The following is a 288,358-nucleotide window of genomic DNA, read 5'->3' on the forward strand; positions in this document are numbered from 1 at the left end:
GAGAGACAGTTAGACAGAGGAGAGAGACAGTCAGACAGAGGAGGGAGACAGAGGAGAGAGACAGTCAGACAGAGGAGAGAGACAGAGGAGAGAGACAGTCAGACAGAGGAGGGAGACAGTCAGACAGAGGAGAGAGACAGTCAGATAGAGGAGGGAGACAGAGGAGGGAGACAGTCAGACAGAGGAGAGAGACAGTCAGACAGAGGAGGGAGACAGAGGAGAGAGACAGTCAGACAGAGGAGAGAGACAGAGGAGAGAGACAGAGGAGAGAGACAGATGAGAGAGACAGAGGAGGGAGACAGAGGAGAGAGACAGAGGAGAGAAACAGAGGAGGGAGACAGAGGAGGGAGCCAGAGGAGAGAGACAGAGGAGAGAGAGAGGAGGAGAGAGAGACAGAGGAGAGAGAGAGGAGGAGAGAGAGACAGAGGAGAGAGAGGAGGAGAGAGAGACAGAGGAGAGAGAGACAGAGGAGAGAGACAGAAGAGGGAGACAGAGGAGAGAGACAGAGGAGAGAGAGAGAGAGGGGAGATGATGAGGGAGACAGAGGAGAGAGAGACAGAAAAACTGGTCTCATCAGGATGTCCTCCCTCTCATTAAACTGAGTTCTAACAGGAGAGAACATAGGGTTCTAACAGGGTTCTAACAGGACAGAACACATGGTTTTAACAGGAGAGAACACAGGGTTCTAACAGGACAGAACACAGGGTTCTAACAGGAGAGAACACATGGTTCTAACAGGAGAGAACACAGGGTTCTAACAGGAGAGAACACAGGGTTCTAACAGGACAGAACACAGGGTTCTAACAGGAGAGAACACAGGGTTCTAACAGGAGAGAACACAGGATTCTAACACAGGGTTCTAACAGGGTTCTAACAGGACAGAACACAGGGTTCTAACAGGAGAGAACACAGGGTTCTAACAGGGTTCTAACATGACAGAACACAGGGTTCTAACAGGATTCTAACACAGGATTCTAACACAGGGTTCTAACAGGGTTCTAACAGGACAGAACACAGGGTTATAACAGGAGAGAACACATGGTTCTAACAGGACAGAACACAGGGTTCTAACACAGGGTTCTAACAGGAGAGAACACAGGGTTCTAACAGGGTTCTAACATGACAGAACACAGGGTTCTAACAGGAGAGAACACAGGGTTCTAACAGGACAGAACACATGGTTCTAACAGGAGAGAACACAGGGTTCTAACAGGGTTCTAACAGGAGAGAACACAGGGTTCTAACAGGGTTCTAACAGGACAGAACACAGGGTTCTAACAGGGTTCTAACAGGACAGAACACAGGGTTCTAACAGGGTTCTAACAGGACAGAACACAGGGTTCTAACAGGGTTATGACAGAACAGAACACAGCTTTTTGAATTTTTGAAACTATCGGCACAGCCTACAACCTTACTATTACCCCTGATCCTCTTGTGGCCTTGTTCGGTGTTCCTCTGCAACCTCTACCCTCCAAACTGTCACATTCTGTTCTTGCCTTCTCCACTTTATTGGCCAGGCGACTTATTCTTTTTAAGTGGAAACATACTCAACCTCCATCCCACAATAGGTGGGTTAAGGAACTACTATTATCTATTAATCTTGAAAAGCTCAGATTCTCCCTCAAAGGCCCTACTGGCTCCCTGAATACCTTTGAGAAGACTTGGAGACCCCTTTTAAAGCACATAGAATCCTTGACATCCCTGCCTGGTTGTGACGACTGAGTCCCCCCCCCCCCCTCTGTTTTTTTCCCCTATTTTTATTTTATTTCTCAAACTGTTTTGTCTTTTTATCTCAGTTATATTAGTATCATATGTTTTTTTGTTGTTGTTTTTTTTCTTTTTTCTGTCACATATTTTTCTTTTGTATTTTCATGTATTATATATGTATGTTTGTTGTCGCTCTTCGTGGGGGTGGGGTGGGGTTAAGGGATAGGAAAGGGAAATGGGGGGGGGGGGAATGGAAGATGTATAATATGTATAACTGTCTGCATAATTTTGAAAACTCTTCCAATAAAGAAAGTTATTAAAAAAAAAAAAAAAAGAACAGAACAGAACACAGCGTATGCAACACAGACTACTATTATACAACAAATGAGACGTATAAAAATGTTATGTACATCAGACATCAGAGAAAAAATATGAATTGCACTTAGTTGTATGTATATAAATGTCTTAGGCTCAGTCAACTTGCCTTGTGGGGCATGGGGTCATGGGGTCGGCCTGTAAGAGGAGAGCTTCTGGTGCTGAAGGCCTTCCATCATCTACCAGAGGACAGGTTCTGGTGCTTAACCCTTTCACTGCCACACTACAGAAGGTTAACCCTTTACTATCACACTACCGACGATAGTAAAGGGTTAACCTTCTGTAGTGTGGCAGTGAAAGGGTTAACCTGCTGTTGTGTGGCAGTGAAAGGGTTAACCTTCTGTGTATTGTCACAGTGAAAGGGTTAACCGTTTGGTAGTGTGGCAGTGAGAGGGTTAAGGCCTCCCCTTGCCAGCCAGAGGACAGGTTCTGGTGCTTAAGGCCTTCCCCTGCCAGAGGACAGGTTATAGTGGGTACAGAAGGCGAGACAGCAGGCAGCCCTGGGGGGGGGGAGTCTGGAGGAGTGGTGGGGGCCTAGTTGAACAGTCTGCATCCTGTGGGGAACTCATAGATCCTTTGTGAATGGGAGGGGGGGGTGTTGGCATTGAGCCACCACTAGGGGCAGCGATGCTTGAGCGTGAGTGAGCGAATGAATGAATGTGCTTCACACATCTAGAAATTCACGGTAAACACAGGAAGTGAAGCCACTTCTGTCTGTCTGTGCTCTCACTTTGCACTAAACTGTACTACTATAGCAAGCAGGTCAGTGACCGCTGTGAGTTATTTGGCCTCACGATGGCGCCATTCTCACAAAACCAGTTCTACTCCTCGACGCCTTGTCAGATCACTCTGTAGGACAGGTGATGCCTGATCTGTACCATATCTGTACCAGGCGTCCCTGCTATAGCACTCCTCTCCTCTCCTCTCCTCTCCTCTCCTATCCTCTCCTCTCCTCTCCTCTCCTCTCCTCTCCTCTCCTCTTCTCTTCTCTTCTCTTCTCTTCTCTTCTCTTCTCTTCTCTTCTCTTCTCTTCTCTTCTCTTCTCTTCTCCTCTCCTCTCCTCTCCTCTCCTCTCCTCTCCTCTCCTCTCTTCTCTCTTCTCTTCTCTCCTCTTCTCTGCTCTTCTCTTCTCTCTTTTTTTTATAAATTTTTTGGGGGGGGGGCAACTTTATTATTTATTATACATTTTAGCTATTTACAGTGCAAAATTAAATAAAAATTGTAGTAAAATAAGAAAAATAGTGACATTTCATTGCCCTCTCGGAGGGGGGGAACTCAGACTAGACATTGACAAACAAATGACAACTAAGCACAATGAAGGACAACAACAAATACACATGACAAGGGAAAGGGGGGGGCAGAGAGGGGAGTGGTTATGCTTACACCCTTCCAAGTCTGAATTCCATGGGTGAAAAACATCCAAGGGTCCTCAGGGCGCTGAAGAGCGGGACGCTCTGTCAGTATTCATATAACTAGGGTTATAGGATAACCTCCGTTATATTACATCTGACATCGCGTCCCGCTCTGCCATATTGAAATCAAAGGGGGCAGAGCGGACGCGTGGCCACGTCAAATGCACCCCCTGAGGGCCCATAAGCCCCTGACCAGGGGGGGAGGGGAGTCCCGTCCACCCGCCCGTCCTAACGAGGGGGGGGAGGCAGTCAACTACAACCAACATGCGAAAAAGGGACCAGTCACCCTAGAACGCACAGTGCAAGCGGGAACGCGTGTGACAGAGCACTCCACAGTCCACACCCACACACACCTGCTAGCCCACCTGATAGCGGGGTGCAGGAGAGGTCCCGGCCCTCAGGACTGCCTGGGAGACAGAGCCATGAGGTAAAACCTAACAAAAGGACCCGGGGAGGACCAGGAGGCCGCAGCGCAGATGTCCTCCACAGAGGCTCCCCCAAACAGGGCAGCGGAGGCCGCCACGCCTGCAGAGTGCCCTGACGCCTGCGGGGGGAACCTGTCCAGCCAAAGTGTAGGCAATGCCCTCGCACAACCAATGTGACAGGCGTTGCTTGGACAGCGCCTTACCCGCGTGAGAGCCACCGTAACAAACAAACAGTTGATCGTAGCCCTGGGATCCTGCATGCGACTAAGGTAAACCATCAGCGCACGGACAGGACACAACAGGTGAAGGCTCGCCTCCAACTCACTCGCGTGAGGAGGAGGGTGAAACGCCTGGAGCACAATATCCCTGGAGCGATAAGAGCTCCGGATATTCTTTGGCACAAAGGCCTCAGAGTCGCACTGCTATCGGCCTGAATAGACAGGCACTCGGGCCGCACCGAGAGAGCACACAGTTCACCCACGCGTTTAGCGGAGGTGATGGCCAGAAGGAACGCGGTCTTGAAAGACAGTCGATCCAATGGCGCCTGCTCAAGAGGCTCAAACGGGGCCCCCAACAGCCTTTCCAGGACCAGTTGGAGGTCCCAGCTCGGAGACAGAGCACGTTCCACAGGCTTGAGACACCGTGCGCCAAGCGGGAAACGTCTCACGAGAGGGTGGCTGAACAGCGTTCTGCCCTCAAAGCCCACATGACAAGACGATATAGCTGCGGCGTATACCTTCACTGTCGAGGCCGACAGCCTATCCAGGATAGACTGGAGGAAGGACAGAACCGAGTCCAGGGGGCACGACACCGGGTCCAGGCCCCCAACCTCACACCACTCTTGAAACATACGCCACTTCCCTGCGTAAACCGCGGTAGTGGACGGAGCGTGCACATTCTGGATGGTGTTAACCACAGTAGAGTACAACTGGACGGAGAAGCACTGGACGAGGTGGACACCTTCACATACCTGGGAAGCATCGTGGGGAAGGACGGAGGGAGCGACAAAGACATCAAAGCAAGAATAGGGAAGGCAAGAACAGCATTTTTAATACTGAAGCAAACATGGAATTCAAACCACATCTCCACAAAGACCAAACTCCGCATCTTCAACACCAATGTCAAATCAGTTCTATTATATGGAGCATAAACATGGAGAACCACAAAAGCAACCTCAAACAAACTGCAAACCTTCATAAACAGATGTTTACGACACATCCTGGGAATCTACTGGCCAAACACCATCACAAACGAACATCTCTGGCAAACCACTCAACAAGAACCACTTGAAACCCTAATCAAACGCAGGAAATGGGGCTGAATTGGACACACCCTGAGAAAACCATCCTCCAACACAACCAGGCAGGCCTTAACCTGGAACCCACAGGGGAAGAGAAAGCCAGGAAGACCCAGAAACAGCTGGAGAAGGTCTGTTGAGGCGGATCTCAAGGAAAAAAGAACATCATGGAAGGAAGCAGAGAAAATCGCTCAACACCGAACCAGCTGGAGAGATTTCATGAATGACCTATGCTCCCCAAAGAGCAAAAGGGTTTAAGTAAGTCAAGTCTCCAGATTCACCCTTTCCGCAGCCAAGCCATTAGAGGCTGCCCCAGAACAGGAGGCAGAAACAGTGTTCCGCGTGCCTGAGAGAGGGCCCACGGTGACCACGGAACAGGCCACGGCGGGGCCACCAAGAGCTGAATCAGGGCCGGGAACCACACAGCTGTGCCCCGGTCCGGCGCGACCAGGATCAAAGTCCTGCACTCCTGACGTACCCGCTCCAACAGCTGAGCTATCAGGTGTATGGGCGGGAACGCGTACAGAATCCTGGGCGGCCACGGATACATCGAGAAGGCATCCACTCCCAGAGAGGGGTTGTCCTTCCGACTGACCGAGAACCACAGAGGGCACTGGTAGGACTGACTGCTTGCAAACAGGTCCACCACGGCCTCCCCGAATCGGTCCCAGACCTGTCTGACTATGTCTGGACGTAGTCCTCACTCGTCTGGGTGGGGACCGCCCTGCGACATCACGTCTGCACCCACATTCTCCCTGCCGGGGATGTGGAGAGCCCTCAGGCTGCGCAGATTGAGAGACGCCCATAGCCAGAGGTCAACCGCCGCCCGGTGGAGACGGGGGGAGCGTACTCCTCCCTGTCTGTTTATATACGACGCCGATGTCGTGCTGTCCGTCCTGATCAGAACATGCTCGCCCACCACACGATGGCCGAGCTGCTTGAGGACTAGAAGCACTGCCTTCAATTCCAACACATTGATATGTAGTGCAGACCGGGCAGCATGGTCTTGCCAGCTGCCCCCTACTGCGTCGGTCCGACACGTCCCCCCCCCCCCCATCCCGTGAGGGAGGCGTCAGTGAAGACTGTGACGTGTGATAGCCTGCTGCCCATGGGGACCCCGCTGGTGAGGGGCCCAGGCCCCCCCCCAATGGGCGAGGTCCCCCAGTACTGACATGGGAACCTTCAGCTGCTTCCACTTGCCTCTCACAGGGTCTATTTTCATAGATAGAATAACAAATACTTTGCTACTTTTACTTAAGTAGAATTTGAATGGAGGACTTTTACTTTGACCAGAGTACTTATTTATCTGGGTATTTCTACTTTTACTTAAGTAAAGGAACTGTGTACTTCTTCCACCACTACCTTACATGTATGGTACGTAATGGTATGTATGGTAAATAAGTCAGTGTAAGTGTAAATACTCCCCACCAGGTGGCAGTATACACCCTGCATGTGGCTGTGATCCGCCATTAAATTCAGGAAAGAAGAAGAACAATTATATTGTGTTTAGATTAGATTAGAATAGATTAGATTAGATTAGATTAGATTCCTATATTTTGTCATCATACAGCACAAGTACAGTACAATGAAAAGAAGTTTGGCATTCAACCAGAGTGCAAATGTATATTACACAATGTATATTACAGGTGATTAAACTGGGTATAAAATATATCAATTAGTACTACTAATAGTGCTAATCAGATGTATGTACAGAGTTGTAGTATTAATATGTACAGTGATACAGGTATAAAGGCAATGGTAGTAAGTCATAATGGCCAGCAGCGTAACTAGTAAGAATATGTAATGGATATGTACAGATATAGTTAATATAAATATGTACAGTGATACAGGTGTAGTACTACCTATACGCTATGATGATACACTATGGTCATACTGGCCAGCAGTATAACTAGTAGGATAGGTAAGGGATCAGTAGGCCTACAGATATATGGAATCTACATATATGTAAGTAAGGATATACAGGTACAGACAGATGTGGATAATTATATAGATTTAGATTTAAAGATAGTAAAGTAGTTACTGATCTGTTCAGCCACAGAATGAACAGATGTGAGTTCAATATAGTAAAGTAGTTACTGAACAGATATGACGAGTCCAGTGAGGAACGGGTTCAGACAAAGTCTGTGACGTTACACTTTGGATTATTTGTCCGTTAAGGTTTTCTTGGACCATGTGAGTTCTAGTGAGTTCTAGTGAAGACCTTTTGTTCCCAGGCCCATGCAATGTCACCACTGCTGGAATGGGGCAGGGTTCCTGAGATGAGGCATGAGATGAGATCAAAGAGGAAGATGAGGCATGATGAGATCTAAGAGGAAGATGAGGCATGATGAGATCTAAGAGGAAGATGAGGCATGATGAGATCTAAGAGGAAGATGAGGCATGATGAGATCTAAGAGGAAGATGAGACATGATGAGATCTAAGAGGAAGATGAGACATGATGAGATCTAAGAGGAAGATGAGACATGATGAGATCTAAGAGGAAGATGAGGCATGATGAGATCTAAGAGGAAGATGAGGCATGATGAGATCTAAGAGGAAGATGAGGCATGATGAGATCTAAGAGGAAGGTGAGACATGGTGAGATCTAAGCGGAAGATGAGGCATGATGAGATCTAAGAGGAAGATGAGGCATGATGAGATCTAAGAGGAAGATGAGGCATGATGAGATCTAAGAGGAAGATGAGGCATTATGAGATCTAAGAGGAAGATGAGACATGATGAGATCTAAGAGGGAGATGAGACATGATGAGATCTAAGAGGAAGATGAGGCATGATGAGATCTAAGAGGGAGATGAGACATGATGAGATCTAAGAGGAAGATGAGACATGATGAGATCTAAGAGGAAGATGAGGCATGATGAGATCTAAGAGGGAGATGAGACATGATGAGATGTAAGAGGAAGATGCGTTTTGTTACGGCACGGATATGTTTGGCTTTTTTGGCGATGGTAGTAAACTGTACTGCAGGCCTGGAAAGGGAATCTGAGAGAATTGACGTAGTTATATTTCTTTCACTCTTTCTCATAGTATATATTCAGATTCAGATTTTTTAATGCCTATATTTATTGTAACATATAATATCAGCGATAGGGCACACAGACCCTCGGTTAATTATATTGTTTAACACTGTATATTTTCCTCATATTTTTGTACTCACATTTTATTTTATTCCCTATATTCACGTCTTTCTACTATGACCCTGCCCATGCCTGTACCTCTTATATAGGTGCAGCAAAGATAGCCTGGATGTCGTGGGAGTTACTGGGTTGTTGAGAGAAGCTCTTGATCTCCGAGCCACGATTAGAGAAAGGATTTGATGATTTATTATTACTTTTACTTTTATTTATTTAATCTTATACTCTCTTATACTCCCTCTGCCCTCAGTGTTATCCTATCCTTGGTCCATAGGCATCTCACTGGCCAGCCAATCCTATACTCACACAGCATCTGGTCATGTTCTCACACAATCTAGGTCCAACCGTACAGCGGACCCGTCTACTCCACCCCGTCTGCTAAATGTATAACTGCCCAGAGATAACAACATCTATATGTACCCAGCAGGCCTTGAAAGAGACGCCACTGACTGAACCAAAGGAGAGGCCTGAACAAGCCTACAATCTGTCATAGTTCTGTCATAGTTCACACACCCTGTATCAATAATGATTGTACCTAATGACATTTAAGAATAACTTTTAACAATGTCCCCGATTTAATGAAGTAATTACAGTGAATACAAGTAAATTAACTGCTCTCAAGTCTGAAAATACTTTCCACAATGTATTTATACCTGTATCACTGTTCATATTCTTTCAGTCCACATTCTCACTTATACTCTGATGAAATTGTGTTTTGTATTGATCAAGTACTGATCAAAAGGAGGGAATGTAATAGCCAATTTATCTTTGATTGATTGATTTATTGAACATTTTAACAGATTGCAGAATGGGTACAATACAGTATGGCTCAATACACACAATTGTTAAGGGGATGCAGACCAGAGAAAGACTTTCGTCTTGTTTACATCAGGGTCCCCATTTTCAATTCATAATTACATTTATGACATACACAACATACAGATATACAGATATGTATTCATCTTATACCCAGTTTAATCATCTGAGATTCAAGATTCAAGCGTTTTATTGGTCACATACAATCTAGATGGCCATGCAAAAATACAAATAAAATTAAAAATAGACATGATAAAAGAAGTCATAAGAATAAAATACAATGCAAAACGTAAGAAGTAAATGGTAATAAGTAATAATATACAAATATACAGTGGGTTTCTTACCTGTACATTGTATATTACTATTGATTGATTGATTGATAATTTTATTAACAGATTGCAGAATGGGTACAATACAGTACAGCTCAATACACACAATTGTTAAGGGGATGCAGACCAGAGAAAGACTTTCGTCTTGTTTACATCAGGGTCCCCCATTTTCAATTCATCATAACATATATGACATACATGACATACAGATAGACAGTACTGCTACATCTAGACATTTATGAGAGAGTATATACATTTGAGGGGGAAGAAACTGTACATTGGAGGAGGTTGGGTAGGTGGGGTGGGGGGGGGTTGGTAGGTGGGGTGGGGGAAACTGTACATTGGAGGTGGTTGGGTGGGGGGGAACTGTACATTGGAGGGGGTTGGGTTTGGACATTTACAGGGGCCAGTTTCGGATTGCAGTCTCCCGTAGGTGCTCTTTTAGAGAGGTTTTGAAGGTGGGTAGTGAATCACATTATTTTACAGCTGTGGGTAAGGCGTTCCACATTGTTGTTGCATAGTTGCAAAACGTGTTTAGTCCCTTGTTTGTGCCGAATCTGGGTTTAACATGATTTGTGGAGCTCCCTCTGGTGTTGCGTTCGTGGTATTCACTGACCTTTGGGAAGTATTTTGACATGAGTGTAACGGAGGTACCGTGTGTCTATCCTACAGTCACGATGGACAGTGTTGTGAAGTGACTGTGGACGGCATCGGTACTGCAAGTAAACTCACTCCCCAGAGGCATCCAGACCCATTACTTAGAAGTGAATTCACCTCTTGGTATAGTAGTCTGTGATGCCGCCCGCGACGCGGGAGACCGGGGTTCAACTCCCACTCGGGGCATGTCGAATGAGATCGGTTACACTGGTGCCGTGACCCGGATGCCTTGGGTGGTGTGAGGGTAACGGAGGTACCGTGTGTCTATCCTACAGTCATGATGGACAGTGTTGTGAAGTGACTGTGGACGGCAGCGGTACTGCAAGTAAACTCACTCCCCAGAGGCATCCAGACCGTGTGTATGCTTTACCCAACGCAGTTGTGTTTCCGGGTTCCTCTGATTGGCCACTGACCTATGATATTACGCCCCCCTTTACACTCTCGCCTGAGACGCGCTGTGAAGCGCCAGCGGGGCGAGGCGGTGGTTTCTCCCCGGCTCCGTGCGCCGCGCTGCCGCCGGCTTGTCTCACATGACTCGGTCCAGCTCCAGCAGCAGCGGCCTTCTTCCGCCTGCGGTATCCTCCCTCCGAGGCGTCTCGTTCTTATTATTATCCCCCATTGTTCAGGTCGACATGGTCACACCACCCGCATCCAGACCGCGTGATTTTTTTCCGTAGCCTCTGTTTGCGAAGACGCTCTCTGATTGGCTAGGCCGCGTACAGCGAATAAGAAAATACCCTCTCTGACTGGTTTAGCTCGGAAGGGTCTCTTCCGCCTTGTACTTATTATTCTCTGCTTCGAAGTGGACATTGGAGGTGGTTGGGTGGGTGGGGGGGGGGGGGGGGGTTGGGTAGGAGGGGTGGGTGGGGGACACTGTACAACTGTACAAGCAAAACTGTACATTGGAATATTGACAAGACCATACTTGGTCATTTACTGTACATTGGAGGGGGTTGTGTTAGGACATTTACAGGGGCCAGTTTCGAATTGCAGTCTCCCGTAGGTGTTTTTTGAGAGTGTTTTTGAAAGTGGATAGTGATTCACATTCCTTTACAACTTTGGGTAGGGCGTTCCACATTGATGTGGCATAATTGCGAAACGTGTTTAGTCCCTTGTTTGAGCCGAATCTGGGTTTAACATGATTTGTGGAGCTCCCTCTGGTGTTGTGATCGTGGTATTCACTGACCTTTGGGAAGTATTTTGACATGTACATGGGTACCTTGGTCGTGTAGTGTATTTTGTAGACCAGGCCCGTTGCAAGTTGCTGTACGCTGTAGTCTACTCTAAGCCATCCTAGGTTGTCAAAGTGGGCAGCGGTGAGGTGGGTTCTAGTAGTATCACACTTTACTGTTACAATTGCACTCTGGTTGTACTGTACTTGTGCTGCATGATGACAATACATTTGAATCTAATCTAATTATTATTATTATTATTTTGTGTGTGTGTAGCATGCAGCTGCAGAGCCGCAGAGCCGCAGAGCGGCGCTCTCAGGTCCTCAGGACCGGCTCTGAGGACCGCTCAGCAGCGCCACCCACCCAATGGCTGAATTGCCAATGGCTGAATTGGAGTATTGCACTGTGCGGGCACAGCTGTGAGATCCGCACGAGGCCAGATATCTTGAATGAATGCGTTTATTTATTTCGAACATAAATTGAAAATAAATAATAATAAAAAACAAGTAATAAACAGATTAAAAAACAAACAAGCAGGAGTAGGATGAAGTGTAAACTATTCCTTCACACTCTATTATCTTATGCAACTCATATTCACTCCACAAACTGAAATATACATACATTGTTGAATGAACAGCCTGTTTCTTGAAGTTAGACTCTCCTCTAAATTGTAACCCCCCTCTCTATAACATTTTTGGATGTTACCCGGGAGTGAATTGTTTCGTGCTTTAAACATGATTTGTGCAGTCTTAAATTCAGCCAGGTCCCGAGTTTCATGGCATGTGATTTAAAAAATAGTGTGTTTGTGTGACTGTTCCAGATATCCTACCTTATTGATAATCAAATCAAAATAAAATGTATTTGTAAGGCCCGACAACACACGTTAATGTCCCCATGGGCCGGACACGTCTTCTTTAAACAAGTCAAGAAGAAATATCACAATAAGTAAAGAACAAAACAAGAACACCATAAAGTCCAACATTTTTTAAATAAATATATGATTCCACAGACATAACTTTGACCACAAGACCACCTGACATACCCACATGTAGTGTCTTATGTAGTCTTATGCATAATTGCACATAGTTCATGTATAATATTGTAAAATAGCTTAGACATAGCCTACTTGCATAGAATAGTCATGTATAATAATGTATAATATTGCTGGCTGTACAATACTGCTGTAGGCCTATAATACTGCTGTTCATATCCAGTATACACATATTTACATTAAACATAATATTCACCATTCCTTACCATCATACCCACATCACATATAGCATAGCAAAAGTATACCATTACCTGGCCCATGGGGACATTAACGTGTGTTGTCGGGCCTTACAAATACATTTGATTTTGATTTGATTATCAATAAGGTAGGATATCTGGAACACACAAACACACTATTTTTTAAATCACATGCCATGAAACTCTGGGACCTGGCTGAATTTAAGACTGCACAAATCATGTTTAAAGCACGAAACAATTCACTCCCGGCTAACATCCAAAAATTATGTTATAGAGAGGGGGGTTACAATTTAGAGGAGAGTCTAACTTCAAGAAACAGGCTGTTCATTCAACAATGTATGTATATTTCAGTTTAATGAATGAATGAATTTATTCACACACACACACACACACACACACACACACACACACACACACACACACACACACACACACGCACGATACATTACATGTAAATATCCTCATGTGATACAACAACGTCGCAATTGTGTGCATGTGCCAGGTCTCCCAAGAAGCTATTTAAAGCTTTTGGAGGGAGCCTGAACACAAATATAGACAGAATATAAACAACAAAAACAATAAACAAAAACAAAACATACAACGTGGGTAGGTTTACACACGTATACCTACTAACTGACATACAACATAGATACATAATACAGACAATTTATATACCTAAGTTATGATTCTAATTAGAGATATGATTTAAGCAGTTCCTCTTAAATCATATTAATATGAGTTGCATAAGATAATAGAGTGTGAAGGTATACTGAATATACTGTCTATCTGCATGTCATGTATGTCATATGTTATGATGAATTGAAAATGGGGGACCCTGATGTAAACAAGACGAAAGTCTTTCTCTGGTCTGCATCCCCTTAACAATTGTGTGTATTAACAGGTGGTCAAAACTTAAAAATTCAGTACAGGCACGGATATCAATAATTAAGATGGACGTACTACCTAGAATCAACTTCTTTAGCTCAATGCTACCGTTACCCCCTCCGGGGGGTTACTGGAAAAAATTACACTCCTCCACATACAAATTTATTTGGAATAACAAACCACCACGTATAAAAAGATCCACCGCACAGAGAAACAAAGCAGATGGTGGCATGGCATTTCCAGATTTTCTCCACTATTTTAAGGCGTACACTTTAAGACCATTAACAATATGGTTTGATCCCAAAGCATTAGTATCCTGGAGAAATCTAGAAGAAAAAATAGTAGCCCCACATAGACTGAAGGACATAGTATACACTAAATTATCAATTAAGCAATGTGAATGGAAATTTGGCCCCATAATTACTCATGCAAACCGGATATGGCGTGAAACACAAAAAAAATATCCTAACCCACATAAATGGCATAATCATACTCCCTTATTCAATAACAATGCATTCTTTTTTTTTTTTTTTTTTTTGGTCTTTTTCCCCCTCCATTTTCCGCCGATTTTCTCCCATCCCAATGTTAGTCGTATGCCAATTCCCAGTCCCTTCCTGGTCGCTGCGCACTTACCCCCCACAGTCAGATCATCTGGGAGAGTGGAGGCTACCACGTGCTTCCTCCGACACATGTCCAGCCAATCACCGCTTCTTTTCACCTGGCAGCGCGGATTCTCATTGAGAGGGCGTAGCGTGTGGGAGGACCACACTATCCCCCTCACGTCCAATCCGCGCTTAGCAGGCGCCCCGACCGAACTGTAGGAGTCGCTGTTTACAACGACCCGGACCCACCCCGCCAGCTTCTCCCACCCTCTGATACAGCCAATTGTATCAGTGCAGACGGCCAGCCAAGCTGGTGACAACCCCGGAGCTGTGAGCTGGATTCGAACAGGCAAATCCAGCTCAGCTCCGGGGCTGGTGACGAACGCAATCTCCGCTCGGCCACCTAACCGCCTACAATAACAATGCATTCTTATTTGAAAAACGACCTATAAGATTCCCTATGGGAAGAGCAAGGCATACACTCATTAGGGGATGTTTTTAACAAACAGGGTTTTTGTAGTTATGGTGAAATATGCAAAAAAAATTATCTGGCTTTTTTACATACAGTTACGGCTGTGTTTGAAGTCAGTTAAGATATTCTGGAAAGATGTGACCCAACAATTATCAAATCTCTTATCTTGGAATATACCTGTACACCCCTCTGTATTACTATTGAATGATGTTTTTGAGTTTGCAGTACATCCACAGCTAAAGAGATTGGTTTTATCGGGTATCACAGTAGCTAAAAAGCTGATCGCATCACGTTGGTTTCAACCGGAAAAAAAGGGCCGGAAAGTTTGGTTTCTTACATATCTCGATGTGATTTATCAAGAAATATCTACAGCAAGAATTCTGGGTCTCAATGAATCCAAAATGACAATGTGGTTAGAAGTGGTGGAGAGAATAAAAGCTATCTTATAATGGTAGTGTCTGGTTAGGAGCGAGGGATAATGGATGTACTATCCAAAGAGGGGTCCGGGAGGGGGGGGTTCGAGCTGGAGCGTGTAGGTTTTTAGATAACAGGTATTAGGGGTATATCCTGTATAAGACATTGGTATAAATGGTAATTTCGTTGGATATACACTGTGTATTAATGCTTGTGTATCTTATCGTGTGTTGTCATGTTTGTTTATATGTGTGTTTAAAAAATTATAAAAAAAATTAAATACAAAAAAAAAAAAATTGTGTGTATTGAGCCGTACTGTATTGTACCCATTCTGCAATCTGTTAATAAGGTTTTCAATCAATCAATCAATCAATCAAGGGGGTAGGAATACATACGTTTACACTTCATCCTACTCCTGCGTGTTTGTTTTTTAATCTGTTTATTAATTGTTTTTTATTATTATTTATTTTCAATTTATGTTTGAAATAAATAAACGCATTCATTCAAGATATTGTGTGAGCAAAAGTATAGTTAATTTACTCATACAGTATGTACATCCTCTGGCCTCGCGCGGATCTCACAGCTGTGCCCGCACAGTGCAATACTCCAATTCACCCATTGGCAATTCAGCCATTGGGTGGGTGGCGCTGCTGAGCGGTCCTGAGGACTTGAGAGCGCCGCTCTGCGGCTCTGCAGCTGGATACTATTGGAGTGTAGTGGATCTGTTATGTTTCCAGCAGAGGGCGCCAGTGGCAATGCCAACCCCCGTGAAAGTGAACAGAAGAAGAAGAAGCAGAACTAGCAGATGTAACATGGTGGTGAGCAGGCAGCGACAGGCAGCACTGCTCCGGGTTCAATCAACTCCATTTTCCTCGTAACCCAAACGGCGGAGTCGCAGCGTTTAGCAGCATAACAAACCCAGCTACACAGACACAGCGTCACAGACTGTTTTTAGCCAAGGTAAGCTCGTGCACGGAGCGTGCTTTTATTAACACTTGCCCCCCCCCCTGCGCAGTCGCTGCTTTGTGGCAGCAGGGGAAGGGTTAACTGTGTGTAACGTTACTGTTGATGTGAGCTAGTCGACTGAAAACATGTAACGCTACGTTATATTCGGTTAACGTTACACGTACGGGGGGGTTCGCACCTCTTTGTAGCTTCGCACCCTGGCCTTAGACGATACAAACTGTACAGTATAATGGCCAGCGACCAACTTTAGCTACCTGTGCAGCGACGTTAGCTCGCTGGCTAACTGTTCTGCTGTGCTGCTGGTCAGATGAGGGACACACGGCTCATCCGGGTCCTCGGCAAGGAAACTAGAACTGATGGAAGGGTCGCGGCGTCATTGTGTAGCGCGTGAATGCAATAGGGTCCAGCTGCAGCGCCGGAGAATCCTCTCACTGGGCAAGCCTGTGGCAGCCTTTCTATAGTTTCAAGTTTCTTTAATAGTTGTCATACAGAAGTACAGAATACTTTTGTACAAAATGCTTCTTACTGTTGCGCTCCAGAGACTGTGCAAGACAAGATAAGTATGAAATAAAAACATAGTAAAATTAGAAGTAAAAAAAAGAGGTCACAGTGTTCAGTTTAGACATATGTACAATGTTCGATGCAGAATAGACGTAGTTACCATACAATATACAATACTGTGCAGTGTACTAATATACAATACTATATAGTGCAAGGCAGAAATGGAGAAATGGGACGAGGTGCAATTTAGGTACAATTCACAGTAGGTGTACGAGTTGTAGTGCAAATCCTTTATCAATAAATATAAAGTGTAAGTGTGTTTGTGTGATCTAAAGTGTGGAGCAGCTCGGAGGTGCGCTGTTTTAACACATTGGGTGCCGGGGGTTGTGTTGTGCCCATCAAAGTACCCAGTCTGCCACCGTTCCTATGGAGATGTTTACCTTCTTTGCGCTATAACTTTTTAAATTGTATTGCTATATTGACATTACTATGGCCCATTCAACATAGATTATCTATCTTTCAGGCTGTGGGAACGTTATATTTTTTCATTCATGTTAAAATACCTTAGAGAATATACGTTTTTAATCTTTTCTGCTGTAATTACAAAAACAGTAGTTATAGGCCCTTAAGCTATATGATAGATTATCGATTGGCGTTTCTTTCCTATACACGCTATATTAAAAAATTCAAATGTATATGATCGGTATACATTATGCTTCATAATGCGTGAAGGAAAGGGGGGGGGTAGTTTATAATTCCTTGATTGTCAGTAACGGCTTTATTTAGTATGGGTTGATATATTGATCAGATGGTTTGCAGTGAAATGAATAAACAATCGGGCTGAAAATAACGTTACTGTCCTCTTACCGTTTGCCGATGAGACTGGAGGAAAAAGATCCCAATTATTTGACGCCGATCTCCTAGATCCATTTCGGGTTTGTATGGCGCAATAAACGCCGAAATCATATCGATTATTAAGTTTAGAAAGCGATCCAAATGCACTATAGTGTTTGTCTGGATCCACGTAACAAGATATCACTACCGGAGGGATTTCCTCGACGCACCGATCGGCACTTCCGGTTTTGGCGAGAGTGTAACTCGCCCGACCATCCACCAGGCGGCGGTATTGAGGCGTTGCAATCTCATACAGGGTCCCACTGCAGTCCGGATGTTGGCTGGATGAATTATGAATGCCATGGTGAAAAAATTAAATATTGATCCCAAAAACGGCGTAAGTCGTTCTTGGCGTTCAACGCATGGCGGGCAAAAGCGGTGTAACTCGTTCTTGGCGACCAATGTGTTAAGTGAGCTTGTGTTATTGGATTGATTGATTGACAATTTTATTAATGTCCGCCTTGTTTCTAACTGGTTATGCTTAGGCCCCCTTTCGAAAGAGGGCCTAAGCATAACCAGTTCGAAACAAGGCGGACATTAATAAAATGGTCAATCAATCCAATAACACACGCTCACTTAAAACAGCGCATCTCCAAGCTGCTTCTATAGAAAGTAGGTTCGTGGCTGCCACAGGCTTGCCCCTTGAGAGGATTCTCCGGCGCTGCAGCTGGACCCTACTCCGTGAAAGTACATTTTGGTGCCGACATTGAGGTGAATGGGATCAACCGTCTCCTCGTTTATGAATGATCCGTATTTTTAACCAGGTTATTACCTCGGATGTCATCTGCAATTTATTACATTGTTAACTTGCTAACGTTGCTAGCTATATTGGTTGATGTATATTTCCTCAGATAGCTGCTCTATTTAGAATTTTAATGTAGGCCAATAGAACCAAGCAGAGCATAAAACGCTCGTATTCCGACGTAATGACCCGTCCTTTAATATTTTCTTTTTCCTTTCCTTGGTACTTTGCCGTGTACAGTTAATGGCTAGTAACGCGTTAGCACCACTAACTAAGTTAACTAACCGTATAACTACCACCAGTCTTTCTTTATCGCCGTTAATTTAGCTAACTTTAGTTAGCACTATTATTTCTTATAATTATAATAGTATCAGTCTTTCGGCTAACTAACGGCATAGACAGACGTTTATATAAAAGTTGACATGACTAATAGTATTACTGCCAACAAAGAAGGATTATTATTATATTATTTTCAACAATGAGCATTTTTATTTAACCGCTAGCGTCAAATATAATGTTAATGTTGACGTTTGTGCTAACGGGTCCCTTTTGGAATGTATGATGTGTGTCCGGTGAGCCCCGCTCAGCCCCGCCCCCCCCTGTCTCCCTGTAGCACAACTACTAAAAACAACAATGGCGTCATAGCTGTTTTGGTGGCATTTATGTCAAGCAACTGATGCCATGATGTTACATTATTAAATTAAGCTTTTGCCTCGTCTCAGTATTCATTATCGTTGTTCCCAGGGCGGTCACGTCGGCTAACATAACAAGCTAGGTTAGCCATCCTTAGACCTAGGGCTAGATCCACAGAATGGATTGCACAGTGCTAGTTGCACCCTTACTTACAATTCATTATGAATTGAAAATGGGGGACCCTGATGTAAACAAGACGAAGTCTTTCTCTGGTCTGCATCCCCTTAACAATTGTGTGTATTGAGCCGTACTGTATTAGTGTATTGTACCCATTCTGCAATCTGTTAATACAATAGTGTTGTTACGTTAATTGGCTCTTGAGTCTTGCTTCAAGAAACCATTGATTTCTGTGCTCAGGATACAAGTGAGTGAGTGGGTGAAATTACACTGAATCTCGTAGCTGGACAATGGTTGTGTGTCTCGGATCATGATGTTTTGTGGACGGCGCAGATCTTGGCCCCTAGTTTTGAATAAAATGAAATCGTTAAAACTAGCTTAGCATCACAGACCAGGTGACCTGACGTCACTCTCTCTCTCTGCAACATCTGCTCATTCAGTGTTTAGCAGTCTGGCTTTTCAAAATTGGAACGTTAACAAAACATAATTTATCATAGGTTGAAACACAATTTTCCCATTAACTCCACCTGCAGCATCAAGGACAACATTACTGTTCATGTCTGCCACGGGGGGGGGTGGGGGCTGGGCTGGATGCACTGGGCCTTGATGCACTGGGCACTGGGGCCTTGATGCACTGGGGCCTTGATGCACTGGGTCTGGGATCTGCACTGGGGCCTTGATGCACTGGGTCTGGAATCTGCACTGGGGCCGGATGCACTGGGGCTGGCACTGGGCCTTGATGCACTGGGGCCTTGATGCAACGAGTCGAAATTCTCCGCTATCTCTGTCTGCATGTTGATTGTCGACTGCTCCACTGTGTGTGTGTGTCTGTCAACTATGCTTTGGTCCAATGACATTCCCCCACCCACAGTCTGCGAATCAGAGCGCATATGTTTATTATAATATCTATGGTAGGGGCGCCCAAGTGGCGAACCATGTAACGCGCTGCATCGCGAAGCGGCTGACCCGGGTTCGATTCCCGGACCCGGCGTCCTTTGCCGAATGTCCTCCCCCCACTCTGTCTCCCGTTCTTCCTCTCTCTCTCTCTCTCTCTCTCTCTCTCTCTCTCTACCGGACTGCCCGGTAGTAAAAAAAAACAATAAAAAAATCTACCAAAAACATAATTAAAAAATATAATAATAATAATATCTATGGTGTAGCGTATGTTAGCGGGGCTCCGTCGTCTACAAGTAAGTAACTTACTCCCATGCTCGCTCGCACACACACGCTCTCTCTCTCTCACGCTCGCGCACACACACACACAGAGTGCCAACGCTTGGTTTGCACAAGCTGAACCGCTTAACCTGCGGTTTTGTTTTGCGGTAAACAAAACGTTGACGTCATCAGACTATTTTTTTTTGTTTTAAAAAAAAAATTATTATAAAAAAAATTTCTGCAAGAATAATAATAAATTTTTTTAAATATTTTTTTATTACCGATGATTTGCACCGTTGGATCTCACGTGAATCGATACTCGGTAGTACCGATGTGTTGCGGTTTTGGTAGGTACCTTTTTAAAAGTACCGAATTCGGTACCCATCCCTAGCCTTGAGGTACTGGGCCTTGATGCACTGTGGCTGGATGCACTGTTACATTGTTACTCAGCTGATAGAGTTGTACCCTTCCTGATGACTTGTCGTACTGTACAGAACTTTTTATTATTTTTTTGGTTTCTGATTTCTCTGATTTTCTCCCCGTCCCAATTAGTCGTTGTGCCAATTCCCCCCCTCCCCTACCTGGCTGCTGTATGCATTTTCTCCTACGAGTCGGTACAAGGGCGTCCCGAGTCGATCGCACGCTTCCTCCGAGACGTGCGCCGACAGCCAGTGACGTCTTTTCACTTGGCAGCGAGGACTCTCATTGGTGAAGTGTAACGTACGCGTGGGAGGGCACGCTATCTCCACCAAGTCCGGCCCCACTTAGCAAGCGCCGAGACCTGACTTGTAGGCGTCGCTGTCCACAACGCCAGATTCCCACCCGCCAGCTTCCCCACCCCCTAATACTGCCAATTGTATTAGTGTGAACGGCCAGCCAAGCTGTTGGCAACGCCGAGAGCTTGGCTCGAACCCAGCATCTCCTGCGTTGGTGACGAGCGCAATCTCCGCTACGCCACCTTACCGCCCCCTGTACAGAACTTTTAAGTCACTTTGGATAAAAGACTAAATGTAAATGTAAATGCTCCTCCCTCAGGATGTCAGACCGGAAGGGAAAAGCTGCCAATATTCCCATCAGAACATTGAGCAAGAGGGAACAAGAGGAGCTGAAGAAGAAGGTGAGAGGAGCGCCGAGAGTGTGTGATAAGGCTGTCCCTGAAGCCTGTTTTTGGGATTCGAACTTCTTCAGGGTTTTTCGAACGGACGTTCGAACCTTTGTTTAAAAAAAAAAAAAAAAAAAAAAAAAAAACGTATTTTTTTCCCCCTCAAACTAAATCCTCAATTTGAATAAAGTGATTAATCTGATTAATGCGTCTTTTTTCTTTTATTAAATCAACTTTCCAGACCCAGCCCAGGGAGAAGCCCCAGCCCAACTAAATCAATTAAATCAACTTTCTTTAATGAATATAACTCATCAGTTTCTTTTAATACTATAATATTAGTGTAGCCTAATCTTTATCTGCAACTGTGAAGAAAACCCCCATTGGTTTAAACAGAATGAAAAAAAATATATATATATAAATATATTTTAAATAATTAATTATTTTATAAAAAATGCGAATGTTGATTTAGAATTCGAATGCCAACGTAACGAACGAAGGTTCGAACGTTTGGGCTCAGCCCTAGTGTGTGATTATCTGACTGGTCAGTGTGTGTGTGATTGGCTGAGTGGTCAGAGTGTGTGATTGGCTGAGTGGTCAGAGTGTGTGATTGGCTGACTGGTCACAGAGTGTGTGATTGGCTGAGTGGTCAGTGTGTGATTGGCTGAGTGGTCAGAGTGTGTGTGATTGGCTGAGTGGTCAGAGTGTCACAGAGGTAGGTCTCAATGGGGGAAAGTTATGTGAAGCTATCTGCATCCGAGTTCTGACCTGTGAGCTTTCCATGGAAACTAACAATTATTCCAAGTGGAGTTTGACCAGCATTGATGGTTTGTGGTCAACTTTAAATTAATTAAATTCCAAGAAATGTCCAGCCTCTCTTGTATTGGTTGTTCAGTCGGATAGGATACAGTAGTTTAGCCAAAATAAATATCCAATAATTCAATATTTATATGTTGAAGAAAATCCACTTCTAGTATTGATTGAAAGTGAATCGATATCAACTCTGGTTATAATGTTATGAATTGAAACCCTGGTTATAATGTGATGAATAATGAAACCCTGGTTATAATGTGATTAATTGAAACCCTGGTTATAATGTGATGAATTTAAACCCTGGTTATAATGTAATGAATTGAAACCCTGGTTATAATGTGATGAATTGAAACCCTGGTTATAATGTGATTAGTTGAAACCATGGTTATAATGTAATTAATTGAAACCCTGGTTATAATGTGATGAATTGAAACCCTTGTTATAATGTGAATTGAAACCCTGGTTATCGTGTGATGATTTTGTCTTCAAGGAACACGAAAAGGCAGCTGAGGTCTTTGAAGAATTCTTGGCGTCGTTTGACACCAGTGACAAAACTGGAGTGAAAACATTTGTACGTGGGGGGATTGTCAACGCAACTAAGGGTGAGTAGCCAGCATGTAATAATAATAAACTTTATTTGTATAGCACCTTTCATACAGAAACTGCAGCTCAAAGTGCTTCACAACAGAAAAAAGACAGGCATAAAATGAGCACATAAAGTGCAGACATAAAATCACAGTCTTTCACATTAGGATCTAACATCCCAACAGGCCACCTTGTTTATGGTTTGATTCAGTTTTAAATAGACGATACTAAAAAGAGTAAGATAAAATAGTGCAATAGTGCAGTGCAATAACATAGTAGAATAGAATAGATAAAACAATTTTTATAGTGCAATCAAATAGTTCTGGATTACTGTTCAACAGTTCAAAGTCGTCTTTACCTTCTCTGTTTGGTATCCACAGTTTAAAACTTGGCAGTCTTCCCTCCTGTTTTATACCCACTTTGACCCTTTGAACCTCCCACTCAGGGCAAACCTCCTTCTCTCAGGGTGCAGTTCTAGGCCTGGGTCCTACACAGTTTTAAAGCCTGACAGTCTCGTTTGATACCCACACAGTTTAATACCTGACAGTTTTGAACCTGTAATAAAAAGTAATAGACAAGAGTAAAATAATACAGTGCAATAAAATAGTAGAATAGATAGTAAAATTATGCAATGGAATGGACAGAGTAAAATAGTGCTACAGTACAATCAACAGCGCAGTGTATTAGAAGGCTATGGTGAAGAGGTACGTTTTTAGCTTATTTTTTTTAAATATTAAGAGATCTAGCTTCCCTAATGTCCATAGGTAGTGTGTTCCATAACTTTGGTGCATAGATTGCAAAGGCTGCATCCCCGATTTTCCTTACACTGTGGCTTGGAACCTTCAATAGACCAGTAGTAGATGATCGCAATGTTCTAGGAGGCACATAGTTGAGAGAATTTGCAATGTAGCTTGGTCCTGTTCCATTTAGTGCTTTGTATATAAGGAGCAGGTAGACAGTTCTCACTGGGCTGGGACTAATGAGGGGAGAGGTGGCTCCTGGACCACGTGCTGTTGCTTTAACTAGGGCTGCAACATTTGATTCTATTTGCGATTGAATATTTAAAAATGTTTTACTGGTATCCTCGGGTCACATGGGTAGTTGCCTCTTTGACACCACCTACTGAATACCCAGAGTAGGAGATGAGCCATGAAGTTAATTTATGTCTATAAATGCCATTACTGCTTTTTATCTATTGACTCATTATAGCTACTTTATTATCTTGAAATAATATAACACCCGCCCATTACTATGACATTGTTTATCATTACATACAATGTATCCATGCCTGTAGCTAAATGCTGAAAATTGTGGATTTTTTAAAACTTTTTAGATAAAAAAAAACTACCAGCCAGAGATTTTTTACTGGCCAAAAATTATAAATAGTTTTTTATATCTCCATGTATTGTTATATGTAAATGGCTGCATTTAACCTCTTAAGCCCGACGAGACCGGTACCGGTCCCAAAATGACATCACGTCATAAATCAATCTCTCCAGACTGTTTGACAAAAGTATCGTTTTATTTTTCAAACATATTCAAGTATAAACATCATAACCATGTCACAACAGCAGTTATAATGTATATTATCATCAATATATTAGTTTACCAATAGGTTAAAGTGTTATTAGGCTTATCAAAATAAATGGTTTGGTTCCGGTTGCCGACCGACCCTGCCGATTTAGGTGCGACCCAATTTATTTTGAATAAAAAAAAAAAAATTAAATCTATATATATATATTTTTTTTACAATAAAGTTTCATAAAAATCTTAGTCAAACCTTTAGTATTATGGATATTAAACATGCTGGCAGAATACATACATCAATGTTGTCATGAACATTTTAATTAAATAAAGAAATTCCCTATCCATAGTCACCGTGGGAAAAAATTTAATAAGAAATAAAATAAAATAAATTCCATACCTACCCATGGCCTTAACTGACAACCAACAGGAACCAAACAATTAATTTTGTTAGGCCTTAGATAGATTTTCGTTTTCATTTTGCTGTTTGCGAAAGTCTACCATTTTGGAAAAAAATTACGTCGGGAATTGTAGTTTTTTTGGCTGCCATTTTAAAGAGGACACGAGAGCTTTCGATGAGCATTGGAATTTTTCCGAACGACACTTCCCAAAGGCCTCTATGGGGTTTCAAACAAATTACTTCTGTATGAATTTCTTTAATATCTCTTATTACTCGGGATAATAAACCACAAAACTTAACGTTATTGGCATATAGGAGTGTAACGATGCATCGATTAATCGAAATGCATTGATTCTAATGTTAGAATCGATGCATTGATTTGAATATGTTAGAATCGATTATAATGTAAATTAATCGGGAAAAAAAATATATATATATTTTTGTCTTTTTAATGTTTTTTTTGTATTGTTTTTATTGACCTATAGTCCATTCATGCTGAGTGAATCGGTTCCCCCAGCCACATTTGTGTATTCAAAATCTTTTGGGGAATTAACTGATAGAAAATTAATCAAATCGAATCGTGGTCAAATGAAGACATTTCATGATGCATTGAATCGTTGCCTGAATAATCATAATCGAATCGAATCGTTGTGGGGTCGAATCGTTACACCCCTATTGGCTTATATTGAAGCGCAGTTAGTGGTGGCACCCTGACAAAAATAAAAAAGCTACTGTACGTACATACAGTAGATTTCATTATCTGTTCTTATGCACGCCTGGTGATACTAAATCCAAATTGAACTCGGGCATTTGAAATAAGATTTGGCACAATCCATAAATGTGCGAATTGGCTATAATAAGGTAATTTATAAGCCTGCTATTCTATATTCTATAATAATATTTCAAAATTGCATTGGTCCGGATGGGAGAATTCAGTACTGTATCTACAAAACCTTCTGTTTAATCATCTTTCCTTTATTCATTTCCTTAGATTTCTTTTGTACACCTTATCTCAAGAAGGTACTGAACGAGATCAGTGGCAGTTTTTCATGTCTGGTTATTTATAGCATGGTGTTATTCACTGTCAAAGATGCAAAGAAAAATCATAATTCATATTCTCCTTTGTTTCGTCACAATTTAAGCAAGCCTAGTAATAGACACAATATTTCTGACACTGAATACATTCACTGAGGTCCATAGATGTCCCTAGATACCAAGAATATGCAAATGGCCATTCCATTTACTTAGGTATGTATTTTAGGCGGATTTTCAGAAAATAGGGCTCCGGGCTTAACACATTGAGTGCCACGGACGCTTTTTGTCGTTAGTTCATGCCGATCTTTGAGTGCCCCCGACGCTATTGGCGATTTGAATTCATATTTCATCAATCGAGCCTCGGGTTAGTGCTGCAGAGTCTCTCTGAGCTCAATTGGGAAGATACTGCCCCCTATCGTCTCTCCCTGTGTAACTGCACCCCATTACTTTACACTGATGCAGGGGGAGTGGTCAGTTTGCTCATTTTACTTTTCCGTCAAGCCAACTGAAGGATCGATTGTGCTCACCGGCCCGGAAAACGCGTGGATTATGTATTTACAGGACTCAACACTGTAATCAATAAGCGTGATCGATATTTGGAATGGCGATCAGGAATTGGAATAATCTTTTTGTTTAACATCTGATCTCGGGTAAGGAATTTATTTGACCAGTCTTAGGATAATCAGAGCTGTTTTCACAGAGATATAAGCGTTTGCCCTGTGCGTGCGTGCGTGTGTGTGTGCGCTGTGATCGCTGATGAGGAAATGAGAGAATTGATTTTTCAGCCCGCCTCTATAGCGTGCATAAGTACACATATACTATCGATAATCTAGCGTTTATTTGAAAACGATTCATAAATAGGCAGAAAAATGACAGTTTTTGTGTATTCTAGAATATTCTAGTAAATGCCTTTTATCATGGAATCTATATACCGTTATTTTCCTGAAAAACGAGGGCTTTTCAAAATGCTATAAAACGAAAATGAACAGATAAAAAAAAAAAATCCGTTTCGACAATGTTGACTGCAAACAAGTAATTGATAAGCGACAGGCAGATTAGACACATAGCCATAATGTAAGACGGAGATGATGTGTTCACAACGCTATCATTGAAGTGGGTGGTGGCATTTAACCATGTTTCCCATTTTAATGGCTGGCACTCAAACTGTTAAGAGGTTAAACAGCGCTTTACAATTTGTTCCTCACATTTTACCCATTCACTCACACACCGACGGCAGAGGCAACCATGTAAGGTGCCAACCTGCACATCGGGATCAATTAGGCGTTAAGTGTCTTGCTCAATGACACTACGACATGCTGCCCGGGAGGTGCGGGAATCGAACCGGGAACCTCAGGATTACCAGACGACTGCTCTACCTCCTGAGCCACTGTCGCCACTTATCGCTCCACACTATGGTAGTGCTTGTGCCAGAACAGGAGAACAAAAAATACATATTTAAATCAATATCTTCCTTTTGAATCAAATAGGCTCAGGAATCATTGTTAAAGCCAATTAGCCTAATCCATGTCAAAAAGAGTAGCCTATAGTAAATCTATAAATTAACTTCATGGCTCATATCCTACTCTGGGTATTCAGTAGGTGGTGTCAAAGAGGCAACTACCCATGTGACCTGAGGATACCAGTAAAACATTTAGAAATATTCAATTGCAAATAGAATCAATTGTTGTAGATTTTTCTGGTAAATTAATCGTTTAGATTAATCGAGTAATCGATCAAATAATCGACAGATTAATCTATAACAAAATAATCATTAGTCACAGCCCTATTATCAACTATCCAGTTCGTTTTTATAGTGCAACGCTACTTCAGATCATTGAACATACAGAGAGGGAGAGAGGGACGGGCTAGACCTATTCTTTTTTTTTTGTATTTTATTTTTTTATTCTTTTTTAAACAAACATATAAACAAACATGACAACACACGATAAGATATACAAGCATTAATTGTCAGGGCACATCCAATGGGATCACCTTTTGGTTAGTTGTTTTATATAAGATATACCCATAATACCTGTTATCTAAAAAAAAAAACCTACATACATATGCTCAGCTCGAACCCCCCCCTCCCGGACCCCACCTTGAGAAGTACCTCCACTATCCCTCGCACCTAACCAGACACTACCATTATAAGCTAGCTTTTATTCTCTCCACCACTTCTAACCACATTGACATTTTGGATTCATTGAGACCCAGAATTCTTGCTGTAGATATTTCATGGTAAATTACATCGAGATATGTAAGAAACCAAACTTTACGGCACATTTTTTCCGGTTGAAACCAGCGTGATGCGATCAGCTTTTTGGCTACTGTGATACCCGATAAAACCAATCTCTTTAGCTGTGGATTCACTGCAAACTCAAAAACATCATTCAACAGCAATACCGAGGGGTGTACAGGTATATTCCAAGATACGAGTTTTGATATTTGTTGGGTCACATCTTTCCAGAATGCCTTAACTGGTGAGCAGTCCCAATACATGTGCATAAATGTCCCTTCGTCCCCATTTGTACATTGGGTGCATTTGGAATCTTGTTTGAGCCCCATTCGGCACAGTCTTATAGGAGTCAAGTATGTCCTGTGAATATAGTTAAGATTGATTTGTTGATGATCCGGGTTCCTTGATGTAAGTCGGACATTTGCCCAGGCTCCTTGCCAATCAAAGTCGTTTTCCAGGTCTGGTATATCCCTCCTCCAGACAGAGTCAAGTTGGAGGGTTTCATACGAGGACGTTAGTAATTGATGATAAAATTCTGAAACAAAACCTCTCGATGTCTCTCTTGAGTAGAAGAATTTGTGGTATCTGTGGTGTTCAATTGGTCTGTCTAATGGAACACCGTGAGACTTCAAACATAGCTCTAACTGTTTGTGAAAAAGCCATGTGGACTTGGTGAGATTAAATTTTTTGCGTATTTCTTTATCACTACAAAAACCCTGTTTGTTAAAAATATCCCCTAATGAGTGTATGCCTTGCTCTTCCCATATAGGGAATCTTATAGGGCTAGACCTATTCTTATGGCTGCAATTTATGCATTGTTTTTTATTCTGTCAATTGTGTGCTGATTTTATGCCTATGTTCATATACTATATTAATTGCTGTGGGGCACTCTCTGGACTGCGGTCTATGTGTGAAAAGTATATAGATAGTAGTTATTCATATGTATTATTGTTATATTGTAGAAATGTGTGCATTGAAATGAAAAGTCTCGACGACATTGAAAATGAGGGTGACCTCAATTGTCTTTTCGAGAATAAATAAAGGTTTGATTGAATGGCCGATGACGTTGTCCCTAGTTTTAACCCCCTGTTGGCTTTAGTGCAGCCCTGGTTTTAACCCCCTGTTGGCTTGAGTGCAGCCCTGGTTTTAACCCCCTGTTGGCTTGAGTGCAGCCCTAGTTTTAACCCCCTGTTGGCTTGAGTGCAGCCCTGGTTTTAACCCCCTGTTGGCTTGAGTGCAGCCCTAGTTTTAACCCCCTGTTGGCTTGAGTGCAGCCCTGGTTTTAACCCCCTGTTGGCTTGAGTGCAGCCCTAGTTTTAACCCCCTGTTGGCTTGAGTGCAGCCCTAGTTTTAACCCCCTGTTGGCCCGAGTGCAGCCCTAGTTCCACAGTGTAAACGCTGTTTGCCGCCAGACAGTAGACAGCAGAACAACCTGTCAGAGCTCAATCATTATTATCTGTTGAATCATCATCTGTTGAATCATCATTATCTGTTGAATCATCATTATCTGTTGAATCATCATTATCTGTTGAATCATCATCTATTGAATCTCAAAGTGCATTTTTGCACCCTTTTATTTTAATTCACTTGTCCTCTATTCTCTATATATTCCCATGATATATTTATTTAACTTAAATGAATTATTTAATTCATGTTCCTAACTATGATTCCCTATTTTTCATATTTTTCTCTAACTTTGTAAAAAAATAAAATTATGTTTATTACGATGATGATTATATTACTAGTTATTATTATGATTATTACGAGTTATTTATTATTGTGATTATATTTATTTATTATTTATTTTGATTGTTACTAGTTATTATTTAGTATTATGATTTAATATTACTGCTAGTTATTATGCTTATTACTAGTTATTATTTTATTATGATTGTGATTATATTTATTATTAGTTATTATTTATTTTGATTGTGATTATATTTATTATTAGTTATTATTTATTTTGATTATGATGGTGATTATTATGATTATTTTGCAGAGGAGGAAGAAGCAGAAGTTAGGAAGAGCAAGCTGTACCGACCTGCCACTAAGGTTCCCCCCGTGGCCCAAAATGCCTCTCCTGTACAGGCCAGCGTCAGCGACATCAAGAAGTCTGTAAGTCCCTCTTCTCCTGTACAGACCAGCGACATCAAGAAGTCTGTAAGTCCCTCTTCTTCTGTTAGGACGCTGGGCGTAGTGCTAACTAGTAGGGATGCACCGAATTATCGGCTGAAAATGGTTAAAAAAGGCACTTCGGCAGAAAGGGTTTTAGCACCGAAAAAATATCACAGAATGTCAAAGAACAGGGTTACGTTCGTAACCTACCAAGTTCAAGTTGTTCAAGTTCTTTAATAGTTGTCATACAGAAGTACAGAATACTTTCATACAAAATGCTTCTTACTGTTACGCTCCAGAGACTGTGCTAGACAAGATAGTATCAAATAACATAATAACATAATATAGCATGAATACCTAACGTGTTGTTGTGATGACGTAATCAAAACGCGGCTTCAGTCATTACATGCGCAACGTGTAACGTGAGCTCTTCAGTCCTGCGTTCTGCAGCCTGTGATAACTCCTCTTGGGACTCGGGAGTCGCGCTGTTTCTATGTATACTCTGCGAGCAACGCAACCAATAAATGCGTCTTTAACATGCTTTATATCCTCGCCATTACTATATGCCCGTCGCGGTTAAAAACCTTTTTAACTAACGTTAGCGTTAAGCTAGGTAACGACACGCCTCACTTTTACTAGTCTCTTATGCTACATCATCCCCCGCTAAGAGTCACGGGAGATGTAGTACAGTGTTTCCCACAGGATTTTCAAAGACTATGGGGGGTGAACCTCCGACCCTCTATGGGGGTCCGGGGGCATGCCCCCCCGGAACTTTATTTTTTGTACATTTCAAAGTTAAATGCATCAATCTGGTGCACTTTGAGAGCAAAATAAAGAGGCTAGATCTATGATGAACTTTGTGCTCAAAACACAATCGACTAGACTAGTGCTTCCCAATCCTCTCCTCGAAGCACCCCAGCCGTTCAATGTATTTGTTAAATTCCACCACCGGCACACCTGATTCAACTTAACTAGCCCTTTATTAGTTGAATAAATAATAATAGTGTGCTGGTGGTGGAATTTAACAAATACATGGAACGGCTGGGGTGTCTCGAGGAGAGGTTTAGGAACCACTGTTCCCAAAGTTTTCAGGCCGCGACCCCCGAAATAACAGTGTCAGAGAGCCGCAACCCCCACTATTATAGGAGGTAAAAAAAATGGAAATGTATGGTTGAAACATGCAAACGTTCAAACGCACACACACTAATAAGCATTGGAGGCTGGGAAAATCATTCAGGCCAGGAAATATAGTGCGAAATATAGCCCCAGTCAGGCCACTTTTTAAGCGGGGGGTCCCCCACCAGGAAATGTTGTGTTACAAAGACTTCATTTCCTGCATTCTGGTGCAGGAATTGTTTTATTTGTACCCTTTAAATGCCAGTGTTTGTGATGACATGAATTAATAATTTTCTTTTTTGCAAATCATCTGGCGACCCCCACTTTGGGAACCCCTGGACTAGAGCATACATTTGAGCCATCAAAGAAATTAAGCAAAAGTCGTTACCTGTGTTGAACTGGTTTATTTTTTAGAAAAAAAATATATATAGTGGATTACTATTACGACTACTACCACTGCCAATACTACTGATGCATCCCTATTGGCAAACTTTATATTAAAAAAAAAATAGTAAAATTATACAACTGTGGCGGGACTAATTAGACTGTGGCGGGCCGCGTTTATTGATCCAACGCTGGGTTGTCAAAAGACATATTCCACGCTGTTCTGATGGTGGGCAATGACTTGGATCGTCTCCGGTTACTTGCCTGACAAGTAAAATGTGGAATCCAGACTATTTTCCCCCCCCATGCGTTTCATTCAATCCAATCCAATGGGGTGCAGTACCATCCGGAGAAACGATAGCGGGCGGTATTTTCCCAATTCGAGCTCAGAGAGAGTGCCAGTGGTAACGTGAGGCTAGATTGATGAAATATGAATGGAAATCGCTAATTATAAACAGCGACTCCTACAGTTCGGTCGGGGCGCCTGCACAGCAAGGGAAGGATCTAGGAGAGGTAGTGTGACCTTCCACACATTACACTCTCCCAGTGAGAGTCCGCGCTGCCAGGTGAAAAGAAGCGGTGGGCTGGCTACACATGTGTCGGAGGAAGCATGTGATAGCCTCCGCCCTCCCGGACCGACAGTAGGGGGTAGAGTGCGCAACGACCAGGAAGGGGATTGTGAATTGGCATAACGACTAACATTGGGAGGGGAGAAAAACGGAAAAAGAAGGGGGGGGGGGGGGGGGAATAATAAAAAAATAACTAATGTCTGTTCCAGGCACTCAAGAAGAAGACTGAGGAGAAGAAGAAGAGCAATTTGGAGCTGTTTAAAGAGGAGCTGAAGCAGTACGTCTGTTCCCTGGCCTCAGTCATGTTCTGTAGCTTCCTGTGTGTTCTGTAGCTTCCTGTGTGTTCTGTTGGCTGTTCTGTAGCTTCCTGTGTGTTCTGTAGCTTCCTGTGTGTTCTGTAGCTTCCTGTGTGTTCTGTTGGCTGTTCTGTAGCTTCCTGTGTGTTCTGTAGCTTCCTGTGTGTTCTGTTGGCTGTTCTGTAGCTTCCTGTGTGTTCTCTTGGCTGTTCTGTAGCTTCCTGTGTGTTCTGTTGGCTGAAGATCACGGTTCCCTGGCCTCAGTCATGTTTTCTGTGTGTTCTGTTGGCTGTTCTGTAGCTTCCTGTGTGTTCTGTTGGCTGTTCTGTAGCTTCCTGTGTGTTCTGTTGGCTGTTCTGTAGCTTCCTGTGTGTTCTGTTGGCTGTTCTGTAGCTTCCTGTGTGTTCTGTAGCAGCTTCCTGTGTGTTCTGTTGGCTGTTCTGTAGCTTCCTGTGTGTTCTGTAGCTTCCTGTGTGTTCTGTTGGCTGTTCTGTAGCTTCCTGTGTGTTCTGTAGCTTCCTGTGTGTTCTGTAGCTTCCTGTGTGTTCTGTTCCCTGCCCTCAGTCGTGTTCTGTAGCTTCCTGTGTGTTCTGTAGCTTCCTGTGTGTGCTGTTCCCTGCCCTCAGTCGTGTTCTGTAGCTTCCTGTGTGTTCTGTAGCTTCCTGTGTGTTCTGTTCCCTGCCCTCAGTCGTGTTCTGTAGCTTCCTGTGTGTTCTGTAGCTTCCTGTGTGTTCTGTAGCTTCCTGTGTGTTCTGTTCCCTGCCCTCAGTCATGTTCTGTATCTTCCCATGTGTTCTGTTGGCTGAAGATCACTGTTCCCTGGCCTCAGTCATGTTCTGTAGCTTCCTGTGTGTTCTGTAGCTTCTAGGGCTGTCTTAAATACTTCGAAGCTTCGTTCGATGCGCATGGGCTTTGAATATGAATTTTTTAATTTTTTGTGTGCAAAATCAACTCTGACTCTTTGTTAATTACAACAAGCAATGCTGTTTGTTATTTAAGATGAGGTCGGACTCGGCACTGACAGATTTGTGTTCATTGTGCTGCTTTTATAAAGCCTCAAATGACGGCTTACAATATTTCATGAAAGCAAAGTGTTTCGTTTGTCTGAGGTTTAAAAAGGTTTAAACTTTACAGCACTGACAAAGTTGAACAAAGTGCTGTACAAGTCCCACAACATAAAAAAAAAATAAAAATAATCTCGAAGCTTCGAATTAAAATAGAATCTCGGCCCCGAAGCTTCGAATTCCTTTTCCCCCCCGAAGGTCAGCCCTAGTAGCTTCCTGTGTGTTCTGTAGCTTCCTGTGTGTTCTGTGTGTTCTGTAGCTTCCTGTGTGTTCTGTTGGCTGTCCTGTGTGTTCTGTAGCTTCCTGTGTGTTCTGTTGGCTGTTCTGTGTGTTCTGTAGCTTCCTGTGTGTTCTGTTGGCTGTTCTGTGTGTTCTGTAGCTTCCTGTGTGTTCTGTTGGCTGATCATTGTTCCCTGGCAGGATCCAGGAGGAGCGAGAGGAACGGCACAAACGAAAGAAGAATGACCCCGGAGGAGCGGCGGGAGGAGCCGGCGGTGTGGGGGGGTACGGGGACCTGGACGCACCCTTATTGAGACGATCAAGTGAGACACCTTCTCATCCTTCAGTGTCCCCGTCATTTATTCTGCGTCTTGTAAATTCCATAATTAATGGAATAAATCTGCCTATGCTTGAAAATAATATATGAACCAGGGCCCTCGTTTATCAATAATGCGTAGAAAGTGTTCTATTTTGGGCGGCTACATGGTGCAGTGGGCAAGGCGCTCACCACGAATACTGGAGACGCTGGGTTCGCCTGTTCGAGCCCAGCGCTCCACATTGCTTTCAGTTTAGCTGGTCGTCCGTACTAATACACATTGGCAGTATTAGGGGGTGGGAAACTGATGGGTGGGGATCGGGCGTTGTGGACAGCGACTCCTACAGGTCGGTTGGTGCGCCTGCGCAGTAGAATCAGGAAGCGATGGGGGCGGCGCCCCTCCAAAGCGCAGACCCCTGACGCTGAAAGATCGCGCCGCGCAGGTGAAAAGATGCGACTGCTGTTACCGCGAGTATCGGAGGGGACTCGTGCTATGTATGACTTAGTCCACATTGCAGCCGGCTTGTGGGAGGCAAGAAACAGCGTTCGAGACAGGAGAGGGTTGAATTGGATGATACGAAATTGGGGTGGGAGAAAAATAGAAAATGGGAGAAAAAGTGGATAAAAAAAAAGTGTTCCATTTTCGTTCCTCCGCCCGCCAACGGGACCCCCGCCCCCCCTGAAAAAATATATATATTTTTTTATTATATACAATTTAATTTTTTATTCTATTTTTTTTTTATATAAAGTTTGCTTTAATCACTACCGTTGGCGAGCTAGCTAAATTATATAAAAACTAACTGGATAGTTGATATAAGTGCGTGCCCGTCCCAACTCTGGTCTTTGGAAAGTTTGATATTTACTGAGGATGGCCAGACAATGTTGATATTTAAACTTTACTGCGCGCGTCTATGACGACACTGTTGACACCACGTATCTGTGACACGCGCGCCCCGCGACAACACTAGTAGTTTTGGGGGGCCTACCACCCCCCCTGAAAAAAATCCTAGGGGAAACTTACTGCGCTCTAAATGGCTCTTGTGCGCACGTAAGCCTGTTATAATTGCGCTCCTGTTGGGTCGGTTGGTCAGTCATTAACTATGGCTTCAGTGGATAACCCCGATCACCTTCATTTAAGTGATATTTTAATTACAGATACCCCACTAATAACATTACAATTTCCCGGTCACCAGCAACGACATGCATCAGCCAAATGCGAATCGCATGTACATTACATTGACTCAGTGGAATCCCTTTCTATTCACATAACTGAATTTGTGATGGAGCTTTGACAGCTACATGGTTGGTACAGTCTATTGCTCGATTCATCTCCAATATCACGATGGACCGTGCTGGTGGCCAAACACCCGAGGGTGGAGAGGACTTGAATGTGCACGGGATGGAATTTGTGCGTTTTGTTCCACACTCCAATTTGGGTCCCAAATTGCAGTACAAATCAAGGAGAATGTGTCTTGGGTAGCGGACTCTACTTAATTATGTTCTCTCTGCAAATAGACTGCCCTGAAAACAGCTCCCCGTGGAACACACACCATGCTGCATTAATTCGGAAAGACCTATTCCAAATGCTATTTATAGGGTTTGACAATAATTACACTACTGTCGCTATTTTACAATTGCCTATAATTAATTACGGGTCATACCGAAGACGTCGGTGTTGAAACGAATGCATGAAAGCTTATTCCGTCCGTCTGCAGTCTTCCTATTCTACCGCTTGGTGACATGTACGCGCGGTCTGAGCTGTGCGTATATATACGCACAATCTCAAGCACACGTTCATGTTGATAAATCCCACACTTTGCTTAGAAATTATCGTACGCACGGTTTACGCACATATCTGTGCGTACGCAGCATTGATAAATGAGGGTCCCTAAGAAGTCGGGTAACAAATAGAACCGATGCAGCATTTTAAAAGCCTCCTTAAGACCCACCTTTTCTCTCTGGCTTTCGAGACCATGTAGCTTGTTGATTTTATGATCTTATTGTTTTATTGTGTTATTGTTGTATCGTTTCGTTACTGTGTCCTTTGCTTTTAAGTACTTTTAAGTACTCTCAGCTATTCATTTTTATTGTTGCCTATGTTTATATTTTTTTTCCTTTTTAGTACTCTTGTTTTTTTATCTATTCTTTAGTGCTGCTTATAGTTTCTTAATATGCTGCCTCTGTACAGCACTTTGTGCCCCTGTGGCTGTTAAAGCGCTTTATAAATAAAGTTGGATTGGATTTAGATGAACTGGTTGGACATGTGTTTGCTGGAGAACCCTGTTATAACTTGTGTTAACATCGGTTCCATTTCTCTCTAGTATTCGACGATGACCCAACGGTGCCGAACACCACAAACCTGTACATCGGCTGCATTAACCCAAAGGTACAGGAACTCACCTGCAAGTTCACCTTCTATTTTATTTAAATATATAAAGTACATCGGCTGCATTAACCCAAAGGTACCGGAACTCGCCTGCATGTTGATGTTCACCTTCTGTTTTATTAACCTGTACATCGGCTGCATTAACCCAAAGGTACCGGAACTCACCTGCATGTTGATGTTCACCTTCTGTTTTATTAACCTGTACATCGGCTGCATTAACCCAAAGGTACCGGAGCTCACCTGCAAGTTCACGTTCTGTTTTATTTGTCGCATATAAAGTACAATACATTGCAGTGAAATGCTTGGTTCTGTATGAGCCTCTGAGATTGAGTTTCATACAGTAAAAATGTAATAGTAAAGACCTAACTCTATACAAAACTAAAGTACAAAATGCAAAGATGAGGTACTAGAGAGGTCGTGCAAATCTTTTAGTAATAGATAAAATATAGTGTAGTGTTAAAGTGTCAGTGTCTGAATGTTAATGTTAAAGGTGAATGTTTAAAGTCAGTGTGTGGATGTGTGAATGTAGAATGGATGGGTTAGTGTTACATAGAGCCATTGAGCATCCTGATGGCCTGGGGATAGAAGCTCCTTCTGAGTCTCTCTGTACCGGCCATGAGACTACGGTAGCGCTTGCCTGGCGATAGAAGCTCCTTCTGAGTCTCTCTGTACCGGTCATGAGACTCCGGTAGTGCTTGCCTGGCGATAGAAGCTCCTTCTGAGTCTCTGTACTGGCCATGTGACTCCGGTAGCGCTTACCTGACTGCAGCAGTGCAAAGAGGCAGTTGTTTGGGAGGCTAGAGTCTTTCACTATTCTCTTAGCCGTGGCCCTGCAACGCCTGACAGTCATGGAGTCTGTATGTAGTGGACAGTCATGGAGTCTATGTAGTAGACTCCCATCCGGAGAACGATGCATCTGTTTCTAAGCTGGCCCCAAGCTTTCACTGCAAGAAATAAAAGAAATATAAATATATATATATCTATATTAATATTAGTCAACACGCGCTGGCACGTCATCATAGCGGCGCCCCTGTACCATCGTTTAGGGAAAGCCCTGCGTTCAGGAAACTGTGTTTGGATCACTGTGTTATAGGGCTGGGCGATAAATCGATTTGATTGATTAATTCGAATTCATGATTTAGGACTATGTTTAAAAATGAAAAACGATTTTCACTTAAATTTTTTTTTTTAAGAAGTCACCTTTTACTTTACAAAAAGTAAAGATTGGTGAAAGTTAGGTTTGCACTTCAATCCCAATAGGGAAATGTATCTTGGTTTGATAATGGTTTTGTGTCAAATAAAAACAAAATTTATTTGAATGATTTCCTTGGCGTTTGTAGTTAAGAGAAATAAATCGATGTAAATCGGAGGTGGTGTGAAAAAATCAGAGATAAAATTTTTAGACCATATCGCCCAGCCCTACTGTGTTAATGTCCTGTTCCTCACCAGATGAACGAGGAGATGCTCTGCAAAGAGTTCGGGAAGTACGGCCCGCTGGCGAGCGTGAAGATCATGTGGCCACGGACTGACGAGGAGCGAACCAGGACGACCAACCGAGGCTTCGTGGCATTCATGACGCGGAGGGACGCCGAGAGAGCCCTGGCTGCACTGGACGGTACTGCACCACTTACTAACTATCTAACACTGCATTACTCATGCATGTGCTATAACTATAAAGTATAAAAAATCGCAAATTACTTTGAAATCCTAAAAATAAAATAAAAGACTAGCCCCATTTTTGCCCGATCCTTAACACTTTGAATGCCCAACCCGAGTTTTCTCGGGTTTACCCCCCGCGGGTTGAATGCCCATAACGAGAATATTCGTTTTTTTCTCTTTTTTTATTAGCAATCTGAATTCATATTTCATCAACTGAGTCTACCGTTGATCAATAAAAGGATAGATTTTTTCGAATGGCGATCAGGAATTGGAATAAACCATTTGGATACCATCTGATCTCAGGTAAGGAATCGATGTTACCAGTCTTAGGATAATCAGACCCGTTTTCACGGAGATATAAGCGTTTCCCCTATAATGTGATATGGCTGTTTGACTCTAAGAGCGATCAGGAACTGAGAGAATCGATTTTCAGCGTGCGGCACCAGCGTGCACAAGTACACATATACTATCGATAATCTAGCGTTTATTTGAAAACTATTCATAAATAGGCAGACAAATGACAACGTTCTAGAATATTACAGTACGGGGCGATTATCATGGAATCCTCTTTTTTTTGTGTGAAAACGAGTTTTTTTTTCTAAATGCTATGAAACGGAAATGAACCGATAAAAAAAACAATCTGCTTCGACAATGTTGACTGGAAATAGGTCATTGATAATGCGACGGGCAGATTAGACACATAGCCATAATTTAAAACATAGATTAGGCGATATTAATGCTAACATTGAAGTGGATGTGGGCATTCAAGCACTAAATGTGCGCCCCCTGCTGGGCATTCAAAGTGTTAAAGGAAAACTCCAACATTATGCGAAATTAGCTTATTTGCTATCTACCCTGGAGTTAGACAAGAAGATACATCAGGGTTTCCGTTAGAAAAAATTGTTGCCGGTCTCCGTGACCTGCAAGATTTCAATCTACCGGACAAATGAGATTAATTCCGGTCATAGTTTATTGAGCTTTAAAACAATTGATAGGCAGGCTATATAAAGAATGTCATCCTCAAGGCATGTAGATTTATAATAGTATTACTTAAAACTAGGCTACTTTTGCGTGTACAGTCATTAATATATTCCAAATAAAATAAGTCCCTCGATACTCCGTGCTGCTGCTGACTTGAAATAAAATAGACCGCGTATGTGGGCAGTCGGTCCGACACTAAACAGCAGTCTGTTATAATCACATTTTTATGAGCTAACGAATTCCGTTATATTGGACATTTGTATTAATTATATCAAGCGAAGAACTGAGAAAGCAGAGAGACGGCAACATTATCGTGGTTTGCGTGACGACTCTCTCCACCTCGCAACGACTTATTTGCAAAGAGTATGGCGCTGCAGAGCAGCTGATTCAGCTGTTATTGGCTCTTTTCTGGGAACCGCACAGCAGAGCCCCCCACCCAACATTGGCTGAAAATGGCTGAATTGGAGTACTGCTGGAATACTGCATTGTGCTGCTGTTGCTATGGCTCTGCAGCTTCACAAAAGTTCGCACACCCAGCACTAAGCTCTCGCTGACAACGTCGTTGTCATTATTAGAAGCAACGAGGAAACAAATGTAATGATTGTTTCGTTCATCGCATAGGCTATTTAATTTTAGCCTATTTTAATACAATTCAAATAATCAAATTGTGCTTAGACTCAGGGAATTATTTTCACCGGACATTAAGACCGGAGAGATTAAATATGTCGGACTTCAACAGATTTTGCCGGTCAAATTCCGGTAATTACCGGCTAACGGAAACGCTGAGATACATACCTTTTTTCTTCTCTGTGCATGCAGTAGGATTAGGAAGACGCGCACCGTTAGCCTAGCTTAGCGTCACTGGAAGTAGGTTCCTCCATTAGCCTAGTTCCCAACGTCTTCCTACTCCTACTGCATGCACAGAGAAGAAAAAGGTATGCTGCATCTTGTCTAACTCCAGGGTTCCCAAAATGTTGGAGTGTTAAGATACATACCTTTTTCTTCTCTGTGCATGCAGTAGGAGTAGGAAGACGTGCACCGTTAGCCTAGCTTAGCGTCAGTCACTGGAAGTAGGTTCCTCCATTAGCCTAGTTCCCAACGTCCTCCTACTCCTACTGCATGCACAGAGAAGAAAAGGGTATGTATCTTCTTGTCTAACTCCAGGGTAGATGGCAAATAAGCTAATTTCCCAAAATGTTGGAATTTTCCTTTAAGTGGTTAACAGGCAGGCACATTTTGCATAAAACGCCTGTCGATTGCATACCCAAAGTAATTTGCGATTTTTTATACTTTTAGCACATGCATGAGTCTGGTCTCTTTTGAAAGGTAACATTCTTAAGTTTATTACACAATAAAGAGAAATCACTTTGAGTGCTAATGTAATAGAGTAACAGAGGTTTGAACACACTGAAGTAAAACATTTGCTCCTTACTTTTGTGTTGACTGTTTTTGGGTTCCAGCTGAGGTGGGAACTGGTCTAAAGTTTATAAAAATCGCTCGTTTGGGATCGCTTTCGTGGCTACAACGGTGGTCAATCATTTTCGCCATCAGTGGTGACTGGTCAGTTCACAACCGGACATGGTCACTCGTCCGAGCGGCTTGTCAAATGACGCTTGCCGGATATTTCGTCTTGTAACTCGAGACCCGAAGCACGCAATAGGTGGAGTGTGGTGACGATCGAAAGGCGGCAAATTCAACTTTCCAACAATGTATTGAATGATCTGGAGAAACGCAGCCGAGAGCCGGCAGACGAGGGCAAAGTGCCGGGACGGGCTCACGTACCGCGCAGTGGCGTGTCATACTGCATGCAGTACGCTGAACGTTAACGGGTTAACAGTTGAAGTCTATAAATCACATCACCAAACAGCTTCAACAATCCTAAATAGGAAATAGTCACGTGCTTCCATCCCTAGATAACGATGTGGAAATAGGCCTGCCTGGTGCTTCCAAACCCTAGATAACTATGTGGAAATAGTCCTGTGCCTGGTGCTTCTATACCCTAGATTACGATGTGGAAATAGTCCTGGGTCTGGTGCTTCCAAACCCTAGATAACGATGTGGAAATAGTCCTGTGTCTGGTGCTTCCAAACCCTAGATAACTATGTGGAAATAGTCCTGTCTGGTGCTTCTACACCCTAGATAACAATGTGGAAATAGTCCTGTGTCTGGTGCTTCCAAACCCTAGATAACGATGTGGAAATACTACAATAGTCCTGTGTCTGGTGCTTCTACACCCTAGATAACGATGTGGAAATAGGCCTGCCTGGTGCTTCCAAACCCTAGATAATGATGTGGAAATAGGCCTGCCTGGTGCTTCCAAACCCTAGATAATGATGTGGAAATAGTCCTGCCTGGTGCTTCTATACCCTAGATAACGATGTGGAAATAGTCCTGTGTCTGGTGCTTCTACACCCTAGATAACGATGTGGAAATAGTCCTGCCTGGTGCTTCCAAACCCTAGATCATGATGTGGAAATAGTCCTGCCTGGTGCTTCTATACCCTAGATAACGATGTGGAAATAGTCCTGTGTCTGGTGCTTCTACACCCTAGATCAGGGGTTCCCAAACTTTTCAGGCCGGGGGCCCAGAAAATAAGGCGTCAGAGAGCCGCGTCCTGCCTGGTGCTTCTATTAGTGCGGTGGCTTAGCACCAGATTTGAGAAGGATGTGGACACGCCGGACAAAAGCACCAAATTTTCCCCACGTGTTCCTCATCATCATAGCTTTCATTTTGGGGTAGGGGCCACGTCATCATGAAGGATTTCAAGATGGCCGCCATGTAAAATCAAGGTTCTGCCCATTAATAAATATCTTGGTCCATAGCGCGCTCAATATTTGAGCGAACACAAAGGTATTGGTATCCCTGTAAACTAGAGAAGCTAAGCTTTCCATTGGTATCATTTCCATTAAGCCCAACTGTTGGGAAGGGGGTTTTAATAGGCAATGATTCAAAATTATGTAAAATTTTCGCCTAGAAAAAACTGCTATGCTCATCTTCCAAAAGGTCCCTTGGCTGTTCACATGAATATATCAGAGTGCACATTGGTTTTATAGGTACCCACAAGCCTCTTCTTTCCAGACATACCCACTCTGTCCAACTTGCATGCTATTTGGGGCAATAATCAAGCAGGTTTGTGCATGTGGTACAAATGTGTCGAACATTCTAACAACTGCCAAAAATTTGAATGTTGGGTTAGGGTTTGTTGTTAGAATGTTGAACATAGAATTTGGGTGTCAAACTATACATTTTCTGGGTCAATAAATGTGTTAATGCTATGAAGAATGTCACCAGATGAATATTTGTACCATTCTAACAACATATTTACATCATTTTTTACTTGTTTAACAGTCAGACATGCATGAATCGAATAGACATTTTATTAGGATCACTTGTTACAGTTATTATTATTATCATAACTCTTTAGCCCGTATAGGCGTATTTAACTGTTATGGAGATATTTTCGCGGGTCTTGTGCAGTGGTCTCGTGCCCGCGAAAATATCAGAATGTTTCATAAAAAGTCCCGCGGTATACTGGCCAGCTCTCAGTGCGTCTCGTGACAGCTGTCGTGGCTTAAGCGCAGCCAGAGGACAGCGTGATAAGGGACATGTTTAAAAAGGCAAAACATAATATAACCGGTAAGTCAAGTGTCATTACTTTAGTTATCAATGGTGGAATCTCTGGACATAAGCATTATAGGGATGGGTATCTATATATATATTCAACAATTCTCTCTGAAGAGCTCATTGTGCATCTTGAAACAGTGCTGAGCAGTACTGAACAGATAGACTAAACAACATAGATTGAAGCCTGCATCTCTCAACCAAGGTGCCTTGCCGACCGTTTCGCTGTGGAAAGAGCCGGCAAGTTGATTTACGGCTTTCAGGTGAGGAGGAATTTTCATGTGTCGAGTCGGCTGTGATTTTGGAGACTGGGAAAATACAGTTTTCTTACCTTGTAGTGACGTGAATATTTAGGAAAATAGCTTTAGGATCACTTCTGTAAAGAAAGACTTCGCTGTGGAAGAGAAATAAACCATTTGGATAGCTTTGTTTTACACCAGAGAGGCTGTGGACCTTATTTTTCTTTATCAACAACGTACTACTCACGAGTAAGCAACTTTAACCAGTAGAGTGGAACATCGGCCCTGATACGTATATTGTGCGTGTGAACGTTGACATGAAAAGAAAAAAGGTTAAAAAAAAGTGCAAACTATTTATTTTTTCTTTCTTTTACGGTATCTCACGTGAATCGATACTCGGTAGTACCGATGTGTTTCGGTAAGTACCTTTAAAGTACCGAATTCGGTACCCATCCCTAATAAGCAATGACGTTATAGTTTAAAGCTAAACTATATGTTTTTCTCTCTTGTTAGAAGAGGGATAACTTCTTCAGTTAGATTTGATTTGATCTTTATTTATCTCGAACATTTTCAACCATAAACACACATTTGTAATAACAAAAAATAAATAAAAATGAAATAAAATACAAATACATTTAAATATATCTTCCTATGGAGGGAATAATCAACATAGCTCAGGACAAATGGTTTTGTTCGAGAAGGGACAGAAAGAAGCAAAGCTTATCTGGTCCTGCCCCTTACAATATCATATTAATATGTAATAAGTTATCTATCAATACATAGTTAACTAACGGAATAGATAGTTAATTAATCAAAGTATCAGAATGTTTATAGAAATTCCTGCGGCCTGCGGGCCATCCTCTTGTCACGACTCACGAGAGCACTCACAAATTATGCTGCATGCATGCATATCATTGTCAAACGGTGCACGTCTCGAGTCGTGCCACTGTCGGTCGCTTGGTTGACAGTGGCACGCACGAGACCACTGCACAAGACCTGCGAAAATATCAGAATGTTTCATAAAAATTCCCGCGGTGGCCATACTCTCAGTGCACGTCTCATGACAGCTGTCGGTGGCTATACCGGTCATCAACACCGTAATGACCACAGGTAAGTCCTGCCTGGTGCTTCTATACCCTAGATAAAGATGTGGAAATAGTCCCGTGTCTGGTGCTTATACACCCTAGATAACGATGTGGAAATAGTCCTGCCTGGTCCTTCTATACCCTAGATAACGATGTGGAAATAGTCCTGTTCCTGGTGCTTCCAAACCCTAGATAACGATGTGGAAATAGTCCTGTGTCTGGTGCTTCTATACCCTAGATAACGATGTGGAAATAGTCCTGTGCCTGGTGCTTCCAAACCCTAGATAACTATGTGGAAATAGTCCTGCCTGGTGCTTCCAAACCCTAGATAATGATGGGGAAATAGTCCTGTCTGGTGCTTCTATGTAAGGGATAATGTATAGCTACGAAGTCATTGTCGCAAAATAATTGACCGACACGGTGTTCTAAACGCAGTGAAGGTCAATTATTTTGCGACAATGACCGAGTATAGCTATACATTATCCCGCTTATTACAGGGCTAACTTACTAACAATTAGGGATGCCCCGATCACGTTTTTTGCCACCGATCGTCGTGAGCCATATCGGCCGATACCGATCCGATACGATTGTTTTTGATTAAAAAGAAATTAAATTTTATTTTATATAATTTTTTTTTTTATAAAATATATATATTATATAATTAGACTTGTACTTGTATTATCTGCGAGACATCGCCACCACGCAACAAGTCAAAATGCTCGCTATCTGCAAACAGCTCCACTGTCTGTGTGTACTCTAGTAGCCTCCAGCTCCAAAAAGGATTCTCCTGCCCTGCAGCTGGACCCTATTGGTAACGTTACGGTTCTTTGGTCATTTCACATTCAGCAAGCCCTCAGCTCGAATACGCATTAAATCAATGTTATAAGACATTGATATCAAGAGCTATCTGTAGCTACTGCTAGCCGGCTAGATGACGTTAAGACAGAACTTTAGTTCAATGGGACATTTCGTTTTGAACAGAGAACTAACGTCAGCTAACGCAAGCTAACGGAGGTATGAACATGGACTACTAGACTTTCTGGATAATTTGTTGATATCAGGAGCTATCAGTAGCTAGCCGGCTAAATACCGTTAGACAATGCCTACTAAACGTGAATAGTTGACTGGGTAATTTTGTTTAAACAGTAACGATAGCTAGGTAGCTAACGTTAGCTCAGGTCGAATGCACTACAGACTCGAGCAGAGGAGCCTCCTCTCAGTCCTCAGTGTTTACAAACGCTACACGGGTGTGGGCGGGCTAGGGAGGAGGAGCAGCGGCAGTTTGCAGGTCGTGTGTGTCTGAGACAGACAGCGAGTGAGATCTTCGCTTGATCGGTTTCCGTGATCGGCGAATATGACTCATTATCGGAATTCACAGATTGCATATTTATACTGAGTATCGGCCGATAACGATCGGTGGCCGATCGATCGGGGCATCCCTACTAACAATATACGTAATTCATTTTACACCATCGACAAGACGAGATCAAATGCAGACGCAGTTGTTCTGTTGCTCCTCTGTCATCGCCAGCAGGTGTGTGGACTTGATTGCACCTGATAATGGTAAAGCTTAGCTTTCGTGACTGCGATCAAAATGCTTGATTGTGATTGGTCAATAGCGCTCTGTTGCCCCTAACAGCGGTCATTATTGCGCGTTGCCCATAGCAGCAGTGAATTATCGAGAAATAATTGACCGCTGTTAGGGGCAACCGAGCGCTATTGACCAATCACAATCAAGCATTTTGGCTAATGTTAAAACGCCATGTAATAAACCTAGATAACGATGTGGAAATGGGCGCAAACCTCTAAAGAGATTTAATGATCTGAATGAAGGACTTCTGCTGAGCCAATGGTTGTTTCCTCGGGACAGAAGGCACGGCCAGGGGATAAAAGTGGGTTTTTAGACGGGCCTTAAATGTCTCCAGCGAGGGGGCAGATCGGATCTCCAGGGGTAGTCTGGCCTGACGTTCTCTTCTCTTCCGTTTCCCATTGCAGCTAAAACGGTTATGGGCTTTGAGATGAAGCTGGGGTGGGGCAAGGCGGTCCGCATCCCTCCTCAGCCCCTCTACACGCCCATCGGGGTGCTGAAAACAGCCACGCCCCCGCCCCCCTCGGGCCTGCCTTTCAACGCTCAGCCCCGGGACCGCAAGGACCGCTTTCGCAACGACTTCACCAAACCCTGGGACACGTTCAAAGAGGACCTGGACAAGGTAACGTCTCTCCGTACTCCCAGCCGTGTGCATGCTTAGCGTTTCTGAGAAACATATAGTCAGTGGTGACTGGTGGGTTTGGAGTGTACCGGGGTGGGGTTAGAGTGATGTGTTTGGAGTGTACCGGGGTGGGGTTAGAGTGATGTGTTTGGAGTGTACTGGGTGGGGTTAGAGTGATGTGTTTGGAGTGTACTGGGGTGGGGTTAGAGTGATGTGTTTGGAGTGTACCGGGGTGGGGTTAGAGTGATGTGTTTGGAGTGTACTGGGGTGGGGTTTGAGTGATGTGTTTGGAGTGTACTGGGTGGGGTTGTAGTGTAGAATATATATAATATTAGGGATGTCCGATATTGGCATTAAAATGTAATACCGGAAATTACCTGTATCTGTTAAAAAATAATAATAATTAAAAAAAAATTATATTTATTTAACCTTTATTTACCTAGGCAAGCAAGTAAGAACAAATTCTTATTTTATTTATTGTCAAAAGTATGCATAATGTTGTGTTAATTCCACGACAAGAGATATGTAATGTTAATTACCTGAAATTATTCTGTTTTTTTGGGGGGGGGGGAACCTTGCATATATCAGTATCGGTTGATATCGGTATCGGAAATTAAGAGTTGGACAATATCGGTATATCGGTAAAAAAGCCAATATCGAACATCCCAATATAATATGTATATCATTGAATGGAGTGGACTAGGGCTGATGGGCTGAATTTGGACCTCCACAAAATTAGGTTGTCCCTCCAAAGGTTAAATTATATAAGGAATGATTTGGAAGTGACTTGGTTCTCACAAGACATACGATCTGAGAGACTAATAATGCCTTCTCATTACAGTACTAAATCATCGGCGTACAATTGTATTATTTGGCCCGCGGTGCCTATTTGATCACATGAACGGGAGGATTAGCCGGGTGTTTAAAAGTCCAGTTGTGATTGGGATATTTTTATGGGATATTTCTATGTAAATGTTCTTCCCTATCTGTAAGAGTGTCAGTTATACAGCAAAGGGATTGGACCCAGATTTAACAAAAAAAAGAACACAACTATACACAGTGTAATCAAAACATATGAAAAAAAAAAGATGGGGCTTAAAATATATATCTGTAATATTTAGTTGAAATGCTGTAACTGTGTGTATGTCAGTTAGGGCACCCCCTGTCCCCCCATTCCAGTGACTATGTGAATGATTTATTACTGTCACGGTTTATTACTATCATGGTTTTCTATGCTGTATGTATGCTGCAGTGTTTCATCTGTGTACAAGTACTCACTTTCTATATCTCCACTATTTGATTTGACTTCACGAACAGACTCTGTCCGAAGCCGTAGTCAAAGTGGTTATCCCAACCCAAAGGTACACGCTCTCTCTCTTCTTACTACTACGACTACCACTGGGCAGAGCCAGCAGAAGCCCCAGTCCTGACAACTGGCACATAGAACCAAACACCTGTTTGAAGCTACGTGCACATATGCATTGTTAATTAATCCCCTAAGACAAAGAACCATATAAGTCAGTTTTTTTTGTAGTTTTGGAAATCAATCCAAATCATCCTGGGAGTTCTGAATGTGTGAACCTAAACTTGGAAGTACTCCACCTCCTATGGTCTTTTTACTATGAATGAACACAATGACACACGATTTACAAAACGTTTAGATCGTTCGATTTGAAAACAAACTTAAAACGGACTCATATGGTTCTTCATCCGAGCTCTACTGTTGTCTTAAGGACATTTAGATGAGCTGGTAACACTTCACTTTAGGAGGGGCACAACTAATGAAGTCTACCAAATAAACAAATCAACTAGGCTGTTCACCCAGGCCATGGTATTAAACGGATCAACTAGACCCTGGTATAAAACAGATGATGACTAAGCTGTTCACCCAGGCCATGGTATTAAAACACACCAACTAGACCCTGGTATAAAACAGATAACGACTAAGCTGTTCACCCAGGCCATGGTATTAAAACACACCAACTAGACCCTGGTATAAAACAGATAACGACTAAGCTGTTCACCCAGGCCATGGTATAAAACAGATAACGACTAAGCTGTTCACCCAGGCCATGGTATTAAAACACACCAACTAGACCCTGGTATAAAACGGATAACGACTAAGCTATTCACCCAGGCCATGGTATTAAAACACACCAACTAGACCCTGGTATAAAACCGATAACGACCAAGCTGTTCACCCAGGCCATGGTATAAAACATAATGACTAAGCTATTCACCCAGGCCATGGTACTAAACAGACCAACTAGACCCTGGTATAAAACAGATAACGACTAAGCTGTTCACCCAGGCCATGGTATTAAACAACAGACCAACTAGACCCTGGTATAAAACCGATAACGACCAAGCTGTTCACCCAGGCCATGGTATAAAACATAATGACTAAGCTGTTCACCCAGGCCATGGTATTAAAACAGACCAACTAGACCCTGGTATAAAACCGATAACGACTAAGCTGTTCACCCAGGCCATGGTATTAAACAACAGACCAACTAGACCCTGGTATAAAACCGATAACAACTAAGCTGTTCACCCAGGCCATGGTATTAAAACAGACCAACTAGACCCTGGTATAAAACAGATAACAACTAAGCTATTCACCCAGGCCATGGTATTAAAACAGACCAACTAGACCCTGGTATAAAACAGATAACGACTAAGCTATTCACCCAGGCCATGGTATTAAACGGACCAACTAGACACTGGTATAAAACAGATAACGACTTAAGCTATTCACCCAGAACTGAATGCCAATAAAAGCTGTTTCAACAAGGGATGGGCATCGATTTTCGAATATTCATAAAATTATATAAAAGAAAATAGTTGTAGTTTATGCAAATAACGTTTTGTTTAAAATATATATATATGTTCCTTGTTTTTACCGGCAACTACACTGTAATTTATTGAGAGGGGACCCTATTAACTGTTACTGGGAGAACAGAAAAGAAAGATGAAGAGAGAGAGACTGGAGTTGTTACATGATGGCAATGTTTTGTACGTTTGCCATGTTGCCATGGGCTCTGTTCCTGGAAATACACTAGCCTGCTCCGCTAGCGTTATCTGTTAGCAGTGACAGCAGCCAGCTAGCGTTATCTGTTAGCAAGGACCGTAGCCAGCTAGCGTTATCTGTTAGCAATGAGCTAGCGTTATCTGTTAGCAATGACAGCAGCCAGCTAGCCTGGTTCGCTAGCGTTATCTGTTAGCAATGACAGTAGCCAGCTAGCCTGCTCCGCTAGTGTTAACCTAAATCTAAACCATGTTGCTTCCACCGATTACCGAAATCTAAGGTAACTTTATCTTTAACTAGTTCAGAATTAGTTTGTAAACACTATATGGTCATTTATAATTAATAAATCGTCAACATGTAGTCCCTGTTAAGTGTCTTAGTCGTTATCCTGAGTATCATAAGTTACTTAGTCATTAGTTGTACCACGTGAAGTGAAGTGTAACCCATGACCTCCAACCCCTGGTGCTTAGGACTGGGGGCTCTTATTTTGACCCATGACCTTTGACCCCTGGTGCTTAGGACTGGGGGCTCTTATTTTGACTTTGACAAGTGCCCAAGGCCTCAGATGAGCATCATTTCTGTGGACATTTGTATTTTCTCCCTCCCCACTAAGTATTTTCCTAATCAAGGTGTCTCCGTAAGATGAGTGTAATATATCTCTAATAAGCTGCTCTGGTTTAGTGTAATATATCTCTAAGAAGCTGCTCTGGTTTAGTGTAATATGACATTTTTAAGAAGCCACTCTTGTTTAACGTAATATCTTTAACCTCTTAAGCCCTAGCCCTATTATCTGCCTAAAAATACATACCTAACTAAATGGAAGATTCCTCCACTTCTACAAGGCTATTTGCATGTTGTTGGTATCTAGGGACATCTATGGATCTCATGGAATGTATTCCCAGTGTCAGAAATATTTTGTCAGTTACTAGGCTTGAGTAAATTGTGATGAAACAAAGGAGAATATAAATTATGATTTTTCTTTGCATCTTTGACAGTGAATAACACCATGCTAAAAATCACCAGACATGAAAAACTGCCACTGAGCTCGTTCAGCACCTTCTTGAGATCACGTGTACAAAAAAATCTAAGCAAATGAATAAAGGGAAGATGATTAAACACAATGATTTGTAGATACAACACTGAATTCTTCCATTTATTCTACCAGGGCCACCAGGAGAGCACATAACATAATTAAGTACACACCCCCAGCACAGACTCTTCAACCTCCTGCCATAAGGCAGGTGATACAGGACTCTGAAAGCCAGGACTACGAGACTGACAAACAGTTTCTATACCCACAGGCCATCAGGCTTGTGAATGCCAGCTCCTCCACCTAGCCCCCCCCCCCCCCCCACAGACACACACCTCTTTGAAACTGATCCCCCCCAACCCACTTTTGTGCCAGGCAGACACTCTGACCTGACTGCTGCTGTGACCTCACTGTCACCCTTCCCCCGAACTATGAATCACTAAAGACACTTTTAACTGCTGCTGTGACCCACTGTCACCTCCATTTATATTGTAAACACTGAATCGGAACGTGCAATGTTACTCACTGTGCCTTGTATATATTATATTGATCTATTTTTACCTTATTCTTTAGCACTCGCTTGTATTTAAATTGTAAAATAAAATTTAAGTTGTGTGAGGGGCGGACTAGCAAAATAAGATTTTCATTGTATGGCAAACTATGTTTAACTGTGCACATGACAATAAACAATCTTGAAATGAACCTTGTAAAAGTGGAGCAATCTTCCATTTACTTAGGTATGTATTTTTAGGCGGATTTTCTGAAAATAGGGCTAGGGCTTAACAGGTTAAGAAGCCACTCTGGTTTAATGTAATATAACATCTTTAAGAAGCCACTCTGGTTTAATGTAATATAACATCTTTAAGAAGCCACTCTGTTTTAATGTAATATAACATCTTTAACCCATTCTCTGCCGGGCTTATATCCATCCTAAACCATCCTCGGCCAGCGCTATTTGTCTATGGAGATGTTCACCTTATTTGCAGGGCTATAACTTTTTAAATTGTATTGCTAAATTGACATTACTATGGCCCATTCAACATCAATTATCTATCGTTCAGGATGTAGGAACGTTTTACTTTTTCATTCACACATTCATACTAAAATACCGTCTAGAGTATAAATATGTTTTTATCGTTTTCTGCAGTATTTCATAGAACGTGAGATATAGGCCTAAATGCATATATTAGATGATCAAATGCAGTTTGATACCGATCAACGTTATATTAAAAATTTCAACTGTACATGGTCCTAGACGTTATGACTTATCATCTGCGGGTGAACGGAGGGGGGGGGGGGGGGGTCGTTTATAATTCCGTGGCCGATGTTAAATCATTTATGTAGTATGGGTGATATATAGATTAGAGCAGTTTGTATGGATAATAATAAACAAAAACGCTGAAAGTAACGTCAGCCTCCTCTTACCGTTGGGCGATCACACTGGCGCAAACAGATCCCAGTTATGTGATGTTGATCGAGGTGATCCAGTTCCGGTTTGTATAATACTAATATATGTCCAAATCATGTTGTTTATTGAGTTATGGCAACGGATCGATATCCACAGTGTCTGGATTGAGTCCCGGGAGCAATAACGAGTGGCCGGACGAAAATAGGGGACGGGCACTTCCGGTTTGGGCACTTCCGGTTTTGGCAACTCGTCGATCGGCCACCAGGTGGCGGTATTGAAGCGTTGCAGAGTTGTGATGGCCCAGACAACATCACCCAAGACTCCGTGGGTGAAATGTGAATACCATGACGAAAATATGAAGTATTGATCTCAAAGACGCCTTACGGCGTCATTGGCAGATTACGCATGGCGGAAAATGACGTGTTAACACGTCATCGGCGGAGAATGGGTTAAGAAGCCACTCTGGTTTAATGTAATATGACATATTTAACCCAAAATGACATCACGTCATAAATCCATGTCTACAGACTGTATGGATTAATGTTGCAGTTTTTTTCTTCAAATGTAGCGAAGAGTAAAGACCCTAATCCTGTCAAAACAGCAGTCATAGTGTATATTTTCAGCAATACGTTTGTTTACCAATAGTCTAAAGTGTTATTAGTGAGATTTTAGTTTATGGAATGTCTTCAGCAAATATCCGCCATTAGAATTCATGTCGCGAAAAACTATTATTCTGCTATCATTACAAAAGCATGTTTTATGATGGGGTTCAGCAAAATAGACGTAAAATAGACGTTACCTTTGGCAGCAGGTACTCCAGTCTTGCTCCAAGTGTCTTGGATCAGAACAGGATAAATAAATATAACGTTAGGTGCCCGTTAGCAGCGCCAGGGTAACGTTAAATCCAGGAACGTACATCCAAGCAGCCCGTTTGAAAATACTAGAATCCAACATAGTCTGGTGAAAACGCACCTTATCATCCATAAGTGTGATCGTTTTGTCTTCTTCTTCATAATCTCCAATAGTTTGCTCGCCATTGCAGTTTGCAGGGTAGTGGCTACTAGTACTATTGTGCCTCGGAGGGCTCGGGCCCGACTATACCACGGAGCAGAATAGGTTACCTCAGAGTCCTTGGCCGGTTTGACTAGTATTTTTATGATTTACCAGAAGTGCTGAGTCCAATGTAGTCTGGTCAAAGCGCACGTTATCATCCATAAGTGTGACCGTTTTGTCTTCTTCATAATCTCCAATAATTCGCAATCGCTATTGCTCTGGAGTGCTCTCAACTCCGGCGGCGACTAATCTGGTCAGCAGTGAGTGAGCAAACCCCCCCCCCCCCCCACAGTAAACTAGCCCAGTTCAAAAGGTAGGCGATACTGCCACCCCTCGGGATTCGATCGTCATTTCAATTCTAAGTTACTCAGAGGCCACAGGAAGACTCACAAAGGTCTGCGTGAGTGTTTAGAATAATAATAATCAAAATAATCGTTTTTGGCGCTCAATCCATGAAGGATCTTTCTACCGCCAGCATCTCAATTAGCGAAACACTGGTACAAGTGCTCCTTGTTTGGACTGAAAGGACTGAACTGTCCCTTTTAATGAGCTTCATTCTGGAATAACAAGCGTAATTAGTAAATCAGATAGCCGTCTTAAAAACCTGAACCATCTCTTTATTGAGCTCTTCATTCTGGAATGATGACAGACTTTACAAATGACTGTTTGAACCGTTGCTATCGGTTCTCTCCCTGGGTTCTCTCCCTAGGTTCTCCCTGGGTTCTCTCCGGGTTCTCTCCCTGGGTTCTCTGTGGGTTCTCTCCCTGCTGAGACACTGCAGTCAGATACAGCTAGAAGGCAGATAGATTCAACACGTATCTAACAAGTTACTTCCTCTGGTTGTCAAATCCTTTGAGATTAAGAACCATATAAGTCGGATATTTTTTTAGCCATCATTGTACGATCACTACATATCGTTTGTAGAGTGTGCTTGTTATTTTATTGACTGGAAGTGCACTGTGAATATGTACAACTTCTAATGTCTTTAACTATGTATGTACATAACCTCTAGTCTACTGTCTTTAGCTATGAATGTATACAATACTTCAACACAAGGTCTTTTAGATGATGAGATGTGAAGACATTGACTGAAAACGTGAAAAGCACTTAACCCTTTCACTAGCACACTACAGAAGGTTAACCCTTTACTATCACACTACAGACGGTTAACCGTCTGTAGTGTGATAGTAAAGGGTTAACCTTCTGTCGTGTGGTAGTGAAAGGGTTAACCCTTTGTCATGTGGCAGTGAAAGTGTTCACCTTCTGTATTGTCGCAGTGAAAGGGTTAACCATTTGGTAGTGCGATAGTGAAAGGGTTAATGGTTCTTTGTCTGCGGGGTTCAGTAACAGCTGTGAGAGATCTAGTCTCAGTGATCTAGTCTCAGGGGTGTCTGACTGTATGAATAGCTATTGCTAATGAAGCTATTGAAGCTAATGAAGTTAGCCTTTTAAGGGAGACTTCATGCTGAATCTAACGGACACAAGCCAGACCAGTGTGCAATATGTAGGGCTGGCTATATATATATATATATATATAAAAAAGAAAAAGATGCCTTACCCAGACTGATTCCTGGCATCTATCAATCTTAAAGGAACACGTCAACATTAAAGAGGAATGCGCTTACCGTCTTCTCCAGAGTCAGACAAGAAGATGGATACTACTTTCCTCTCTGTGCGTTCAGTAGAAAGCTATCCGAATGCAAGCTAGCCTAGCACAGTGAATAGAACTGCATGTGTAGTGGCTAGCCTAGCACAGTGAATAGAAGCAGATGTGTAGCGGCTAGCCTAGCACAGTAAATAGAAGTGAATGCGTAGCAGCTAACCTAGCACAGTGAATAGAAGCGGATGTGTAGTGGCTAGCCTAGCACAGTGAATAGAAGCGGATGCCTAGTGGCTAGCCTAGCACAATGAATAGAAGCGGGTGGCTAGCCTAGCACAGTGAATAGAAGCAGATGCGTAGTGGCTAGCCTAGCACAGTGAATAGAAGCACATGCATAGTGGCTAGCCTAGCACAGTGAATAGAAGCGGATGCATAGTGGCTAGCCTAGCACAGTGAATAGAAGTGCATGCATAGTGGCTAGCCTAGCACAGTGAATAGAAGTGCATGCATAGTGGCTAGCCTAGCACAGTGAATAGAAGCGGATGCATAGTGGCTAGCCTAGCACAGTGAATAGAAGCAGATGTGTAGCGGCTAGCCTAGCACAATGAATAGAAGCGGGTGGCTAGCCTAGCACAGTGAATAGAAGCAGATGCCTAGTGGCTAGCCTAGCACAGTGAATAGAAGTGCATGCATAGTGGCTAGCCTAGCACAGTGAATAGAAGCGGATGTCTAGTGGCTAGCCTAGCACAGTGAATAGAAGCGGATGCCTAGTGGCTAGCCTAGCACAATGAATAGAAGCGGGTGGCTAGCCTAGCACAGTGAATAGAAGCAGATGCCTAGTGGCTAGCCTAGCACAGTGAATAGAAGCAGATGTGTAGCGGCTAGCCTAGCACAGTAAATAGAAGTGAATGCGTAGCAGCTAACCTAGCACAGTGAATAGAAGCGGATGCGTAGTGGCTAGCCTAGCACAGTGAATAGAAGCGGATGCCTAGTGGCTAGCCTAGCACAATGAATAGAAGCGGGTGGCTAGCCTAGCACAGTGAATAGAAGCAGATGCGTAGTGGCTAGCCTAGCACAGTGAATAGAAGCACATGCATAGTGGCTAGCCTAGCACAGTGAATAGAAGCAGATGCGTAGTGGCTAGCCTAGCACAGTGAATAGAAGCGGATGCCTAGTGGCTAGCCTAGCACAGTGAATAGAAGCGGATGCCTAGTGGCTAGCCTAGCACAGTGAATAGAAGCGGATGCCTAGTGGCTAGCCTAGCACAGTGAATAGAAGTGCATGCATAGTGGCTAGCCTAGCACAGTGAATAGAAGTGCATGCATAGTGGCTAGCCTAGCACAGTGAATAGAAGCGGATGCATAGTGGCTAGCCTAGCACAGTGAATAGAAGCACATGCGTAGTGGCTAGCCTAGCACAGTGAATAGAAGCGGATGCATAGCGGCTAGCCTAGCACAGTGAATAGAAGCAGATGTGTAGCGGCTAGCCTAGCACAATGAATAGAAGCGGGTGGCTAGCCTAGCACAGTGAATAGAAGCAGATGCCTAGTGGCTAGCCTAGCACAGTGAATAGAAGCGGATGTCTAGTGGCTAGCCTAGCACAGTGAATAGAAGCGGATGCCTAGTGGCTAGCCTAGCACAATGAATAGAAGCGGGTGGCTAGCCTAGCACAGTGAATAGAAGCACATGCGTAGTGGCTAGCCTAGCACAGTGAATAGAAGCAGATGCCTAGTGGCTAGCCTAGCACAGTGAATAGAAGCGGATGCACAGCGGCTAGCCTAGCACAGTGAATAGAAGCGGATGCGTAGCGGCTAGCGTAGCACAGTGAATAGAAGCACATGCATAGTGGCTAGCCTAGCACAGTAAATAGAAGCAGATGCGTAGCGGCTAGCCTAGCACAGTGAATAGAAGCCGATGTGTAGCGGCTAGCCTAGCACAGTGATTAGAAGCTGAGCTAAGTTAACAATATACTCGTTATCATCATACATAAAGATTTTCCGGGAGTAAATACTTGATATCTTAGTCATAACCATAGTTGCAAGACGTTATAATGAAAGGTCTCGTTATCTTGCATTGTTTCTACATAAGCAAGCACACGTTAATTTACATCCACAACATAACTGTGCCGTGGTATCTTAAGAATGATGCAAGACGCTTATATTGAAACGCGTTGACATTAGGGCCGTTCTTTCAACCTAAACGTGCACTTTCTTCAACCTCGAACCTAAATTCCTTAGCGACCCGTGTTACCAACGTAAACAAACTGCATAGTGCGCACATGCGAGGCACAGATATGAAACTAGTCATACGGAACAAATAACATATAACGGAGGCTGAAATTAGACCAATGTGACTCGAACTCACGACAGTACACATACAGACGCACAAAATGTAATCTGCATTGATTAACTGATAATCAAAACCCATCGTAAGCCGTTAAACCCCTTCGAATCACCGAAGCCAATATGCACACACAATGCATATCGAACTGGAACGGTTTACCAAACATACACTCCCGGCATTCATTTGGATAATTATCCATACGAACGTCCCACATTCTAAGAAAAGATATCCGGACCCTCATACGTTCATCTTCCATACGCTTAACCATAACATAACTTACTTGACCCAAACAACGTGTCCCAGAGTCCACATTCACGCACAAATCCGTACTTTCAAAACGTTAGAAAAACGCTCCGATACCCGAATCTACAATCATCCAATGTCTGGAAGTGGACCCATGGTCCATTTGATCTTAATAAACGGACGGCCACTGGTCCATAACCACATTCTATAGAAGAATAAGTCTTTATTTGTCGTGCAGATTAACACACATAGCATCTAGCCTAGCACAGTGAATAGAAGCGGATCTGTAGCAGCTAGAGTAGCACAGTGAATAGAAGCGGATGTGTAGCGGCTAGAGTAGCACAGTGAATAGAAGCGGATGCATAGAGGCTAGCCTCTAGCACAGTGAATAGAAGCGGATGTGTAGCGGCTAGCCTAGCACAGTGATTAGAAGCGGATGCATAGTGGCTAGCCTAGCACAGTGAATAGAAGCGGATGCGAAGTGGCTAGCCTAGCACAGTGAATAGAAGCAGATGCGAAGTGGCTAGCCTAGCCTAGCACAGTGAATTGAAGCAGATGCGTAGTGGCTAGCCTAGATAGAACTCGGAGAGGCGTTAGTTGGCCAAATGCTGTGCATCTGCTTCCATTCATTTGTACTAAACTAGGCTAACATGCAGCCGGATAGCTTTCTACGGAACCCACACAGGAAAGATGCCCAGCAATATGATACCAGCAGTATGATACCAGTGATACCAGCAGTATGATACCAGCAGTGAGCCTGCCACAACAACTGTTCTTTTTTTCTCTCCTCTTGTCCCCCAGGAACCTGTTAGGCCTCATTCACAGAATGATAGAGTTTGTGGTGCGTGAAGGACCCATGTTTGAAGCCATTATTATGAACAAGGAGAAGAGCAACGCGGATTTCAGGTAAGGTTTTATGGACTACCTATTGAGGTGCCCTTGAGCAAGGCTCTTCCACGGAGTTGTTCCCCGGGCATCTACTGTATCGGAGACTGTGTGTGTGAGACTGTGACTGTTGGGGCTGTCAACGAATATTCTATAAGAAGCTAGGCAGCATGGGGGGCGGCTAGGTGGCGTAGTGGTCTAAGGCACTCGCCACCAGTGTGGAGACGCTAGGATTCGCGTGTTCGAATCCAGCTCTCCACATTGTTTTTCAGTTTGGCTGGTCGTCCGCAGTAATACACATTGGCCGTATTACGGGGAGGGAAAAACTGAAGGGTGGGGATCGAACGTTGTGAACAAGCGACTCCTACAAGTCGGTTGGTGCGCCTGCGCAGTAGAATCAGGAAGTGTCGGGGGCAGCGTGAGCCTCCCACGCGTTACTCCTCGACACTGAGAGGTCGAGCTGCGCAGGTGAAAAGATGCGACTGCTGTTACCTCAAGTACCGGAGGGGACTTGTGCTATGTATGACTTAGTCCTCACTGCAGCCGGCTTGTGGGAGGCAAGAAACAGCGTTCGTGACAGGGGAGGGTTGAATTGGATGATACGAAATTGGGATGGGAGAAAAATATAGAAAAAAATGGAGAAAAAGTGGATCAAAAAAAAAGAAGCTAGGCAGCATGCTCACTTCCTGCTCTATAAAGAAGCTAGGCAACATGCTCACTTCCTGCTCTATAAAGAAGCTAGACAACATGCTTAGACTTCCTGCTCTATAAAGAAGCTAGGCAACATGCTCAGACTTCCTGCTCTATAAAGAAGCTAGGCAACATGCTCAGACTTCCTGCTCTATAAAGAAGCTAGGCAACATGCTCAGACTTCCTGCTCTATAAAGAAGCTAGGCAACATGCTCAGACTTCCTGCTCTATAAAGAAGCTAGGCAACATGCTCAGACTTCTTGCTCTATAAAGAAGCTAGGCAACATGCTCACTTCCTGCTCTATAAAAAAGCTAGACAACATGCTTAGACTTCCTGCTCTATAAAGAAGCTAGACAACATGCTTAGACTTCCTGCTCTATAAACAAGCTCAGGGATTAAATCGCTCCCTCCTACGACGGATTTCCATCAATTTGATTCAGAGTCGCAACGGATTTTCCGTCAATTGGCTACCTGTGTACAAAAGGCTGGGAAATCATTTAGCGCACTATCCCTTTAAGACGCCTGTTATCTTGTTGTATGTACCTCGCGAGTGTTGTGAGCTCAGAACAAGAGTTGAGGTTCAGTTTGAGAGATAACGGCAGTTTGAAAAGTGACCGTTAATATAGTTATTTCTTTCACGTGGGATCCAGTCTGTGATATCCAGATTGTTGAGTCAATGACAGAAAGTAAGTGGTCACAGTTTATTGTTTACCTGCACATTTAACCGTGTTCAGTGTGATTGACTGGAAGAGGCGCTAAGTTGGCTAACGTGATCCTTCCTATGATTGAGCTAATGTACCAACCGTTGTTTTTCCTTTTTTCATGTATAAGCCAGTGTAGCGCTGTTTGTGCCGCTGTGCAGACGTTACTAGCATCTCTGTATGTGAGGACGTTATTATGTGGTGCTACACGCAGACACCATTTGTAATAATTTGTTTAACCCAATGATGTCGCCATTTTACTGTGTGTAACCTGGCACATTATGTGATGGATATTATGTGATGTGTTGCTATATATATATATTATATTATTATTATTATTATTATTATTATTATTTATTTATTATTATTATTATTTATTATTATTATTATTATTATTATTATTATTATATTATATATATTAACTGCTGAAACATGAATAAGGAACAGTCCTTATATATATAAGGACTGTTCCTTATTCATGTTTCAGCAGTTAATTGTCTTACCCATTAGTATACCAGTATCTAATAGCCTTATGTCTGGTCAAGGCCTGCTGTTTTTGTGTTAAAGTGTGTGTGTGTGTCAGGATCCACTGTTTAACATGTAACCTGGTTAATCTTGGCAGGTTCCTGTTTGACAACAAGAGTCAGGATCATGTGTACTACCGCTGGAAGCTATACTCCATCCTCCAGGTATGTGTACTGTGTGATGAAACCTTGGATGCTTGTTTGTAGGGATGCCCCGTCACGTTTTTGCCACCGATACGATCTCCGATCATCTATGAGCCATATCGGCCGATACACTGCCGATACCGATCGTTTTTGGTTTTGTTATACTGTAAAAACTGGGATTTGGGTTAATTAATATTTATTAAATAATTATTAATAACCTATACATAATAAAAATACTGTGCCATTTGAAATTGAATAGAGCTGAATTCAATGAATTTGAACCATTTTCATATGCATCGAGTCGAAATTCTCCGCTCTCTAATGCAAGCAGCGTCTCTGTCTGCAATGCATGTGACTGGAGTCACTGTCTGTGTGTGACTCTGCTTTGGTCCAATCACATTCCCCCACCCACAGTCTGCGAATCAGAGGCAGAGTAGGGTGGGTCTTCACTGCAAACTTGGTTGTCTCTCAGCGACCTGCACTGCACTCACCTGGGGCAGTGTAGCACATACTCTTGCCATGTCTTGCTTGAAAAAGAGTTCATTGATCTCAACTCAAGTGACTACCTGGTCAAATAAAGGTTACAAAAATAATGTTTATATATATATATATTTTTTTTTTGTATTTAATTTTATTATTTTTTAAACAAACATGACAACACACGATTAGATATACAAGCATTGTAAAACAGTGTACATCAGTTAACTCATCGTTTGGATAAATGTCTTATACAAGATATACCCCTAATACCTGCTATCTATTCCCCTACACACATATGCTCTTGCTCGCACCCCCCGCCCTGGACCCCCCCATGGATAATCCATCCATTATCCTTCGCTCCTAACCAAACACTACCATTAAATGCTAGCTTTTATTCTCTCCACCACTTCTAACCACATTGTCAATTTGGATTCATTGAGACCCAAAATTCTTGCTGTAGATATTTCTAGATAAATCACATCGAGATATGTAAGAATCCAGACCTTTCGGCACATTTTTTCCGGTTGAAACCATCATGATGCTATCAGTTTTTTAGCCACTGTAATACCAGATAAAACCAATCTCTTTTGTTGTATAGGTACTGCATATTCAAAAACATCATTCAGCAGTAATATAGAGGGGTGTACAGGTATATTCAGTATTAAGAGATTTGATAATTGCTGGGTCACTTCTTCCCAGAATATCTTAACTGGTGGGCAGTCCCAGTACATGTGCATAAATGTACCCTCGTCCCCATTTGTACATAAGGAGCATTTGGAGTCTTGTTTAAGACCCATTCTGTTCAGTCTTATAGGAGTCAAGTATGTCCTATGAATATAGTTAAGATTGATTTGTTGATGGTCCGGGTTCCTTGATGCAAGTCGAACATTTGCCCAAGCTTCTTGCCAATCAAAATCTTTTTCTAGGTCTGGTATATCCCTCCTCCAAACAGAGTCTAGGTGGAGGGTTTCATACGAAGCCGTTAGTAATTGATGATAAAAATCTGATGTTTATATATATCTATGGTGTAGCGGGGCTCCGTCCTCTCGAGTCTATTACACTTAGTAAGTAACTTACACTCATGCTCGCTCACTCGCACACACACTCGCTCTCCGCTCTCATTCCAACTCCGCTGAGAGTTGTGTTTCTATTATGTTTTTCGCGCTCGTCATCGATCGGTTTTCGCAATCGGCGAGTATGAATCATTATCGGAATTCCCCAATCTCATATTTATACTGATTATCGGCCGATACCGATCGCTGGCCGATCGATCGAGGCATCCCTACGTGTTTCAGTCGTCTCCAGTCTGAATGTGGTCAACAGAGATTTTGCTCCGGAGACACAGATTATCAACTGTCCTCCTTTAGAACAGAACCACCAAGATTCGGGTACAACAATCTCCCTTTATTTGGACACATCAGCTGGTTTTACTGTCTCTTACCATGTCTCCCTGTCCCCCTTACCATGTCTCCCTGTCCCCCTTACCATGTCTCCCTGTCCCCCTTACCATGTCTCCCTGTCCCCCTTACCATGTCTCCCTGTCCCCCCCCCCCCCCCCCCCCCCCCAGGGCGAGGCTCCCAGTGAGTGGAAGACGCCAGACTTCCGGATGTTCCGGATGGGCTCCCTGTGGAGGCCCCCGCTCCTGAAGCCCTACCTCCACAGAGACGAGGAGGAGGACGAGGAGGAGGAGGAGGAAGAGGCCCAGGAGGAAGAGGAGGTGAAGAAAGGACAGCTTAAAACGGAGTGAGTTCCAACTAGAAGACATGCTGAAGAAAGAACAGCTTAAAGCAGAGATAGTTCTAACTAGAAGACATGCTGAAGAAAGGACAGCTTAAAGCAGAGTGAGTTCCAACTAGAAGACATGATGAAGAAAGGACAGCTTAAAGCAGAGTGAGTTCCAACTAGAAGACATGCTGAAGAAAGGACAGCTTAAAGCAGAGTGAGTTCCAACTAGAAGACATGATGAAGAAAGGACAGCTTAAAGCAGAGTGAGTTCCAACTAGAAGACATGCTGAAGAAAGGACAGCTTAAAGCAGAGTGAGTTCCAACTAGAAGACATGATGAAGAAAGGACAGCTTAAAGCAGAGTGAGTTCCAACTAGAAGACATGATGAAGAAAGGACAGCTTAAAGCAGAGTGAGTTCCAACTAGAAGACATGCTGAAGAAAGGACAGCTTAAAGCAGAGTGAGTTCCAACTAGAAGACATGATGAAGAAAGGACAGCTTAAAGCAGAGTGAGTTCCAACTAGAAGACATGCTGAAGAAAGGACAGCTTAAAGCAGAGTGAGTTCTAACTAGAAGACATGATGAAGAAAGGACAGCTTAAAGCAGAGTGAGTTCTAACACCAGGTAGTAGGGGTGTAACAAAGACCACGGTTCAGTACGTACCTCTGTTTTGAAGTCACGGTTAATTTCGGTACAGTGGGGGGAAGTTTGCAGTAGAGGTTGAGTACTTTATTATCTAAAGATGGTACGTTAGTGTTGTGTTCATTCATAGTTAAAGACGGTAGAGGTTGAGTACTTTATTATCTAAAGATGGTAAGTTAGGGTGTTGTGTTCATTCATAGTTAAAGACGGTAGAGGTTGAGTACTTTATTATCTAAAGATGGTGAGTTAGTGTTGTGTTCATTCATAGTTAAAGACAGTAGAGGTTGAGTACTTTATTATCTAAAGATGGCAAGCTAGAGTGTAATGTTCACTCATAGTTAAAGACGGTAGAGGTTGAGTACTTTATTATCTAAAGATGGTAAGTTAGAGTGTTGTGTTCATTCATAGTTAAAGACAGTAGAGGTTGAGTACTTTATTATCTAAAGATGGTAAGTTAGAGTGTTGTGTTCATTCATAGTTAAAGACAGTAGAGGTTGAGTACTTTATTATCTAAAGATGGTAAGTTAGAGTGTTGTGTTCATTCATAGTTAAAGACGGTAGAGGTTGAGTACTTTATTATCTAAAGATGGTGAGTTAGTGTTGTGTTCATTCATAGTTAAAGACAGTAGAGGTTGAGTACTTTATTATCTAAAGATGGCAAGCTAGAGTGTAATGTTCACTCATAGTTAAAGACGGTAGAGGTTGAGTACTTTATTATCTAAAGATGGTAAGTTAGAGTGTTGTGTTCATTCATAGTTAAAGACGGTAGAGGTTGAGTACTTTATTATCTAAAGATGGTAAGTTAGTGTTGTGTTCATTCATAGTTAAAGACAGTAGAGGTTGAGTACTTTATTATCTAAAGATGGTAAGTTAGTGTTGTGTTCATTCATAGTTAAAGACGGTAGAGGTTGAGTACTTTATTATCTAAAGATGGTAAGTTACATTTACATTTAGTCATTTAGCTGACGCTTTTATCCAAAGCGACTTACAAGTTCTGTACGACAAGCCATCAGGAAGGGCACAACTCTTATCAGCTGAGCTAGTGACATGCTGAGTTAGTGTGTTGTCTTCATTCATAGTTAAAGACAGTAGAGGTTGAGTACATTATTATCTAAAGATGGTAAGTTAGAGTGTTGTGTTCATTCATAGTGAACCATCTAAAGATGTGCAGCATCCAGGTACCTCAAGGGTTAATGTATTGTGTCCAGGTACCTCGAGGGTTAATATAGTGTGTCCAGGTACCTCGAGGGTTAATGTAGTGTGTCCAGGTACCTCGAGGGTTAATGTAGTGTGTCCAGCAGGTACCTCGAGGGTTAATGTATTGTGTCCAGGTACCTTGAGGGTTAATGTATTGTGTCCAGGTACCTTGAGGGTTAATGTAGTGTGTCCAGGTATCTAGAGCAGGGTTAGAAATTAACATTTTTTTTCAAGGGCTTTTTTTGCCCCCCTTAATTGATTTTCGGGGGCTTTTTTTTGTATTTCGGGGGCACTGCATTTTTATGATAAACGGTAGGGGTGGGACGGTTCACAAAATGGGACGGTTTGGTTCGTATCACGATTTTGGTGTCACGGTTTTCAGTTCGATATATGTTAATTTTTATTAAAAAAAAATTTAACACTCAAATCTAAACATGCTTCTCATTTATTAAAAATAAAATAAAAGGTTTACAGTGTTTACAGCCTTAAATAATGTTTGGCACACAAAGACCGAACTGACTGAAAAATATAGGCTACATTTGTCAAAGTATTAACTTAGTGCAAACAAACAATATGCTCAGCCAGCACTAGACTTTCCTTTCTTTAATATAAACACACAAAAACAATGTCAACCATGTTTAAATTCCCTGATCGTCAGTTCTTAATGGAAAGATTCGTTTTCTGCTTGAAATTATTATGTTTCCGTCTACATTTATTTAGACTAACATTATTTAAATATTGAGTGCAACTGTGGTGGATTACGTAATTCTGTGAGTTGGAACTATCTATGGGTTGGCGCCGGGTCCCCACGGACATTTTAGCGTCACGGAACACCAGCCCAGACAATGTTATCAGCTCCGGTAACGTTAGGAGGAGACGTTCTAACATCAACATGCAGTGGAAAAGCGGCAATAGTCCCGGTTGGAGTTAGTAAAACACAGTTGTATGTTAGCCTTCTTGGATGTTGAATAAACGCCTATCATTGTCTTTAAACACCCCGCCTCTCAGACTCCCATTTCCTCCTCTGCTACAGTAGCTAGTAGCTACGGTGACATTTCATTGACTACAGTATTGGCTTGCGGGCTGCGTCGGGCTACCATAGTTAAAACGTGCGTTGTGTTTACAAACTCCTAACGCTATGGCAAGATGTGTGTAGGCATATGTAATGTTAATGGCTATGTTTTTAAAGTCGTAATGAAGATTGATTTATATTGTGCGTGCCATTTTTACACAAACTGACTAGCACCTGGCAGCTGGCTGCTGCTGCCTGCAGCCAGTGCAGAACACCGGCTCCGCCAAATGAATTTTTTTATTTGCGCGTCATCTGAACCGTACTCCCACAGACGCTCCATTACCGGATAAATATATATATATAATTAGTAAACTGTCGGGGGCATTAAGTGCCCTCCTTAACTGATTTTCAAGGGCATTTTGTCCATTTTCAAGGGCATTATGCCCCAAGCCCCCGTTAATTTCGAACCCTGATCTAGAGGGTTAATGTATTGTGTCCAGGTACCTCAGGGGTTAATGTAGTGTGTCCAGCAGGTACCTTGAGGGTTAATGTAGTGTGTCCAGGTACCTTGAGGGTTACTGTATTGTGTCCAGGTACCTTGAGGGTTAATGTATTGTGTCCAGGTACCTTGATGGTTAATGTAGTGTGTCCAGGTATCTAGAGGGTTAATGTATTGTGTCCAGGTACCTCAGGGGTTAATGTAGTGTGTCCAGGTATCTAGAGGGTTAATGTAGTGTGTCCAGCAGGTACCTTGAGGGTTAATGTAGTGTGTCCAGGTATCTAGAGGGTTAATGTAGTGTCTCCAGGTACCTAGAGGGTTAACCTCGCCCGGAGCCCTATTTTCTGAAAATCCGCCTAAAAATACCACTTCTACAAGGTCCATTTGCATGTTCTTGGTATCTAGGGACATCTATGGACCTCAGTGAATGTATTCCCAGTGTCAGAAATATGTCTATTACTAGGCTTGCTTAAATTGTGATGAAACAAAGGAGAATGTGAATTCAAGTTCAAGTTCTTTTATTAGTTGTCATAAAAAAAATACAGAATACTTCTCTATGAAATGCTTTTTTCTGTTATGAGCTCCTGGGGGTGTGCTAGATAAAAGTAGATAAAAAGTATAAAATAGAATAGAAAGTCAAAAGTACGTAAGCAAAAAGTGTTCAGTCAATATACCGGTACATATATACAATACAGAGTAAAAATGAGTAACAGTGAGTTACAATACAGTATACAGTACAATGCAGAATTATGATTTTTCTTTGCATCTTTGACAGTGAATAACACCATGCTTAAAATGTCCAGACATAAGAAACTGCCACTGAGCTCGTTCAGCACCTTCTTGAGATCACGTGTACAGAAAGATCTAAGGAAATTAATAAAGGGAAGATGATTAACCAGAAGGTTTTGTAGATGCAGTACTGAATTCTGCCAATCGGACCCATGCAATTTGAAATATTATTATAGAATATCCAGGTACCTCAAGGGTTAATGTATTACTATTAGGGATGTTTGATATTGGCTTTTTTACCGATATCCGATATACCGATATTGTCCAACTCTTAATTTCCACTACCGATATCAACCGATACCGATATATGCAGGGTTCCCCCCCCCCAAAAAACTGAATAATTTCAGGTAATTAACAGTACATATCTCTTTTCGTGGAATTAACACAACATTATGCATACTTTTGACAATAAATAAAATAGGAATTTGTTCTTACTTGCTTGCCTGGTTAAATAAATTTATTATTATTTTCCTTTTATTTTTTTTAAACCGATACCGATCATTTCCTATATTACATTTTAATGCCAATATCGCCCGATAATATCGGACATCCCTAATTACTATGTTAACCCTAACCTCCAGGCACCGGGAGAAGCTGGAGCTGTTACTGAGGCAGCTGAGCCCCAGGAGGGAGGACATCGGGGACGCCATGCTGTTCTGTCTGCAGAGAGCGGACGCTGCGGAGGAGGTGGTGGGACACATCACAGATTCCCTGTCTCTGCTGCAGACGCCACTACAGAAGAAGGTGCTGTCTATCTGTCTGGCCCACGCTGCTTCAGTCTGGGGGGGGGGGGGGGGGGGGGGGGGCATGGTAAAGGGGGGGTGCAGGGAAAATGGGGCAGGGACACGGTATGGGGGGGGGGGGGGGGGGGGGGTGGACATGACAGAAGCACATTCCATTCCATTTTCAGCAATGAAGTTTAGTGCAGTAGGGCTGCTAGACGTCTGGACCCACTAACTCCTCCTCTGGTTTGGTTCCTTCCCACCACAGGTTGCCAGACTGTACCTGGTGTCGGACATCTTGTACAACTCCTGTGCTAAAGTAGCCAGCGCTTCCTATTATCGCAAATAGTAAGAACCCCCCTTGTAACCTCAGTGCATTACATGTATATACATGTCATACATGTTGGTAGGTTGGCCTGTCGTCCTCCTGACTGTCTCTGTCTCTTGTGTCAGTTTTGAAATCAAGCTGCCGCAGATCTTCGGCGAGGTGAAGGAGGCTTACAGGAACGTCCAGGCCCGGCTGCAGGCCGAGCAGTTCAAGGTACAACACCAGCTCTGTGTTCAGATATGCCTCTTTTCCACTGCATGGTACCTACTCTGCTCGACTCTGCCTTTTCTGTTTTCCATTGCCAAAATTTGCGGATGGTACCTGGTACAATGGAAGAGATACAATTCTGTCGGTCGCCTCGCTTAAAAAAATCGGTCGCCTGGCAAAAAACACCTGCCGTGTGCATTGGACTTAAACATTAGCAGTCATTATTTGTTTGCAGCAAGAACAAAGTGCAATAAACAAAAGGATACATTCACTGTGTATTCTGCCTCATTTATTGATGAAACAAAACCAACATCAACACAATTTACCACCAAGAACAAAGAGTTTAATCATCCCGAGGGAAATTTGACACTACAAATCTGGATGATTAAAGTATTTCTATTCTATTCTATGATACCAGTGCCTTATTAGCTAATGTACGCTAGCCGCAATGCTAACGGTTATAATGGAAAATCCCAGTCACATTAGCACATAAGCTAAACAAATGTGCGATCTTTTTATGAGACTAAACTCTTTGTTCTTGGTGGTAAATTGTGTTGCTGTTGGTTTTGTTTCATCAATAAATGACTCGGAATACACTGTGAAGGTATAGCTTCATAGCTAGCTTCGAAATCCTCTATTGTCTGTGTGTCGCATTGAAGATGACGTCACGGCGCCCTCGCTATGACGACCAGCTACACTGACGGGGGGGTACTATCTGCAGTGGTAAACTAACAAAGTACCAGGTACCAAAAGTGAGTAGAGTAGAGTCGAGTAGGTACCATGCAGTGGAAAAGAGGCATTAGTGGAGGAACTAGGATCCCTAATTGCTCCCGATGAGCAGGGTGCCACCTTGCATGGTTGCCTCCGCCGTTGGTGTTTGAATGTGCGAGTGAATGGGTAAAATGTGAGGAACAAATTGTAAAGCGCTTTGGATAAAAGAGATATATAAATGCAGCCATTTACCATATATGTAAACAACAACATACATTTTTGACCCACCAACATCTTGTAAACGATACATTCATTAATCAATTTAGCTTTTCGGGGGAAAGCAAGACTTTTATTCCACACCTTTCTAAAAGGGGGGCTGTAATTATATATATATTTTATTTACTCTACTCTATATAAAAATGCTCCCTATAGCACCTTTTTTAAGTTTGAATTGATCAAATTAAATCCTGTCTGCCTTGTGTCTCTCCACAGCAAAAGGTAATGTGTTGTTTCCGGGCCTGGGAGGACTGGGCCATATACCCAGAACCCTATCTCCTGCAGCTCCAGAACATCTTCCTGGGCCTCGTCAAAGCAGAGGAGCTGGTGGTGGAGGTGAGCTGAGGGATTCAGTAGTAATGTCATTTCATTTCAAACCTTTATTTCAACTCGTAAGACTCTTGAGGTTACCCTCATTTACAGCGACAACAAGCTTACAAAACAAGACATAGTTTATCAGCAATTTCATACATGTAGACATGGCAAATAAGAATAAACAATATAAAATCAGCTAAGACGGTTACAAGACGACATACAGTGTGCGGAGATCATACTTTTTAAATGCAGCAAAAGAAGGAAGAACCTTCAGCTTCAGAGTCAGTTGGAGGGCGTTCCAGGTGTTGGAAGAACCTTCAGCTTCAGAGTCAGTTGGAGGGCATTCCAGGTGTTGGAAGAACCTTCAGAGTCAGTTGGAGGACATTCCAGGTGTTGGAAGAACCTTCAGAGTCAGTTGGAGGACATTCCAGGTGTTGGAAGAACCTTCAGAGTCAGTTGGAGGACATTCCAGGTGTTGGAAGAACCTTCAGAGTCAGTTGGAGGACATTCCTGGGCCCTCATTTATCAATGCTGCGTACGCACTGATATGTGCGTAAACCCTACATACGATCATTTCTAAGGAAAGTGTGGGATTCATCTAAATGAACGTATGCTTGAGATTGTGTGTATATCTACGCACAGCTCAGACCATGCGTACATGTCACCAAGCGGTAGAATATGAAGACTGCAGATGGACGGAATAAGCTTTCATCAGTTTCATGCATTAGTTTCAACACTGACGTGTTCTTTATGACATTAGTGTAATTATTGTCAAACCCTATAAATAGCATTTGGAATAGGTCTTTCCGAATGAATGCACCATGGTTTATTGTTGCATTTGGATGATAAGTCATTGCCGGTGGCCGGGAGGAATGCATGACCCAGGCCTAATTTTATTTAATTAAATTGTAATGTTATTACTGGGGTATCTGTAATTAAAATATCACTTAAATGCAGGTGATCAGGGTTATCCACTGAAACCATAATGACTGACCAAAACCAACAGGCTCACACGCACACAATAGGCATTGTTTTCATTACCATATATTGTTAATTAGGGGCGGTTCTGTATGCAAATGCTTACAATCATGCACAAGCATAGACGGTAAGAACAATGGTATTTATCAACACGGAGCTGTTGATAAATCTTGTTTTTTCTGTGTGTAGAGACATTCTAAATTCCGTGCTTAGGAACGAAAATAGAACAATTTCTACGCATTATTGATAAATGAGGGCCCAGGTGTTGGAAGAACCTTCAGCTTCACAGTCAGTTGGAGGGCATTCCAGCTGTTGGAAGCATCAAAAGAAAAGGCTGTTTTCCCTTGTTCAGAGCGAACTCTAAGATCCAACCAGTGTATAGTAATGAATGTAAAGCTGGCCGTGCTGTGGACATTGAATGCTAAATCAATCAACTGAATTGGGTTCTCCTAGGTGTCTTCTCCTGATCTGAACCTTGTGGGTTCTCTTAGGTGTCTTCTCCTGATCTGAACCTTGTGGGTTCTCCTAGGTGTCTTCTCCTGATCTGAACCTTGTGGGTTCTCCTAGGTGTCTTCTCCTGATCTGAACCTTGTGGGTTCTCCTAGGTGTCTTCTCCTGATCTGAACCTTGTGGGTTCTTCTAGGTGTCTTCTCCTGATTTGAACCTTGTGGGTTCTCCTAGGTGTCTTCTCCTGATCTGAACATTGTGGGTTCTCCGAGGTGTCTTCTCCCGATCTGAACATTGTGGGTTCTCCTAGGTGTCCTCTCCTGACCTGAACCTTGTGGGTTCTTCTCCTGATCGGAACATTGTGGGTTCTCCTAGGTGTCTTCTCCTGACCTGGACGGTGCTCCGCTGGACGGGGCCCCCCTCTCGGACAGAGGTCCTGTGGACGACATCGATGGGTGTCCTCTGGCCTGGGACCCAGCTGCTCTGGACGGGCTCCCTGTAGACGATATTGATGGTGTCCCACTAGGAGCTACTATTGACGACATTGATGGAATGCCTTGTAAGTATATATATATATTAGTGTTGTCACGATACTGGAATTTCGACTTCGATACGATACCTTGAAAAGTATCGATACTTCGATACCATTTCGATATAAAAAAAAAATATATATATATATATATATATATATATATATATATATATATATATATATATATTTTTTTTTTTAAACAAATTTAGCTTTTGTTGCTGGTTGATTCTCCTCAGCTTCTCTCTGGTACTATAAGAGAAGATAAATATAACACTTTTAAAACCCTTTGTTTATCTTTAGATCACACATTTAAAAATAACTGTTCATCTCACTTCAATCATTTTTATTGCAAATGCAGAACATGGTATTTTCTCAAGCAGACAGATGTAAACACTGTAATCTGTGTTGCATGTACCTGACAAACTGAACTGTTTGTATTACAGTTAGTAACAATTTCGATATTTATTTAAAGATAACGAGAGCGAGAGAGAGATAGCGATAGAGAGAGAGAGACAGAGAGAGAGAGAGGGAGAGAGGTAGCGGTAGAGGGAGAGGGAGAGAGAGAGAGAGAGAGGCTATGCTCGGAGCATTTTAGTAACGTTACATTTTCAACAAGATTGCTGCTATTTAAACACTTGATGGAAACGGGGTAACGTTAACCTTATGTCGACTGTAGTATTGTATGACCTCGACATAACGTTTAAACGTTAACGTTACTCCGTTTCCATGCAGTATTTATAACGGTGGCCAGCTAAGCTAACGGAGCTAACTGCTAGCAGTAGCTAACGTTAGCTGGTAGCTGTAACGTTACAACTAATCAGCTGTTGATATTATGCGCCATCAGTAGGCAACGTATCATGTATTAAACTAGAGTTAATGGTTTAATGCTTCAGTCACAGTGACGTTGAAAGAGCAGCTGTCACGAACCTCTTTCATTTATTCATGGAGATCCGCGCTGGCACTGCTAAAATGTTTATTTACAAACTGAAGACTACTCTGTGAGGGGGAAGGCTGGAGGAGCCGGAGGGGCAAGCGCCGCGCGCGCTCTGAACAGCGTGTCGTCAACTTGCTGTAGAACACTCGCCAGCTGGTACCGATACTGCAGAAAGTATCGGTATTTCGGGAAATGAGTATCGAAGCCGTTTTAAATATTCAGTATCGATACTTCGATATTTTTGACAACACTAATATATATATATGGACTCTTATTTGGAGTCAGCATCTGAAAACACTGTTTGGAGGCTACATGACCACTACCCCTAGATCCACAAAGGAATCAGGACATCCTACCCTATGCAGCCACATGCAAAGTGGAGGGGTAGGACCAGGTGTAGGACCAGGTGACCAGGTGTAGGACCAGGTGACCAGGTGTAGGACCAGGTGACCAGGTGTAGGACCAGGTCACCAGGTGTAGGACCAGGTGACCAGGTATAGGACCAGGTCACCAGGTGTAGGACCAGGTCACCAGGTGTAGGACCAGGTCACCAGGTGTAGGACCAGGTGTAGGACCAGGTGACCAGGTGGTAGCACCAGGTGACCAGTTGTAGGACCAGGTGTAGGACCAGGTGTGTGACCAGGTGTAGGACCAGGTGTATGACCAATGCTGGTATTGTATGACTGTTTCCTCTTCTTCTCAGTAGATGACGGCAGTCTTCCTCTGTCGAAGTGGGAGCGGGTGGCTGATACAGAGGCCTTTTCCCAAGGTACAGCAATATACCATTAACATAAAGGACACTGTATTTAGTAGCAACACCATCTACTCACCATTAGTAGCAAGTAGCAACACCATCTCCTCACCATTAGTAGCAACACTATGTACTCACCATTAGTAGCAACACCATCTACTCAACATTAGCAGCAACACGATACCTCTTAATTCCTCCACACTACTCTCCATCTCAGTGCGTGAGGTTGGTGTTATAGTCAGAATACGCCGTCTCTCGGCGCGAGACCTTTTTTTAAAGATCTACATTTTAGATATTAAGCCATGGCAAAGGACATAGCTTTTGTTTTCATACATTTGTACTCTGGGTGAAGGTTTTATCAGAATATTTTTCTATTTGTAGGACATTTTTACTAGTTAGAAAAAAGAAAAGGTTAATTCCGGACTAACGGGAACTCTGCTGTTGCTCCCTACAGACAAGACTGAATCGGAGCCGGACACCGAGGAGGACGTGACCGCAAGGTAAGAGCTGGTACCAGCAGAGGCCCCACCACATTACATGACCACGTTGTAATATTGCCATCTATTCATTCTGTGCCCCAGAAACGGGGAACATTTTGCAATGCACTTTAAAACTCAATTTGGTGGGCGGCTACGTGGTGCAGTGGGCAAGGCGCTCACCACGAATACTGGAGGCTGGGCTCAAACAGATCATCTCCCTGTTCGAGCCCAGTGCTCCACATTGCTTTCAGTTTACCTGGTCGTCTGCACTAATACACATTGGCAGTATTAGGGGGAGGGAAACTGATGGGTGGGGATCGGGCGTTGTGGACAGTGACTCCTACAGGTCGGTTGGTGCGCCTGCGCAGTAGAATCAGGAAGCGACGGGGGCGGGGCCCCTCCAAAGCCCAGACCCCCGACGCTGAAAGATCGAGCCGCGCAGGTGGAAATATGCGACTGCTGTTACCTCGAGTATCGGAGGGGACTCGTGCTATGTATGTGTAGTGGCCGCTTGTCGCTCCCCAATGAATCGACAAGCGTCCACGACGCACCCGCAATTAATTATCTACTCAGTCCCAAAGTTTGTGATGTAAATATGGAATGTCCCAAGTTGCTGCTGTTTACAGGGTTTATTGTTGTCCAAAGGTGAATGATGGTGAATGAAGGGTTAAATCAGAACAGTTGTCAATTGCTCCATTGTCAGTTCCAAACGGTGAGACAGGTAGAAAAATGTATCCTCATCACAGGTGCATGGGATTACAGTAATTAGCTAGGCTATTTATAGAAGAGGGGCTATAATGGAGGCGGTGAGCCCTCTAGTGTTCAAACATAAATAAGACACTATTCTAACCAAAATAATAATAATATTAACACTTTGGCTGCCATGAAACGTGTTTAGACGTCATTCCCGGCCATGCTCAAGTTGCCGGAGGTCCTTATATCAATATTTCAAAAATCTGCGATCGGATTCATATGTCCCCTCCGCTGGCCTGAGATCCACCAGGAGGACCCACTGAGCTCTCTGGCGGTTCAGGAGCGCCATCTGGTGGCCGATCGGCGCAATCGCTTAAACAGGAAGTGGCATAGAGGTTGTGCTGGACGTCCGTATTACTTCCGGGCGCTCGCTATAGGTCCCGGCATTCTAGCTCGTCACAATACACAGTGATCGATTGCCAATAACTCGATAAACAACATGATTTGGACGTATATACCATTATACAAGCTGGAGATGGACCGGGTAAATCTACATCCCATAATGATAAGATTTCTACTCTACGATGATCGCCCAACGGCGCACGGAGACTGGGGTGAGTTTCAGCGTGTAACGTTACCGTCTTCGATACTAACTGCTATTATCAACATTTGACCCACATTAGATGATTGGTATAACGCTGCCCACGGAATTATAAACGCCCCCTAGCCCATCCGGTCAACATCAGATGACGTGTAGTAACTTCTAGAAGTACGTCTAGTTGGAATTTTTTATATCGCGCTGATTGCCATAAAACTGTATTGCATCATCAATATAATGCATTTGGGGCTATAGATCACGTTCTGGAGAAAGCTGCAGAAAGAGATGAAAACATACTTATACATTAGACCATACTTTAATATGAATATGTGAATGAAAAAGTTTAACGTTGCTACACAATGAACAATACATATAGGACTTTGAATGGGCCCTAATAATGGCAATGTAGCAATAGAATTTAAAAAGTTATAGCCATGCAAAGAAGGGGTACTTCTCCATAGACAAATAGAGCCGGCAACCTATGGTATATCATGAATTTAACCCAATGCAACCAAAGTGTTAATAACCAAAACACTCATATGGCCTTTACAGTATGACTTAGTCCACATTGCAGCCGGCTTGTGGGAGGCATGAAACAGCGTTCAAAGACAGGGGAGGGTTGAATTGGACGATACAAAATTGGGATGGGCGAAAAATAGAAAATGGGAGAAGAAGTGGATTAAAAAAAAACTCAATTTGGTTAGTTTAAATCGTTAATAATTAATTAAGCAAACCACTTCACCACAGTCTGCAGTTGTTTTTAATTATTTTAAATTATTGACTGTCTGTTTCTATATTGTTTTCTCTTTTTTGTATTTATTATGTGTTGCAAATTGTAAATGAGAGCTTTGCAAATTGTAAATGAGAGCTTGCTCTCAATGATCCTTCCAGATTACATAAAGATTGAATGAAATTACTAGCTTTGTGTTTGTTACACACAGATATGGTCTTATCCTCATCTGGAGACAAAAACAGTAAACCAGTCTGTTTGTTGGGAGAGTAGCTGTCTTTAAACCCCAGTACTGGGTCCACCATGGCTTGTATGGAGCTACTGTCTTTAAACCCCAGTACTGGGTCCACCACGGCCCGTATGGAGCTGTCTTTAAGCCCCAGTACTGGGTCCACCACGGCCCGTATGGACCTGCTGTCTTTAAGCCCCAGTACTGGATCCACCAGGGCCCGTATGGACCTGCTGTCTTTAAGCCCCAGTACTGGATCCACCAGGGCCCGTATGGACCTGCTGTCTTTAAGCCCCAGTACTGGGTCCATCACGGCCCGTATGGAGCTGCTGTCTTTAAGCCCCAGTACTGGGTCCATCATGGCCCGTATGGAGCTGCTGTCTTTAAGCCCCAGTACTGGGTCCACCACGGCCCGTATGGAGATCTCTTTCCATGATACTGTTTCAGGGCTTTTAATGAAAGCCCACATAACAATGTTCTGTCAAATGATGTTATATAGAAATATCACTGCTTCTGAAAGGCCTCATTTACCAGTTGATTCGTGGTGTTTTACTTAATTCATTTAAACTTTATTTCCAGAGGAAATATTATTTCAGCCTTTTTCTTATTAATCTTTTACAATCTTTTACTTAAAAGGTTCTATAGATAATTTATCAATTTATGTAAATAAAATAAAATAATAATACATCCACAGAGCTTTTAGAAAGGTGCAGAATAAAACGTTGTTTTTCCCCCAAAAGATTATTGATTTAATGCATTTTTGGGTGTCTAAAATGAATGCTGCTGTTTACATGTTGCATGTATCCCCTCCCTACTTCCCATTTACCCACATGGAACGCACCTGATTGGATAAATGACATGATGGTGCATCTAGTGTGACATCTAGTGGCTGAATGTTATCTATAGCTCCATCTAGTGGCTGAATGTTACCTATAGCACCATCTAGTGGCTCAATGTTATCTATACCACCATCTAGTGGCTGCATGTTATCTATAGCACCATCTAGTGGCTGAATGTTATCTATAATTCTATAGCACCATATAGTGGCTGAATGTTATATAGCACTCTTTAAACATTGTAATATATCACAATATACAGACTTGGAATACTAACGTATCACAGAGCTAGTATGGCATAGTGAGGTGGGCGATTCCCACCCCTGATCCTAGGCTAACGTGTGGTGGTCTGTACCACGTTGGTGTCTCTGACCTCTGACCTCTCTGGTGACAGCAGCAACGCTCAGGACGGAGACTCTGAGGATGACAGCAGTGACGACTCCGCCAGTTTGTCCAAATACGACAACGCCAACTTCAAGAGCTCCCTGAGCAGCTTCCAGATGTCGGAGACCAAGAGGAGCAAGCTGAGGGAACTGGAGGCAAGTAGCGTTTTAAGCTGGAACCCTGTCAGCGAGGAGACGACCTTGAGGAACTCTAAGGTCTTAAACTGTAACCCTGTCAGACGACCTTGAGGAACACTAAGGTCTTAAACTGTAGCCCTGTCAGACGACCTTGAGGAACACTAAGGTTTTAAACTGTAGCCCTGTCAGGCGACCTTGAGGAACACTTGAGGTTTTAAACTGTAGCCCTGTCAGACGACCTTTAAGGTCTTAACCTGTTCCACCGTGGAATATTTTCACCTAAAATATATACCTAGGTAAATGGAATATTGCTCCACTTCTACAAGGTCTATTTGCATATTCTTGGTCATATCTAGGGACATCTATGGACCTCAGGGAATGTATTCACAGTGTCAGAAATATTGTCTATTACTAGGCTTGCTTAAATTGTGATTAAACAAAGGAGAATATGAATTATGATTTTTCTTTGCATCTTTGACAGTGAATAACACCATGCTAATAATGACCAAACATTAAAAACTGCCACTGATCTTGTTCAGTACCCTCTTGAGAGCATGTGTTTAAAAAAAAAAAAAAAAGCCAAGGAAATTAATAAAGGGAAGATGATTAAACCGAAAGTTCTGTAGATACAGTACTCAATTCTCCCATCCGGACCAATGCAATTTGAAATATTATTATATAATATAGAATATGGTGCTTATAAATTACCTTATTATAGCCACATTTATATATATATACATATATTATCTTTCAATTTGGATTTAGTATCACCAGGCATGCATAAGAAGTTAAGAACCGATAATGAAATCTACTGTAATCTACTGTACTTTTTAATTTTCCCCACAGTGCAACCGTTTTGAAACAAATTTCAGATCTAATTGTTCCTACATGTTAACAATAGGGAAGAGAAACTAACTGCGTTTTAAAATTGGTCAAAAACGTTACCTTTTGTGGCTTATTATCCAGAATAATAACATTGAAATAGTTCATACAGAACTCTTAACCTTGAACCCGATATAATCTTCCAGGAAGTGTAGTTTGGAAAAATTCCAACGCTGATCGACAGCTATGCATGTCCTCTACAAAATGGCCGCAAAAAGACTACAATTCCCAGGGTTCAAAATGTCCAAAATGGTCGCCCTCTCGCAATAGACTTCCCCAAATCGAAAAGTTAAATATATCTAATGGCACTTTTAACCTATTTCTAAACTAACGTATTGATGATAATATACATTCTACATGTTTTTGTGACATGTTAGTGATGTTAATACTTGAAAACGTTTGATATTAAAATCGCAAATTTTATGCAACACTCTGAGAAAAATATTGATTTATGACCAGATGCCATTTTGGGACCGGTACCGGTCCCGTCGGGTGGAACAGGTTAAACGGTAGCCAGCCCTGTCAGACGACCTTGAGGAACACTAAGGTTTTAAACTGTAGCCCTGTCAAACGACCTTGAGGAATGTACATATTTTATTAATATTCCACTGTAGGATTAGATCCTGGTGAGAGCATAATCTCCCCCACTCTGGAATGTGCATCTAGTGGCCAAGCCCAGGCCATGCACCCAGAAATACATTGACCTGATAACCTGTGTGACCTAATGACCGGTGCATGCATGGCTGCATCGGGCCTCCGGCCAGTGAGGAGGAGCAAACCTGAACATAATATCATATTCATCCCCAGACCAGACCATGTATGCCAACTTTAAAACACTACTCCTCACCTTCAAAGCCCTCCACAGCCTGGCCCCCCCCTACCTGACTGATCTCCTTCTCCCCTACCGCCCCACCCGTTCCCTCCGGTCCTCTTCCACTGCCTCCCTCACTGTCCCGACATCCAAGCTTAAAAACTTCGGAGATCGGGCCTTCTCTCGTACTGCACCCCGACTCTGGAACTCCCTCCCCCAGTCCATCAGAGACTCCCCTACACTCTCCACCTTCAAAGCTCGCCTCAAAACCCACCTGTTCTCCCTTGCCTTCAACCCCCCCCCACCCCTAAACCCCCCCCTCCCCTCCAACCTGATTGATATGTCTCCAGTCTTTTTTTTGTGCCATCAGGCTGTCTCCCCCGTTCCCCCCATGGTCTCATGTTCCTTTTGTTTTTGTTTCTTTGTTGTTTTGTTTTTGTTTCTTTGCTTTCGTTTCTTTGTTTGTACCCCTGCTCCCGACTACTGTCAGCGACTTCGGGTTATTGAGAAGTGCTATATAAATTAAATGAATTATTATTATTATTAATACCTGTCGGATCATCAATTATTAACCAGTCGGTCAACCTAAATATGGAACTCCCACAAGAGTATTTAAGCCATGGTTGTTTGTCATTCTGGAGGCTTTTAGCCCCATGGGGGGCTCTGGTCTCCAGGACTGTTTCTGTTCCCTGTGTGTTCCAGCCAATAAAAACCACAGATTGGATTCACCTTTGTCTCCTGAATCTCTGTTCAGCAGGCTCATAAATATCAATCAAATCTTCAGGAACACTAAGGTTTTAAACTGTAACCCTGTCAGACGACCTTGAGGAACACTAAGGTTTTAAACTGTAGCCCTGTCAGACGACCTTGAGGAACACTAAGGTTTTAAACTGTAGCCCTGTCAGCGAAGAGACGGCCTTGAGGAACAGTTTTCATTAGGGATGTTCGATATTGGATTTTTTACCGATATCCGATATACCAATATTGTCCAACTCCTAATTTCCGATACCGATATATATGCGGGTTTCCTCCCCAAAAAACGGACAAATTTCAGGTAATTAACATTACATATCTCTCGTCGTGGAATTAACACATTATGCATACTTTTGCAGGGCTGTACGCTAAGCTTTTTCACTAGGGGCACACTTGAATATTTTTTAGGGGCAAATTTTTAAATAACAATTTGACCATTATTAAAAAAATATGTTCCTCCTGCCTCATTACTGTGGTCCTTTTATTTAACATTTACCGTACTTTTCGCACTATAAGCCGCACCCGACTATAAGCCGCAGCAGCTAAATTGAATGATGTGTACATATATAAGCCGCACTGGACTATAAGCCGCAGGTATTTTAATGTTTAATTACCATATGTAATTAGCATTGGGACACAATACTGTCGGACAAATAACAAGAATTAACTCATTTACAAGTTGTATTAAGTTTAGCAAATAAGGGAACAGATAAATAACATTTCAATGCAGTCAAAAAAGCTATATTTAGATTTTTACATTTTCGGGTTTGGTCACGTCAAGTCACATATAAGCCGCACCGTTATATAAGCCGCAGGGTCGAAAAATGGGGGGAAAAGCCGCGGCTTATAGTCCGAAAAGTACGGTAAGTGCGTTTGTTTTCAGGTTTGTATCTTTTATAATGAACCAACTGAGAAAGTGTGTAAATCACTAATAGAACAAAAACAACAAACTGTGTGTGTGTGCACGCTTGTAGTGCTCCTTGAATGAGATCACCACAACACACACACCATTGCATTAATCAGGAGGACAAGAAACTCTGCATACCTTTTGTTTCACAATCAAAAGTGCTTTAGAAATCAAATGAATTATTATTATTGTAAATAACGCCATGAAAGGTTTATTATTTTTATGGGTAATTACCCGCTTCATATTTGTGATGTTACTGGTTTCAGGGTGTGCCTAAAGTGATCAATGTGTTGGGCCGTTTATAGAGATCTATGCCAATTAATGTTTATGTATATCCGGGACTTTTTTTTATAAGAATTGAGAGGTATTTGTATGTGACCTTTATTTTGAAAACCGTGTTGCGACGCAACCTTGTTTAAGTTTGCGCTTTTGACAGTGAAATGTTCAGTTCAACTTAGCTCGAAGGAACGACGCTAATCAAAAAGGTTTAATTGACCCATATGAGGCTCTTACGGTAGGACTTTGATTGTTTATAGAAGAGGAATGTAATACTATGCAAAACGAGAAATAAACAGTGATTTTACCAGCAGTAAGTTGCAAGCCACTTTCACTTCATATACGGGGAACCGTGACAATTATTAGTATTATCTTATTTGCATATTGTCTCATTATTAGATAGATGGGTTGATACTTTATTGATCCCCGGAGGGAAATTTAAGTAGACAGTATTTAATGAAAAACGTCCTAATAGTGGGCTACTCACCTAATGCATGGCTGAACTGAACGTTAGAAGTGTGTCCCCGTCAATCATCACTGCCAGATCTGACTTAATTTAATCAGCTATGGTCTCTTATCATCTCTCCACATCGGACGTGGTTGTCATAAGATGGACTGATATCCGCTCCGTTCTTCTTGCAGAGCAAAATTAGCGGCTTAAACTTATTGAAATGAAGTTCTTCTTTGGCGATGCAATAGCCCATATTATTATTGAAAGGAAGATTCCACATTCAGTTTCGTTTCGGTTGTTCGCTAGGAATTATGGGATTTGGTGTTGGATGTATGGGACTCTACGCAGACAGGGACATGGTATTTAATTGCACGATAGACTACAACTACCAAGTATATAGCGTGGCCCAGATTCACTCCACACGCAAATATTTTTTCCACTCAGGCTATCGCAGTAAGTTCATTCATTGCCGACAGATTCTTTCATAGCACCACGACATTATGTCGCTACAGCCCTGGTTGTAGGCTAATGTTTTACAATTTTTGTATCCAATTTGTATGGAATAATTTAGTAGTGAAATGCGAATGAAGGGTTGAAATCACTACTCGCAAGGTTGCCCCCAAATATTATTTTCCACTCGCACGGGCCAAATTAAGGGGCAATTTGCGATAATCTCGTCGCAGTGTACAGCCCTGTTTTGACAATAAATAAAATAAGAATTTGTTCTTACTTGCTTGCCTGGTTAAATAAATGTAAAAAAATCTTTTTTTATTTTTTATTAAAACCAATACTGATAATTTCTGATATTACATTTTAATGCCAATATCGGCCCATAATATCGGTAGGTCGATAATATTGGACATCCCTAATTTTCATATCTACAACTTTAACTGACGTACAGTGTCGGGTCCATAAATATTTGGACATTGACACAATTTTGGACGTTAAATGAATTGATCAAGATGTGCTTTAAGTGCAGACTTTCACCTTTAATTTGAGGGTATACATCCAAATCAGGTGAACAGTGTAGGAATTACAACGGTTTCCCTTTTCTAAGGGACTAAAAGTAAGTGGACAAACAATCCATAAATAAAATGGTCACTTTTGTTTTAATACATGGTTTACATCTTGTGCTGAACCTGAACCCTCTATTCACTCTGAAGTCTTCTCTTGACTGTTGACTTTGACACAGATACGCCTACCTCCTGGAGAGTGTTCTTGATCTGGCCAACTGTTGTGAAGGGTTCTTCTATCATCCACCACAGTGGTTTTCCGTGGTTTTCCGGGTCTTTTGTTGTTGCTGAGCTCACCAGTGTGTTTTCTTCTTTTTAAGAATGTACCAAACTGTTTTTCAGCCTAATGATGGCTTGCTTCACTGATGGTGAAGCTCTTTGGACCTCATATTGAGAGTTGACAGCAACAGATTCCAAATGCAAATACAACATTTGAATTGAACTCTAGACCTTGTATCTGCTCCTTGTAAATGAAATAATGAGGGAATAACACACACCTGGTCATGGAACAGCTGAGCAGCCAATTGTGCAATTACTTTTGATCCTTTAAAAAGAAGGAGGAAAATTGTTGTAATTCCTACACTGTTCACCTGTTATGGATGTAAATACCCTCACAGTAAAGGTTGTTTCATGTCAAATCCACTGTGTACAGAGCCAAAATTATGGGAATGATGTCACCCGACACTGTCTGGTCTGTCAGTATTAGTATTATTATTTATTATACTAACCATCAGTGTATGTGTGTGTGTGTGTGGGCGCAGGTGAAGGTTGTGAAGTTTCAGGATGAGTTGGAGTCTGGCAAGACGAGCAGGAAGTCAGGGATGAGCGTCCAGCAGCAGGTGGAGCACTACAGGAACAAGCTGCTGCAGAAGGTCACCTACTTTACACCCTTTATATCACCCTTTACACCCTTTATATCACCCTGTAGACACATTATATCACACTTTAGACACTTTATATCACCCTTTAGACACATTATATCACCATTTAGACACATTATATCACCCTTTAGACACATTATCACCCTTTAGACACTTTATATCACCATTTAGACACACTATCACCCTTTAGACACATTATATCACCCTTTAGACACATTATCACCCTTTAGACACATTATATCACCCTTTAGACACTTTATGTCACCCTTTAGACACTATATGTCACCCTTTAGACACTATATCACCCTTTAGACACATTATATCACCATTTAGACACATTATCACCCTTTAGACACTTTATATCACCCTTTAAACACATATCACCCTTTAGAAACTTTATATCACCCTTTAGACACATTATATCACCCTTTAGACACATTATATCACCCTTTAGACACATTATATCACCCTTTAGACACTTTATGTCACCCTTTAGACACTATATGTCACCCTTTAGACACTATATCACCCTTTAGACACATTATATCACCCTTTAGACACTTTATATCACCATTTAGACACTTTATATCACCCTTTAGACACTTTATATCACCCTTTAAACACATATCACCCTTTAGACACTTTATATCACCCTTTAGACACATTATATCACCCTTTAGACACATTATATCACCCTTTAGACACATTATCACCCTTTAGACACTTTATATCACCCTTTAGACACTTTATATCACCATTTAGACACATTATCACCCTTTAGACACTTTATATCACCCTTTAAACACATATCACCCTTTAGACACTTTATATCACCATTTAGACACATTATCACCCTTTAGACACTTTATATCACCCTTTAGACACTATATCACCATTTAGACACACTATCACCCTTTAGACACATTATATCACCCTTTAGACACATTATCACCCTTTAGACACATTATATCACCCTTTAGACACATTATATCACCCTTTAGACACTTTATATCACCCTTTAGACACATTATATCACCATTTAGACACTTTATATCACCCTTTAGACACATTATATCACCCTTTAGACGCATTATATCACCCTTTAGACACATTATATCACCCTTTAGACACTTTATATCACCCTTTAAACACATATCACCCTTTAGACACTTTATATCACCCTTTAGACACATTATATCACCCTTTAGACACATTATATCACCCTTTAGACACATTATATCACCCTTTAGACACTTTATATCACCCTTTAGACACTTTATATCACCATTTAGACACATTATCACCCTTTAGACACTTTATATCACCCTTTAAACACATATCACCCTTTAGACACTTTATATCACCATTTAGACACATTATCACCCTTTAGACACTTTATATCACCCTTTAGACACTTTATATCACCCTTTAGACACTATATCACCATTTAGACACACTATCACCCTTTAGACACATTATATCACCCTTTAGACACATTATCACCCTTTAGACACATTATATCACCCTTTAGACACATTATATCACCCTTTAGACACATTATATCACCCTTTAGACACTTTATATCACCCTTTAGACACATTATATCACCCTTTAGACGCATTATATCACCCTTTAGACCAGGGGTGGGCAATTATTTTTCCCGGGGGGCCGAATGAGCAACTGAAAATATGTTGGGGGGCCGGGCCAAAATTCCAAACTCAATTATGCATAATATACATTTTATTTCTATATAAAAAGCAGTAAATGGCATTGTTTTGACCCCTGGTAAGAGTGTATGTTATTATTTGGCAATTAAAAGGTGAGGTTATAGCTTTCAAAAATATAATTTATTCAAATAGAATTTATTTCCAAAATGATAAACAAAATGTGAAACATTAATAACAATGGGATTTTTGAGTTTCATATACTATTGAAACAAGGATTTTCTTAGCTTTCTAAAGACATCACATCATCTTATAGCAAAAATAAACAAGACATGTCACTGAACTGTGTAAAGAAAAGTGTCCCAGTTTTGTAGCCTTTTTTACTTTACATGCCTATATTAAACATTTTATGTTTTCAGAACTGTGCAAAAAAAAGAAAAAAAAATATCAAGTGTCCCATTTCACTTGTTATATTTCCACATTTTAGTGTTCTTCAGTTCTTTTTTTTCATTCAGTGTTAGAAATCCAGTCTCTGTTGAGCTTTAACAAGTCCATCAAAGTCAGGTTGCATGTCTGAGGTGGAGATGCGAAGCACAGCTGCCAGATGTTCATCAGTGAGAGAGGATCTGTACCTGGACTTGGTAAACGGCATGACTGAGAATGTCTGTTCACATATGTAGGTGGATCCAAAGAGAACCAACATCTTCTGAGCATGTCTCCTAAGCGTATACTGTGCGTGTGAACGTTGACATGAAAAAAAAAAAGTTAAAAATAAAAATAAAAAAAAATATTAAAAAAATATATTTTTTTTTATTTTTTTTTTTATTTTTTTTTATTATCATGTAATCTTTCGCGGGCCGGTCAGAATCATCCCGCGGGCCGGATCCGGCCCGCGGGCCGTACAATGCCCAGGTCTGCTTTAGACACATTATATCACCCTTTAGACACTTTATATCACCCTTTAGACACTTTATATCACCCTTTAGACACTTTATATCACCCTTTAGACACATTATATCACCCTTTAGACACATTATATCACCCTTTAGACACATTATCACCCTTTAGACACTTTATATCACCCTTTAGACACTTTATATCACCATTTAGACACACTATCACCCTTTAGACACATTATCACCCTTTAGACACATTATCACCCTTTAGACACTTTATATCACCATTTAGACACATTATCACCCTTTAGACACTTTATATCACCCTTTAAACACATATCACCCTTTAGACACTTTATATCACCCTTTAGACACATTATCACCCTTTAGACACTTTATATCACCCTTTAGACACTTTATATCACCATTTAGACACATTATCACCCTTTAGACACTTTATATCACCCTTTAAACACATATCACCCTTTAGACACTTTATATCACCCTTTAGACACATTATATCACCCTTTAGACACATTATCACCCTTTAGACACTTTATATCACCCTTTAGACACTTTATATCACCATTTAGACACATTATATCACCCTTTAGACACATTATATCACCCTTTAGACACATTATCACCCTTTACACCCTTTATATCACCTTTTACACCACCCTTTAGACACATTATATCACACGTTAGACACTTTATATCACCCTTTAGACACATTATATCACCCTTTACACCCTTTATATCACCCTTTAGACACATTATATCACACTTTAGACACTTTATATCACCCTTTAGACATTATATCACCCTTTAGACACATTATTTCACCCTTTAGACACATTATATCACCCTTTAGACACATTATATCACCCTATATCACCCTTTAGACACTTTATACCACCCTTTAGACACTATCACCCTTTAGACACTTTATAGCACCCTTTAGACATTATAGCACCCTGTAGACACTTTATATCACCCTTTAGACACTATCACCATTTACACCCTTTATATCACCCTTTAGACACTTTATATCACCCTTTAGACACATTATATCACCCTTTTATATTACCCTTTAGACACGTATCACCATTTAGACATTTTATATCACCCTTTAGACCAGTGTTTCTCAACTGGTGGGTCGCAACCCAAAAGTGGGTCTCAGGGCCATTTTGAGTGGGTCGCGGATGTGTCTGTAAAGAATATATATATTATATACCGGTATATATTTTAGTATTTTATTTCACTACCTATCTTTGTGAAAGTGGCTTCTCTGCTCTGGTCCAGCTGAAGACAAAGCAGAGGAACAGATTGGACATTGAGCATGACCTCAGAGTTGCTTTGTCTACCATCACCCCAGACTTTGAGACTCTTGTCAGGAGCAAACAACATCCCCAGTTATCTCATTAGTTCCCTGGGATGTTAAGCTAAGAAGTCTGCTAAGAAGGATATATTATTTATTATTGTTATTATTTTATTTCATTGTGCTTTTAGCCCTAGTTGCACTTTTGTTGCAACCCCAGTTATCCCATTAGTTCCCCCAAACTTACTGTAGGTCTGTTATGTTAAGCTAAGAAGTCTGCTAAGAAGCATAATTATTTATTATTATTATTTTATTTCATTGGGTTTTTAGCCCTAGTTGCACTTCTGTTGCAACCCCAGTTATCCCATTAGTTCCCCCAAACTTAGGTCTGTTATGTTAAGCTAAGAAATCTGCTAAGAAGCATATTTATTATTATTTTATTTCATTGGGTTTTTAGCCCTAGTTGCACTTTTGTTGCACTTTTTTGTGTTTATTTCATGTTTTTAACAGTGCATGAAAGATTGTGTATTACTGCAAAAAAAAAGAATTTGAAATCAATCATAGTGGTTCAAATATTTGGGTCGCGACTTAATGACTAAGGAAAATGTTGGGTCCCGAGGCTAGACCAGTTGAGAACCACTGCTTTAGACTGTCTAAAGGGTGATAGAATGTGTCTAAACTGTCTAAAGGTTGATAGAATGTGTCTAAACTGTCTAAAGGTTGATAGAATGTGTCTAAACAGTCTAAAGGTTGATAGAATGTGTCTAAACTGTCTAAAGGTTGATGGAATGTGTCTAAACTGTCTAAAGGTTGATAGAATGTGTCTAAACTGTCTAGACACATTCTATCAACCTTTAGACTGTCTAGACACATTCTATCAACCTTTAGACTGTTAAGACACATTATATCAACCTTTAGATGGGATGATCAAACACTGTTGTTGTCCAGACAGCAGCTGGTTGATCCCTGTCTTCTGTCCCCCTTCTGGTCCTCAGGAGTTTGACAAGGACGACAAGGAGAAAGAGAAGAAGGAGAAGAAAGAGAGGTCCACGGCCAAGTCAAAGTCAAAGGAGAGATCAAAGAAGGAGGAGAGGCGGGAAAAGACGGAGGAGAGGAGAGACAAAGACAAGAGTAAAAAGAGCGAAGACCGAGAGAAGAAGAGAGGACGGAGTCGAGACTCGGAGGAGAAGAGAAGTCGAGACTCTGAGGAGAAGAGAGGTCGAAGTCGAGACTCGGAGGAGAAGAGCGGACGAAGTCGAGACTCGGAGGACAAGAGAGGACGGAGTCGAGACTCTGAGGAGCGCAGCTCTCCTTCAAAGCAAGTGTTTTCTATTTACCATATATATATATATACTAGAGGTCTGCCCTATTTTCTGAAAATCCGCCTAAAATAGATACCTAAGTAAATGGAAGATTGCTCCACTTCTACAAGGTCCATTTGCATGTTCTTGGTATCTAGGGACCTATGGACCTCGGTGAATGTAATAGAAATATTGTGTCTATTACTAGGCTTGCTTAAATTGTAATGAAACAAAGGAGAAATTATGATTTTTCTTTGCATCTTTGACAGTGAATAACACCATGCTAAAAATGACCAGACATAAAAAAAAACTGCCACTGCGATAAATAAAAAATATTAATCAGGAAGTCATTTGATTCCAGAAAGCTGGAAACCCCTAGGGCCTAGGAGATGTATTTTTTATTTTTTTAGCTCATTGAAAGCCCTTCATCATAATGACTACAGCAAAATGGCCGCTCGGATTTATTTCCGGTCGAAATTCGCGATCTATTGAATACTCATATTTCATTAATAACACTTTAACCTATTGGTAAACAAATGTATTGCTGAAAATATACACTATGACGAACATTATGTCGGTCTAGAGAGAATGATTTATGACGTGATGTCGCTTGCGGTCCGGTACCGGTACCGCACGGGTGGAAGAGGTTAATGTAACTAGTGTTGTTAACTCGGACCATCTTGTTCAACAGAACCAAGTCCCCTAAAAGATCCAGACGCTCCAGATCTCCGTCAGCAGAAGGGCGCGGCTGGAGGTCCAGCTCAAGGTCACCTCACCGCTCCCACAAGAAGTCCAAGAAGAGCAGACACTGACACTGAGCTCTCTCTCTTCTCTCTCTCTTTTTCTCCACTCTCCCTCTCTCCCTTCACTCTCTTTATTCACTCTCCCTCTTTTTCTCCTCTCTTTCTTCACTCTCCCTCTCTTCACTCTCTCGGTCTGTCTGTCTCTCTCTCTTGTCTGTCTCCTCTGTCTGTCTGTCTTTCTCTCTCTCTGTATGTGTCTCTCTCTCTCTTCACTGAAGGAGCTGGTTGCTGTCTGCATCAGCAGGGTTGGGGATCAATTCACTTTCAATGCTTTCAATTCAGGTTTTCTTCAAAAGTTCAAATACTGGGACATATTTTATTGTTACAAAAACGGTTCTTATATCCAGTTCATAAAGAAAGTGTTAATAAATCCTCTTATGGTTTATGAGTTCGTTGTTAAAATTGACATTTGTAATTGTGTACATTGTAAGTGAGCAGAGCCTAACTGAACAGCCAGTATTGGCTCCCCAGCCCAGCCCACACGCACTATGTTTACATGCACAGGAGCAGAGGTGCTGGTCCACTCTGTTGACCCACTTCCAGGTCCAAACACCTTGATGAGAGGAAGTACCGTTAGCTAGCGAACGTCAGTACAATGCTAAGCTAATGTCATATCAACCTGAGGAAACTGAAACCATGAATCATTTTATGTAGCTAAATGACAGGTTGAGCTCTCCCTGTAGTTGAATGAAGGAGCTAAGTAACAGATCTCTTCACTCTGTTTTGCGAAGCTTCATCACCACTGTTCACAGCAGAAAACCTCATTATTTCTGTCTGCATGTAAACATAGTGGATGTTTGTGATTGGCTCCTCAGAATGACTGACAGCTACTTGTTTCTCCCTCTCGCTCACCTCTCCTCTCGCCCCTCTCGCCTCGCTCGCCCCGCTCCTCAAGATTCAGCACATTTTTGTATGATGAAGTTTGATGAACATTGTTAATTAGAGTTATATTTTGTTTTAACGTTTGTTTTTAGACCCTGTTTCAATCCGAATGTTGCAACTAGTCTGAGACTCGACAATAAACCACTGCTGGTGACGGACCTGTGTTGTTCTTCCAGACCTTTTTGGAAGCGGAGGGTATCGTTATTAAATCTGCAGGAACGCTGTCCTATTGATCAGATCAATACCCGTTTTCAGATGCAGATCAATACCTGTTTTCAGATGCAGAATAATGTATTTTCAGATGCAGATCAATGTTTTCAGATGCAGATAAATGTTTTCAGATGCTTCTATCAAGCATCTGCTTCTCGTCGCCACAGGAAATTAATTTGACACCAAATACTAAATGAATGGACAAAGAGGAATGAAGTCTAAAGTTTTGGTAAAATCCTCATTCAATGTAAATACTGTATCAAACTATTAGAAGATGCTACTTTAGTCTTTCCCTGCAGACGGTGGAGCACAACTAGCTTGTGAGTCAGGACCTGAGGCCAGAAACACAACTAGCTTGTGATCAGTCAGGAGCGCTGAGGAAACACAACTAGTTTGTGATCAGTCAGGACCTCTGACGTCAGACTGATTGTTACTAATGTGTTTAATTTGGAGCCTCTTGCTTCGTCCTTTACGGACGGTGTTCACTCACTGAGGAAAGACTGTAGTTTATGGTTAATCCCTAAATCTGAAATCTAATACGCACACAATGAGTTGATCAGGATGTTTTTAAATCGTTGGTTAAATCTTTTATTAAACACAATTAAGACATTTAGATTTGTAACAAATAATTGCCAGTGGCTTACAATTTACGACAGTGTCAGTTTGTGGAGAAGTCGGTACTAGAAAAGCAGGAACATTATGGCTGTGGGTGGAGTCACCAGAACCAGCTCTTCAGTTCCGAGCCACTTCTTCCAGTAGAAACTCAACAGTAGCTTTTGTGTCATTGGCAAAAATTTTTAACAAGTATATTTTTTATTAGGAGAGAAAATGGCAGAAAATCAATGGCTTTGGTTTGATTTCTGACACGTCGACTCTGTATCACAAAGTACAATATCAATATCCTTTTAGACCGATACACACACAGGGGGAACCTCTCCAGCACCAATATCCCCCCCAATCTGCTATGGATTCATCCTGTGGCCATCGTGAGGAGCGGCTTCCAGACCTGTCCCGACTGTACCACCCTCTGACGGGGGGGTGATGTTTCAAGAAGAGGAGTAACTCGCATTCATCCACATCACATTTATTATCAGTTGATATGAGAACTTACTACACATCCACATAGAAGAACCAAGATATTTTAAGTGACAATTATTCAAACCATTGCGAATCAAAAGTACAGGTGTTTCTTCAGTAACTGGGTGATCCCGCTTCTTGGAAGTACAACCCGCGCCTTCAGTTCCATCCAACACGCTGACGTCTCTCGATGCCAAACACGTTTCACAGTCGTTTGGTATCTCAAGGACAGGAAGGGGCCTCTTGTGTCCAGGTTCCACTTCCTGCCCGCCTCCCCTGCTCAGAGACCAAGGTCACGACTTCACAGTCCTACTCTTGAAAACAGCTACAGGTTCGTTGTCATTGAGCTCCTGAGCGTTGTTGTGATTGGCTGATTCTTAGTAGCGTTCAAATCAATAGGCACTTCTAATGCGTGGGGCAATATTAAGGTAGGAAAAGTCCCGTGAGCCCCGACACAAACATGTTTATATCCTACTATATGTTTTACTACACGACAAAGTGCCCCAAGGAAGGTTCCTTCTTCCAGCTGGGATAGAAATGACACTGGTCTCTCTTTCTCCGATATGAAAACGGAGCCATCAGGGTCCTGTGTCCACAGGGTTGAAAAGCCTGTCGTTAACGAGGACCAGAACACCAACACAGACCCGCGAGGGAGGAGTGCAGGCAGGGCAGCTCGTCGGAAACCACTCAGTACTTCTTGACGTTGATGAAAACCTTGATGGCACCAGTGAAGTCGGCAGAGAGCAGCACCTCCGTGTGGTCTGTCTTCAGAGCTCCTGAAACAACATTACATTCAGTGTTAAACACGTGGTAGAATCTGTCTCCCACAGCGACGTCCTGTCTAACCTCCCCTTTGTGTCTACCTTGAATACCCATGTCCAGGGTACTTCTGGTTGGGTCCTCTTTAAGCCAATCTCCTATTTGACCTAATAAATTTGTAACAACCAACTACTTGACCAGCGAATGATTGCCTCCAGCATCCATGACAACACTGTTTCTACGCTCACTGGCATGAAGGTAAAGGGGTTTTGTGCTATATAAATACATTATACAGTTATGTGATTCATGTTAGGGGTGGGCTTGAGTAATCGATTACTGAAAATATACATTTGTTTCACATGTATGTGTACGATTATAACTGTTTGTTGGATTCAGGCTGGGGAGGCCGGCGGGGTGGTATTCTGGTCGTCGTAAACGGCGACTCCTACAGGTCGGTCAGGGCGCCTGCACAGCGAGGGAGGGATGGTGAGGGTAGTGTGAGCCTCCCACACGTTACACCTCACCAGCGCTGGCAGGTGAAAAGATGCTGCTGGCTGTCTCTTATGTCTCGGAGGAAGCATCTGATAGACTTCAGGGCTCCCTAGACGACAAGTGGGGGGCACATGCGAGCAATGACCAGGAAGGGGAGGGGGGAATTGGCATAACGACTAAAATTGTTATGGGAGAAAAAGCACAGAAAACCGGAGAAAAAGTGGATAAAAAAATGTTTGTTGGTTTCATTAAACATACGTGAATGAACAATTAAGTTTTAATACAAAATATATACATTTAAAAAAAGAAATCCCTCCACGAGTAATACAATACAATCGAGTAATATCATGCAATCAATCTATCTGGATTTTTCTTTAAAAAAAATTTGTTCGCCAGGAGGAACGTTGTACTAAAACAACACATCAAACTGTCTCGTAACGAGCAGTAGACGCCCGGTCTTCCTCCAAGAGGAACCAGGTGAACTCTGACCTGAGGGAATGGTCTCGGAGTCGTTGGAGTCCAGGCTCTTGCACTCTGCATCCGGCTTCTCCGCTCCGGCCTCCTGTGGCACGATGAGGCCCGGGTGCGGCGCGAAGACAGCCGAGGTGACCACTGCGTTGTGAGCTGAGGAACAGAGTCAGTTCAGATATAGGCTGGTAAAGATATGCCTCCTAAAGTGTCTAAACGGAAGTACAGGCTACAGGCTTTCCGGTTTCGACAAAACAATTATAGAAACGTGTGAAGTGCACAATATTTCCTCGTTTAAGCCACTGCAACGGCTTTGCCTGAAGAATTTACTACATGACCGGGACGTTCTAGCTTGTTTGCTGACAGGATTCTGGAAAAGTTTGGTCCGTTCGGAGGCAGCTTCCAGGGGAAGTACATACACCGGAAATTCTACCCCACAGACAATTGCGGCAGTAGTTCTTTACCAGGCTTTATCTCACGGAGGAGATAAAACTGGGAACGAGGTTAGTTAAGATAAGATGTTCCTTTATTCATCCCCTTTGAGGAAATCATAGCAGCATGGGGGAGGGGAGGTACAGGTATGGGCAGGGTAATAATAGAAAGACAAATATAGGCAATACAATCTGATCTGAATGTAAAAAATAAACTACAAAAGGTGCAGATGAGGGTCTGTGGCTTATATTATACAAGAGTCAGACACACTTAGTGGTCAGACATTCCTAATGGCTCTTGTGAGGGATGTTGGGGTTGTCCCATGAGGGAGCCTACAGCAGTGAACCCAACACTAAAGATGTTTTGATGCCATCCCTAAAGAGGTTTGGTACCATCCCTAAAGAGGTTTGATACTATCCCTAAAGAGGTTTGATACTATCCCTAAAGAGGTTTGGTACTATCCCTAAAGAGGTTTGATACCATCCCTAAAGATGTACCATCCCTAAAGAGGTTTGGTACCATCCCAGACACTATTTCTATTGTCCCCGAGATGTATAAACAAGTCGTTTTTGGATTAGGGAGGGAGTTGTTTGTTCACCTCATTGTTTGACTCGTATAGTTTGTTTTATGTCTGTCTATTTTAACATTTGTCAACTGTAATGTTGACTGATGAGAGCTACCTGAATGTCCCAGAGGGGATCAATAAAGTATATCTAATTACCTTTGATGCCCTCCCAGAAGTCGTTGCGGTCTCTCCGCACGGAGGTGAACTTGCTCAGGTCGTGGTAGGTGCTCCAGATATACACGTACTTGTCCTCTGAGCCGCTGACGATGAACGAGTAGTCATGACTGTGAGAGGAGGAAGGTTTTCTGTTAAGCCTGTTTCTGCCCGGCCTAACTAAAGAAACATCAAATAATGCTAAGGATTTTATAAATTTTGTCCAGTATCCATCTATTATTAAAGTATATCATATATTATTATCTATCTACTATCTTATATCTGTGAAGTAGTTTCCTCCAGATGAAGCATATGCAGTTATATGCAGAGGAACCTCATTAACTGGAGCTTATTGAGACCAAAGTGTCTGCTATGTGAAGCAGTAACGGAAGCAGAAGAGTCCTGACCTGAAGCTGGCTTTGATCTGGCTGCTGCTGTTCACATAACCCTTGTACTTCATGGACAGAGACAGGTCCCGCAGGTCGTACAGGCGGATCCGGGAATCATTGGAGGTCACCAGAATCTGAGAAGCAGCGAGAAACCATCATGACTCATGTTCTGTTTGTGTATTGGTATGTAAACATCATTAACCCAGATACACGCTTAGCCTGATGCAGGGATTATGATTCAGCAACATGTTGATATTACTGTGCAGACCCCTGACGAACAGTGAAACCATAAAGACTAGACTCACTAACTAACGGTACGTTCAGATACAGCGCTACGCTACATTCTGCGGTGGTGGCTCTATGGACTGGATCAGATGGATCTATGGACTGGATCAGATGAATCTATGGACTGGATCAGATGGAACTAGGGACTGAATCTATGGATCTATGGACTGGATCAGGTGGATCTATGGACTGGATCAGATGGATCTATGGACTGGATCAGATGGAACTAGGGACTGGATCAGATGATCCATGGACTGGATCAGATGGATCTATGGACTGGATCAGATGGATCTAGGGACCGTGTACCTTGTTCTCTCCAGGCAGAGGCTCGATGCCGGTGATCTTGCGTCCAACTCTGTTCCTCCCTCTGGTCGACCTCACGTGGATCTGAGTGTGATACTTAAGGCGCTGCGGAAGAAACCCCAAAACAAAGAGGGTTCAGTACCATCACTAGTAAATCACCTGGGTTCAGTACCATCACTAGTAAATCACCTGGGTTCAGTACCATCACTAGTAAATCACCTGGGTTCAGTACCATCACTAGTAAATCACCTGGGTTCAGTACCATCACTAGTAAATCACCTGGGTTCAGTACAATCACTAGTAAATCACCTGGGTTCAGTACCATCACTAGTAAATCACCTGGGTTCAGGACCATCACTAGTAAATCACCTGGGTTCAGGACCATCACTAGTAAATCACCTGGGTTCAGTACCATCACTAGTAAATCACCTGGGTTCAGTACAATCACTAGTAAATCACCTGGGTTCAGTACCATCACTAGTAAATCACCTGGGTTAATAGTAAATCACCTGGGTTCAGTACTAAACAGGTGTTTGAACAAGATATAAAGTATATAAAGTTTTCCTTCATGCTTCATCAACACGTCAGACGTACCTCGGTGTCGTAGAAGATGCAGCGGCCGTCGTAGGTCCCGATGACGGCGTACTTCCCGTTTTGGCAGAAGTTGGCGGCGGTGATGAGGCGTGTCTGGCCGTCCACCTCGTTCCAGAGTGCAACCTTCTTGTCCGGAATGTTCCAGAGACGCAGCTTCCCGTCCAGAGAGCCGCTGAGGAAGTACCGGTCGTCCTGCAGACACAGAACACATGAACCCTGACCTCCACCCTGACCTGAGGTCCTGGAGACACAGAACACATGAACCCTGACCTCCACATGAACCCTGACCTCCAGATGAACCCTGAGGTCCTGCAGACACAGAACACATGAACCCTGACCTCCTGCAGACACAGAACACATGAACCCTGAGGTCCTCCCTGAGCAGACCTCCTCCCTCAGCAGACCTCCTTCAGCAGACCTCCTCCCTCAGACCTCCCTGAGCAGACCACCCCCCTCAGCAGACCTCCTCCCTCAGACCTCCTCCCTGAGCAGACCTCCCCCCTCAGCAGACCTCCTCCCTCAGCAGACCTCCTCCCTCAGCAGACCTCCTCCCGAGAAGGTCTCATTCCACCACCCGCTGGTTCAGGGAAGGTCTCAGAGCACCACCCGCTGGTTCAGAGAAGGTCTCAGACCACGCCCCGCTGGTTCAGAGAAGGTCTCAGACGACCACCCGCTGGTTCAGAGAAGGTCTCAGAGCACCACCCGCTGGTTCAGATCCCACCTCCCGACTCACTCTGGGGTGGAACGCGATGGCGGTGACGAAGTCTATGTGCTGGAAGCAGCAGAGACACTCCCTCCTGGAGATGTGCCAGAGGCGGACCGTCTTGTCCATGGAGGACGAGAGCAGGAAGAAGTTCTGCAACGACAAGACAAACGTCATGATTACGTTTCAGATGTGGCGGTAGATGTGTTGTATTGTTTTTAATAAGACTGCCGTAAAGAAATTATTATAATTACATATATATTTTATTGTTGGTGGACGTAGCAGCACACTAAATGTTATTAATTATTTCCTTCCCTTAATTATCCCCCCCCCCCCCCCCCCCCCCACAGCAGAGTAAAACACTCTGAACAATAACTCTGAACAGCTTGTTTTGACTTATTAATCTGAAGACGTCTAACCCTGAACAGCAGGGAGCATCTACAGCAGGGGTTCTCAAACCTTTTTATACCACGACCCCATTTTATTTTGGTGACCCCACACTTAATCTCTTAACTGTCACCGGCCCCGGGCCATCTTGTTAACAATTTGCCCACCGGCCCAACGCGCCACTTTGCTGACCACTAGCGGCTCGGGTGTGCATATTCGAATTAAAGCCCTATTTGTTGCCTGTCAATTGCCGTTTCAGGCTACAAAATCTGTTCAGCGGTTCTTGAGTTACATGCCGATATGTGAGGCTATTTAGCAGAAATATGTTGCCAGAACATAAAAAATAAATAAAAGTATAATTGTATTTAAATTTTATTTAAATTTTTTTACTTGCCAATGCGCAACCCCACTGTCACCTACCCACAACCCCACTTTGTGTTGCGACTCACGACCCGTAGTTTGAGAACCGCTGATCTACAGTATGTCACAGATAACATGTTCCGACGCGTCACCTTGGACCAGGACAGGTCCAGCAGGTCCGCTGTGTGGCCCTTGTACTTGCAGAAGGGCACCGGGCGGAACGGGGCGTTCCTGTCCTCTGTGTCGGGGTCCTCCGGAGCACAGCCCAGCTGGGGACAGAGACACGGCTCAATGTGGACATCAAGTCACTAACTAAATAGTGTTTTTATTATAGCCAGCCATGTACAATCATTATATTACTGTATATATATATTTATCTGCAACTGTTGGATATATCTGCATATATCCCTTTTCACATACCTGTATATATTATATCTATATCCCATACCTACTCTTAATAGTTATACCACTGGCCAGTATGACTTACCATAGTATATTTATATCAGTATGTCTTGTGGACTTTCAAAAAAAATAAAAAAAAAATAAAAAAAAATCACAAATGTAAAAATCAAAGTAAGCTCACACACAAAATCCAAACTCAATGACCGAAAGAAGGAATAGGCTGAAGCACATGCTTATTTTTGCCTATCCTTTACAATTCTTAAAAACTAAATATACTTTAATATAAGAAAGAAAAACGTCAAATATGCTGCAAGATATAATTTAAAAAAGAAATTTAAGAAACAAAAAAATCTCCCCTGAGAAGTACACAACTTCAACCAGTCACTAAGGCTATTCCACAATTTAACTCCCAAAATTTAAACACATCTAGCTTTTACATGAGTTCTTACCTTTTTACATGTTTTAAGAATACACCACCCTCTTAAATTATACTTTCCTTCTCTTGGTTGAACTGGTAGGTTCTTACTCTTAGCACGAAAAAATCTCCAAGGTTTTTATGTACACCATATCTACAAATTTTAATGTGCATTAAAAAACCATAGTATATTTATACCAGTATGTCTTACTACCATAGTATATTTATACCCGTCCCCCCTTTATACCTGTATCACTGTATAGCATAATTATACTGTACATACAGTACATCAGTTTAGCATAATACCAGTAGCTTGTTATATATCATGTTTAATCCCCTGTACATTGTATATTAGTATCGCACTTTACTGTTACAGTTGCACTCTGGTTGGATGCCAAACTTCTTTCCATTGCACTGTACTTGTGCTGCATAATCTAATGTGATCTAATCTGATCTGTAATGCAGAACCAAGAGGGGTCACTAGAGGTCACCATTTGACAGCGTTACAGATTCTACCTTTATTGATTTATTGTATTGGTTTATTCAGCACAGATCTGGACATTGTTCTACTCACCCCGTCTGTGTCCGACTTGGAGGAGCAGAGGCTTTCCTGAGACGGAGAGGGGGACACACGCCCTGGGAGGGAGGGAGGAGGGGGAGGAGTATTATCAGGACAGCAAACTCAGTTATTCACAGGCATGCGTTCGTCATGGGACGGGGTTGCACTCCGTGCAGGGTCAGATAAGTACTCGCTATAGGTACCCACCTGGGCTACTTTGCATATCAATATAGCGCCGGTCGTCAGGTGTGTTAAATACGTTCTCAGATACATTCACACCTAACTTGTTGTGAATGACATGTGTTACATTCCATTCGTAGAGGCAATTAGGCACTGTCTCTGTAGTCTGTGCGCCATTAGTGTGTGCAACCCCAGTTGATTTCAGGAACGCACGCCTGGTTATTCATCAACCAACCACAGCGGAGAGTTGGTTCATCAGCAGATTCATTTCTCATTAGACAAAGTAGCTTCTTTCTTTCTTTTAATATTTTTACTGAAATAGAATACATGGATGGAATATAGGTGGGCTGCCTGTCAGACTTAGTAGCCACTGACCAGACTTAGCAGCCACTGACCAGACTTAGCAGCCACTGACCAGACTTAGCTACTGACCACTTAGCAGCCACTGACCAGACTTAGCTACTGACCAGACTTAGCAGCCACTGAATGAATGAATGAATGAAAACTTTATTTAACAGATTGCAGAATGGGTACAATACAGTACGGCTCAATACACACAATTGTTAAGGGGATGCAGACCAGAGAAAGACGTCCCCATTTTCAATTCATATTGACATTGTTATGGGAGATTAATAATATAATAATGAGCAATAACTTGTTCTGAGTCCAAAAGTTGAAATAAGGAAATAGAAAATAGATTTAATTCCTCACATAGATCAATTGATAAGGAATGCACAGTTGAAGATCAGACCATGTAAACAAATGTCCGATCACCAAGTGAGGACGATCTCTCGTTCGGCAAGACCGTTAATACAAAATTAATATATACATATGACGTGGAAGGAGCTGGAACATCACCCTGAGGATTGGCTGAAATGACTATTATGGCTGCCTCACAAGGAAAACAGAGCGGATCCCATAACAATGTCACTTATGGCCTTATAGCAAGGATCAACATAGTTCATAACCATATTGTTTTGACTGGCTAATGTGTGCTTCTCTTAAAGAGAAACGCACACATTACGTTGATATCTGATGACAGCGCCCTCTCATACAATACCACAATGGTATGATAATATATTTCCACGACAACATTTATGACATACACAACATACATGACATTTATGGCATAGGGACATATAGGTATTTAGTACTTATACATTTGTGACATAAACGGTATTCAAATATACAGTACTGTTACCCATAGATCCTGACAGAGTATATACATATGATGGGGAGGGGACTGTACATTTGGAGGGGGTGGGTGGGTGGGTGGGAGAGAAATATACATACGGCGGGGAGAGAATATATACATGCGTGGGGAGGAGACTGTCTATTAGGAGACTTAGCAGCTACTGACCAGACTTAGCAGCCACTGACCAGACTTAGCAGCCACTGACCAGACTTAGCTACTGACCAGACTTAGCAGCTACTGACCAGACTTAGCAGCTACTGACCAGACTTAGCTACTGACCAGACTTAGCAGCCACTGACCAGACTTAGCAGCTACTGACCAGACTTAGCAGCTACTGACCAGACTTAGCAGCTACTGACCAGACTTAGCAGCTACTGACCAGACTTAGCAGCCACTGACCAGACTTAGCAGCTACTGACCAGACTTAGCAGCTACTGACCAGACTTAGCAGCTACTGACCAGACTTAGCAGCCACTGACCAGACTTAGCAGCCACTGACCAGACTTAGCTACTGACCAGACTTAGCAGCCACTGACCAGACTTAGCAGCTACTGACCAGACTTAGCAGCTACTGACCAGACTTAGCAGCTACTGACCAGACTTAGCAGCTACTGACCAGACTTAGCAGCTACTGACCAGACTTAGCAGCTACTGACCAGACTTAGCAGCCACTGACCAGACTTAGCAGCTACTGACCAGACTTAGCAGCTACTGACCAGACTTAGCAGCTACTGACCAGACTTAGCAGCTACTGACCAGACTTAGCAGCTACTGACCAGACTTAGCAGCTACTGACCAGACTTAGCAGCTACTGACCAGACTTAGCAGCTACTGACCAGACTTAGCAGCTACTGACCAGACTTAGCAGCTACTGACCAGACTTAGCAGCTACTGACCAGACTTAGCAGCTACTGACCAGACTTAGCAGCTACTGACCAGACTTAGCAGCCACTGACCAGACTATTGCAGAAATGCACCAGTATTTGGCTGGTGGCTGGTAGCAATTTCAAGTCCTGAATAACCAAAAGCTTTACCATAAAAAAAAGGATATGGAGGATATGTTCAAACAAATGATACAGTTACTGATGAACAGATACTGATGGTTACTGTCAGTGTTGTACTAGTTACTGGTTAGTGGCTACTGGTTACTGGTGCCAGAGGCTGATGCTTACCGTCAGTGTTGTACTGGTTACTGGTTACTAGTTACTGGTTACTGGTGCCAGAGGCTGATGCTCACCGTCCGTGTTGTACTTCATCCTCATGTTGTTGAAGAAGTCGAAGGCGTTCTTCAGGACCCAGATCCGCACCACATTGTCCTGCCCTGCCGTCGCCAGCAGCCGTCCACAGTGAGAGAACTTCATGGTCCACACTGCCCCCTGGAGGCAGGGAGGCACAAGACCACACATTCAATGTGCTATAGATCCACATGTAGACTAATCATTAGATAATAATAATGTGCTATAGATCCACATGTAGACTAATCATTTAGATCGAAATACATCTTAAATCAGAAATCACTGTACTCTGTATTGCACACTCATTGTCATATTGTGTTGAAGTTTGGGGAAATACATATAAAACCAACCTACTAAAAATATACACTGTAAAAAAGAGCTATAACAGCTATACACTGTTTACTGTCAGTGTTGTACTGGTTACTGGGTACTGGTTACTGAGTACTGGGTACTGGGTAGTGGTTACTGGTTACTGGTTAGTGGTTACTGGGTACTGGTTACAAGGTCATTTAGATAATAATAATGTGCTATAGATCCACATGTAGACTAATCATTTAGATAATAATAATGTGCTATAGATCCACATGTAGACTAATCATTTAGATAATAATAATGTGCTATAGATCCACATGTAGACTTATCATTTAGATAATAATAATTAGAGCTGGGCCATTAACAGCGTTAACGGGCTGCGTTAACGCCGGACTATTATCGCGCGATAATACAATTGACGCCGTTAATCTATTTCTCAAAGTTGGGTCTCGGAGCCACACATTAGTGTGATGTATTGTCCTTAAATACTTGCCATAGTTCCCAGCGTGACATTGTGCTAATGTGTCAAACTAAAGTAGTGGTCCGGTAATCATTGTTATACAGGTGAGGTTAAGAAGTCCTCAGGATATAACACAATTAGGCGATGAGGACGTCTGAATCTGCGCAATGCAAGAAAGAATAAGTCCGTCAGGACGTTTGTTTACCTTATTAACGTTAGCTTAGCGAGTTAGCATGTTAGCTCACGTTGCACCGGCACTTAGAAACATCTACAAGAATCCACTTGACACACTAAAGGAAGGATCGACTGGACTATCGTGAGTGTTTACAACAGAAATGGCTTGGGTTATTGGAAATATTGGACCGTTTGATGACAATGTGGAACAATGGAACTGTTACACTGAGCTTGAGCTACATTGGATTTGTTGAGAAACCTGCTTCTGCATGAATGAATGAATGAAAACTTTATTTAACAGATTGCAGAATGGGTACAATACAGTACGGCTCAATACATACAATTGTTAAGGGGATGCAGACCTGAGAAAGACGTTTGTCTTGTTTCCATCAGGGTCCCCCATTTTCAATTCATATAGACATATATGACATACATGACATACAGATAGTCAGTACTGCTACATCTATACATTTATGACATTCCAGATTTGCAAATACAGTACTTTTTGTGATACAGAAGGAGTCAAGAAAAGGGAGTATATACATTTGACGTAGAAACTGTACATTGGAGGAGGTTGGGTGGGGGGGGTTGGGTACATTGGGATATTGACAACCATACTGGGTAATTTACATTGGAGGTGGTTGGGGGGGGGGGGGGGGGGGGGGCACACTGTATAAACAAGTAACACTGTACATTGAGGGGGGGGGGGGGGGGAGACACTGTACAAACAAACACAATTGTACATTGAACTATTGACAAAACCATACTAGGTAAATGACTGTACATTGGAGGGGGTTGGGTTAGGATATTTACAGGGGCCAGTGTTGAATTGCAGTCTCCCGTAGGTGTCCCTTGAGAGAGGTTTTGAAAGTGGGTAGTGATCCACATTCCTTTACAGCTTTGGGTAGGGCGTTCCACATTGATGTGGCATAATTGCGAAACGTGTTTAGTCCCTTATTTGAGCCGAATCTGGGTTTAACATGATTTGTGGAGCTCCCTCTGGTGTTGTGATCGTGGTATTCACTGACCTTTGGGAAGTATTTTGACATGTACATGGGTACCTTGGTCGTGTAGTGTATCTTGTAGACCAGGCCCATTGCAAGTTGTTGTACTCTGTCGTCTACTCTAAGCCATCCTAGGTTGTCAAAGTGGGCAGGGGTGAGGTGGGTTCTAGGAGTAAGGACAAGCAGTAGTCTGACCAGTTTGTTTTGAGCTGTTTGTAATTTTGTTTTTAGCGCCTTTGAGGTGCTTTGGTACCATGAGGTGCAAGCATAGTCGTAGTACCCCTGAATGAGTGCTCCTGCCAGAGTCTTCAGGGTGTTCTTGTTTACCAGAGAGGAGATCCGGTACAAGAATCGAGTTCGTTGGTTGACTTTTTTTATTACATTGGATGCCATTTTGTCACAGGAGAGATTAGCCTCTAGGATGGAACCCAGGTAGGTAATTTCATCTTTCCTTGTGACAATATTGTCACCCACTGTAACTGAGAAGCCGTCGGTCTTGCTGAGTTTGTTATTTGAACCGAAGAGAATGGACTCTGTTTTGCCCATGTGTAATGATAGTTTGTTATCAGCGAGCCATATGCAGATTCTGCCTAGTTCCGAGCTGAGGGTTTTTTCAACCTGTAACTTGTTCTTGTCAGAGACCAGCAGGGCTGAGTCGTCCGCAAACAGGAACAAGTTGCAGTCACAAGCTGACGACATGTCATTTGCATAAATTAGGAACAGTAGCGGTCCTAGTATGCTTCCTTGTGGAACACCACAGCTCACTGTGAGGGGGGGGGGATAGAGTACCGTTTACCTCCACCATCTGTTCCCTCCCCTCAAGGTAGGATTGCATCCAGCTCACTGATAGACTATCAAAACCAATTGCAGCAGTCTGTGTGTGAGCAACCAGTCAGCAGCATTGTGAATTTAGAGATTCACTAAAAGACAAATTGAGAGACAGGCTTGTGTGTGGATTAAGAAATGAAGGTGCACAGAAGAAACTACTGACAGAGTGATTTGACACTGGAGAGCTGTCAATATCAGTGTAACAATGGAAATGGCATCAAAGGAAGCCCAGCAGCTACATGCAACGACGAGTAGAGTGCACAAGGTCAGTGACGGGCAAAGTGACCAGGGTCTGTGTTTTCGTTGTGGAAAAACAGGACATCTTGCACCAACATGTTGGTGTAAAGAAATGGATTGTCGTAATTGTGGAAAAAAAGGCCACATAGTGTAGAAATAAGAAGGGCACAGAAAATTACAATAAGTCTGGTTTTAAAAGAAACACTGGAAATTACAAAAAGAAGAGACATGTTCATGCTGTTGAACAAGGAGATAGAACAGCTAGTGACTCCTCAGATGAAGAGGAGAGGATAAATCTCCTCCTCTGGTCATTATCATTTGAGCCATTTTAATCTAGATTAATCTAGATGAACTCCAGGATATCTATGCCCACCTCTAATAATAATACATCGACAGAGCTTTTAGAAAGGTGCAGAATAAAAGAAGATTTTATTGAAGATTTTAAGAAATGATTGATTCATGAATTCATAATTAACACTTTAATCGCCATGGGTTAAATTCATAATTTACCATCCCTCGCCAGCTCTATTTGTCTATGGAGAAGTTCCCCTTCTTTGCAGGGCTATAACTTTTTAAATTCTATTGCTAAATTGCCATTATTATGGCCCATTCAATGTCCTATATGTATTGTTCAGGGTTGTAGCAACGTTAAACTTTTTCATTCACATATTCATACTAAAATATGGTCTAAAGTATAAGTATGTTTTTATCGTTTTCTGCAGCTTTCTTCAGAACGTGATTTATAGCCCTAAATGCATTATATTGATGATCAAATAGTTTGGTAGGAATCTGTGCGAGATAAAAAGTTTCAACTGGACGTGGTTCTAGAAGTTTCTACGCATCATCTGATGATGACCGGATGGGCGGGGGATCGTTTATAATTCCGTGGGCAGCGTTAGATGATTCATCCAGAGTGGGTCATATGTTCATCAGATCAGTTAGTATAGAATACGTTAGAAAATAACGCTGAATCTTACCGTGGCTTCCTCGCGCCGCTGGCAGATGAGCGTGGAACAGATTTTTTTCTATTATGGGATGTAGAAATGCCCGATCCATTTCTATAGCGAGTAGCCGGACCACATATGGATGAGCACTACCGGTTCAAAGGTTAATATCCGGTTGGCGATCTGCCGATCGGCCACCGGATGGCGCTCTTGAACCGCTAGAGAGTTGAGAGGAGATCAGCAGTGTGTCTCAGGGCTCCGGAAAGGAAATATGATTTCGATGACAGATTTTTGAAATATTGACATCAAAGACGAGTTACGGCGTCTTCGGCAGAATGAGCATGGCTCGGAATGACGTGAAAACTCGTCCGCGGCGATCATAGTGTTAAAAGTTTTGGCAGGTCCAAAATGTATGTTGTTGTTTACATGTTGCATGTATCCCCTCCCTATTTCCCATCTCCCCCATGTGGAACGCTCCTGATTGGATAAACGTGCTGCTAGTCGAGACATGCCGACATGCTGGTGCTCTAGTGCGACATCTAGTGGCTCAGTGTTGTCTATAGCACCTTTAAAGTGAGAAATCGTTGGACTAAATGTAATCATTTATCAGGTATTTGCCGTCTTGGTAACTGTAGTGGTGTTACTTCCTGTTTCCTTCAGACAGACGGTACAGACTCAGATCTCACCATGTGGTCCCCACTCAGGTTAGGGTTAGGGGTCAGAGGTCAGGGGTCAGATCTCACCATGTGTTCCCCACTCAGGTCCTGCACCACCTTGATCTGGTCAAAGTCAAAGGGCCCCTTGAAGCTGTGGGCCGCCTTGAACTTGGCCGGCCGGGTGTAGGGCATGCCTTCATCATCACTGGAGGACGGCTCATCCTGGTCTGTGTGGAACACTGATACAGACACACAGACATAGGGACACAGGGACAGGGACACACACACAGAGACACAGAGACACAGGAACACAGACACACACAGACACGCAGACAGACACACAGGAACACACACACAAACACACAGACACACAAACACACAGACACACAGGAACACACACACAGAGACACAGACACGGAGACACAGACACACAGAAACAGACACACAGAAACACACACAACTTTTAACTAATGTTTTTGTATCTTCATCACAAACACTTAGCCTCTTAAACATTAGAGCAAAAACAGGGCCGTTTTTGTTTTTGACGACTGCATATCTTTTTTGCAAAGCTTAACTTTATACCTTATACTTATAGCACATGCATGGGTCTGGTCTCTTTGGAAAGGAAACATTCTGAAGTTGCTAACACAATAAAGAATCACTGTGAGTGCTAATGAAATAGAGTAACATAGGTTTGAACACACTCTAGTCACCCTAACTGCCTCTTTGAACTGCTGCGGTCAGGCAAGTGCTACCGGAGTCTCATGGCCAGTACAGAGAGACTCAGAAGGAGCTTCTATCCCCAGGCCATCAGGATGCTCAATGACAATGACACTATGTAAAAGACCATCAAATACACTCACAGCACACATACACACGCACACTCACTTTAAATAAACAACTCACTGTAGCACCCACTTTACCCAATTTAGACACTTTAACACACTTTATATTTATTGGTAAAGAGATTTGCACTACAACTCATACCTCATTGCACCTTACCCTAAGTTGTACCTCATCCCATTTCTGCATTGTACTGTATATTGTAACTCAGTTACTAATTTTTTCTACTCTGTATTGTATATTGTATATATGTATATTGAACTTTTGTTTACGTACTTTTGACTTTCTATTTTATACTTTATCTATTTTTTATCTAGCACACTCTCAGGAGCAAAACAGAAAAAACCATTTCATATAAAAGTATTCTGTATTTTTGTATGACAACTAATAAAGAAACATGAACTTGAACTTGAAGTAAAAGTTGTGTGTACTCACATTTCAGTTTAGTTGTTGCCAGATGCCTGTTTTTAAGTTTCAGCATATAGGTAGGAGCTGGAAAACACAGCGGTTCCATAGCCTGAAGTCTTATGTAGTACACGTCCAAATTGTATAAAGATCCCACAGAAAATGAGTGTTTGAGAACGTTTTTTGTAATGTGTGTACCGGTAAAAATACAGCGTGATTATCCAAAATGGCCGTCCACTTCCATTCATTCTGACGCTTGAGTCGGGACAAAGGTATTTTTCGTCAACATTCCCCCACTCTCACCCGCCCGTCTGGGAGCGGACGCTCGTTGGCTACAAAGGTGATCAATCATTTTCGCCATCAGCAGTGATTGGTCAGTTCAGGACCGTTGAGAACAGGACGTGGTCACTTGACGGAGCGGCCTGGTCAAATGACCCTCGCCAGATATATCGTCTTGTAACTCGAGACCCGAAGCACGCAATTGGTTGAGTGTGGTGGCCATCGAAAGGCGGCAAATTCAACTTTCTATCGGTGTATTGGATGATCAGCGAAAGGAGCCGGTAGACGAGCGAAAGGTGCCGTGAGTGTGTGCCGGGCCGCCGTCGGGCTGTCCAATGCTTAACTCATTGTCTGTGACGCTGTTTTCCCATCTCTACTCCCTGGTGCCAGCGTTTCAGACCGTTTTAACGATGTTTGTAGAGCCATCATATATTCTATATTATAGCTATGGAGACATACTATGGCTCATTTGAAAGGCAATATTTATACTCCAACAGGGAACAAACCGTTTATTTATACATACTCCGTTCCTGCGCAATCCCAGGCTAAAGAGTGGCCCGTTTAAAAAAAATATCCATGCTCATTTTCTAGAAAGCAAAATATTGTGTTTTGTGTGCAGTATGCGCAGTTCGTGCTTGTTGCTCGATACATTTCCAGGTCAAGGGCCAATGCCTCGTGTTTGAGGAAAAAGTGGAGAACATCCGCAGCTCCTTCTCCCAACCATTCCAAATGCTGAATCGAGAACCTCATCCTTCACTCTGTCATCTTTCTCTCCCATTACAGAAGCAGAGACCCTGACACTGGTAACGTCAAACCGTCCGACTACTTGCCAGCTGGACCAGCTACCCTCCCCACTCCTCCAGACCATAGCACCAGACATCCTCCCATTCCTAACTGCAACCATCAACTCCTCACTCAACTCGGGGGTGGTCCCCACCTCCCTAAAACAAGCCAGAGTCACGCCGCTCATAAAAAAACCAACCCTGAACCCTACTGTCATAGGCAACTACCGTCCTGTCTCTCTTCTCTCCTTCCTTTCTAAAACACTTGAACGTGCTGTATCCAACCAACTTACTACTTATCTCTTACAGAATGACCTCCTAGACCCTAATCAGTCAGGCTTCAGGACTGGTCACTCCACAGAGACAGCCCTCATTGCGGTCACAGAGGCACTTCACTTAGCAAAAGCGAAAGGCCTCTCCTCTGTCCTGATTCTCCTAGATCTATCTGCAGCCTTCGACACAGTCAACCACCAGATCCTCCTTGCGGCCCTCGCAGGAATGGGAGTGGCTGGCTCTGCGCTGACATGGCTGTCATCATACCTCAATGACCGCTCCTACCAAGTGTCATGGAGAGGGACCCTGTCGGCCACCCGCCCCCTGCGGACGGGTGTCCCCCAGGGCTCGGTTTTAGGACCCCTTCTCTTCTCCCTCTACACTAAATCACTGGGTAACATTATCACGTCTCATGGCTTCTCCTACCATTGTTATGCCGACGATACTCAACTCTTCCTCTCCTTCCCTCCCTCAGATATCCACGTCTCTGTGCGGATCTCAGCCTGGATGACGTCCAACCACCTCAAACTGAACCTAAGCAAAACAGAATTGCTCCACCTGCCGGCCAAATCCTCCCCCCTAACCGACCTTTCAATCACAGTCGAGAATGCAGCTGTGACTGCGTCCCCGACCGCCAAGAACCTTGGTGTTGTCCTCGACGACCAGTTGAACTTCTCTGCTCACATCGCAGCGACGACCAGAACCTGCCGATTCCTCCTGAGCAACGTCAGAAGGATACGCCCCTTCCTGACAAAAGAAGCCACCCAACTCCTCGTCCAATCAACAGTCATCTCCCGCCTCGACTACTGCAATGCACTGCTCGCTGGCCTCCCGGCCACTGCCACTAAGCCTCTTCAACTCATTCAGAACGCAGCGGCCCGCCTGATCTCAAACCTACCGAAGTCGGCCCATGTCACCCCACTTCTTAGGGACCTGCACTGGCTCCCCATTGCTGCACGAATCCGCTTCAAGGCCCTCGACCTAGCATACCGTGCGGCAAAGGGAACCGCTCCCGCCTACCTCCGGTCAATGGTCTCTAACTACACACCCTCAAGACCCCTACGCTCTGCATCTTCTGGCCGCCTCAGACCTACTCCTATCCAAGCTCCGGGAGGGTCATCAAAGAGAAGTCGCCTATTCTCAGTCCTTGCCCCACAATGGTGGAATGAACTACCCACCCCAGTTAGGACAGCCGAATCACGTCCAATCTTTCGCCGTCGACTAAAGACGCACTTCTTCAACCATTATCTGAATTAAAAAAAAAAAAAAAAAAAAAAAATCTAACCCTAACTAACCGTACTGTCATGCACTTGTCCTAATAAACTAACCTACACTGTAGCACTCAACACTTTGATGAACATTGTTGCTCAGCTGATAGAGTTGTGCCCTTCCTGATGGCTTGTCGTACAGAACTTGTAAGTCGCTTTGGATAAAAGCGTCAGCTAAATGACTAAATGTAAATGTAAATGTAAATGATGCATAGATTGTTCTATTCACAAAACCACGATGGGTATTCTTACCTGCTTCTCGACTTGGCATCCATTCTGGCTCATCTAGGTCTGACTCTGTAATCTCGCTGTCTGTGTCGTTATCGCTGAACATTTAAAGTGAAATATTCTGGCTCTGGAATGCCTCGGCCAGTTTGACTTTAGTATTTTTATGATTTACCAGAAATGCTGAGTCTAACGTAGTCCTGTGAAAACGCACCTCATGGATGGATAATCACCTTTTTTCCTCTTCATAATAATCTCCAATAGTTCGCTACACACGATCGCCATTGTCGAGTCAGTTTGCTGCCCGAGTGCAAAACCCCGACAGGAAACTAGCCCAGATGTACTCAAAAGGTAGGAGACACTGCCACCTATCAGGATTCAATCGTTATCACAGTGTTTCCAAATGCATACACAAGGTCCGGGGGACTGTTTAACACATCAAGTGCCGTTCAGCAGGGGGTGCTGATATTATATTAAATACTATAGCTATGGATCTAATAATTGTCAGTGAGTTTCTTCCGGTCAACATGCAAAAAACTGATAATTTTTTCATCCATACATTTGTTTTATACCGTGGTGAATATGAGTATAGTTTTAGAGTGATCCTGTGTAATCCCAGGAAACGGAGCTTTACTGCATTTCATTATAAATCGTGCCATTTCTCGCCTGATTATTGAATCGATCTGAAATCAACGCTAGATTATCGGTATTATGTTTCATCATGCATGCACGAAAGGGTGGGGGGGGAGATCGTTTTTCTATGCTTCGAGCGCCACCAATGGCATACATTACAGTACATTAGACACACGCTGCGATCGCGGGGAAAAAAATATCGGATCAACGCAAGATTGATAACATATAGTCAGTCCTTGAAGTCAAGTTAGACCGCGCTCTCAGTATCCAACACTGGGTGCTAAAATCCCAAACATTATGAAGAAAAAGGCGAAGGCCGGACCAGCACTCTCAGATTTTAAAAAATGTTATTTAATGGCAGCCTATAATACAGACATGTTTCGGAACGTGTTCCTTCTTCAGTGTAATAGGCTAGCAGTGATAGCTTGTAAAAATGGGAGCTATATACCATGAGGGCAGGAAGTGACATCATAGAGGTGAGCTTGGGAATGCCAGTCAACTTTGACCTCCAGAGTAAGGACTTGATAATGTAGCATGTTGAAAACAAATATATACTAGAAACTAAAATAAGCCTATAGCAAACACCAAATTCTATGAGCAAAGAAAAACAACAACAGAAAGGAAACCTTTCACCATTTGTAAAATAATAGTAATGATAATAATACTCATGATAATAAAAGTAATAAAAGTCACTTGTAGGAAACAGGATCACAACTTTTTTCATTCATTCCCTTTGGTACGATGCCATTAATCAAATGAATATAGTAACCTGTCTCCCCTCTAGAGGGCATTGTAGATTAACAAGTTCCTTAAACAATAAGAATGCATTAGGAGAAATAGAGAGATACGGTACACCCTTAAGAGAGGACAAAGTGGAGCTAATCACTCAAATGTACACTTGAAATGTCAGTAATGGTGTAAATCTCCAGGGCCGATGAACTTTTCTTGCATACTCCTCCGTGGTGGAAGAGGGCCTTCTGGAAACATCTTCTACGGAGGGAGCACAGCGGAGACATCTCCTTCTTAGGTCGGTCTCTGGGCTGCCAAATAGGCCTGCGGGAGTGCAGGGGGCACCAAGTGTGTAGACAGTCCCGTTCGTCTCCTCGTCTCCAGCATCTCTTATGCCGCTCGGTGTCTTGCCGATAAGCAGGCCCCTCTGGATGATGGCGTCCTGCCAATAGTTAGTAAGGGTCACGCCATGGAGTAGGATACGAGTCTCTCTCTGCTTCAGGCAAGAATGGGACTCGTGACTCCATCGTTGTAGCTACGAAAGCTGATGTATATCCACTAGGGACAGTGTGAACTGTAAACTCTGGAGCTGCAGGTCTCTAAGCTACCAAAGTAGCTATGTATCAAAGTCAAGTTAGACCGCGCTCTCAGTATCTAACACTGGGTGCTGAAATCCCAAACATTATGAAGAAAAAAGCGAAGGCCGGACCAGCACTCTCAGATTTGAATTTTTTTTATTTAATGGCAGCCTATAATACAGACATGTTTCGGAACGTGTTCCTTCTTCAGTGTAATAGGCTAGCAGTGATAGCTTGTAAAAATGGGAGCTATATACCATGAGGGCAGGAAGTGACATCATAGAGGTGAGCTTGGGAATGCCAGTCAACTTTGACCTCCAGAGTAAGGACTTGATAATGTAGCATGTTGAAAACAAATATATACCAGAAACTAAAATAAGCCTATAGCAAACACCAAATTCTATGAGAAAAAGAAAAACAACAACAGAAAGGAAACCTTTCACCACTTGTAAAATAATAGTAATGATAATATACTCATGATAATAAAAGTAATAAAAGTGACTTATAGGAAACAGGATCACAACTTTTTTCATTCATTCCCTTTGGTACGATGCCATTAATCAAATGAATATAGTAACCCGTCTCCCCCTCTAGAGGGCATTGTAGATTAACAAGTCCCTTAAACAATAAAAATGCATTAGGAGAAATAGAGAGATACGGTACACCCTTAAGAGAGGACAAAGTGGAGCTAATCACTCAAATGTACACTTGCAATGTCAGTAATGGTGTAAATCTCCGGGATCTACGGAGGGAGCACAGCGGAGACATCTCCTTCTTAGGTCGGTCTCTGAGCTGCCAAATAGGCCTGCGGGAGTGCAGGGGGCACCAAGTGTGTAGACAGTCCCGTTCGTCTCCTCGTCTCCAGCATCTCTTATGCCGCAATATATGCCGACCTAATAGGAGATGTCTCCGCTGTGCTCCCTCCGTAGAAGATGTTTCCAGACGGCCCTCTTCCACCACGGAGGAGTATGCAAGAAAAGTTCATCGGTCCCGGAGATTTACACCATTACTGACATTGCAAGTGTACATTTGAGTGATTAGCTCCACTTTGTCCTCTCTTAAGGGTGTACCGTATCTCTCTATTTCTCCTAATGCATTCTTATTGTTTAAGGGACTTGTTAATCTACAATGCCCTCTAGAGGGGGAGACAGGTTACTATATTCATTTGATTAATGGCATCGTACCAAAGGGAATGAATGAAAAAAGTTGTGATCCTGTTTCCTACAAGTGACTTTTATTACTTTTATTATCATGAGTATATTATCATACTATTATTTTACAAATGGTGAAAGGTTTCCTTTCTGTTTTTCTTTGCTCATAGAATTTGGTGTTTGCTATAGGCTTATTTTAGTTTCTGGTATATATTTGTTTTCAACATGCTACATTACCAAGTCCTTACTCTGGAGGTCAAAGTTGACTGGCATTCCCAAGCTCACCTCTATGATGTCACTTCCTGCCCTCATGGTATATAGCTCCCATTTTTACAAGCTGCTGAGATGCTGGAGACGAGGAGACGAACGGGACTGTCTACACACTTGGTGCCCCCTGCACTCCCGCAGGCCTATTTGGCAGCCCAGAGACGGACCTAAGAAGGAGATGTCTCCGCTGTGCTCCCTCCGTAGAAGATGTTTCCAGACGGCCCTCTTCCACCACGGAGGAGTATGCAAGAAAAGTTCATCGGTCCCGGAGATTTACACCATTACTGACATTGCAAGTGTACATTTGAGTGATTAGCTCCACTTTGTCCTCTCTTAAGGGTGTACCGTATCTCTCTATTTCTCCTAATGCATTCTTATTGTTTAAGGGACTTGTTAATCTACAATGCCCTCTAGAGGGGGAGACAGGTTACTATATTCATTTGATTAATGGCATCGTACCAAAGGGAATGAATGAAAAAAGTTGTGATCCTGTTTCCTACAAGTGACTTTTATTACTTATATTATCATTACTATTATTTTACAAATAGTGAAAGGTTTCCTTTCTGTTGTTTTTCTTTGCTCATAGAATTTGGTGTTTGCTATAGGCTTATTTTAGTTTCTGGTATATATTTGTTTTCAACATGCTACATTATCAAGTCCTTACTCTGGAGGTCAAAGTTGACTGGCATTCCCAAGCTCACCTCTATGATGTCACTTCCTGCCCTCATGGTATATAGCTCCCATTTTTACAAGCTATCACTGCTAACATATAGTCCTTACCTTGTCTCTGATGTACTGCAAAAAGAATAATCCAATTATCTGATCACCATTTCAAATATCCACAGCGATCCTGTGTCCAACGTTATCCAGCATTGCACATGAACGGGCGGGCAGGGACCCTTGTCGATGCCATCCCTATAAGCGCTTGTTTTGCCGGAGTGTCTAGAACCCGCCCCCACGCCGCAGCTTGGCCGAGAAAACAAACCACATCATTTCAAATGGAGTGCAATAGCGGCCGCAAGGGGTTAGGTGGCGGTATCGGACCGTTGCGGTCTCAGACAGTGTCACATAGTCCTACAGCATAGCAGGATGAATTATGAATGGAAATAGCGAATAAAAGAAATAACGACACAGAAACGTAGATCTACGTTTCCGGCACTCAACCACTGGGCCACAGAAACGTAGATCTACGTTTTTGGCAATCAAAGGGTTAATATCTTCAACCATTATCTGAATTAAAAAGAAAGAAAATAAATATCTAACCCTAACTAACCTTACTGTCATGCACTTGTCCTAATAAACTAACCTATACTGTAGCACTCAACACTTTGATGAACATTGTTACTCAGCTGATAGAGTTGTGCCCTTCCTGATGACTTGTCGTACAGAACTTGTAAGTCGCTTTGGATAAAAGCGTCAGCTAAATGACTAAATGTAAATGTAATATCATAATAAAAAAAATTAAAAAAACATTACAAAAAATATATACTCGTTTTTGGCGTTCAATGAGTTAAGAGGTGAACTAATGTTTTTGTACCTTCGTCACAAACACTTAACCTCTTAAGCCCTAGCCATATTTTCAGAAAATCCGCCTAAAAATACATACCTAGGTAAATGGAAGATTGCTCCACTTCTACAAGGTCCATTTGCATGTTCTTGGTATCTAGGGACATCTATGGATCTCAGGGAATGTATTCCCAGTGTCAGAAATTACTTAATTAGGCTTGAGTCAATTGTAATGAACCAAAGGAGAATATCAATTTTATTTTTTTCATCTTTGACAGTGCATAACACCATGCTAAAAATGACCAGACATGAAAAATTGCCACTGAGCTCATTCAGCACCTTCTTGAGATCACGTGTACAAAAAATAGAATAAAGGGCAGATGATAAACAGGAGATTTTGTAGAGACTGTACTGAATTCTGCCATCCGGACACATGCAATTTGAAATATGATTATAGAATATAGAATATTAGGCCTATAAATTACCTTATTATGGCCAAGTCGCACATCTATGGGTCAGGCAGAATCTCCTCTTTCCATCGATACAGAACATATGAATTAATGTTGCTTTTTTTCTCTTCAAATGTAGCAAAGAGTAAAGACCCTAACCCTGTCAAAACAGCAGTCAAAGTGTATATTTTCAGCACTACATTTGTTTACCAATGATTTTAAGTGTTATTATTGAAATAAGAGTTTATAGAAATCTTAGCGCATCAAGTCGGAAAAAGGCGCTTATTGATGATGACTTGGCGCAACCTAACTTGAGTGGTCTTTTGAGAGAAGAGACCCAGAGCTTTCGATGGGCTTTCGAATAAAAATAAACTACACTTCCCGGCTCACTCCAGCCCCAGTCAATCATCTGACTTCTAGCGTGAACTTCTTTTTTCCCCCTCGAGATCATATCTCACGGGTGAAACAAACCTGAACGTTATTGGCATAAAATAGAACACAAGTTAGTTTCTTTACCTTTCTGTGAACGTTTAGCAAAAAAACATGTTGCTATCTGATGGCGGAGCCATTTACATTATAAAAAAGTAACTACTTACAGTAGATTTCATTCATGGTTTTTGCTGCCCTGTCAGGCGCGCCTGGTGGTACTAAATCCAGATTGAACTCTGCCATTGGAAAGGGGAGATTTGGCCAGATCCATAGATGTGTGACTTGGCCATAATAAGGTCATTTATAGGCCTGATATTCTATAATCATATTTCAAATTGCATGTGTCCGGATAGCAAAGTTCAGTACTGTATCTACAAAACCTCCTGTAAATCATCTGCCCTTTATTCATTTGCTTAGATAATTTGTACACATGATCTCAAGAAGGTGCTGAATGAGCTCAGTGGCCGTTTTTCATGTCTAGTAAATTTTAGCATGGTGTTATTCACAGTCAAAGATGAAAAATACAATAAAAAAAAAAAACTGGGAATACATTCCCCGAGATCCATATATGTCCCTAGATACCAAGAACATGCAAATGGGCCTTGTAGAAGTGGGGCAATCTTCCATTTACTTAGGTATGTATTAGTATGCAAATTTTCTGAAAATATGGCTAGGGCTTAAGAGGTCAACTATTTTTGTACCTCCGTCACGAACAGTCTTGACCTTGTTGACGGCTTTCTCTCCGTACTCCTCTGCGAAGTGCTTGGCCCTCTTCACCGACTTCCCCAGGAACTTCTTCAGCTGTGTGCTGGTGAGCAAACGGATCAGAGATCAGACGACAAGGATTCAGCTCACAGCCTGGTTAAAGGCCCAATCAGGACTATGTCCTCTTTTTAGATTCGATTAAAATGTATCGTCATCATGCAGCACAAGTACAGTACAACGAAAAGAAGTTTGGCATCCAACCAGAGTGCAAATGTAACAGGAAAGTGTGATAGTTAATATACAATGTACAGGTGATTAAACTGGGTATAAAATATATAAATACTCATAATAATCATAAGCAGCCCAACGGAGGTTTATTGTAAAATGCAGCATTAGCAGTAAGACAGGGCTCCAGTTCTTATAAAGCACTCAGCAGTGAGACTCCAGTTCTTATAAAGCACTCAGCAGTGAGACTCCAGTTCTTATAAAGCACTCAGCAGTGAGACTCCAGTTCTTATAAAGCACTCAGCAGAGAGACAGGGCTCCAGTTCTTATAAAGCACTCAGCAGAGAGACAGGGCTCCAGTTCTTATAAAGCACTCAGCAGAGAGACAGGGCTCCAGTTCTTATAAAGCACTCAGCAGAGAGAAAGGGCTCCAGTTCTTATAAAGCACTCAGCAGTGAGACTCCAGTTCTTATAAAGCACTCAGCAGTGAGACTCCAGTTCTTATAAAGCACTCAGCAGTGAGACTCCAGTTCTTATAAAGCACTCAGCAGTGAGACTCCAGTTCTTATAAAGCACTCAGCAGTGAGACTCCAGTTCTTATAAAGCACTCAGCAGTGAGACTCCAGTTCTTATAAAGCACTCAGCAGTGAGACTCCAGTTCTTATAAAGCACTCAGCAGTGAGACTCCAGTTCTTATAAAGCACTCAGCAGTGAGACTCCAGTTCTTATAAAGCACTCAGCAGTAGGGTTGGGCATCGTTTGGATTTGAACGATTCCGGTTCCGATTCTCCATTTCGATTCCTGTTCTAAACAATTCTCGATTCCGATTCTTTGAGATATATATATTTTTTTATCTACATTTTTTTTCATACTATTCACATTGTCAGTTGACTTGATAGTTTAATTTGGTTGCTGTACTGTAACTAGGGTATTAATTAACAACGTTTTTTAAGAATCGAAATGCAAATATGTTACTTCCGGTTCCAAAACCGGAAGTTAGGAACCGGTTCCTATTACAACCGGTTCTCGGTGCCAAACCCTACTCAGCAGTGAGACGGGGCTCCAGTTCTTATAAAGCACTCAGCAGTGAGACGGGGCTCCAGTTCTTACGTTTTCTGCTTCAGTTTCCCTCCGTCCGAGTCGGTCAGGGCTGCCGGACACTTGTCATCATCGTCTGACTGAGCTGCGTCGTTCCTGCAGGAGAGACACGAGTCAGAGACACGAGTCACATGTCAGAGACACGAGTCACACATCAGAGATGAGTCACGCGTGTATTATTGTTAAGTTGTTATTTAGTATTTACTTATACATCAGTATTTACAGTGTATTATTATTGTTAACACATCGGATTGTTTCGGATCCAACGGTTGAGGGCCCATGTCCGTGGCTAGGTTGTTTTGGCTTTTATTCCATTTTAATATCCTACTCAATGTCACCGAGCGGCACTGCAGATTTACCCTACTCTTGGAATTCGGAAAAGTGCATTACCGGCCAGATCCTCATAGGGGCGCTGTCTCGATAATGCAGTGTTCCCTGTTACAGACCGGTGTTTTATTTTTATTTTTTAAGAATGGATTTTTCTGTTAGCCTAAAGCTATGCGTGTAGCCGATTGCCTGAAATAGTTTTTGGGACGCTGAATTCAGTATGCAGTAAAGGATTATAGCATCAGCCAATGGACATATGGATCTACCAGATGGCGATCGATAACTGGGAAATCCTTTTTGCAGTCCAACCGGCCACAGGTAAGAGCTATTGACGTCAATTACAGCCCAATCAGGCCTTGTTTTGATAGCCATCCACCCGGTCAGCGAATTAGGCTACTGAGGCTAATGCCGTTATTGGTAATCAATAATCAGAAACAACGTCCCCCGCCCCCCCCCCCCCCTTTCATGCATTCATGGTGGACCATGATACTGATCAAATGCATTTTGATTTTTATCTCTAGCTTGTCTATGGCCGAAACGCCATTCGATTTAACGTTATTAGCTTAGCGCCCTGTATCTCGCGTTCCAAGAAATATCCCAGAACATTCTGCTATAACGTTCATATTCAAGACGCTATAAAATGGGAACGTATTGATGAAAAAATTATTTGTTTAAGGCATATTGAAGGGACGGTTTATAGTGTCAATTGACAATGAGAATGGACAGATAGCAATAATATAAAGTATAGATTTAGCTCTACAAACAGCCTCACGCACAATGAAACCTTATTATGATATGCTGGCCGTATAGAGTGGGGCCCGTCTAATCCCTGTGGCCGTCAATGTGTTAAGTTGTTATTTAGTATTCACTTATAACACCAGTATTTACAGTGTATTATTGTTAAGTTGTTATTTAGTATTAATTTATACACCAGTATTTACGGTGCATTATTGTTAAGTTGTTATTTAATATTCACTTATACATCAGTATTTATTTACAGTGTATTATTGTTAAGTTGTTATTTAGTATTCACTTTGTAGTATCCGAAACTTGTTGATGCCGTAAGCTTCAGACGCTCTCAGTCTTTGAATCCTCCCGTTCCATATCCACGCACAAGAAAAGCACCGACCACGAAGTAGTATCAACTATTTAATGTCCAACTCGGGTTTACACGTTCTTGTTTCCTAATTATATATAGAGCAGCGAGATTAACAAAGTTTATCCAGAGAGAGAGGTCTAAAAACTGTCTGGCTCCACTCTCTCATCACTTGGCCTGAACACCGGTAAAATCTGCGTTGTTTTCTTTCTAAACCAAAAGCTGTCACCTTGCCGCAGCTGACAGTAATCAATGACATCACCGTTATCCTGTCAAACTAAAAGTCCCTCGGCCTATCAGCCAAATATCCTGTAAGAAACAAACTAACAACAAAGAAAACATTTTAACTTCTATAATAATAATATCCATCTATTTATCCTATGAAATACAAGGCCAAAATGCTTTTCTATTAACTGCTATTAACTGAAATTACTCTTAATTACCAGACTAGGCATTTAGGCACCTACATTACCGGCCCCTAATTGTTATCAACAGCCTTGAAACAATTACCCAAAAATATAAACTTAAGGCGTCTAAATGTCATTTAACTTAAATATCACAATCTAAAGTCTCAAAATTAAACTAGACTGAAGAAGTGAAGCTCTTGATCTTCGCTCTGCCCATGACGGAGACTTGACTTCGGTTCATCATCTTTTTCTCCCCACCCGAGGTGAGGCTTTGCCTTCGGAATAAAGTTCATCAAAAGTCCTCAGACTCGTGAAGAAGGACGAGCTTGGTTATTGGGCGACGAAGCTCGTTGGTCTTGGTCTTGACTGTCACTTGGCGAACAAAACCTCTCTTGTCAGGAAAGGTCTCCACGATCCTCCCAAGTGGCCATGAATTTCTGGGCGAAGTATCATCCACGATCAGCACCACGTCACCTTTACTGAAGTTTCTTCTAGGTGTGGACCACCTTTGTCGTTCTTGGAGCTGGGTGAGGTACTCCTTGCACCAGCGTTTCCAAAAAACGTCTGTGATGTACTGAACTTGTCGCCATCTGCGTCTAGCGTACTGATCGTCTTTATTGAATACTCCGGGTGGTAGTTGGGGCTTGACCTTGAGTAGCAACAAGTGGTTGGGCGTTAAAGCCTCCAGGTCGTTGAGATCCGTCGATGCCTTTGTGATGGGTCTGCCGTTTATGATGGCTTCGGCTTCACACAACAGAGTGTGAAGCCCCTCCTCATCCAAGGTTTGTTCCTTCACTGTTGTATTTAGAACTTTCCGCACGGAACGGATCATCCTTTCCCAGCTCCCTCCGTGATGAGAGCCTGCTGGCGGGTTGAAGTGCCATTGGATACCTTTCTGCTGCAAGGTTTTCTCTATCTCGTTGGTATTCCACGTCTTCAACGCTTTCTTTAACTCAGTGTCAGCTGACCTGAGGTTGGTTCCATTATCCGAGTACATCTCTCTTACTTGTCCTCTTCTCGCAAGGAATCTCCTGATTGCGTTCAGGCATGCATCTGTGTCGAGTGAAGATGCTACCTCTAGATGCACGGCTCGTATAGCGAGACACGTAAAGATGACTCCGTATCTTTTTGCCTCCCCTCTTCCTCTTTTTACTAGGAATGGGCCGAAGTAATCAACGCCGACTCTTGTAAAGGGGGGGTCGTCTGGCAGGACCCTGCAGGTAGGTAGGTCTGCCATGAGTTGCTGTCCAGTTGTTCCATGTAGCCTTTTGCAGGTGACGCACTTATGCAAAAAACGTCTGATGGCTCCATTTGCTCCAGGTATCCAGAACCTTTGACGCAGCTGAGCCAACATGTGATTTCTTCCTGCGTGAGCTGTGTTGTCGTGAATATGTCTCAGCACAAGCCTTGTGATGTGCGAGTCTTTGGGCAAGATTACTTGCTGCTTGGCTTCGTCAGGCATTGCCGCTCGGCTCAGCCTTCCTCCTACTTTCATGATTCCATCCTCCAGTATTGGATTCAACTTGAAGAGTGCGCTACTTTTCTTCACCCTTCCTTGTTCCACTAGCATTGTCAAATCTTCTTTGAAGGTTCGTTTCTGGGTGTGCTTGACAATTTCTTTTTCTGCCACGGCTAGATCTTTGCAGGTGAGGCCTGTTCCTTGGAAAGCCTTTTTGAACCGGCTCACTTTGCTTTTTCCATCTGGTGCCTTTCTCTCTTCTTTCAGCTCTTTAAGCAGGACCTTCAGCTTCAGAAACCAGGCAACAGCGCGTTTAAGCCTTGTCCAGGATGAGAAATGGTTCATCAACTGTCCTGTTGCGTCTTTCGGCTCTTCCGCCTGAATGACATGCACTTGAGCTACTCCTTTGATCTCCAGATCATCGACGTCCAGCATTCCAGGATCTGGGTTCTTGGGCCACTGGTCTTGTGAACAGTGCAGGAAACTTGGTCCCGACAGCCAGCTTTGTTCCTTCAGGAATGCGTCGACAGTCTGTCCTCTTGAGACGAGATCTGCGGGGTTCACAGTGGTATTGACATACCTCCACTGTGAGGTCTGAGAATGCTCCAGGATAGCTATGACTCTATTAGTCACAAATGTCTTGAATCTTGTGCTTTCGCTGTTCAAGTACTTCAGCACAGCTGTGCTGTCGGTCCAAAAGATAGAATCTTGCAGCTCGAGTTCGAGCTCTTTCTTGAGAAACTTGTCCATCTTGACGGCAGCTACGGCCGCGGTCAACTCCATCCTTGGTATGGTTGGAGACTTTAAGGGTGCGACCCTCGCCTTTGCCATCATCAGGGCAGTTTGAACTATGCCAGTCGCGTTGCGCAGTAGCAGGTAGCTTGTTGTTCCATAAGCCTCTAGACTTGCGTCGGCGAAGTGGTGGAGCTGTGCGGAGACTGGAGCTCCAAACTGCTTCGTCTTGATGCATCTGTCCACTCCGAAGTTCTCAAGCCTTTGCAGTCCTGAGATCCATTTTTCCCATGTCTGGATGACGTTATCTGGTAGCTCCTCGTCCCAGCCATACTTCTGCCTGCAGATATCCTGTAGGAGTATCTTGGCGGGCAGCACCACTGGAGCGAGAAACCCCAAAGGGTCGAAGATAGAGCTGACGAGGGAAAGCAGGCCTCTCCTAGTGTGCGGGCGATCTTTGAGGTTGATCTTGAACCTGAACTGGTCTGATTCGGCGCACCACTGGATCCCCAATGCTCTCTCCACCGGCAGGTTGTCTTCGTCTAAGTCCAGGTCTTGAAACCCTTGGGCTCTTTCTTCTTCGGGGATCGAGTTGAGCAACATTCGGCTATTGCTCGACCATTTCGTCAAGCGAAATCCACCTTTTGCCAACATCTTTCGTAAGCCAGCACAAAGAGTGATGGCTGTCTCTTCGTCGGCGGTCGACTTAAGACAGTCGTCGACGTAAAAGTTCTTCTTGACTGTTTTGGCTGCTTCAGGGCCAAACTCTTCCTCGTGATCCGTTGCACATTTCTGCAGTGCAAACGTTGCAACACTTGGCGATGATGTTGCACCAAAGATGTGGACTAACATCTTGTGTTCGACGAGTTTCTTTTCGTAGTTCCCTTCAGGCCACCAGAGGAATCTGAAGAGGTCGGTGTCTTCATCGCTGACTCTGACCTGGTGGAACATAGCCTCCACGTCGGCCATGACCGCCACGGTCTCTTGTCTGAACCTCGTCAGGACCCCTATTAGGGAGCTTGTCAGGTCCGGTCCCTGCAGAAGCTGCTGGTTCAGTGATGTTCCTTGAAAGCTTGCTCCGCAGTCGAAGACGACACGTAGATTCTTTTTAACTGGATGTCTGACTCCGTGGTGAGGCAGATACCACTTTCTTCCTTTTGCTGACTCCTGATCAGCGTTGTCGAGTCTCACAGCGTAGCCCTTCTTGAGGATATTATCCATGTACGCCACGTACTCTGTGCAAAATTTGTCGTCTTTCGAGAATCTTTTTCGTAGGTTCAGCGCACGTTGTTCGGCAACTGATCTGCTGTTGGGCAAGCACAGTGTTTTGTTCTTGACTGGCAGGCAAACACTGTAATGTCCATCCACAAGTTTTGAGGATCGTGACACCATATTCATGAACTGGTGATCGTCCTTTGACATCTCGATGTCTTCATCTTGTCCGGCATCCGGAAAGTCTACTTTGAACTGCTGCTGCCAAAGCTCATCTAGCCTGGCGACTGAGATCCGATTTGCGGTCACTGCTGTCCGCTTGCTCTTCTGGCTTGCGTCACTTCCGCCTTTGAGCGGTCCATTAACTGTCCAGCCTAGGATCGTTCTGACGGCATATGGTCCTTTGTGCACGCTGCTCACCACTTGGAGCGGCTCCATTGCCTTCGGGACGTTTGCTCCTATGAGCAATCCAACCTGAGCTTGGATAGTGGGAAGCTTCACCTCCTTTAGGTGAGGCCATCGGCTGACATCCTCTTGCCGGGGAATGTTCTCCTTGGAGACGGGAATGGTTTTCCGAGAAAACACCTCTGGAAGCTCGATGAATTGTTTTCCATCCAGGCTGCTTATTTCCAGTCCATTCACAATATTTGTGTCCACAACAGATTCTGATCCCATTGTTCGCAGCAAGATGCTTGCTTTGCGTCCATCCATGTTCAGTTGTGAGATCAGCGACTCTGAGGCAAAAGTAGCTGAGCTACCCGGGTCCAGAAACGCGTACGTCGTTACTTCCTTGGTTCCCTTCTGTGCCTTGACGCGCACTGGAATAATCGAGAGAGCGCAATCTTCCTTTCCGGCCCCAGTGACACCGAAGGCCTCCATCATTTGTACAAGAGCACTTGTCACTTCTTGTTCCGTTGACTTCGCTTCCTCTTGAGAGTCTTTAGAGCGATCTTTAAAGTTGTAGTGAAGCAGTGTGGGGTGTTGTCGAGAGCATTCTTGACACTGCACTTTGTCTGTGCAGCTGTTACTCATGTGACCATGTTTCAAACACGCAAAACATAGACCTTTGCCTTTTAGAAAGTCTATCTTCTCTTTGTGTGGTTTGCTCTTGAGTTTTCTACAAACTGTAAGGGTATGCTGCTCTCCGTTGCAATAGCCACAGGGCTTGCTGTTTACGTCCACTGCAGCGGTTGGAGTCTTTGGTGTTGCACGTTCGTCGCTCTCCTTCATGCCTCTAGTCATTTCAGCCTTGGGGGAGTCAACTGCTGTAGCGTACACCTTTTGTGACTTGTGTGTCCTTGTCTTGTATTCTTTTGTTCTCTGTTGACTTGGTTCTTTTGTGGCTGTAGTGTTGTCCTTTATGTTTCCGTAGAGCGGGTGTAGAGCGTATCTAACTTGCTTGTTGACGAAGTCTACGAAATCCTTGAACCTTGCCCTTTTGTTGGTTCTTTCTTGTAAGTCGCAGGCGTGTCTTCTCCAAGATTCTCTGAGTCTGTACGGTAGCTTATTAGCCAGCGCTCTTATGTTGGATGCGTTTTCCAAGTCCTCCATGTAGCTTATATCCGTCATTGTGTTGGAGCAGCCTGTGAGGTACAATGCAAATGACTGCAATGCTGCACCGTCTTCAGGCTTGATTGTCTGCCACTCCAGAGCCTCTTTGATGTAGGCTTCCGCTATCTTGAAGTCGTCGCCGAAGAACTGTTTCAGCATTTGTTTTGCTTTGGTATAGCCTGCAGTAGGCTCCATGTGAATGCAGCTTTTGACCAGCTCATGTGGTTGTCCACTTGTGTACTGCAACAGAAACTGTAGACGGTCACGATTGTCACTGGTGCGGTCTTCCACTCCATGTTCCATAGATCTGATGAATGTCTTGTATTCTAGAGGATCACCAGTGAATGTTGGAATGGTGAGCTCAGGAAGTAATGAAGCTTTGTGATTCTTCACGAGGTATTCTGTGACATTCGCCTGTTGGGAGATAGCCTTGCTTAGGCTATGAAGCTCCCATCCTTCTTTGAATTCCCTTTTTGTTGCTTTTAATATGCTGGTCGTTAGTGGTGCTGCTGGAAGCTGCACGTCCTCTGGTGTACTGGGGGGAGGTGGTGAGGCACGCTGATATAGCGGTTGGAAGTTCCTCTCTTCTCTTTCGTCTGTCTTTTCAATGTTTAAGACAGTCCTGTCATTTGATGTAGTACATTCATAATTTTCCAGAACTCCCATTTTTGCATCTGACTCAGCGAGAGCGGTCTTCATTGCATGTATTTCTAGCTTTCTTTTTTGTTCTGCTTCAAACCTCACTTCCTCAGCTTGTAGTTGAGCCTCCTTGCATCGTTTTTGTGCTAACCAGTCTGCTTCTTCCTGCTCAAGAGCTAACCTTTCATTTAAAGCGGTGGCCTTTACTTGTAGAGCCGCTCGCTCCATCTGTGCAGTCAGTCTGATTGTATTTGTTGAGCGAGAGCCTGATGAGCATCTACTTGTTACTGTTCCAGACTTAGATTTGGTATCCATAGGTTTTTCCTGATTGTTACCATCTTCAGCCGGTTCAGAACGTTTTGTGACCTCTTTCATCCATTCCTCACATTTCCAGAAGAATAAATTCAGTGATTCAATTTTAGGCTCAAAATTCTTCTGATCAGCTTCATATTCTTCCTCTGACACAAAACGACCCAGTTCAGTGTTGACTTGTATTAGCTCTTGTTGCAAATTACTGAAATCAACACGCATTTTATTATTGACAATGCTGACGTTTGCATCATCTTCCTTTAATGTCAATATTTCTTTCATCATGTTATTTAGCGTTGATAATTTGTGTTTGCGTGCCTTTTCACGTTTAGCAGCTTGCTCCTGCATGGCTTTCTCCGTCAATTTTACTATCCTTTTGCCACCGACTTCAATTCCTTCCATATTGATACAGTTATTGAATCACCGGTCGGCAGTCGCTTTCCACAATTAGTAAAATGTCAGTCACCTGGGGAGAGCGCGCAAGCCAGACGCGCGTTTAATTACTTTTACTTTCAACCAGACCGCAAGCTGTTAGTGTTATGCTTTTTTCCATTGATCATATTCTGTAACGTTAGTTATAGCTCCAATGGGATACGCCACTTTCGGGCTAATTATACAAGATACAGCATAGTACAGCTTACTGTTTGACGTCTTCTTTCAGGCAAATCATACAAGATACATCTTACTTGTTGACGTCTTCTTTTTTCTTTCGTTCCGCGAAAAGTTCCTTTTTCCAGTCAGGCCTGTCCAAATCCAAGTTCCGTTTTTAATGAGCAAGTTTTTAGACAAAATGTAGTATCCGAAACTTGTTGATGCCGTAAGCTTCAGACGCTCTCAGTCTTTGAATCCTCCCGTTCCATATCCACGCACAAGAAAAGCACCGACCACGAAGTAGTATCAACTATTTAATGTCCAACTCGGGTTTACACGTTCTTGTTTCCTAATTATATATAGAGCAGCGAGATTAACAAAGTTTATCCAGAGAGAGAGGTCTAAAAACTGTCTGGCTCCACTCTCTCATCACTTGGCCTGAACACCGGTAAAATCTGCGTTGTTTTCTTTCTAAACCAAAAGCTGTCACCTTGCCGCAGCTGACAGTAATCAATGACATCACCGTTATCCTGTCAAACTAAAAGTCCCTCGGCCTATCAGCCAAATATCCTGTAAGAAACAAACTAACAACAAAGAAAACATTTTAACTTCTATAATAATAATATCCATCTATTTATCCTATGAAATACAAGGCCAAAATGCTTTTCTATTAACTGCTATTAACTGAAATTACTCTTAATTACCAGACTAGGCATTTAGGCACCTACACACTTATACACCAGTATTATTGATTACCAATAACCGCGTTAGCCTCAGTAGCCACATTCGCTGACCGGGTGGTTGGCTATCATAACAAGCCCTGATCAGCATGTAATTTACGTGAAAAGGATCTTACCGTGGGCCGGTTGGATCCCCCAAAGGATTTCCCAGTTATCGATTTCCATCTGGTAGATCGATATGTCCATTGGCTGATGATATATTCCTTTACTGCACACTGAAATCCACGTCCCAAAACGTATTCCAAGCTACAGGCTATAGGCATCGCTTCATGTTAGCAGAAAACTACATTGGAAATCCAGAAAAACCAAGACAACTTCTGCCACAGGGAACACTGCATTATCGAGATAGCGCCCCTAAGAGGATCTGGCCGGTAATGCACTTTTTCGAATTCAAAGAGTAGGGTACTTCTGCAGTGCTGCTCGGTGACATCGAGTAGGTTATTAAAATGGAATAAAAACCAAAACAACCTTGCCACGGTCCTCAACCGTATACACCACAAAGGAAGTACCTGACCCTGTCCTCCTCGCATTATTACCTCTACTCAACGCCTGCCTCAGCACTGGATGTGTCCCGGCTGCCTTCAAGCATGCTGTGGTCCAGCCCCAGATAAAGAAGCCCAACCTCGATCCCTCTGTCTTTGCCAATTTTAGACCCATCTCACAATTACCATTTTTATCAAAAATCCTGAGCGCATAGTCTACATACAGCTACAATCATTCCTTGAACACAACAACATCCATGATAAATTCCAATCTGGCTTTAAACCACGACACAGCACTGAAACGACCCTCCTCTGTGTCTTAAACGACCTGATTTCAGCTGCTGATGCAGGTAACTCATCCCTACTACTACTCCTTGACCTCACAGCCGCCTTTGATACGGTAGATCACCACATCCTCTTAGCTCGCCTCGAGCATTACGTAGGCCTTAGGGGCCCCGTCTTAGACTGGTTCCGGTCCTACTTAAGTAATAGGACCTTCTCTGTCCAACTTGGTGACTTCACTTCCTCTGTGGCCCCCCTCACCTGCGGGGTGCCCCAAGGCTCGATATTGGGTCCCACTCTCTTCCTCCTATATATACTCCCCCTAGGCCAGATCTTGGCAAAACATAACATCTTATTCCATTGCTTCGCCGATGACGTGCAGGTCTACCTCCCCTTAAAACCCACCCAATGGAAAACATCAATAACACCACTACTTGACTGCCTGGCAGAAATCAAGTGCTGGATGTCTGAAAACTCCCTGACATTAAACGAAGGGAAAACTGAGGTCATTGTTTTTAATAGTGCCCCCCCGACCCCCCTCATTGACGCACTTGGTCCCGTGGGTCCAAACCTCTCCACCTCTGTCAGGAACCTCGGGGTCATCTTCGACAGCAATTTTAAATTTGACAAACAGGTCAGCGCCGTAGTCAAAAACAGTTTTTACCACCTTAGACTCCTGGCGAAGACAAAGGCATACCTCTCCCAAAGTAACCTAGAGACGGTGATACATGCCTTTGTCACCACTCGCCTCGACTACTGCAATGCCCTTTACACGGGCATCGACAAATCCTTGCTTCGCCGCCTACAACTGGTGCAGAACGCAGCCGCGCGCCTCCTTATCAGCCCAGTTTTGGCCTCGCTCCACTGGCTGCCTGTCCGCTTTAGGATCGATTTTAAATTAGCCCTAAATGTTTTTAAATCACTAAATGGCAGTGTTTTACTGTGTCCTACCTGTTTTTATTACTTTCATTGCTTTACTATGTTTTTAATCTTATATCTTGCATCATATTATTTTGTTTTTATTACTTTCATTGCTTTATTATGTTTTTAATCTTATATCTTGCATCACATTATTTTGTTTTTATCAACCTGCCTGTGAAGCACTTTGGTGCCAGCTGCCGCTGCCTGGAAATGTACTATATAAATAAAATGGACTTGACTTGACTTGACACCAGTATTTACAGTGTTCTATTGTTAAGTTGTTATTTACAATTTATAAATTTACTTGGATAAATGCAGTCAATTTAAGATATAAGATATTCCTTGATTGATCTTCTTAGGGAAATTCGGGCATGATAGCAGCGTGGGGGAGGGGGGAGGTACAGGTATGGGCAGGGTAATAGTAGAAAGATATAAATATAGGCAATCAGATTTGATCTGAATATAAAAATACTACCAGGACTACTAGTATGTGTCAGGTTTAAGGCTGAGACGATATGCCATTTGGAATAATCGATACATCGGGACAAAACTATTTTATTAGTAAAAAAAAAAAATTACAATAATAATTTTTATTATTATTTAAACAACAAATGTATGTTTATTTTGCAGCAATTCTTTGTCATTGCCGCCATCTTTAGTGTTACAGATTTCCCCATTAAAAACTAACACAGTGATCCATCTCATGTTATAGTCGGTGGTCTTTGGATGTGATGGAGGAGTGCACTGCATATTGAATGCACAGTGCAGTCGCAATTCAACTGAATTTACATGAAATTGGGATGTTTTACTAAAACCTGCCACAAGACCTAGTATTTTAGTATAGTATAAAGCATTACAAAAAAATTATAATAATGTTTTGCCACTTATCGATTTCACGCAGTTCTGGATAAATGGATAAGTGGCCTCAGCCTCAGTCAGGTCTCCTCACGTGATGTACTCCTTGGTCCTCCTCATGATGTGCAGCGTGAGTGGGTTGATCCCAGCAGGAAGCTTCTCTTCCGCCTGGATCAGAGGGATCTCCTCCCCAGTGTCCAGATTCTTGATCATCACGCTGGCCAGGATCTCCTGTTAGAACCTCACACATCAGCATCACATACTGTATCTACACGCTGACCAGGATCTCCTGTTAGAACCTCACACATCAGCATCACATACTGTATCTACACGCTGACCAGGATCTCCTGTTAGAACCTCACACATCAGCATCACATACTGTATCTACACGCTGACCAGGATCTCCTGTTAGAACCTCACACATCAGCATCACATACTGTATACACACTGGCCAGGATCTCCTGTTAGAACCTCACACATCAGCATCACATACTGTATACACACTGGCCAGGATCTCCTGTTAGAACCTCACACATCAGCATCACATACTGTATACACACTGGCCAGGATCTCCTGTTAGAACCTCACACATCAGCATCACATACTGTATCTACAATAGGGCTGTCACTTTAACAAAAAATCTAATTCGAAATTCGTTGTGAATTTCAGTGTGAAAATAAAAGAGAAAAATAAAGCAATTTTCAAAGTTTTTGGCTACTTTTTTTAAATAATATTATTAAACATTTAAAATTTAAAATTCAAAATCGAATTTCTCCCTTTAAGTTTGAATCTCGTGTTTTTATGTAAATTCTAAATTAAATTCGAAAATAATGCGACAGCCCTAATCTTACACACTGGCCAGGATCTCCTGTTAGAACCTCACACATCAGCGTGTACACATCACAAGGCCAGAGACGTAGACCTGAAATACATGCGAGGGAAGACTAATCAGTCATTATGACGACTGGCTTTTGCCAAATGGGCTTTGGCCACGCAGATAATTAATCAGTTATGCCTCAAATCTGGTCAATTAGTTTAATGTTGCATTGCAGGAGAGTTCCCCTTCAGCTTGTGGCATCGATATAAATGTATATCCAAAGATATGAAAAGATGTTAAGATGCTTCCTGCTGCCCCTCCCCTACAGTGTGTTGGTGATGATTAGAAGTTGCTGGTAAAACAAGGGGCTCTTGCCTCGTCGGTCAGCTCTCTAAAGTAATGATCAGGAAACAAAGAGCTCTTGCCTCGTCGGTCAGCTCTCTAAAGTAATGATCAGGAAACAAAGAGCTCTTGCCTCGTCGGTCAGCTCTCTAAAGTAATAAACAAAGGGCTCTTGCCTCGTCGGTCAGCTCTCTAAAGTAATAAACAAAGGGCTCTTGCCTCGTCGGTCAGCTCTCTAAAGTAATAAACAAAGAGCTCTTGCCTCGTCGGTCAGCTCTCTAAAGTAATAAACAAAGAGCTCTTGCCTCGTCGGTCAGCTCTCTAAAGTAATAAACAAAGGGCTCCTTGCCTCGTCGGTCAGCTCTCTAAAGTAATAAACAAAGGGCTCTTGCCTCGTCGGTCAGCTCTCTGCCGGAGTTGGAGCGTGGACGATGAGCTCCTGCAGGGTCTCCTTCGCTGGCAGGGTCCTCATCGTTCTCCTGGGGATTACATTACAGTCAACGCACTGACCTGGCAAACATACTTAAAAAAATATATATAATAATAATAATAATAATAATAATAATAATAATAATAATAATAATAATAATAATAATAATAATAATAATAATAATAATAATAATAATAATAATAATAATAATAATAAAATAAAGAATTGTTCTTGTTATTGGCTCGTGTCATCTTCATTTTTTTTCGCTATAGTGTCTGACTTATGTCTCTGATCTTGTTTTGAGTCTATTTTCTAAACCATGTTTACATGTATTTCGTTCATTATGTTTATGGACAATGAAATAAAGAATTGTTCTTGTTATTGGCTCGTGTCAATCTTCAATTTTTTTCGCTATAGTGTCTGACTTATGTCTCTGATCTTGTTTTGAGTTTATTTTCTAAACCATGTTTACATGTATTTCGTTCATTATGTTTATGGACAATGAGATGGGAGTGGAACTTTGTACAAGCCCTTTGGGCTTCGTTCCCTCCTAGCACTGTTTTTTTTATTTTTATATTGTGCTAAATAAATAAACTAGAAACCTGGGACCAGGCAGCCTCACTGACCTGTGATCAAGCAGCCTCACTGACCTGTGATCAAGCAGCCTCACTGACCTGTGATCAAGCAGCCTCACTGACCTGTACTGTGATCAAGCAGCTAACTGACCTGTGATCAAGCAGCCTCACTGACCTGTGATCAAGCAGCCTCACTGACCTGTACTGTGATCAAGCAGCTAACTGACCTGTGATCAAGCAGCCTCACTGACCTGTGATCAAGCAGCCTCACTGACCTGTACTGTGATCAAGCAGCTAACTGACCTGTGATCAAGCAGCCTCACTGACCTGTCATCAAGCAGCCTCACTGACCTGTACTGTGATCAAGCAGCCTCACTGACCTGTACTGTGATCAAGCAGCCTCACTGACCTGTGATCAAGCAGCCTCACTGACCTGTGATCAAGCAGCTAACTGACCTGTGATCAAGCAGCTAACTGACCTGTGATCAAGCAGCCTTGCTGACCTGTGATCAAGCAGCCTCACTGACCTGTGATCAAGCAGCTAACTGAACTGTGATCAAGCAGCTAACTGACCTGTGATCAAGCAGCCTCACTGACCTGTGATCAAGCAGCTAACTGACCTGTGATCAAGCAGCCTCACTGACCTGTGATCAAGCAGCCTTACTGACCTGTGATCAAGCAGCCTCGCTGACCTGTGATCAAGCAGCCTCGCTGACCTGTGATCAAGCAGCCTCACTGACCTGTGATCAAGCAGCTAACTGAACTGTGATCAAGCAGCTAACTGACCTGTGATCAAGCAGCTAACTGACCTGTGATCAAGCAGCCTCACTGACCTGTGATCAAGCAGCCTCACTGACCTGTGATCAAGCAGCTAACTGAACTGTGATCAAGCAGCTAACTGACCTGTGATCAAGCAGCCTTAGGGCCCGTGTCCATTTACCGCATTTTTATGGGTGCAAGCGTCTTTTTTCAATTGTTCCCAATGAGGAGGGAGCGTATGCGGCCGCATGCTGCTGCCTATAGGAAATTCGCTGCAGTCTGTTTCTTTTTTCAGCGCCTTTCAGTTTTTTTGTGCGGCCGCACCCAGCGTTTAAAGTTCTGAACTTTTCAGAGTGATGAGCTGAGCGCCTTTTCAGACAACCAATCACAGCCAATCATATTTACCGTGGCGCTCGTGACACATTGTAACCTGACACCGGACTTGCCTGCCTGCCTACCCACAAGTGCCTACCCACAAGAGACGGGCCAGGAGAAGTATGAGGGCAAGCGTCTGCTGGTTGGTGGTCATTGCGATTCGCGACAAAGCACAAATACACTAATAACTACACGAATACACTAATAAAAAGCTAATAAAAAGCAAAGGGCGAACTGTGGTGTCAGGCAATAACTATATAATTAATATACAATAAAGTGTATTAAAATATGCTATATGTGCAAAACCGCGGTAGTAAAATACGATAAAAAGTTTTTAACAGGGGGAGCTCCAGTAGCTCACCGCGTATCTCGGCGCTATTTCGGCGTCGGGGACAACCGTGCGCGTCACGGATCTGGGGTACACGAGTTTGACTCCCGGACTCGCCGTATTTTCTCAGAGTGTCTTCCCCCGATCTATATCCCATTCAACCTGTTTCTGTCGGTCATGCTTGACCAGAAAAAGCGATAAACGCTATAAAGAACCAGCTGACTGGTCAAAGTTTAAAAAAAAATATATATGTTTTTAACAGTGATACAAGATGGCTGTCGCTAGATTTCTTTCTCTCTGTCATCAGGTAGGTTGGTGAGTGACAGCTCGTTGCCATAGCTACAAAAGGCATGCGCTGCGTTAATCTTTTCTCGCCGCAAGCTCTTCATCCCAGCACTACCAGCTGGAAATGTGCTGTAGGTGGACGCATGCCCTTACTGACCTGTGATCAAGCAGCCTCACTGACCTGTGATCAAGCACCTAACTGACCTGTGATCAAGCACCTAACTGACCTGTGATCAAGCAGCCTAACTGACCTGTGATCAAGCAGCCTTACTGACCTGTGCAGTGACCACTTTCACCCCGCTGATGGCGCTAGCGAGGTCCAGAGAGTGCTGCAGCTCCTTGGTGACGCTCCTCACCGTGCCGCTCTGAGACACCAGGCCGGACGGCTCCAACACGTCCTCGGTGCTGCCAGATGGCACGCCGCACACCGGGCCTGAAACAGAACCAACACAGTCACACAGCGCTCCTACACCGGGCCTGAAACAGAACCAACACCGTCACACAGCGCTCCTACACCGGGCCTGAAACAGAACCAACACAGTCACACAGCGCTCCTACACCGGGCCCGAAACAGAACCAACACCGTCACACAGCGCTCCTACACCGGGCTGAAACAGAACCAACACCGTCACAACGGGCCTGAAACAGAACCAACACCGTCACACAGCGCTCCTGGCAGTGAAAGTGTTAACTTCTGTATTGTGGCAGTGAAAGGTTAAACTTCTGCAGTGTGGTAGTGAAAGGGTTAACCTTCTGTAGTGTGGTAGTGAAAGGTTAACCTTCTGCAGTGTGGTAGTGAAAGGTTAACCTTCTGCAGTGTGGTAGTGAAAGGGTTAACCTTCTGTAGTGTGGTAGTGAAAGGTTAACCTTCTGCAGTGTGGTAGTGAAAGGTTAACCTTCTGTAGTGTGGTAGTGAAAGTGTTAACCTTCTGTAGTGTGGTAGTGAAAGGTTAACCTTCTGTAGTGTGTAGTGAAAGGGTTAACTGTCTGTAGTGTGGTAGTGAAAGGGTTAACCTTCTGTAGTTTGGTAATGAAAGGTTAACCTGCTGTAGTGTGGTAGTGAAAGGTTAACCTTCTGTAGTGTGGTAGTGAAATGTTAACCTTCTGTAGTGTGGTAGTGAAAGGGTTAACCTTCTGTAGTGTGGTAGTGAAAGTGTTAACCTTCTGTAGTGTGGTAGTGAAAGGTTAACCTTCTGTAGTGTGTAGTGAAAGGGTTAACCGTCTGTAGTGTGGTAGTGAAAGGGTTAACCTTCTGTAGTTTGGTAGTGAAAGGTTAACCTGCTGTAGTGTGGTAGTGAAAGGTTAACCTTCTGTATTGTGGTAGTGAAAGGGTTAACCTTCTGTAGTGTGGTAGTGAAAGGGTTAACCTTCTGTAGTGTGGTAGTGAAAGGTTAACCTTCTGTAGTGTGGTAGTGAAAGGTTAACCTTCTGTAGTGTGGTAGTGAAATGGTTAACCTTCTGTAGTGTGGCAGTGAAAGGGCTAACCTTCTGTATTGACGCAGTGAAAGGGTTAACCCTCTGGTAATGTAGCAGTGAAAGGGTTAACCATCTGTAGTGTGGCAGTGAAAGTGTTAACCCTCTGTAGTGTGGCAGTGAAAGGGTTAACCCTCTGTAATGTGGCAGTGACAGGTTAACCTTCTGTAGTGTGGCAGTGAAAGGGTTAACCCTCTGTAGTGTGGCAGTGAAAGGGTTAACCCTCTGTAGTGTGGCAGTGAAGGGGTTAACCTTCTGTAGTGTGGCAGTGAAAGGGTTAACCCTCTGTAGTAGGGGTGGACGGTATGGTCTAAAATTTATATCACGGTATAATTTGAAGCATAGACGGTAACGGTATATATCACAGTATCAGTGTTTCCGTCCGAATATTTTTTTTTGCCTGATAGGCAGGCTATATAAAGAATGACATCCTCAAGGCATGTAGATTTATAATATTTTAACTTAAAACTAGGCTACTTTTGCGTATAGTCATTATATTCCAAATAAAATAAGTCCTGAGTCGAGACTCCGTGCTGCTCCCAACAATCCCAATAGTATGCAACTGCAGAGCCGCAGAGTAGGGGCGCTTTCAGGTCCGGTCACAGGCCCGCTCAACAGCGCCCCCCACCCAACGGCTGAATTGCCAATGGCTGAATTGGAGTATTACGCTGTGCAATACACAGTGCAATACTACAATTCAGCCATTGGCAATTCAGCCGTTGGGTGGGGGGCGCTGTTGAGCGGGCCTGTGACCGGACCTGAAAGCGCCCCTACTCTGCGGCTCTGCAGCTGCATATGCTTCTCGCAAAATTCAGCATCCAGCTCGCGCTGCCCAGCCATCAGAACACTACACACATATCATAATGTTCACAGCAAACTGTAGTTGATCACCAGGTATGTTTTATTAACGTAGAATAATTCATATAAGAAAAACGATAGGGAAATCTCTTACCTTTCTCCACTGGTTAAAAATGCCAGGAACTGAAATTGAAACTTGATATGCGCCGCGGTGATATGAGTTTATTATGAAATGACAATGGACCTATCTCAAACCCTGCCCTCTTTTCTTGATCCTCCAATCACAGCTGTCGCTTACCTCGGACTTCCTCGTACAAACAAAGTTTGTCAGAGGTAAGCGACAGCTGTGATTGGAAGATCAAGAAAAGGGGCAGGGTTTGAGATAGGTCTATTGCGTGTTGACACGCCCACTGCGCGAAGCCTCCTAAATAACTTTTTCCAGTTTGCACATATCTATTATCTATGACTAATTCTATCTATTTTTAGGGGCAAATGCGGAGTGAAATAGTCGTGCTGTGGTTACATGACGTTTTTAGAGCTGCTCTACCGGTTACAAGGTATAGTCAAAATCCATACCGTAGAGCAAATTCATACCGTTTATACCGTATACCGTTTATACCGTCCACCCCTACTCTGTAGTGTGGCAGTGAAAGGGTTAACCTTCTGTAGTGTGTCAGTGAAAGGGTTAACCCTCTGTAGTGTGGCAGTGAAAGGGTTAATGGCCTCACCTTCCACAGAGTCCTGAGGCCTCCTGCTGGAGGGCAGGGCCGGCCAGGCGGGGGGAGGGGGCCTGGGGGGCGGGGCTCCGCTTGGGGGACGTGGGCGTGAGGGGGGGGGCTTCTTGGTGCTGGCCACGATGTCCGGCTCCACCGTGAACCGCCGGGGGGGCTTGGTGGGCCCGGAGGGGTCGTCGTCGTCGTCGGGGTCATCGGCGGGGTCGGTCAGCAGGGAGAGCCGGTCCAGGAGGTCTGCGGACCCCTCATCCAGACGCCCAGGCAGCCGGCGGCCCAGAGTGCTGCTGGGAGACGAGGACACAGGGTCAGCTGACAGTGGTAGACAACTGCACTTCCGCATTACATTGAAATCGGGGAGGAGATAGCGGGGGGGAGCATATGAATGTGGATGAGAGCCGTGATGTAAGTGGTTGCAGCTACGGCTGTGGGGGTGCTAGAGACATGATCGAATAGACTTTTATGCGCCTGAGTTTCCTGAACACGGTGTGACACATTCCTAATCAATCAGAACTAAATCGGCCGAGATCAAGTCCCTTTTCCAGCACCTACTCCCCACACACATGCGCAGATTGTCAACGGAGTCTGGACGACGCGAGGCAACGTGCGAATGAATGTGGACTGTTCCATCAGAGGGGGAAGCTTCGGTGGCCACTGGCCAGTGTCCTTTCAGCCAAACAGGATAATGAAAAAATTATCCCACTAAATGGCCAGACGCGTCTTATGGCGACATCTACAATTACCTCATTGAGTCTCCAGGTAGACTAATGTTTATATTTAAGTGCAGTGGTCTATAGCCACTCACACTACCACCGAAGCTCCCCCGTGTTCAGGAAACTCGGGCGCATAAAAGTATTCGATCATGTCTCCAGCACCCCCACAGCCGTAGCTGCAACCACTTACATCACGGCTCTCATCCACATTCATTCATATGCTCCCCCCGCTATCTCCTCCCCGATTTCAGAATCCCGGAAGTCTATAGCAGACTAGGTACCATAGAGTAGGGCTGTTTCCCCGAAGCCTGTTTTTGGGCTTCGAACTTCGTCAGGGTTTTTCGAACGGACGTTTGAACCTTTGTTTTTAATTACCAATTATCAATTAATTTTTTTCAAAAAAAAATTCGTTATAAAATATCCTCAAACTAAATCCTCAATTTGAATAAAGTGATTAAATGAGTATTTAAAAAAAAAAAATCAATTTTCTTTAACACATTCCCAGCCAACCACGTATATATACGTGATTCGGCGCCAGCGCTTGACGGCCAACCACGTGTATATATACGTGATAAGCTTGTTTTTGCTTTTATTGCATTTTAATAACCTACTCAATGTCACGGAGCGGCACTGCAGATATACCCTACTCTTGAGATTCGGAAGTGCATTACCGGCCAGATCCTGGTAGTGGCGCTGTCTCGATAATGCAGTGTTCCCTGTTACAGACCGGTGTCACTTTTATTTTTCATCATGGGTGGACTTTTCTGTTAGCCTAAAGCTATGCCTGTAGCCTGGAATACTTTTTGCGATGCAGAATTTGATCAGCCAATGGACACATCGATCTACCAGATGGCGATCAATAACTGGGAAATCCTTTTTGGGATCCAACCGGCCACAGGTAAGAACGATTTCACGTAGATTTCATGCTGATCAGGCCTTGTTAGCATAACCAACCAGCCGATCAGTGTATGAGGCTACAATAACGAATGCCGTTATTGGTCATCAATAATCAGAAACAACGTCCCCGCCCCCGCCCCCCCCCCCCCCCCCCCCTTTCATGCATTCATGGTGGACCATGATACCGATCATATGCATTTTGATTTTTAACTCTAGCTTGTGTAGGGCCGAAACGCCAATCGATTTACCGTTATTAGCTTAGCGCCCAGTAACTAGCTTTGCAGGCATTAGCCTAGAACATTCCGGTATATAGTTCATATTCACAACGCTATAAAATGGGAACGTATTGATGAAAGAATTATTTCTTTAAGGCATATTGAAGGGAAGGTTTATAGTGTCAATTGACAATGAGAATGGACACATAGCAATAATTTAAAATATAGATTTAGCTCTACAAACACCCTCACACATAGTTAAACCTTGTTATGATAAGCTGGCCTTATAGAGAGGGCCCGTCTAATCCCTGTGGCCGTCAATGTGTTAATGAATATAACTCATCAGTTTCGTCAACATAAATAATCCAATAAGGGCACGGTTGGTACAAAAGTGATGCTGACGTCTTGATGGAGCGCCGAGCGCCAAGCGGATGCAGATAGGCTACATCATTTATGATAAATGTTTTATAAAAGAATTTATGACTAGTCATATACTAGTATAATACTATAATATTAGTGTAGCCTAATCTTTATCTGCAACTGTGAAGAAAAACCCCATTGGTTTAAACAGAATGAATAGACACATAAAAAATAAATATATAAATGTTTTTATATTAAATAAGAAATTCAAATGTTGATTTACAATTGGAACGAAGGTCCGAACGTTCGGGCTCAGCCCTACCATAGCATACCTGTCACCCATCCCGTTTTTCCCGGGATTGTACTGTATTTCAACCTTCCTTCCCGCCGTCATCCGGTTAAAATACATTTTCTTTATTTTTACAAAATGGCTGCAGTGTAGATTATAACATTAGCACAGGAAGTCAGACCGGAAGACGGTTGCGACCAGAAGAAGAAGAACAGCGACCGGCTAAAGGAGTGGTTTAGCACAAAATGTATTACATTCTACAACTACCTACCTACAAAAGGCAGAGACAATACCGGCAATGTGGGGTTGTTCCCGGAGAGCTCACTCTCTGCCGTGGTTTCTCAGTGTATAATGTATGGTGCTCTCCCTCAACATGCGAGTAGGGTGAGACAACACCATTCTTTAGTCCAAATAATACCCTACTTTATACTATATTATTGTCATTCGTTTAATGTAAAGTCAGTCTTACATTGGCACTGCTTTAATGTTGCATTTACCCATAATCCATTGCTGTATTAGACCCATGTGCCAGTATAAAATTCAATTACGTGCCCCCCTTCCCACTGTGTATATAGAAAGAGACAATAAACACAAAAGTAACATAGGACACAATATACAACACACAGGACTATGTACAATATAAACAGTGCCTACAATTAAATTAATGAATGAATTAAATAAGAGGTAAAAGAGAACTTAAGTGTGTCAACGTTATAAAAATACTATTTTATTCAACAAATTAATTATGATACACCACAATGTGCCCTTTCTATCTATTCTAAATCTATGGCCTCGCGATTCCACGGCTGCGCAGTGCAGACAATATATATATAGAATATACATACGAGGGGGAGGAGACTACATTGGGAGGGGGCGGGGCCGGAGGGAAGGGGGCGGGCGAAATATCCAGTTTTTTTAAATCCCAATGTTGACAGCCATGTACCATAGAGCAGTGTTTCTCAACTGGTGGGTTTTAATTTTTTTTGGATTACCTATTCTTTGTGAAAGTGGCTTCTCAGCTCTGGTCCAGCTGAAGACGAAGCAGAGGAACAGATTGGACATTGAGCATGACCTCAGAGTTGCTTTGTCTACCATCACCCCAGACTTTGAGACTCTTGTCAGGAGCAAACAACATCCCCAGTTATCCCATTAGTTCCCTGGGATGTTAAGCTAAGAAGTCTGCTAAGAAGCATATATTATTTATTATTATTATTCTATTTCATTGTGTTTTTATCCCTAGTTGCACTTTTGTTGCAACCCCAGTTATCCCATTAGTTCCCCCAAACTTACTGTAGGTCTGTTATGTTAAGCTAAAAAGTCTGCTAAGAAGCATAATATTATTTATTATTATTATTATTATTATTATTATTATTATAATTTTATTTCATTGGGTTTTTAGCCATAGTTGCACTTTTGTTGCACTTTTTTGTGTTTATTTCATGTTTTTAACAGTGCATGAAAGAGTGTGTATTACTGCCAAAAAGAAAAATTGAAATAAATCATAGTGGTTAAAAAATTTGGGTCGCGACTTAATGACTAAGGAAAATGTTGGGTCCCGAGGCTGGACCAGTTGAGAACCACTGCCATAGAGTGTTAGGGGGCTTTCTCACTAACCATTCGGGGTCAAATCACAGCCCGATCGCACCAGAAAAGGGTGTGTCCGTCCTACTGAGAACGCTCCCCCCCGTCCCCGGGGACGCTGATTCGCTCCAAACCTGGACCGCTGGAATAGGTGGTCTCGGGTGCGCGCCAGTGGGAGCGGGGGGCGTGGTGTGCGAGCTTGTACCAAAACACGGGAGAGGCTTGCTGTATCAACTTGCTGACACACACGTCGTTACTGTAATGCTTTCATGCTTGCTTGAATTTTGGGCAGATAAAAACATACAGCAACAACTGGACAATACCCACAAAAACTATATTTATGGGCAATTTGGCGAGTTCAGACCTCAACCAAACAAGCATGTTGAGCCTCACGGCTCAGTGGATGAAAACTTCGAGATGAGTTCGCACCCAAGGACGGAGCGAGGGCGGAGCGGAGCTGATTCGACCCCGAATGGCAGTGAGAAAGCCCCCTTATATTAGGATGATACAGGTCACAGTGTTATAGACTAGGTACCATAGAGAGTTAGATTAGGATGATACAGGGTGTTATAGACTAGGTACTAGGGGTGTAACGGTACACAGAAGCCACGGTTCGGTATGTACCTCGGTATTGGGATCACGGTTCGGTACGAGTTCAGTACAACAGGAAAAAAAATTATAATTTAATTTATAACATTTTTTTTATAATTAATAATAATTATTATATATTTATGATAATTATTTTTTTTGATCCACTTTTTCTCCCATTTTTCTATATTTTCCTCCCATCCCAATTTCGTATCGTCCAATTCAACCCTCCCCTGTCACGAACGCCGTTTCTTGCCTCCCACAAGCCGGCTGCAATGTGGACTAAGTCATACATAGCACAAGTCCCCTCCGGTACTTGAGGTAACAGCAGTCGCATCTTTTCACCTGCGCAGCTCGATCTCTCAGTGGCGAGGAGTAACGCGTGGGAGGCTCACGCTGCCCCCGACACTTCCTGATTCTACTGCGCAGGCGCACCAACCGACCTGTAGGAGTCGCTGTCCACAACGCCCGATCCCCACCCATCAGTTTCCCACCCCCTAATACGGCCAATGTGTATTAGTACGGACAACCAGCTAAACTGAAAGCAAATGTGGAGCGCTGGGCTCGAACTGACGAGCCCAGCGTCTCCAGCATTTCGTGGTGAGCGCCTTGCCCACTACGCCACGTAGCCGCCCACTTCTAGAGATAATTTAACTTCACAAGACTGAATACTAGAGAACAGATGACATGTTACAACAATGGCAGAGGATTATTTGGATTTAAACACAGTAGCAGTTCAACTGGAGAGGAGCTCAGATGAAAGTCCGGAAAAGTATGTTTCTTTTTTTTATTTGATCAGCTGTGCCTGTGAGAGAGTCCGCGGTTGTTGGTGTGTGTGTTGGCGACGCGCGACATGTGTGTTGGCGACACGTGTGTCTTTCCATTGGTTTCATTTGGTTAACATTATTGGGCGAACAAGAAAACGAAAGAAAACTGTAAAATTGTAATGCCCCTGCAGCTGTTCCAATGTAAATGTGCCTTCCTCAGTGCAGTTTCGCCCGCTCTGAGTCTGAAGTCGGACTCTGTGTGCCCAGCCACGCACGCTGTTCTCACACAGAACCCGCGAGTGCCTGCATGCATGACTGGTGTGTTTGCGCTGTGAGGCGTATTCTTCGTATGGCTGCATGTACCGCACCGTGACGGCCGTACGGTAAATTCGCGGGATGAATACACATACCGTTACACCCCTACTAGGTACCATAGAGTGTTAGATTAGGATGATACAGGGTGTTATAGACTAGGTACGTACCATAGAGTTAGATTAGGATGATACAGGGTGTTATAGACTAGGTAACATAGAGAGTTAGATTAGGATGATACAGGGTCACAGTGTTATAGACTAGGTACCATAGAGTGTTAGATTAGGATGATACAGTGTTATAGACTAGGTACCATAGAGTGTTAGATTAGGAGGATACAGGTCATAGTGTTATAGACTAGGTACCAGAGAGTTCGCGCGTGCGGGCGTGTCTTTTGGTTAACATTATTGGGCGAACAAGAAAACTAAAGAAAACTGCAAAATTGTAATGACCCTGCTGTGTTAAACATTTAATTAATTCATCATGGTTTTGTTTTAGGGACAAATAGGCTGTAGTAAACAGGAGAGGAGGAGGGGAGAGCCGAGTGCAGTGTCAGTGCGCGCTGTTGTTAATTCTGTCCGCTTGTCATCCGAGACGTATTCGGCGTATGGCTGCACGTACCGCACCGTGACGGCCGTACCGTAAATTCGCGGGACGAATACACGTACCGTTACACCCCTACTGAATACCTTAAGATATGACCTCCGAAGGGCGGCTGAGTGGCGCAGTGGGCAAGGCGCTCGCCACTAACGCAGGAGATACTGGTATCGAGCCCAGCTCTCAGCGTTGCTACCGGCTTGGCCGGTCGTCATACTAACACAATTGGCAGTGTTAGAGCATTGGACGTTGTGGACAGCAACTCCTACAGGTCGGTTGGGTGACGCCTGTACAGCAGAGACAGGAAGTATCGGGGGCAGCGTGAGCCTCCCACGCGTTACTCCTTGCCACTGAGAGTTCGAGCTGTCTGGTGAAAAGATGCGACAGGCTGCCTCCTCGTGTACCGGAAGGGACACGTGATGCAAGGCTTCTATCCTCACTACAGCCGACCAGTGGGAGGCATAGTCTAGCAACGTTCAAGACAGGGGAGGGAAAAATTGGAATTACGAAATTGGGATGGAAGAAAAATAGAAAAATAAGGAGAAAAAGTGGATAAAAAAAAAAAGGATATGACCTCCGACCTCCCGGGCCTGCATCACACACACTGAATACCTTAACTCAATCAGCGCCAGATCCGAGGATAATCGGGTTATCTCGCCAACCGTTCAGCGCCAGACCCGAGTATAGTTGGGTTTTCATCGTTATTTCTTTTATTCTATATTTCTATTCATTACAGGCACACAGACTCGGGGTAAACATGGGGAATCATCCTGAGATCGCCAAAGTGCAATACTGGCCGCATCCTCCCAGGTGGCAGTATCGAGCACCCTTTGAAACCTTATATCTTGACCTGTGTAACGTTCAAATGTCTCCGGGCGCAGTTTTCTTTGTCAGGCGAGTCGAGCGGTTATCCCGACCGCATTGAGAAGCGGCAAATGCCCCCGATGCATCTGTTGTGGTGGATTATGTTGGCGACACGATGGACACCAATACTGGGACTCGCAATCAGACAATTGGAATATTCTTGTTGGGGTACCTCCTAGTGAAGGTAAGGACTAAATGATATGATATCAATCCTGCTTTGATCCAACCATGATTTCACATGGATCGCAACGTGTGTGTGTAACATTACTCCACAACGCATGCTGTTGGTGACGATCAAAGCATCAAAAAACGACCCCCTCCCCCCATGCATTCATGAAACATAATACCTATTACATACATTTGATTTGGAAATAGTAGCGTGTCCCGGTGAGAAACGCCAACGCTTTTAGTGAAATTCACGTATTGCTGCATATCGTTGTTTTCTGGGATTAGACAGGATCACTCTAAAACTATACTTATATTCACCACGGTATAACACGCGAACGTATGGATGGAAACATTTATAGTTTTTCACATATTGAACGATAGATAGTTGATGTCAAATGGGCCATAGTATTGTATCCATAGCTATAATATAGATATAGCCCTGCAAACACCGCCACTTATTCCTATCTCTTAGAGCGTTGGCGTGGTACTCCGTGGTAGGAACAAGTCCGTGGCGTCCAAAGAGTTATGATATGACCTCCCTGCATCACACACTGAATACCTGGGCCATGACTCCCGGGCCTGCATCACATTGAGTGTGTATGACCCACCTGGTGATGTCTGGGGGCTGAGTGTGTTCTGTTGGAGCGGGGGGCAGGTCGGGGGACGGGTCAGGGGTGTCTGTCCGCCCAGGCCGCGACACGGAGCTCGCTCCTCGCTCCACCACACTGTCTCTAGGAGCAAAGAGCAACAGCTGCTTGAGATACAGAAATGGTAAATAAATGGTAAATGGCAGCATTTATATAGCAGCTTTTATCCAAAAGCGCTTTATAATTTGTTCCTCACATTTTACCCGTTCACTCACACACACCTGCACATCGGGAGCAATTAGGGGTTAAGTGTCACTTAAGGACACTTCCGACAAGCTGGCCGGGAATCGAACCGGGAACCTCCGGATTACCAGACGACTGCTCTACCTCCTGAGCCACTGTCGGCCCTTTGTCTCAGTGAAATGATGAAAATATTGAATATATTAGTGAGTGATTAACAGCACCTATTAAATATATTAGTGAGTGATTAACAGTTCCTATTAATATATTAGTGAGTAATTAACAGTTCTTATTACATATATTAGTGAGTGATTAACAGCTCCTATTAAGTATATATATGCAGTGGCTCAGGAAGTAGAGCAGTCGTCTGGTAATCCGGAGGTTCCCGGTTCGATTCCCGCTCCTCCTGGGCAGCATGTCGAAGTGTCCTTGAGCAAGACACTTAACCCCTAATTTCACCTGATGAGCAGGTTGGCTCCTTGCATGGTTGCCTCCGCCATCGGTGTGTGAATGAATGGGTAAAATGTGAGGCACAAATTGTAAAGCGCTTTGGATAAAAGCACTATATAAAATGCACCATTTAATAGTTCCTAGAAATTCAGTTCCTCGATATTCTTTTTTCCCCATAACTTCACTGAGCTGTATTGAACTTCTAGGGGGAAGATTCATACAGTGATATATCGCAATATTTTGCGTGCCGATGCACTGACACAAAAGTATCAATATTTAAAAAGATATACAGTACATATATATATATGAATTAATTTCTCTCTTTACAATCCCATTTTGCTGCAATAAAATTATTGGAATGAGGTGAACAGACTGAAAACGTTCTCTTATTAGAATTTTTTTCTTTTTTTTTTAAAGGAAACAAATGTTTTTTTTGTTGGGGACATAATTTGCAGTTCCAACAATAAATGGCAACATCGTGACTCTAGCATCATGTAGATGTTGTATCATGGCGCCTCTGGAGCCCTAATTAAATCAGCTTTACTCACCGTTCACCGTCCTCTGGCCGGTCGGTAAGCCACGGTTCTCTGGCCGGGCTGGCGGGCTCTGCCTCGGGGGGCACCGGGGGGTCATGGTTAGGCTCCGGCCTGATGTCCACGTGGAGCTGTTCCAGCAGCTGAGCCACCTCCCCCCCGCTGCCCTGCTGGCTGTGCTGGCCCTGCTGGCTCTTCTGGCTCTCCTCTATGATGCTGTCGATGATCTGAGGGGATGAAGGACATTAGTCTGTTTAAAAAGTGACATTTCCACTCGCTTGGTTCCATCAGGGTGGTACCCCGATACCCGTCTGATCTCCTCCACCAGCAGAACACCGGGAACCTACGATCCTCCGATCCAGGGACGCGGGAAGTCAGTCAGAGTTGGGGGTGCGGAGATAAGTGATATAATAGGTGGCGGGAACGCTGAAGGGGAGGCAATAACGCGAGCAGCGCGCAAAATGTTTCCTTTTTTGTCAATATACACACACCCACTAGGCTATGCGAGGCGAGCCCCACTCTTTTAATATATAGTGCAAATTAAGTGTTCAAATGAAGGCATCCAATAATAGATTAACCATTGTCTTACCTTAATGCAGCAAAATGCGACGTTTCGTCTTGGCATCAATGATCTTTTCTGCCCGGTGCAGCCCGGTACAGCTTCTAAATTACTTTGTTTATATGCCTTGGAAAAATACCGTATATCCATTTTGCTTTGGGGTCATTAAAGAAATCATATTCTTTTTTTAGAAATGTTTTGAGACGCAACTAGTAAGTTACCCATTGCTGTTGTGTTCAACCTCAACCGTGATCCTTTGCGCCCAATCCACATCATGCGATGTGTGTGTGCTGCCTGCGTTTGTGCATCAGGTCAGAATCAGAATATCAGATACATAGAAAATATCATTAAAAAAAAACAGAGGTTGGATTTCAACCATTTAAAAAAACAACCATGTTTTAGACTGCTTACACTAAAATGCTAACTAAAGAAATAAAAGTTTTATATTCATTTTTAGTACATCTTTTGACGTTGCTTGCAGTTACAACTCCCCGCAACAGGTGGGGGTGCTGCAGCACCCTCAGCACCCCTAGTTCCCGCGTCACTGCTCCGATCTGGGTCTCCTCTCCATCCCTCGCACCAGGTTGCGGACCTTTCGGTGACAGAGCCTTCAGCGTGGCGAAAGGAGCCTTAGTCGACTGGCCAACCTCTTAGTCGAATATAATAATAAATAAATAATCATTCTTTCCAAAAGAAAAGAGGCCTAGAAGCGTGGCTAACGCTAATGGCACGCATACCAGAGGCTAACTGCCTACGAAAACAGGCACAGAGGCACTGAAAGAGGATTTCACCCATCTAATGAACACACTAGGGCTGTCCCCGACTAAGGATTTGGATGGTCGACTATGATTGGCCAAAATTTGCCGTTAGTCAAATGGTCGGGTGCTCAATGTCTGAAGGAGTCGACTGACAGCTTCTTGTCATCTGCAATTGGTCCACTGATGGATACATCTTGATATTTTATAGTCTAGTGTGTTCATTAGATGGGTGAAATCCTCTTTCAGTGCCTCTGTGCCTGTTTTCGTAGGCAGTTAGCCTCTGGTATGCGTGCCATTAGCGTTAGCCACGCTTCTATGCCTCTTTTCTTTTGGAAAGAATGATACAAAAAATATATATATATAAATAAATATTTTTTTTAATCGACTAAGAGGTTGGCTAGTCGACTACGGCTCCTTTCGACCGATTAGTCGACTAATCTACTAATAGGGGTCAGCCCTAGAACACACTAGACTAGACAAATATCAAGATGTATCCATCAGTGGACCAATTGCATGCTTTTGCAGAGGACAAGAAGCCTTCAGTCGACTCCTTCAGACATTAAGCACCCCCCACAGCCCAAATGGAATGATAAAAAAATATATATATATATTATACTTTTTTTTTAGTTTAGTTTTTTAGTCGACCAATAGTCGACTAACGGCAAATTTAGGCCAATCATAGTCGACCATCCAAATCCTTAGTCGGGAACAGCCCTAGTGTATAATATGGCCGTCGCTTATCAATGACTTGTTTGCAGTCAACATTGTCGAAACAGATTTTTATTAATTTATTTTTTTATCAGTTCATTTCCGTTTTATACCATTTTGAAAAACGCTAGTTTTATGAAAGTTCCAGAACATTTTAGAAGATTGTGATAATCGCCCTTTACTGGAATATACTGGAATACACAAAAAACGTTGTCATTTTTCGGCCTATTTATGAATAGTTTTCAAATAAACGCTAGATTATCGATAGTATATGTGTACATTTACATTTAGTCATTTAGTCATTTAGCTGACGCTTTTATCCAAAGCGACTTACAAGTTCTGTACGACAAGACAGCAAGAAGGTGTACTTATGCACGCTAGGGAAGCGGGCTGAAAAATCGATTATCTATTTCCTGATCAGCACACACACACACACACACACATAGGGCCCACGTTGATATATCTGTGAAAAAAGCTCTGATTATCCCAAGACTGGTAAAATAGATTCCTTACCTCAGATCAGATGTTCTCCAAAAAGATTATTCCAATTCCTGATCGCCATTTCAAATATCGATCGCGTTTATTGATCCAACGCTGGGTACTGGAAACACACATTATCCGCTGTTCTAATGGTCGGCGATGACTTCGATCGTCTCGGGTTACTTGTCTGACAAGTAAAATGTGGAAGCAGGCCTTTTTTTTCTCTGTGCGTTTCATTCAATCCAATCCAAAAGGGGTACAGTACCATCCGGAGAGACGATAGGGGGCGGTATTTTCACAATGGAGCTCAGAGAGTTCCAGTGGTAACGTGAGGCTAGATTGATGAAATATGAATGGTAATCGCTAATAAATTTAAAAAAAACGATCAAAAACGAGATCTCTTATCTCTCTGGCACTCAACGGTTGGCATGAACTAACGAGAAATCTCGTCGTTGGCACTCAAAGTGTTAATGTGTATTGCATTTGTGTATGGGTTTTTGCCTATTAGACTACAAGTTCTCATTTTGCATCTTTAAAAATTGATATTTATTGTATGTTTTAGTTAATTGTTTTGTTTTTTATTTCTATCTATAGCATCTGTGAAAGTAGCTTATTTGCTATAGACTAAATCCTAGTTTTTATCTTTTGTATTGATCTATGCATTAACTGTTTTATGTATTGTGTTGTGTGGACCCCAGGAAGACTAGCTGGGAGCCATGGCACCAGCTAATGGGGATCCTTAATAAGAAAAATTGAAAAATTTATAAAAAAAAACTGCCCTCACCCCCCCCCTTTTTTCCCCTATTGCCCCCTTTCCCTAGCCCTCTTGATTGTGAAGCAACCTTGGGTTTCCTGAAAGGCGCTATAGAAATTCGATTTATTATTATTATTATTATTATTACTAGGGCTGCACGATTCTTGCTAAAATGTGAATCACGATTTTTCTCTCAACATTTGTCAACATTTTAAAAAGTTAAGATTTTTTTTTTCTTTTAACTTACGTTTTTATTTTCATTTTTTTCAACAACATACATAGACAATACATTTCAGCATACAAATTTATAAAGACTCATCAACAAGAAATACAAATAAAACGGATATACAAAAATGAGAAAAGAAAAAGTGTGGCATGGGTCCTTCGGTCCATTCTATATTTGCATCCTTTATTTACATTTTTCATCATTTCCTTGTATCCTTTTCAATCCCCTGTGATGTCGTTCCTTCCCCTCCTATATTCTTCCCACTTTTCCCATTTCAATTCAAACTTCTCTTCTTGCAGCCTCAGCAGATGTGTGATTCTCTCCATTTCCTGTATCCCCTCTACTACCTCTATCCATTGTTCCTTCGTCGGCACTTCTACCCTATACCCCAGTTTAGTTAAAGCTTTTTTGGCTGCCACTATTAGTATCTTAATCAAGTATTTGTCTTCCCCTTGAATTCCTTCCTGTGATAGGTTCCCCAGATACAACACTTGGCCTTCCTGGGGTATTTCGTATCCTATTATTCCATTTATTATCTCTCCTATCTCTTCCCAGTAGTGCCTTATCTCCAGAATATGTGCGTGTGGTTAGCTATTTCTTGTCCACACGCCCTCCAACATGGTTTCTTTGCTGGTGTGTAATTGCCCTGTATTTCTGGTGTTATAAATAATCTAATTATGTTTTTCCACCCAAACTCCCTCCATATCCTTGAGCCTGTGGTTGATTGTTGTGTCTTACATGTGTTATACCATTCCTCCTCTGTTATCTCTATTTCTAACTCTTTCTCCCACTTTTCTTTTATATACAATGTTGTATTTCCCTTACTGTTGACCTTAAAGTCCTTCGTATGACTTTACCATTATCTTGCAAATCTTTCTTTCAATTTTTGTAGAGTCTGCATCTCCCCTCCTTCTATCATTGTACATATTGCTGTTATCCCCCCCCCCCTTCCCATCTTTTGAACCCATGGTCTTCTATCCCTGGCTTGAATTTGTTGTGCGTTATCCATCTCAGTATCTTGGATTCTTTTTCTAGCTTGTATTTCTTTACTATTGTGTTCCATATGTTTATAGTGAATTTGGTAATTGGGTCTAGTAGTTGTTCCGGTCTTCTGAACAGCTCCCTATCTCCTATCAGTGCCTGCACTTTGAATCCCTCTCTTTTGGTTTCTATATCTTTCCATTTGGCCTCATAGTTCACATTGCACCAGCATGCTACTGTTCTAAGCTGTGCTGCATAATAATAGCTTTCTAAACTGGGTACTGCCATTCCTCCTTTTTCCTTTGATAGTTGTAGAGTCACATATCTGATCCTTGGCCTTCCCCCCCCCCCCAAATTAATCTTGATATCCGTCTGTCCCATTCCCTGAATTGTTTTTGTGGTATTAATATAGGTAGAGACTGAAATAGGTATATTAACCTTGGTAATATGTTCATCTTAATGATTTCGATCCTTGAGCTGAAATCTCGGGGCATTACTGTCCATCTTTGTAGGTCTCTTGATTTTCTGATTGATCTGTGTATAGTTTGCATCGTATAACCCCTCCACCCCTCTTGTTTTTTTTTATTTTTTATTTTTGTCTTTTTTCCCCCTCCATTTTCCTCCGATTTTCTCCCATCCCAATGTTAGTCGTATGCCAATTCCCAGTCCCTTCCTGGTCGCTGCGCACTTACCCCCCACAGTCAGATCATCTGGGAGAGTGGAGGCTACCACGTGCTTCCTCCGACACACGTCCAGCCAATCACCGCTTCTTTTCACCTGGCAGCGCGGATTCTCATTGAGAGGGCGTAGCGTGTGGGAGGACCACACTATCCCCCTCACGTCCAATCCGCGCTTAGCAGGCGCCCCGACCGAACTGTAGGAGTCGCTGTTTACAACGACCCGGACCCACCCCGCCAGCTTCTCCCACCCTCTGATACAGCCAATTGTATCAGTGCAGACGGCCAGCCAAGCTGGTGACAACCCCGGAGCTGTGAGCTGGATTCGAACAGGCAAATCCAGCTCAGCTCCGGGGCTGGTGACGAACGCAATCTCCGCTCGGCCACCTAACCGCCCCCCCCCCCTCCACCCCTCTTGTAATGTTCACCCCAAGGTACTTGATCCTGTCCATGTCCCATTTAATTTTGTATTTTTCTTTGATCTCCATCGTTGGCGTGTAGTTCAGTGCTAAAGTCTGTGTCTTCGTCTAAGGTTCTGTTTAAAAGAACTATAGAACAGATTTTCATACCCGAATCTCTTCAGCTTTTCATGTTCTTGTGATATTAGATGAGTTTCTTGTAAGAAGATGACCTGCGCCTCCTCTTTCTTAAGTTTCGTCATCACCTTACTCCTCTTGATCGGGTTATTCATACCATTCACATTTAACGACATCATTTTTATACCCTTAACTTGTCATATTTCTTTTCCAATTGTTTTCCCGTTCTACCCATGTCACATAAAATAATATTTGTGCTTGTAGCCTCTGCTATCTCCGTCTGATTTACATATAACCATAATAAACATTAACATCAACATTAACACTTGGAACTTCCATGGCAGTTGAGGGTCTCACTCGTACCCCCCTTTCCCCCGCTGGTGGGTGGAGAGTAGTGGCTCTCCTAGTGAGAGGGCTCCCCCTAGTGGCTAAAAAGTGTGCACAATATATGTCCAACTCGTTCTGTGTGTGACCTGCTCCGAGCTCCCGGTCATAAGCTCTGCATTAGTCACTTTCATGTTCCCGTCTAATTGTATTATGTGTCACGTGTAATCCTGTGGTTCTTTCATGTCCGTCTCAATACATCTCCCGAATCCCCATGTCCCTTTTATTTTTTTTATTTAAAAAAAATAATAACTTTCAGTATAATTATCTCGTATGTACGTTACCATCTTCTCCTTGCATAAGTCCTTTTCATGCTTTCATCTTCTTGTATTGTGTGTGTCATATGTATATCAGTCTAATGTGTCTTGAATCCCCATGTCCTTTTTTTTATATAAAACTTTTGGTATAATTACATGTACTTTACCATCTTCTCATTGCATCAGTCCTTCTCATGTATACATTAACCTGTATTGTGTGTGTATTGTACTTATCCTCCCTTGGATCACCGTGTCTCCTCTCGTCTCCTCTCTGCCCCCCTTCTCCGTGTCTTTGAGTCTTCCTTCTCAGTTGATCCGCTTTGAATCGATCAGATCCCATTCACCTTCCCGTTCTCCTCGCCTCCTCCTCGTTCCTCGACTCTGGTCCATCTCCTCGTTCTCTCCAACCTCTGCAACAGTGTCGGCCTCTCCTCTTCTCCTCCCGGTAACTTCCATCCTCTTTGGTTCATGTCTCTCGCCGCTTCCCGCACGTCACTGTACACCTTTGTGCCTTCATTCCAATGGACCTTCGGCGTGGTCATTGGTGATTGAAATTTGATTCCATTTTCCTTCAGAGTCCTTTTTATCTGAACGTAGCTCCGACGCTTTACCGCCACCTCTGTCGCATAGTCATGGTCGAAAGTTACTTTGTCCCTCCACCTCCATCTTCGTCTGCCAGGCTGCTCTGAGGATGCTTTCTTTGACTTCGAATTCCAAGAAATTAACTATAACTGCTCTCGGTGGTTTGTCCAACCGCGGCTTCGGCGCCAGCGTCCTGTGTGCTCTTTGAATCCCTGTCTTTTCGAGTTCTGTCATCTTCAATTCTCTTCGAATTAGGCTGTCTACATATTTGATCCTTCCATCCCTTCTTTCAGTCCCCATATTCGTATGTTGTTTCTCCTCGACCTCCCCTCCAAGTCCATTAACTTTTCTCTCAATATGTTCTGTTGTTCGAGCGTCTCCTTTAGAATATCTTGTATATCTGTAGTCCATTCCTCTGTGTCAGCCATCCTTCCTTCCAACATCTTTATGCCTTTCTCTTGTTCCTGTAGTTTTCCATCCATTACCGCAAGTCTCTTATCCATCTCCTCTCTGAGCTCGTCCTGGCCTTTCTTTAACTCTCCCCTGAGTCCTTCGATGTTCGCCTGGATAGCTTGTATGCTAGTTTGTAGCTCTTGGTTAGCTGCTGCGTTAGCCTGTTGGCTAGCCAACGCGCTATCTTGCATGTCCTGCGTGTTAGCTTGTATGCTAGTTTGTATGCTAGTTTGTATAGCTTGGATGTCTTTTGCGTTAGCTTGAATGCTAGCGTGTAGCTCTTGGATAGCCTTTTGGTTACTCACCGCGCCAGCCTGCATGTCATCTCGTAGCTCTTGTATGCTAGTTTGTATGCTCGCTTGTATGTTCGCTTGCATCTTCGCTATCCAGGCGGGTTCCGCAGGCTCCACTTCTCTGTCTTCCTGAGCCATGCTCGCCTGATCCACCTCTTCCGCCATTTCCTCGTGCCGAGATCTTTCCTCCGGCATTTGTACTTCTTCTGGGGCCCTTCTTTTCCCGCTCTCTCATGTTCATCCTTCCTTTTCTCTTATATCCTTGAAGTCACAGTTTCTTTTGTTTGAGTTAGTTTTACTTCCTTTTTTTGATATTTTTTGACCGGGAGCTCTGTCACTTGTCAACTACCCAGTACCCACACATCTCAATACCGGAAGTCTGCTCCAGAATCTATTCAAATTTTTTAATGTAATAGTCATAATTTAGAAATGAGATAGCGATTTTATTTCGATTAATCGTGCAGCCCTAATTATTCCCCAGTGTGTTCTGTCAGGGTGCTGCTTGGTTCTGTCAAGGTGCTGCTTGGTTCTGTCAGGGTGGTTCTGTCAGGGTGCTGCTTGCTTCTGTCAGGGTGCTGCTTGGTTCTGTCAGGGTGCTGCTTGGTTCTGTCAAGGTGCTGCTTGGTTCTGTCAGGGTGGTTCTGTCAGGGTGCTGCTTGCTTCTGTCAGGGTGCTTCTGTCAGGGTGCTGCTTGGTTCTGTCAGGGTGCTTCTGTCAGGGTGCTGCTTGGTTCTGTCAAAGTGCTGCTTGGTTCCGTCAGGGTGCTGCTTGGTTCTGTCAGGGTGCTGCTTGGTTCTGTCAGGGTGCTTCTGTCAGGGTGCTGCTTGGTTCTGTCAGGGTGCATCTGTCAGTGTGCTGCTTGGTTCTGTCAGGGTGCTTCTGTCAGGGTGCTTCTGTCAGGGTGGTTCTGTCAGGGTGGTTCTGTCAGGGTGCTGCTTGGTTCTGTCAGGGTGCTGCTTGGTTCTGTCAGGGTGCTTCTGTCAGGGTGCTGCTTGGTTCTGAAGACTTAGTGCAGTGAAGACATTATAACCCAGGGCTGTACAGTGCCACATATAAGATAAGATAAGATATGCCTTTATTGATCCCCTTGGGGAAATTCAGGCATCATAGCAGCATGGGGAAGGGGATGGGAGGTACAGGTAGTAAAAACAAGCAGTGTAAACAATATAACAAGTCAATATATTAACTAACTAACTGAAACATACTGTATTCTTCACAGTATAACATAAAGTGCAGTAGGGCTGCAACTAACTATTATTTTGGTAGTCGACTAATCTGTCGATTATTTTTCGATTAGTCGACTAATCTAACGATTATTTCTGTCACACCCTCCATCTCTGCTTCCTGTGGGCGCGGCTCCTTTTCAGGGCTCCAGTGCATGTTTTACCTCACATGCTCAAGTCTGCACACCTGTGAATGTCACCCTCCCTCTGCCTTAACATGATCCCATAGCTAATTTAAATAAGGACTCGTGAAACATTTGAATTTAGATCTTAATTAAGCTACTTGCTTAATCAAATATATTTTAATAACAAATACAATAATCAATCATAATGAAAACAAATTAAATAATACAAATTAAAGTGCAAGTTTAAATGTAAAGATAATGTGCAAATAATGTTTTAAAAGTAGCAGCCTCTGCCCCAGCACCGCGGTTCTGATGGGGCTGTTAACCTGGTCCAGGAGGGTGACGTGGATCCACTCACTAGGCTCCACCATCTCCAACAGCTGTAGGGGAGAGGAGAGGAGGACGAGTCAGATCAGACAGACTTCAAGTTCTAGGTCTTTTGTTTGCGGTGTGTGAGTGAGAGGAGCTGTGTGTGTGTATGCGTGTGTCTTACTCTGATCTCCTGCAGGGGAACACACTATTTACAAATGACAGCGTCCATAAAGGAACCTGTGATTGCATTGCTATAGCAAACTTATAAATCATCAGATATAAGATAGCTGATAGATGTAGCAGTACTGTCTATCTGTATGTCATGTATGTTATATATTTTATGATTAATTGAAAATGGGGGACCCTGATGTAAACAAGACGAAAGTCTTTCTCTGGTCTGCATCCCCTTAACAATTGTGTGTATTGAGCTGTACTGTATTGTACCCATTCTGCAATCTGTTAATAAAAACGTCAATCAATCAAGCTAGCACTAACGTTCCCTGTCTCTGCAGTCTTAGCCCAAAAATTTCAACTTTTTTCAACTGAGAAAAAAAAAGCAGCCTAGTCTAGACCATGGCGCTATATAAACAGTGGACGTTGGCACTAGCTATCTTAACTTACCTAATTAATACTCCAGTCTGCAAAAATACGACAGTGAATTAGCTTGGTGCTAATTCACGGAGCTGTAAACACCGGTAGCCTAGCCAAGCTCTAGTAGGCTGTAAGCTTGGCGCTGTTTAACATTAGCTAACGTTACATACAGCTGGTATGGACACGCAGCCTCAAGCAACAACATATTAACTGAAATAGCATTCGCTTAGCAAGCATTATCCATGAGACATTCTGTTTTCCAACATGTAAGCTAAAACTTACCCATGATCCGAGTAGCTGTCATCACGGGTCCAGTGTGCTTGCTCGTGTTTTCTTCTTCGTCGTTAGCACACAGAATGCAGTCATGGCAGACAAGGGAAATTATACTGCCCCAGCACTTCCTGTGGTGCATTTGCGCAGTTTTGAATGAACGTTACCGGCTCTCTGTTTTTATACGACGCATCGACACTAACATTCTGCATCGACAAATTTTTATGATCGACGTCGTCGATTATGTCGACTAATCGTTGCAGCCCTAAGGTGCAGTATGCATAAGGTAGTGTTATTGTCCTTTTTAGGTTCCTAGTAGTTGTAGTTGGATGTCTGGCAGCAGTCCCTGCCCACTGTTGTGGAGCCTGATGGCCGCTGGTATGAAGGACTGGCCAAGGCGGTTAGTTGAGTGTCTGGGGTATGAGTCTGTGACTGAACGTGCTTCTCATCTTGACTAGCTCGTCGTATCATATATGTCCCACGTGCTACACAAAAATCAGTCTGTGCAATGAATGAATTTACTGCGTAGCACCGGTGCGATAGCCTGACAGCCTGTGTGTGAAAATAAAATGTGCGTGTGAAGTGAATCAATGGGCCTGGGCCACGCTATTCTACTTGGTAGTTGTAGTCTTATCGTGGGATTAAAGACCATGTCCCCATCTGCGTAAGAGTCCATACATCCAACACCAAATCCCATAATTCCTAGCGAACAATCGAAACGAAACTCTGTGAAGTGAAGATGAAAATGAACGTGGCCTATTGCATCGTCAAGGAAGAACTTCCTTTCAATAAGTTTAAGCCGCTAATTTTGCTCTGCAAGAAGAACGGAGCGGATATCAGTCCATCTTATGACAACCACGTCCGATGTGGAGAGATGATAAGAGACCATAGCCGATGAAATTAAGTCTGGCAGTGACGGGGACACGGACACTTCTAACAAATAATGTGAATGGTCTACGTTCGAATCATTATAATTTATAATCAGCTTGTTCGTTGGCTTTCCATTTATTATTTATTTATTAGGTGAGTAGCCCACTATTAGGACGTTTTTCAAGTTTTTCTTGTGTTTTGTACTTTTTATATTACTATATTGCATTTGTACTGTGAAGCTATGCATCCCCCACCCTGTATCCCCCCCACCCCCCCCATGCTGCTTTGACACCCGAATTTTCCCAAGGGGATCAATAGAGGATTATCTTATCTTAATACTTAAATACTGTCTACTTAAATTTCCCTCCGGGGATCAATAAAGTATCTATCTATCTATCTAATAACGAGACAATATGCAAATAAGGTCATACTAATAATCGTCACGGTTTCCCGTATATGAAAGTGGCTTGCAACTTACTGCTGGTAAAATCACTGTTTATTTCTCATTTTGCATATAGTATTACATTCCTCATTAATTACCTCATTCATATTATTATTGGCAAATAAAGAGAAAATGTTTGTCTGAAAACATTTCTTGTTAAGGGTTGAATTTTGTGTGCCCTGTATGCAAGATTCATGTCCTTTGCCAGTCACATACCTATTTAAGTGATTAACTGCAATACGTGTGGTTGTTTTTAGAGATTTTAAGAGATGTTTTATACTCGTGCTACAAGATTTTGGCCTGTTCTACAAAACTATCAACCAAAAAAGGTTAACGTACAGCCCTGTCCATGTCTTAGTGCGGTGAAGACTGTTTCGGTAGGTTTCTTTATTGTTATGCTCTCAGTAATACATACAGCTGCTAGCCCCTAGCTCGCGCTAAGCCTCCTACATTTCAAGACCATAGAAGAAGAAGCAACATCCGGTAGTCTTAAATGACATCACCATAACAAAAGACATTATAACGCCAATTGAATTAATTAAAATCAAATCAATAAAAGTCTGCTTTCAGCTTAGGCTACCATGGACATAACTCATGACGACATTCGAAGTCATTGAGTTGATGATGTGGACGTGGTGTTATTTACACTACAGGAGGAACCGCACCTGAAGGGAGTCATCCTGATGAGGCGAAGATGAGGCCGGTCCAACAATGGCGTCCTGTAGCGGGCCCCCCGAACTCTGCAACACATGTACCGGGGGCCCCGAACTCAGCAGGACATGTACCGGGGCCCCCGAACTCTGCAAGACATGAACAAGAGGCCTGGTAACTAGACATGTTCACACAATGAACAAGAGGCCTGCTAACTAGACATGTTTACACATGGTGCTACAAGGTGCTACATGGTGCTACACGCTGCTACACACTGCTACACTGTGCTACATGGTGCTACATGCTGCTACCAGGGTTTCCGTTGTCCGGTAATTACCAGTTTTTGACCGGCAAAATCTGTTGAAGTCCGACATATTTAAATCTCTCTGGTCATAATGTCCGGTGGAAATAATTCCCTCTAAGCACAATTTGAATTGTATTAAAATAGTTACATTTGTTTCATTGTTGCTTCACCAAGCAGGTCTAATAATGACAACAATGTGTGTTCTATTATGATATGTGTGTAGTGTTCTGATAACGACTATTGGTGAAGCGATGTCGAGATTAATTTGGGTTAGGCAGCGGGAGCTAGATTTGCGAGAAGCATGCAACTGCAGAGCCGCAGAGCTGACAGTTGTGCCCGCCAGGGCCGCCTCAGGGGGTGTGCGAGCAGTGCGGTCGCACAGGGCCTCGCGGGAAGGGGGGCCTCGCACAAAAAAAACAAAAAAAAATGTATTTATTATTATTAATATTTTTTTTTTCTTACGTTATAATATTAAGTGTGGTTCAGTCGGGATATAGCCATGATGATGTCGGCTAGTAGCTAGCTTAGCTAAAAGCTAACTAGCGTTAGCTAACCTAGAGACAGCGCGTGCAGCCAAGATGAAGAGGATGGTCGTTCGGCAGATGAACTTCGTCAACTCCACGCGGTTGTCTCCATCCTCTTGGACGTTTGGTGAGTTTTTAATGCACTCTATTCTATTCCCGCCGTGGGTATCTCTCTCTCTCTCTCTGGAGCCAAACTGGCCGACTAGCTGTTGTAGTACTAGTAGCTAACGGTGTGTGGCCTGGTGTCAGCACCTGTATTGCTTTTCTCACGTTGTACAGTTTTTCAGTGGTAGCCGCATAGCTTGCTTCTGCGTTAGCTAATGGTTAGCGATAGCCGGGTTGAGCTAACTGTTAGCCAGTTAGCTGTTTAGCTACGACGTTAGCTGCCGGCTGCGCTCGGCTGGGAACGTTAGTTTGATGCTATCAGTTAGCCTAGAGTTAGCTGTTAGCTTGTGCTACGACCATTGACATTAGCCGTGAGAATAGCAGGGGGTTCTGGCACTCTGACTACGACATCATCTTTGACAGAAGATGTAGTCGGGCCTGCACCATGACAAGGCTCCGGCCATAGCTTCTTTTTGTCCCGCCAGCGAGAGGCCTTTCGTCAACGTGGAGACCTGTGTTGCGGCCTTTCGCCCTGCGTTCCTTGGTGCAGGTAAGATAAATGAAAATGTCATGACATTACCCCACTCTTCCTTCCTTCCCCTCCCGAATGTTTTGTTAATAACGATGTTTTTTTCCAGGCAAAACATATGTTACTTCACAACATTTGGAGATACGACATGTGCTGTGTGTGAATTGTCTTGGTCGTTTGTGTAGCTTGGGTAGCGTTGGGCCGTTGGCCAAAGCTGTGTGTGGCCTGGTGTCAGTACCTGGCTAGCCTATTTAGCTGATGTCGGCCATTGGCTCCTTGCTGCTTTGTTTTCTCTGGTATAGACCCTCTTCTCTTTGGATTTAAGTGTTGATCTTTGTCCTTTTGGATCTATGTATATTCATGTTGCCTTTGTGAAGTTATCTTTTCCTTCTGTTTTGTTCTTCCATTAAAAGTTGAATATCCTTTAGGGGCTCATCTTTGCTTATCTCTCTCATACATGCTCTCTCTCTAACACACACACACACACACACGACAAACACACATGCTCTCTCTCTCTCTCTCTCTCTTTCTAACACACACAGTCTGCCTATGGCGGCCTTTCTCGATGGCTAGGCTATGCTCGCTGAGTCTGTACCTAGTCAAGGATCTTCAGTCACAGTGCTCAGGGATTCTGCCACTGTGTACTCTCTGTTTAGGGCCAAATAGCATTTCAATTTCTTTCCAATGTGTCTCTCTCTCTCTCTCTCTCTCTCTCTGTACACTGTATATTGACTGTAGAACGGGAGCTCTCTCTCGCTCTCTCTCTCTCTCTTGCTATATGTTGACTGTATCATGCCCAGCCTCGGGCAGCGCTATTATTTAAGAATATGTTGACTGTATAAAAAAAAAATATATATATATATATATATATATATATATATATTTTTCTTTTTTTTTTAACCTTTTGGGGGGGGGGGGGCTCGCGTTTAAATCTTGCACAGGGCCTCGCATTTCTCCCAGGCGGCCCTGGTGCCCGCACAGTGCAATACTCCAATTCAGCCATTCGCAATTTAGCCGTTGGGTGGGGGGCGCTGCTGAGCGGTCCTGTGACCGGACCTGAGAGCGCCGCTGGCTCTGCAGCTCTGCAGTTGCATACTATTGGTTCTTCATTGGGACGGAGGCGGAGATATAAAAGTCATCACGCAACGTTTATATTTCACGATAATGACTCTCTCTGCCAAATCTCTCAGTTCTTCGCTTGATATAATTAATACAAATGTCCAATATAACGGAATTCGTTAGCTCAGAAAAATGTGATTATAACAGACTGCTGTTTAATCATGTCGGGCCGACTGCGCACAGACACCTATTTGATTTCAAGTCCGCAGCAGCACAGAGTCTCTGGACTTATTTTATTTGGAATATAATGACTGTATACGCAAAAGTAGCCTAGTTTTAAGTTAAAATATTATAAATCTACATGCCTTGAGGATGTCATTCTTTATATAGCCTGCCTATCAATTGTTTTTAAGCTCAATAAACTCTGACCGGAATTTCTCTCATTTGTCCGGGAGATGGAAATCTTGCCGGACACCGAGACCGGCAACAATATTTTCTAACGGAAACCCTGGCTGCTACACGGTGCTACATGGTGCTACATGCTGCTACAAGGTGCTACACGCTGCTACACGGTGCTACACGCTGCTACACGCTGCTACACCGTGCTACACGCTGATACACGGTGCTACACGCTGCTACAAGGTGCTACATGGTGCTACAAGGTGCTACACGCTGCTACACGCTGCTACAAGGTGCTACATGGTGCTACAAGGTGCTACACGCTGCTACACGGTGATACACGCTGCTACACCGTGCTACACGCTGCTACACCGTGCTACACGCTGCTACACCGTGCTACACGCTGATACACGGTGCTACACGCTGCTACACGGTGCTACACGCTGCTACAAGGTGCTACATGGTGCTACACGGTGCTACACGGTGCTACAAGGTGCTACACGCTGTTACAAGGTGCTACACGGTGCTACACGGTGCTACACGCTGCTACACGCTGCTACACAGTGCTACACGCTGCTACAAGGTGCTACATGGTGCTACATGGTGCTACAAGGTGCTACACGGTGCTACACGCTGTTACAAGGTGCTACACGCTGCTACAAGGTGCTACACGCTGCTACAAGGTGCTACACACTGCTACAAGGTGCTACACAGTGCTACAAGGTGCTACACGCTGCTACACAGTGCTACACGCTGCTACAAGGTGCTACACGCTGCTACACGCTGCTACACGCTGCTACACGCTGCTACACGCTGCTACCCGGTGCTACACGGTGCTACACGGTGAGACTGAGTCTCTCACCAGAGGTCACGGTAACCCTACTCCAACGTGCCACAGATAACAATGTTCTTTCTGCTTCAATGAAGGTTGAAATTAAACCGGCCCGGCTGGCGTTTCGCTTTGACATCGCCTCAGCTCAAGAGTCCTGGTAATGATTAAGCTAAAGCCAACATGATAACTGTTCCGTATATAGATTCATTTGTGGTGTCCAACCACAATATCAGATAAATAGATTTGCCAAACTGACACAAGATATGAACAGTGCTTCTTGTGGGGTATGCACAGTAGGGCTGTAAGAATTAATATCATGCGTGTGTGTGTGTGTGTGTGTGTGTGTGTGTGTGTGTGTGTGTGTGTGTGTGTGCGAGCGAGTGAGTGAGAGAGAGAGAATGGATTCTACTACCAAACTAAGTAAATAAGTTTACATTATTGATATGAGGTGAACAATGTGCCTGTAATTACAGGCCAATATCTGATTAGCACTATTACTCATTTATATATTTTATACCCAGTTTAATCACCTGTACATTGTATATTACTATCACACTTTACTGTTACATTTGCACTCTGGTTGGATGCCAAACTTATTTTCGTTGTACTGTACTTGTGCTGCATGATGACAACACATTAGAATCTAATCTAATAGAGGCTGTTTCAGTAGAATGCTGTTGCCAGGGAACAGTGTGGTTGAGGGCGGGGCATGTTTGTTTCCTGTCAGTTATTGGTGTGAGCTGACATTGTAACAGGAAGTAAACTTGGGTCTCAGAATGTTTACGTTGTCAACATGGAACCCTCCGACAGGAAATGGTAGCACTGGGACCAGAACTGGTTCCCTAGCAACAGAGTTTTTATGAAAAGGCCAATACAAATAAAGGCTATTATTATTATTATTATCATTATCATCATTATCATCAGGGATGGGCATTTCAGTCTCAAAGAATAGGCCTATATTTTCCCTTGTTTTTGCCGGCACCTACAAGTGTCATCATATTTTATGACATCATAAAAAAATTAAAATAAATCCTCAAACAAAATCCTCAATTTGATTAAAGTGTTTAATCTGATTAAATAACTTTTAATTATTTTATTAAATCAACTTTCTTTAACTCATTCAGGGCCAACAGCGCCCTCTGCTGATGGCGTTTCGGTGCCAATGCTTTATCCAATGGAGGAATGGACTTATTTGCGAGTGCTTAAAACATATCAAATATAATAGCAATAGATCTAAATAACACAGTGATCGTCAATGAGTTGCTTCCAGTCAACATGCACGAAACAGATAATTTTTTCATACATACATTTCCATTTTATACCGTGATGAATATCAATTTATTTCTAGGGCGTTCTGTCTCATCTCAATAAACTCCAGCAAATCGAGCTTAAATGTATTTCCTTAGAAATCGTGCCATTTGTCGCTTGATTTATGAATAGTTTCAAATAAACGCTAGATTATCGATAGTATATGTGTCCTCATGCACGAAGAGAAGCAAGGGTCTGAAAAATCGCTTCTCCGTACTTTGGTCGGCGCGAACCTCACACACACACACACATTCCGATGGCGGTGATAGGAACATCTGATTACCACAAGATTCGTAACATAAAGGCCTTACCTCACATCTGATGTCATGCAAAAAGATTAATCCAATTCCTGATCGCCATTCCAAATATTGATCGCGTTTATTGATCCAACGTTATTATTCAAAACACATAATCCACGCTGCTCTGAGTGTCCTCAGTCCATCTGTTATAACAATACTGCATGCCCGAGAAGTAAAACCTGGACCGGACTTATTCTTTTGATGCACAGTCCCAGCCAATCCAATCCAATGATGTGCAATACCATCCGGGAGACGATAGACGGCGGTATTTGCCCTTTGCGAGCTCAGACCCATTCCCAATGATAACGTCAGGCTGGATGGATGAAAAATGTATGGATATCGCTAATAAAAGAAATATGGATTAAAACCCGAGATTTCTCGGGTTTAGCGCCCAGAGCATGGCGAGTTAACCCGGACTATCTCGGGTTTGGCCTCCAGTGAGTTAATGAATATAACTAGTCAGTTTCGTCAACATAAATAATCCAATAAGGGCACGGTTGGTACAAAAGTGATGGTGACGTCTTGATGGAGCGCCAAGCCGAAGCGGATGCAGATAGGCTACATCATTTATGATAAATGTTTTATTTAAATTTTTATGACGAGTCATATACTATAATAGTATAATACTATAATATTCGTGTAGCCTAACATTTATCTGCAACTGTGAAGAAAAACCCCATTGGTTTAAACAGAATGAAAAAGATTTAATAAAAAAAGAAATTTATTAAAAATAGTTTTTTTTACTCATTTAAAATTCAAATGTTGATTTAGGGCGTGTTCACACCTGAAAGTCCGGACTTTCTGGTGGACCAAATGTGAAAATTATACATTGTTTGATTTTGGTCTGCGTTCACACTACCCTTTTTGGTGCGGATCTAATTTGTCAACAAAGGACATACAGTCGCCAAGTCGTTCATCTATTGGACTACTATAGCAGTCACAAACGTAAACGGTTGCCGACAGCGCAACGAGAGAGATACTATTACGAGCACGGCGACTAGACTCGAGAGTAGAGAGAGTAGAGAGAGTAGAGAGAGTGAGAGTGAGAGTGAGAGTGAGAGTGTGAGAGAGAGAGAGAGAGAGAGAGAGAGAGAGAGAGAGAGAGAGAGAGAGAGAGAGAGAGAGAGAGAGAGAGAGAGAGAGAGAGAGAGAGAGAGAGAGAGAGACTGTCCACGCGCCTGTCATTCATTTGAGTCGCGCGCAAGTTGTCACTTGGCGCTGTCAAGTTGGGTCGCGCGCCAGTCGCCACTAGGCGTCTGTCACTCATTTGCTCTAGATTAGGTATTATATAAAGTTCGATCGCGTTCACACCAACAGCAAACGCACCATGGTCCACTTTGAAACAAAGCGAGTCCCAACTTTTCAAGAGGACCGGTTGATTGGTCGGTTGTTTGGTCCTCAAAATAATTCGGTTTGTGTTCACACCTGTACAAACGAAACAGACTATTGATCTAAAGGGACCATGGTCCACTTAAAGTGGACCAAACAGGGTAGGTGTGAACGCGCCCTTAAAATGTCTACATTATAAATGAAGCTTCAAACTATTCGGTACAGCCCTGACTGTTACACCTCTGAACGGCATGCTGGGTACAGCTCGCTAGCTACTAGCTAGCCAGGAAGCATAACAGTCCGTTAACAGAAAAGAAAGACACCGGTTAGTTAGATCTTCGATTAGTATTCAAATAGTTCCCAGTGGCGATCAAATAGTACTCAGGGATGTGATTGCGCCTTAACACTTTAACTGCCGGAAGACGCTTTTAGGCGTCCTTCCCCGCCATGCTCAAGTTGCCGAAGACGCCGTAACTCGTCTTTGATATCAATATTTCAAAAATCTGTGATCGGAATCATATTTCCTTTCCGGGGCCCTGAGACACAAGTGTGATCTCCTCTCAATCCTCTAGCGGTTCAAGACCGCCATCTGGTGGCCGATCGGCATATCGAAAAAACGGATGTTACCTTTAACCCGGTAGGACTCACTCCATATGGGGTCCGGGCACTCGCTAGTGTTAGAGAGACTCAGTCTTCACACAGTGAACATCGATCGCTGCAAATAACTCGAAAAAACAACATGATTTGGACGTATATATTATTATACAACCTGTAAATGGACCGGATATTTCTATATCCCATAATAGGAAAATGTCTGTTCCACGCTCATCGCCCAACGGCGCGAGGAAGATACGGTAAGATTCAGCGTTATTTTTCAATGTGTACGATACTAACTGCTATGATGAACATTTGACCCACATTAGATGAATGGTATAACGCTGCCCACGGAATTATAAACGCCCCCTCGGCCATCCGGTCAACATCAGATTACGTGTAGTAACTTCCAGAAGTCCGTCCAGTTGGATTTTTTTATATCGCGCCGATTGCTATCAAACTGTATTTGATCATCAATATAATGAATTTGGGGCTATAAATCACGTTCTGGAGAAAGCTGCAGAAAGAGATGAAAACATACTTATACTTTAGATCATATTTTAGTATGAATATGTGAATGAAAAAGTTTAATGTTCATACACCCTGAACAATACATATAGGACATTGAATGGGCCCTAATAATGGCAATTTAGCAATAGAATTTAAAAAGTTATAGCCCTGCAAAGAAGGGGAACTTCTACATAGACAAATAGAGCTGGCAACCTATGGTATATCATGAATTTAGCCTTAGGCAATCAAAGTGTTAAGAAAAAAACCTGAACATTTTCAAAACGATTTTTTTTTATATATATATATATATATATATATATATATATATAAACACTCCATTTGAATGAATGAACACATTTTATTTGTATATATTGAACTGTTCACAGGGAAGAGGAAGGTGGGAGAGGAAAGGGACAAAGAAAATGAATAAAATATCTCAGTGTCCCCTCAGTGTCCCTCCCAAGTCATCCTGGCTCAAACACTAATGTTAGGACCTTATCTTTTCTTCTTTGCAACCAGATTGTGCAACACCTGTAACCGGCTCCTCTGGAAGTCTTGCCTACTGCGAAGGGCTGCAGTTGGACTAATGGACTCTTTTGCTTTTCTTTTGCTCTCAGGTCGATTTTGAGAATGAAGGTGGTGACATTTCTCCATCTCAGCTTCTTGGTTATGTCTAGGTTGGCTTCTGTGCCTCATGCTTGAGAGTTTGATGTTTCTACAGAGCTTCACATTAACTGGACAATGCTTGCTCTCCCTTGAGTAGTGTTGAGTGGCAGACTGCTGCACTGCTTGCAAGTAAACTTCCCTGGTTGGTCAGTTTTACAAAAGCAATCCAGTGTTAGTGTGTTTCCTTTCCTGACGTCTTTACAGCATCTCGCGCCACTCAACAAAACTGCTAACATTATCGATAGCCAATGAAAATTTGTTATGCAAGAATAGCAGGTCTGATAAATGTTGCTTTCGCGTTTCACTTAGACCAGGTGGAAAAATAATTAAAATTAACATATTATATCAAATTAAAAAAAAAATATGATTTTTTTTTCTTCATGATTTTAGGTCAGAAAAACCGGAAATCCGATTAAAAACAGAGAAATCACATCCCTGAGTACTTGTGTGTGTCTAATCGTCATCCTCATCTAATGCACTCTGGCCAGTCCACAAATAACCTTAGAACCTTAGAATGACTCATTGTTATACGATCCAGATATGGTTCAGTTAGCTCTGATCCTGAGACAATGCCTGGTTTCACATGAGCGGACTCCTGTACGTACCTGTGGCAAGGGGAGGACAAACTTGGCAGGTGACCTGAAAGACAGAGAGCAGACTGTGAGCCGAGAATCATTTCAGAAATGCAAAAACAACACAGAGAGAAAGTCTACCCAACACATTCCCACATTAGACCTAGGGCTGGGCGATGAAACGATAACTATCGCGATATATTTTAATAATCGATACTAAAAATAATATCGATAATACAATTTCTTTTTTATATTGTGACCTGCAACAGGGCAGCTTTAAAACCAGAGACAGTGGACAGACTTGTCTTTCTTGCCTGCAACTTAAAGTAATGGATTTGCTTGTCCAAATGACAACACTGACCAAAGAGATTTTTTTCTCTCTTGTCCATTTATTTTGTTTGCTTTCTAATTTAAAATACAGTTTGAAACCGTCTGTACATAGTATACACGGTAGGCTATGTGTGCTAGCAGAGCTAGTCTCCAGTCATGAGTCACGGTGCACATGGTTTGTCCACCAAAAAAGCGCCAAAAGATGGAAGAGAAACGAGCAGAGCCAGAACTGTTCAACTCCCCTGGAGCCACAGCCACTTTTTTTGGTACTTTCGCTTTCAAACCAGCTGCAGCCTGAGAACTGGAGTGTGAGGGGCTGTAACACTAAAGATGGCGGCAACAACAAAGAATTGCAGCAAATTTTAAGTATTTAATACTAATAAAAAATATCGATAATTATCTATATAGAACGATATGAAAAATGTTATCGTGATATATCGTGATAACATTTTTGGCCATATCGCCCAGCCCTAGAACTTCCCAGGAGTCTGTTTGATAGTAATGTTTTTAGAATGCATCTCCACGCTTTCACTACCACACTACAGAAGGTTAAGCAATAATAATGAGACATTGTGCCGAGTCACACACACACATTTCTCGCTGCGGACACAGCAATATACCCAATAATTACATTACCGCCACTGTCTGCAGCAGGTCTCTCCTCTCATGGAACTCTCATGGAATTGCTCCAAATTTTAAGTATTTAATACTAATAAAAAATATCGATAATTATCGATATAGAACGATATGAAAAATGTTATTGTGATATATCGTGATAACATTTTTGGCCATATCGCTCAGCCCTAGAACTTCCCAGGAGTCTGTTTGATAGTAATGTTTTTAGAATGCATCTCCACGCTTTCACTACCACACTACAGAAGGTTAAGCAATAATAATGAGACATTGTGCCGAGTCACACACACACATTTCTCACTGCGGACACAGCAATATACCCAATAATTACATTACCGCCACTGTCTGCAGCAGGTCTCTCCTCTCATGGAACTCTCATGGAATTGCTCCAAATTTTAAGTATTTAATACTAATAAAAAATATCGATAATTATCGATATAGAACGATATGAAAAATGTTATCGTGATATATCGTGATAACATTTTTGGCCATATCGCTCAGCCCTAGAACTTCCCAGGAGTCTGTTTGATAGTAATGTTTTTAGAATGCATCTCCACGCTTTCACTACCACACTACAGAAGGTTAAGCAATAATAATGAGACATTGTGCCGAGTCACACACACACATTTCTCACTGCGGACAGTCGGACACAGCAATATACCCAATAATTACATTACCGCCACTGTCTGCAGCAGGTCTCTCCTCTCATGGAACTTCTGTATCAATAGTCTGAACGCTGCGCAAAGTGGGCGACATGATGTTTGGCACAATTTGGAAATGCACAAACACAAACCGCTGTTTTTATCTTTTGGATAGCGCTAAGCTAACAAACTTTTGGCGGTAGCGCGTGTACTATCCATGCTGCTCTACAGCTTCCTGCAACAAGTCACACCTCGCGGGATTTCAGAGCGAGATTTCTGTGTCAGTGGCACAAACAGGTGGTAAACCAATCAGGGGGGGATGATACATCCATCTAAGTATCAATGATCCAATAGGATCGATGCAACGTAAAAAGATCGGTTTATATCGATACTCTTATTTTTTAAATCCTGTGGCGAGTCTCATATCCACCCAACAACAACAGCAGCAGCAGCATGTGAAACGCCTGTGTGTAGAGTCGACGTCACATCAGGGCTCCAGAATGCGCCTATTTAGTCGCATTTTGTGACCTGAAATAACTAAGTCCCTGTTTTTTTTTGTTTTGCAACGGGTAAAATGCATCTAACATGTTTTGCATCCTCGCCATTCCTTTATGCCCACGTCTCGTTAAAGACCTAACTCACGCCCATCCCTACTGCACGCCACCTGGGGGGGGGGGGGGGGGGGGTGCTATGTTAAATGATGTGCAGACTCTGCCCCATCAAGTGTGTCAACGGTGCAGTTCAGAGCAGCCCAGTCACGTGCCTTGGGGTATTGCAGATTGGCTTGATCAGTGAATGTTAACAGAAAGTCTCTGTGCCACTGCCTTGGGGTATTGCAGATTGGCTTGATCAGTGAATGTTAACAGAAAGTCTCTGTGCCACTGCCTTGGGGTATTGCAGATTGGCTTGATCAGTGAATGTTAACAGAAAGCCAGAATAACACATTCTGCTGTGATTGGTTGGGTGTGGGTGTGGCCTATTTACATGACTGCTTCTAATTCAATGAGAGTAGTTTGCACAATCTTTACAAAATTATGCCAACACATTACAACCTCTATTTGGGGAGGGGGGAAAACGGTGAAATAGGGACTCAAGATGCAGTTGAAGTTGTTGAAATCATAGTAATGATTAACCCTTTCACTACCACACTACGAGAAGGTTAACCCTTTCACTGCCACACTACAGACTACAGAGTCTGTAGTGTGGTAGTGCGATTGTGAAATGGTTACCCCGTTGTCGTGTGGCAGTGAAAGGGGTTAACCTTCTGTATTGTCGCAGTGAAAGGGCTTTGGTAGTGTACGGGTTAACGCAATAGTAATATCATTGGAATGAGGACAAAGAAAATAAGTGTTTTGTCAACCAGCCAGTTGCTTGTGGACCAGTTACCCGTGAAAGAAGGGACACACCTATTGTATCACTATCAACCGCAGCCAAATCTCACCAAATATTTTGGCTGCTCACTGGTGTAAACTCTAAGACATGGTTCAATGGATATGATAGTACTATGACAGTCTGAGCCTGTTTGTCTTACTATAATGCACATTTAACAGCAGGATTGTTCGTGTACTACACATATCTTGCTGCTCGACACCATAGAGATCGTATGAATTCAGCTCGTTATGGAAAATGTGAAGTGGTGGGACAGAGAAACTCTTAAACCTGAGATAAAGTTAATATTTTACAGCAGGCAGGAGTTCAAGGCTATAGCAGCTAACTGGGAGATAGCCAGTAAACCATAGTTGACAACTATAACGTTATAGCATAAAGGACACGGAGTCACGTTATCGACAGAGAGGTTTTCTTACACTTTGGGAGATGGGGTGAAATTGACATCCTCTGGAGCATCGTAGAATTCTTCTGTGTCACTTGTGTCAGACGCCATGCTAACTTCAACGTGGCTAACACTAGCTAACTAGCGATCTGATTGATTGAAAACTTGATTAACAGATTGCAGAATGGGTACAATACAGTACGGCTCAATACACACAATTGTTAAGGGGATGCAGACCAGAGAAAGACTTTCGTCTTGTTTACATCAGGGTCCCCCATTTTCAATTCATCATAAATCTAACGACAGCTAGCCTCCTGTACGTGGTGGACGCATGAAGCTGTCTTTCTGCTGGAGGAGTTCCCGATGAAAAAGTTCACAACATCAGAAGCCTGGAGATCCAGGCTACACGTCGCCAACACGGTGTCCGCCCTGCCCGACGCTACGCCGCCATAACGTTAACATGAGCTAACTTGGAGCTAAGCTAACTAGCTACTGTTACCCAGCGTTAGCTAAATGTGACAGTTGGCGTTACTTGCCGCCCGCCACCCATGGGTATAGTTAGCCCTTTTTAAATTAACGTTGACATGTCTAAAATATAACTGTTACAGTCCAGTTCACTGTCCTCCTCCTGATTACCTGGCTGACCCGAATTTGGATATGGAAAACAGCTGGCTAGCCAACAACAAGCTAGCAGACAGTAGACACCCAGCCTCAATAACAAAGCCCCAGTCAAGCGAGCAGCAGGATCGTTTGAACTTCCGGTCAGGATTTTTTCAAAATAATGACAGCTCTCGTTCAAACTCAAGAAACTGGATTGATTGATTGATTGATTGATTGATTGATTGATTGATTGATTGATTGATTGATTGATTGATTGAAAACTTTATTAACAGATTGCAGAATGGGTACAATACAGTACGGCTCAATACAATGTAATACAAAAAGTCAACCAACAAACTCTATTCTTGTACCGGATCTCCTCACTGGTAAACAAGAATACCCTGAAGACTCTGGCAGGAGCACTCATTCAAGGGTACTACGACTATGCTTGCACCTCATGGTACCAAAGCACCTCAAAGGCGCTAAAAACAAAATTACAAACATCTCAAAACAAACTGGTCAGACTACTGCTTGACCTTACTCCTAGAACCCACCTCACCCCTGCCCACTTTGACAACCTAGGATGGCTTAGAGTAGACAGAGTACAGCAACTTGCAATGGGCCTGGTCTACAAGATACACTACACGACCAAGGTACCCATGTACATGTCAAAATACTTCCCAAAGGTCAGTGAATACCACGATCACAACACCAGAGGGAGCTCCACAAATCATGTTAAACCCAGATTCGGCTCAAACAAGGGACTAAACACGTTTCGCAATTATGCCACATCAATGTGGAACGCCCTACCCAGAGCTGTAAAGGAATGTGAATCACTACCCACTTTCAAAAACACTCTCAAAGAACACCTACGGAAGACTGCAATTTTATTCGAAACTGGCCCCTGTAAATGTCCTAACACAACCCCCTCCAATGTACAGTAAATTACCAAGTATGGTCTTGTCAATATTCCAATGTACAGTTTTGCTTGTACAGTTGTACAGTGTCCCCCACCCACCCACCCCTCCTACCCAACCTCCCCCCGCCCACCCACCCAACCACCTCCAATGTACAGACCCCCCCAACCCCACCCCACCTACCCAACCTCCTCCAATGTACAGTTTCTACGTCAAATGTATATACTCTCTTTTCTGGACTCTTTTCGTATCACAAACAGTACTGTATTTGCAAATCTGGTAGGTCATAAATGTATAGATGTAGCAGTACTGTCTATCTGTATGTCATGTATGTCATATATGTTATTATGAATTGAAAATGGGGGACCCTGATGTAAACAAGACGAAAGTCTTTCTCTGGTCTGCATCCCCTTAACAATTGTGTGTATTGAGCTGTACTGTATTGTACCCATTCTGCAATCTGTTAATAAAGTTTTCAATCAATCAATCAATAAACAAACAATTGTTAAGGGGATGCAGACCAGAGAAATACTTTTGTCTTGTTTACATCAGGGTCCCCCATTTTCATGACATACATGACATACAGATATACAGTACTGTTTCATCAAGAAGTTTTATGACATACAAGACATATACACAATATACAGTACTGTTTAAGAGAAAGAGATCTTAAAAGAAAAATACATGATGTTGTCACAGGCCGACCTTTAAATCGACCTGGATGTAAAGACAGGGTAGTTGGTTCCCAGACAGAGTAGACGGACACGACGTGTGGGGGGGGAAATCACTTTATTTACTGTACATGAAGCAATACATCAAATACACAGAATGTGGAAATGTCCCTTTTACAGTTGGTGAGAGGAGTGGCCAATTTGCCTTATTCATGTAACAGAGTAGATTTGAACCTGGGACCATAGGATCCACATGCGGCCGCATTTAACAGCTGAGCTAAAGGGTCCGACCTGTTAGCAGGTGCTGGTTGACTACGACCGCCTCCTCTATAGTTACTCTATTGTCATTCCCTGTGTCTTATGTCTTACCGTACTGTCTGTTGTATAGTCCTACTCCCATAACATATCGTCTAGTCTCCTATGTCTTACTATATGGCTCCTATGTCTGGCTCCTATGTCTTACTCACTTAGCAAAATCGAAAGGCCTCTCCTCTGTCCTGATTCTCCTAGATCTATCTGCAGCCTTCAACACAGTCAACCATCAGATCCTCCTCGCGGCCCTCGCAGGAATGGGAGTGGCTGGCTCTGCGCTGACATGGCTGACATCATACCTCAATGACCGCTCCTACCAAGTGTCATGGAGAGGGACCCTGTCGGCCACCCGCCCCCTGCGGACGGGTGTCCCCCAGGGCTCGGTCCTAGGACCCCATCTCTTCTCCCTCTACACTAAATCACTGGGTAACATTATCACGTCTCATGGCTTCTCGTATCATTGTTATGCCGATGATACTCAACTCTTCCTCTCCTTCCCTCCCTCAGATATCCACGTCTCTGAGCGGATCTCGGCCTGTCTGTCCGACATCTCCGCCTGGATGACGACCAACCACCTCAAACTGAACCTAAGCAAAACAGAATTGCTCCACCTGCCGGCCAAATCCTCCGCCCTGACCGACATTTCCATCACAGTCGAGAATGCAGCTGTGACCGCGTCCCCGACCGCCAAGAACCTTGGTGTTGTCCTCGACGACCAGTTGAACTTCTCTGCTTACATCGCAGCAGCAACCAGAACCTGCAGATTCCTCCTGAGCAACGTCAGAAGGATCCGCCCTTCCTGACAAAAGAAGCCACCCAACTCCTCGTCCAATCAACAGTCATCTCCCGCCTCGACTACTGCAAAGCACTGCTTGTTGGCCTCCCGGCCACTGCCACCAAGCCTCTTCAACTCATTCAGAACGCAGCGGCCCGCCTGATCTCAAACCTACCGAAGTCGGCCCATGTCACCCCACTTCTTAGGGACCTGCACTGGCTCCCCATTGCTGCACGAATCCGCTTCAAGGCCCTCGACCTGGCATACCGTGCGGCAAAGGGAACCGCTCCGCCTACCTAAACTAAACCTACCTAACTAAAGACCCCTACACTCTGCATCTTCTGGCCGTCTCAGACCCACTCCTATCCGAGCTCCGGGAGGGTCATCAAGGAGAAGCCGCCTTTTCTCAGTCCTTGCCCCACAATGGTGGAACGAACTGCCCACCACAGTTAGGACAGCCGAAACCTGTCCAATCTATCGCCGTCGCCTAAAGACGCACTTCTTCAACCATTATCTGAAATGAGAAAAAAATAATATATATATATATATATATATATATATATATATATATATATATATATATATATATATATATATATATATAACCCTAAAACTAACCTTACTGTCATGCACTTGTCCTAATATACTAACCTACACTGTAGCACTCAACATTTGATGAACATTGTTACTCAGCTGATAGAGTTGTGCCCTTCCTGATGACTTGTCGTACAGAACTTGTAAGTCGCTTTGAATAAAAGCGTCAGCTAAATGACTAAATGTAAACGTCTTGCCTGTTTTGCTCATAATTTTAACGTTATGCTAACTTACTCGAATCACTGTTGAACTTCAGTTGATTGTGGGCGGTGGTTACAACCACAGTAGAGGCTGGGGTATTCAGATATTAGCTTAACAGTGATTGGTCAGCGCCTCTTACATGTCACAGATCCAGTAAATTCTGAATGGCTTATTTCAGTAGGGAGAGTTCTTCGATTGATTGAAAACTTTATTAACATATTGCAGAATGGGTACAATACAGTACGGCCAGGCATGCAGTGCTCATGGGACGGGGTTGCACGGCGTACCAAACTTCTTTGAGCAGGAGCACATGCACGGATTAATGCACACAAGAATGCGTTCCACTCGACTCCTGCGCCAAGTACCCACCTGGCTACTTTGCATAACAATAGCTCAGGTCGTCAGGTTGGGGGTTGTACTCTTGAGTAATGGTTCAGCAGATACAGTTGGACCATTCACACAAAACCTGTGAATGAAATGTGTTACATTTACATTCCGTTCCTAGAGGCAATTAGGCAGCGTCTTTATTCTCTTGTGTTTTTTTTTTTTTTTTTTAAGATATTTTTTTGGCGTTTTATCGCTTTATTACTACTGGGCAGTCCAGTAGGGAGAGACAGAGGAGAAATGGGAGACAGAGTGGGGGGAAGACATTCGGGAAATAACGACAGATTCGGGAATCGAACCCGGGTCGCCCGTGTCGCGGCTGAGCGTATACTGCTTAAATCTGCTGTCTTTAACCAGAATTTTGCAAACAAGATATAAAAATCATGCAGTAATGACTAATGGGAATATGTTCTAATGTTCTGTATCGTTAGTGGCTTAGCTTGGCATCGCTACTGCACTATCTCGCGTACGTGCACGCGTACTGAATAAACCACAAATGTACCTCTAATACCAGTATTAGTCTGACCACACCCCTCATCAGCTTACCTTCATAAGCAGGTGTGTGGTCACCTGCTCTCCTCCTTCTCGCTTTCACCACAAGGAAGAGGTGCCTCGGTAGATCCCCACACTTGACACCATGATGGAAGAAATTGGATTAGGAACAGCTTGGGAAACAAGGATACGTTGACATCATATCTTTATTTTCTCTCTCACTATTTTCGAGAAAATACGGCGATATTGTCTTCGTACTGGAGTGTCTAGAAGATGATGATCATTCTAAAAACCCTCCACCGGTTTTAGTATTGGGAGCACGCCGCTGCATGCTTCTCAACTGCAGTTCCTTGCTGTGTTTGTTGGGGTGAAACCTGTCAGGCCACAGCTGAACTGTCGGACATGCCGCTGTTGTGAGGAGCGGTGCGTTCCAGGTTGGGTGAGTAGTGTTTGCTGGCGGGCTCCACTTGTCTGTTAGTGCTATGGGGGCTACTTGACAAAGTTTATGGAAACCGGCCCCAGGCTAGGGTCCTTTGTTTAGCCGCCTAGGCGACAGAAGGCCTTGGTCTGGCGACCATTATAGTTTTAACTAGTGGGCCGCGACCATTGACACTGGTGATCCCTGTGTGTTCTGGACGAGTGGATTCTCTCTGTCACCGTGTTAAGACCCCATCTTTCATATCCAAATGAGAGTATTCCTTCACGAGGGGATATGTGCATGTAATGTGCGATAGCGGCAGATTCATGTTCAAAGTCAGCTATACAGGCCAGTTGGTACTGTGCTGATTCCGCCGGACGTGGTAATGTCACCGTTGTGAAGCGGTGTTGACGTCTTGTTTTCTCTTTTCTCTTAAAAAGTGAGGAGGGTTCAGAACGGCGGCCTGTCTGGGTGAGTGTTATGTCATTGTTTACATGTTCATAGCTTACGGTTAGCCGGTCAGTGGCCTGGCGCGGGGTAGCTTAGCTTCTCGCGCGCCGCCGGGAGCTCGCTTCTGATCGCGTGCGTCGTTAGATCGGCGTCTCGCGAGCGGAAGCAATAGCACCCGAACGGTTGGAGCAGCCGTTAGCTTGATGCTATTCTGTTGAACGTGCTTTGATTTTAACATGTTTTACACTCTTGACCACGACGTCATCCTTGACAGGGGATGTTCGTCGACCCTGCCTGAGCCTAGACGGGGATTGCGTCAACAAAGAGGACTGTAGCGACTGGTGGAGCGGCGACGCTGCCCGGATCGAACAACACAGGACGGCTGTGTTCTACGGTGTCTTGTGACTGCACTTCGCTGATCTGCGTTCCGGGTAGGTACGGGGTTGGCCAGACCTCATAACACGTCTTCTGGTTTTACTTTGCTAAATGTATTGTGAATAACGGTGTTTTTTCCCAAAACGTGTGTTGTTGCAATGCATTTGGGATACGTTGCGGGTTGTGTGTGAGCTGTTTTTGTCACTGGCAGTTAGCTTCTCCGTGCAGATCGTGATGTATTGATCTGGTTGTTGTGTGAGAAACATCATGGTGTTTATGTGTACCGTGTACTCACTACTAAGGCAACTAACCTATGAAGCTATGCTTGGTGACAAGTGAGTAAAGGAATGTTCTTTCTCAGACTGTAATGACAATGAACAGTGAGTTCACACATTAACAGGTTTTCCTGTTTTAACTGGCCGTATTGAGGGTAAAATAGGAGGATTGTGTTTTTCCCCCCCGGTTCCCTGGGGACTTTATCACCTCCTATCAGACATGTTGTGCATTAATTGTGTCTTTTGTGTGGTAGGGATACGATGTAACTCTTAGCTTGATTGCTGAGGTTGTGCTAAATCTGCTGGAGAAACTTATTTCCTAAAGGGAAATTGGTTTGGTTGCTGTCATGTGTGCTTAGCAAGGCCTGTGGTCGATACTAATCAAGAATGATGTATTCTCTCATTGTGAAAAAAAACGGCGTTCCTCTGTTGAGTGTTTTTGCCATTTTTTGTAGGTGATGATGGGTTGTGTGTGTCATGTGACCTACAACTGGGTTGTACTGGCCACAGAAGCACATGTGTATGTTGGACCGGGGTTCTTAGAGCCTTCTCTATTCTGTGTTTTTCCTTAGTAAAAATCAGATAGCAGGTTAGCTCATGCGCTGTGTGGAGCTGTGAAACGCTTCATAGAGCTGACTATGACTGTGTCATATTCTCTTTTTGTCGTTACGTCGTATCATGGGTGTGGGGTCGTAAAGGGGTGAACTGGTAACCTTTCCTCTCCCCATTGTTCTGTCGGTCAGGGGTACACCCCCTGTCCTTCAAGGTTCCCGTCACGTGGCGGTTCGGCACGTTACGGGGGGGGGGGGGGGGGGGGAGGGAGTTCCTGGTCCCACGGCCTGGTATATTGGGCGTGTGCACCGCAGGAATTCCCCCGCCATAGAGTACGTCACCGTGCGCGTCTCTGTTGGTAGGACTTCCGTGTGCTGTTCAGGTCCATGTGATGGATCTGTTTTCAGGGGGGGTGGTCAGGGCTCCTCCTCACCAAGCGCCTATTCAGGCCTTCTGTGAGTTCGGACTCCTTCTTCCATGTGAGGAAGCCTCCATCAGAGTACAGAGCCTTCCTCCTCAGATTGTCAAAGTGAGTGGACCCTCTAGAAGGGTCCTTTTCTATTGTATGTATATTCGATTCAATTCGTTTATTGAGTGTGTATGGGTTCAGTGCCTCTTCCCCGGAGGCCCTAAAACCAGTTTTTTACATGGCTCGAGGTGCAATATATTCTTTTCAATCTGTACAGCTCGCGTGGGAAGTCTCTCTGGGGATCCCCGTCTCTTTCCTATGGGAGGGTGGTGGGATGTAAAAATGTGAACATTTTTTACCCCGGCTGTGTAGACTGGGATACATACTGTTGATGCTTCCTTCTTTCTATTCCAGAAGTGTTGGAGTTAGGGAGTGTCACACCCCTCTTGTCGTTCCCCTGGGCGCCTTGGGGATTCAATGACAGGTCTAAATAGCCTGTTCATTGATGGGGGTGTGTCCCGACGCACGTATAGTGCTAGCTCGCTGTAAACAGGCGATTGACTGGCACGCCTTGGTTGCTTGTGGTTGAAACAGCGTTTTTATAAAGCAACTGAGATGGGGGTTTTTCCTCTTCCGACGACCACATCCCATGACCTGGGTGGGTTGTCGACGGATTCTCGTTCATGTCTGGGGGATGATGACGGGATGGATCTGAACATATGTAGTGGGGTCTCACGCCCTTGGGGTGGGCCACCAGGCGCGGTTCGTCCGAACGTCTGGGTGGCGCCTTCTTTTCATGTTAAGATCAACACGCATATCTGCCCTTCTCCTGGAGTAGGCATGTCGGCGTGGTTAGGGCACGGGACTGGTTCTGGTCACGCTGGTCCAGATCAGTTGAACCCGTTGTCCGCCGGGGATGCAGATCTGCTGTTCTGGTACCCTGAGGGACTTGGGCTTTTTTCAGGGGGAAAAATGCCAGGTCGGTCTGGGTGTCACAGGGTTAAGCGCTATGGAGACCCTGGTTGGGTATGTTTTTACTCAGCACTGTCGTCATGGCTTACAGCCATGCCATTCTGTACGCGCTCGATCTCGTCGGATCTCGGCCGCTACACAGGTTGGTCCTGGTTAGTACTTGGTTGGGAGACCGCCGGGGAATACCAGGTACGGTGTGCTTAGGGGCTGGTTCTCCATTATTTTTCGCTCCTCTCTCACGCATGGCGAAGAGGGGCCTGTGGGGGTGGTTTTTTGACCTCCTCTGGTGACCCTGTGCTTCCCGTACCGCCAGGCCCGGTCCGAAGTGATGTTTGCGACCCGTAGGCCTGGGTTAACCCTTTTTGGAAACTGAGACACTTGTACTGCGGTATAGCCGGTGTATACCCGCAGGTGTGTTTTGGAGTTTTTTCTTGAGGGGTTATAGGAACAACCACCGCATTGGGTAACACCGAGGTGGTTGATTCCCTGGTGTGTTGGAGCAGTGTCAACTCCCGGGTTCACCGTTTGAGGGTGCCCCTGCACGTTCATGACGTCTGCCAATCGTGTCAGCCTTCTCTGCCTCGACCCCTCTGGGTGGGGGTGGTTAAATGGAGGCTTGGTCATGCAACACCGCCAGCTTACGCTCCTTCCGCCGGGGCGGCTGTGTTCAGCTGTCCCCTCTGGCGCCTGTCTCGTCCGCAGTCTCCAGGCTAGGGTTAACAGCCTGTTGCCTGGTTTTTCCCCGGTGCGCTGCCTGCTTCCGTTGGTTAACCTTTTTTGTGTGCTTACGGCCATGCTGACTGCCTGTTCTGCAGGGTCAGTGTGCCAGGCGGTGTACTATTGGGGGGACGGGGCCCGCTCAGCTTACGGCCATACCGACCTGAACACGCCCGATCTCGTCCGATCTCGGAAGCTGGGCAGGTTCTGGCCTGGTTGGTTCCGCCTGGGAATACCAGGTGCAGTAACTGAGGGGCCTTTGTCCGAATACGCTGGCGATGTGGGGGGCGGGGCACTACGTGCCCACCTGGTGGGGTCTTGATGCTGGCATCATGGACTTCTCCGGGCCCCCATTCTAGGGAGTCCAGTCCTTTTGGTGGGTCTGGGTCTTCCTTCGTGCTCCGCTGCTACGGCCTTGCCACGGGGTTGGGTTTGCCCTTGACCCCGTGATTCTGGGGGCAGTAACGAGGTTGTTCCTCCGTTCGTTCCCGGGTGGCATGCGGGTTGTGCGTGTGTGTAGTCGTGGGGTCAAGCCACGGTCTGCTCACCCTGTGCGTTGAGTTGCTTGAGTGCCTCTTCGCACGGTCGGGTCCGTCACCCTCCCGTGACGTCCCTAATAGGGGGGCTACCCTCCATTAGGGGGGGTCGGGGGGGCTCGGCCCTCCCTGTTCTGATGGTTTTGGGGGGCTGTCAGCGGGGTGTATTTGTCAGCCAAGTGGCTCCGCTTGGCCTCCCTTGTGCAGTAGCGATGCCAAGCTAAGCCACTAACGATACAGAACGTTAGGTTATGACTATAACCAAGTTCTGTTAGTTAGGGGCGATGCTTGGCATCGGACGGCCGCTGCAGCCCTTGTCCTCACCTTGTGGTGAAAGCTTGGGAAGGAGGAGAGCAGGTGACCACACACCTGCTTATGAAGGTAAGCTGATGAGGGGTGTGGTCAGACTAATACTGGTATTAGAGGTACATTTGTGGTTTATTCAGTACGCGTGCACGTACGCGAGATAGTGCAGTAGCGATGCCAAGCATCGCCCCTAACTAACAGAACTTGGTTATAGTCATAACCTAACGTTTTCTCTCTCTCTTTTTTGTTTTGTTTATTCAGCAGGGAGATGAAACTGCTACGCCTACTAAAAGTACACCGCCACTGCCTACTATTTATGCACATAATAATCATTATAATCATAATGCTGGTCGGAGCTGTTCTGTGTGCACGCGAGGGAACATTTATGCGCATGCGCGGGAGCATGTGCCGTCATTAAAACATAGTGCAACCAAAGATAAAATCACCACTGTACCACTGAGTACGGCTCAATACACACAATTGTTAAGGGGATGCAGACCAGAGAAAGACTTTCTTCTTGTTTACATCAGGGTCCCCCATTTTCAATTCATCATAACATTTATGAAATACACGACATACAGATATACAGTACTGTTACATTCTTGTCACAGCTGAACAGCAGAAACTGCACTTGGTACAGATTTCAATTTTCTTTTTTTAAACTCAATTTCTATTCGCATTTATATTCACCAGATTTCACATTTTATCAGTGTTAACCCCACATTGCTTGAAAACAATGCAAAACACTGAAAAAAGGCAATTTTTACAATAGGGGACCTTTAAGTGATTGTAAAACCCGAACTTTCTCATGCTTTTATTTTGAAGGCAAAATCGCTATACCGGAAGTGAAACTGCTGCCAGGTGCTGCTGCCCTGATGGAGATACAAACAAACCAGTGTCACAAAGAGTTACATCTTGCAGAGTCAAAAGGGCTGGGTGCAGGCGCGTGCACATACACGACTGTAGAGGGGCTTGAGCCCCCTGCCCATATACTTTACTACAAAAAAAACTATAATAAGAAGAAGATTTGGACTATTATTTGAAGTAGGGGTCAGACTTATATTCCGTTACATGTTCCCTCAGAACTTTTTTAAATATAATTATTTTTGTTGTCATTGTAGGTCCTCTTAACTCGGTTCCTTGAGGAGGTTCCAGTCGATTCCTATAAAATTGGGTATAGTTTAATTTTGATATTTTATTGACAAAGAGTTTGCCTAATATGACTCGTCTAACCCGCCTTGTTAAGGCTCTCACGATTCTTCCAAAAATGGCAAAATGTTGCGTAATTCAGAAATAGGTCGAAATTGAGATATTGGCAATTTTGAGTGCTTTGAAATCTTCTCTATCTGTCTCCTTATTTACAAAACGCAATGCGACTTGTAAATATGTTTATTTACCACGCTTTGTGGGAAAACTACAGTTTTGTCGGAGGGGAGTGGCTAAGCTCATCCGTCCTTCGGATGAGACACTAAAACCGACTGAATTCGGTTGTTAAAGAACCCAGGGCGCCTATCGCTATCGCAAAGAGAAATTCCCAATCAGGTCTCTGACATCAAGGCCACCTAATCATCCCTCCCCCTTAATTGGCTGACATCAATCCCTGTCTCCTGAGCCGTTCAGCCATTGTGTAGTGTAATGCGTGCCGGGTGCCAGTGTATGGCAGTCATTGAGCCTGCATAGACCAAGGTTGGATGCTACCAGTGGTGGTGAAGGAGGCAATTTACACCCTACATTGCGTTTTGAGTCTAGAGTCTAGAGAAAAGCACTATATAAATGTAATGATCATTCAAATACTTTCGGTTTCCAGTTTCTATTATGGAGACGGGCAGAGATGACATCTGGCACCAAATCCCTTCAGAAGAAGAAACAACGGATATGGACTCAGTACTTTGTTGGCGGTGTAAAAATATGCAGAGAAACATTAAATATCTTTGGCACCCAGAAAAGTGGGAATTTTTTTACTTGAACTTGAGGACTGCATACCTTTTTTGCAAAGCGGAGCTTTATACTTTATTCTTATAGCACATGCATGAGCCTGGTCTCTTTTGAAAGATAACATTCTGACGTTATTAATGCAAAAAAGGAAAATCACTTTTAGTGCTAATGAAATAGAGTAACAGAGGTCTGAACTTGAGTTGAACTTGAACTTGTGCACTCACATTTTTCTGTAGTGGTTGCAAAATAAATTAAAAAAATTGGTATAAGCTGGAAAACATGACGGATCCATAGCCTGAAGTCTTATGTAATACAGGTCAAAATTTTATAAAAATCCCTTCAGAAATTGGTATTTGAGAGAGATCCGGGTAAATCGTGCAACAAAAAAAAAAGCTCTCAAATCTATTTCCTCATTCACGGCCGTTCATTCTGAAGTGTGATTCCTTCTCGTTTTCGCTCATCAACTTTCACCTATTTCCTGTATTTGAACTGCTCTGACTCATGCCCGGTTGACGACACCTGCTCCTGCTCTGACCCCGTCTGTCTGATTCTCCTGCCCCTGTGTATACCCTGGACAGTATGATTACCTCCCCCGTGTACCGACCCCTGCCTGACCATCCATTAAACGCACTCATATTGGGTTTGCACCAGTTCTGTCTCTGTCTGCATATTGGGTTCAATACTACATCCGTGACAACATGTTTATGACATTATGTTTATGTATGTCATTACTGTTTACTAATGTATATTGTATTGTATTTCTTTGTAGAAAACCACACATGAATATTCCCAAATCCGAAGCATCGCCCTGTGATTCTTTAATCGGAGTCACAACCCCATAGTGTCCGCCAGCTCCATCAAACGCACATGTGGAGGCCCTAGACCTCCATTTCAAAACCCTCAGACCATGTAGGAGTGTTTTGATCTTATATGTATGTGTATGTATATATATATAATGTATATATAATTGTATATATGTGCATATGTAGGTATATAGTTGTATATATGTATAAAAAATGGCTAGAGGAACTATACAGGGTAACATACATTAAATTATTTATTTATTTTTATTATCTTTTTTCCCCCTTCTTTTTCCGTTTTTCTCCCATCCCAATGTTAGTTGTTATGCCAATTCCCAATCCCCCTTCCTGGTCGTTGCGCACTCTACTCCCTACTGTCGGTCTGTGTTAGAATGGACGGTCGGCCAACCCGGAAGCACCACAGCTGGATTCGATCCCACTGTCTCTGTGGTGCTAGACAGACGCTTAGTCTGCTGCGCTACCCGGCCGCCCTGGGTAACATACAGTTTTGGCAAATATTAATAAGGTATTATTAAAAAATTTATCGTTAACTAAGTTCATTCAATAAGTCTAGTAATGTATGAATTAGTAAATATAATATAGTATGTTCTGATGAGTAAATAGGGGTGGGATTAAATAAGTGTATGCTTCTTCCCACTCCTTTTCAAATATGTAAATGAGAACAAAAAATATTTTTTGTTTGTTCTTTGTTATTTTACATTAAAAAAAAGATTTGAACGGCTTAAGGCTATATCTGTAATTGATGTTTGTTTGTTATGTTGCATATTTGAAATAAACTTCAATCAATCAATCAATCAATAGACCCTCAGACCATATAGAACTGTTTTGATCTCATAGACCTTGAGGACCATATAGAACTGTTTTGATCTCATAGAACCTCAGACCATGTAGGAGTGTTTTGATCGTATATAGACCAAAAGGACATTTAGTCAGTGACATGTGATAATAAAGCATCTAGTGAAGGTGTTATGTGTGATCTATACACGATGTCCTCCGGTGTTTAGTAAGTGTGCTAAAACTCACATCTGCTGCTCTGTCTTCACATCAAGCCACACTGAAAGGAATAGAAGCCAAATCCACTCATCAGATGGATGACAGCCTTCTCTTAATTACATGCTGCTCTCCGGTATGCTAATGCATAATTATTGTGCAATGGCGTGAAATTATGTAACTGCCAACTGTGTGTGTGTGTGTGTGTGTGTGTGTGTGTGTGTGTGTGTGAGTGTGTGTGTGTGTGTGAGTGTGTGTGTGAGTGTGAGGGGGTAGTCTTGAACTTAAAGGGGAACTACACCCAATTTAAGAATTCATACAGGTAATTCAAATGATTTAAAACAGTCCAAAAATATTAGTGAACACAAACAAATCCAGAAACGAGAGAAAAAACTAAAACATGTGATGTAATCAAGTATAAAGATGTTATATAGATGATACTGAGAGACACCCAGGAGAATGTTCTGACATTTACATTTACATTTAGTCATTTAGCTGACGCTTTTATCCAAAGCGACTTACAAGTTCTGTATGACAAGTCATCAGGAAGGGCACAACTCTGTCAACTGAGTAATAATGTTCATCAAAGTGTTGAGTGCTACAGTGTAGCCAGGTTAGTATATTAGGACAAGTGCATGACAGTAAGGTTAGTTAGGGTTAGATTTTTATTTATTTATTTTAAATTTTTTTTAATTTCAGATAATGGTTGAAGAAGTGCGTCTTTAGTCGACGGAGAAAGATTGGACGGGTTTCGGCTGTCCTAACTGTGGTGGGAAGTTCATTCCACCATTGTGGGGCAAGGACTGAGAAAAGGCAGGTTCTCCTTGATGACCCTCCCGGAGCTCGGATAGGAGTGGGTCTGAGACGGCCAGAAGATGCAGAGCGTAGGGGTCTTCAGGGTGTGTAGTTAGAAGATGCAGAGCGTAGGGGTCTTGAGGGTGTGTAGTTAGAAGATGCAGAGGGTAGGGGTCTTTAGGGTGTGTAGTTAGAAGATACAGAGCGTAGGGGTCTTGAGGGTGTGTAGTTAGAAGATGCAGAGTGTAGGGGTTTTGAGGGTGTGTAGTTAGAAGATGCAGAGCATAGGGGTCTTGAGGGTGTGTAGTTAGAAGATGCAGAGCATAGGGGTCTTGAGGGTGTGTAGTTAGAAGATGCAGAGCGTAGGGGTCTTGAGGGTGTGTAGTTAGAAGATGCAGAGCGTAGGGGTCTTGAGAGTGTGTAGTTAGAAGATGCAGAGCGTATGGGGTCTTGAGGGTGTGTAGTTAGAAGATGCAGAGCGTAGGGGTCTTGAGGGTGTGTAGTTAGAAGATGCAGAGCGTAGGGGTCTTGAGGGTGTGTAGTTAGAAGATGCAGAGCGTAGGGGTCTTGAGGGTGTGTAGTTAGAAGATGCAGAGCGTAGGGGTCTTGAGGGTGTGTAGTTAGAAGATGCAGAGTGTAGGGGTCTTGAGGGTGTGTAGTTAGAATATGCAGAGTGTGGGGTCTTGAGGGTGTGTAGTTAGAAGATGCAGAGCATAGGGGTCTTGAGGGTGTGTAGTTAGAAGATGCAGAGCAAGTACGTAAACAAGTGTAAACAACAAAATTGTTCAGTGTATCTATATATACAGTATGTACAGCTGGTACAACATTATGAGGTATAGCTTAGCTTGTGGTGCCACCTAGTGGTGAGGTGCAATAGGGAGGTGCAATAAGGAATGAGAATGATGTGCAATTTCCTTAACAATAATATAATCTAAATAGAAAGTGTAAAGTGTGTCTAAAGTGGTAAAGTGGGTGCTACAGTGTGTTGTTTATTTAAGTGAATGTATGTGCGCTGTGGGTGTGTTGATGGTTGCTTATTGTTCATTGAGCATCCTGATGGCCTGGGGATAGAAGCTCCTTCTGAGTCTCTCTGTGCTTGCCGTGAGACTCCGGTATCGCTTGCCTGACCGCAGTAGTTCAAAGAGGCAGTTGTTTGGGTGGCTGGAGTCTTTGATTATTCTCTTAGCCTTGCCCATGCACCGCTTGTTGTAAATGCCTTGGAGAGTGGGAAGCCCCCCTCCAATTGTGCGTTCGGCTGAATGGGCCACTCTCTGTAGTCTGCTGCGGTCTTGTGCAGTGCTATTCCCAAATCAGGAGGTGATATTGCCAGTCAGGATGCTCTCTATTGTGCATGAGTAGAAGTTCTTGAGGATCTTCTGACTCACGTTGAACTTTTATTAGTATCAACTGCAAAACATCAGCACGCGTCACAAATGACACACAAATTAGATGATTTAGTCACAAATGACAAAAAGTATTTCAGATTGATTTCAAATGTCAAATTTGGCTATAGAAGCCAAGGTATGGCGAGTGTCATACCAAAACGACGCCCCAATTGCGACGGATCAAAATTAGATTAGATTAGATTCAAATGTATTATCATCACACAGCACACTATATACCTATAGTGGCTCCTGGCCATGCACCTGAATCTTTATTTATGTCCACATAAAGACAATGTTTAAAGGACACAAATATTATCAGTGCACTTGTACATTGTGGGTTATTCTGATACATTTGTGCCCAAATTGGCAATGGCAACCAAAGTTACACACACACACATGGATGATGAACCTGACAATCAACAGCTCATGGGTACAGATAGCAGCGTCTTCTCCAAATTGCGCGGCTGCCAATAATAGCTGACACTGAGCAATATCTTGCTAACCGTTTGGCTCTTCCCTTCGGAAGACCGGCCATCTGAAGGAGGAGAGAGAGGGAGAGAAGGAGGAGAGAGGGTGAGAGCCAATCCTCTCCGGGGAGGGTTGGCTACGGGCCAGTGGTGAGGGAGTTAAGCTGAAAGTGGTTTAGTTGTTGAATGAATGAATGGATGAATGAACAGATTGCAGAATGGGTACAATACAGTACGGCTCAATACACACAATTGTTAACCCTTTCACTGCCGCACTACCAAAATTGTTAACCCTTTCACTGCCACACAACAGCCGGTTAACCCTTTCACTGCCGTCAGTTAAGATAAGATAAGATATTCCTTTATTGATCCCCTTGGGGAAATTCCAGTGACACACACATACAGCTCATCGTCTCATTAACAACAACATATCACAATCATTACATTTTTACAGTAACAACGGCACAACATAAATTCAAACAGACATGTACATTTGTTGACACATGTCAACTACAGAATGCCTGAAACACCATATGCGATAGTCGGCTGCAACAACAACAAAGTGATTAAACAAAGTGTTGTCGCGCCAGGTGGCGGGAGGGAGGGTGGAAAAGATTGTCCAGAGGGAGGGGGCAGGGACGGGGGGGATCGGGCTTTGGTGATGAGACAGTCTTAGGCTCCCCCCCTCCAGCGCGCGTACTAGTTGGAAGCCGTCCAGAAAGGCATAGGCGCTAGGCGTACATGCGGGAGGGGGGGTTTGGGTAGGGATTGGGGGTGGGGGGGGGGGGGCCTGCCATCCATCTTATCTACTCCAGACAGCTTCGCTTTTCTTCGGGAGGATCCGTTCCTGGCACGGCTCCACTGAACTCCTTACTCCCGTCTTGACCTCGACCTTGGTTTCACAGCAGACGGAGATGGGGGGGGATGCAGCCTGCAGCCTGACGAGATTGCTGCAAAATGCTGCCCCAATTTAGTTTAGTTTAGATCATATATCACAACCCTAATTTCCTTCGTGATGTCCAGAATAGCCTGAGACCGCGACTGTTCATCTGCGTGGTAGGCAACGAGTCTCTCAAGAATAGCCTTCGAGCTCGATTGTTTGTCAGAGTGGTAGATCTCGATCCTCTCCAACATGGTCTTAGAGCTCAATTGTTCCTTAGTATTATAGACAGCGATCTTCTTATACAGTTCCACCTGGTTGGCTTTCATCCTGGCCATTGTCCATAGCCAAAGGATCAACTTTCCTCCGAATTAGGTTAAGGCAGTACCAGATCCAAATGCTGAGCGCGCCCAATCCGATCACCATGAATATTAGTAAATACACGTCCTCAACATCATTGATTTCCAGAGGATAGAAACAGATTGGGTTCCATTTCCCGTAAGTATTGATCGTGTACCCCGCCTGAAAGCTCCCGAGTGGGCAGAGCGGATCAGCCGCATCCTGCTTTCTCGTGGAAAATATGCGATCAATCGCTGTAAATGCCCAGCTTACTAGATCCATATTGCGGTTGAAAGTTGAGTTGATTCTGTTGCAAAAAGAAAGGGTCTTTAGTCAACACGGCTGGACGGTTCCAGGGAGGAATGAAGCGATGAGAGGCCAGGATCCACACGGCAGTCAGACAGCTGTAGGAGGCTGGCACGGAGACGGCAGCAGGGGGGGGGTAGGAATGGCCTTGGAGAGGTCTGGGAGAGGGAAAGAAATGCGACTGTTCTCTGGGAGGGCTTGGAGAGAGTTGTGTGATAGTAAAGGGTTAACCTTCTGTCGTGTGGCAGCGAAAGGGTTAAGGGGATGCAGACCAGAGAAAGACTTTCGTCTTGTTTACATCAGGGTCCCCCATTTTCAATTCATAGTGAGATTTATGACATACACAACTTACATGACATCATGACATTTATGACAATAGGGACATACTGTTACGGGTCGGCTTGGTGGCGGAACCCATATTGTGCTGACAGTGAGCGAGGAAGGAGTCGGGAGGCGAACGGTCACAATGAAATGTCTTTACTGAGCAGTAAATCATCAGAGACTGCGGACCTGATGGTGCTCCACGTCTTCTGCCTCCACGGGATCCCGGTGGACATTGTCTCCGACAGAGGGCCTCAGTTCATCTCCCAGGTCTGGAAGGCCTTCTGCCGCAGACCAATGGCCAGTCGGAGCAGGCCAACCAGGACCTGGGGTCCGCCCTCCGCTGCGTCACGACCCGGGACCCCTCTGGCTGGAGCGCCTTCCTGCCATGGATCGAGTACGCCCACAACTCCTTTCCTCCGCTGCCACTGGTCAGTCCCCCTTCGAGTCTTCTCTGGGCTACCAGCCTCCACTGTTCCCTACCCAGGAGGAAGAGATCTCAGTCCCCTCGGTGCAGGCGCACATTCACCGCTGCAGGAGGATATGGGAGGACACCAGGGCTGCACTGCTCCGCTCCGCTGACCAGAATCGCCGCTTTGCCGACCGCCACCGGACCCTGGCCCCCGACTATCAACCAGGTCAGATGGTTTGGCTCTCGTCTCGGGACCTGCCTCTAAAATCAGTTTCCCGGAAACTCACCCCCCGTTTTGTTGGCCCTTACAAAATCATGTCTGTCATTAACCCCTCAGTCGTCAGACTCCAGCTTCCCTCCCATATGCGCATTCACCCCTCATTCCATGTCTCCCAGCTGAAGCCGGTGGTCTCCAGTCCTCTGTCTCCCCCAGCTCCTGACCCTCCCCCTCCGCTGATCATAGACGACCATCCTGCCTACACCGTCCGGCAGTTACTGGACGTGCGTCGTCGTGGTCGCGGCTTCCAGTACCTGGTGGACTGGGAGGGCTATGGCCCGGAGGAGCGCAGCTGGGTCTCCCGCCAGATGGCCCTGTTTCCTGACCTCATCCGGGACTTCCATCGGGCCAACCCTGGCAAGCCTGGAGGGTCGCCAGGAGGCGCCCGTAGAGGGGGGGTCCTGTCATAATCACGGCGAGAGCCGTGTGATTTTTAGGATTTTTTTTGGGCACCCCACACTTAATGTATCGCGTAATTTCAATGTGGAATTAAGGAATATCAAAATAAAAGCACACGTTGTTGAACTTGATCATGCATATTTATTAGAAAATGTAATTACAGCACTATGTTATCAATACACATTTATAAAACAAGGCATATTTAGCCAAAATATGTTGCCAGAACAAAACTAAAAAAACTAAAGAAATATATTATAATTTTTTTTTTACTTTCCAATGCGCAACCCCAATTTGGGTTGCGACCCGTAGTTTGAGAACCACTGGACTAGATGTTCCATCTCAATCATTAGATTAGAATAGATGTTTCATCACAATCATTAGATTAGACTAGATGTTCCATCTCAATCAGAGTGGTCAAGGCTGCAAGGAGGATCACTGGAGCTAGCCTCCCAGATATCTCCACAGTCTTCACCTCCCGCTGCCGGGTGAATAACATCCTACAGGACCAGTTCCACCCAGCACACCATCTTTTTCAACTGCTGCCCTCTGGTCGAAGGTACAGATCCATTCAGTCCGGTACTACCAGACTGACCAACAGCCTCTATCCACGGGCTGTCAGGCTGCTCAACGATCATCAACTTGCCGCCAACCCCCCCCCCCCCCCCCCGCACCCCCCATCCCCAACCCCCGGTGACATAACTCCCACTTCTACATTACAACAATAAACCGGACTTGCATTGCTGCACTATACACTATTCTATCCATTGCAAGCCAATGCCCCCCCCCCTCAACTCAACTGGACTGTCACTGTACTATTTACTATTTATTTGCACTAGCACTATTGCACTTGGGACATTGATGTTATATTATTATTATTGAGGACATTGGGACATTGATATTATATTATAATTTTGCACATGCTATATTCAGTATGTTTGTATGCCAGTGATCATTAGATTGGATTGGATTCAGATTTATTGTCATCATGCAGCACAAGTACAGTACAACGAAAAGAAGTTTGGCATCCAACCAGAGTGCAAATGTAACAGTAAAGCGTAATATTAATATACAATGTACAGGTGATTAAACTGGATATCAAATATCAAATTAGTACTACTAGGTAATAGGGCTAATCAGATGTATGTACAGAGTTATAGTATTAATATGTACAGTGATACAGGTAGTTAGTTTTTTTTAATTTGTCACGTATAAGGTACATGTACCGGTACATTACAGTGAAATGCTTGGTTCTGTATAAGCCCCCTGAGAATTGCTTCATACAGTAAAAAAGTAAGCAAGTAAGTAAAAGACACTATGGTAGTAAGTCATACTGGCCAGCAGCGTAACTAGTAAGAGTAGGTCAGGGATATGTACAGATATAGAATCTACATATATGTAAAAAGGATTATATGCAGGTATGTACTAGGGCTGTCCCCGACTAAGGATTTGGATAGTCGACTATGATTGGACTAAATTTGCCGTTAGTCGACTATTAGTCGACCATAAAAAAAAAAATAAAAATATATATATATATATATATATATATATATATATATATATATATATATATATATATATATATATATGTAGCAGCCTGAATATTCTACTAAGTATTCAGAAGTGCTAACTAACTGTTACTTTCCCTGTGTGTGTATAACGTGTGATTAACAGTGTTCCTTTGGATAGCTCGCCCAGTCTAACGACGAGGTGAGGTGCTACTCTTCTCCGGCTTCAGTATGGATCACTAACAATAACATTGGAGCACCTTTTCTCCCTTTCTGGAGTGTCCTAGAGTGGGATCAGTGGCGGTTGCCAGCAGGGGGCGAAGTGGCAGTGGTGGCAGGTGGAGCGGAGGAGAGAGGAAAGCAACGAGGAAGAGGGAGTTACCTGGGAGCGAGAGTACCAGGAAGCTCTCTTCGGCAGTGGACTTGACCGGGATCAGTCGCAGTTACAGTGGGCGGGTGTTCAAACGAGCCCCGTTGTTGGAGAGCCCCGTCGGAACGAGCGACGGGTGATAAGAAGAGAGCCCCGTTGGAACGAGCAACGGGTGATGAGAAGTACTTGCTAGTGACGGGTTATCCTAGAAGTACCAGCGATAGTGTGTGAGTAAGAGATACAGAACCGAAGGACTAACGTCTAGAGTTAACGGGACTAACGTCTATCGTTAGCAGGTTATAGTAGTAAGTGTGCGGTGTATTAGCATGCTGCTAGCGGCTCCGTCTGACTTCAGTAGACTACCGGGGGCGCGGCGCTGAAGACCGGTGGTATAGCCAGCCACGTTGCGTTAGTAGTACAACCGATATAGCAGGAGGGTGCATCCAGACCCGAAGCTTAGCTGTGTTCAGGGTAGCAACAGTATTAGCTCGCGCGACAGCAGCAAGCAAGCAACAGCCAGCAGTGGACGTCTCCCAGACGGTACAGAGGACGCCTCTCCCCACCAGCAGAGGTCGCCATCACAGCACGCTCCTCCAGCTAACCACTGCCTATGCTGTTCGCCCAGCCCGCTGGCTGTGCTCGCGGGATCGCCGACGCCATCTTGTCACCTGGACGAGTGGTGATAAGAGTGGGTCCGCCATCTTGGCTAAGTACTAACAATACCTCGTGTATCAACAGCAACGTCCATTCAAGTGAACGCTAACAACCAGTGTCTAAGGGGTACCCCAAACAATTTAAGCCGGCTTAGGTTAGGTTTTATTTTGGTAACGTGGGCCCACATTTACTTGGTTTTATTTTTTGTTATTTGGTTATTTGAATTCCCAATGTTTCTCTACTTTATGCCTGGGTTCCCCTAGTACTACAAGAGCTTCCCCTACATTAACAGTGAGAGCACCCGGTGCCATGTATGAATAAATGGAAAGTGTTAATTGTAATTGATAACCTGCCCAGGCTTCAGTAAAGTAGACCTTATTGGGAGCATTGTCTGTGTGTCTGTTTCTTCCATTTGCTATTCTAACCCCTGGGTAAATATTGTGACTGCATAATTATTTAACCCTTACACCCCATTCACAGAATAGCATTTGAAGGGTCTATACAGGTGGTCAAGGAAGGGTACTGCTTAAAGGGAAGCCCAATAATACTATTGAACTGACAGTCACTGGGTGTGGGAGGGCTGTCGGAGGTACTGGGGGAAGTGAGGGTGTGTGGGGAGCTACTGCTGACCGCCTTGGAAGGCGAGGGAGACCAGAGTACCAGTCCCCAGGTTAGTAAATCCTGGGCCCCATCCACTCCAGCTGCAAGCCCTCCAGAACAACGTTCCGGGCCAAAGACCGGGGTACATATAGGTCCAATACTATAGTATCCTACTACCCAGTGTCTGTGTACTACTACTCCCACAAGCAGGGATAATCCACCCTACATATATATAATATTTTTTTAATTTTTTATTTATCATTCCATTTGGGCTGTGGGGGGTGCTTAATGTCTGAAGGAGTCGACTGAAGGCTTCTTGTCCTCTGCAAAAGCATGAAATTGGTCCACTTGTAGCAGGGTGGATTATCCCTGCTTCGTGGGAACTGTGGTGTATGGTCAATAGGTAGCGAGACACAGTAGCACTCTGGCCAGCTGCACCTCCGTCTTTGGGGTCCGGAGCGTCAACTGGAGGCTGGCAGTGGGGATGTATGAGGCCCAGGGTTTACAAACCTGGTCCGGTACTCTGGTCTTCCTCCCTCTCTCTGGAGCAGTCAGCAGTACTCCCCAACACACCCTCACCCTCCACAGTTGCCCCTTTTGCCCTCCCACACCTAATGACCGGATGGTAGAGAAATAACTTGGTTCCCCCCGCAAGCAGTACCCTCCCTTAGTGACACCAGAACCCTTACAATGGAAATGGAAAAGGTAGAATAGGAAGGGGTTAAGGTTACATATATTACCCGTATCAAAGGGTTAGGGTTAGGGTTAGAAATAATGAAAGACACACACACAGTGCTCCCGTTCTGGATGACTGTATTGTAACTCAGCCTAGTTACAACAATGCTACGTCTGGTGATTACTGCACCATGGGTATCCATACAATAATTACTGGCATGAATCAATGGCATGAATCAATGGCATGAGTCAATTATAATATTACACCCAGGCACCAAGTGCTATCAGGTACCCAGACTAAACGCTGCCCACGTCTGGGCGGAACACAGTATTTACCTTCTCTAAGGAATTACACTCTTACTGTCCCCGGTTGAGAATATGGGGAAGGAAGGGGGCGAGCATAGGGAAGAGAATAAAGGGATTCACAGAACGGGAATTATTTAGGAAATACCCGCCTTATCACGCTCAAAGAAAAGGAATAAAATAAAAGAGTGAGCCCACAAAATACCCTGCAAAAGTCCTATTCTAATGCCGGCATATATTGTTCGGGGTACCCCTATGAACTGGTAGTAGCAACGTTACTTTCGCCCGCGGGCTGCACCACACTGTGTACTGTATATGGAATCGGGAGCATCAATGCTCATTTGTACTCATCCGAAATGGCCGCCTCGCCACTCCACTGTTGTCCGGGAGGCAAGATGGCGTCGAACGCTCTCGGCGCGTACACCAGCAGGCGGAGCTATAGCAGAGGGGCAGTGCTGGCTGAGCTGGTGCTGGGCGATGACGACCTCTGCTGGTGGGAAAGAACTCCCGGGTCCTGCAGGCAGCCAGGAGCAGGTTTGCTGTAGCACTCCGGTGCGGACAACTGTTGACGCCCGGGGCAGACTGCTTGTAGGTCCTGCACGTCTCTGGCACGCAGACTATACCGTCACAGTAACTGCTATAACCCGACTACTGTGAACTCAGATTTATCATTAGCCGCACGCTATCTATACCGCACACTGTAACTACTGTAACTCGATTGCTAGTGCCTGGCTCTGCACTCATTGTTCATATAATACCGCTGGTACTGCTAGGATATCGTGTCCACTAGCCACTACTCATTATCACCCGTTATCCTCTTACGGGGCCCCCTGGCATAACGTCAGCAACAGGGCTATCCAGAGCCCCGTTAGCTGCGACTACTTGTTGTCAAGTTCACTGCCGAAGAGAACGACTTCCGCTGGTCTCCGCCCTTTATCATCTCCCAGCTCTCTCCGCCACTCTCTGCCTGCTACCGCCCCCTGCTGGTCCCGCCTGCCAGTCACAAGGGAAGACGCATTTGTAGATTATGATTCAGTACTGTCATTTATAATCCATATTCCAATGCTCTTCAGAAGGGGACGCTTGTGTCATTGTTCGTGTGAATATTAATGACACTAGTTAGAATGTCTTTGTGTACAAAAGGGACATAAGACACAGTCAGCAGTTCTGAATAATATACCATATTTTCCAGACTGCTACACACTGATGGATACATCTTGATATTTGTCTAGTCTAGTGTGTTCATTAGATGGGTGAAATCCTCTTTCAGTGCCTCTGTGCCTGTTTTCTTAGGTAGTTAGCCTCTGGTATGCGTGCGATTAGCGTTAGACACGCTTCTAGGCCTCTTTTCTTTTGGAAGGAATGATAAAAATAAAATAAAAATTTGTATTCGACTAAGAGGTTGGCAGTCGACTACGACTCCTTTCGACCGATTAGTCGACTAATAGGGGTCAGCTCTATACATATCTATGTGCTAAGAATAAATATATGTGGTATATACAGCATTATTGTACATGATGATGCTATCATAGTTATATGCAGGTGCATAAGTAGTTATATAGAAGGAGTATATGCAGGTATATTCAGACAAATGGTAAATATATAAATGTACAGCGCTATGCTATAGTATGAGGTAAGGTAGTTATGATTATTATGATGATGACTGATTACACACATGAGGATTGAATAATCTCGGAATAAAAAAGTATAAATAAAGTGTGTTGTTGGGTGACATGTGTGTCAGAACTGCCTAGTGTCACACACGTCTGACCAATCACTGAGTCAATGGTCATGGTTCAGAAATAGAAAGGCCATTCCTCCGGCAGCTGATGGACGGAGCTCTGCATGTGGCCCGAGGCTGCTGCTCTGAAGTTGGCGATTTTTAAGAAGTAACCAAAATGTTTGAGCAGCACAATACGAACAAATCGAACTGTTAAAAGTAACTGGGCGACGTTCTTCTTTTCCAGACTGGCCGAAGGAAACAGGTATGAACAGCAGAGCAGCCGCTCACAGGCTGCAGCAGGTCGCTCACTACAGCTGGGCTCATGGTGCGTTCAGTCGCTCCTCGTCAACTCTGAAATGTAGCATGTGACCAACTGGTAAACACGAGGCGACGACGGCGTTCAGGTTTGATTGATGGCTTGAAAATGATATTAACAGATTGCATAATGGATACAATACAGTCCGCTCAATACACACAATTGTTAAGGGGATGCAGACCAGAGAAAGACTTTCGTCTTGTTTACATCAGGGTAGGGCTGTCCCCGACTAAAGATTTGGATAGTCGACTATGATTGGCCGAAATTTGCCGTTAGTCGACTATATATAAAAAATAAAAAATAAAGTATATATATATATTTTTTTTTTATCATTCCATTTGGGCTGTGGGGGGTGCTTAATGTCTGAAGGAGTCGACTGAAGGCTTCTTGTCCTCTGCAAAAGCATGCAATTGGTCCACTGAATCTGATGGCTACATCTTGATATTTGTCTAGTCTAGTGTGTTCATTAGATGGGTGAAATCCTCTTTCAGTGCCTCTGTGCCTGTTTTCTTAGGCAGTTAGCCTCTGGTATGCGCAGTAGCGGCTGGTGCCGCTGGTGCCTTGTGGGTCGCAGTTCACGTTAGGAGGTCGAGTTGAAAATGTAATGCTCTGAGATGCTCTGGAGCAATCTCTCTCTCTGTCTCTCGGATCAATCAAATCAAATAATTAACACATGTATGTTGTCATTTTAAACAACTCACCATTCATTCATTATGCATCAGCAGCAGCTAAATTAATGTTATAGTTCACAACACAGCAGCGCGTTTTGAATCGCTAGCCTATTATCGTCTCAGCAAGCACAGTCAATACTTTTTTCCGTAGCCGCATTTCGCGGAGACAGCTGTGTATAGCGAGAGAGAGAGAGCGAGAGAGAGAGAGAGAGAGAGAGAGAGAGAGAGAGAGAGAGAGAGAGAGAGAGAGAGAGAGAGAGAGACTCACTGTTTAGTTGAAACGTCCAGGGCAGGAGGGCTTGATATAAAGTGTATAATCCACTGTTGATGTATTCCAGACCACTGTCCACTGTGTCCAGACTGCATCCGCCATATAGCTTGTTAGCCAAGTGTTAGCTTGTTAGCAGTTAGTTAGCACCACACAACACAAGTACATTTCTTTGTCCATTTCCACGTCGAACAGACTGCAAACTACCTGGCGTTCTATCGTCATGCTCTAAGACAAACTCTAACCTTAACCAACTTTGAAAGAGTGCCTAAGCTTAACCGTCTAAAGAACTTGCAGTCACGCTCTAAGACAAACAGCTGCATCTCACAACAACACATCTATCTCTACCACCAACCTATAAGCTAGAATTGGAACATTAGAAATTGGATTCGGCCAATCAGAGATCGTCTCCGCGAAATTGGAAACACAAACATACTTAAAATGAGTAAATATTATTAATTTTAAACATGTTTATATTATTTATAGGGCTATAAAACAAAAAACTAAAAAAATATTTTTCTTGTTCTCTCATATATCCAGGGCAGGGCCTGAGGGGGGGCGGCGCCCGAGCGCCCCTAGTGGCGAGCCGCCACTGGGTATGCGTGCCATTAGCGTTAGCCATGCTTCTAGGCCTCTTTTCTTTTGGAAAGAATGAAAAAAAATTATACTTTTTTATTATTCGACTAAGAGGTTGGCAGTCGACTACGGCTCCTTTCGACCGATTAGTAGACTATTCGACTAATAGGGGTCAGCCCTACAGCATGGTCCCCCATTTTCAATTCATCATAAACAGGTGCGCAGGTTACTAGGTTGTAAAGTCAGGACCAATCAGATGCAAGACAATTGTGTGTATTGAGCCGTACTGTATTGTACCCATTCTACAATCTGTTAATAATAAATAAATAAATAAATAAATAAATTTTTCAATCAATCAATCAATCAATCAATCAATCAATCAATCAATCAATCAATGGTAAAACTAGGAAAAGTCCGACTTTACGAGTTTGACGGGGGGCGACTGAACACGACATTCAGAGGAAAACGCTGTACTTCTTTTTTAGGACCACTTTCTTTAGTAACGGAAGTTTTGAGCCAATAAAAAAAAGAGAGATTGCCACGCCATTCGACCAATAACAAACCTCGATGCTCCGGCGCCCCCCAGTAAGGGATGATCCCACTGGCTACGAGTGGGCTGAAAGGGGGCGGAGCCTCCGCTGACATAAGTGGATTTGAGGAAAACAAGGTGGACGGTAGTAGTTGAAGGTATGGATTTCATCTTTAAAAGTTGAGCAGAAGTAGTAGTACTAGTAACGTCTCACTCTTAATGTATTATCCACATCATGATAAATGATATACGTATCATTCGTTGGCGGTAAAACCAACCAAGCAGACTGATATATAACTATGACTAACGTTACATTACGTGAATGCTAGCGGTGATACCTGCCCTCGCTAGCCCGCTAGTTAGCTAGCCAGCTAACAAAGTGCCTGACTGACAGCCGTCGTGCTCTCTTAACGTTCCTCACCAGAAGCAAGCTAATAACGAGGGAATATTAATAATGCCTTGGCTTCCCAGACTAATGCCCACAGACACCCTCGGAGACATAGTTAGAAACATTAGTTGTCGTTGGGTTTGGTCTCGTAATAACGTCAGTGAACAGCTGTGTGTTAAGAGACCTGGTGGTCAGCTAGCCAGCTATGTTTCAATTTAGGAAAACTAACCTGTTGCCTGCTGTGTCCAGTCTGTTGGATATTCCAACTTCCCAGAGTACAGACGATACTTTCTAAAAAACAACTATTTCTTTACTTGCCAGTTGCAATACATGTACAAGGATTTCTTTCCTTGGTTGTATTTGGTGCATGTTGAACAGTACTACTAACGACAGTAATGATCATTCTACACATGTACACTAACACTATGTTCAAACGTTTTTTTTGCACCATCGTGGACATGCAAATGCTGATATGATGTGTTATTATTCTGTGAAATGTGGCTCAATAGTTACCATGAGTGTTGATGTTCTTTTTTTGGGGTGGGGGGTCAGAATGTGCAGCCTACATCTTATGGTGTCTTATGCAAGGGAGGGTGTCGACAGGTGCTTTTTCTTTACTGCTCTGTGTGGTCATGGTGACATCGTGCCAGCCTTGTGTCAAAGTAGACCAGTGGGACCCTACTGCCTCAACATACACAGACATTATTACAGTGCCAAATGGAGTTTATTGGGAGACTGTGTGACTTCCCAGAAAGGCAGCCCTGAAACATCTAAAACAGGAATTGATGTACCGTTACAAATTTGAAATGGTTAGCAGACCGTTTTTTATTTTATTTGTACCAAATGATATATAAACTAGGGATGGGCACAGTTGATTCCCAGATCGAGTACTCATGAATTACTTCAGTAGTGCTCGAGTAATTGTTTAGGGAATTTTATTTTTAGAATGCATCTCAAAGCGCATGACGGCAGCAATAACGAGATATTGCAAGGAGTCACACACTTGGGTTGTAGATACAAAATAAATAAAAAAAAAAACATTCATTCGATTGTACAAATGATTCGAATTGTGCTTTATAAAAAATTAAAACAGCCCTAGCGGTCTCCCTTTCGACTTCTCGCGTGTGTCTGAACGCGCTGCATGACTGACAGGAGAGACGTGACAGCTATATGGGATATCACTGCCCTTTACGTGCACCTTACGTTCACATTAATAAAACAAATTGTCTATTGGCTCAGCAGCCTGGCATTCGTGTGACATGCATTGTCTGGAATCGACCAGGAAATGGCCAACGGCCAATAGTTGTTGTGGTCGTCGAAGATAATAATCACAAGATACATTCAGTGCTGCATCCTAACTAAATGGATTTATGGAAAGTTCAAGACCGGACCACAACGCTTCTGGAAGGGTTAAAGAATGACACGCGACGGCGCTTCCAATTCGTACAGTGATGGTCTACCAGCAGCTGAACCAGTTGGCGTTAAGTCAGCGACGTTACACGTATCATTTTGTGTGCTAAGTGATAACGCTAGCGTTTTGAGAGTTATAGCGTCAAGAATTTAAGTACCCTAACTTTTCCTTTTTTTATAGCACTTTATTGTAAATCATCCCTCAGGGCAAAACGACTTTGTTTAGGAATTGTGTGCCTTAATTTTATTTAAACAACATGAACCAAGTACATAGGCTACTGTAGGCTTACTGAACAGATATTAAATAATGAATTGACAGAAGCATAATACGGATCCCCAATGTTTTGATTACTATTTCACATTTCATGTTATTAAGGAAAATATATTGTTTGATGTTTGACTGTCTGCAGTAGGGTTGGGTACCGTTCGCATTTGAACCGATACCGGTACCGCTACCGGTGAATCGATATACCGGTACCTATTTTTGGTACTTTAGTCTAAAAATGTTTTTATCTACCTACCTCAGTTGTAAAGAATTAGTCCAAACTTTAAATAATTTATTATCATTATTATTTATTTAGAACAATTTGTTAATGTGTGGCGACCCCTGACGGGAAAAGCCGAAAGAAAAAGAAGAAGAAGAAGAAGATATATATATGTATAATATAATATTGCAGCGAGCGTTGTCTGCATCTAGCTTTGTAAAGTGTAAGCACACTTGCGACTGTTTTCGGCTTGCCATTGCCCCGACTGCTTTGTTGTTGAATCACGTCAAATTCGGCCGATACCCTTAAAAGTACCGGATTCGGTACCCATCCCTAGTCTGCAGCAGGTCTCTCCCTTCATGGAACGGCATGTCTGGACCAATAGTCTGAACGCTACGCAAAGTGGGCGACATGATGTTTGGCACAATTTGAAAATGCACAAACACGAACCGCTGTTTTTATCTTTTAGATAACGCTAGTTTTCAACTAGTTTTCATCGCAACATAGTTTTTGCGGTGCTCTCTATGCTCCACAGCTGACCAGTGATGTCTTCCTGCAGCAACTCACGCCTCGTGGGATTTCAGAGCAAGATTTCAGCTTCAGTGGCACAAACGAGCACTTGTGGTAAAAAAAAAGAAAAATCGAGCACCCTCAAAAACTGCTCTAGTAAATTTTCAACACTCATCCCTAATATAAACATCCCGAATTGGATACAGTCTATGCTTAGTGGGCAACTAACAGTGTACACGGAGCGATTAAACTCCATTAAGTAGTCACCACCACCAGTGGTGTGTGCTATGAAGTTGGATTATGGGGGTTAGCCGGGGTAACGTTCAGGTCAGGTCCTGGTGGCTCGGGAGGTAGAGCAGTCGTCTGGTAATCCGGAGGTTCCTGGTTCGATTCCCGCTCCTCCCGGGGCAGCGTGTCGATGTGTCCTTGAGCAAGACACTTAACCCCTAATTACTCCCGTCGAGCAGGTCGGCACCTTCGCATGTTTGGGTGCCTCTGCCGTCGGTGTGTGAGTGAATGGGTAAAATGGAGGAGGAACAAATTGTAAAGTGCTTTGGATAAAAGAGATCTATAAATGCAGCCATTTGCCCTGGGTTGTCTGTGTCACGACTGCGGTTCGCTGTCTACTGGGGCGCCCAGTAGGGATGGGTACCGAATTCGGTACTTTTTAGGTACCGAACCAAAACACGTCGGTACTACAGAGTACCGATTCAAGTGAGATACAGAATTTTTAATTTTTTTTTTTTTTTTTTGTACCTTTTTTATTTTCATGTCAACGTTCACACGCACAATATATGCTTACCTAGGATTTGACTTGATTCAACAACAAAGCAGTCGGAGCAATGGCAAGCCGAAAACGGTCGAAATTGTAGTTATTTGAAGTTTTGATTTTTTTTCACGACTGAGGTAGGTAAATAAAAAATTGAGAGACTAAAGTACCGAAAAAAGGTACCGTTGGGTACCGGTATCGATTCACAGGTACCCAGGGAGTGAAATTAACTTTTTGACTCACCGGCCAGTGGCTGGTAGATGAGAAAAATCTATCCGCCAAGCATATTTCTTACCAGCCATTTTTTTTTATTTTTCTTTTTTTTTATAAAATATATATATTATATAATCATACTTGTAGTTGTATTATCTGCGAGACATCGCCACCACGCAACAAGTCAAAATGCTCGCTATCTGCAAACGTTCACTGTCTGTGTGTATACTCGAGTAGCCTCCAGCTCCAGCAAGGATTCTCCGGCGCTGCAGCTGGCCCTATACTGTAGCCTCCAGCTCCAGCAAGGATTCTCCAGCGCTGCAGCTGGACCCTACTGGAGCTAACGTGTACTAGGTAGCTACCTATCCAATGAGGTATTATGCACTACTAGACTTGCTGGAGCATTTGTTGATATCGGGAGCTATCAGTAGCTAGCCGGCTAGATAACGGACAATGCCTCAGTATTAAACTAAAAGTGAATAGTTGACTGGGTCATTTTGTAAGGGTAGCTAACGTTAGACACTAGCCTCTCTGTTTACATGGGGTTGGGAGGGGCTGGAGGAGGGAGGAGCAGCGCGTTGCATGTCTGTGTGCTTGACAGCGAGTGAGAACTCCGCTAAGAATTGGATCATGTTATTCGATCGGTTTTCACATGACTGTTTCGTTGCCCGCCACATGGCGGACAGACCTCTCAGTCCCACCCGCCAAACGTAAAATCTGCCCGCCAATGGCGCTTGGCGGGCTTTAATTTCGCTCCCTGCAGGTACCGGTACAGTATCGGTTCAAATGTGAAAGGTACCCATCCCTAGCGCCCAGTGCTGCGGACCAGCTCCGACCAGGGCGGGCTTTGTCCTGAGAGATGGGACTGCCAAGTGACCAATCATCTCTTTGGAAAGTGGAATATTGTTACTGGAGAAATAACTTTTACAGTAGGTGCTGCTGATTATGGTTGCCGAGGCGATGTGGAATTTCCCATGAATAATGAACTCATGACAACACCGTAGGGCTTTCCCCAGGATGCTCAAACAAGATGAGGGTCCATCCAGGAGGCCAAAAAAATAAGAACCACATGCACAGTTTGCACACATTGCATACACACACACACACACACACATACAGACACTGGAACAGAGGACAGCAATCACGTATTAGACATTGATGCGTCTGTTTTTAAGCGGGCCCGAGCTTTCACTGTGAAAGAAAATACCAATCAAATCTTTGTTAAACGCATGGTGGCGTTGTCATAGTGACGCCGCGCCCCTACACCAGTGTTTAGGTCGTCATAGCGACACCGCCTCCCTACACCAGTGTTTAGGTCGTCATAGCGACACCGTGCCCCTACACCAGTGTTTAGGTCGTCATAGCGATGCCACGCCCCTACACCAGTGTTTAGGTCGTCATAGCGACACCGCGCCCCTACACCAGTGTTTAGGTCATCACGCCCCTATACCAATGTTTAGGCAAGGACCTGCACCGATATCGCCGCTTGTTTAGGCTAAGACCTGCACGATATCTGCGCTTGTTTAGGCAAAGACCTGCACCGATATCGCCGCTTGTTTAGGCAAAGACCTGCACCGATATCGCCGCTTGTTTAGGCAAAGACCTGCACCGATATCGCCGCTTGTTTAGGCAAAGACCTGCACCGATATCACTGCTTGTTTAGGCAAAGACATGCACAGATATTACCGCTTGTTTAGGCAAAGACATGCACAGATATTACCGCTTGTTTAGGCAAAGACCTGCACTGATATCACTGCTTGTTTAGGCAAAGACCTGCACCGATATTACCGCTTGTTTAGGCAAAGATCTGCAGTTTTCTGCACAGATATTACCGCTTGTTGTATATAGCCTCCCTCCAAGCCTCTCTGACACGTTATTTCGGGGGTCAAGCCTTAAACTTTGGGAACCATGTATTTATATATAAAGTACATGATACCTTAGCCGAGCGCATAGAGTACAGATATCCTCATAAGTATCTATTAATTCGTAATTCGTATCAATTAGATACTCTTTGGGCTTGTTTGTATCTACTTATTCTGAACGAGTTTAACTATAATGTGTATATCGCACCTCGCGAGCGCCGTATATATAACGTGCAGTAAATTTAGTATCAGCATTTTAGGTCTATTATTTTACATTTCAAAAGCCCCCTCTAGAAAAACGAAGCACAAAAACATAATTCAGAATGGTATAATGGGATCTAGACTGTGAGAATTATTTCAGGAAGCGAGCTGGGATTTCTTTGCGAGGGTGTGTCCATGGTTTATCGTGCGGCCAATCAGATGGCGGAACCCAAACGTGGAACTGCAAGTAGGGCTGGGCGATATGGCCTAAATATGATATCACGATATTTTCTGACCTTTCGGCGATACACGATACGCATCACGATGTTTTTCTTTTTTTCCCCAAAATTCATTATGAGGCTTACCAAGACAGTATTTGAGTTTGCAAGCTAACATTAAAGACAAAATAAAATACCCATGCATTTAGCATTTTTATATTATATATTAGATTTAGATTATTGGATTATTAGATTATATATTGCATATATTTAGCAATGAGATATTATATGATTTAGATATGAAATATGATGAATTGAAAATGGGGGACCCTGATGTAAACAAGACGAAAGTCTTTCTCTGGTCTGCATCCTCCAGTCCGCTGTTGACTGTTGTTGTATTGAGCTGTACTGTATTATTTGTACCCATGCTGCAATCTTTTAATAACGTTCTCATTCATTCAGTCGGCAAACAGAATCATTTTGATTGACAGTCGCGTCTGCCAATTACGTCACATCGCTTGCACCCGCCCTGCTGTTCTTAGCACCAATCGGAAAGCGCGTATTTATTTTTTACTTCCGCCATTGGAGAGCTCAATGACAATAACAATGGCAGCTCGCCGCGGCCGACGTTTAGCTTTTAGCTCCGCAGAAGGACTAAACGACTGGAGGCATAATGATTTTACTTCAACGGATGTTATAATAAAAGCCTTTCCATACATCTGTCTGATTGAAAACGTTATTAACAGACCGCAGAATGGGCACAACTGAGTCAGCACGGGCTGAGATATGAACGAGCTTGCTATATCTAGGTCGACCTCGGTCGGCACTATGTAAATACGCTGATGTTATTGAAAGTGTAACTATATAGAGACCTCTGAACAGGTCCTGCATTATTATTATTATAACGTTAATGCCACAAAACGAATGCCTTTGTTATCATAAGTAGTCACTTTTGATGCAGTAGTGTGTGTGTGGGGCGGCGCTGTTCAAAAGTGTCAACGTGTGGACCAGATTGACGCGACACAAGCCTCTTGGGCAAAACATCACGATATCCACGATACGTTTAAAAAGTGTATCGTTAATGAACTGTACCCGATATTTATATAATATCGTCATATCGCCCAGCCCTAACTGCAAGTGTGTTGGTAAAAGACTACACGCGTCCCCGACACACACGCAGTCAAGTTTGTGTGTAAATGCTCCGACGAGGGAGAGAGATGGCGCACACACATTTTTCACACACTTCTGCACGGTCCCGCCAGTCTCTATCTCTCTCTCTCGCTCGCTCGTTCTCTGCTTCTCTGTCAAAACCCGTTTGAGGAAGTGTCGGGTTACACTATGCGCTACAACCATAGAGGGGGCGTTACTGCAGATCAGCTACTTGCTACGTCGCATTGCGAGTCAAATCGGAACAGTTTAGTTGAGTGAGGGAAGATCTCGAGACTAGTAGACTGATGAGTCAACTCAATATGATAATTAACGACACAGACCACATTGATATAATCCCCAATTGCTAGGAATCGATGCTAAACACTGGAAAAGGCCATTTATAATGCATGGGACCTTTAAACAGAATGAATACACATAACAAATATATAGACTTTTTTTTCTTCAAGGTCCGAACGTTTGGGCTCAGCCCTAACACACACTCTCTGTGTGTGAGGAGGAATTGGTGCTAGATGGAGAAGGGGCTGTCTCTCGGAGATCAAATTAATGAAAGTTTACGGCATATAGAAGAGACATTCATACACAGCAAGGCGCCTCTGAACAAGTTGATAAACATGAAGCGATATCTTTTCCTTGGCATGAAACGGGAAATAGTAATGAAATCATTGGGGACCTGCATGACGCTTCTGTCTCTATTCATTATTCAATATCTACAAGTTTTACCCCGAGGGATGATTTGCAATAAAGTGCTATAAACAGAAAAATAGGCTACTTACATTCTTGACGCTAGAACTCTCAAAATAGTGTTGGCATAAAAAAAAGAACGTAGGCCAGCTGTAGTTTACATAGCTTGCATACAACTAGAGTTGTTCCGATACCGATACCAGTATCGGAAATGCCTCTGATACAGCCTAAAATGCTGGTATCGGTATCGGCGAGTACACGTAAAATCTATGTTACGATCTAGGGATGCCCCGATCGGCCAGCGATCGGTATCGGCCGATATTCAGTATAAATATGAGATTGGTGAATTCCGATAATGCTTTATTTTCGCAGATCGTGAAAACCGATAGAAAAACATGATCCAATTCTTAGCGGAGATCTCACTCGCTGACTTCTCTCTCAAGCACACAGCTGCTGCAGCGCACGGCCCCTCCTCCTCCTTCCCCTGCCCCTCCCGCACCTGTGTGTCAACAAGAGGCTCCTATTGCCTCCGGCAGTCTGCTCTACTCTGGTGCATGCGACCGTGAGCTAACGTTAGCTACCTAGCTATCGTTACTGTTTAAACAAAACGACCCAGTCAACTATTCACTTTTAGTTTAATACATGAGCCATTGTCTAACGGTATCTAGCTGGCGAGCTACTGATAGCTCCTGATATCAACAAATGCTCCAGCAATAGTCTAGTAGTGCATGATACCTCCGTTAGCTCACGTTAGCTCCCTGTTTACACCGAATGTCCCAGTAAACTAAATAGTTCACTGAGGCGTTGTCTTAAACGTTATCTAGCCGGCTAGCAGTAGCTACAGATAGCTCCTGATATCAATGTCTTATAACATTGATTCGATGCGTATTCGAGCCCCTGGCTTGCATCGCAGTCCAATAGTATCGAAAGGGGCTAGCTGAGGGAGTAGGGTATATCTGCAGAGCCGCAGATATACCCTGCTGAGGGCATGCTGAATGTGATTTGACCAAAGCAAAGTATACACACAAGTTTCAAGTTCAAGTTTCTTTAATAGTTGTCATACAGAAGTACAGAATACTTTTATACGAAATGCTTCTTTCTGTTACGCTCCAGAGACTGTGCTAGACAAAAGATAAGTATAAAATAAAATAGTATAGCATGTACAAATAGAAGTCACGTACGTAGACACAGTGTTCAGTATATACATATGTACAATGTTCAATGCAGAATAGAGTAACTGAGTTACCGTACAATATACAATATACTATGCAATATACTAATATACAATACTATATAGTGCAAAGCAGAAATGGGATGAGGTACAATTTACAGTAAGGTGTACTGAGGTATGGGTTGTAGTGCAAATCCTTTACCAATAAATATAAAGTGTCTAGGTGTTCTAAAAGTGTGGAGAGTGGGTGCTGCAGTGTGTTGTTTGTTTAAAGTGAGTGTGTGCGTATGGATGTGTGTGTTGTGTTGTGAGTGCATTTGATGGTTGTTGCATAGTGTTATTGTTCGTTGAGCAACCTGATGGCCTGGGGATAGAAGCTTCTTCTGAGTCTTTCTGTGCTTGCCATGAGACTCCGGTATCGCTTGCCTGACCGCAGCAGTTCAAAGAGGCAGTTGTTTGGGTGGCTGGAGTCCTTAATAATTCTCTTAGCCTTACCCCTGCACCGCTTGTTGTAAATGTCTTGGAGCCAATTGTGCGTTCGGCTGAACGTGCCACTCTCTGTAGTCTGCTTCGGTCTTGTGCGGTGCTATTCCCAAACCAGGAGGTGATATTGCCAGTCAGGATGCTCTCTATTGTACATGAGTAGAAGTTCTTAAGGATCTTCTGACTGACTTGGAACTTCCTTAGGCGCCTGAGGAAGTAGAGGCGTTGTCGTGCCTTCTTCACAACACTGTCAATGTGTGTGGTCCATGTCAAGTCCTCGGATATGTGGGCTCCAAGGTACTTAAAACTTGACACAGACAGTGGAGCTGTTTGCACTGCAGATAGCGAGCATTTTGACTTGTTGCATGGTGGCGATGTCTCGCAGATAATACAACTACAAGTATAATTATATAATATATATTTTATAAAAAAAAATAATAATAATATATATATATAATTTATTTTAAACCAAAAACGATCGGTATCGGCCGATATGGCTCATAACGATCGGTGATCGGTATCTGTGGCAAAAAACGTGATCGGGGCATCCCTATTACGATCCCATATGACGTAATTTATCAACAACACGCGCCATCCTCCTGCTGAGAGTGAGCATTATAAAACAAACGTGTTTTTAATCGACATGAATTAAAGTGTCAATGCTGTTTGTCATTTTAACAGCAGATACTTTCTTAAATGCCATCGTCCCGACAGCGGTGTTGACGGGGAGCTCTGATGTGTTCGCTTGCTGGTGTAATTAGCATTAGCTGAAGAGCTAGCTGAAAAGCTAGTTTTAGCTTAACGTTACCTTGGCTAAAGTTGGAGCCAGGGGAGGAAACAAACTTTTTGGCTTACCAGCCAACTGGCGAGTATCTGATTTTTTTTTACCAGCCAAACAGATTTTTTACCAGACAAAAAAAATCGCTAATTGTAGAGCTGCCGCGGTATTGATTATTTCCTTATCGCACAAATTTGCAAAATATTTCCTACCGCCGCGGTTTTTACTGCACGCACACAAAAAATTTAAAAAAAAGTTTGAATGCATTTTTTTTTTTTAGTAGTAGTCTACTCTTTATAGCATATAGCCTGCCTCTAGTCTAAATGTCTATCTTTAGAGGATGACTTTGCAGCATGAATATTGTTTGGGATTCGGCAAGCACGCATTAGTTATTGAAAGTGAAACACGGATGCGCAGTTCACTCGGTGTCGCGGGCACCCCCCCGACCCTTTCTTATTATTATTACTATAAAGTTACTACTTTATAATAAAGGCATTCGTTTTGTGGCATTGACATTATATAGTTATGCGTTCAATAACATCAGCGTATTTACCGGACCATAGCAAGCAATACTCTATTCATATCTCAGTTCCTTTCTTTGCTCAGAGCGTGCTGAGTTGTCCCATTCTGCGGTCTGTTAATAAAGTTTTCAATCAGACAAGTGTATAGAACGAAGGGCTTTTATTATAACATTCGTTGCAGACAGTAAAATCATTATGTCTCGTTTAGTACTCCTGAAGAGCGATGATAGTCCACTCCGGCGGAGAGTTAAAGCTAACGTTATTAGCCGTGTTGTGATGTGCTGACATTCAGGAAGTAAAAACGTCTTCTGACCAATCAGTGGTCTGCAATGTTTCACGTGACTTTTCTGGTACCCAATAGGGTCGCTTGGAACCTCGATAGACGAGTAGGGTATATCTGCAGAGCCGCAAGCCCAACGAGAGGAGGGTAAATTATTATTATTATTATAAAAAACAGCGGTGACGCGGTATTCAGCCTACTCTGCGGTGGCCGTGATGTAACGGCGATACCGCGGTAATGCGGTAATCGCGGCAGCTCTAGCTAATTGTGATAATTACTTCTTTGTACGTCTTCGTCTAAATTGATTTTCAATCATAGTAAATTAATCACACTGTCTCTACTCTTCAAAATATTACATCATTAAATCACATATTAACATGAAAGAGGGAACTATTCTGGACTGGGTTGGGCTGAACTGGGCAGTGAAAGATGCTGGGTTGGGCTGGTCTAGGTTATACTGAATGATGAATTGAAAATGAATTGAAAATGGGGGACCCTGATGTAAACAAGACGAAAGTCTTTCTCTGGTCTGCATCCCCTTAACAATTGCATGTATTGAGCCGTACTGTACTGTACCCATTCTGCAATCTGTTAAATAAAGGTTTCATTCATTCATTCATCACTCACAGCTCAACTACTAGGAATGTGTGTCTGACTCTTAAGTGCAGGAAATATTCATCAGAAAGGGGGGACATGATGGAGGGAATGGAAAGAGCAGGTTTGACAGGAGCAGGGTTGAAGGGCATATTGGAGTGTGGAGGAAGTGGACAAGGCATTAAGCAAACAGGACTGAAATGGGGGACCCTGATGTAAACAAGACGAAAGTCCTTCTCTGGTCTGCATCCCCTTAACAATTGTGTGTATTGAGCTGTACTGTATTGTACCCATTCTGCAATCTGTTAATAAAGTTTTCAATCAATACTGGGTTGGGCTGGTTTAGGTTGGACTGAGTTGGGCAGTGAAAGAACCAAGCATTTCACTGTAATGTAATAGCTAAATAAAACAACTTGAACTTGACTTGTTACATTTGCACTCTGGTTGTATGCCAAATGTATTCTGGTTGTACTGTACTTGTGCTGTAAGATGACAATACATTGGAACCGAATCGACAACGCTAGGGGTTCAGCAGGTGTATTCTGAATGCCAAGTATGACAACATCACCGTTGTGAAGGGCATATGGGCGAGTGGTGATATGGGGGGAACCCCGGTAATAATAAAATGTCACTCGGCTGCATTTAAGCAAAGCCGCTCAGTATAGTCGTCCACTATGTTGAATGCGCGTTATGGTAGCACTAGCTTGTTACATGCTAGGTAGCTAGCCGGCTAATGCTGGTTGACTTGTCATTCTCATCCGACTCGAAGGAGACGCGTTGCGTGCTGTTGTTCGCCCCCATGTCAGACCGCACTGATATCCGAAAGCGACGACTCTACATGCAATTATTTTCATCCACTGATGTGTTTTTGTAAGTTTGTCTACGTTGTCAAGCCAGCTGCCGGTGGCAGGAGTTTGTAGGTCTGCGCGCAGTGGTCTGTCCACTTCCCCTAGATGGGCGGCATCTTCTAGAAAATGAGTGTTCATTGGAGGAGCTTAGAGCGCATCTGTACAACGATGATGTTCATTGGTTATGGTCTGATTATTATGTGGCGCAAATGGGAGGAATCAAGGGGGGAGTCAGAGTTCGGTTTGTGCCAGTGAGCGAATCAGCAGATTGCAGAATGATTTTTTTGTTTTGTTTTGTAATTACTAATACTCGCCAGACTGGCGAGTGCTCTTCATGAATTACTCGCCAAACGTAAAAAATACTCTCAATTGGCGAGTAAAGTGGCCTAATTTCCTCCCCTGGTTGGAGCTATTCATAATTCAGCAATAATGGATGCAGACCTGCAAGCAAAGTACAGCAAGTTGGCAAAGGAGTAGGGTTGACCTTCGATAATTTTTTTGGAATTCGACGCTTCGGGGCCGAGATTCGATTTTAATTCCAAGCTTCGAAAAAATAAAAATTATAATTTTATTTTTTTACATTTTTATTTTTCTATGTTGTGGGACTTGTACAGCACTTTGTTCAACTTTGTCAGTGCTGTAGAGTTTAAACCTTTTTAAATCTTAGACAAACGAAACACTTTGCTTTCATGAAATATTGTAAGCAGTCATTTGAGGCTTTATAAAAGCAGCACAATGAACACAAATCTGTCAGTGCCGAGTCTGACCTCATCTTAAATAACAAACAGCATTGCTTGTTGTAGTTAACAAAGAGAGGCAGAGTTGATTTAGCAAAAAAAAAATCATATCTTTAATTTCTTTTTTTTAATAATATAATTTTATTTTCATATTCGAATCCCATGCCCATCGAACGAAGCTTCGAAGTATTAAGATAAGATAAGATAAGATATTCCTTTATTGATCCCCTTGGGGAAATCCAGGCATCATAGCAGCATGGGGGGGGAGGGGGGGGGTACAGGTAGTAAAACAACACAGTATACAGGTAGTAAAAAACAACACAGGCAGTGTAAACAATTTGATCAATATGGTCAATATAATTTACTATCTGACTAGCTGAGGAATATTCACATTATTCACAGTGTCACATAGAGCTGCCGCGATTACCGCATTACCGCGGTATCGCTGTTACATCACGCCCACCGCAAGAGTAGGCTGAATACCGCGTCACTGCTGTTTTTTTTTTATAATAATAAAATACCCTTCTCTCGTTGGGCTTGCGGCTCTGCAGATATACCCTACTCCTCTATCGAGGTTCCAAGCGACCCTATTGGGTACCAGAAAAGTCATGTGAAACATTGCAGACCACTGATTGGTCAGAAGAGAGACGCTTCACACGTTGGATCGTCTTGCAGTGCTTTTACTTCCTGAATCTCAGCCATTGATCAGAGCTCAGTCACAACACGGCTAATATACCTTAGCTCCCACCGGAGACCGGAGTGGATTACCGACGTACCGTCGCTCCTCAGGGAACGAGGCATAATGATTTTACTGCAACGAAATGTTATAATAAAAGCCCTTCGTTCTATACACTTGTCTGATTGAAAACTTTATTAACAGACCGCAGAATGGGTACAACTCTGCACGCTCTGAGCAAAGAAAGGAACTGAGATATGAATTGAGTAACGCTTGTGCCTTGCTATGGTCCGGTAAATACGAACGTGTAACTATATAACGTAATGCCACAAAACGAATGCCTTTGTAATCATAAGTAGTAACGTTATAATAATAATAAGAAGAAGAAAGGGTCGGGGGGTAACCTGCCCGCGACACAGAGGGGATACTTCGAATCCGTGTTTCACTTTTAACGAATGCGTGCTTGCCGAATCCCAAACAATATTCATGCTGCAAAGTCATCCTCTAAAGATAGACATTTAGACTAGAGGCAGGCTATATGCTATAAAGAGTAGACTACAAAAAAAATGCATTCAAACTTTTTTTTTTGTGTGTGTGCGGTTATTACCGCAGCGGTAGGAAATATTTCGCAAATTTGTGCGGTAAGGAAAACAGCAATACCGCGGCAGCTCTAGTGTCACATAAGGTGCAGTATGCATGAGGTAGTGTTATAATTTACTATCTACTGAGTATACATTATTCACAGTATCACGGTATCCACTGAAATATACATTATTCACAGTATCACAGTATCCACATAGGGTGCAGTAAGCCTAAGGTAGTGTAGGTTGTCCTCCTTGGGTTCCTATAAGTCCCAGGTCAATGTCTGGTAGCAGTCGCTGTCGCTGCCCCCTGTTGTGGAGCCTGGAGGCTGCTAGTCGCTGCCCACTGTTGTGGAGCCTGATGGCCGCTGGTATGAAGGACTGTCCGAGGCGGTTAGTTGAGTGTCGGGGGGGGGGGGGGGGAATGAGTCTGTGGCTGACAGCCCTACAAAGGAGTATTCCAAGGTAAATCACGTTTTCACCAGTAACGTTACATTCTTTCCATCTAGCTCACGTTACAGTAACTGGCTAACCTGATCGACCTCTCCCTGATCGGGGCTTTTAGAGCTCAGAGTGCAAATCACTGTCTTCACGACTTGAGTCAGGTTGTGTTGTTGTTGTTGTTACTACTGAGTCAGGTTCTGACTAGCAGACTTACCTCTATCTAAAGTCATCTATGATAGAGGTAAGACTGCTAGTTTACTAGTAGATGACTTTACAATTTCTCTTTTAATAAAAAATTCTAATGTTGATTTTAGAATGCCAACGTAACGAACAAAGGTCCGAACGTTCTAATGTTTGGGCTCAGCCCTAACACACACACACGCACACACACAGTAATGTAAAATTTTAAAGCAACATGATCCAGCCGTAATAACGCTGTCGGTGTCTCCTGTGTGTTTCAGAGGTGTGGGCTTTGGAGAGGGGATGGACCACCCCATACACCCCACACACCGAGGGGAGCCCCTGCCAGTGCCCACCGGACTGCATGACAGGTACTGTGCAATGTAGGTCCACCTCTACCATCACCTTCCGGCCGCTGTCTGTCTGTCTGTCTGTCTGTCTGTCTGTCTGTCTGTCTGTCTGTCTGTCTGTCTGTCTGTCTCTCTCTCTCCTCCTTCAGGCTGCTGCCCACCTGTCTGTCTGTCTCTCCTCCAGTGTTTTGTGTGGCATATGTAGTCTTAACTTAAAGGGATATTTCACTTTAGTAGAATGTGTCAAGTTTCAGCTTACCTCGATGTAACTACCAACTTACCTCTGACTGAGGTAAGACTGCTAGTTTACTAGTAGATGACTTTACATAGACTGCTAGTTTACTAGTAGATGACTTTACATAGACTGCTAGTTTACTAGTAGATGATTCTACATAGAGGTACGACTGCTAGTTTACTAGTAGATGACTACATGGAGGTAACACTTCTAGTTTACTAGTAGATGACTTTACATAGAGGTAAGACTGCTAGTTTACTAGTAGATGACTTTACATAGAGGTAAGACTGCTAGTTTACTAGTAGATGACTTTACATAGAGGTAACACTTCTAGTTTACTAGTAGATGACTTTACATAGAGGTAAGACTGCTAGTTTACTAGTAGATGACTTTACATAGAGGTAAGACTGCTAGTTTACTAGTAGATGACTTTACATAGAGGTAACACTTCTAGTTTACTAGTAGATGACTTTACATAGAGGTAAGACTGCTAGTTTACTAGTAGATGACTTTACATAGAGGTAAGACTGCTAGTTTACTAGTAGATGACTTTACATAGAGATAAGACTGCTAGTTTACTAGTAGATGACTTTACATAGAGGTAAGACTGCTAGTTTACTAGTAGATGACTTTACATAGAGGTAAGAGGTAAGACTGCTAGTTTACTAGTAGATGACTTTACATAGACTGCTAGTTTACTAGTAGATGACTACATAGAGGTACGACTGCTTGTTTACTAGTAGATTACTTTACATTGAGGTAAGACTGCTAGTTTACTAGTAGATGACTACATAGAGGTAAGACTGCTAGTTTACTAGTAGATGACTTTACATAGAGGTAAGACTGCTGGTTTACTAGTAGATTACTTTACATAGAGGTAAGACTGCTAGTTTACTAGTAGATGACTTTACATAGAGGTAAGACTGCTAGTTTACTTGTAGATTACTATACATAGAGGTAAGACTGCTAGTTTACTAGTAGATGACTTTACATAGAGGTAAGACTGCTAGTTTACTAGTAGATTACTTTACATAGAGGTAAGACTGCTAGTTTACTAGTAGATGACTTTACATAGAGGTAAGACTGCTAGTTTACTAGTAGATGACTTTACATAGAGGTAAGACTGCTAGTTTACTAGTAGATGACTTTACATGGAGGTAAGACTGCTAATTTACTAGTATATGACTTTACATAGAGGTAAGACTGCTAGTTTACTAGTAGATGACTTTACATAGAGGTAAGACTGCTAGTTTACTAGTAGATTACTTTACATATAGGTAAGACTGCTAGTTTACTAGTAGATTACTTTACATAGAGGTAAGACTGCTAGTTTACTAGTAGGTTACTTTACATAGAGGTAAGACTGCTAGTTTACTAGTAGATGACTTTACATAGAGGTAACTAACACTGCTAGTTTACTAGTAGATGACTTTACATAGAGGTAAGACTGCTAGTTTACTAGTAGATTACTTTACATAGAGGTAAGACTGCTGGTTTACTAGTAGATGACTTTAGATGGAGGTAAGACTGCTAGTTTACTAGTAGATTACTTTACATAGACTGCTAGTTTACTAGTAGATGACTTTACATAGACTGCTAGTTTACTAATAGATTACTTTAGATAGAGGTAAGACGGATGAAACTTGACACGTTCTACTAAAGTGAAACATCCCTCTAAAAGCCTTGCTCTATACTGTAGCTTACTTAACACTTTCGATGCCGGCCGTGTTTTCCTTTTTACCCCCTTGAATGCCGCCACCCACTTCAATGTTGGCGTTAAAAACGCATAATCTATGTTTTAAATTATGGCTATGTGTCTAATCTGCCCGTTGTTTATCAATGACTTGTTTGCAGTCAACATTGTCGAAACGGATTGTTTTTTAATCAATCCTTTTTATAGCATTTCGAAAAGCTATCGTTCTCTCGAAAATTTCCGGAAAATAGAAAGATTCCCCCATAAACGGCATTTATTGGAATATTCTCGAATACACTAGACACGTTGTCATTTGGCGGCCTATTTATGAATCGTTTTCAAATAAACACTAGATTATCGATAGTATATGTGTACTTATGCACGCTATAGAAGCGGGCTGAAAAATCTATTCTCATTTCCTCAACATCACACACACACACACACATACACACATAGGGCACACGCTGTCATCTCAGTGAATACAGCTCTGATTATCCTAAAACTGGTAACATAGACTCCTTACCTTAGATCAGATGTTCTCCAAAAAGATTATTCCAATTCCTGATCGCCATTCCAAATATCGATCGCGTTTATTGATTGATTATTGGCTGCTGTAAATATATATTCCACGCTGCTTTCCATCTCGCGATCACTTCCCTCATCATCAGATCCCTCGCCAGCATAATGGAGCCAGTTGGCTCCCCCCACAGGGATCCAGCAGTATAATCGAATGGCCTGCAGTTACACAGGGATAGACGATAGGGGGCGGTATTTTCACATCTGAGCTCCTACCTAGAGGGTCTGCTGTACCAACGGGAGACTCGGTTGATGAAATATGAATTCAGATCGCTAATAAATAAATAAAAAAACGACAATTCGTGTTGTCGGCACTCAACGGGGGGCATGATAAGACGACAATACACGTCGCTGGCACTCAAAGTGTTAATGAAGTACCTCACTGTTATTTGACCAGGATGTTTGTTGATATTTCTGAACCTACTGGACTAAACGAGGTTATTATTATTTTTTAAATTTTTTTTTATCTTTAACACATTCCCGCCCGGCCACGGACATGTCCGTGTTTTGAATCCAACGGTAGAGGGCCAACCACGGACATGTCCGTGGCAAGGTTGTTTTGGCTTTTATTCCATTTTAATAACCTACTCAATGTCACAGAGCGGCACTGCAGATTTACCCCACTCTTGGAATTCTGAAAAGTGCATTACCGGCCAGATCCTCGTAGGGGCGCTGTCTCGATAATGCAGTGTTCCCTGTGGCAGAACGGTGCCTTCTTTTTCTTTACTTTGAATGGAGTTTACTGTTAGCTGGAATCTATACATGTAGCCTGTAGCTTGGAATACCTTTTGCGACGCAGAATCCACTATGCAGTAAAGGAATATATCATCAGCCAATGGACATATCGATCTACCAGATGGCGATCGATAACTGGGAAATCCTTTTGGGGATCCAACCGGCCCACGGTAAGATCTTTTTCACGTAAATGACATGCTGATCAGGCCTTGCTTTGATAGCCAACCAGGCGATCAGCGAATGTTGACTACTGAGGCTAACGCGGTTATTGGTAATCAATAATCAGAAACGATGTCCCCCGCCCCCCCCTTTCATGCATTCATGGTGGACCATGAATACCGACAATATGCATTTTGCGTTTTAGCTCTAGCTTCTGTAGTGCCGAGACGCTGTTCGATTTAATGTTATTAGCTTAGCGCCCTGTATCTTGCCTTCCAGGAAATATACTAGTCCAAATCCCATATAACGCTTATATTCACGAGGCTATAAAATGAGAACGTATTGATGAGAGAATTATTTCTTTAAGCCATTTTGAAGGGACGGTTTATGGTCTCAATTGACAATGAGAATGGACAGATGGCAATACTATAAAGTATAGATTTAGCTCTACAAACAGCCTCACGCACAATGCAAGTCTGTTTTGAAATGCTGGCCTTATAGAGTGAGATTAGACGGCCCCCAATGGCCGGGAATGTGTTAAGTGCAACTAAATTCAAAGTAGGAACATTATTCTTATTCAAAAGACAATCAACAATAATGGATGATGATCAAATTCCATGTTTGAAGTCTGTACTAACCGAGTACCGCCGGCGATCAGATGTGGAAAAAAGCGCCCCCTATCGTCTCCCAGATGACATAAGGGATTTTGGAATGGACTCAATGAAAATGGATGGGGAAAAAAATCCTGTACTCCACATTTTCCAGTCCACTGATGCAGCCGGGGTTATCAGAGTTCATTCTGGAGCCTCTGAGCCCCGCGGAATCATGTTCTACTGTATCACGTTGGATCTATACACTTATCGATTTTTTCGAATGGTGATCAGGAATTTGAATATACCAGTTGGATACCATCTGATGTCGGGTAAGGGATCTATGTTATCAGTGTTAGGATAATCAGACTCATTTTGATGAAGATATAAGCTGTTTTGTGAAATGTCCTATCGGTTTCACTGTAAAAATCCAAGAGGAAATGAACACAGCGATTATCCGTGAGCGGCTCGAATGGGCGTGCGTGTACGTATAATATTGATCATCTAGCGTTTATTTGAAAACGATTCATAAATAGGCCGACAAATATCAACGTTCTGGAATATTCCAGTAAAAGACGATTATCATAGAATGGCCCAGAATGGACTGTTTTTTACCTCAAAACGGGTGCTTTTCAAAATGCTCTCAAACGGAAATGAAGCGATAAAAAACCAATCTGTCTTGACAGCACTGACTGGAAAAGGATTCTTTGATAAGCGACGGGCAGATTAATCACATAGCCATAATTTAAAACATAGATTAGACGATATTAACGATAACATTAAAGTGGATGGTGGCATTCAAGCGCTAACTCTGGCGCCACCTGGTGGCACTGAAAGTGTTAAATAGCGCGGTCAATACCCTCCTGCACCACAGAGGCTGGGAACAGATCCAGACCTGCCAGCACTCTGCTGTAACCACCTCTGTGCCTGTAACCACCTCTGTGCCTGTAATGACCTCTGGGCCTGTAATGACCTCTGGGCCTGTAACGACCTCTGGGCCTGTAACTTAACTACCTCTGGGCCTGTAACGTAACGACCTCTGGCCTGTAACCACCTCTGGGCCTGTAACCACCTCTGGGCCTGTAACTACCTCTGGGCCTGTAATGACCTCTGGGCCTGTAATGACCTCTCAGTAACGACCTCAGTAATGACCTCTCAGCCTGTAATGACCTCTCAGTAACAACCTCTCAGTAATGACCTCTCAGCCTGTAATGACCTCAGTCTGTAATGACCTCAGTCTGTAATGACCTCTCAGCCTGTAACGACCTCTCAGTAATGACCTCTCAGTAATGACCTCTCAGCCTGTAACAACCTCTGTAACGACCTCTCAGTAATGACCTCTCAGTAACGACCTCTCTGTAACAACCTCTCAGTAATGACTCAGCCTGTAATGACCTCAGTCTGTAATGACCTCTCAGCCTGTAACGACCTCTCTGTAACAACCTCTCAGTAATGACCTCTCAGTAATGACCTCTCAGCCTGTAACGACCTCTCTGTAACAACCTCTCAGTAATGACCTCTCAGTAATGACCTCTCAGCCTGTAACGACCTCTCTGTAACGACCTCTCTGTAACGACCTCTCTGTAATGACCTCTCAGCCTGTAACGACCTCTCAGTAACAACCTCTCTGTAATGACCTCTCAGTAATGACCTCTCAGCCTGTAACGACCTCTCAGTAATGACCTCTCAGTAATGACCTCTCAGCCTGTAACGACCTCTCAGTAATGACCTCTCAGTAACGACCTGCCTGTAATGACCTCTCAGCCTGTAATGACCTCTCAGCCTGTAATGACCTCTCAGCCTGTAACGACCTCTCAGTAATGACCTCTCAGTCTGTAATGACCTCTCAGCCTGTAACGACCTCTCAGTAATGACCTCTCAGTAACGACCTCAGTAATGACCTCTCAGTAATGACCTCTCAGCCTGTAATGACCTCTCAGTAATGACCTCTCAGTAATGACCTCTCAGTAATGACCTCTCAGTAATGACCTCTCAGCCTGTAATGACCTCTCAGCCTGTAACGACCTCTCAGTAACGACCTCGGTAATGACCTCTCAGCCTGTAATGACCTCTCAGTAATGACCTCTCGGCCTGTAATGACCTCTCAGCCTGTAACGACCTCTCAGTAATGACCTCTCAGCCTGTAATGACCTCTCAGCCTGTAATGACCTCTCAGTAATGACCTCTCTGTAATGACCTCTCAGCCTGTAATAACCTCTCAGCCTGGAATGACCTCTCAGCCTGTAACGACCTCTCAGTAATGAGAGGAGTAATGAGTCACATCGCATGGTCCTTAACACATAAAAACTAATATATCATTTTTTTAATCTAGATTAATCTATCTGCAATCCTGGATTTAATCTAGATTAATCTAGATTAAAATGGCTCAAAAAAAAAAAAAAAAAAAAAAAAAAAAAACTGCCGAAGGCATTCAAAATATGTGTGTTCTACCCAAATAATGACCAGAAGTAAGTCCTTACTTTTTCTTTCCTCCTAATATGTTTCTCAGGCCAGGTGGCCCATTACACCATGAGCCCATCTCCCGTTTCCAAAATGCATTACAGACTGTTTGAAAAAGCTGTTTTGCTATGATAATTGGTAATGAAATATCAAAATAATGTTCAATAAGATGTACTTGTGTTTAATAAGTTGTTTTATTCAGAAGTTAACACAAATAAATAATATTACCAGTACAGTACAGTATCTAGCACTCTCGGGAGCAAAACAGAAAGAATCATTTCAAACTTGAACTATGTGACATGGCTTGAATAAACTGCTCCAGTGGAGTTGCTCAGTGGCCAATGGTGTCAACTGTGGTTGTACTGGGCAGCTCCCAGGTGTGAATGGAACTGTGTGAATGTGAAGCAGGGCGTTCCTGAAAAAGAGCATCTGTGCTCAGCGAACCTACCCTGGGTAAATAAAGGTAAAAAAAAGAAAATGTAAAAAAAAAAAAAAAAAAAAAATTAGATTAATGCGTTAATTATATTATCGCGCTATACTAGTATAGCGTTAACGCAGCACGTTAACGGCCCAGCTCTAATATATATATAAAGACAAAATATGTGAGGTGAGATATGGGCTAAAAAGACGGTATGTAGTAAATATTTACATTCTAGACTAGTTTATATTAGATTAGACTAGTTTATGAGATTAGACTAGACTAGTTTATATTAGATTAGACTAGTTTATATTAGATTTGACTAGACTAGTTTATATTAGATTTAGGGCTGTCTTAAGTAGGGCTGGGCGATATAACGATAACGATAAATATCGCGATATATTTTAATAATCGATATCGAATATCGAAATTAAAAAAAAATCGAAAAATCGTTTTTATTTTTATTTTTATTTTTTTTTTTTTTTTACCTGCAACAGGGCAGTTTTAAAACCAGAGACAGTGGACAGACTTGTCTTTCTTGCCTGCAACTTAAAGTAATGGCTTTGCTTGTCCAAATGACAATACTGACCAAATTCAGATTTCTTTTTCTCTTGTCCATTTATTTTGTTTGCTTTCTAATTTAAAATACATTTTGAAACCGTCTGTACACAGTAGGCTATGTGTGCTAGCAGAACTAGACTCCAGTCACGAGTCACAGTGCACATGTGCGGTGGTTTGTCCACCAAAAAAGCGCCAAAAGATCGAAAATAAACTAGCAGAGCCAGAACTGTTCAACTCCTCTGGAGCCACAGCCAGCAGAGAAGCCGGTTTACTTTAGCTTTTAAACCAGCTGCAGCCTGAGAACTGGAGTGTGAGGGGATGTAACACTAAAGATGGCGGCAATGACAAAGAATTGCTGCAAAATAAACCTGTTAAATATGTTTTTTTTTTTTTTATATACTTATAACAATTCGATAATTATCGATATCGAGAAATAAAATAAAATTATCATATCGTTATCGCGATATGATTTTTTTCCATATCGCCCAGCCCTAGTCTTAAGTGCTTCGAAGCTTCGTTCGATGGCACAAGCTTCGAACATTAAGAATTTCTTCAATTTTTATTTTTACTTCGGTGTGTGTGTGTGTGCATGGGGCCATTGGGTGGGGCCGGGGGACAAATACACTGGAGGAAAGTAACCCAGCTCAGCACTGCCCAAATTATATCATCACTATTGCCTGTTTGAAGGATATCATCCTCAAACACATATACACCACCTACACGCCTATTCTCAGTCTTTGCCCCACAATGGTGGAATGAACTACCCACCCCAGTTAGGACAGCCGAATCCCGTCCAATCTTTCGCCGTCGACTAAAGACTCACTTCTTCAACCATTATCTGAAATAAAATTAAAAAAATAAAATTAAAAAAATCTAACCCTAACTAACCTTACTGTCATGCACTTGTCCTAATAAACTAACCTACACTGTAACATGCAACACTTTGATGAATATTGTTACTCAGCTGATCATCAGGAAGGATACAACTCTGTCGTACAGAACTTGTAAGTCGCTTTGGATAAAAGCGTCGGCTAAATGACTAAATGTGAATGTAAATGCCTTGTAGAATTCCACACATAAGAAAGAAAGATACTGGGATGAATAAACAAAATGGGAAATAAAATGTAGAAATGCATGCAATACATAAATAAATATGAATCTCTAGATAAGGTGCTACTGAGATGTTTTGGTGAGTTTTTTTTGTGGAAGTAGCCCTTCTTAAAAATGCATGAAAGTTCACTGATAATTGGTCTGTAGTGGAGTCTACAAGGTCTACATTGCCGGACCTTGTAGACTGACATAATTCTGTGCATAGTTTAGTCTACACAGGCCATATTTCAAATAATCAAAATCTTACTTCATTCATCTTAAACATTCTTGATTTTGGGGGATTGGTAGTTCCCATGAAATCTGAAGTTGTTCAAACGACAACAGCGATCCACCTTGAATTAAATCACAGTCGTGTTGGCTGCGTCACAGTCACGAAAGGGGCTACTTAATTCATTAATCCAATCCACTATTTATAGAGCACATTTAAAAACAACGTTTACCAAAGTGCTGTACAAGTCCCACAACATAAGATTAAAAAAAAAATTAATAATTTATTTTTTAATTCGAAGCTTCGAATTAAAATCGAAGCTCGGCCCCGAAGCTTCGATTGCCAAAAAAAATTTGAAGGTCAGCCCTAGATTAGAGTAGTTTAGATTAAAATGTATTGTCATCATGCAGCACAAGTACAGTACAACGAAAAGAAGTTTGGTATCCAACCAGAGTGCAAATGTAACAGTAAAGTGCAACAGTAATATACAATGTACATGGGATTAAACTGGATATAAAATATATAAATTAGTACTACTGAGTAATGGTGCTACTGCTAATCAGATGAATGTACATTGTACAGTGATACAGGTATAAAGACAGTATGGTAGTTAGTCATACTGGCCAGCAGCGTAACTAGTAAGAGTAGTTAAGAGATATGTATAGATATAGTACAGTATGTACAGACCGATTTGTATATATATTAGTGCTGTCAATCGATTAAAATATTGAACTCTATTAATCGCATGATTGTCCATAGTTAACACTTTAAGTGCCGAAAACGTGTTTAGGCGTCTTTCCTAGCCATGCTAAAGTTGCAGAGGACGCCCTAACTCGTCTTTAATATCAATATTTCAAAAATCTGTGATCGAAATCATATTTTTCCTCCGCAGCCCTGAGACACAGTGCTGGCCTCCTCTCAACCCTCTAGCGGTTCAAGAGCGCCATCTGGTGGCCGATCGGCAGAAGCGCCAAACAGGAAGTCATGTGGATGTGGTGCTGATCGTCCATATTACTTCCGGGCACTCTCTATAGGTCCCGGGACTCGATCTCGACACAATACATAACGATCCGTTGCCAATAACTCGATAAACAACATGATTTGGACGTATATACTATTATACAACCTGGAAATAGATCGCGTATTTCTACATCCCATAATAGGAATATTTCAGTTCCACGCTCATTGTCCAACGGCGCGAGGAAGATACGGTAAGATTCAGCGTTATTTTTGAACGTGTTCGATATAAACCGCTCTGATGATCATATCACCCACACTAGATGAATGATATAACGCTGCCCACGGAATTATAAACGATCCCCCGCCCATCCGGTCATCATCAGATGATACGTAGAAACTTCTAGAAGTACGTCCAATTGAATTTTTGATCTCGCACAGATTCCTACCAAACTGTATTTCATCATCAATATAATGCATTTGGGGCTATAAATCACGTTCTGGAGAAAGCTGCAGAAAGAGATGAAAACATACTTATACTTTAGACCATATTTTACTATGAATATGTGAATGAAAAAGTTTAACGTTGCTACACAATGAACAATACATATAGGACCTTGAATGGGCCCTAATAATGGCAATCTAGCAATAGAATTTAAAAAGTTATAGCCCTGCAAAGAAGGGGAACTTCTCCATGTTAAATAGAGCTGGCAACGGATGGTATATCATGAATTTAGCCTTAGGCAATCAAAGTGTTAACTCGCGATTAATCGCAAATTAATCGCATTTTTATTTTAATTTTTTTTACCTTAAACAGATCTTTTTCAAGTTCCAAGTTTTAATACTCTTATCAACATGCGAGTCAACACATGCTTGCTTTATGCAGCCATTTAACACAAAAGGATGACCCTCATGCATTGCAAATTTGCATCAAATTCAAAACAGAGTGATGCACAAAATAATAATTTAAAACAATGAATAAAGTGTGCATGAAATGATGGGGGAAAAAAACGTTAGGAACTTGTTACATTCACCCACACAAGGGCTGAGTAATCGCACCCCCCCTCTCTCTCTCACACACACACTCTCCAGCTCTCTTTTTCTCTTGCCCCTTCCTCATATCTCTCACCCCCCTCTCTCTCTCTATATCTCTCACTCACACTTCAGAAACAAACACAGTATCAATGAGAGCATCAACAATACACCTGAGTGAAGTCTAGAAGAGAATTTTTTATTTTTATTTGTATTTTTATTTCTTAAAAGTTAATCGTGAGTTAAAAAAAATAGTGGCGTTAATAGAATCGGGCGATAACGCGTTAATACCGCGTTAACTTTGACAGCCTTAATATATATATATACACAGTAAGAATAAATTTATTGATATATATAGTATATACTGTACAGCATTATTGTACATGATTTGATTTGTTTTTTTTATCTACTTTTTTCTCCCATTTTCTATTTTTCTCCCATCCCAATTTCGTATCGTCCAATTCTACCCTCCCCTGTCTCGAACGCTGTTAGGCCATGCCTCCCATAAGCCGGCTGCAATGTGGACGAAGCCTTACATCACGTGTCCCCTCCGGTACTCGAGGAAGCAGCCGTCGCATCTTTTCACCTGCACAGCGCGATCTCTCAGCGGCGGGGGTCTGCGTGGGAGGGACACGCCGCCCCCGTCGCTTCCTGATTCTGCTGCGCAGGCGCACCAACCGACCTGTAGGAGTCGCTGTCCACAACGTCCGATCCCCACCCATCAGCTTTCCCACCCCTAACACTGCCAATTGTGTTAGTATGAACGACCAGCCAAGCTGTTAGCAATGCGGAGAGCTGGGCTCGAAACCAGCGTCTCCTGCATTGGTGGCGAGCGCCTTGCCCACTACACCACCTAGCCGCCCACATGATGTGATTTGTATGGGTTATATGCAGGTGTATAAGTACAGGTATATAGAAGGATTATATGCAGGTATATTCAGACAGATATGGATATATATATATATATATTAGCGCTGTCAAAATTAATGCTTTAACTCTGGAGATTAATTTAAATTATTTAAAGCGTTAATTTCTTTTAATCTAGATTAATCTATGGAGTGAAAATGTTTCAATATAAGAAAGCGGTCTAGCTGAGTCAATGTTGATGGTTTTGTTGAACATTTGTATTTCACAGGAGAGAAACTGTATTCAAAGAAAGCTATTCAAATAGTCTTTGAATCTAAATATACTTTCTTTGTGTTGATTTTACATTAATTCCATGATTTTACTCAAGTAAATATCTGTTACAAGCTTCGGTCTTAAGTAGAAAAATGCGATTTTTGTATCTAGATTAATTACAGAAAAGTGTGAGATTAATTAGTAAATTCTATTGACAGCACTATTGACAGCACTAATATATATATATATATACACGTATATTCAGCACTATATATGCTATCGTACATAGTTACATGAGTAGACTATAGTGTGAGGTAGGTCATTTATAATGATTGATTATTATGAATACTATGATTACAGTGTCAGGCACATTTCCATAACCGTCTAATCATTAGTCTGGGTGGAGGACGAGCTGTAAAAGAGTATGATTCCACTAACGGTAATAATTAACAATCGTGAACAAAGTGATTACAATAGATTACAGTATCATTACAATAGATTACAGTATCGAGCTAAATAATTGCAATTATTATTTGTGTCCTAATTGTGCCCTAGTGTCTGTCAAGCAGCGTGTGGAGGAGCATGTGATCCGGTGAAAATAGCCGTGAAACCGTAGCCGCGTTCACAGCAGCTTCATGCCGGAGCGATAAAGCAGGTATCTGTGGGTAACTAAAGACGCCCAGTCTTCTCCAGACGGTTCAAAGGCCTTATCCGAGCTCTGACCTCTCTCGTGTGGACGCTTATCTTTGTGTGCATCTAGGAGGGATGTAGATCTTTGTGTGCATCTAGGAGGGATGTAGATCTTTGTGTGCATCTAGGAGGGATGTAGATCTTTGTGTGCATCTAGGAGGCATGTAGATCTTTGTGTGCATCTAGGAGGGATGTAGATCTTTGTGTGCATCTAGGAGGGATGTAGATCTTTGTGTGCATCTAGGAGGGATGTAGATCTTTGTGTGCATCTAGGACGGATGTAGACTTATCTTTGTGTGCATCTAGGAGGGCTGTAGACGCTTATCTTTGTGTGCATCTAGGAGGGATGTAGACTTATCTTTGTGTGCATCTAGGAGGGATGTAGATTGTTATCTTTGTGTGCATCTAGGAGGGCTGTAGACTCTTATCTTTGTGTACATCTAGGAGGGATGTAGACTTATCTTTGTGAGCATCTAGGAGGGATGTAGACTGATCTTTGTGTGCATCTAGGAGTGATGTAGACTGATCTTTGTGTGCATCTAGGAGGGATGTTGGAAAATACTCTGATTCACCTGGTAAATAAAGTCTCCCTGGCCTTGAATTCCGGCACAAGGTGAAGCCAAGGAGATGAAGACTAACGTACCAGCGGAGATGTCTGTATCACCGACGGCAAAACGGGCATCTCTAAAACACCCCGCGCGGTCTTTGACATGTTATGTAGTGTGAATGCTATTTCTGGATGCTGCTCTCTGTGGATGGGTAGATACTGTTGTATCCACACCTCACGTTTAGCACCACCCCCCCCCCCCCCCCCCCCCCTCTGCTTTCTAGAACATGCAGGGACCGCTCCTCTCGCCAGGGGGCAGTGTTGTCGAGCTCCTGCGCTGTGCGGGGGGGGGGGGGGCATGGGAGGGCTTCTTCCTCCTCCAACGGCACTGAGCTGTGAAATGCAGCAGGGCTTCCAGGCGGTGTGGATACAGACTATTGGCTTCTCGGCTCATGTCACGGTCCTGCGTGTAGCCGTGCCTCTGCTCAGTCTCTCCTCCACTGCTCTGTCTCTCCTCTCCTCCCCTCCGCTTCTCTCGGTCTCTCCTCTCCTCCGCTGCTCTCGGTCTCCTCTCCTCCGCTGCTCTCGGTCTCTCTGCCGCTCTCTCGGTCTCTCTCTCCCTCCCCCTCCTCCGCTCTGTGGGCAGAGTGTGTGATGGAAGCTGTGGCGTCCGCCGCTGGAGCCTATTATTTGGTGAAATGCTCTTTGCCGTCGGTAGTACCGGTGTAGCAGCGCCACGCTGGTGACGACGACGACGACATGCCGTTGAAATGGAAGAGCGGGTCCCCGGTCAGCTGGAAGTTCCCGGTGCCGGTGCTGAAGACGTCCCGGTCCTCGCCCCTCTCCCCCGCCTACATGTGAGTGCTGCTGGGGGGAGGATGGAGTAGGATGGCGGTGGTGGGGATTATATGCATTTCTGCTCTGTTTTTACTACCATGTAGCGGTGATTTATTTTGGCAGCCCTTCCCCGTGGTTAGTGTGGCAGCCTGCGGCAGGCAGGCAGGAAGGATGACTGTGTGTCCTGGTTCTGTTGGACTGGCCTGGTTTTTCCCAGCAGGCCGTGTTTTAAGCCACTAGCTGGCAGAGCTGCCCTCCTCCTCCTGAGCAGTTAGTTCTGTCATCGCTGTGACCACATCCACCCCCACCCATATCACCCTCCCTGTGGCCCCCCCCCACCCTCCCTGTGGCCTCCCACCCTCCCCGTAGCTGTGTTTATCTGGGTGCAGAGACTCGGCTGGGCTTTGGGAGGAGCCTTTTGTCAGCGCCTGCCATGTCCTGGTTTAGCTGCTACGTATTGTCATCCGCTGCTGTTGAGGAGGGGAGGGGGGAGGGGAGGGTTCACGCAGGCTCTCTCTCTCTGTTCCCCTCTCTCTCTCGCTCTCTCTCTCTGTTCCCCTCTCTCTCTCGCTCTCTCTCGATCTCTTGCTCTCTCACTCTCTGTTCCCCTCGCTCTCTCGATCTCTTTCTCGCTCTCTCGCTCTCCCTCGCTCTTCCCCTCGCTCTCTCTCTCTCTTGCTCTCTCGCTCTCCCTCGCTCTTCCTCTCGCTCTCTGTTCCCCTCGCTCTCTCTCTCTCTCTCGTGCTCGCTCGCTCGCTCTCTCTCTCTCTCTCTCTCTCTCTCTCTCTCTCTCTCTCTCTTCCCCTCCCTTCTGATCCTGCTTACCGTGCGTGTGAAACGGGACAGGTACCCTGGCGAACGCGGTGTTCTGTAAACCTGGGGTAGCCCCCCCCCACCCCCTCGGTCTGATCCTCATCCCAGTACAGAGAGATGGATGGTTGCATAATGCGTGGTTTGTTTTGGAAGGACACATGTAACTACACAGATACATTGCTAGGCACAGTATCTCAGCTGTCGTTTCAATTAGCCATCAGGGGTGAATATAAAGAATGATTGGCCAAATAAATTATTGTTATTATTATTCATTTGAAATGAACTATCAAGGAAGAAATGGACCTTTGGGAATAACGGGCAATTTTACGAGATGTTCGTTTTTATTAAACCTTTTATTTAGGATCCATGTATATGAGGCTGATGCATGAAGGAGAGCTAGTGGATCCCTCCATGGTGTGAAGGAGAGCTAGTGGATCCCTTCATGGTGTGAAGGAGAGCTAGTGGATCCCTCCATGGTGAGACATGAAGAGCTAGCTACTAGTGGAATAATGTAGGTAATGATACCAGTAGGTAATAGGGCTGTCACTTTAACCAAAAAATCGAATTCAATATCCGTTGCAGAATGTAGACAAGTTTGAATTTGAATTTCAGTGTCAAAAAAGGTCTTTAAAATTGCACAACTAAAAATAACCATGAGCAGTAATTATTTAGAATACGTGTAGGTCAGCTACGTAATGGTGGACCGACTCACTTTCCTGCTGCCGTCATTGACGAAAAACAATCCGCCGGAGCGTCACGTTCTGTGGAGCAGAGCATGTCCAGACTCCAGACAGCAGCGTGATACAATCGCCCCCATAATTATGTGCATTTCCGAGAGTCCGAAAAATCTGCTGTCCCTCATATTAGCAGGGCTCTCTTCATCACGTCGTTAGCATTGGCTAGCTCGACAGCTATTATGAACGTGTCGAAAGTTTCCAGCCAGTGAAGTTATGCAACACATTACCTATGGACATTAGGGAAGCTAGTTTTTCAAAAATAACCTAAAAACGTACCTCTTCACCATAGTATTTTAATACACTCCACTGTTGATTGTACACTATTTTACTCTGTCCATTCTATTTTATTGCACTGCACTGTTGCATAATTTTACTATCTATTCTATTCTATTTTATTGCACTGCACTATTTTACTCTGTCCATTACATTTTATTACAGGTTCAAAACTGTCCGGTATTAAACTGTGGGTATCAAGCAAGAAAGACTATCAGGCTTTAAAACTGTGTAGGACCCAGGCCTAGAACTGCGCCCTGAGAGGGAGGTTTGAAGGGTCAAAGTGGGTATCAAACAGGAGGGGATGTTGGATCCTAATGTGAAAAACGGTGATTTTATATGTCTGCACTTTATGTGCTAATTTTATGCCTGTCTTTCTTCTGTTGTGAAGCACTTGTCTTTGAGCTGCAGTTTCTGTATGAAAGGTGCTATACAAATACAGTTTATTATTATTAAGACACTTAACCCCTAATTGCTCCTCTTGAGCAGATTGGCACCTTGTATGGTCGCCTATGCCGTCGGTGTGTGAATGTGAGGAACTAAATTGTAAAAGAGCTTTGGATAAAAGCTGTTATATAAATTCACAATTTGCCATTTAGGGATGGGCGTGAGTAATGCATTACTCCAGTACTCACCATTTCAACTGAGCTCGGGTGGTTTTTGAGGGGGCTTTTTAAATTTGTTTTATTGTTTACCACAAAATGTTCTTTTGTTACTGACACAGAAATCTTCAAGGTGTGAGTTGTTGCCCCGCCCCGCACCACCACACTACTTGCTATTTTCAGACTTGTTGTGTGATGAGTCTTCTAGGCAGGGTGACGTCGGGCCTCCTGATTGTAGGTTACAGATGCTGTGGCCAGCGGGGAGAGTTCCCCCTCTGCTCTCTGAGTTGTAGCTGCCCCACCCTTGGCTACTCGTGGTACGGGCTCTTTATGTTGGCAAACTGCTAGACTTTGCATTGTCCGTTGTGTGTCTCTGTGTCTCAATGCAGCAAAGTGGTGGTCGATGCAGTCCGGTGAAATATTTTAGGAACCACTTTACCTCTTAAGCCCGAGCGGACCGGTACGAGATTGATATCATGCCATAAATCCATCTCTACAGAATGTATGAATTAATGTTGTGTTGTTGTTTTTTTAGCCAAGAGTAAAGACCCTAACCCTGTCAAAACAGCAGTCAAAATGTATATTTTGAGCACTACGTTTGTTCACCAATGATTTTAAGTGTTATTAGTGAAATATAAGTTTATAGAAAGCTCAGCGCATTGAGTCTGAAAAAGGCACTTATTGACGTGAGGGTTTGGCGCAACCTAACTTGAGTAGTCTTTTGAGAGAAGAGACCCAGGGCTTTCAATGGGCTTTAAAAAAAAAAAAAAAAAAACTACACTTCCCAGCTCACGCCAGCCCGCTAGTCATCTGACTCCTAGCGTGAATTTATTTCAGGATCATATCTCACAGTGGGAAAAAACCTGAACGTTATTGCCTAAAATAGAACGCAGTTATTTTCTCTACCTTTCTGTGAACGTCTAGCAAAAAACGGCGTTGCAATCTGATGAAGAAAAAAAGTAATCGTACTTGCAGTAGATTTCATTCACGGTTTTTGCTGCCCTGTCAGGGGCGCCTGGTGGTACTAAATCCAGATTGAACTCTGCCATTGGAAAGGGGAGATTTGGCCCGATCCATAGATGTGTGACTTGGCCATAATAAGGCCATTTATAGGCCTGATATTCTACATCATATTTCAAATTGCATGTGTCCGGATGGTATAATTCAGTACTGTATCTACAAAACCTGTTAATCATCTGTCCTTTATTCATTTGCTTAGATTCTTTGTACACGTAATCCAAGAAGGTGCTGAACGAGCTCAGTGGCAGTTTTTCATATTGTCTGGTACATTTTTTGCATGGTGTTATTCGCTGTCAAATATGGAAAAAGAAAATGTATATTCTCCTTTTGGTTCATTACAATTTACTCAAGCCTAGTAACAGACACAATATTTCTGACACTGGGAATACATTTCCTGAGATCCATAGATGTCCCTAGATACCAAGAACATGCAAATGAATCTTCCATTTACTTACTGTAGGTATGTATTTTAGGCGGATTTTCAGAAAATGTGGCTAGGGCTTGAGAGGTTGGGCCATGCAAAATTAATAGTTTGGTTCCGGTTGCCGACCGACCCTGCCGATTTAGGTGCGACCCAAATTTATTTTATGAGTTTAAAAAAAAAACGTTTTAAAAGTTGAGTTAAATCTTAGTAGAAAAGTGCAGTCCATGTCAATAATGAGAATATATAAAAAGCAAGTATTTCACAATATTTGCACAGCTCTCTGACGTCAGGATATTTAGTGAGTAGTATTTAGGGGTGGCATTTTTAATACTACTACCTTTGTTCATTGTACTTTTGTAGTACAGTGTCTTTGTATTTTAACCTTTAGTATTATGGATAATATTAAACATGCTGGCAGAGTACATGCATCCATGTTGTCGTGAAAATGTTAATTAAATAAAAAAATTCCCTATCCATAATCGCTGTGGGATTCTTTTTAATAAATTCCCTACCTACCCATGGCCAACCAACAGGAACTAAACAATTTATTTTGTTAGGCCTTAAGTGTGTGTGTGTGTGTGTGTGCGTGTGTGTGTGACATATACTTATTCTAAGATTGAAGGCATTTCTGTTTTGTTAGACAGTGGGGCCTATTCGATTTATTTTCTTTTTAACTTTTAGCTAGGCTTAAAGGTGCTATAGATAACATTCAGCCACTAGATGTCTCACTAGCATGTCATTTGTCCAATCGAAAAACATGGGGAAATGGGAAGTAGGGAGGGGATAGATGCAACATGTAAACAACATTAATTTTAGACCCGCAAAACATTTTTCTTTTTCTTTTTTAAACTTCATTTTTTAGCGTTTATCGCTTTTCTGGTCAAGCATGACCGACAGATGCAGGGTGAAACGGGAGGGAGAATAGGGGAAGACATTCGGCAAATGACGGCGGGTCCGGGAATCGAACTCGGAGTCAACCAGATCCGTGATGCAGCACTGTATTCCCCGACGCTTTCGCGTCGAGGTACATGGTGAGCTACTGGAGCTCCCCCTCAAAACATTTTTCAATGATTAATTCATTAATCAATAATAATTTGTGCGGGAAAAGCAATAATTTTATTCTGCACCGTATATTTTATATTGTATATTATATTTTGTATAGTGTTTGGACTTTATTCTTTTGACTTTATTTACTGTATGAAGCACATTCTCAGGGGGCTCATACAGAACCAAGCATTTCACTATAATGTACATGTACTTAGTTAATACGTGACAAATAAATTAAAACATGAACTTGAAACTTGAACTTTCTGAAAGCTCGTTGGATGTATTCTTAGTAGGGCTGCAACTAATGACTATTTTGGTAGTCTACTAATCTGTCGATAATTTCTTCGATTAGTCAACTAATCGAAAACCAATTATATTAAAAAAAATTATATATTTTTTTATAATTTCTTATTTTTTGTTCCAGAGCTGAGAAGCCACTTTCACAAAGATAGGTAGTGCAAAAAAAGAATTATATAATTAAAAACAAAAAAAAATGTTATGACTAATCGACGCAACAATTTCTCATCAACGATTTTTTTTATAATCGACGTCGTCGACTAATCGTTGCAGCCCTAATTCTTTAGAAATGATTACTCTACATAAGGATTTTATCTTTCATATAGCACCTTTTAACAATTGTTTTTATTTAGCTGTAATGCAATGATATATCTATTCTCTTTTTACAGTAGTGAACTGTAACTATGTGATTAGCCTACAGTCGGGTAGTAGAGTACAGTCGGGTAGTAGAGTCACTCAACTTTCTAAACAATGATCATGAACAGTGTTAATAAGTGTTAATAACATAATAATCAATCATTCAGAAATTCCACAAGACAGATTCAGCCTCTCTGTGAACGAACGGCTTGTTGGTCTTGGATGCAACTTATCCAGCCTGTTTTCAGCTCACTGTGGGGAAAGCTGAATTTATTATCTGACTAAACCAAAGTTCAATTGAGCCTATTTACCTGCAACAATGCCAGCTGGGAAACGAAAGGTTATGTATATAACCTAGTTATGAGTACTGGCTGAGCGTCTTGCTCTTCGCCATCGAGATGTACCTCATCTCCAGTACCTACTGTACTTCATTAACGAAAAACAAATGCACCCAGCATCTGACCAGGCCCCGCCCCAGTGCCGTACTATAAGGCACCGGGCGTGGTCAAAGGACTGATGCTAAACACGGAGCACCAGTGGTGGTTACAACCAGTAACCTCCACTGTGGTGTGCACCATGAAGGGGTTAATGAATAAATGAACTAAACACCACCAATATACTGTAAAATGGGCTAGCCCATACACACACGTTAAGGGGATGCGGACCAAAGAACCAGTCCCGCATATCATTCATATATTCACAAACAGCACACCAGCCCTAGACCTCAGCCCATTCACCCATGAAAAGGTAAACAAAGCCCCCCCGCAATACTCCCACATTAGACACCGATTGACCTTCAGCATGAATGGTTAAGAGAAGGGAAGACTGTAGACATACATCTCGCAGCGGGGAGACAAACGAACAGTAGCCCAGCATAGCATAGTGTTAGCCGTGCGCTCCAGGGTAACAGGGAAAACGACAGCGTTTACCCCGACATCCTGCCCCTGGCGCCGATACACAACTCGGTTGTCTCCCGGGACAACTCGATCAACATCACCAACGCCAGCATCGTCATGCCTAGTGACATCCCACAGTGGGGAACATTAGAACAGTGACCCAGCATTATAGCATTTAGTATTAGCAGCGCGCTCCAGGGCAGCCTGGAAAACGTCCAACTCGGGGACGTTCACCCAGACATCCTGCCCCTTGCGCCGATACACAACTTGGTTGTCCAACAGGACAACAAGCAGCATTACTAACACCAGCGTTAATGCCTGATGGCACAGAGCCTACCTGGTGCGAGTTAGCTCGATAGCTAAACACAGCACGCTGTCCCTCGAACCGCTGCCAAGAGACGAGGAACACCAGGACAGACCCGACTTGCCGTTGGACCATGCCGAGAAGATTCCAGGGGTTGGCAAATCTCCGGCGAATACTCAACATTGCGCAATTCTCTATACTTTTCATAACGCTAGTTCACAGGGTGCAAGCATCCGCCATGATGGAAACGAAATAGAGGAAGGGCGAGTGGTGACCACGCCCGGTGCCTTATAGTACGGCACTGGGGCGGGGCCTGGTCAGATGCTGGGTGCATTTGTTTTTCGTTAATGAAGTACAGTAGGTACTGGAGATGAGGTACATCTCGATGGCGAAGAGCAAGACGCGATTCGCCAGTACGACTATATAACAGCCCTCAGTTTGTACCGTACACTAGGGATGGGTACCGAATCCGGTACTTTTAAGGGTACCGACCGAATTGCGTTGGTACTACAGAGTACCGATTCACGTGAGATCCACCGGTGCCTAAATTCTTTACAACTGAGGTAGGTCGATTACATTTTTTCGATTAAAATGTGAACGGTACCCTTCCGTACACACACCTGCACTTAAACATGTTGCACAACATGATTCCCATAATTCCTATTTAAATTTTATAATTCTATTCTATTGTGCTTCTATGTTAATTTAGTGTATATACCAATTTTATTTTATTCCACCTTTTTATTTTTGATTCCATCATAATTGTCTGTCCGTCAATGTCTCACCAAAAACAACCAAATCAAATTCATTATAATGTGAAAACTACTTGGCAATAAAGACCTTTCTGATTCTGTGACTGAATGCTGTAGCTGTTTGTTGTTTGTTTTTGTTTTGGTTTCCTGGCAGCCACCAACACTCCTTTGTGGTTTGGACCGCTCACTCTCTCCACGCTGCCTCTCCGACTTACCACCTGATGGGGTAACCAGTGATCTCTGTCCCTGTGATCGTGCCCAGTCGCTCCTGTAGTGTATTTCTCCCTGGTAACCAGTAGGGCTGAGCCCAAACGTTCAAACGTTCGGACCTTCGTTCGCTATGTTCTAAATCAACATTCGAATTCTTTTTAATTCTTTTTATATATATATATAATGTGTCTTCATTCTGTTTAAACCAATGGGGTTTTTCTTCACAGTTGCAGATAAAGATTAGGCTACACTAATATTATACTATTATAGTATATGACTCGTCATAAAAATTCAAATAAAACATTTATCATAAATAAATGATGTAGCCTATCTGCATCCGCTTCTTGGCGCTCCATCAAGACGTCGCCATCACTTTCGTACCAACCGTGCCCTTATTGGATTATTTAAACTGATCAGTTATATTCATTAACTGTTTCAGCGCCAATGACGGAAAAAGTCAGGTTATCTCGCCGGTGGTTGAGCGCCAATCACGAGAAAAGTCGGGTTTTAATCGTTATTTCTTTTATTTGCTATATCCATTCATAATTCATCCATCCAGCCTGATGTTATCATTGGGAATGGCTCTGAGATCGTAAATGGCCAATACCGCCGCCTAACGCCCTGCGGCCCCTATTGCATCCCATTTGAAACTATGTGGTTTGTTTTCTTGGCCGGGCTGAGCCGTGCAGGCGGGGTCTAAATACTCCGGCAAGGCAGGCGCTTCGAACGATGGATGGATTAGGCCCCCCCCCCCGTGTCCCCTTCTCCCTTTCATGCGTGCATGATGAAAGATAATACCGATAATCTAGCATTGATTTCAGATTGATTGTTGATCCAAGCGAGGAATGGCAACGTGTTTATTGAATTTCACTAAAACGCTGTTTTCGCGTCTTCCTGGGATTACTCAGAATCACTCAAACTATACTCATATTCACCACGGTATAAAACGGAAATGTACGGATGAAAAAAATAATCTGTTTTTTGCATGTTGACCGGAAGAAACTCACTGACAATCGACGGTGTTATTAGATCCACAGCTATAATATTTAATATAGTTTTAGCACTCGCAAACAGCGGCATTGTCTCCATTGAACAGAGCGCTGGCCTTCTTACCACAAGGTAAACAGCGACCTATTGATTTAAAGAAAGTTGATTACATTTATATAAAATTAAAATTAAATAATTTAATCAGATTAATCACTTTATTCAAATTGAGGATTTAGTAGTTTGAGGATATTTTATAAAAAATTATATATAATATATATATATATATATATCTTTTTTTTGAAAAGAAAAAAAAAGAATTGGAATTAAAAACGAAGGTTTTAAAAAAACCCTGACGAAGTTCGAAGCCCAAAAACAGGCTTCGGGGAAACAGCTCTAGTAACCAGTGCTGTGTGATGGTGTCCAGTCGCTCCTGTAGTGTATTCCTCCCTGGTAACCAGTGCTGTGTGATGGTGTCGCTCCTGTAGTGTATTCCTCCCTGGTAACCAGTGCTGTGTGATGGTGTCGCTCCTGTAGTGTATTCCTCCCTGGTAACCAGTGTGTCTCTGTGATCCTGTGTAGTGTATTCCTCCCTGGTAACCAGTGTGTCTCTGTGATCCTGTAGTGTATTCCTCCCTGGTCATGTAGTATGGCTGGTGTTGTTCCCCAGACTCCTCCTAGAGAAGCTCTCCACCCTCATCTCCACGTAGAACAGGTCTTAGAATCTGATCATCTTCTCTTTAGGGTCGGGATTCACCAGAGGATACTATAATATTGTGATATATCTTTTATTTTTTTAATTACCTTTTTTCAACTGCAAATTATGTCCCCAACGGACAACATCTGCAATATAAACATCATCTGTTTTATCTAATATGATAAAGTTTTCAGTCTGTTCACCTCATTCCGATAATTTTGCATTGCAGCAAAATGGGATTGTCATATATAGATAACATTCAGCCACTAGATATCGCACTAGAGCACCAGCATGTCATTTATCCAATCGGGTGCATTCCATTTAGGGAAGTAGGGAGGGGATACATGCAACATATAATTTTGGACCCGCCAATTTTTTTTTAAATGATAAATTCATTAATGTGTCCATGTAGCCTAGTTCTTACAATGAGAACTCTAGTTGTCCTGTACTGGTTCTGTGTCCATTAGGCAGGGCTCTACGCTAACCTTTTTCCCAAGGAGTACATGTGCTCCTAAATGAGAAAATTTAGGAGCACACAAAGAAATTTAGGAGCACAGTGAAAAATGTGCATACGTTAATAAACAGTGTTTCCTCTCAGATTCTGTAAAGTAAAGGTGTTTCTTCAGTGTTTCCTCTCAGATCCTGTAAAGTAAAGGTGTTTCTTCAGTGTCTCCTCTCAGATCCTGTAAAGTAAAGGTGTTTCTTCAGTGTCTCCTCTCAGATCCTGTAAAGTAAATGTGTTTCTTCAGTGTTTCCTCTCAGATCCTACTCCGATCTTTACCCTCTGTACTCTCTGTACTCTCACTGTACTCCTTTTTTTTCTTTTTCTCTTTTCTTTTCGTGTTGCTTCAGTGTTTCCTCTCAGATCCTGTACAGTAACCGTGTTGCCGCTTGGTGTTTCAGATCCCTGGTGGAGGATGATGATGCCCACATGAAGGTGGCTCTGGGTTATGGAGACGTGGGGGGCGTCTCGGCCCACCTGCAGGCCTCCAAGACGGGCAACACACGCTTCTTCACCAGCAACACGCACAGCTCTGTGGTTCTTCAGGTGAGACCTTCCATCTCCTACTTCCACCACTCCTCCCCCGTCTCTTGTCATGTACCGTCTCGACGATTGGCCTATCTCGGACCCCGCCCCTTTTCTTGATGATGCTCCACAATCGCAGCTGTTGCTTCCCTCCGGACAAACCTTTTTGCGATTGGAGGATCGAGAACGGAGGGGGCGGGGTTTTGAGATGGGTCATCAGTTGCCAAGGCGGGTTTTGGGTGGGTCTAATAATAATAATAATAATAATAATAATGGTGTTTTATATCCAAGTGGGTGGGTCTAATAATAATAAGAAGAAGAAGAAGAAGAAGAAGAAGAAGAAGAAGAATGGTGTTTTATATCCAAGTGGGTGGGTCTAATAATAATAAAAATAATGGTGTTTTATATCCAAGTGGGTGGGTCTAAGAATAATGAGAATAATGGTGTTTTATATCCAAGTGGGTGGGTCTAATAATAATAAGAATAATGGTGTTTTATATCCAAGTGGGTGGGTCTAATAATAATAAGAATAATGGTGTTTTATATCCAAGTGGGTGGGTCTAATAATAAGAAGAAGAAGAAGAAGAATTGTGTTTTATATCCAAGTGGGTCTAATGGAGAGACGAGGGTCAAGGGTCAGACCCTAACCCTAACTCCCTCACTTATAGCGCTTTTAAACCGCCCGGGCTCCGGTTCAAGCTCCAGCGCCGTTCTGAACCCTGGTCCTCTCTGGCGAACCACCCCGCGTTTACACCCATTTAAGCAGAACCAACATTCCACCGTCTCCGTCATCAACGGGGGCGTTACCCAGGCGGAGGTAGAAATAATGCGCGGAGAGCGCGTGAGCACACACAAAATCACACGCACGCACTGTATACGTTTGAAATTAATCGTTCCAGCAAAGTAGGCTTCTATTATTCTAATTACTGTTTTAATGGGTATCACAGTAGTAAGTCCTACTGTAGAACATGACATATTAGCATGACATCTGATTTACTAATGCCAATAATAAACGACAACCGCAATTGGCACTTGAAAAGTGTAAATAATGGATTAGTCAGTCGCAATTCATGGCAGCCCGTTTAGCTCAGCAGGTTAGTTTCCCTGCCTGTGGACCGAAAGGTCCTGAGTTCGAATCTTGGTAACTATTTTAAATTTTTTTCCTGTAACGTTAATTAATTGGAAAAAAATACTAATTTAATCGGATTAATCACTTTATTCAAATTGAGGATTTAGTTTGAGGATATATATATATATATATACATTTTGTTTTAATTAAAAACGAAGGTTTGAACGTCCATTCGAAAAACCCTAACGAAGTTCGAATCCCAAAAACAGGCTTAGGCGAAACAGCCTTAATTCACATGTCTCTGTACACTAAGACCTGAGCTCTACCCTCTCCTCCGCTCTCCTGCCTCCTCAGGGATTCGACCAGCTGAGGATAGAGGGGTTACTCTGTGACGTCACGCTGGTGGCGGGTGACGGGGACGAGGCCTTCCCAGTGCACCGGGCCATGATGGCCTCCTCGTCGGACTACTTCAAAGCCATGTTCACAGGTATGGCTGGAGGACGCCCCTCTCTCTCTCTGTCTCTGTCTCTGTCTCTGTCTCTCTCTCGCTCTTGCTCGCTCTCTCTCTCTCGCTCTCTCTCGCTCTCTCTCGCTCTGTCTCTCTCGCTCTCTCTCGCTCACTCTCTCTGTCTCTCTCGCACTCTCTGTCTCTCTCGCTCTCTCTCTCTTTCTCTTTCTCTTTCTCTTTCTCTCTCTCGCCCTGCAGCAGCACCACATGTAGGCATGAGTGGTGTTTTCCCAGATTCTCTATCATGCAGCACAAGCACCAGAGTGTAAATGGTAAATGGTGCATTCATAATGAGCTTTTACCCATTCACTCACACATTCACACACCGACAGCAGAGGCAACCATGCAAGGAGCAGTTAGGGGTTAAGTGTCTTGCTCAAGGACACTTCGACACGCTGCCGGGAGGAGCGGGAATCAAAGCGGGAACCTCCGGATTACCAGAGGACTGCTCTACCTCCCGAGCCACTGTCGCCACTGCAGTAAAGTGCAATAGTAATATACAATGTACAGGTGATTAAACTGGGTATGAAATATATAAATCAGTACTACTGAGTAATAGTGCTAATCAGATGTATGTACAGAGTTGTAGTATTAATATGTACAGTGATGCAGGTATAAAGACACTATGGTAGTAACAAGTCATACTTGCCAGCAGCGTAACCAGTGGGTAGAGATATGTACAAATAGAGTACTCGCATGAATTACATCTTGCAGACCATGGCAGCAGCAATAACGATGCACAGCAATATGCCCAATGCAGTCAAAACGTTCACTTACCATTCATAACAATTACATTACCTCCACCTTGTCTGGCATATTTCTTCCATATCAATAGTCTATGAACGCTGCGCAAAGTGGACGACATGTTGTTGGCACAATTTGGAAATGCACAAACACAAACCTCTATTTTTATCTTTTAGATAACGCTGAGCTAACTGTATTCCAACACAAACCTCTGTTTTTATCTTTTAGATAACGCTGAGCTAACTGTATTCCAACGCGGTAAACATTTTGTGGTACTAGCGTACTATCCATAGAATCCTCCTGTTGTCTTCCTGCAACACCCCACGCCTCGCAGGACTTCAGAGCAAGCGTTCTGTTTCAGTGGCAAAAACAATCCCTTTTGGTGGATGTTGTTACACGGTGGTAACCAAATACAAAAAAATAGAAATGTAGTTTCCTCAAAGCCCACTGGAGTTGCATTGAAACTAGGGCTGTACCGACTGCTTCGAAGCTTCGATCATAATGTTGACATTCTAAATCAACATTAGAATTTTTAATTTTTTATAATTTTTTTTTTTTTTTTTTTATGTTGTGGTGACTCACTTATCACGCACAATTGGTGCAGACATTCACTGGACTTCAGGAGTCGAGTGAGGGCTCCTTTAAGACTTGGGATTCTGGGAACGGGGTGTGTATTTGGTAACTTACATATGTCAGCTGTCAGCTGGCTGCTGTCACTTTCGAGGAGTAACGTTAACGTCTCTGCACTCTGTTGGATGTATATAATTTATGTTGGGAAGTAAAAGGAAAGACTCGACTACCGTCTCCCGTTTCATCCTTTCTTGCGTTCCCACAATGTGTCTATTCATTCTGTTTAAACCAATGGGGTTTTTCTTCACAGTTGCAGATAAAGATTAGGCTACACTAATATTATAGTATTATACTATAAGACGTCAGCATCACTTTCGTACCAACCGTGCCCTTATTGGATTATTTATGTTGATGAAACTGAGTTATATTCATTAAAAGCAATTTGATAAAAAAAAATAAAAAATACTCATTTAATCAGATTAGTCACTTTATTCAAATTGAGGATTTAGTTTGAGGATAATTCTTTTTAAATAATTTTTTATTAAGTCATAAAATATGCCCGTATACATTTTCATCTAAAGGTATAAGCTTGGCAAAGTTATTTTAAGCAATTGCTCCCTTACTTTAGGGATTTATATACTTTAGTTCTAAAAATCTATTTTTTTTCTCCTTTTTTCTGTAAGGTTCCAACACATGTTAGTAGAAGGTTCAAATGAATATGCTAATTGAGGTATATTTTATTTTTATTACATTAAAGGGAAGGTAGCTAGACCACGAGTGACATTCTATTAAATTAGAATTAAAGTTTTAGATCCTATGGTAATTAGCATAGGAAAGTTAAGGTTAAAGGCTCACTCTGGGCTAACCGGTGGTGTAAGGGAGGGAGTTATACGCGAAGGTTGTGTCTTAGGAACACAGCCTTGTACGGCTCTCTGTGGGAGGGGGATTTAGGGGTTTATTTGTATATATGTATGTTTTTAAGCTCGGTTCTCAACGGGACCTCAATAGTTGGATGTATATCCATTGTGAATTCGTACTCCAGAAGCATTACCAACAATTACACAACAACATGTATAGATTATGGCTAGTTTGAATATAATGATCTGGAATACTGGGGGAATAAATAATCAACATAAACGCAAAAGCGTGCTCACACTGATGAAAAACAAACCGGTGGATGTGGCTCTTCTAAGCGAAACGCACATTTTAGTGGAAGAGAAAGCTACGCTAGCGGACAACATATATCATAACATTAGTCACTCTTCCTTTGTAACGAGATCCCGTGGAGTTGCTATAGTCGTGAAACGGAAGTTGAATATTGAATTGAAGGAAGTATGGTCTGATACAGATGGTCGTATAACCATAGCTAAAATTGTATACAGGAATAGGAAAATAGCGTTGGTAGCGGTATATGCCCCAAATCTGTACGAGGCTAACTTCTACGCTACACTTACCAGAACAATGTTAAACCTTCCTGAATACTAATTTATAATTGGCGCGGATTTTAATGCCATTTGGGATCCCGGGATGGATAAATCTTATCCCACCTTTTCTAACGACCAGAAAAATTCATCTAATGCGTTAAAGGATTGGTCTAAGAATATAGGTGTAAATGACCTATGGCGATCACTCAACCCTACGACCCGAAAGTACTCTTGTCGATCTGCAAGACATAACACACTTTCCAGAATAGATTATGTTTTTGCATCCCCTAGACTATTTGATAACTATGACGTGGAAATGGTACCCAATGCACTATCAGATCACTGTTATTTACTCCTAAAAGGATCATTTGGTATACTGTCATCCCGAGCCCCAAGATGGCGATTTAACTCGATATTGCTGAAAAACAAGGAATTCATTACACAATTCAAAGAAGCTCTTTCTGTATTCCTACTGGAGAATGCGAAATCGGTACAGGACCCCAGAATATTATGGATGTCGGTAAAGGGATTGATCAAGGATTTTACCGGGAACTTTTCCTCAAATACGCAAGAATCGTTGTTCAAAACTGGCAGAGCTGGAAACGCTTTACTCTACGTTATTTTCCTCTTTACAATACAACTACTCGGTTCGACTGGAAACTCAAATTAATGTGTTAAAAAAGAGATTAATGCCATTTATAAACAACAATCTGAAGTTCAAATACGTAGCACAAGACGACAGCATTACTTTCATGGTTCTAAACCAAGTCACCTACTAGCTATGCAGTTAAGAGCCAACGCAAAATTTGCAGATATAACTACCATTAAGGCACAGCAAGGACTTGTTACAGACCCTAAAAAAATCAACGAGACATTCAAAGAGTTCTACTCCAACTTGTACAAATCAGAAATGGCCTTTGATCAAAACAAAATGGACATATATCTTAATCAAATTAACCTTCCTAAACTATCAGAGGATGACGCTAAACAGTTAGAAACACCCATCACATTAGATGAACTTAGGGAGGCCATATCTGAAATGCAAAGTGGTAGGGCTCCTGGAAGAGACTGTATCCCACCAGAAATGTACCTCTCATGTTGGGATGTAATTGGACCCCTATTACTTAATATGATTCTATATTCAATCAAGGAGGGGAACTTCCATAAGAACGACAATATTGCACTCATAACAGTCCTCCTTAAAAAAGACAAAGACCCCACCGATTGCGGTAGTTATAGACCCTTAAGCCTCCTCGGAACCGATATCAAGCTGTACTCCAGGGTATTAGCCATCAGACTTCAAAAGCATATGACGTCTTTAGTTAATCCTGACCAGACTGGCTTCATAAGAGGCCGCTTGATCACGGATAATATAAGACTGTTACTACATGTGCTAGATGCCAGCAAGGATGACACCACACCTAAGGCGATGCTGTCCCTGGATGCGATGAAAGCCTTTGATAGGTTGGAATGGTCTTATCTATGGGCAGTATTAGAAAGGATGGGGTTAGGAAAAGGATTCATTGATATGATTAAAGTATTATACAAAGACCCATCGGCCATGATTACAACAGGTATAATCACCTCCGAAATATTTCCGGTATTGCGCTATTCCATACAGGGTTGCCCTCTTAGTCCTGGACTATTCGCTTTATCATTAGAGCCTTTAGCACAATATATAAGACAATCCCAATCCATAGAACCAATAGCAATTAAGGGCACACAACATCATATTAGTTTATATGCGGACGACGTAATATTGTTCATGCAAAATCCTAACACCTCAATGCCTTATCTTCTCAAGTTGATTGATGACTTTGGCAATCTATCGGGATTCCTTCCACTTAATGCCCCTGCAAAGAATATACTCCTTCCAGAAGAAATACCAATGGTTAAACACTTCAGATGTTTAGGAGTTGAAGTATTCCCTACTATAAGCCAAACGGTGAAGTACAATTACATAAAATTCCAAGATAAGATCAAACTTAAAAACTCAGTACAGGCACGGGTATCAATAGTTAAGATGGATGTTCTACCTAGAATCAACTTCATTAGCTCAATGTTACAGTTACCCCCTCCAGATGGTTACTGGAAAAAATTACACTCCACCGCATACAAATTTATTTGGAATAACAAACCACGTATAAAAAGATCCACCGCACAGAGAAACAAAGCCGACGGAGGTATGGCATTTCCAGATTTTTACCACTATTTTAAGGCGTACTCTTTAAGACCACTGACAACCTGGTTTGATTCCCAAGCATCTGTATCCTGGAGAAACTTAGAAGTAAATATAGTAGCACCACATAGACTGCAGGACAATATATACACCATATTATCAATTAACTTAAGCAATGTGAATTGAAATTTGGCCCCCTTATTACTCATGTGATCCGGATATGGCGTGAAACACAAAATAAATATTCTAACCTACATAAATGGCATAGTCATACTCCCCTATTCAATAACAATGCACTCCTGATTGGAAAACAGCCTATAAGATACCCTAAATGGGAAAAGCAGGACATACACACATTAGGAGATGTTTTCAACAAACAGGGTTACACAAAAAATACATGGAATTTTTTATCTCACCAGTTCCACATATTATTTTTACGCACAGTTATTGGTCTGTTTGAAGGCTCATGGAGTCCCATTAAGGATACCAATTGAGCACCACAGATATCACAAATTCTTCTATGAAAGAGAGACATCGAGAGGTTTCGTATCTGATTTTTATCATCAATTACTAACGTCCTCGTATGGAATCCTCCCCCTAGACTCAATCTGGAGGAGGGATATACCAGACTTGGAAATAAATTTTGATTGGCAAGAAGTCTGGGCAAACGTTCGAATTGCGTCACGTAACCCGGACCATCAACACATTAATCTTAACTATATTCATAGGACATACCTGACTCCTATAAGATTGAACAGAATGGGACTTAAACAAGACTCCAGATGTTCCTTATGTACAAATGGGGATGAGGGTACATTTATGCACATGTATTGGGATTGCCCACCAGTTAAGATATTCTGGAAAGAAGTGGCCCAGCAATTATCAAATGTCTTATTTCTGAACATACCTACACCCCTCTGTATTGCTGTTGAATGATGTTTTTCAGTATGGAGCCCCTATACAGCTAAAGAGATTAGTTTTATCTGGTCTCACAGCGGCTAAAAAGCTGATAGCATCACGATGGTTTCAACCGGAAAAAATTTGTCGTAAGGTATGGGTTCTTGCATATCTTGATGTGATCTATCTAGAAATATCTACAGCAACAATTTTAGGTGTCAGTGAAGCCAAAATTGCAATCTGGTTAGAAGTGGTGAAGAGAATAAAAGCTAGCATATGAATGGTAGTGCCTGGTTAGGAACGAATGATAATGGATGGATTATCCAAGTGGGGGTCCGGGGGGGGTGGGCGAGCGAGAGCATATGTATGTAGGGTATTAGATAGCAAGTATTAGGTGTATATCTCGTATACTACATTTATTTAAATGGTGATTTCATTGGATGTTTACTGTTAATGCTTGTATGTCTAATTTTATGTTATGTATAAAAAAAAATACAAAAAAAAATATGCCCTTCGTTCGAATACTTCAATAGAAGCTTCAAATGTAAAAAAAAAAAAGAATAATAATAATGACATTCGGTACAGCCCTAGTTGAAACGGTGAGTGGCTGATTACTCTACGCCCGTCCCGACTCACGCGTCTCCCGTCTTCTTCTTCTTCTTCACCCTCATCGTGTCCCTCCTGCAGGTGGAATGAAAGAACAGGACTTAATGTGCATCAAGCTTCACGGCGTTAACCGAATAGGCCTGAAGAAGATCATAGACTTTATCTACACGGCCAAGTTGTCGCTCAACATGGAGAACCTGCAGGACACACTGGAGGCGGCCAGCTTCCTCCAGATCCTGCCCGTGCTGGACTTCTGCAAGGTCTTTCTCATCTCCGGGGTAAGATCCCTTTCACCACCACACTGCCAAAGGGTTAACCTTTTCACAACCACACTACAGAGGGTTAACCCTTTCACTACTGTTACAAAGGGTCAGATTAAACCGAATATATGTATTTATTGATTGATATATATTGCATAATATTTGTATATCGTTTGATATCCCTTGTATATTCTTTGTACATATACACGGAATGCCCCTTTAGCCTACAGCCCATAATATTTCATTCTCCTATTGGATGGCGTGCCACCAGGCGCCAGTGACTTACCCCTAGAGCTGACTTGAAAGCTACCGACATGACTTGTCTCAACATGCCCGCTTCTGCCCAAGGCTACGAGACAGTGAGCAGGCTGGCACTCGTTTATCCCCCGCACATATAAATATGGCGCGGCGAATACAGAACTTCCCTTTTCAGTTCCCTTTCAGTTCGAGTTGGAGTTCAGTCTTGTTCAGTTACCAAGTAAAGCCTCACCCACTACGCAACGTGGGCAGAGTAGGGCTCGTATTGCCCCAAATAGAGTCGTGTTTATCCTACTACGTTTGTTCAACGTATCGTTCGCTCCTTACTAGTAAAAGCCTTCATTACGAGTCAAAGACCACGTGAAGTGAGTAATTGTGCGTCTACATAGAGCACTTATTGCCGCGTGCTAATAGGATAGTAACGTCAAGTTCAAGGGAGTAATATACCGTCTCCAGGTGCCTATTGAAGTCCCTGTGGAACCATTGACTTTGTATAGAGCATTGCCTCCCCCTGCTGGCTTACAACCGGTAGTAACCTCCCTACCCTTATTCCCTAGATAATTCCTAATATTCAGTATTGACTTGCCTACGCACATTCTTTGCCTTATAAGCGCATCCAAAGTGACCAAAGTACTGTAATATAATATTCTTATCTGTAATAAATATTCTAAACGAGTATTTGTGTGGAAACCGTTTCATTGTGGAAGTGTTCTCATCTGATATACTTGTGTACAGTATGGCCAGTAACGTACATAATACGGTAGTGGTTTAATGATACCAATACTTGATTAATACAGTCAGGGAATTGTACCCCTCAGTTACAATTGGTCCTTCGAGCCCCGGATAATAATTAGCGTAATATTAATATAATATTAATATTGACATGGCCGATGACGAACACTCCACAAACGGTTCTCCTAAGCTAGATCGCCCGCAGCGCAGACGGCAGCCACCTCCCTATCTAGAGGCATACGCTGTCAGTCCAATACCTAGCTTTAAAGGGAAATTAGATACGGATAAAATAACTAAAGCGGATAGTAAAATTATGTCCGACCCTATCAACCAGGATACCCCGACCACAGAGGCCCTAGTGGGTTCTAATGTAACTGACCAAGCTCACGGTGGGGACCAGGAGGGAACTGACACGACTTTATCCCCCGACAACGTCGACAAGGTAGTCCCCGGAGAGCTCCAGGATAAAGAAAGCCCTCCCGGGATGGAACCCGACCCACCACAAGAAGAGACGCGCACCCAGGAGATGGATCTCCTCGGTACGCAACAGGAGAACGGATCTCCAACAAGTACTGCCGGGAGCCGATCGCCCCGAACGGCGTCTTCCCCCAGCGCGGCGGACAAGATGCTGGCGCAAGCACTCATCGCCACCCTGGCAGCCTCCACCGAACGCGATCGACTTCAAGCGCAACAGACGCGCAAGCGCGAACATTTTGCAGGCGAGCGAGAGCGCTTCCAGGCGCAACAAAGGAGTGAAGACGACCGCATAAGACTGGAGACCAGACGCCTCCAGACAGAAGAGAACATTGAGAGAAGCCGCGCCGATGCACAGCACGCCGCCGCCAATGCACAGCGCGACGTCGCACATGCCCAGCGCGACGCCGCCAACGCACAGCGCGACGCTGCCCAGGCCAGCGCCAATGCGCAGCGCGACGTCGCCAATGCCCAGCGCGAAGCAGCGCGCGACGCAGCCCATGCCCAGCGCGAGGCAGAGCGCGACCGGCTGCAGGCGGAGCTGATGGACAAACTGGTTGCCATGGCGACACCCCCTCACTCCACACGGAGCTCTCAGAGATCGTCAAGACATGGGTCTAGGACACATTCCCCTACCCGACGAAGCGACCCCGCCAACAGGAGGATCCTGTCCACGTCTCCGAACCCCCTCCCCAGCCGGTCCATACGAGACCCAGCAACCGGGAAGAACCGGACCACGCCGAGAGACTGAACAGAAGACTCCAGGTCCTAGCAGAGGAAGAGGAGGAGGAAGAGGAGGAATGTCAAGCCGACCAGCAGCAACGTACTCTGGCCCAGGAGGCCCAGTACAGCCCCGACCAGCAGCAACGTACTCTGGACCAGGAGGTCCAGTACAGCCCAGAAGTTAGCCCCGAGGCCCTGCGCTACAAACCCCCGACTCAACTCACGGGTGAGTTTGACGCACCGCCAGCCCCGAGGGACAGCACCTGGGTACCCGATCTTCGGTACCCACCAAGTACCAGCCCAAGACGACACGCACGGGGAGACTCGCCTAGGAGGCCTCTTCCCCAACGCTCACCGATGTGCCAGTCATCCATGGCATCGTACCTTGGCACACCGACGTTCCCGGACTTCACACACGAGAACAGAGCACAGTACACCGAGCTACGGATGTGCTTAGAGACAATGATGGTTGATGTAGCTGATGAACGCCACAAGTATGCTACCCTATTGAAGCACCTCAAGGTGCCCCGAGCGCACAATATAGCGCTGGCCTATGCCAACTCTACTACCCCATACACAGCGGCTCTAGCAGCACTCGACCAACGGTATGGACGCGTATGGGACTACGTGATACAGGAGATAAGAGACATTGACCGTCTCCCCCCAGCCAGAGACAACAGAGCGTTAGATGACCTGTCTATCAAGGTACAGTCCCTGGTAGGGATGCTGGGGTCCCAAAAGGAAAAGGGTATCTACGAACTGTACGCTAACTCCAACGTAGAGAGGATATTAGAGAAGCTCCCTCCCGCCCGACAAGAGCGCTTCAGGCGGCAGAGAGACTACCGCGACCCCAACGGTCCAGAGGCATCCCTCCTAGACCTATCTGAGTTCCTCGCCAGGGAGGTCAGTAGCCTACGACTCGACACGTTCGTATGGAGTGGACCAAGCCCAAGACTCGGACCTCGGGGACAAACGGATAACCGCCGGTTGGTGACCGTTATGCACCAAGCCGAATCAGTACCACACAAGAACCACAACACCCCCTCGACGAAAGAGGACCAGTGGAAGATTGAGTGCCAGTACTGTGAGGGAGAACATCGGCTGTATCAGTGCGAAGATTTCAAGAAGCTGACCACGGATGATGTGAGTCAGTGGACCAAGGACCACCGCCGCTGCTTCCGCTGCGCGCGCAGCCACCTGGCAGCTGAGTGCCGCTTGAAGAAGAAGTGCAGCAGGTGCGGTGGCACCCACCTGGAGGTCCTGCATGACATCAACAGGCGTCAGCCAGGACAACAGAGTGGGCCCGTCGCGGTAATGTACCATGCCGAGGCGGTGGCACCAGCACCAAAGTTCCACCAGACCGCTCCCTGGTGTCCCGACTGCTACGGCAGACACTGGGAGCCACGGTGCGACTCGCACCATATAGATTCTACGTCACCACCCACAGGAGTGCTCCACATTGACCAGCATAGCGGGACCCCCCGTGTGCTCCTCAAAGTGGTCAGAGTGCTCCTGAGCTACGAGGACAAGGTCCTGGACACTTACGCCGTCCTGGACGATGGGTCTGAAAAGACTCTCCTCCTCGCTTCCGCAGCAGCCCAGTTGGGCCTGCGAGGTGTCAAAGATACAATGACCATACGCACCATCAGAAGGGACCAGAAGACCATAAAGGGTGAAAAGGTCTCCTTCAAGATAGCAGCGGTGGACCAGCCCGAGAAGCAGTATAGTATAACTAACGTCTTCACCAGCCACGACATAGGCCTGTCTCAGTACACCTACCCCATCCCACAGCTGATGGCTAAGTATGTGCACCTACGTCAACTACCTATACCACTTATCGACGGCGCCACACCGACCCTGCTCATCGGCTCCGACCACGCGGACCTCATTCTCCCAATTGAGGCGGCCCACGTCGGACCCAAAGGATGCCCAGTCGCGGTTCAGACCCGACTGGGATGGATGCTCCAGGGCCCCCTCTACGGACTTGACAGTCAACCCACGTCTACACGCTGCCTACACACAGAGGTGAGCGTCACCGGCCTCTCCCCCGTACAGCAGAGGCTATTGACATTAAGCGAGAGGCCCGTGAGAGAACCGTGGGTACCAGAGGGAGTTCGGAACTCCACCCCCCTCAGCTGCGCTCCAGACGTAGCTGACCTCGAACCCAGCACCCCAAGCGACTCCTTGACGGGGCGGCCGGGACCGGCCCCTCCTCAGATGGGGTACAGAGCAAACAAGAAAAACAGACGGAGGAGGAGAAAGCACAGCCAAGCACAGATCAAAGCAGTCTCAGGCCCGCTCCCTCCTAAGCCCCCCTTCATCCCGTCCAGTCGTCATGACCATAGACCAGTCACTACCCCGAGCTGCGTGGCCGGCCGGCCGCGTAAGCAAAGTGACCACTGGGGCCGACGGAAAGGTCAGAGTGGCAGAAGTGCTCGGCCAAGGGCGGACCTACAACCGACCCGTGGCGAGGCTGATCGAGTCGCCAAGGCTCCCCGACTTGCTTAATGACGACCATGACCCATGACTTTGTGACCTGCCTACCCTCACAACAGACATTGAGGAGTGGACAGTGCGGTTAATCTGTCTCTGCTTAGCTAATTAGGTGGGACTAATTAGGGGGCGGCTGTTACAAAGGGTCAGATTAAACCGAATATATGTATTTATTGATTGATATATATTGCATAATATTTGTATATCGTTTGATATCCCTTGTATATTCTTTGTACATATACACGGAATGCCCCTTTAGCCTACAGCCCATAATATTTCATTCTCCTATTGGATGGCGTGCCACCAGGCGCCAGTGACTTACCCCTAGAGCTGACTTGAAAGCTACCGACATGACTTGTCTCAACATGCCCGCTTCTGCCCAAGGCTACGAGACAGTGAGCAGGCTGGCACTCGTTTATCCCCCGCACATATAAATATGGCGCGGCGAATACAGAACTTCCCTTTTCAGTTCCCTTTCAGTTCGAGTTGGAGTTCAGTCTTGTTCAGTTACCAAGTAAAGCCTCACCCACTACGCAACGTGGGCAGAGTAGGGCTCGTATTGCCCCAAATAGAGTCGTGTTTATCCTACTACGTTTGTTCAACGTATCGTTCGCTCCTTACTAGTAAAAGCCTTCATTACGAGTCAAAGACCACGTGAAGTGAGTAATTGTGCGTCTACATAGAGCACTTATTGCCGCGTGCTAATAGGATAGTAACGTCAAGTTCAACCGTGGACCACCGCGCACCGGAGGATTTACACCCCGCCAGCAGAGCCTTTCCGGCAGGATTATTATTCTTCATTCTTCACCAAGCTGCTGGAGCAGAGAACCGTCTACACCCACTGCTGTGGGATCTACACATGCCCGTGAGGACATCACTCGAGCCCGTCTCTGTCGGAGCAGAGACTCCACGGCTTCACCTGTGCGGCGCGCACCCTGGGATTACAGACGCTACCTTTCCCCGCTGAGGCAGGGAGTAATATACCGTCTCCAGGTGCCTATTGAAGTCCCTGTGGAACCATTGACTTTGTATAGAGCATTGCCTCCCCCTGCTGGCTTACAACCGGTAGTAACCTCCCTACCCTTATTCCCTAGATAATTCCTAATATTCAGTATTGACTTGCCTACGCACATTCTTTGCCTTATAAGCGCATCCAAAGTGACCAAAGTACTGTAATATAATATTCTTATCTGTAATAAATATTCTAAACGAGTATTTGTGTGGAAACCGTTTCATTGTGGAAGTGTTCTCATCTGATATACTTGTGTACAGTATGGCCAGTAACGTACATAATACGGTAGTGGTTTAATGATACCAATACTTGATTAATACAGTCAGGGAATTGTACCCCTCAGTTACAACTACCATACTACAGACGGTTATATTATCGTACTTGGCCATCGCGTCCCGCTCTTAAGCCATACCGAGATATACCTCATCTCATGTACCTACTGTACACCATCAACGAAAAACAAATACACCCACCACCTGCCAGGCCCCGCCCCTATAGAGGCGTACTTAAGCATTACATCACGCGCAGGAGTGGTTTGTGAACAATAAACCATGCCTAGGGGTGGTCGTTAGACCCCCCTAGGCATGGTTTATTGTTCACAAATCACGACTGCAAGTGGTGTAAAGCTTTTATACAACTGCCACATTCATCCAACCTTATTTCTATACAATAAACACACATTAATCGAAGATTTATTGAGAACCATCCGCCAGAAAAAGTAGTTCCCACAACTACAAAAAAGACAATTTGCCTCCATGTGGAAGCAGATCGGAAGTGCATCCAACCAACTAACACATCCAACTGTGTATTATTGGAATGATTGAGAGAAGTTGCCTCATGTGGAAGCAGCTTGAAGTGCATCCAACCAACTAACACATCCAACTGTGTATTATTGGAATGATTGATTGGGTACAATACAGTACGGCTCAATACACACAATTGTTAAGGGAATGCAGACCTACTTTCCATAAAACTTCATTCTTAGATGATTCTATAGAAAGTAGGTAAAACAAATTAAAATGTTTTCTTTGCCCTATAGGAAAAAAACTTTTCTTCGCCCTATTCTTTTATTAATTTTTTTAAACCTACTGTAGAGGGCCTAAACTTAACCAGTTGGAAACCAAGCGTACAGTAATAAAATTAGCAATCAATCAATCAATCAATCAACTCAATAGGCCATGCTCACTTAGAACAGCGCAGCACCCAGCTCTCTCTCAGTCTGACTATCCCCCGCGTTGCAGGCAGAGTGTGTGTGTGTGTGTGTGTGGGGGGGGGGGGGGTGTGGCGGTGGGTGGAGACTAGAGCGAGCGCTGACGGTCGAAAGGAAAAAAAAATTGAATTTTTTTTTTTAAATCAATCAATCAATCCGCGATTTTTATTTTGTTACAGAATGATTCAAGACCCATCAATTACATCATCCAACATTGTTTAAACGACTAAGACATTCGCTGTGACAGAATCGCTTGATATTTAGTCGTTTAGTCGCTATCAACATATCCATTTGTAAAGATTATTGTCCACCTTCTTGTGATCCGGCGGATTGATGTGATGTGATTCGGTTGTGGGCGGGTCCTGGGCCAGCAAGCGTGGACTGATCGCAATACATACGTGTAAATGGACTGTTTCAGCCAATCAGAATCGAGAAATTTGCATGCCGTTGTATAATATAAAGTACTAGGCGTGGTCACCACTCACTCTTCCTCTATTTCGTTTCCATCATAGCGGTCGCAAGTCGCCCTATGTAACTAGTGCTATGAAAAGATTAGAGAAATTGCGTAATGTTGAATGCTTACCGGAGGTTTGCTTACCCCTGGAATCTTCGGGGCATGTTTCAGCGACACGTCGGGCCTATTCTGATGTTTCCTCGTCTGGTGGCAGCAGATCAAGGAGCAGCGTGCAAGGTTTGGCTATCGAGCCGGCTTGTACACAGGTAGGCCCTGTGTCATCAGGCATTGATGTTGGTGTTAGTAATGCTGTGGAGTGTGTGTCGGCGCCAGGGGCGGGATGGCTTGGTGAACGTTCCACTGCAGTGGACGATTTCCTGGCGATCCTGGAGCATGCTGCTAACACTAATGCTACTACTAATGCTAATGCTGAAATGGGTCGTTGTTCTAATATTCCCCGCCGCGGGACGTTGCCGCTTTTCCCTCCTCTTGCCCGGTTCATTGATGAAGGTCAGTCGGTAGCTAATGTGGGGGGTTTCGCTGAGTCTTATTTACCTTTTTTACGGGTAAAAGGGCTGACAACAGGGTGCAGGCCGGGTGTACCGTGGCTAAGTAGCCAGGTAGCTTTGATCCTGTGCCCCGGCGGGGATGAACGATGTCCCACCCGGCCGATGCTTGAGAGCGAATCGGCTCGGAGGGTGGAAGTATGGACGGATGAGTGGTATACTGCTGCAGGATGGTTTTTAGCGACGGCCAGTGTTATGGCTCAGCTGGCTATTTTCCTATCAACATTGGCGTCGGGTAGTGGGGCTATGGGTCCAGCCGACATTATAAACATGTTGCATGTTTGTGGTGTTATAGAGATCTTGACTCAGTCGCAAGCTATAACTGTGGGGAGGATTAGGATGCTATCGACGTTGTTAATAGGCATGTCTGGTTGGAGCACTCTCCTCTTGGGGAAGAGGATAGGTTTTCTCTCCTCACGACTCCTTTTTCCACGGAAGGACTTTTTGGTCGTTCTGTGGAGGCGCAGGCGGTTGTTGATCTGGGTCCCACACCGCCTCACGCTGTGCAGCCAGAGGTTGGAGCACGGCCTCGTCAACGACTGTGGCGAGGCCCTCGACAGGCGGCCATGTTTCCCCCGCCAGTGGTACCCTGGGCGGAGAGTCAACGGGGATCCACAAGGCCGATTTGGGTGTATTCGGCTTGGATCAAACAAGCCGTCGTCATTCTGCCGCGAGCAGCCCGCTCCCCGTTCAATCCTCTCTCCGTCACCAACGGAAGAGGGGCTCTGATCGTTTTCCTTTGGCTGCGGGCCGCGAACCTTCTTTGAAGCGCATGCGGCCCCACTTTTCACTTCTCATGGGGACGGGCTGACACCCAGTTGATGGCTGAGCCTGGGTCTGTCCGTGAGAATGTTGTGCTGTTGCGTGGCTCCTGCACCACACGTTGTGTGATGGGTGAGCCTGGTGTTACGGCTGCCACTAGTTACAGTGGTCAGCAGGGGGACTCGAGGCCTCTTCAGTTGAATGCACAGCAAGGGTTACCTTGGCCTCGCCTTCGCCAGGCGGGGTGTCACGCTGATGCCTCCCACTCCCGTGAGAGTGGCAGTGGTCTGCAAAGAAGAGGCAAGCGTGATTTGGGTGATAGCAATATCACTGCAGGGCTACGGCGTGTAGGAGCCCATGGGGTCCTCACGCCTTGCATGTCTAGCTGTAGAACAACTCCTCAGCATGCGCTAGAGGGGTGTTCAGGGGGGGGGGGGGGGGTGTGTCAACCAGTTTGATGGCAGCTTCTCCCGTATCAAACCGGCCCTTTCTGTCGGGGTCCCCCCTTGGGGGGGGGGACCGGGCCACCCATCTACTGTTCCTTGCGGCCCAGCGTCAGTTGACGGCGGGTGCGCTGTGGGATTATTTTCACAAACTGCGACAAGAATGCCGTTTGGAGGGGTGGATAGAGAGAACGTTGAGGGAGGGGCTTGTTTTGCAGTTCGCACAACCCCACCCTCCGTTCTCAGGTTTGGTGCCGACCCTATTGTCAGGGTCGGAAGCAGTGACAGCCCTGGCCGACGAGATCCAATCTCTGTTGGCGAAGCAGGCCGTAGTCGTGGTCCCGAGAGAGGACGCGATGTCAGGCGTCTACTCCCGTTATTTTCTGGTGCCCAAGAAAAACGGGGGGGGTCAGACCTATACTGGATCTGTCCGCGTTCAATCGTGTGATTGTAGCGAGACCATTCAGAATGTTGACCGTCAAACTCCTGCTGCTTGTTGTCAGAAGGGGAGACTGGTTCACCTCCATAGACCAGAAGGATGCGTATTTTCACATCCCGATTTTCCCTCCTCACAGGAAGTTCCTGCGGTTCCTGTTTCAGGGCGTAGCGTACGAGTACCAGAGGTTGCCGTTCGGCTATTCTCTGGCTCCCCGCACATTCACCAACTGCGTAGAGACTGCGCTGGAGCCTCTACGTCGTCGGGGAATACGGGTTCTATTCTATCTCGACGACATTCTACTCCTCAGCCGGTCGGAGGAGGTTGCCAGGTCTCCTACCAGGCTGGTGGTTGAATTCCTCACCAGGCTGGGTTTTGCTGTGAACTGGAAGAAGAGTACACCTCTTCCCAGTCAACAGGTGGAGTACTTGGGCTTGACGCTGAGGTCAAGGCCCATGATTGTAACCCTCTCGGAGCAGCGGAGGGTGTCTATCCCATAGATATATATAGAACACTAGATAGCTTGCCCGCGCTGCCGGCCAATGGAGAGCGACATCACTGAACCGCCGCCATCTTGCTCCAGTTAGCCTTGAGTGAGAGTGAGTGAGCTGCACAGACAAAGATACTCATAACTCGCTGAAATATTGACTGATTTACAAACGGTTTGGTTTATTACAAGCATTATTAACGTGGCTATGATTCAAGCGGTTTGTAAAAAAAAACATCTTTAATTTTTTTTTATAAGTATGCAGTGTCGTAACTACATCTTTGATGTTTATAGCAAACCAACCCGTTTGTAAATCCGTCAATATTTCAGCGAGTTATGAGTATTTTTGTCTGTGCAGCTCACTCACTCTCACTCAAGGCTAACTGGAGCAAGATGGCGGCGGTTCAGTGACGCTGGTGACTCCGCCTTAAGCTATCTAGTGTTCTATAGATATCTATGGTCTATCCTACACGCGCTCTGGGGTTTCCGTCTGGGAGGGACGGTCACAGCGCTGCAAGTGATGCGCCTGCGCGGTATGATGGCATCTGCTCACACGGTGGTTCCTCTTGGCCTCCTCTTCATGAGGAGGATACAGAGGTGGTTCTTCTCTATGGGAATAGATCCGGTGAGGGACAAATGGAAACTGTTGACTGTTCCTTTGTCGATATGGGGAGATCTCGCCCATTGGAGGAGGCTGGGTATCCTCACCATTGGGGTCCCCATGGGCAGCAGGCGCTCACACGTCACGGTCTTCACCGACGCCTCTCACGGGTTGGGGAGGGACGTGTCGGACCAACGCAGTGGGGGGCAGCTGGACGAAGGTCCATGCTGGCCCGTCTACCCTGCACATCAATGTGTTGGAATTGAAGGCGGTCCTCCTGGTCCTCAAACGGTTCGACCACCTGGTGGTAGGCGAGCGCGTTCTGGTCAGAACGGACAGTATGACTGCAGCGGCGTATATCAACAGGCAGGGTGGGACTCGTTCCATCCGCCTGCACCGGGCGGCGGTCGAACTTTGGCTATGGGCATCTCGCAGGCTGCGCAGTCTGAGGGCGCTCCACATCCCTGGTGTAGAGAATGTGTGCGCAGATATGATGTCTCGGGGCGGTCCTCGTTACGACGAGTGGGAACTCCGCCACGATATAGTCAGGCAGATCTGGGATCGCTTCGGGGAGGCCTCGGTGGATCTGTTTGCGAGCCGACGTTCTCACAAGTGCCCCTTGTGGTTCTCGGTGAGTCGGGCAGATCATCCCCCCTTGGGGGTGGATGCCTTCTTGATCTTTCCATGGCCGCCCGGCCTTCTGTACGCCTTTCCTCCTGTACAGCTGTTGAGTCAGCTGTTGGAGCGGATACGGAGGGAGCGCAGGACGGTGATCCTGGTCGCGCCGGACCGGGGCACGGCAGTGTGGTTCCCGGTCTTGATCCAGCTACTGGTCGCTCCGCCTTGGGTTATTCCTTGGTCGGCGGCGGCCCTCTCTCAGCAACACGGGTCGCTGTTTCAGTACCCGGTGTTGGGCCAACGTCTGATGGTGTGGCTGGTGGGAGGGTAAGTCTGGAGAGGATGGACCCTTCTGTGGTTGATACCATCCGGAATGCGCATGCTCCCTCCACTGTTGCGCTTTACGCGGGCAGATGGTGTATGTTCCAAGAGTGGTGTAAGGCGGGGGGCCGGGACCCAGTCTCCTGCCCCCTGGATGCTCTCCTTGATAGACTGTCGGCTTCGACGGTGAGGGTATATGCAGCAGCTATATCCTCCTATCATGAGGGATTTGAGGGGGATGTCTTGTTCAGCCACCCTCTTGTGAAGCGTTTCCTGCTTGGTGCTCGACGCGTTAAGCCGGTGCAACGCTCTTTGGCTCCGAGTTGGGATCTTCAATTGGTCCTCGTCGGTTGTCCTTGGCCCCGCTTGAGCCGCTTGAGCAAGCGCTGTTGGGATGGCTGTCGTTCAAGACCGCGTTCTTGCTGGCTCTCCGCTAAACGCGTGGGTGAGCTCTGCTCTTTCGGTAAGTCCAGAGTGCCTGTCTTTTCATTCCGATTGCGGTGCCACTCTGCAGCCTAATCCTGCCTTCGTGCCTAAAAATATCCGGAGTTCCTTCTGCTCCAGGGATATTGTGGTTCAGGCGTTTCATCCGCCTCCTCACGCTAGTGAGTTAGATGCGGGCCTTCACCTGTCATGTCCGGTCCGTGCTTTGGGAATTTACCTCAGCCGTACTCAGGACCTCAGGGTTACGATCAGCTTTTTGTCTGTCACGGTGGTTCTCGTGCCGGTAAGCACTATCGAAACGGCGCCTGTCCCATTGGTTGTGTGAGGGCATTGCCCTCTGCTACACGTTGGCCGGGCTGGATCCCCCTGGGGGCGTCAGGGCGCACTCCACTCGTGGGGTGGCAGCCTCTGCCGCTCTGCTGGGTGGGGCCTCGGTGGAGGACATCTGTGCTGCAGCTTCATGGTCCTCCCCGGGCCCCTTTGTAAGGTTTTACCTCATGGACATGACCAGGGGTTCTGTCTCCCAGGAGGTTCTGGGGTCTGTGGCCTCTCCTGCTTCCCGTCCTTTGGTAGGGTAGCAGGGGTGTGTGGGTATGGGCCACAGTGTGTTGGGTCACACGTGGTTCCGCCTGTGCTGTGTTCAAGGGGTTCTAGTTCCCTCTTGCTCGCACTCGGGTGGAGTTGACTGCGCCCCCCCCTTCATTAGGAAGGATGGGGTGACGGGACTCCCCAACCCCTTGATGTGGGCTTACGGGTCCTCAGGGGGATGCATCTGTCGGGCCTCGCGTCCGCTCTACCCCATATCTCGGTATGGCTTAAGAGCGGGACGCGATGGCCAAGTACGATAATATAACGACAGGTTATGTATATAACCTAGTTATATGAGTACTGGCTAAGCGTCCCGCTCTTAAGCGGCCCCGAGTTCCCTTGGGGAATCTTTTCCTGGAAACGGGTTTTTTATGAGGAAGAGTGGGTGGTGACACGCCTAGTACTTTATAGTACGCCTCTATATATTTGTTTTTCGTTGATGGTGTACAGTAGGTACATGAGATGAGGTATATTTCGGTATGGCTTAAGAGCGCGACGCTTAGCCAGTACTCATATAACTACTAACTAGGTTATATACATCGTTAACCGTCTAGTGTGGTAGTGAAAGGGTTAACCTTATGTAGTGTGTGGTAGTGAAAGGGTTAATGTGGCTGTTCATACAATGTTTGATAATGTTGTGGGAAACGGGGTTGGGGTCGACACATGAGACAATAGGTATCGTTTTGGATGAACATTCACAATGTTGATGTGTTATCATGGCAAAGGCATCATTTTGGATATCATATTCTTATATACTGTATATAGAGTTAATTATATTGTTTACACTGTTTATTTTTCTCATGTTCTTATATTCAGAGATAATTATATTCACACTATTTATTTGTCTCATATTTCTATATTCAGATCAAATTGTATTGCCTATATTCATGTCTTTCTTCCATTACCCTGCCCATACCTGTACCTCCCCTCCCCCATGCTCCTATGACACCCACATTTACCCAAGGGATCAATAAAGGAATATCTTATCTTAAACATTCAAAGGATGTTGATGCGTTATCATGGCAAAGGCATCGTTTTGGATGAACATTCAGAATGTTGATGTGTTATTATGGCAAGCATCGTTTGGATGAACATTCAGAATGTTGATGTGTTATGGCAACGGCATCGTTTTGGCTGAACATTCATAATGTTGACGTGTTATCATGGCAAAGGCATCGTTTTGGATGAACAGGATTAGGGGTGGGAATTGATAAGATTTTATCGATACGATTCCATTATCGATTCTGCTTATCGATCCGCTTCTTTATCGATTCCCTTATCGCTCCCTGATAAATTTATAATTTAAATAAATAAATTGGAAATGCAACAGAACTAACATGCAACTTGACATTTCTGATTGTCATTTATTGTTGAGCCCCCATGTCAGAAAAATACAAAAACTGTAAAAAAAAATTAAATAAATATAACAATAATGTATGAGATTCTCTTAAAGGAAAACTCCAACATTTTGGGAAATTAGCTTATTTAACATCTTCCCTGAACCGGACGGTCACTAAAGCAAATATAATGACTTTCTTCTGGGGGGTTTCAAAATAAAAGAGCGACGTCTATTTTGTACATTATCTAACGTTAACACGAACCTAAACTAACGTTACAACTAACCTAAAGTTAGTTTAGGTTCGTGAGACCCGGGGCCTCGCAGCGGTTGGCCATAGACCAGCTCAGCTGACGATGACTGGAGATCCTCCTTGGGGGCGGTCCTGAGATCCAGCATGACCCACGGGAGCCTGTCGACCCAACTACCATCCAGTAAGGGTAGCTCGGAGAGCGGCCTTCATGGACCGGTGAAACCGCTCACACAACCCGTTAGCCTGCGGGTGATAAGCGGTAGTGCGGTGCAGTCTCTCACCCCCAAGTTTCTCGCAATCTCAGACCAAAGCGCTGAGGTCCTCGGTCTGACGAAATGGACCTTAAGTTCCAGCTGAGAGGTAGGAGCTGGAAAACATAACGGTTCCATAACCTGAAGTCTTCTTATGTAGTACAGGTCCAAAGTTGATAACAATCCCACGGAAAATTAACAAAGGTTTTTGTAATGTGTGTACCGGTGTTAATTCAGCATGATTATCAACGGTGTCTAAGGCTGTGCAGAGAAGTACATGATGTCCTCATGCTTGTGTTCACTGATGATGTGGTCAGTCTCACCTGCTCACCTGCTGCCACCCCCTCTTCCACGCAGGTGTTTCTAGATAACTGTCTCACACAGGTGTCTAGATAACTGTCTTCCCTGTCTGTCTCATGCAGGTGTCTCTAGATAACTGTCTTCACTGTCTGTCTCATGCAGGTGTCTCTAGATAGCTGTCTGTCTCATGCAGGTGTTTCTAGATAACTGTCTTCCCTGTCTGTCTCATGCAGGTGTCTCTAGATAACTGTCTTCCCTGTCTGTCTCATGCAGGTGTCTCTAGATAACTGTCTTCACTGTCTGTCTCATGCAGGTGTCTCTAGATAACCGTCTTCCCTGTCTGTCTCATGCAGGTGTCTCTAGATAACTGTCTTCACTGTCTGTCTCATGCAGGTGTCTCTAGATAACTGTCTTCCCTGTCTGTCTCATGCAGGTGTCTCTAGATAACTGTCTTCACTGTCTGTCTCATGCAGGTGTCTCTAGATAGCTGTCTGTCTCATGCAGGCGTCTCTAGATAACTGTCTTCACTGTCTGTCCCATGCAGGTGTCTCTAGATAACTGTCTGTCCCATGCAGGTGTCTCTAGATAACCATCTGTCCCATGCAGACGTCTCTAGATAACTGTCTGTCCCATGCAGGCGTCTCTAGATAACTGTCTGTCCCATGCAGGCGTCTCTAGATAACTGTCTGTCCCATGCAGGTGTCTCTAGATAACAGTCTGTCCCATGCAGGCGTCTCTAGATAACTCTGTCCCACGCGCGTGTGGCTTTTTCCCAATCCAACAGTGCAAAAATGCGGAAGCATTCGTCACCGCACGCCACTACGGTAAAGCGCCTTTCTTTTCAGGCCCGCTTTGGGAGCTGTCGTGCGGAAATAGGCTGTCTATTGCCATTCTCTTTGACAAACTCTAACCTTAACCAGCTCCTTAACAGCGCCTAAACTTAACCGTTCTAACCTTAACCAATTCCGAAACAATGCCTAACCTTAACCTTAACCTTAACCATGCCTAACCTTAACCATAGAAAGAATATTGCCATTCTCTTTGACAAACTCTAACCTTAACCAGCTCCTTAACAGCGCCTAAACTTAACCGTTCTAACCTTAACCAACTCCGAAACAATGCCTAACCTTAACCTTAACCTTAACCATGCCTAACCTTAACCGGCGAAAGAATACACGTTAAAAAAAAATCACGTTAAAAAAAATATATTTGACGGGATTCGAACTCGCCAGCAACTAGCTGTAGGATCCACAGCCATGGCGTCTTGCCAATTGAGCTATTTCTGGATACTGAATTTGGGGCGGTGACTTATATATATTGTTAAGGCGGGATCTCATGCGCATGCGCGAGCACCTCGCGAGCACGCCGGCGCACGCACGCACCTGAGCGAGCACGCCGCCGCTGGGCGCTGCGTGAAGGAAAATGAAAGGCGCATTACCGCACGCCACTACGGTACCTCCGATGACGAATGCGGAAGCATTTTTGCACTGTTGGATTTGGAAAAAGCAAAAGGCGTCCCACGCAGGCGTCTCTAGATAACTGTCTTACCTGTCTGTCCCCCGCAGGTGTCTAGATAACTGTCTTCACTGTCTGTCTCACGTAGGGATGGGTACCTTTCACATTTGAACCGATACCGGTACCTGTGAATCGATACCGGTACACAACGGTACCTTTTTTCTGTACTTTAGTCTCAAGAAATGTAATTTACCTACATCAGTCGTAAAAAAAAAAATCCAAACTTCAAATAACTACAATTTCGACAGTTTTCGGCTGGTCATTGCTCCGACTGCTTTGTTGTTGAATCAAGTCAAATCCTAGGTAAGCATATATTGTGCGTGTGAACGTTGACATGAAAAAAAAAAAAAATAATAAAAAAATATTTTTTTTATTTTTATTTAATTTTTTTTTCGGTTTCTCACTTGATTCGATACTCGGTAGTACCGACGTCTTTCGGTTCGGTACCTCAAAAGTACCGAATTCGGTACCCATCCCTAGTCTCACGCAGGCGTCTCTAGATAACGGTCTGTCTCACGCAGGTGTCTCTAGATAACTGTCTTCACTGTCTGTCTCACGCAGGCGTCTCTAGATAACTGTCTGTCTCACGCAGGTGTCTCTAGATAACTGTCTTCCCTGTCTGTCTCACGCAGGTCTCTCTAGATAACTCTGTCTCACATAGGTGTCTCTAGATAACTCTGTCCCCCGCAGGTGTCTCTAGATAACCGTCCTCACTGTCTGTCCCCCGCAGGTGTCTCTAGATAACTGCGTGGAAGTCGGCCGCATCGCCAACGCGTACAACCTCACAGAGGTGGACAAATACGTCAACAACTTCATCCTGAAGAACTTCCCCTCGTTGCTGGGGACGGGGGAGTTCGTCAAGCTGCCGTTCGACCGGCTGGCCTTTGTGCTCTCGAGCAACAGCCTGAAGCACTGCAGCGAGCTGGACCTGTTCAAGGCCGCCTGCCGCTGGCTGCGCTACGAGGAGGTGCGCATGGACCACGCGGCCAAGCTCATGAAGAACATCCGCTTCCCCCTCATGAACCCCCAGGAGCTCATCAACCACGTGCAGACAGTGGACTTCATGCGCACGGACAACACCTGTGTCAACCTGCTGCTGGAGGCCAGCAACTACCAGATGATGCCCTACATGCAGCCCGTCATGCAGTCGGAGAGGACGGCCATCCGCTCGGACAGTGCGCACCTCGTCACGCTGGGCGGCGTGCTGCGGCAGCAGCTGGTGGTGAGCAAGGAGCTGCGTCTGTTCGACCAGAAGGCCCACGAGTGGAAGGCGCTGGCGCCCATGGACGCGCCGCGGTACCAGCACGGCATCGCAGTCATCGGCAACTTCCTGTACGTGGTGGGCGGCCAGAGCAACTACGACACCAAGGGCAAGACGGCGGTGGACACGGTGTTCCGGTACGACCCGCGCTACAACAAGTGGATGCAGGTGGCGTGCCTCAACGAGAAGAGGACCTTCTTCCACCTCAGCGCCCTCAAGGGACACCTCTACGCCGTGGGGGGCCGCAACGCGGCCGGGGAGCTGGGTGAGTTCATATAACACCGATACATAACACGGATATAACACTGATATAACACGGATATAACACTGATATATAACACGGATATAACACGGACATAACACTGATATATTACATGGATATATAACACGGATATATAAAACTGATATATAAAACTGATATATAACACGGATATATAACACCGATATATAACACGGATATATAACACTGATATATAACACGGATATAACACGGATATAACACGGATATAACACTGATATATAACACGGACATAACACGGTTATATAACACTGACATAACACGGATATAACACGGCTATAACACGGACATAACGCGGATATATAACACGGATATTATACATTACATTACACTTTTAAAGGGTACTACTTCCACTGTATTCCGAGTGCTACATTACATCACAGTGTACTTTTAAAGGGTACTTCTGCTGTTTTCTCAGTGCTACATTACATCACAGTGTACTTTTAAAGGGTACTTCTGCTGTTTTCTCAGTGCTACATTACATTACAGTGTACTTTTAAAGGGTACTTTCGCTGTATTCTGAGTGCTACATTACATTAGTGTACTTTTAAAGGGTACTTTCGCTGTATTCTGAGTGCTACATTACAGTGTACTTTTGCTGTCTTCTGAGTGCTACATTACATCAGTGTACTTCTAAATAGGGATGCACCGATCCGACTTTTTCAGTCCTGATACCGATACTTGGGTTTGTGTATTGGCCGATACCGATCCGATACCCATTGTCCAAATATATTTTCCAAAAAAATATATATATATATTATTTTTTATATTCAAATATATTTTGTTTTTAAGAATTGTAAAGGATCACAAGTGTGTTTTTGATTTGTTGTAAATAAAGACAGAAAATAAACTTCATTCATTCAATTAATAAAGAAGAGACTGGGATCATTCTTTTGTGCAAGGCAACATCAGGCTTGACTTAAAACATTACTTTCCTAACTTAGTGAAACTAAATGTAACAAATTAACACATAAATATAAATGTACTGAATGGTTAACTTATTTATTATTTTATTTATTATAAAAAATAAATTAAATCCTATATATATATTTATTTTTTTCGATACCAGATCCAGCTGTTTTACTGATATCGGCGGCCGATACCGATACCAATATCTAGGGATGCACCGAATGGGAAATTCTTGGCCGAAACCGATACCGAAAATAGAAAACAGTTGGCCGAATGCCGAAAGGCCGAAAATGATTCATAGAATAGAATTTTTTGTGGAACATTATGATTGTGGAAAAATATATGATTATGGCAAAACTTATAATAAATAATCACTATTATGGGTCCATAAAACATTTATTCAGCACTTCTGAATGCATACAGCACATTAATTCCATCTTTTCTCTGGCTGCGCGGCGGACATTTGTGCTCTACTGAGCGCACCTTTTTAGTCCCCAGTTGAATGTGCTCTCTTGACTCGGCACAGTAGACGCGCGACATGTATGCTCGAGAAAGATTATATTATCAACAACAGACAGCGTCAATGTGAGAAACACTAACACACTACCCCCCCCCCCCCCCCCCCCCCCCCCTCTCGCTCTGAAGAATATGCATATTAGATCACTCAGTGATTAACCGCGACGGGCATATAGTAAATAAGGATGTTAAAGACGCATTTGGACGCGTTGCGCGCAGAGTTTACATAGAAACAGCGCGACTCCCGACAGCGCGACATCATCACAACAACACGCGTTAGGTTACAGGTTGTTTCTGTTTCGGTATTATATTTTCGGTGAAAAAACTCTTTCGGCCAAAAGCCGAAAGGCCATTTTTTGCCATTTTCGGCCGAAAACTTTCGGTAGCCGAAATTTCGGTGCATCCCTACCAATATCGGATCGGTGCATCCCTACTTCTAAAGGGTACTTCCGCTGTATTCTGAGTGCTACGTAGGGTTGGGCACTGAGAACCGGTTCTAATAGGAACCGGTTCCTAACTTCCGGTTCTGGAATTTGCATTTCAATTCTTAATTTAGATTCTACCCTAGTTACAGTACAGCAACCAAATTAAACTATCAAGTCAACTGACAATGTGAATAGTGTAAGATCCTGATCAAACTGGCCAGTATCACGTCTTCGTCTGTTTGGCCCTCCGTCCAATTCCTCTGCGTTGTGTACTTTTAATGGTCCTGATGTCTCCGATACTGGTAGATAAGATCCCTATCTCCCCCGTTAGTGCAATCCATAAACCATACTAATTCTCCACCTCCGTAAGAATTCGACACTTCCGACACCGTGAGATACCTTATGAGGAAAAGCGTTGTTTTATTGCTATAGACAGAACCTCATAATCGGATGTTGTCAGATGTTATCAAATTGTATCGTCCTTGAAGAGTCTATTCTAATGATCTTTCGGTGTGTTCGTCTATCGTCCTTTTGTGATTCAGTCCAATAGTGTTCAGGCCTGTTCGTTAGCCTAACCCTCCTCGCGTTAGCTGAAGCTACTGTAATGATGATGTGGCATTCTCCCTCCCCCCCCCCTCCGTGGTGGAGGAGGAAGAGTCTCTCCTGGTTCCTTCCCTCCTAGTCTCAGTCAGATTTTAGTCTGCTCAACACCCGGAAACACCGTTCGACTTATAGATGTTCGTCGTCGCAACGACGGCCCCGCCTTCTGGTTGTCATGTGACGTGTTGTCATGACAACTGCGTTTAACCTTTACACACACTTCAAAACGTTTCTCTACTGTTGCATTAAAGAGGTCACCCCTCTCCCTCGCTCTGGGCCTACAGTACACTCGCTCTTATCTGTGTTCTTCCAAGGAATGCAAAACAAAACACCCTCGCTGGCAGTGTATTCAATCCACTGGTCACCGTTCTATCACCGTCTTCCATGCACATTTCTCACCGTTTTAGCTGTGGTCTAGTCTCCCCCCAATCCATACATCACATACATTGAAAAAGCACCCCAAATCTCTCAATAGTATGAAAAAAAAGATTTTTCAAAAAATAAAAAATCTCCTGCGAAATAACCTGTGACCTGTTTTGACCTGCACCTCAAAGAATTGGAAATCGAGAATAGTTTAGAACAGGAATCAAAATGGAGAATCGGAACCAGAATCGTTCAAATCCAAACGATGCCCAACCCTAACGTTATATTACACTGCACTAGTAGTACTTGGTATTGCTGCACATAATCCCAATATTCTATTGTGCTTCAAGTATAATTTTCTCTCTGGTGATTCACAACATAAAAGGCGTATTTTATTTATTTTTTGCTATAGAATGTATACTACTAATAATAATAATATAAATATAGAACATACATTTGTTTAAATATAACATTAACAATTATTTGTATTATGAATAATATTATACAGTAGATAAAGAACATACATTTGTTAAAATATATGTAATAATAAAAGATGATACATAAATAAATAAATAAATATATATATAATGATGATAATAATCATACTAATTAATAATACTAACCAATTTGCTGGAAATGCTGCCTTTTTATATTGTATTTATTTTACTTTTGTTTTGAAGTAGCTTTCCTGGCACCTGAATGAGGTCCAGTGACTAACCCTAACTAACCCAACACCCTGTAACTGTGGCCACAGAGCGGTGCTGCCCCAGAGTGGAACTGTGTGCTGTAATTAACGGGTCAGGGCGCTACCACCCCTCTCTTCTGGGCTATAGTTGGACTCCCTGCCTGTCTGCATGCATGGCTGCCTCTGTTCTTCCTGTGGTTCAGTCGGTCTTCATTCTCACGTCATCTTCACCTCCACACAGCTCCAGCAGCAGTAGGCTGGTTGTACTGCAGGAGCTGCTGCTCCTGGAGCTGTGTGGGGGGTGGTGCCTCATTCAAGGGCACCTTGAGAGAGAGAGAATATCACTCTGTTGAGAGAGAGAGAGAGAGAATATCACTGTTGAGAGAGAGAGAGAGAATATCACTATGTTGAGAGAGAGAGAGGGGAGCATATCACTGTAAAAGAAGAAAAAAAACTGATAAAAAAAACGATTATCCTTTTCCAGGAATACTTATGTATAAGAATATTTATGTGTACTTATTTTCAGATTGACACCCATACATGTATTTTAATGATACATGGGGTTCAGACGGAGAGGGTTTCGTGGTACTAGCTAAGGTCATGACTCAGTGTTTCATGGTACTAGCTAAAGTCATGACTCACAGGGTTTCATGGTACTAGCTAAGCTCATGACTCGCAGGGTTTCATGGTACTAGCTAAGCTCATGACTCACAGGGTTTCATGGTACTAGCTAAGGTTATGACTCAGAGGTTTTCATGGTACTAGCTAAAGTCATGACTCACAGGGTTTCATGGTACTAGCTAAGCTCATGACTCACAGGGTTTCATGGTACTAGCTAAGCGCATGACTCACAGGGTTTCATGGTACTAGCTAAGCTCATGACTCACAGGGTTTCATGGTACTAGCTAAAGTCATGACTCACAGGGTTTCATGGCACTAGCTAAGCTCATGACTCAGTGTTTCATGGTACTAGCTAAGCTCATGACTCACAGGTTTTCATGGTACTAGCTAAGCTCATGACTCAGGGTTTCATGGTACTAGCTAAGCTCATGACTCAGGGTTTCATGGTACTAGCTAAGGTCATGACTCGGAGGGTTTCATGGTACTAGCTAAGCTCATGACTCAGGGTTTCATGGTACTAGCTAAGGTCATGACTGAGGGTTTCATGGTACTAGCTAAGGTCATGACTGAGGGTTTCATGGTACTAGCTAAGGTCATGACTGAGGGTTTCATGGTACTAGCTAAGGTCATGACTGAGGGTTTCATGGTACTAGCTAAGGTCATGACTCAGGGTTTCATGGTACGAGCTAAGGTCATGACTCACAGGGTTTCATGGTACTAGCTAAGGTCATGACTGAGGGTTTCATGGTACTAGCTAAGGTCATGACTGAGGGTTTCATGGTACTAGCTAAGGTCATGACTCACAGGGCTAAGCAAGGCATCTTATTATGTAATTATGCATCATATTTAGGAGAATGATGATTTATGTGGTTTATCTCTCCAAGCTGATGATAATAAATAATACATTTTATTTGTCGTGCACTTTTCGTTCAAGCAGATCCCAAAGGTTTAAAAACATAGTATGAACTGAAAAGTTAAAACAACACAAGAAAGAAAGAAATCACAAGTTAGCCACGTTTGCTTTGGCTTTTCAATTTTGCTTTAAAATCTAGGTACAACACTAGTTCAGAGATGGAGGAGCGGCAAACAAAACAGACGGCACCGTCCTCTCTCCTCGTTTACTGACTCGTCATGACGTTGCCAGTGATCTGCCCCGTGGGGAAACCATGCTCTGCTTCTCACTTCATTTCAAACCTTTATCTTAACTTGAAAAATCTATTGAGGTCGCCCTCATTTACAACAACGTCGAGTTACATAATGGCAATAAATAATTAAAACACAGACTAATATAAAGGCATGAAAGAAGATCAGAAAAACACATGGGATGCTCGACATTTGCTTTTTTACCGATCCGATATACCGATATTGTCCAACTCTTAATTTCCGATACCGATATCAACCGATACCGATATATGCAGGGTTTCCCCCCCAAAAAACGGAATAATTTCAGGTAATTAACATTACATATCTCTTGTCGTGTAATAAACACAACATTATGCATACTTTGACAATAAATAAAATAATAATTTGTTCTTACTTGCTTGCCTGGGTAAATAAAGGTTAAATAAATGTAAAAAAATAAATAAAAAAATTTGAATACAGATATTTCCCGATATCACATTTTTATGCCAATATCGGCCGATAATATCGGACTTCCCTAATTACATATCAATACAATTGGGGGCGACAGTGTCTCGGGGGGTAGAGCAGTCGTCTGGTAATCCGGAGGTTCCCGGTTTGATTCCCGCTCCTCCCGGGCAGTGTGTCGAAGTGTCCTTGAGCAAGACACTTAACCCCTAGTGCTCCCGATGAGCAGGTTGGCACCTTGCATGGTCGCCTCCGCCATCGCTGTGTGCGTGAATGAATAAAATGTGAGGAACAAATTGTAAAGCGATTTGAATAAAAGCTGGTATATAAATGCAGCCATTTACCATTTAATTAGGCATCAATAAAAATAAAAGAATACGAGCAAAAAATTGCTTATCCCTGCAGAACACTTAGTTACCGACACTCCCGTTTCACACACTGAAGTCTCTCAAATCAATCATTCTGAAACCAATCGCTTTCTATCTGAACCAATATCACATAACCTTTGACAGATCCACACAAAGAGCAGCACAGTGGTTCTTGCTGATCAAAGCGGATATTATATTTTTAAGTAATGTTACGGCTGTCTGTGATTGGCTCTGTAACTGTAAGTAATGTAACGGCTGACTGTGATTGGCTCTGAAACTGTAAGTAATGTAACGGCCGGGCTGACTGTGACTCCACAAATCATGTTAAACCCAGATTCGGCTCAAACAAGGGACTAAACACGTTTCGCAATTATGCCACATCAATGTGGAACGCCCTACCCAAAGCTGTAAAGGAATGTGAATCACTACCCACTTTCAAAAACACTCTCAAAGAACACCTACGGGAGACTGCAATTCGAAACTGGCCCCTACAAATGTCCTAACCCAGTTGTACAGTAAATGACCAAGTATGGCTTTGTCAGTATTCCAATGTACAGTGTACAGTGTCCCCCCCCCCCCCCCCCCACCTCCAATGTACAGCCCCCACCCACCCAACCCCACCCACCCAACCTCCTCCAATGTACAGTTTCTACGTCAAATGTATATACACTTTTTCTGGACACTTTTTGTATCACAAACGGTACTGTATTTGCAAATCTGATATGTCATAAATGCATAGATGTAGCAGTACTGTCTATCTGTATGTCATGTATGTCATATATGTTATGATGAATTGAAAATGGGGGACCCTGATGTAAACAAGACGAAAGTCTTTCTCTGGTCTGCATCCCCTTAACAATTGTATGTATTGAGCTGTACTGTACTGTACCCATTCTGCAATCTGTTAATAAACCTTTTCAATCAATCAATCAATCAATCAATTGCAGACTGAAACTAAGTAATGTAACGGCTGACTGTGATTGGCTCTGAAACTGTAAGTAATGTAACGGCTGACTGTGACTGGCTCTGAAACTGTAAGTAATGTAACGTCTGACTGTGATTGGCTCCGAAACCAGATTGGTGCAGAGACTTCAAACAGAGTTGACTAGAAAGAAATGCCTTGAGTTGGTTGTTTACCAGAGATTCCAGGTTTTTAGCTAGGCATGGTAACATGGAAATTGCTCTGTAATTATTTTAATTTCTATCACCACCTTTATGTAATGTGCTGGGATTTCCAAACACTGTGGAATACACTTGTTGAGATAGAAAGATTTGAATATGTGCGTTAATTGCTCTGTTATAAATGGAGCAGCCAGTTTTAGAAAGAAAATTATCCTGGCAATTTATCTTCTCCAGTTGAGCTCCTGGGATGAATGACTTCTAAAACTTCAACTATATCTCTATCAGTAGGAAAGTGCTGCAAGGGAAACTGAGGCGCATGGCTCAACTATATCTATATCAGTAGGAAAGGGCTGCAAGGGAAACTGAGGAGCATGGCTCAACTATATCTATATCAGTAGGAAAGGGCTGCAAGGGAAACTGAGGAGCATGGCTCAAAGTAGAAACAATTATCATTAATAAGGAGGGGCCCTGTTAGGGCTGGGCGATGTAACGATAACGATAAATATCGCGATATATTTTAATAATCGATGTTGAATATCGTTTTTTTTTTTTTTTTTGTGACCTGCAACAGGGCAGTTTTAAAACCAGAGACAGTGGACAGACTTGTCTTTCTTGCCTGCAACTTAAAGTAATGGCTTTGCTTGTCCAAATGACAATACTGACCAAATTGAGATTTATTTTTCTCTTGTCCATTTATTTGGTTTGCTTTCTAATTTAAAATACAGTTTGAAACCGTCTGTACACAGTAGGCTATGTGTGCTAGCAGAGCTAGACTCCAGTCACGAGTCACGGTGCACATGTGCGGTGGTTTGTCCACCAAAAAAGCGTCAAAAGATCGAAAATAAACAAGCGGAGCCAGAACTGTTCAACTCCCCTGGAGCCACAGCCAGCAGAGAAGCCGGTTTACTTTAGCTTTTAAACCAGCTGCAGCCTGAGAACTAGAGTGTGAGGGGATGTAACACTAAAGATGGCGGCAACGACAAAGAATTGCTGCAAAATAAACATACATCTGTTGTTTTAAAAAAAATAAAAAAATTTATACTTATAACAATTTCGATAATTATCGATATCGAGAAATATGATAACATTATCATATCGTTATCGCGATATGATTTTTTGCCATATCGCCCAGCCCTAGGCCCTGTATTCCTTATCAGAGAAATGCCCAGCAAAATGTTACAAGTTTCCAAGTTTCTTTAATAGTTGTCATACAGAAGTACAGAATACTTTCATACAAAATGCTTCTTACTGTTACGCTCCAGAGACTGTGCTAGACAAGATAGTATCAAATAACATAGTATAGCATGTAATTTAGAAGAAGAAAATGAGGTCACAGTGTTCGGTATAGACATATGTACAATGTTCTGAGTTACCATATAATATACAATACTATGCAGTGTACTAATGTACAGTACTATATAGTGCAAAGCAGAAATGGGATGAGGTACAATTTAGGTACAATTTACAGTAAGGTGTACGAGTTGTAGTGCAATCCTTCATCAATAAATATAAAGTGTGGGGAGTGGGTGCTACAGTGTGTTTGTTTAAAGTGAGTGTGTGCGTGTGGATGTGTGTGCTATGTGCGTTTGGTGGTTGTTGTTGTGTAGTGTTCATTGTTCGTTTAGCAGCCTGATGGCCTGGGGATAGAAGCTTCTTCTGAGTCTTTCTGTGCTCGCCTTGAGACTCCGGTATCGCTTGCCTGACCGCAGCAGTTCAAAGAGGCAGTTGTTCGGGTGACTGGAGTCTTTAATGATTCTCTTAGCCTTGCCCTTGCAACGCTTGTTGTAAATGTTCTGGAGGGTGGGGAGCCCCCCTCCAATTGTGCGTTCGGCTGAACGTGTCACTCTTTGTAGTCTGCTTCGGTCATGTGCAGTGCTATTCCCAAACCAGGAGGTGATGTTGCCGGTCAAGATGCTCTCTATTGTACATGAGTAGAAGTTCTTAAGGATCTTCTGACTGACTTGGAACTTCCTTAGGCGCCTGAGGAAGTAGAGGCGTTGTCGTGCCTTCTTCACAACACTGTCAATGTGTGTGGTCCATGTCAAGTCCTCGGATATGTAGGCTCCGAGGTACTTAAAGCTGTTGACTCTCTCAACCGGTGCCCCGTCGATGCTGAGGGGGCTGTAGTCCTTGACCCCCGACCTCCTGAAGTCCACAATCATCTCCTTTGTTTTGCTGACGTTCAGGGAGAGGCTGTTTTCCTGGCACCATCCCGCCAGGACCTTGACCTCTTCCAGGTAGGCCCTCTCGTCGTTGGCATGGTTTGTATAGGCGCAGGTAATTGAACAAAGCTTGAACAAAGCTGCTAGTTCAGGTGAAAACCAGGGAGTTATTCTTACCTTGAACAAAGCTGCTAGTTCAGCTGAAAACCATAAGCCCAACAGAGAAGACATGTGGTAGTCTACACCCTCCCCAGACCAACAGAAGACATGTGGTAGTCTACACCCTCCCCAGACCAACAGAGGAGACATGTGGTAGTCTACACCCTCCCCGGACCAACAGAGAAGACATGTGGTAGTCTACACCCTCCCCAGACCAACAGAGGAGACATGTGGTAGTCTACACTCTCCCCAGACCAACAGAGAAGACATGTGGTAGTCTACACCCTCCCCAGACCAACAGATGAGATATGTGGTAGTCTACACCCTCCCCAGACCAACAGAGGAGACATGTGGTAGTCTACACCCTCCCCAGACCAACAGAGACATGTGGTAGTCTACACCCTCCCCAGACCAACAGAGGAGACATGTGGTAGTCTACACCCTCCCCACACCAACAGGTGGAACATGTGGTAGTCTACACCCTCCCCAGACCAACAGAGGAGACGTGGTAGTCTACACCCTCCCCAGAACAACAGATGGAACATGTGGTAGTCTACACCCTCCCCAGACCAACAGAGGAGACATGTGGTAGTCTACACCCTCCCCAGACCAACAGAGAAGACATGTGGTAGTCTACACCCTCCCCAGACCAACAGACGAGACACACGGTAGTCTACACCCTCCCCAGACCAACGGAGGAGACATGTGGTAGTCTACACCCTCCCCAGACCAACAGGAGACATGTGGTAGTCTACACCCTCCCCAGACCAACAGAGGAGACATGTAGTAGTCTACACCCTCCCCAGACCGACAATAGGGCAGTGACCAGGAGGGAATTGGCATTTGCATCTCTATTAAATAAAAACACACTCAAAATATCTCAGCACAGGAGCCCCCCAAGGCTGCATCCTTTCACCCTGGCTTTTCTCCCTATACACTAACCTGCTCGTATCCCTCCACAACTCTGTCAAAATCTACAAATATGCAGACGACGCAACCATTATAGGCCTCATCACAGACAACAATGAAACAGAATACCGTACACAGATCAACCATACAGTCACCTGGTGCACAGACAATAACCTCCTCAACTCATCAAAAACCCAAGAACTCGACTTCAGACGCCAGCCAAGCCCCAAAACCCCCATATCCATCTCCGGCAAACCCATAATCACCACAGACTCCTTCAAATTTCTTGGCACCCACATAAGCAACAACCTCAAATGGAAAACCAACACAGACCACATCCACAAAAAAGCCAATCAAAGACTCTTCTTCCTCCGCCAGCTCAAAAAAATACAGAATCAAAAAACATCTCCTGCTCTGTTTTTACCATCCCATCATTCAAAGCATCATCACCTTCTCCATAACAGTTTGGTACAGCAGTCTGGACATTCACTCCAAAAACAAACTGCAAAGAATAATCAATAAATCCTCCAAAATAATCCGCACCCCCTCCCATCACTCGAATCACTCCACCGCCAAAGCACAATAAGAAGAGCAAGACAAATTATCTCTGACCCCACTCACCCAGCACACCATATCTTTCAGCTGCTGCCTTCCGGGAAGCGCTACAGATCCCTGACCACCAAAACATCCCACTTTAAAAACAGCTTCTTCCCCACTGCCGGAATACGGACACTGAACTCCCTGTAGCAACCCCCCCTGCCTCTGTTGCTATGGACATGGACATAAACTGTGATATTGTGGTCTTTGTAATTATGTATTTAACTGCATGTAGTATGTATGTATTGTAAGTGATGTTATTATGTTCTTTGTTGGAACAATGCTGTAACTGCACTGAAAACAAATTCCACCAGCCTGGCTGGGTGGTCATTAAAGAATCTAATCTAATCTAAAAATAACATTTAGGTTCAGTAACAACAACAACCGATTGGTTTATTAATCCAAATGCTCAACACTCATGCTGTGCAGTCACTTTTATCTACCGAAAATTTCAAAACATTTTATTTGAAACGTTCTCTCTTTTTCCAGTTTCCTTCTGGGAGTAGTTGTGGCATTTTTGTCAAACGAAGGAGGTTTTTTATTTTTGAATTAACACTGCTGCTTCCCCACCTCTCTCCTCCCCACCAGCCACGGTGGAGTGTTACAACCCCAGGACGAACGAGTGGACGTACGTGGCCAAGATGAACGAGCCTCACTATGGCCATGCGGGGACGGTCTATGGTGGTTACATGTATATTTCAGGTGAGCAGTAGGGCTGAGCCCAAACGTTCGAACATTCGTTCGTTACGTTGGCATTCTAATTCTAAATCAACATTTGAATATTTTTTTTTATATTAAAAATGAATGTGTCTATTCATTCTGTTTTTAAAGGGGAGATGAAGCATTGAACAATATGAGCCTAGTTTGTTTGTTGTGTACCTTGGGTAAGACAGGGTCTTATAATCAAATGTGAAATCCTGCTTATTTGTCTGAAAACTCAAATGTAATTTCCCTGTTTTCGCCATCGGCGGCGCCATTTTAGATGGTGACGTCACGGTGTTGGTTTGGTCTGGCTCCTGGTTTACACTGCTGGTTAGCTGCCTAGTAAACATGGAGTGTCTTGAAGGTCAGTCAGTAAATGCAACGTTGCCTACCAAACAACGGGACCGCGTGGTTCTTTTTGTATTGCTCCCGGCTGTTCAAACTAATTTTACTGCGTGAAAGAGGGAGGAAAGTTGGTTCATTTCCACAAACTACCAGTTGTTGGCACGTTGGCTGGCTGTACTCAAGCAGCGCGATCAGCCTGTTGGACAGGGAATGAAGATCTGCAGCGAACACTTCATTGCCTCGGATTATGTTGTTGAGGGTGGGAGGTTTGTCCAGAAGACCACTAATCAGCTGAAGCCCGATGCGGTTCCCTCGGTCTTCGACAGACAGACCGGCCCAGGCAGTTCAACCAGCGTCGCGGAGCATTTAGCGTGCTGGCTACCTAGCTACGGTTCAACCAGCGTCGCGGAGCATTTAGCATACTGGCTACCTAGCTACGGTTCAACCAGTGTCGCGGAGCATTTAGCATACTGGCTACCTAGCCGGGATTCAAAGCCAACTAGCCGGCTAACCCAGCTCGCTAAATGCTGCATGTAGCTAGTTAGCTGAACCGTAGCTAGGTAGCCAGCTCGCTAAATGCTGCATTAGGCTAGTTAGCTGAACCGTAGCTAGGTAGCCAGTATGCTAAATGCTCCGCGATGCTGGTTGAACCGTAGCTAGGTAGCCAGTATGCTAAATGCTCCGCGACGCTGGTTGAACCGTAGCTAGCTAGCCAGTATGCTAAATGCTCTGCGACGCTGGTTGAACCGTAGCTAGGTAGCCAGTATGCTAAATGCTCCGCGACGCTGGTTGAACCGTAGCTAGGTAGCCAGTATGCTAAATGCTCTGTGACGCTGGTTGAACCGTAGCTAGGTAGCCAGTATGCTAAATGCTCTGCGACGCTGGTTGAACCGTAGCTAGGTAGCCAGCACGCTAAATGCTCCGCGACGCTGGTTGAACTGCCTGGGCCGGTCTGTCTGTCGAAGACCGAGGGAACCGCATCGGGCTTCAGCTGATTAGTGGTCTTCTGGACAAACCTCCCACCCTCAACAACATACTCTGAGGCAATGAAGTGTTCGCTGCAGATCTTCATTCCCTGTCCAACAGGCTGATCGCGCTGCTTGAGTGCAGCCAGCCAACGTGCCAACAACACTGTTTTTTTCACTGGTAGTTTGTGGAAATGAACCAACTTTCCTCTCTCTTTCACACGGTAAAATTAGTTTGAACAGCCAGGAGCAATACAAAAAGAACCACCGCGGTCCCGTTGTTTGGTAGGCAACGTTGCATTTACTGACTGACCTTCAAGACACTCCATGTTTACTAGGCAGCTAACCAGCAGTGTAAACCAGGAGCCAGACCAAACCAACACCGTGACGTCAGCAACAAAATGGCGGCGCACATGTTCATAAATGCTACATAAATGGACATAACAAATAGTTTTTTCTTAGAAACGCCTTATTTTTATAACGTGATTTTTTTCTGTGGTTTATCTAAATACTAATTTGATGCTATGACTATGTTTATATCGCTATGCTTCATCTCCCCTTTAAACCAATGGGGTTTTTCTTCACAGTTGCAGATAAAGATTAGGCTACACTAATATTATAGTATTAAAACTGATGAGTTATATTCATTAAAGAAAGTTGATTTAATAAAAAAGACTAATTTAATCAGATTAATCACTATTGAAATTTAGGATTTAGTTTGAGGATATTTATTTAAAAAAAAAATTACTTTATTTTTTTTATTATTATTTCTTTTAATTAAAAACGAAGGTTCGAACGTCCATTCGAAAAACCCTGACGAAGTTCTAAGCCCAAATATATGAAATGTTTTTGTATTCAAGTCGTTGTTTTTTGCAGGGCTACCGGGAGCTTGGTGCCTCTGGCGAGAGCTTGTATGGAGAATTTTAATTGGCGCGCAATATCACCTTTACATATTAGATCTGCCCCAAGATGTGGAACAGTTTACCTTTACATATTAGATCTGCCCCCAAGCTGTGGAACAGTTCACCTTTACATATTAGATCTGCTCCCAAGCTTGTGGAACAGTTTACATTTACATATTAGATCTGCTCCCAAGCTTGTGGAACAGTTCACCTTTACATATTAGATCTGCCCCAAGCTGTGGAACAGTTCACCTTTACATATTAGATCTGCCCCCAAGCTTGTGGAACAGTTCACCTTTACATATTAGATCTGCCCGACACTAGTGATGTTAAGTCTTTGTTAAAAGACTCATCTCTTCTATCTGGCTTTTCATTCAGGTTGAGCAATACACCTGTGCTTCTATTTTGACTGCATTTTATATTGTATTTTTCTGTTGTATTGGTATGTGTAGTACTGTTTGCAGTACTATTTCTGTGTGTGTACATTGTGCACCTTGTGTTGTATTTTTATTAGTATTTACTTTTGTACTTTCTATTGGGCAGCATTTGAGTCAAACTGGGTTGTTATCAATGTGCTGTGTGAATAAATCTGACCTGTGCTGTCCGTCTTTAACCCTTTGTGGTGTGACTGTGTCCGAACGTCGTCTCTGAGTTCTGTCTTGGAATCCTAGGTTCCGCTGAGTGTTAGGCATTGTTGTTGTTGTTGTTGTTGTTGTTATTATTACGACATCATCAATGACATTTTCATGTCTAGAAATGATCTCACTGTGAGGTCATCATAATGCCAGAAGGGGTTTAGTGACCTTCAATTTCATGATTGCTGTCAAACGTGCAAAATAACTATTATATAACTATTCCACACTACGATACATTTAGAGGTTAGAGCCTCGCTGTGCAAGGTGACCCCGTGCCGGAGCGCAAGCCAGCCTGTCGGCCCGGATCAGCCTCACGCTCTCCCCGGGCCGCGCTCGCCAGAGCTGTCGGAAGGCATCCCGTCAGGTGGAGAGACGGATCTGACAAACTGGCTCAGGCCACGGAGCGTCACGCCTCCCGGCTTCCCGCTCATCGTTCTCCTCTTCTTCAGAGGATTAGTAGTATCAGTATCTCGTTCTTCTTCTAGTTGTTCTGTAGTATCAGTATCTCTCTTCTTCTTCTAGTTCTGTAGTATCAGTATCTCGTTCTTCTTCTAGTTGTTCTGTAGTATCAGTATCTCTCTTCTTCTAGTTCTGTAGTATCAGTATCTCGTTCTTCTTCTTCTAGTTGTTCTGTAGTATCAGTATCTCGTTCTTCTTCTAGTTCTGTAGTATCAGTATCTCGTTCTTCTTCTAGTTCTGTAGTATCAGTATCTCTCTTCTTCTAGTTCTGTAGTATCAGTATCTCTCTTCTAGTTATGTAGTATCAGTATCTCTCCTTCTTCTAGTTCTGTAGTATCAGTATCTCTCTTCTTCTAGTTCTGTAGTATCAGTATCTCTCCTTCTTCTAGTTCTGTAGTATCAGTATCTCTTCTTCTTCTAGTTCTGTAGTATCAGTATCTCTCCTTCTAGTTCTGTAGTTTCAGTATCTCTTCTTCTAGTTCTGTAGTATCAGTATCTCGTTCTTCTTCTTCTAGTTCTGTAGTATCAGTATCTCGTTCTTCTTCTAGTTCTGTAGTATCAGTATCTCTCTTCTTCTAGTTCTGTAGTATCAGTATCTCTCTTCTTCTAGTTCTGTAGTATCAGTATCTCTCTTCTTCTAGTTCTGTAGTATCAGTATCTCTCTTCTAGTTCTGTAGTATCAGTATCTCTCTTCTTCTAGTTCTGTAGTATCAGTATCTCGTTCTTCTTCTTCTAGTTCTGTAGTATCAGTATCTCGTTCTTCTTCTAGTTGTTCTGTAGTATCAGTATCTCTCCTTCTAGTTCTGTAGTATCAGGATCTCTTCTTCTAGTTCTGTAGTATCAGTATCTCGTTCTTCTTCTTCTTCTAGTTCTGTAGTATCAGTATCTCGTTCTTCTTCTTCTTCTAGTTCAGGGGTGGCCAACCAGTCAGAGACTAAGAGCCACAAAAATTACTGTGGTACCACAAAGAGCCACACCATATACCAGCGTTTCTCAACCTTTTTTTTCAGTCACGGCACCCTTCATGTGTTTATAGGTCTCACCCTCTGGCCTCTGAAGTTGCTAATGTCTTTTTTATTTGGGCCTCACAGGGTTAAAAGTACCCTGTGAGACCCACGGTTGCAAAATTACAAAATCACTTTTAGCCATTTAAAAAAAGAATGTTTATTTAAAAAATGTTAAAGGGGAACTATTTTACTATTTCTTTCACTATTTGGGCACTTTTACACAATTCCTGTGAGTCTATGAAACACCTAGGTTTTTTTCAAAAAAGAAAATACATTGTTTTGTATTTCTAATCAAGTACTCAAAAACCGCATTTTTCTACCTCAAGATCTTAAGCGGTTTTGAGGCTGGGCTCCAACCACTGTGTGGTCTGGTGCCAACTGCCACATCAACTGCCACATTATTATGCAGCTGAGAAATCTCTGACATCACAGATATGCACATTTTCAGATGACTCAGTTCAGTGAGGGTGAATATTGTGAGAGGAGAATTGGAAGAATGCGCCAATATGAGAATTAGAGACATAGATCGGATCCTATTAATATAAGTCCACATAGCTAAGAAACAATGGTAAACACTGAAAAAGGCCATTTATAAGATAGTTCCCCTTTAAGCACATGTATAGTCAATTGGTTCTGTTGTTCAGCCTCACAATGCTATTTGATAGTAAATGTGTTTATATGTCCCACCCTCTGGCCTCTGAAGTTGCTAATGTCTTTTTAATTTGGGCCTCACATGGTTAACCTCTTAAGCCCGAGATATACAGTAAAAGTGTATTTTCAGCATTACGTTTGTTTACCAATTATTGTAACTGTTATTAGTGAAATATAAGATTATAGAAATCTCAGGGCATTGAGTCGGAAACCGGCGCATATTGACAGGAGGAAGTGGCACATCCAAAAGTGAGTGTAGTCTTTTGAAGGAAGAGACTCAGGGCTTTCAAATTTCGAAAAACTACCCTACCCAGCTCACACCAGCCCCTGTCAATCATCTGACTTCTGGATTTACTTTTTTATTTCTCTTATTTTTTGGGATTATCTCCCACAAACGTTATTGCCATAAAACAGAACGCAGTTAGTTTCTCTACCTTTCTGTGAACGTCTTGCAAAAAACGGTGTTGCATTATTATGATAAAATGGTGGAGAAATTTACTTTATAAAAAAGATGGCAGAATTCAGTACTGTATCTACAAAACCTTCTGTTTAATCATCTTCCCTTTATTCATTTGCTTAGATTTTTCAGGTCTGGTCAATTTTAGCATGGTGTTATTCACAGTCGAAGATAAATCTTTTTTTAAATAGAATTTATATTCTCCTTTGGTTCATTACAATTTACTCGAGCCTAGTAACAGACACACTATTTCTGACACTGATCCATATATGTCCCTAGATTCAGATACCAAGAACATGCAAATGGACCATTAAAAAAATTGTTGTAAATGTTTATTCTATGTCCTTTTTTTCTTTTTTGAAGGATGGAAGAGCCTCACATTGACGGGCAAAGAGCCGCATGCGGCTCGCGAGCCGCGGGTTGGCCACCTCTGTTCTAGTTGTTCTGTAGTATCAGTATCTCGTTCTTATTCTTCTAGTTGTTCTGTAGTATCAGTATCTCGTTCTTCTAGTTGTTCTGTAGTATCGGTATCTCGTTCTCCTCCTTCGTCTGCAGTTTCTGTATGAAAGGTGCTATACAAATAAAGTGTATTATTATTATTACCTACCTCAGTTAAAAATGAGTCCAAACTTCAAATTATTTAATATCATTATTTATTTAGAACAATTTGTTAATATATATATAATATTGCAGCGAGCGTTGTCTGCATCTAGCTTTGTAAAGTGTAACCACACTTGCGACCGTTTTCGGCTTGCCATTGCCCCGACTGCTTTGTTGTTGAATCAAGTCAAATCCTAGGTAAGCGTGTATTGTGCGCGACTGCGCGTGAACGTGTGGCACACTTCATAGGTTTCGTTTCGCGTTAAATGAAACGTTGACGTCATCTGCCTTTATTTTTTACAGTCCGGAAATGTGGCACCGGTGGATCTCTCATGAATCGATACTCGGTAGTACCGACGTGATTCGGTCGATACCCTTAAAAGCACCGGATTCGGTCCCCATCCCTACCAGGAAGGAGCCGTTAGCTCGGCATCTATGACACTGAGTGACCCTGTTCTCTTATTGAGACGGTAGGAAGGCTGACAGGGGGACTCTCTGGCCTCCGTTACATCCTTTATATAATGTTTATGGCCCGCTGAGCTTCCTCGAGACAGAGAGGTCTACAGACACAGGTCTAATATAATAATAATAATATATTTGATTTGTAATGCGCTTTATAATTGTGGAGCAAAAATCTCAAAGCGCTATATTTTAAAAGAACATAAAAACTAGCAAGAGTAAAAGAAGAAAGAAGAACAAATAGGCGAGACTAAAGCTAGCAAGGAGTCAAAAGAACACAAACTAGTAGCAGAGTAAGAGAAACATAGAATAAATAAAACTGATAAAAGAACATAAAATGTGTAGAGCACAGGTTGAGCTGCCGGGCTCAGATTGGGGCTCCCTGGCTCAGGTGGGATTATCTGGCTCAGGTTCGGGCTCCCTTGCTCAGGTTGGATTCCCTGGCTCAGGTTGGGGCTCCCTGGCTGAGGTTGGGGCTCCCTGGCTCACGTTGGGGTCCCTGGCTCAGGTTGGGGCTTCCTGGCTGAGGTTGGGGTCCCTGGCTCAGGTTGGGGTCCCTGGCTCAGGTTGGGGTACCTGGCTCAGGTTGGGTTCCCTGGCTCAGGTTGGGGCTCCCTGGCTCAGGTTGGGTTCCCTGGCTCAGGTTGGGTTCCCTGGCTCAGGTTGGGGCTCCCTTGCTCAGGTTGGGGCTCCCTGGCTCAGGTTGGGGCTCCCTGGCTCAGGTTGGGGTCTCCTGGCTCAGGTCCTCAGATCACTCATCGATACTTTGATCAGCCGCTCTGTTCGCGGTCTCAGCCTGGAACTGCTGCACATTAATGACTTTCTGAGAGGGAGCATGAGCCATAGATTGAGAGAGCGAGGGGGGGGGGGGAAGAGAGCGAGGGGCGGGGGAAGAGAGCAAGGGGGGGGGAAGAGAGAGCGAGGAGAGAGAGCGAGGGAGAGAGAGCTCTATTCAACTACAAATCTTTACTGCGCTGCTTTCACTCCTAGTCGCTCTGCATTGAAGGGGGGGGGGGGCTGGGGGCTGTCTCCCACCCAGATGCATGCTGGGATTGTGTTCCTCTTTATTTTAAGCCTTCCCTGTAGACATGTTCCCTCTAGACATGTCCTGTTTTCTTTTTCTTTCTCTTTGGCTCAGCCTGTCCCAGTGTCTGTCTGTCTCCAGTGTCTGTCTGTCTGTCTCCAGTGTCTGTCTGTCTGTCTGTCTCAGTGTCTGTCTCAGTGTCTTTCAGTGTCTTGTCTGTCTGTCTCCAGTGTCTGTCTGTCTGTCCCAGTGTCTGTCTGTCTCCAGTGTCTGTCGGTCTGTCTCCAGTGTCTGTCTGTCTGTATGTCTCCAGTGTCTGTCTGTCTGTATGTCTCCAGTGTCTGTCTGTCTCCAGTGTCTGTCTGTCTGTCTGTATGTCTCCAGTGTCTGTCTGTATGTCTCCAGTGTCTGTCTGTCTGTCTGTATGTCTCCAGTGTCTGTCTGTCTGTCTCCAGTATCTGTCTGTCTGTCTCAGTGTCTGTCTGTCTGTCTCCAGTGTATGTCTGTCTGTCTCCAGTGTCTGTCTGTCTGTCTCGGTGTCTGTCTGTCTGTCTGTCTCCAGTGTCTGTCTGTCTCAGTGTCTGTCTGTCTGTCTCCAGTGTCTGTCTGTCTCCAGTGTCTGTCTGTCTCCACATTCTAACTCATTATTTTCACTCAGACTACAGTGGTATGAATGCTGTCTTGTTTCACATCACACATGACCTGATCTCAAGGTCAGTGAGGAGGAGAGGCGGGGGAGGAGAGGAGGGGGAGGAGGAGGAGAGGGGCGGGGGGAGGAGAGGAGGAGGGGGGAGGAGGAGGAGGAGGAGGAGGACTCCTGCCTCAGGAAGCGTTCTGACCAGTGACCTGAGAGTAACAGCTTTATTTAACCGGCTGGTGACTAAGAACACAGACTCATGTAGCAGAGAGAGATATAGTGAGAGGAGGCTTATACACACACACACACACACACACACCTACACACACACACACACACACACACCTACACACACACAGACACAGACTCATGTAGCAGAGAGATATAGTGAGAGGAGGCTTATACACACACACACACACACACCTACACACACACACACACACACGCACACACACACACACACACACACACACACACCTACACACACACCTACACACACACACACACACACACACAGACACAGACTCATGTAGCAGAGAGATATAGTGAGAGGAGGCTTATACACACACACACACACACACACACACACACAGACACACACACACAGAGACTCATGTAGCGGAGAGAGATATACTGAGAGGAGGCTTATACAACACACACACACACACACACACACACACACACACACACACACATACACATACACATACACACACACACACACAGATAGACACACATGTACAGCAGAGAGAGATATAGTGAGAGGAGGCTTATACTGTACACACACACACAGACACACAGACACACACACACACACAGTCATGTACAGCAGTGGTGGAGAGATATTCAGATTCCTTTATTGTCACTTATTTCAGTTCTTTACAGCACAAAGAGTGAACATCTATTTATTGTGGTCCCTCGACTATAGCAGCTTCCAATAATAAAAAATACAAAACATTTTGCATAGAATAAAATAAGATGAATAAAACAAAGATGACTATATACAGTTCTAAAAAGTGTGCATTGCAGATAAGGATGTAGATATTATACTATATGACATTTGAATAACAAAATGGCTATGTACAGTTCCAAAAAAGTATTTTGTGTGATGCGCAATTGATTGATTTTATTGTGGATTAGAGACATCATCCAAAGGATAAAAACATGATAAAATGCAAGCACTTATTTCCATCATGGTCCCTGGTATTAAAAAACAGGACATACATCAACATAAAACAACATCATAAAACATTAACAGTTTCAGTGCCGACCTTGTTTACATTTTTACCCTGTTGAATGCCATCATCCACTTCAATGTTAGCGTTAAAAACGCCTAATCTATGTTTTAAATTATGGCTAATCTGCCCGTCGCTTATCAATGACTCGTTTGCAGTCAACATTGTCGAAGCGGATTGTTTTTTAATCGGTTCATATCCTTTTTATATCATTCTCTCGAAAATTTCCGGAAAATTTAAAGATTCCCCCATAAATTGCATTTATTGGAATATTCTCGAATACACTAGACACATTGTCATTTGTCGGCCTATTTATGAATAGTTTTCAAATAAACGCTAGATTATCTATAGTATATGTGTACTTATAGACGCGAACTGAGAAATCGATTCTCTTATTTCCTCATCATAGCCAAACAGCCACATCACACATAGGGCAAACGCTGATATCTCCGTGAAAACAGGTCTGATTATCCTAAGACTGGTAAAATAGATTCCTTACCTGAGATCAGATGTTATCCAAAAAGATTATTCCAATTCCTGATCGCCATTCCAAATATCGATCACGCTTATTGATTAGTGTTGGTACTGTAAATACATAATCGTCGCTGTTCTGATGGCCGGCGATCACTTGGTCTCTTCAGTTGGCTTGACGGAAAAATAAAATGAGGAAACTGGCCACCCCCCCTGTAACAGTCTGAGCTGATGGGGTGCAGTTATACAGGGAGAGACGATAGGGGGCGGTATCTTCCCAATTGAGCTCAGAGAGACTCTGCAGCACTAACCCATGGCTCGATTGATGAAATATGAATTCAAATCGCCAATAAAAATACGGCAAACAAACGACATTTCGCGTCGTCTGCACTCAATGGGGGGGGCTGATAAAACGAGATATGGCGTCGCTGGCACTCAATGTGTTAAGATACAATATGCATATACAGTTTTTTTTTTTTTATCTACTTTTTCTCCCCATTTTCTATTTTTCTCCCTTCCCCAATTTCGTATCGTCCAATTCTCCCCTGTCTCGAACGTTGTTAGACTATGCCTCCCACAAGCCAGGGTGGGCGGAGCGGAGCTAAGTTAACAATATACTCGTTATCACCATACATAACGCTTATATTGAAACACGTTGACATTAAGGCCGTTCTTTCAACCTAAAAGTGCACTTTCTTCAACCTCAAACCTAAATTCCTTAGCGACCCGTGTTACCAACGTAGACAAATCAGTGCGCACATTCGAGACACACATATGAAACGAGTCATACGGAACAAATAACGTATAACGGAGGCTGAAATTAGACCAATGTGACTCACAAACTCACGACAGTAGTACACAACTACACATACAGACGCACAAAATGTATTCTGCATTGATTAAGTGATAATCGAAACCCAGCTTAAGCCGTTAAACCCCTGTAGACAGTGAATCACCGAAGCCAATACGCACACACACACAGTTGAACTGGAACGCTTTACCAAACATACACTCCCGGCATTCATAACTCGTACGTTTATCTTCCATACGCTTAACCATAACATAACTTACTTACCGGTACCCAAACAACGTGTCCCAGAGTCCACATTCATGCACAAATCCATTTAAAAATGTTAGAAAAACGCTCAGTTTCCCGATTCCTCAATCATCCAATGTCTGGAAGTGGACCCATGGTCCATCCATTCAACCTTAATAAACGGACGGCCACCGGTCCATAACCGCATTATATAGAAGATAAGTCTTTATTTGTCGTGCAGATTAACACACATGCGAGATGAAAGACCCACATGAACACGCGCGTGGCTCTGCTGAGCTCTGACTGAGAGAGGGAAAGACAGACTGCTCTGCCCTGCCCTCTGCTGGCACGTGCTGTGCACTACAAGCAACGCATCTGTGATTTGGCGCACAGTCTGTGACGTCACGGTATTGAAAATCATACCGACGGGATTTCGAAATACCCTGGTATACTGTAATACCGTCATACCGCCCAAGCCTAAGGCTGACTGCATGTCATTTTTATATAGGAGGAAGAACAAGGGCCCTAGCACACTGCCCTGAGGGACCCCGCAGTCCACCGTCCTCAGATTTTAAAGGACCCCTCCCACCTCTACACGTTGTTCCCTTCCCCTCAAGTATGAGCTGGCCCAGTTTGTGGCCATAAAATTAAAACCTATCGCTGTTAACTTGAGCAATGTGCGGAATGCAATGTGCAATACAGTTTTCTTTTTTCAGCAACAGTGTTTCTCAAGTGTAGTCCGGGGGAGGGGATTAGGGGGGCGTCAATGGGCTCTGTTGACGACGAGTCTGATGGCTTGGGGGGGGGGCGACTGTTCTTCAGCTCTAGTGAGAGGAGGCTTATACACACACAGACACGCACACACATTTGAATACTTTATTTGGTTCCACAAAATATATTACATAAACAGGGAATCAAATGTATCGGGCCAAGCAGCACTGAACACTTAAGGGACACATAGCACCTCCTTCTCCACGTGGCTAAGCTGCCAATAATAGCTGAGACAGAGCAATATTTGGCAATTTGTTTGGCTTTCCTCTTAGACATTGCAGCAATTCTCAGACCGGTCATGGTGCATTTTTATACATGGCCAAGACTTCCGAATACAAGTACACTAAATCTACACCTGTACCCAAGGCCGGCCATCACATTGAGCAGTGGTTGGTATTTTATATGCTTGTCCCGGAAAGCCTGGTCCATGTACAGGTCAAAGGCACAGCCTACTTCTAAGATTAGCACCTCCTTGTGGCTGGTGTCAACCAAAAATCAGGTGTATTTGGGATGTCAGCAAAGACATCATTGGCACACAGACACACATGGCAGTATTAGGGGGTGGGAAACTGATGGGTGGGGATCGGGCGTTGTGGACAGCGACTCCTACAGGTCGGTTGGTGCGCCTGCGCAGTAGAATCAGGAAGCGATGGGGGCGGCGCCCCTCCAAAGTGCAGACCCCTGACACTGAAAGATCGCGCCGCGCAGGTGAAAAGATGCGACTGCTGTTACCTCGAGTATCGGAGGGGACTCGTGCTATGTATGACTTAGTCCACATTGCAGCCGGCTTGTGGGAGGCAAGAAACAGCGTTCGAGACAGGGGAGGGTTGAATTGGACGATACGAAATTGGGATGGGAGAAAAATAGAAAATGGGAGAAAAAGTGGATAAAAAAGAGGTCAGACATGTGCATCTGCTACAACTGATTCCAGAATAGCGTTGAATTTACTTTCAGTTTGCAATCGACAGCGTTTTATGCTAAATTTGCAGGACTGTTAGGAGGTGTAATAGAAATATTATCTATGTCCATCTGTGTTAAATCTCTGTACAGCTTTTGACTAGTTAATATGATCAACTAGTATACTAGCTACAGCTCAGACAATAGGACGACAGTGTCTGACAGTGTCTGTTAGGGCTGGGCGATTCTTGCTAAAATGTGAATCACGATTTTTCTCTAAGAATTGAGATCACGATTCTCTCACGATTCTTATTTTTTCAATACAATTATTTAAAAAGTAAAGTAAAAAAAAATATTAAAATTATTATTATTTTTATATAAAATAAATCGTCATAACTTAGAAATGAGATTGCATAGGTCTATGAATCGAGATCGCGATAATTTTTTTTCTATTAACACTTTAAGTGCCGAAAACGTGTTTAGGCGTCTTTCCTAGCCATGCTCAAGTTGCCTAGGATGCCGTAACTCATCTTTGATATCAATATTTCAAAAATCTGTGATCGGAATCATATTTCCCCTCTGCAGCCTTCACACACAGTTCTGAGCTCCTCTCAATCCTCTAGCAGTTCAAGAGCGCCATCTGGTGGCCGATCGGCAGAAGCACCAAACAGGAAGTCATGTGGATGAAGTGGTGATCACCCATATTACTTCCGGCCACTCTCTATAGCTCCCGCGACTCCATCTTGAAACACTCGATAATAGATTGCTCGCCCTAACTCAATAAACAACGTTATTTGGACGTATATACTATTATACAACCTGGAAATGGACCGGGTATTTCGACATCTCATAATGGAAAACTGTCTACCCCACGCTGATCACCCAACGGCCCGCGGAGACTGGGGTGAGTTTTAGCGTGTAGTATTACCGCGTTCGACACTAACTGCTATGATGAACATTTGACCCACATTAGATGAATGGTATAACGTTGCCCACGGAATTATAAACGATCCCCCGCCCATCCGGTCATCATCAGATGATACGTAGAAACTTCTAGAAGCACGTCCATTTGAAATTTTTCATCCGGCACCGATCGCTACCAAACTGTATTTGATCATCAATATAATGCATTTGGGGCTATAAATCACGTTCTGGAGAAAGCTGCAGAAAGAGATGAAAACATACTTATACTTTAGATCATATTTTAGTATGAATATGTGAATGAAAAAGTTTAACGTTCATACACCCTGAACAATACATATAGGACATTGAATGGGCCCTAATAATGGCAATCTAGCAATAGAATTTAAAAAGTTATAGCCCTGCAAAGAAGAGGAACTTCTCCATAGACAAATAGAGCTGGCAAGGGATGGTATATCATGAATTTAACCTTCGGCAGTTAAATTGTTAATTGCCCATCCCTAGTGTCTGTTAACAATGACCAAGGTTAGGAGATATGGCATTTGGCCTTTACTCCAGTTCTAGTGTGAAGCCATAACAAAGCCATTAGACCCATCTTTTGTTTTTCATTGTCTCACTAGGGCATATTTTGTTGACCTTTTCTGGCATATCTGGTATCTCCACGTACGTCATTTCGATTATGTATTTAATCTAAGTTCTGACCAGCGTTCTTTCTCACTTTCTGGTCAGACGT

The 288,358-nt window shown here is 43.6% G+C and overlaps 3 protein-coding genes across 9 annotated transcripts in view; 2 read left to right on the plus strand and 1 right to left on the minus strand.

The window, feature by feature from the left end:
- The first annotated feature begins 15,764 nt into the window (after positions 1 to 15,764).
- Positions 15,765 to 89,260, plus strand: LOC311233658 (U2 snRNP-associated SURP motif-containing protein). Of its 3 annotated transcripts, none has more exons than XM_084320638.1 (24): positions 15,765 to 15,927; positions 21,071 to 21,152; positions 22,438 to 22,549; positions 29,727 to 29,842; positions 32,121 to 32,188; positions 33,692 to 33,813; positions 36,128 to 36,192; positions 37,642 to 37,807; positions 45,773 to 45,987; positions 47,305 to 47,348; positions 57,493 to 57,597; positions 59,591 to 59,657; positions 61,685 to 61,860; positions 66,562 to 66,724; positions 66,971 to 67,050; positions 67,156 to 67,243; positions 68,441 to 68,560; positions 70,340 to 70,523; positions 72,134 to 72,199; positions 72,636 to 72,681; positions 76,141 to 76,285; positions 82,122 to 82,232; positions 87,118 to 87,440; positions 88,115 to 89,260. In XM_084320638.1, exons 2-24 carry the CDS (start codon positions 21,072 to 21,074, stop codon positions 88,233 to 88,235), a joined length of 2,784 nt encoding a protein of 927 aa, XP_084176764.1. In that variant the 5' UTR covers positions 15,765 to 15,927; position 21,071; the 3' UTR covers positions 88,236 to 89,260. The 3 variants fall into 3 exon arrangements, with proteins under 3 accessions (XP_084176764.1, XP_084176765.1, XP_084176766.1); XM_084320639.1 differs by having other exon boundaries at positions 76,144 to 76,285; XM_084320640.1 differs by having other exon boundaries at positions 72,137 to 72,199.
- Positions 89,261 to 89,895: 635 nt separating this feature from the next.
- Positions 89,896 to 169,644, minus strand: wdr44 (WD repeat domain 44). Of its 2 annotated transcripts, none has more exons than XM_084319793.1 (22): positions 168,980 to 169,644; positions 165,604 to 165,637; positions 156,555 to 156,689; positions 144,424 to 144,635; positions 143,207 to 143,329; positions 135,245 to 135,531; positions 132,521 to 132,678; positions 129,886 to 129,972; positions 128,429 to 128,565; positions 116,744 to 116,827; positions 115,405 to 115,511; positions 104,974 to 105,125; positions 100,274 to 100,412; positions 97,677 to 97,738; positions 96,438 to 96,554; positions 95,569 to 95,691; positions 94,836 to 95,027; positions 94,245 to 94,346; positions 93,672 to 93,787; positions 93,268 to 93,395; positions 92,136 to 92,270; positions 89,896 to 91,171 (listed from the first exon to the last, which is right to left on the minus strand). In XM_084319793.1, exons 1-22 carry the CDS (start codon positions 169,054 to 169,056, stop codon positions 91,083 to 91,085), a joined length of 2,796 nt encoding a protein of 931 aa, XP_084175919.1. In that variant the 5' UTR covers positions 169,057 to 169,644; the 3' UTR covers positions 89,896 to 91,082. The 2 variants fall into 2 exon arrangements, with proteins under 2 accessions (XP_084175919.1, XP_084175918.1); XM_084319792.1 differs by having other exon boundaries at positions 135,245 to 135,534.
- A 26,900-nt stretch (positions 169,645 to 196,544) lies between these two features.
- Positions 196,545 to 288,358, plus strand: part of klhl13 (kelch-like family member 13) — a 94,496-nt gene continuing 2,682 nt past the window's right edge. The window contains exons 1-7 of one of the 4 annotated variants that reach the window (XM_084320209.1): positions 196,545 to 196,576; positions 211,900 to 211,989; positions 236,212 to 236,356; positions 237,759 to 237,891; positions 244,414 to 244,610; positions 261,600 to 262,395; positions 274,040 to 274,153. In XM_084320209.1, the coding sequence (XP_084176335.1) occupies positions 211,922 to 211,989; positions 236,212 to 236,356; positions 237,759 to 237,891; positions 244,414 to 244,610; positions 261,600 to 262,395; positions 274,040 to 274,153 (1,453 nt within the window). In that variant the 5' untranslated portion in view covers positions 196,545 to 196,576; positions 211,900 to 211,921. Of the gene's footprint in view, positions 196,577 to 199,309; positions 199,326 to 211,899; positions 212,002 to 225,776; positions 225,916 to 236,211; positions 236,357 to 237,758; positions 237,892 to 244,413; positions 244,611 to 261,599; positions 262,396 to 274,039; positions 274,154 to 288,358 lie in introns of those variants that run through there. The other 3 variants (XM_084320208.1, XM_084320210.1, XM_084320207.1) reach the window with 3 other exon arrangements.

The sequence above is a fragment of the Notolepis coatsorum genome, assembly GCF_963971535.1.
Source record: "Notolepis coatsorum genome assembly, chromosome: 8".
NCBI lineage: Eukaryota > Metazoa > Chordata > Actinopteri > Aulopiformes > Paralepididae > Notolepis > Notolepis coatsorum.

What these genes read in the sequence shown, in the direction of transcription:
- wdr44 (XM_084319792.1), bottom strand. Translation starts at nt 169,056, where the DNA reads ATGGCGTCTGACACAAGTGACACAGAAGAATTCTACGATGCTCCAGAG. An exon ending in TGAAAGTGGTCACTGCACAG is followed by an intron (nt 129,973 to 132,520) that starts GTCAGTAAGGCT and finishes TGTAATCCCCAG; the next exon opens with GAGAACGATGAGGACCCTGC. An exon ending in CAAGACTGTTCGTGACGGAG is followed by an intron (nt 105,126 to 115,404) that starts GTACAAAAATAG and finishes TGTCTGTATCAG; the next exon opens with TGTTCCACACAGACCAGGAT.
- LOC311233658 (XM_084320638.1), top strand. Translation starts at nt 21,072, where the DNA reads ATGTCAGACCGGAAGGGAAAAGCTGCCAATATTCCCATCAGAACATTG. An exon ending in TCGGCTGCATTAACCCAAAG is followed by an intron (nt 36,193 to 37,641) that starts GTACAGGAACTC and finishes GTTCCTCACCAG; the next exon opens with ATGAACGAGGAGATGCTCTG. An exon ending in AGACGCCACTACAGAAGAAG is followed by an intron (nt 66,725 to 66,970) that starts GTGCTGTCTATC and finishes TTCCCACCACAG; the next exon opens with GTTGCCAGACTGTACCTGGT.